General features: G+C 42.9%; 9 protein-coding genes and 2 non-coding genes across 23 annotated transcripts in view; 5 read left to right on the plus strand and 6 right to left on the minus strand.

Moving 5' to 3' along the window:
- The window catches only part of TRIM66 (tripartite motif containing 66), a 55,222-nt gene extending 51,881 nt beyond the window's left edge, over window positions 1-3,341 (minus strand). The window contains 1 exon segment of the mRNA XM_037522620.2: window positions 3,085-3,341. Coding sequence (XP_037378517.1) covers window positions 3,085-3,129 — 45 coding nt within the window. The 5' untranslated portion in view covers window positions 3,130-3,341.
- A 3,059-nt stretch (window positions 3,342-6,400) lies between these two features.
- Window positions 6,401-9,199, plus strand: RPL27A (ribosomal protein L27a). Its single transcript, XM_054699437.1, has 5 exons — window positions 6,401-6,545; window positions 6,607-6,801; window positions 7,188-7,263; window positions 7,797-7,971; window positions 9,029-9,199. Exons 1-5 carry the CDS (start codon window positions 6,401-6,403, stop codon window positions 9,155-9,157), a joined length of 720 nt encoding a protein of 239 aa, XP_054555412.1. The 3' UTR covers window positions 9,158-9,199.
- On the plus strand, window positions 7,409-7,538 carry LOC119256443 (small nucleolar RNA SNORA3/SNORA45 family). Its single transcript, XR_005127775.1, has one exon. It is a non-coding gene; the product is annotated as a small nucleolar RNA SNORA3/SNORA45 family (small nucleolar RNA).
- Window positions 8,817-8,945, plus strand: LOC119256442 (small nucleolar RNA SNORA3/SNORA45 family). The gene has a single exon (XR_005127774.1). It is a non-coding gene; the product is annotated as a small nucleolar RNA SNORA3/SNORA45 family (small nucleolar RNA).
- A 6,758-nt stretch (window positions 9,200-15,957) lies between the features above and the next one.
- DENND2B (DENN domain containing 2B) lies at window positions 15,958-190,246 on the minus strand. Of its 12 annotated transcripts, none has more exons than XM_054699356.1 (24): window positions 190,036-190,246; window positions 186,823-186,907; window positions 158,885-159,018; window positions 119,779-119,867; window positions 118,946-119,103; window positions 64,089-64,193; window positions 49,833-51,092; window positions 46,063-46,199; window positions 38,032-38,183; window positions 36,322-36,537; window positions 35,329-35,425; window positions 34,648-34,692; window positions 33,545-33,729; window positions 32,855-32,964; window positions 32,574-32,643; window positions 29,843-29,920; window positions 29,115-29,255; window positions 25,284-25,432; window positions 21,398-21,575; window positions 21,052-21,093; window positions 19,471-19,582; window positions 18,544-18,783; window positions 17,331-17,417; window positions 15,958-16,733 (listed from the first exon to the last, which is right to left on the minus strand). In XM_054699356.1, the coding sequence occupies exons 6-24, from the start codon at window positions 64,166-64,168 to the stop codon at window positions 16,699-16,701; spliced, it is 3,414 nt and encodes a 1,137-aa protein (XP_054555331.1). In that variant the 5' UTR covers window positions 64,169-64,193; window positions 118,946-119,103; window positions 119,779-119,867; window positions 158,885-159,018; window positions 186,823-186,907; window positions 190,036-190,246; the 3' UTR covers window positions 15,958-16,698. The 12 variants fall into 12 exon arrangements, with proteins under 12 accessions (XP_054555331.1, XP_054555338.1, XP_054555330.1 ...); XM_054699363.1 differs by having other exon boundaries at window positions 51,006-51,092; window positions 189,995-190,246; XM_054699355.1 differs by having other exon boundaries at window positions 189,995-190,246.
- Window positions 149,276-149,798, plus strand: LOC119255450 (60S ribosomal protein L24-like). The gene has a single exon (XM_037522630.2). It carries the CDS (start codon window positions 149,285-149,287, stop codon window positions 149,756-149,758), a length of 474 nt encoding a protein of 157 aa, XP_037378527.1. The 5' UTR covers window positions 149,276-149,284; the 3' UTR covers window positions 149,759-149,798.
- A 171-nt stretch (window positions 190,247-190,417) lies between the features above and the next one.
- Window positions 190,418-197,327, plus strand: AKIP1 (A-kinase interacting protein 1). The gene is made up of 6 exons (XM_037522633.2): window positions 190,418-190,510; window positions 190,734-190,960; window positions 191,413-191,493; window positions 193,596-193,700; window positions 194,506-194,574; window positions 196,871-197,327. The coding sequence occupies exons 2-6, from the start codon at window positions 190,739-190,741 to the stop codon at window positions 197,012-197,014; spliced, it is 621 nt and encodes a 206-aa protein (XP_037378530.1). The 5' UTR covers window positions 190,418-190,510; window positions 190,734-190,738; the 3' UTR covers window positions 197,015-197,327.
- CUNH11orf16 (chromosome unknown C11orf16 homolog) lies at window positions 197,307-204,422 on the minus strand. Of its 2 annotated transcripts, none has more exons than XM_037522631.2 (7): window positions 204,338-204,422; window positions 203,510-203,694; window positions 202,154-202,307; window positions 200,198-200,432; window positions 198,921-199,568; window positions 198,012-198,230; window positions 197,307-197,684 (listed from the first exon to the last, which is right to left on the minus strand). In XM_037522631.2, the coding sequence occupies exons 2-6, from the start codon at window positions 203,674-203,676 to the stop codon at window positions 198,034-198,036; spliced, it is 1,401 nt and encodes a 466-aa protein (XP_037378528.1). In that variant the 5' UTR covers window positions 203,677-203,694; window positions 204,338-204,422; the 3' UTR covers window positions 197,307-197,684; window positions 198,012-198,033. The 2 variants fall into 2 exon arrangements, with proteins under 2 accessions (XP_037378528.1, XP_037378529.1); XM_037522632.2 differs by having other exon boundaries at window positions 204,334-204,422.
- A 2,059-nt stretch (window positions 204,423-206,481) lies between these two features.
- ASCL3 (achaete-scute family bHLH transcription factor 3) lies at window positions 206,482-210,631 on the minus strand. The gene is made up of 2 exons (XM_037521684.2): window positions 210,588-210,631; window positions 206,482-207,078 (listed from the first exon to the last, which is right to left on the minus strand). The coding sequence occupies exons 1-2, from the start codon at window positions 210,612-210,614 to the stop codon at window positions 206,521-206,523; spliced, it is 585 nt and encodes a 194-aa protein (XP_037377581.1). The 5' UTR covers window positions 210,615-210,631; the 3' UTR covers window positions 206,482-206,520.
- A 3,384-nt stretch (window positions 210,632-214,015) lies between these two features.
- On the minus strand, window positions 214,016-230,886 carry TMEM9B (TMEM9 domain family member B). Its single transcript, XM_037522635.1, has 5 exons — window positions 230,703-230,886; window positions 228,285-228,376; window positions 221,938-222,046; window positions 219,999-220,133; window positions 214,016-215,182 (listed from the first exon to the last, which is right to left on the minus strand). Exons 1-5 carry the CDS (start codon window positions 230,805-230,807, stop codon window positions 215,027-215,029), a joined length of 597 nt encoding a protein of 198 aa, XP_037378532.1. The 5' UTR covers window positions 230,808-230,886; the 3' UTR covers window positions 214,016-215,026.
- Window positions 230,887-246,658: 15,772 nt separating this feature from the next.
- On the minus strand, window positions 246,659-266,422 carry NRIP3 (nuclear receptor interacting protein 3). The gene is made up of 7 exons (XM_037522636.1): window positions 266,181-266,422; window positions 251,706-251,867; window positions 251,026-251,108; window positions 248,938-249,077; window positions 247,561-247,613; window positions 247,358-247,452; window positions 246,659-247,070 (listed from the first exon to the last, which is right to left on the minus strand). Exons 1-7 carry the CDS (start codon window positions 266,352-266,354, stop codon window positions 247,055-247,057), a joined length of 723 nt encoding a protein of 240 aa, XP_037378533.1. The 5' UTR covers window positions 266,355-266,422; the 3' UTR covers window positions 246,659-247,054.
- Window positions 266,423-281,827: the final 15,405 nt, after the last annotated feature.

Genomic DNA, 281,827 nt, shown 5'->3' on the forward strand with positions numbered 1-281,827 from the left:
GAAAAGTCTTTTAACTATTTGTAAGTTGTCAAACTCAGGGAGGCAGCCATAACTTTACCAGAATTCTAATTTTTACTTAAGCTAAAAAGTTACCATTGGCAACAAATCATCAGTTTTTCCCTTGAAGTGACAGGCTCATTTCATTTTTGAGAAAATATCTGCCAAATTCTGAACTCTGGCTAACCACAGTTTGTCTGTCAGTTATCCTTTCAAGTAAAAATGGAGTTTTACAAAAAAAACTAGGCTACCGTAAGTATTTGAGCTTGCTACCTTTGGCTAAAGAACATCCTGCTAAATTCAGCCCTCTCCACTTTCCCAGGAAAGGGAGATCATATGGAGAGGCAAGAGCTAAGTTATCATGACAAGCAACAGGAGGGAGGGAATAGAATAGGGGTATTTGACTTTCCCCCTGTATCCTCAGATCAGAGACTCATTGCTTAGCTGTGCCTTTGATTTAACCTTTGACCCTTGTAGAGATATGTCAGTTGTTTTTTTTTTTTTTAAAGATTTATTTATTCATGCGTACAAGAACCCGGTACAGGCCAGATGTGCAGGAGGGTAAGAGGATTCAACAGAGACAGAGCCAGAAACAGAACAAGCAGACTAACTGAAATACATTGCTGAGGGGAATAGCGGGCGAGGCAGGAGAGGTCTGCCATGCCATGTGGGTATCTCCCCTGCTGGGCGGGATCTAACCTGCACTGCAGAGGCTGCGGACAGCTTCACAGCACTGTGCTCAGTTGCCTGCGCCACCAGGGAGGCCCTATTTCAGTTGTTTTCTAAGTCAGAAATGAAATATTTATTTATATTCTTACCCTGTGTAGTGAATTCTCTCCCACTAGTATTAGGAAGCCAATCTGAATTCCCAGGATTGTGTGAAGTGTGAGGTCCTTTTAGGGGGTCTACAAGGTCAAAATAATTTTCATAATAAAAAGATGTTCTTCACCCTTTCCACTGGCTTGTCATTTGCACCGATGATGCCAAAGCAATGGTGTGTAACACTGAGGGTGCAAGTTATTATATTTTTCAATGCTAGACATTAACTGCAGAAAGAAAAGACTTGGAAAGAAAAAAGAAGGAAACAAAAGTCAGTTTCACTTAAGAATGTCTATGATGAAAAGCAGAAATGACCACTTTTTGACATTTCACATCTAAGTCTCAAAGAAAGAAAATACAGGGACTTTTTAGCCTCGCCAAGTAATGACAGAACAAGTCATTCCATGCCACATGGGGAGCAAAACTTTCAAAGACTCTCCCCACAGACAACACATAACAAGTTATCATCGAAATAGTACTCAATTTAGAGATTAATTTAGGGAGCTAATGAGAGATCACCCAATCTCTGCTAGACTCTGTTAAAGGGGATAAATTATTTTTTAGTTGTTTACTCTCTGTTTTAGACACAGTCCTAGGACAGGACTATGTCTTTATAAAGATTTGTAAAATGAACGAATGAATCTTATTTCTTCATTACACAGACCAAAGAAGGAAGATTGAAAGAACCTGGGTTATTTTTTCAATATCATTCAGCCAGTAAAAAAAAATTGAAGTAGCACATGAACCCAAGGGTGTGTTGTTCTCTTCGCTAATTTTATCATCTGAAGTTAAATTAAAACATAAGGATTTTTTTTTTTGAGGTGCAAGTATCTTCTGCCGAGGGACTCAACAGGTCTTTATTTATTCATTTTTAGCAAGCAGAGAAATTACATCGTCATGTGCAAAGCAGAAACAATCAGTGTATTCTTTTCCCATGGACTACTGGCTCCTACGGGACTCAGCTAGATGGTAGCCTTCAAGGTTAATGGATAAAAAACTAAACCTTATACTAAAACTTATTATTTCTGTCTAGACAAATACCTAAGACAGTCACCTCTCATTTTTGCTCTATAGGGTAAACTGCCCTCAAAGATCCTAGAATTCCTCTTTTTACATTTTGCTGTTCTGAGTTTAACGACATCAGGTTTTCCATCCAAACTTCCAACTGAGTCTCTAGGAATATACCTGCTAGGCAGTACAATGAGATTTTTAAAAATCTTTTCAACAGAGAAAGGAAAGACTGCTAGAAATTCCTAAACCTCAAGTTATATTGTTTTTGCTGAAGAAAACTCTGTGGTCCTAGGGATCTTATCTCTAGATGACTTATGGCCACAAAAAACAAACAAGAACAAAAAAAAACCCAGAGCCTAGTGAAGCTGAAATACAGTTGGAAACTATACATGCTGCTGGTGCATAGAGTAGTGCAATGCATTTGAAAAAATATATAGCAATATAAAATGAATTATAAAAATGTTCATACCCTATACTCCAGCAATTTCACTCCTGGGAATTGATCCTAGACAAATTATACAACAGAAGAAGAAAAAAAACTACATACCCATACACAATTCTTCACTGCATCACTATGTCTAATAGCAAAGAACCTAGTAAGAATAAAAAGATGAAAACAAAATATACAAGAAAATGACTTAGTAAATTACAGTAGAAGCGGAAGATAAATTTCTCTTCAACTGTTAAAAATAACAATCATGAAGACTGGGTATAGAAAAATGTCATGGTATCAAATGAAAAGCAGAATATAAAAGGATTTGCATACTAAGATCAGTTTTGCAGACGGCTATGTCTCCATGTAGACAAGGACTGAAAGGTGATATTCAGAAATGAAATTAGTATTGTAGGGTGTTATGATTTGAGATGTTTGTTCTTATAGTTTTTCAAAAGTTCTTTACTATTGTACATCTTTTCTATTACCTATATATTTTTTAATTCTTTCTGAAATAAACTTGAATTTCTGAGTTTTCTTTTAATTTTCACTTAGGAAAAAACAGAAATGCCAGCTCTTTCCATCTTAAATTAACTATCCTCTACTTGAAAAAGGAAAGCAGCATATTTCCAAACGTCCAAAGTTAAAGATGCTCAGCAAGAAAACAAAGCTGGGTCAGCCATACTGTGTGGCTGTCTCAAGGACTGCAGAGGGACTCAGGAACCCAGAGAGGAAAGGAAGAAAGCGAGGCAATGAGGGCCCTCTTCAGGGTGGCCCCGTGGAGCAAGGTTTGGGGTAGCAAAAAAAGTCAGCATCATATTTACCTGCCTCACCAGGCTACTGCTTGGCATCACCCTACTTCTGCTCATTTCACAGGTATCTCTGAGGACCTGACTCAGGAAACCCAGCTCCTGAGATGTCACAAGGCTATGGTTTACTTCAGAAGGGATGTCACAGAGAAGGTGGTCTCTTAGGGATCATGCCCAAAGCCATGTCCTGTGTGCCTGGCAGGAAGTCACTTAATGTCTGGCTGTTATTTAACTCTGCTGATACAGAACTCAGCTTTGTGTGCTCTCTCTGAGCTGGTTGACCTAGGGTAACTGACCCACCCTGATCAACCTGACATGCCCCTTATGCTGAAGTCATACAACTGCCTTAGGGAGGAGAAGCACCTGAATAAAAGAAAACTAGAACCAGACAACTGCCTAGAGCACTCCCTCCACCCTGGAGATCAGACCACCAATGAGAAGAATGTTAGATAATCACAGAACCCAATACAGAGTACTGGTCCACTCAGGGAGACCTCCCATTCAGCCATGTGGCCTGAGGGGCAGGAAGTAGAACCCCTCTTAGCAAGGAAAGTGGCAAAATGATCCAGAACAATGTCCCATCACCCAGAACCATACCTTACCCTCTGGACAGACTTGGTCCTTGCTACAGGCCATATTTAGAGGACACCTGAGGGTTAGCTTCCATTCCCAAAACTCTGCTCAGCTTACCTTCATTATAGAACATCTTCCCAAGGATTGTTTCCAGGTAGTTCAGCTCATCCCTTTACACATGCTGGCCAGTTTTGATGTCAAATAGATGAGTACTTCTTCTTAGACCTTGTTCCCTACTCACAAGGCCCTGTTTCTGCTGATGACAGGCAGTAGGTGGTTAAGGACTGAAGAAGTGATGAAGACCATAATGCTGTGAGGTCAGAGAGGGAGTAGTCACTGAGGTAAAAGAAGGGATGTGGAGACAGAAGACTCAAGACTAGGCCCAGGCTCTGTATCTTAGCAGTTCTGTAGCCAATGTCAAGTCAGTCAACTTTCTGTGCCTCAATTTTCTCATTCATAAAGCAGGGTTGGTAGTGTTGACTTCTCAAGCAGATACATTTTGTAAACTTCAAGGTGTATTTGGCTATAATCATGTGGACTGTGGTGTTCTAGGAAGCAGACTATAAAGTGGATCTTTAAAGATCAAGAAAGATTCAGGATCTGGGCAGAAAGAGGTTGGGCCTTACAGGCAAGTGAAATGGTACAAGTCCAGGCAAAAATGCAAAAGGGCTGTACTAAATTTGGCTGCCGTAGAAAGCTTTTGTAGGCGACAAGTTGAGGTAAGGATGGAGAGGTAAGTGTACTGTATTCTGTTGGCAATATGGAGCTACTGAGCTTTTTGGATGGTGGAAGAATGAAAGTCAAATTTTGGGAAGGTTAACCTGGCAAAGCTATAAAGGATGGAGGAATTGAAAGAGTGTTAGAATGCAAACAGCGTGTTGAATTTCGCAGGTGAAGGACTAAAGGAAAGCAACAACACTAGGGCTTAAAAATAGGAAACAGTTCTGAGAGACAGATATAGAACAAAAGGATAAAGTGATAGTGTACTAGAGAAAAAGAAGATTTAGGGTTGATTTTCAGATCTTCCTGACGTCACTATCCAGATAGATAATGGTACCACTCTCTAAGATATAGAATAAAAGAGAAAGCACCAGTAAGCAGGGAAGCTTGAGGTCTTAGGATATGTTTATCCATTTTGTCTGTAGAAAGTCTGAGATAGTAAATGGAAATTAAGTGATTGTGTGTAGAGCTCAGTAGAGATGTGAACTGAAGCCAATCAAGAGAATTTCACCCAAGAAGATAATATACCATGAAAAATTAAGAGGAGCAGGGACAAGAGACTGAAGAACACTTTTAAATGGTGGACAAAATCAGAAGAACCTGAAAAGAATTAGAAGTGGCCAAAAAGGTAGGAGGAAACCAAGAGTTCTCTGGGGGAAAAAAAAATTCAAAGGGTGTAAAATACAACAAAGAGAACAAGCACTATGAGGAATGGGAAGTTCAAAGTTGCTATCTGCTTCACTGATGACCGCGGTTAAGAGCAATTACATTGAAGTGGCAGGGCTGAAAGCTAGATTGCAGAAGATTCAGCAACAAATGAGAAGGGAGCAAATGGACAGGATTTGTAGACCAGTCCTTTGGGAAGCTAGACTACTGAGGAAAGAGCCAGGATAGTAGAAAGAGACAGAGAGAATTGAAGATTTTCTAGCCAAAAGATATTTTAGCGGGAGTAAGGCAGAGAAAATAAAACATACACGGAGTAAATGAAGGCCTGGGGGCTGGAACGATGGTTGAGACAGTGAACACTGGTGGCGACTTAACAGGAAGATGCCTCACACTATTATGATTAGAGTGAGCTGAGTAGGTGCCTTCAAACAGTCATTTGTTGAATATATAGTACATGCCAGGAACTGGGACTGCGTGGATTTAAAAAAAAAAAAAGTCCTCGAGCCTGTCATTCGGTTTAGTGGGGAAGATCAGTGTGGATCAACAATTATAATAGAGCTGTGCGCTGCATTCTGTGGCGGCCCAAATTAGGGGAGTGAGCAAAGAAGACTGAAGGGATCAGAAGTTTCCCAGGAGAAGCCTGCATGGGGCCCGGGCTGAGCAGGGGTTCTCCGGTGCAGGAGGTAAGGGATACCAGGTTCAGGCGAAAATTAAAATGTGGCGGTTCCAGAATTTACAGGACCTAGATACAAAAGAACCATAAAGTCGCCAGGTTTGTAGATCCCGACGATTACCAGGTCAAACTGAGGACCCCTCGGAAGGCAGCAGGCGGGCAAAGAAGAGACAGTGGGCGAGCAGCTCCGCCTCAAAAGGAAACAGTGACCCCAGCGGGCACGGGGAGGGTGGCCGAGCGCCCCGCGGCCCCACACTGGCCACCCTGGCCGGCGCAGTCAGTGACGCCACCGCCAGGGCCAAGCGGACCACTGAGAACGCAGCGGGGCGCGCGGGGTCGCTCAGGCCGGGCGTCTGACTAGCTGAGAGCGGCGGCGGCCTCGGCGGGGCCCTGGGCCTCGGAGAGGAAAGGGACCCGGCCCACCTGGGCCTGGCGGCGCGCACAACAGCGCTCCAAGCCTCCGAGCTTGGCCACAAGACGGAACGCGCCAAGAAGAGCCCTCAGTCGCCACACACGCCGGCAGGGCCCAACCCGCAGGCAGGGGAAGCGGTAGGCCGACCGCCGGCCCGACTGGCGGAACGGGAGAGGCTCCGCCCCAGGCCCGGCCTCCCGACCGGAAGTGAGGCCTTGGCTCCGCCTCCGCCCTCGGGATCTCGCGAGAGTCTCGCGAGTCCTCCCTCTTTCGTCTGCGCCGCCAACATGGTAGGTGATTCTTTGGGGGCCTCTACTCGCGTTGCAGCCCAGCTCTGTACCCCGACCGTGGCCGGGTCTCCAGATCGCGTGCGACTGGCCGCAAGGAGGAGCGGCGGCATGCACCCAGGGCGGGGAGGGGATCGCGTGTTCGGCCCGCGGTTCGGATCTTTTGGGCCACGCGGACCGGGGCGCCCGGGTCCCGCCCTGATGAGGCTGCTCGGCCCCAGCTTTGCGCCACCGGGCGGATCCTTGGCTCAGTCTTCAGGTCTCCCACCGGCTGGCAAGCTTCGCCGCCTGCCCAGCTGCCCTTGCGCTTTTTCACCAAGCACCCTTTTCCACGCAGCCATCCAGACTGAGGAAGACCCGGAAACTTCGGGGCCACGTGAGCCACGGCCACGGCCGCATCGGTAAGTGCAGGCTGCCCGTCGTGGTCGGCCGCGTGCTTAGCTGGTCAGAAAGTATGTATTTTAGAAGAGGCTTAGGAAAGGCTTTGTGCGGTTCACTCGGATTCAATTTGACCGTCTACTTTTGACTGTTTATTGAGAGTCATCGAGGGCTCCAATTAGAATTTCACATCAGTTGGGCGGTGGGGGGCGGGCGAAGGCCGGCACAGTGCCTGGAGAGTGCATGATTGTACTGTAATGTGGAACACTGCAGAGAGCTGTTTAACCGATTCTTCGGGGACTAGCAATGCTAGAAAGAGGTATTGTTGACAGGGAATAGCTTAAGTAAATGCTTATGCAAGAAGTAGTATCGAGAAGGCTGTGTTAACCATGTAGCTCTGTTTCTGCAGGAAAGCACCGGAAGCACCCTGGAGGCCGAGGTAATGCTGGTGGCCTGCATCATCACAGGATCAACTTTGACAAATAGTGAGTGCTTTTTGGACTACTTTTTATTTACACTGATGGCTGTGAACAGGGACAGAGGGCCGACTCAGAACATCCTCTAAGAGATGCACATCTACCATTCACAAACCTTGCCTATTGCTGACTCACTAATGTAAACTGAGAAGTTGTCGAGGCTAGAGTCACGCTTGGGTATCACCTATTGCCTTAGTGTGCTAGAGCCCTCGAAGAATAACTGCTGACCTTATTCACTGACTGTAGCCCTTGTGGTATAGTCAGTCACCAGGTTGGTGACATGATTGTGATTGACCTATGCAAGTGTTAGGTTCACTGATGTTCACAAATTTAGGAGATGGTCTTTTAACTATTGTGTAGGACACTGTTATAGGACTGTGTAGAATTTGATAGTCATTGGTGGCTTTTTAAAAGATTTGTTTTACTCGACAAATGGAGTGCCTGTACCAATGAATATCTTGTGTTAATGCCAGCGATAGACTATAATCAGTGTAGGTTGATTGGAGTGAGATTATTATGAAAGTGGTGCCTTCTCTTCCCAGTCACCCAGGTTACTTTGGGAAAGTTGGTATGAGGCATTACCACTTAAAGAGGAATCAGAGCTTCTGCCCAACTGTCAACCTTGATAAACTGTGGACCTTGGTCACTGAGCAGACTCGGGTAAATGCTGCCAAAAATAAGACCGGAGCTGCTCCCATCATTGATGTGGTGCGAGCGGTGAGTAAATTTGAGTTTTTCTTTTATAGAGGTTCTCGCTTCTCAAAACTAAATCGCCAGATCTCCCACCTTACATCTATACCTATTTACCTAGTAGGCAGTTGCACCTTTTGGTAGAATTGGGGCAGGGGGAGGCACACGGGTTGCATGATTGGATTATGATTCAAGGAAAAATACTTGAAGAATAATACTGTACATGCCAGTAACCCCAAAAAAGAATAGTGTCTTACTTGAAATTGAGTTTCTTGCATCAGCCTTTACCTCCCATGAGTATGGATGTAGTCCGTTTTTAAATCCCCTTCCCCAGCCAGCTTAGCATTCCTTGAGCAATTTTGGGACATTGCTGGGGATCTGATTTTCTCCCTCCCCTCCCCTCCCCTCCCCTCCCCTTCCCTCCCCTCCCCTCCGTCCTTTTCTTCCTTCCGTCCTTTTCTTTCTTTCCTTCCTTCCCTTCCTTCCTTCCTTCCTTCCTTCCTTCCTTCCTTCCTTTGCTTCCTTTCTTTGCTTGCTTTCTTGCTTTCCTTTCTTTCCTTCCTTCCTTTCCTCCCTTCCTTCCCTCCCTTCCTTTCTTTGCTTCCTTCCCTTCCTTTCCTTTTCCCCTCCCCTCCCCTCCCCTCCCCTTCCCTTCCCTGCCTCCCCTCCCCTCCCCTCCCTCCCTCCCTTTTCTTCCTTCCTTCCTTTTCTTTCTTTCCTTCCTTTCCTTTCTCTCTCTCTCTCTCTCTTTCTCTTTCTTTCCCTCTCTCTCTCTCTCTCTCTCTCTCTCTCTCTCTCTCTCTCTTTCTTTCTTTCCTTTTCTTTGCTTATCAGAAGGTAACTAAGTAGGGGAAATGGGATTTGAGCTCTTGCCCGAGACTAGAGTCACATCCTGACATCTCTTGTCCTGGTGTGCTAGAGTTCTCGGAGAGAATCTGCTGGTCTTGATTCACTGGCAAGGGCAATCAATGCCCTTGTTAGTGCCCAGGTCAGAAACATGACCTTCCCCTGGATGGGGAAGGTTGATAGGCTTATCCACAGGAGGTTGATAACTGTTGTGACATAACCCTTTTCTCTGTTCTAGGGCTACTACAAAGTTCTGGGGAAGGGAAAGCTTCCAAAGCAGCCTGTGATCGTCAAGGCCAAATTCTTCAGTAGAAGAGCTGAGGAGAAGATTAAGGGTGTGGGAGGGGCCTGTGTCTTGGTAGCTTGAAGCCACTTGGAGGAAGGTTCATTAAATGCTACGAGTGCTTTTCTCTTTTGGTCTAAATGTAGGTTTATTGTCCGGGTTCCCCCCCTCTCCCCCAACACACAGACACACACACACACATTAGAAATCTACCTGGTGAGTTACAAGGGCTTAGACTCTTGCTTGGTCTCAAAAAGTGTGGGAGAAATACTACTAACATTTAGAGGCCTTGGCCAACAACTACCTGACTGGGATCTTTTATTTATAAGTAAGAAATTATAACTAGTTTTTTTGTATCTTACAGTTGAAGGGCCTATTATGTATTGCATACTCTGAATTTATAGTGAGTAGGAGAATGTGCCTTTAACTGTTGTCCCATGGGCTCTAGAGTTGACAGACTGATCCAAATTGAGGTGTCATGTCCCTGTCCCCTCACCTCCCTTAAGCCCTAAACCATTTAAGTCACAAACCAAAATTGTTGGATTTTATGGGTCTCTATGTGAATACATTGTAAAAACTTTTTCTTCTGGTTTGAAATGTATCTAGTGAAGAAATTTGGGAAATCCTAAAGACAACACTAGAATCGGGGTTCTCTATAGTTTGTTTCTCCTGCAAAACGTTGATGATTAACACTTGTATACAACACAGATTTCAATAGTTTTCCCAAGATTTTGTAGGTTTGGTTTTTTTGGGGGGTTTTTTGGGTGCCAGAATAAAACAGTCTAGTACTCTTACCAAAGAAATAGTTAAGATGGTACTTAAAATTACTGCTAGGTTTAATTTGATGATGGAGGGTTGAGTTTCCTTGGTACTCTCAGATTATACATGGGCTGGGAACCGTGACTTTCTACGGAACAAATCCAGACAACCTTCAGAAGTTCTTGGGGAGGCTATAAGGAAGCATAGGGGAGCAAACAATTGAACAGTAATGGGGGAGTTTGGTGGTGTTAGGAAGATTTTGGACAAACGTGTCTAGATTGTTAGGATTTGCATCTTCCATAATGGTGGTGATGGTTAAAATAGATTTTCACTTATGGGAATTAAAACACGAAATCTCATAGGTCCACAACAGGTGGTCAGTAGGCTCAATTATATTCAGATTCCTATTAGACACTGAAGATACAGAACTGTATAAATACTAGTATCTTGAGATTCAGACTGGGTGTGAAATTTAGATCCTAATTGAACTCTTTCTTAGACATAGCCCAATTTTTTCATCTTGCAAATTGTCCTCATTCATATTTAGGGAAAGGTACCTACTTGAAGGATGATGTATAGATTAAAAGTGAAATGAAAAACATTTATTAAACTCTTGTTCTAGACTCCTAGTAACTGTTAGTAAATGGCAAGTACTATGGCAGCAGACAATCAACCTCCCCAGTGTGATTCAGTCCATGGAAATGTGGCCTGAGCAGAACAAAGGGCAAACATGGGTTTAGGACCAGTTTGGAAATGTAAACAACTGGGGAGGTATTACATGAAGTGGATCTGGGCAAGACTATTAGCCCCTGGGAGGCTATAGTTTAAGGACTGGATTATGATAGAAGGGAGAAGACCACATCATGAAAATGGGAAAAGGTAGGGTTCAAAACATAATGGACAGGGCCTCCCCATTGGCGCAGTGGGTTGAGCACAGTGCTGGGAAGCTGTCTGCAGCCTTGCAGTGCAGGTTCTATTCCTGGCAGGCCAGGGAGATTCCCACATGGTGGGGCAGACTTCTGTCTCACCCACTGCTCCCCTCAGCAGTGCTTTCGGTCAGTCTGCCTGTTCTGTTTGTTCCCCACTCTGTCTCTGGTGAATCCTCTCACCCTCCTGCGCCTCTGGCCTGTACCCCAGCTATTGTATGAATAGAAAAAAAAAATCTTAAAAAAAAAACAACATAATGGGCAGTATGTGGTGACTTATTTAGGGTGTTGATAGCAAAGTGGTTAATACTGAAATGATGGGGTAAGATAGATGAAAAATTCACTCTTGGTCCCCTGTTGTCACATGACTAACCAGAAAGATGATACAGGATTGGATGGGACAATGGTCCTCTAAATACTATATGGAGGCACAGAAAAAGGATATACTAAATGTGGAAGTCACTACTATGGCCATTCTAAACAGAGAATCCCGGCGCCCCTCCGGAGACATGCGATCCTGCCTCCTGGGCTAGGAGAGGCAGCTACAGAACTGCTGAACTGCCTTACTCAGCCAGCTAACAGGCAGGTGCTCAGTTTCCTCCGCTGGCAGTAGCACCGTTCAAAGCAGCTGGTGAGAAACAACATTCATGTCCCAAATGGAGGACACAGACCTAGAGTAACAACTTGGCTTGTTTTGTGTTAACAAACCATTTTATATTTGAGAGAAAGGTGCCAATGCTGAGACAAAAGTTAATGCATAGAAAATGCCATTAAGGAGACTGCCAAGCTTAGACTCCGATTCCTTAGGACTATTCTGTCACTGTCTTTAGTGACTGCACAGAGTTGATGACGTTCTTCCATATAATTCCTGGCCTAATTAAATGTGCTTTAAATATATTTCAATCCAGTACTTATAGAAAATATTTGCAAAAGTGATTTTCATTGTCAAAATCGGTTAAATGACATTAAAATTTTTTATTTAGAAGTTAATCCTATTTGATGGCTAATTACCCTAAGTGCAGTCAGTTCCTGGGATGGGAACAACCGAAAGGTGGGCACCGTCAGCGGGCGAAGAGCCGCGTCTACCTACCCTAGAAGACGGAGGGGCGTCGGGATCCCAGCGGAGCTCGCTGCGCCGCAGAGGCCACACAGCCAATCCGCGCTCCCTTTGCTCTGCATCTGAGAGCTGCTTCCGGACGGGGAGAGGTTTTGGTTCCGGGGTCACTTCCCCACCCACACGACCCGGAAGCATGTCGGCGGGCCCCTCCCCATCGACCCGCAGTTTGCAGCGCAGGGCGGGACCAGCGGGCGCTGTTCCTTGCGAGGCGGGAGGTTTAAGGGGCCCCTTCGGAGCAGATGGCTCCACCGCTCCAGATCAGGCTTCGGCAGCGGTAAAAACTAGAGGAGTGGTCTGTGTGCACTTTTCTAGATGGAGATTTCCAAATCTCAGAATTAATTGACTTTGCTTCAGTTGCCTTGAAGATAATGAGCACCATGTTCCGGCTGTCTTGGGCTGAAAAACAATACTGGTGCACACATGGGAATGTTTCGGAAGAACATAAAACAGGAAGGGATTTCCTGATGAGTTTAGAGAGGTTTAAGTGCGGAGTACCTTCATATTAAAAGGTAAAAGGCAATATAACTGGACAAAACAACCACCTTTTTAAAAAGGCCAAAAACCTGTCCGTACTGCAAAGTAATACATTCTTTTGTTCTAGAGTTTTCACCATCTTTTAAATTACACCCACCAAATGTAAGTAAATTTAAGATGTTTTGGAGTGCACACCACCACAATTAGGCTCTAGAAACTAATTTTGTGTATCACCCCTTTTAAGAATAAAGATTAAAGTGTTGTGTCTCTACAGCCAAATTTACTTTCATTCCCACTTTTTTAAAATGCCCTTTTATGAATGCTTACAGTACGTCTTTTTGAGTACAAGCTAGGTTATAAGTACATTTTAAACAGAAATTTAAACTCAGTTGGGATTATAATTAGAACGGTTTTCTTGGGGTCCTACATTCCACAAACAATCCCAGTGTGAACCACAGTTGGAAATAAGGCTTTCCAAAGGCACACTTTCAGAATAGTCCCTAAATGAAGATGTTTATAAGGAAATTCCTCATATTAATGCAAGTTTATCATTATCAGGGTACAGTTACTTACTGAAAAGAACATTTAGCTATAATGGAGCATCTGCCCTGCTCTAAAAGTTATAGGAGAAACCCCAGGGCCTTTCTTAACTGGGAGCTGACACCATAGACACTGGAACTTCTGGTAGAGGACACAGCACTGGAGTCCACTGTGGCTGCCTCTGCCGCTGAACGCCAGTGAACTTACTGGGAAGAGGGAGGTTTTCACTCAGACACATAGTACATCCTTGTGAATAAGACCCCCTTCCCCTGTGCGCTGGACTGGACAGTCAATGACAGGTAAGATCCGGGGCAGACTAAAGAAGGCACTGGCCAGCCTCATGTCTGTGACTCCTGACGACCTAAGACAGGCGCAGTCCCTGAGGGGCTTCATCATGAAAATCTTTGGCATTCAATTCAGGCAAATGTCTAAATGGCTGTAAGCCCAATCTAGGCAATAAGCCCGCAGTAAAAAACCTCTCCTTTGCTTGTAAATAAGGCTGCTAAGAGCGTTGCCTACTAACAAGCCTGATGGAATTACCTACAAAGCAGTTTTAACCATTAACCAGTTAGTCATTGTTCCTGAATAAGAAGCAACTTAGCAACCTGTCTGTAATTATACTATTTTCTTACCTACCTGACTTTTTCTATATATGTAAAAAATCAGTTTCAGGAAATGTGTTGTAACCACATATGCTTAGCAACTTCTAAATCATTAGCTAGAAAATTGTATTCTATGCCTAGGTAACAAGAAACATTGTTATGCTGGGAAAATAAATTTTGTGTGACCTAATGCCTTTTGAAAATGTATAAATATGCGTAATGATTTGAGCAAATTACATTCAGATCTTCACTCTTGAAATGTGTCTGTCTGTCATTTATGCATTGAATCTTTGACCATCCTGCACTAGTTTCACATCCCTGGGACGGCCTTGCCAGTCTACCACTGCGCTGGTCTGCGGCAGTCCACAAAGCCTGTATGGAATTAGCTTTAGGACATCCTTTTCCCCCAAACACACTGAGCACTTGTCCCAGAATTGTCTACAAGGCACTTTTTGAGAACTTTAGTTCTCATTGGTGGCAATGCCATCCTCTAGGGGAGCGTTTTGGAAATGCATTGTGACATTTTTTGTCACAATCATGGAGAGGAAGTATGCAGGGGTGCTGGATGACCTGCAAAGTATCAGTTGATTCAAAGAAAAACCAAGTTTAGAACATAACTCAATTTTATCCATAATCAAGTTTGGGGTTTTTATTTGTTTTTGCAGGTTTCATGTACTTCTTAGTTTTCCAGGATTTCAACTACTATTTAAATCACAAGTTCATACTATGTTTTGTTCAGAATATTACCAAAGGCAATGCATGTCAGAAAACTTCGACCAAGTAAGTGATCTATTTAGTAGAATTGGAGTTGCTAATACAATGTACTTTTATCTGCATGTGTAGCTTTGCATTCATAGCAATTCTATGTATAGGTAAAAATATCATACTTCTTTGTATATCTTCTAGGACAGTCATACTCAAGCCTTGATATATTTATATACATGTTATTTCATAGCAAAATACTTTCCTTTTATTTCCTTTTATATTACAATCAAGATGTGTTTAGATAGGTTATATGATCTGAATTTCACTTCAGGATAGTGAAGGAGGAAGTCACTTTATTTGCTATGGAAATAATGTTGTATCTCCTGGGTTGAGAATTATAGGTTTAGGGATCCAGAAATCATATGAAAAGAGAACTAGGAAAGATGCCTAAACACTTTTTGTCAACCCCAAACCAAGACCCCTGGACATACCCTTTTTACCTTACCCGTAGGACTTCTGTGCCTTGCCTATATGCAGTCACTGTATGGGCTCTATGTTTTAAAGATACTTAGAAGTTCCAGATTTTATCTAAAAAAAAAAAAAAACAGCAACTATATAGCCTATGATCTGATCACATCTCAGGGTTCTTTGGAGCTACATTTAAAAAGGCAGTGGGAAAGGAAAGGAGAAAGAAATAGTATTTTATTATTTTATTATTTAGGAATCAGTCATGAAGCTCAGGCTAGGTTAACAGTGATGAACTCTGGAAGTAACTACACTCACCCTAAACTTTCTAGTTATAACCATTGTCTTCTCTACCTCGACTAAAAAATCTAGACTCATGAGGCCTCAATACCTGCTCTCCTATTACTGAAGTCTCCTATGTAGGAGACTTTTTCAGAAGAGAAGGTAACTTTGTCCTACCGTAAGACAAACTATCTACTTTGTTTTATGCTGATAGCAACCACAAACCATAGATAGTTTGGGACCTGCCTGGGCCTCAGTGGAGATGGAGAGAGGAGGAAAGAGAACTCAGTATGGGACCATTGCCTATTTAAGTAGGCTTAGGTGGAAAGACAGAAAAACCTTACCCCATAGTTTAAATGCTGCCAGACCCAAAGTCAATACCAAGGAAAAGAGTTCCAATGTCCAGGCTCATCTTGAGAATTTTCAAGGTCTTTGCAAAGGCCTCAGGTGGTGAAAACACTAAGCCACCCATGTTCCCCACTCTGCTTCTCTGATTGCTCTTCCTTGGAACATAGAACTTTCTGTACGCATACCCAGGCCTCCAACCAAAAGCACCTCACAGAGTGACATGGACGAGCCACAGGCAATGGGCCAGGGCTGGGAGCAAGCCCCAGATTGGCTATAGCTGGAGTTCACTTCACCAATGTCAGCATACCCACTGATATCTAAAGGGCTTCATACTGAACAGGAAAATGTTACCTTTTATCCCAGTAAAGGAACCAAATGGGAGAGAGATTTCTTTTCATCAGTGCAGTGCAAACACTTAGAGTCTCAACAGTTAGTCACTAGAAGGGGAATGTCCTCTCTATAGGTAGAAATATTTACTAACACCTAACTCACAGCACTCAGGCCAAAGAACTTAATTTCAGGGGAGGTCAGTGACCAACACTAAACCCTTAATCAAATATTCAAATCCTTGCAAGACAGCATTTCATTCCTGATTGGCCACTGTTTCAGACCACTGAAATGGAAGTCTCAGCCTACTAGATAATGAAACCAAGAAACACAAGGGGCTCTGGGCCCAAACAACTGTACACTGTTTATTGAGAACACCTGTAGATGGAAGGAAGGAGGGATGCCCTGTACCGCATCATGGCCACCACTGACTGGGAGCCAGGCCCGGAGAGCACTTACAAAGCTGGGGGTGGGCTTCCCAGGATTCACTGACCATCTCAAAGGTGGGAGGGATAAGAGAAGACCAGGCCCAAGAGCCTGGCACCATGCTGCAAATGGGGACTGATTGACCTTTGCCTTTCAGAAGCAGAGGTTTAGGGGAAGGGGATAACTAGAAAAAAATAGAAACTCTAAGATTAAAAAAAAAATAGTCCTCCTGTACATAGCAAGACAACATTTGCTCTCCAGGGCCCAAGACTGGCAGCAGGGGCCTCAGGCAGGCAGGCCAGAAGCCTTCAGGGGAAGATCAGTGGTTTGGCTGAGACAGTCAGCTGCACATAATTGGCCAGTCACCAGCACCCAGCAAAATTTCATCCAAGCTCAGGCAGGGCAGGAAAGCCCCTTGGGAAGATACAAATATTTACCAGATTCTCTTTGCTTGTTACAAAAACAGATATGAAAGCTTACAGCAGGTTATTTACAAACAGTATCCCAGAATATCATGAAGGCAGAAGTGGGCTGGCTTGGAGGGTGGAGTCTGTGGGGGCAGAGAAGCCACAGCAGCCCAGTGGGTCCCAGGCTGGGCCCCTCCCCAGGATCCAGGCTCTGCAAGGCACTGAATTCTCTTACTGGGAAAGGGACTTAATTCTTCTTGTGGAGGAATTTCATTTTGTTGCCTGTGGGTCAGAGAAGGCAAAAGTGAGAATTTCTGCTTCAGTATCATCTCTTCCAACAAGTCTTAAACCTTTCAATGGAAAACAATGAATTCAAAAGACTGGATTTCAGCTGTGATAGATCGGATCCAAGGTGGTAACATTCTAGAGTTCTAATTAAGGCACTGCTATTAATCAGCTCTGGACAAGCCATCTAACTTTTCTGTCTCAATTTCCCTTTAAACTGAGATATGCTATGATCTATGATCTAGCTGCTGAGTTCCTTGGAGAGTGGAGGTTTGCACTGCTACTTTTGTAGACTCTATTTGGTCTAGAGAAAAGTTCATTGGGCCTAATGGCCCTCATATTGACCCAGGAAGGAGTGCACCCTGACTTATGTGAGAATCTGTGGGTTTTCTTAGTCCTGGAGTTTGCTAAATACTGTGTTAAATGCTCCTGGCACGCTGGCAGGGCACCTTCTCTTGACTAAGGGATTGTTTCCTATTCTGCCTACAGTCCCAATATAAATACCCTCTGGCACTGATTTTGAGTGGTTTGTGGTATAGATCCTTCAGACCCTTCTTGCTGAGCATCTGTCTCATCAGTCACAAGGCTACTTACCCAAACCCCGGAGAAACTTATTCATTCCACTCTGCTCAGTGTCTGGGAGTTCCTCTAAATACTGCTCTACTCGCTGCTCAAAGAGACCTGGTAAGAGGAGAAAAAGGAACAAGGAAGAGAACAGTTATTGGAGGAAGAGAAGGGGAGGCTGATTGGAGAAGCACCCCTGGACACAGATCCCAAAATGGGAGAAACCAAGGACCTGCAATTATAATTTATAGGAGCAGCTACTTGGAATTCAGACTTGCTCACCAAAAATGTCATTAATGACATCACACTGGCATTCACTCCTATAGCAAGAAGGCCCTCATATCAACACTCACCTCCCAGTGCACGTTCTTGAACTACTTTATGGTGAAGGTGCCATTCCTTTCAGAGCTGTCCCCTGAATGGACACCTTCTCTAGTTCCTTTTAGACCACTCCACCATGTTCCAAAAATATTCATTAGACTAAAAGGACAGTATTAATATACAGAAGAAATAATAACTCTGAGCTGAGACTGAAAGATCTTGATAAGATAAAACAGAGTAAATTGAGCTGTTGCAAATAAAAGAACTAAGGTGACCTGCTCTGACTGCCACAACCTAAGAACTAGCTCAATTCTCTTCAAATCATCCATGGGTTCTCAGAACCCCCTAAATTGCTCCTTCTCTTTTCCACAGAAGGTCATCTGAGGAGGGGATCAGCCACCAGTGTCAAACTTCTCTTTGATGGAGATGAGCCCCACTCTCCAGCTACATGGTTCGAGGCTGTGCACAGCCTTGTGAAGGCATTTACTGGGTGGAGAGGAGAAAAGAATTCCCTTGGAAGTTTCTACTAGGAGGCCTGGTTCTAGCTGACACCCAAGAGCTGCCATCACAGTGCCCAGCTACTTAGTCTTGATAGTCATAGAGAGGTTCTAGAGAAGAGGACCTGGGGCCTCCCTGGTGGCACGGGGGGTTGAATGCAGCACTGTGAGGCTGTCCATGGCCTTTGCAGTGCGAGTTCAATTCTGGGCCAGCTGGGGAGCAACCCACCTGGAGCAGCAGACCTCTCCTGCCTCACCCACTGCTCCTCTCGGCAGTGTATTTCAGTAGATTTGCCTGTTCTGTTCCCCGCTCTCTGGTAAATCTTCTTACCTCCCGCAACTCTGGCCTGTACCCCACTTCTTAAAAAAAAAAAGCTTAAAGGAGAGGACCCATTATCCTCAACCCCAAGCTCTTCTGGGCTTACCCTTTGCCCGACACTTTCTTAGCTCCCTGTCTTGGATGAAGCCAGCAAACATCTGAGATTCCATAAAAACCTCAAGAAAACGGCGGATGCTCTTGGAGGCCACAGACTTGCGGAAGGCCTCTCGCTGAAAGGCCCTCTCCCCTTTCTCACTCTGGGTCAGGAAGAGGGAGTAGTGTCCAACAGTCTCCACAAAGAACCGGATAAACACCTCCGACACCAGCCCATTGAGGGTATTACATTCTGGAACAGAAAAGAACATCTTTGAGGTTCGAGTCAAACCTGCAACCTGCAATCTCCAGATGATGTCATCTCTCTCTCCCCAACAAAGCTACCAGCCAGAACCACTTGTCTATTCTTGAGACTTTATATCTTGTGCTCATGGGCTAGTTACAAGCCCATGAGCAGGGAGGTCAGAAATTGTATTTTGAATATGGCAGTTTGCAAATACTTGCTGGATGAATGAGAGTGGCGAGCAGAGACCAGAGTGCCACACTCCCCGACACCCCTCACTCTGTGCTTCTTTTGGCTTCCCAGAAAAAGGAAATTTCCTCCTGTTCCTGCAATGGCTCCAGGCAAGGTCTGAGAGGGGTATAGTTTTCTGTCAGCTAGACATGAGTCTTTCTGTTTTCCTTCACAAATCTCCTGAGACAGAAGACTCAGAGGGAAGAGGGTAGTTTTACAGCTTGGGCCATGCTAGAAGCAGCCTGTGTTTGTGTCTGGACTCCCTTTGACAGAATGCCATAATAGTTCTCTTCCCTCAGAGCCAATAAACCCCTAGCCCCCTAAATCCCACTGGACTGGAGTTCGAATTATCTAGAATAGTGATACCAAGGTCCGAGATATCAGCCAGCAAGGATCTGGGGAACAGACCCAGAGCAGAGGAAGTCTGGTACGAGAGCTGACTCAGCCCTGGAAAGCCTCACTCACCATCATCGGAGTCACTGTCAGAGTCCTGGGAGATCAGTTCATTCTTCCTCTCTAGAGCCTGCTCCAGAGCTGCCTGTAATTTCCTAGGTAATAATGTGTCTTCATCATCCATCTACAGAAGAAAAATACATGACAGTAATCCTAGCTGACACTCACTGAGCACTCACTCTGCCAGGCACTGCTCAAAGAACTTAAATCTAGGGCCTCCCCTGGTGGCGCAGCGGTTGAGCGCTGGGCTGCAAAGCTGCCCACAGCCTCTGCAGCTCCAGTTTGATCCCTGGCCACCGGCAAGCGTCCCACATGGCTTGCAGACCTCTCCTGCCATGCCTGCTGCTCCTCTCAGTAGTGTATTTTGTCAATCTGCCTGTTCTGTTCCCCGCTCTGGCTCTGGTGAATTCTCTCACCCTCCCGCACTTCTGACTATACCCAGTACTTTTATAAATAAATAAATAAATCTTAAAAAAAAAAAAAACTTAAATCTATAAGCTCACTTAATTCTCCCAGATACTAGTTAACTGTGATTGCTATGATCAACTTCACTTTCAATGAGAAACTGAGGCACAGAGAAAGGTTAAGAAACTAGGGGCCTCCCTGTGGCACAAGGGGTTAAGATGCAACCTATGAAGCTATCTGCAGCCACTGCAGCACGAGTTCGATCCCTGGCTAGGGAGATACCCACATGGTACAGCAGACCTCTCCTGACTCGCCCATTGCTCCCCTCAGCAGTGTATTTAAGTAGATCTGCCTGCTCTGCTCCCCACTTTGTCTCTGGTGAATCCTCTCCCTCTACCACCGCACCTCTGGCCTGTGCCCCAGTTCTCATATGCATAAATAAATAAATCTTTTTTTAAAAAAGAAACTTGTCGAAGGTCACACAGATTAAAAGTGATAGAGCCAACGTACTCACTGTCCAGGAAAGGCTAAGGGTTGCTACCCAGCACCTGACGAAGTCTCCCCAAAGCCTCCATCTTCAGCTCAAGGTGGGAAGCACCTCGATTCAGGGCAGGGAAACTGTGGCCCAGCCTGTCTCAGACTGAGGGTAGGCTATCATTTTGGCTTAGTGTCCCTACCTTGATTGCTTATAACTGACTAGATTCCCGGAGGGCACAGCCTCGAATCGTCCTTCTGGAGAGCCAAGAGGACTGCTCCTGACTAGCAAAGGCTTTTCCAAGCTGACAACAATTGCAAACCTTTATATTCCACAGCATTCTTTACATCATGTGTGACCCCTCAGCAACACTTGAAGGCAGGTGTTATTACCATGCCTGTTTTAGAGACGAGAACTCTGGCTCAGAGAAGCTTGAAGGCCTTTCCAAGATCATGTGGCTCAAAGGTAACAGAGCCCAGAGGTCAGGTCTTCAGACTTCCAGTCCCTCACACTCCCACACTGCCTTCCAGAAGCTGACAATGCCAATCAAAAAGGCAGATCCTGCTAAGATCAAGGTTTTCAGATTTTCTGTCCTCACTCAAGTTTATTCTGTATCTATGAAGCCCAGAGAGCTTAACCAATGGGCTGTAAAAGCTGAACACTGTAACAGTGTTGGGCGTCCTGGTAGACCATGTTCTGCATCCTGCTCTTACCTGTCGGATGAATCGGTCCGATCCCAGATTCACCATCAGTGCCTGAGAAAAGGAGTTGTTAGCAGCCATGATTCAGGATATGTGTCCCTGAAATGCCCTGGCCAGGCCTCCAGACCTCCCAGATTCCCAGGGTCAGTTAGCAGAAATAACTTCAGCCTGGGATAGGCCCCCTAAGGAGGTCTAGAGAGCTGGTTAGAGAGGTCCAGGGGCCACCTGGAAATCCCAGAGGCCCTTCTCCCTTTCCCCTCTTCCATCCCTCCCCCTTGGCCATTCCATTCTGGGGTTCCAGTCCCTCCTATCCCTTTCTACCTCCACCTCCCAGCAGCTGTCTCCCCAGGTGGCTTACCTCCTCCACAGGCAGCTCCTTCAGTTTGGGGAGGGAGCTGGAGAGCAGGCCAACCAGAAAAGGAGTAGGACAGCAGACAATGTCAATCATGGAGGCCGGGAGGACAGGAATGAAGGTATGCTGCCAGGAGAAGGGGTAGAGCAAGGCCACCACCGCATGGGAGCAGCTGGATAGGGTACTGGTGACAGACAGACAAAACACCTGAGCCCTGGCCCAGCACCTTCGGAGAACAGTCAGTAAAGCCTGCTGGGAGCTCTGGACATCCTTCAATGTTAAAAAACCTCCCAGTCCAACAAAAATGCTAATGGGGCTCAGATCGGACCCTACAGATCTGAGGCTGGTAAAGCCCCCACGCTGCCATGGCTCAGAGACTCAAGACACTGAAATACAGTTTTTGGTGAGGCTACCTAGAAACAGCCATAAAGGTATGTAGCAACACTTGAACACACCAAGGACTCACAAACACATCCCCAAGGCCACTCAAATACACAGGCAGTCCTGAATTGTGGGAGTATCCATTCAGGCCAGGAAGTACAAAAAGTTAGCTGAGCAAGAGTTCAGCATAATTTCAGTGCATGTAAGAGAGAGGTGGAAGGCCCTAGAGGTCATCTTATCGATTCCACACTTTACAGCTGGGGCGACTGCTACCCAAGGGTCTGTTTGGTTTTAAGTAGCAGACCTGGGGCAAGACCAGTTTTCCTGTTTCCCACCCTCTATCCATTCCCTCCTCTCCTGAACTAGAAAAGTGGTCTGACTGAGGAGGGGACAGAGAAGGGAGGAGACTGATGGGATTCTTACCAGGCTAAAGAGGAGGCCCACCCTCTCCCATCTTTCCTCTTAGGCTCCCAAAAATTCAGTGGGCTCATCCCTCTCTTGGCCTGGAGGGGGCTCCAGGCCTCCAGACCCAGAAGCACTGCAGAGCTGGCTGTTCAAGCAGATGACCAATGAGGGGACAGGGAGGACAGTCCCCTGGGTGCTAGCGAGGAGATAAAGAAGTGGGTGCACCCTTCTCGTGCGTGTTGAGGACCGGTGTGGGCACCAGTAAACACAGGGGACATGCCGGCCTGAATTATGCCCACCCATCAGAAGGAAGGTCCAAGGCTGTCCCTTAGGCACCACGTTAAGGATGAGGAAGATAGAGGCTCACAGTCAAGTTCATGTTCAAGGCTGACTTAACCACCCTGTACCTCTACATTTCTCGGAACTACCTATTAGCCATAAAAGAGCTTGACTTGATTGACTCCAAGGAAGATTCTCAACCTTTTAGGACTAATGTGACAGAATCAAACCCTATCTGACCCCTTTTTCTAGAAGGACCTCTCTGCAGACTCACAACTGTTTTGTCAGTCAGTCCCTAGCTTGGCTATCTTCCTACCCAAAGGACACCTAAAACACTACTGGGTCTTGAGGCACAACAGGGGTCCTGATCCGGACAGCTCTTCCCTAGGGCAGCGGCTCCCTGAACCACCAGGCAACCCATCTGAAAAAGATCTGGAAAAGGACTGTCTCAGGGTGGAGGGACACATTGATCTCCAATAAGTCTGGAGCTTGGGAGGCACAGGGCTGATGACTGCGAGCTAGTGTACCCCCTTTCCAACACACGGACCTCAGAAGTAGGTCAGGGGATGGGATAAAAAGGACCAATGGAAGACCTTCTGGCTAAACTGACTGCGTACTGTGCCTAGTCCAAGCCTGTTTGCCACCACTGGGCTGCTGTCCCGCCCTCTGCTAGTAGGAGAGACTCCGAGTAGGAAGGTATCTTGCCTACCACCCAGGACCATCAAAACTTGAGTGCTGACCCAGACCAGGAATGGGGCTCTGGGGTATTTGCCTCCCAGAAAGGTCCTGGAATGTGTTCAGGGGCAGCTGCAGTCACAGGAAACAATAGCTGTATTCAGAGCCTTAAAGGAAAGCTGGGCTAAGGGTGGGAGTGGCAAAGGGGGTGGGGTAGGTGGGTGGGAATGAAACTGTCAGGGAAAGAAACCTCAAGGTCCAGGCTCTGTTACGGACACCAAGGTTTGGCCAGACTAAAGCATCACAACTGCAGCCGGGGGCTTTGCTGGTGGACGCTGAAAATGGCTAGCAAGAGGCAGCAACAGGCAGGGCCTGGGGAGCTACCTCGCTTGGCTAATTCCACCTGAGGGGTTCTGTCCCTTCATGAGGGCCTGAGGGGCCAATGACATACACAGAAGTGTGGGGTACAGAAACTATGATGGCAGGTAAAAGGCAGCTCTCATTTGTAAATCTGGCACTCTGGAAAGTTAGCAGTGTTGGTTGGTTTTTCTTTCTTCTCCCTTCTCCTGGGCAAAGGATGAGCCTGACTCCTCCCCGAGCACCTGGTGAGGGCATTTGGGAGTCTACTTCTCTTGCTCTCCTCCTGACTCCCTCAAACATACGAAAAGATCCTGGATTTATAGGGACACAAACCAGAGGGTTTTGAGCGCCTTGTGTCAGCTCCTGGCATATGATCTGGCACGCAGCAGGTACGTGTTTAAAGACTGAATTACTTCCACCACTCTGAAAAAACCACTGCTTTCTGTGAGGGAACTTCGACCAAAATAAAATATATAATGTGCTGCCAAGACCTCATCTTCTCCCAGCAGGTATATGCCCCCACATATACTGCTTGTTATGGTCTGAATGTTCGTGTTACCTGAAGTTCATGTTGAAACCTAACTCCCAAATACAATGGTATTAGGAAGTGAGGGTTTGGGGAGGTGCTTGAGTCATGAGGGTGGAGAGGCCTCATGAGTGGGATTAATGTTTTTCTAGACTAGACCCCAGAAGAGCTCTCGCTTCCACCATGTGAGGAAAATCAAGAAGGCACTGGCTAAGAACCAGAAAGCCAGCTCTCACCAGAATGTAGCTCTGCTGGCACCTTAACCTTGGACCTCCAGCCTCTAATTTCCATTGTTCATAAGCACCCCCCAGTCTGTGTTTTTTGTAATAGCAGTCCAAATGGATAAGATACTCCTTTTCTTAAACCTTGGTTGCCTACAACAGTCAGGCTTCTACCAGAATGCCTCAGATCTGGTGGCACTTCTGCCACACACCCCCTTCCCTCATGGCCACAACCAGATCTTGGCATCTGGCACTCCTCTACCTCTACACTCATCACTGCAACATTTCAGATCAGGACTTGTGATCCATCAGGCCCAATTCTTATTCCTCCTAAATTTTCCTATCTCCTTGATACCTCCAGTCCCTTGAGCCTGTCTTGCCTTTGCTAGCTGACTAGCCAAACTTCACCCACGCTCCTCGCCCTCCACAAATCCCCGAGCACCCATCCCTGGGCACTTTTCCAGGTAATTACCTTTTCTAAGTAATACCTTCAACTGGCCCCTAGCTGGCTGGTTTAGCGCTCCTTATGCTACCTCTACTTTGTATCTTTGCTTGGTATACCTCTACTGGGTATCCTTCATAGTGGCTCTTCCTAGAGTTCATCATGCTCCTCAAACTCAGCATCCTACAAAGATGGCCTTGCCTCCCCCTCGAAGAAATGCCGCCATCAGTCAGAAATCTCTTTCATGTCTTCTTACCTTTTTCCATTTAAATCTATCTGCACCGGCACAGTCTTGGCTGTTGCAAAAGATGTGGCCATCTTCTACCCTCAGGCCAAGTCCTCCATTGGGTTTCAATTCTGCTCAATTGTGCATGCTCCCCAGCGCTGATCCCTCAACCACCTACTCGCCCTGGGTTTGCTAACTCTTCCCCTATTCATTTGATCTTTATCTCACCACATGCACCCACAATGCATGCACGCACCCATACACACACCCCACATATTAATACCAAAGCAGCTGGCACGTTCTCAGGCTCATGAATATGTGGAAAAATTAATGGCTATACCTCCCCCTCTTCTTCACTTTGCCCTACTGGGCCTTACCTGAGCTTATCTGCCACGAAAATGACCCGGCGCTCCAGGAGCAGTGAGGCAAAGATTCGAATGAGCTGACGCACACTGAGGCAGGTAAAAAGGCACTCAAAGTCCACATGCTCCAGCCGGGAATCCATGGGCCGCCGCAGCTCTAACACCTGCAGGACAGCAGTGGAGAAAGTGGGCAGAAGTAGGCCAGGTGGGTGCATGGGGCAGGTGCTGGTTTGTTCTCTCACCCTCTCTTTTCCAGGGTGATTCTAATCTACCCAACTCTGCAATAAGACCCAGTTCCTTCCTCCCCTCAGGCCACAGTCTGTGGACCAGTGGGTTAGCTGCGACAGTGAGGAGGCACCAGAAGGAGGGATTGGAGGGGCCAGGCTTCAGGCATTTAGGAGGGAGAAGGAGAGCTGACTGCTCGTACAGACAAAGACAATACAGGAACCACACGGCTTTATCTGTAAGGTCCTCCCATCCCCTCTTGCCCATCTTCCCACATGACCATCTTGGCTCTCACATTGACCAGACCCCACACTGATTCCTGCTTTCGAAGTCTTAGGAAGAGCGACGTCTCTGCATCTGGTCTCACCCATCTCTGAAAAGCAATGCCAGCATCCTTGTCGCCATATCCCCTCCCTTTCCTGCTAGAAAGAATTTCCTTCCAGAGGCTGTCCTGCCATCCTGGCCTCTATATCTGTCTAATCGCTATGCCAGGGACAAGGAAAACACAAGGGAGGTCTGGCTATCCACAGCTTTGCCAGGAAGCAGGACTCTCCTTATCAGGGTCTGGCCGAGCTCTCTTCCCTTTGAAAGGATTGCAAGGTCACTCCCAAGGCCAGTGTTATTCCCTGAGGACAGTCATGGGGGTAGAAGGAACAACTGACCTAGCAGTGAGTGCTGGAGGGATTGCTGATGCACAGGCCATGCCAAAGCAGCCGCCACTGGGCACTGCCTTGTCTTCCCTTTGGCCCCTCAGTGTCTCAGGGCAGCATGGATGTGCAGGCCTCCTGAGAGTGAGGGTGAAAAACTAATTCTCTGGTTACAGCCCTGACATCAGAACCCATTCTTTTCCAGGGGCTTTTACCCCATTATTTTATTTGCTCCTTAGGGTCTAAGCAAAGAAGTTCTAAATTCTGAACTCAGTATCCATCCCTTTGGGCCCCAGAGGGTGAATGGGTACACAATGGACACAAGCTGCCCTAAAGATCTGTTTATACTGTTTCTTCCACCAGATGGTGGTGGAAGATCCTTTTGGTGATCTCCCAAAAGGCCCAGTGATTAGCTCCATGCTAGGCACACCCAAAATGCTCAGGGAATGCAGCTGCAGGAATGCCACCAGCAATTACTCCAGAGGTCTCTGCACCACTGTCCTTGCCTCCAGTGTAGAAGTCACAGTGATATGACGCTCCCCCTGCCCTCCCCTCCCTAGCCTGGGTGTTGTCCAACAGGCTCTGCTCCTTAAGTGCTCAGACGCAATCCTGCTACCCTGAGGGTCTGGGAGCTTTCCAGGGAGGGAGAACTCATATAGACAGCTCAAATGACCCAGGTCTCTTTTCATTCATGCCTGTCTTCAAGGACATCAGTCCAGTGGGGCTGAATGAGACTGAACAATCAGCCTGTGAGTGTGAGTTTGCTGTCCAGCACAGAGGAAAGGTGCGATTAACATCTACATAAGGGCTAAGAGACAAGGAGGGGTCAGGGCAGCAGCTCAGAGCACAAGATGCTTAACTAGGATTGCTCAAGGAGAGAAGAAGGAGGTGTCTCTTCTAGGCAAGAGGAAGCAGGGGTTGGGAGCAGTAAGCAATTCAAGTCAGAATAATAAATAGTGGGGATGTGGCAGGGTCACATCCTGAAAAACTCCCAAGCATGCCTTGGGCTCTCAGGGCAGGATCAGCACAGCTGCCCCTAGACCTCGCAAAAAGCCAAAAGTGCTCCCAAACATGCGTGGGGAAAAGACAGGCTGAGAGAAAGGTCTTGAATGCAAACCACTAACCAGCAAACCAAAGTGTTTCTCTAGTCGGTCCCTCTCCCAACCTCTGCAACAACTCATTTACGTCTTCTTCCTTCTCCTAGAACCCAATACCCACCCTCACTCTCAGAGGATGACCTTCTTTTCTAAACCGAAGCCCTAAGGTAAGAAGCTACAAGCTCCCACCCTCCCTGCCCAAGGAAGTTCCCTTCTCTCCTAATGAAAGCCAATCCCCCCACCCACCCTGTGATCCCACCGCTGGGCCCTGTCAGTAACAGTCTGCCTACCCCCTTCCTCTTCTGCTGTCCTCTCTCCTTCCACTGCTGGATCATTCCCACCACCAGCCAAAGAATCCTCTTCCAACAATCTCCCCGGGCCCCGCACTGCCTTTCCACTACTGCCCCCTTTCCTCTCTTTTCAGTCAAGACTCTTGGAAAGATGTATATACAGGTTATTTTCACTTTCACTGCTTAGCTCACTCCACTCAGGCTTCTGAGCACCCCAGTTCCCACTCTTCAGAAACCCACCTCTTCCTGACCTGTTAGTTCTATCTGACTCACCCATCACTCCTTCCTTGCTCAAGACCTCCCTTTCCCAGCTTCCGCACCTGCCCACTCCGGGTGTTCCCCACATCTTCTCAGTCTTTAGGGCTGCCACTCCTCCACTACAGCCCTCTCAGTGTCAGAGCCCCTGAGACTGAGTAGGACCGAGTCCTGGGCTCTCTCTTCTTCTCTAGCTACACTCCTTGCTATGAAATACCTTCCCTTGGGAATCTCCCAGGGATCTCAGATGGCCAAAATAGAACTCTTCCTTTTCTTCCTCACAATCTGCTCCTCCTTCAGGTGCTCCCCACTCAGTATATGGCTTCTGCTCGAGCCAGAAAGCTAGGAGTTAGCCTTAAAAATCCCCTACTCTAAAATAAATCCATTCACTTCTGTCTTTTCTGTCACACGTGAATCTAAGCCACTCTCATCTCTCACCTCTGTTACTGCAGCAGTACCCCTGTTTCACTACAATCCTTTATCTACATAGCAGCCACAGTGAGCTTTTAAAAATATCTGTGATATTATCAAAATTCTGCCATTGATAAAATCCAAAACCCTTCCCTTGTCCTAGCCGGCAGCACTGTGATTTGGTTCTCACCTGCCTATCTGCCTCTGCTCACCACTCTTTCAACCATCTTGGTTTTTTTTTTTTTCATTTCTGGACAAGTACACACATATCCCCAACTTCTCCCCTTGAACAGGCTGTTTCTTCTCCCCGGAATAACGTTTTCCCATCCACATCCTTCTCTTTCAGACTCCCTCGCCCACTTCCTTGAGTTGACTCTACACACCTTTGGACCCTAATAAATGTCACTTCCCCAGAAGAGGCCTTCCCTGCCCTGAATCTAAAGCAAATCCCCACTACACATTCTCACAGGATCCTGTGCTTTCATTTGGCACTTAACACATTTAGGCATTATCTATTTATATGTAAAAATATTTCTCTAATATTAGTCTCTCCCACTAGGCTATGAACTCCACAAGGGCAGAGTCTTGCCTTCTTTCACTTAATGACTCCACCCCAGATCTGGCATGACCCCTGGCTGTGAGAGAGTACACATGCAGTCAATGTTTGACGAATGAATAAAAGGAGGCAGGCAGAGTGCAGTGTAGTCCAAACAGATCGAAGAAGGCCCCTGGGAGTTACAGGGTTGGGCAACAATCACAGTTCTGTCACTCACTTTTTCAGTCCCGATTGCTTATCTATACAAACATGGTAAACAAAGAAGGGGTCATGTTCTGCACCCCCTGATACTGCAAACTTGGTTAGGCAGGTTCTACTCCAGCCCCAGCCTGGAGTCTGAGAGAATGGGCAGCAGAAATCCTTACCTCGTTGCCAGCACCTGGCAGGAATGTCTTCACTTTGATGGTCTTTCCCGGGGCAGGGAAGGGCGACTCCATGAGACTTCTCATGAAGGGATAGACCAGTGCAGCGGAGATCCCACGCCGGCGCTCCACCTCATCTAGGACCTGTGCCAAGAGCCAGCAACCAAAAGAGGAAGGGTGTCAGGGAGCTGCCCCTCTGCCCCTCTGAGCAGAGAAGAGGGCAACCTGGCATCTGATCAGTCTGGGCTAAAAGTTGGAGGATGGGAGGACTTTCTCAGCAGTGTCTTTATTCCCTTCCACTTCCCTTGGCACTAGTCCTTGCCTCAGTCCCCAAGAGCAGAAGATATACCACTTCAGTGGGGTCCCTGGATAACTGGCTTTTGTAAGTGGTCTGCATCCCCAAGGACTCTTGCTCTGCCCACAGCCCAGGGTGGGTTGCATATTAACAGACAGTGCTGGCACAAGCGCTAGGGAGATGCCAGCTGGCTGGTGGGGAGCCAGGTTTGGGAGTAATGAGGGAGTCAGAGAGCTGGCTTGCATTTGCACGTGCGCTCGCTCTCTCTCTCTCTCTCTCTCTCTCTCTCTCTCTCTCGCTCTCTCTCTCTCTCTCATACACACACACACACACACACACACACACAGGTGGTTTTCTCATCTAAGCTCACTGCAGATACTCCTGTGGGAGCTGTCAGCTGGGGGAAGGGGGAGGAAGTAAGCCAGAGCCCTCTTACCTTGGAAAACAAGCCGAAGCAGCCAAGGCGGCTGATGACACAGTATACCTCTGGCAGCCGCGGCCCTTTCCCACTTGGCTGGGTCAGCATGACAGGGAAAGAGACAGAGACAGAGAATGCACAATTACTCTATCTGGCTCCTTTTCTTGGGAACTGAGGACTAAAACTGCTCTTCTAGTGGAAGAAGACTCCAAGACTCTTCCAAACCTCTATTCAGACACCAGCCCCCCCACCCCCCAAAGAATGGCTGCCACCCTGCCGGGCCTCTGCATGGCCTTCCAGCCCAAGGTACCAGGCTCCTGCCAGGCTGTACACAGGCGCCATCCTTCCTCCCAAGAGGACACTGATGGCAAAGGATGAGGCAGTTTGGCAGAGGGTATGGGGTGATTTGTGGGTTTACATCTCTAAGATGGGACACTGGGGGACACAATGGTAATGAGAAGACCTTGCAGCTTCTGGCCCCAACAGGCGACACACTACAAAATATTCCTTTTCTCAGCTGCTCTTTTCTCCTTCCCTTGATCTATCCCCATTCTAGGAAAGCAAACTGAAAATAGATAAGGGGAGCAAACTACTATTTATCAAATATTTACTCTACCTGAGTCTCAGCTTGGTACTGTACAAACTTGCAAAACAGGCCTTACCATCCCCATTTTATAGATGAGTAAACTATGTTGAAAAATAATAAGCCACTGTTCAAGGTCATGTATCTAGAGGTCATGGAGCCAGGAGCCAGGAGTCTGATTTGCTGTCTTACCTCTAAAGTATACTGCATTGAGACAGGAAGAAAAAGGGACACAAGGATGGGGAGAGAAGTATGCTAAACTAAAGGACAAAGGGGAAAAGGGATTTCAAAGGTGGACAGCTGGAAGAGTTTCCCGGGCCTAAAACCCCAGAATTCAGACAGGGAATTCACAGGAGCCTTCTAGGGCCTGAGGTTGGCAGGGATCTGGCTGTCTCTGGACTCAGTGGTCAAAGTGCCTGGCATGGCTGTGTGGGGAGGGAACACAGCAGCAGGTGTTGGCCCCTCATGCAGGCTGCTAAGCAAATACAGATGGGGCTATTTCAGTCTCCAAACCTGCTGGCCACACGTCACAGAACTAAAGGGAAGGCAGAATCTGTTTTTGTCCATATTAGGCCTGAAACTCACTCCTCTCTCTGTCCCTCTCCCCCGCCTTGCCTAAAGCCCCAAGTGATTAAATCAAGTATGTGGGCTTTGGGTTAGAATCATTGTGTCCAATCTGCAGGAATGCCGAGCGAGTGCCAGCCCCCTTGGCAGGGACCCAGCCCAGGCCCTCTCTGAGCAGGCCAGGACAAACACACTCTTCCCTGGGGGCAGCAGGCCCACTGCAAGGGAGCAGCTCTGCTCCACTATGCCCCTGCAAAGGCAGCCTTTGGAACACTCCCTCCAAGTTCAGATGAACTTGGGGCATGCTAGCTTCTGCCTAGTTCCCTACCTGGCATCTGCACTGCTCCACATTCCCTTACCCACACTCACTGGGCACTCTCTGTCCCAATAGCTCTTCTCCTCAAACTACCCTTTGGGGTGATCCTAGAGTATCATCTTGGAGTACTTTAGTCTTGGTGCTAAAGGACTTGGAGTCATCCTGGCTTTGTCCCTCACTGGCTGTGTGACCTTGGGAAAGTCATTCCACCTCTGAGACTTAGTTTCCTAATTTATACAACAGATATAATAATACTATAAGGGCTATTTTTGAGAATTACAGAAAATAACATACTTATAGCATCTAGCCTGGAACACAATACACCCTAATAAACAGTTTATTCATTTTGTCCTTCCCTCTGTTTAAAGTCTCACTTCCTCTAGTCAAAGTTCCTTGAGGATAGATGTCTAACTCATCGTTAGTTGTCTTTAGCATACTGTGTAATCCTCAGTAAGTGTAGGGTGTTCCTGAATGAATAAATGAAAGAATGAATGGTCCAGAATCCTTCAATTGGGGTCCCCACTATACCTTCTCCTAGGATCTCCTTCATCTGTCCCTAGACTGGTATTTAGTGAGTCCTCCTCTCACTAAGGTCTGGAAACCCCCAAACATTGTCAATCATCCAAGCCAACAGCATACCTAGTGAGGTCCAGGAGAGGATACAACTGGAACCAGGCTCTCTTTGCTTTTACTTCAATTCATTTCCCTCTCAGGACTAAAAGGCAAGGAGATGGGGAAGGAAGGGCTGGCTGCTTACTTTACAATGTTTCCTTTCCCCTGAGTTCATGGAAGTCTTTCCCACAAGCCCACAGACGGCACTTTACTGTCCCTCCTCATCCACCAGCCCTACCAGATGATGGACAGGGCTCTGCCCCACATCAGGCTGGCCAGGTATAGAGGTGAGGGGCATTATCCTCCACCCCAAGGTGAGGCACACCCACATACTGCTGGGTGGAATGATCCTGTAATGTGGGATCAGGAATCAAGAGTCCCAAGTCCGAGGAAAACTAATGAAAAGAAAAAGCACAGGAAAGCTAGAAACATGACAGCAAAGTAGAAGGTGTCTTTCCCCTTATTGCAGATAATTTTAGATTCTAGCGACCAGTCAGAGGGGACATTTGACTCCTGCTACCCCAGGGGTGCCTCATCTAAGAGTGAGTGAGTGAGTGAGTGTGTGTTCGTGACCTTAGGGACTATACAAGAGAGTAAAGATAGGATTTCATACAAGCTAAAGTTACAGAAGGACACAAACACCCATCCCCTGAGGATGAAATGGCCCTACTCACCAATAAGCGCCTGCAGTAGCCAAAGCGTCTGCTGCCATCTTCCCCAGTCAGCATAAAAGAAAAAGTTTCACTAGAACAGGGAGAGGTCTAGTATCAGGGAATATCAGAGGACCCAGGAAACAGCCCCCAAGAAGGGGGACTGCCACTCCTGGGTGAGGGACCAGGATACTGTAGGAGAAGAGGCTGGGACCAGGGTGGGCCCCCTTCAGTTGCCCCCTGCAGTAGGGGTGAATGAGGCTATGCCCCCTTCCTCCCTCCAGGCAAATTAGGCCAAGCCTCACCTGCTATACTCTGATACAGGGAGCCAGTCCTTGGCATCAGGGAAGCAAAACTGGGGGATAGCCTTGAGTCTTTCCTCTGCTTCCCGCATCTGCTTGGTGGGTCGATCCAGCTGCAGGAAAGAAGAATATGGAGATAAAGATACACAGGAAAATTCAGGGAACCTAGGGGTGGTGAGGGGTGGCTAGAAGCATCTCTTCCCCTAAGAGTCCTAGATGGCATCCTACTAACTGGCATGGTTCTCAGCAACCCTATTCCCATTCCTAATCCTTACAGAGACGTCTGGGTCTGTGTTGAGTCATCACTTATTCACTATACGCCAAGCAAGCACTTTCTATGTGGCACCTGACAATGTGCCACACTGGGCTACGAATGCAAAATAAAGTGGACAAGGTCCCTGTCCCTGCACATTCTGGTCAGCAGAATGATAATCAACAGCAAAATTTCATAGAAAATACACAGAGTGATGTGACAGAGAGAAGTAGGTAGGGAGAGGGCTCTCTGAACCCTCATTGCCCTGATCCTCTGAATAAGCACTGGTCTGACCTCAAGCCCACTCTTCCCTCCTGGCTATAGGAGGCCATGTTCCAGCTGTTGCAGTCGGGCAAGTCGCTATTGCAGGAGCAGGATCACACCTCTGAGCCAGGCAGAGAGGAGAGGGTTAGTGCAGGTGGGGTAAGAAATGGCCTCACCTTGGGAAATTGGTAGGAGACTTCAGGGAGGTAGGTGTTTCGAGATGGCTTCTTCTTGAGGGACACCACCACAAAGTACTCAAACAGCTCCCGTTCCTGCCACTCGAGCAACTCCAACTCCAATGTCCGATAGCTGGGAGCACGCTTCAGCATGGACTGGATATGGACTAGGCGCTGCGTGTGGGCTGAAGGCAGGTCGCACATCAGGGGACAGGCAGACCTGGCCCTCACAAACCCTACCTTAGTCCCCTCCACCCCAGACTCAGGGTACATGGGCCCAGTGTGACACCTTGCCCAGCTGGGCTTGGGGAGAAGACACAGGAGCAAGGTGTCTACAAAGACTCTTCCCAGACCCAGGGAACTACCGGTCTAGGCATTCTGGAACCTCTGGAGGCTGAGCTGGGGCCAGTAGGGATGCTTAAGCTAGGCCAGCCACCCACTCCCTATCCCTATGCCAACAGGACTAGAAGATACAAATATCCATAAAGGCTTCAATCCAGGTCCCTATTAGCATCCTTGGATTTGGACCCTTTGTCTCTGACCTCAGGCCCAAAGCACACTTGCCCACTTGCCTGGGGAACCAGGAAAGAAGAGACAGAGGGAGCTGGCTCCCACATACTTTAACAATCCAACAAGGTCTAAGCCTGGTTTCCCAATGTGAAACCAGAACCTTGGATCCTCCTCTCTGAGGCTAGGGGACATGAGTGGCCCCAGGGCCTCCAGAAGACCAGGTTCCTCAGACTATGACACATTTCTTGCAACTAGAAAAGGCACTTGTAATCTTCTAAACCCATGTCTGACACTCCAGATTCAAAACATCTACCAGGTAAATCTAATTCTCATGGATAATGGCTTGGGAGAGTATGGGCAGGGTCACCAGCCTTAAATTTGGGCAAAGCAGATGCCTAAATTTTATCTCTCAGGGCTCAGCTTCCATGATGGCAGGGAAGGATTTTCTATAGCTACTTGCTCTGATGGCCTGCCTGCTGCCTCCCCAAAGCAGGCCATCTGGATGCATTGGAATTATACATGCAGAGGAAGGAAAGGCTGATTCCCAAAAGCCAGGGCTGGGAAAGGGTTCCATGCAGGGAGCCATGTCTCACCTTTGAACCTGTCATCAGAGTCGCTCTCACTCTCACTGTTCTCATCTGGAAAAGCACAGGAGAGTATGCTTACTAAGCCACTGCCCCTCAGCAAATGTTTTCTACCCCAACCTCCCCCACTCCCCCCCACATACACCTCTTCTCATGAGGAATGGATGTGCAGCTAGCGTAGCCTGGGCTCCTGTGGGTAACATGGCCAGGCGATGAGTGGCCTGAAGCCAGAGTCCCTCAGAGCTCAGACTAGGTGCTAATCAATACCCATACCCCTGTCCCTGCAGTCCTGATCTAAGAGAAGCAGTGGCCCAAGTTCAAGGCTGAGCCAGTAGAGAGCCCTCCAGGTCTGGAACATAAGGGTCTTGCCTCCAGGAGGCCAAGGTTGAAATAGGACAAAGACCACAGAGCTCAGTGAGCCTGGCCATTCCTTCGGCCAGAAGCAGATTCCCACACCCACCTCCCTACTCAAGGCCTCTTAGGCCAAAGCCTGCAGTACCCCTCTCAGGGCTTTCTCTCTCGGCCCTACCCTCCTATGTGGCAACTTCTTGGCAAGGTTCCATTCTCCCAGAAGGCAGGAAGATCTACAATTGGCCCACAGAGGGTAAACTGAGGCCAATATGTGCTTCTCCTCATTCTTATTACCCAAGGGCTGTAGATACCTGAACCAGCTCAGGCATCAAGGCCTACCTCTCAGTGATGCTGTCTCAATGCTGGACATAGACAGCTTTTTTAACCTCTTCTTTCCCCTCTTGGCATTGTAGATGGAGTTAATTCTTTGGACAAGCTAGGTAAGAAAAGCAGGGAGGGTGAGATAACCTGAACACCAGCTGCCTCTTCTTCCAAGGAGGCTGATTAGAAGCCTACCCAACCCCTTGCAGATGTGAGCTGCATGCCCTCCCTGCACTGGGCCTAGTGCTGGTCTCCCTGCTGTACTGACCCTAAGTGCAGACTCGCTGGCCATGTCTGGTAGCTCGCAGAGTCCCCTAATTGGTCTGCCCCAAGACAAGGACATTAAACTTAGCTCCCAAGAGGAAGGAACAGTGATCAAACAAGACAGGATGGGAGCTCCTGAGTCCCAGGAGTCACTGAACCCTCAGAGACAAAGAGCTTCTCATATGCAATAACAGGAACAAAGATTCTAGCCTTTCCCCTCTGGGCTACAGCTTGGGGCCCTGACAGGAAGAAGCTAAATTCCCAATATACCCAAGCATTGTTTGCAGGCTAAAAATACCTTTTGGCTAAATCCTGCTGCTTTGGGCTGGGGATTTGGGCCCAGCTGTCTACGTGTACTAATCATTGCTGATAACTCTCAATTCTGAGAGTTATAGAAGGAAAGACCCAGATTTGAGCCTGAGATTCTGACAGCCTGGAAATGTTTACATGTGCAGCATGGAGACCACAAAATTCAGATACACTACACTAATTCAGAGCCCCCTAAGGACTGGTTTCCATCCACCTGGCCACATGGTATGTTCCCTAGGGTCAGAGGCTAGCCTGTCCTTCCCCTAACATCTGTGTACCATCAATCACATCCTGTATCTTTACTGATTTTAAAAAAAGGGGACTTAACCATATGGAAAAGGGAAGCCAGTGCATGGACCCAGAATTCGTTCAAGAATTGAGGGAGCAGCCCCATATCGGGGAAGGGAGGAAGGCTACAGAAGAGGCAGAAGAGGTTACCTTGGGAATGCGGCGGGCCCTGCGGCTGGACAGCAGTTCACTCGTGGTGCTGAGGCTGTCCTCATTGAGGCTGGAGGGGGAAGACGGCAGGCTCAGCTGAGCCAGCAGCAGCATGTCGTCATGGCTGTGCCTCTTGGGTAAGCGTGGCAGCCGGTGGCTCTTCCTTTCTGACCAGTTACCACCGCGCAGGGACTGGCTGCTGGGTTTCAGGGAGAGCTGGCATGGGGAAGAGGATGTGGGAGAGGGCTCGCCACAGATGCCCTGGCCAGTACCCGTGAGCCAGACCAGGACACAGAAGCTACAGACTGGCATCCCTGCCTCCCCCCAAGCCTCCCTGGAATTTCCATCCACCAGGGTTTTTTCTTTTTAAGACCTTAGCTGCTAATCTGCAGATCAGATACTTGCTTACACAGAGGAAGCTAAACTACTTCTGCCAGAAAATAAAAAAAGGAAGGAGAGGTTAAGAAAACTGCTCTCATCTGAGTGAAAAGGCAAAGCAGGAATTTGGGGGATACCTCCAGTAAACTGGGACAAGGCTTAGACTTTGTTCACTACTGACAGGGCTAATGAAGCCAGTCATCCCCCTCAGTCCCTGATCCTGTCCTAAAAGGTATCTCTAGCAGAAGCTGTAATCTACATTACAGTCTGTTCTGCTAGATGACCATGGCAGCCTGGCCCTACTCAGTTCTTCCAGGAGAACACTGGGCTCTGGGCTCTGAACACCAAAGTCTGGGCAAGGCAGGCCTCACGGCCAGGTCCAGCCCACCTCCTCATTTAGAGTGATGTTCTTCAGCACAGGATATCTTACTCAGTGGATCCTGCTCTCTAATACAAAGCCAGGTACCCCAGCAAACTCAACATTACCTCTCATCACTCTTCAGCAAGCCCTCCTTCCTCCCCATTCCCCAGTTTCCCTCCCTGCTCAGTTTAGCAATACAAATCCAGTGGGTACTTGTTTGAACACAGCACATTCAAGAGAGAAACTATAAAAACAATCACATCATTCCAAAGCCAAATAAATAAATTTTATATTTTCTAGCCAATGTTATCAAATACCCAGGTCCCTCCAATTAGTGAGAATTAGAGTTGCCTGGGTAGGTCAGAGAAAGCATCTCCATTCACCTGTCTCTGTCCACCCTGGACAAGGCCAGAGTAAGTTTAAATCAAAGGGTCTCCTTTACCTTCTCATCTTTCTTCTCATTCTACCTTTTATCAGTTCATTCCTCAAAGATTCACTCTTATTCCCTGCAACAGGAGTGGCTCCAGGTCTTGAGACGCCTGTCTTGCTCTTCAAGTCTAGTTCGTGGGCCATACCTGGCCCCTCAAATGCTAGTACTAAGATCATTTCTGCCTGAGCTGCAGAATACCAAGACTCCAACCAGGGCCCTGTCTTCTTGTTTCCCACAAAAGGGGACGAGGAGTAAGTTAAGCCAGGAGACTACAGGGGCTCCTGGCTTAGTTTGGCTGCTCAGAGCTCGGACAGTGAAGGGAAGAAGGTAGGACAGGGTAACCCTAAGAGCATGACTCAATTGTCCATAAGGGTTTGAAATGGCAGAAGTCTCTGAGTGCAGAGCTCTTTCCCGAGGTCACCTCTGTGCCAAGCACTAGCGAGGGAAAAGGCCTGAATGGAAGCAGGCCAAGCCGTGGTACAGCAGGTCCCACTGTGGCCTGAGGGCTGCCCCTGCAGGCCCAGGGCAGAGCTGCCGTTACCTGAGTGGGTGGGTTGTTGTACTTCCTATCCTGAGGACTCCACATTCTGTGCAAAGAGTCCAAGGAGTTCTCAGACAGTTGCTGGGATTTTCGAGCTGCTCTTCGGCTCTTTAAGTCCACATCCTCATATGGATTCTCCTTGGGCAGATCTCCTGCAGAGGAGGAAAAGTTAAAGAAGGGGGAGAAGAGAAAAAGGAAACACACGCACTCACACACACATACAAATAAACAGGCAGAATTCCTGTGAACCAAAGAGAATGGCTTCTGCCTGGCCCCTTCAGCTCATGAGTCATGCAGCTGCCCGTCTGCAGTGGGGAGGCTGCAAACAGATCCTGGCTCCAAGGCCAGAAGCTAAACCCCCCACCCCCAGTTCAGCTCAGCCTTGTCGGGCCTCTGCTTTATACATTCAGGGATTGCACAAGGCTGGCTCAGCCACCCCTGCCTGTGCCCAGACAGAGGACAAAGCCAACACCAGGCGTCTTTCCTTGGCTCCAATCCCTCTGCTGCTGAAGTCTCAGAGATATACAGTTTAAGGTAGAAAAGCTTTCAGAGGTCAGATGGCTGTCCTTTTACTGACTGCTTCCAGAGGGCCCACTTCTGGGGGAGGGGCATGGAGGAACTACAGACTCCAGGGAGTAGGGTTTTACCAGGCTACCCAACAGCAGAACAGTGATGAGCAAGCAGCGAGTGCTCAGTAATTATTTGTTTAATGAACCTCTGTACTCCACTGTCAGTCTCTATTCGTCCCCCTTTGGAATAAACTGTTGTGATACAGGAGGCGTGTGAAAGGCTTGAAAGGAGACTAAGCCAAAGGGCTAGGGTCGGGGTGGTTTGTGATCCTCAGGTAGTTTGTGATCCTAATTTCTAAAATGCCTGGCAGAAGGCACTGTATTGGCACTAACAGAAAATCTCAGAAAGTCCAAACACGATCCCTGTCCTTGAAGCACAACACCTTTCTATAAGCCGTATGTTCCTGCCCCTTCCTTCCCCTACAACTCATACCTAGACTTTTCTAAAAGACAGTAATATCTTGAGCCATATCAGTCCTGGCTCAATGCTGCAGCAGAATCACAGTACTGACAAGGTATGTGGGGACAGTGAGTGAATACAGCCCTCTGCTTTTTCTCTGTCTTTCCATAGCCTCCCCTCCATTGCAATGCTGCTATGTGGGATGTGGGAGCTCAATACTCAAAAAACAAAACTTTGCTGGAGGTGAGAGCAGAGCTTGCTTCAGCTTCTCCCTGTTCAGCATCAGGAGTGAACCTGGTGACCCTTAAGGCCCCAACTGTCGCTCAGCTGCCTCCTTACACCCCAGAGCAGTTCAGAGGCCACTTCCCAAAGAGCTAAAGGACTAGAAACAAAGGCCGCTGGGAGTGCAAGCTTTCCTAGGATGGGACACAAGAGAAAGTCAACCCTGATATGATTACTCATTTCTCCATTTCCAAAGCCAATACTGCCCCAAATTGCGGTATCTACTTACAACCATCCTGAAAGACCACAATGAATTTAGGAAGTGCCTTTATAGAGGTGTGGGAGGAGGGGGTGGGGAGAAGTGTGAAGGGAGGATTTCAGTGGCAGCTAATTAGCCTGCCCAGGGAGCAATACGATCTCTGGAAACTTATGAGTCAATGATGGGTCCAGAAAGGATTTGGGACTGGATTAAGTAATTCTCAACCCAAGCAGAATCCCCAGCAATTGAGCAGACCTTTTCCTGTAACACAGTCATGCTATGAAAATGACTTGTCTCCATTCCAGAGGCCTGACTAAGCAGAGCTGGCCCAGCGGCCCTGCTTCAAGAAGCCAAGTATCCAACCTGCCATTCCTACATGTTTTCTCCCTCCTACCCCAGGGAGGGCACTTAGGGAGAAGTCAGAACAGACTCTGTACTTCTCAGCGCCTTACCACTATAGATCCTGTAGGTTGTGGTGGGGAGATCGAGGACTGGAAAATGCCAGGACACCATCATCCTGATCCTGTGACACAGGATCAGAGTCCCTGTGCAGATGGGGGCGAAGAACATTTATTCCAAGCTCATCAAATCCAAACTTCCTGGGACTAGATGATCTGCCAGAGTTTGTATCATCATCGCTCAGCCTACAGAATGACCTTGTCTCAACTCCTTTACATCAGATTCTCCAAACTACTGACATTTGGGGCTGGATAACCCTTGTGGTGGTAGACTGCCTTGTGAAGGATGTTTAGCAGAAACCTGAACTCAATCCACAAGATGATGATAGCACCCCTCGATTGTGACAACAAAAAATGTCTCCAGATACTGTCAAATGTCCCCTGAGCAGATGGATTGACAGATAGATAAAACTGCCACCCCCTAACCCCTCCACCCCCACCAATATAAAAAACACTGCTTCCCAATAACTTCTGAGAACCAGGACATGAGTCCCAAAGCAAACTCTCTTTTCTTCCATCCTTCCCAACTTCCTTCTCTTCTTTTTTTTTAAAGATTCATTTTATTTATTTATGCATACAAGAGCTGGGGTGTAGCCTAGAGGTGCAGGGGTAGGGGGTGAGAGGATTCACCAGAGAGAGAGTGGGGAGCAGAACAGGCAGATCTACTGAAATACACTGCTGAGGGGAACAGTGGGTGATACAGGAAAAGTCTGCTGTGCCATGTGGGTAGCTCCCTGGCCAGGGATCGAACTCATTGCTGCAGTGGCTGCGGGTAGCTTCATAGTGCTGAAACTTAACTCCTTGCACCATCAAGGAGGCCCCCTTCTCTTCTCTCTTTGATACAAAATTCAAAGCTCCAACACTGCTTATGTCCAAAGTAAAAATTACAGTTGAGGCAAGAAGGGAGAGGAATGAACTGATGAAAGAGAAAAAGCTAATAAGAAAGGAGGACAAGGAACTTAAAAACATAAAAGGAAAGGAAATTCTCCTTGGAAAATGACAGAACACTCCACCCTGGGGGAGGACACAGGCCACTGTAAGTGGGAAGAGTGGGAAAGGAGAAGGCGCCGTCTCCCTGCCCATGTCTGAGCAGCTTCTAAGTCTTCTTAGGGTGTCAGGAATTACACTGAAATCAGAATCGTTAAGAGAACACACCGAAAACCACTGGACTATAATTCTAACTGGGTGGACTTTTTGGTATGTGAATTATAATCTCAATAAAGATGTTTTTAGGGCCTCCCCTGGTGGTGCAGCGGTTGAGCGCTGGGCTGTGAGGCTGCCCGCAGCCTCTGCAGCGCCAGTTCGTTCCTAGGCCACCGGCGAGGGTCCCACAAAAAAAAAAAAAAAAAAAAGATGTTTTTAAAGACTGCCAGAAAAAAACAAAAACAAAAAACCCAAAGCTCCAAGAAACAAAAGTAGGAAATAGAGACTCAGGGAGCAGTGTCCTAGCTCCTCAGTGACAAACTGGGAGAAAAGAGCTGGGGCACCAGGCTCTCTTGACGACTATCACCCCCAGGAACCGCATTTCAGGAGCGCCACAAATGCCTGCTCCTTCTGCCCAGCTCTAACACCAGTCTCTTCCCCAGCAGTTTTTATCATTCTCTGATATAACCGGGCCACTAATTGTTTCTCCAGAAAATGACTGCTAGCCCTGGCCCTACCTCTGCGACCCCAACCTTAGCTCTGCTCCCTCACAGCTCTAGTTCACCTGCCACTCCCAACTTCCTAAACAGTTCCTGGCTACCCTTTCTGACCCATCTCACAGAGATACCTCCAATCATCTCTCCAGGTGGTAAGGGTGCCCAGGGGATGGGATGCGTGGAAGCTAAGCAGGCCCTGAGTCCCAGAACCACTAAACTGAACCAGTTGGAAGTAAATACATACCAAGGCAATAGCTCAAATTTGAGCTGGCAAATAGGGCTCAGAACTTCCTCAGGGAGAGCAAAACTAAAGCAAAGTTAGAGAAACCAGGACTGAGTGGAGAAATGTGAAAATTTCACAGGGGCATGGATGGAGAGACAAGTAGCCAGCCAGACAGCCAGACTTTCACCTGCATTCCTACAACACAGCGTCCTGAAAGGCAGGCCATGCTGCCCTTGGCGAGAAGAGGTGGGCCCTCCTCCCTGGAGGCCTGGCCTGAGCAGCCCATCTCATCAAGCCCAGCTGGGGAAGCCAGAGGTCTCAACCCTTCCCAGCTTTGCTGATGAGATAAGGGACAAGGGCATGGCCAAGAATTTTTGATTTGCACTCTTTTAAAGGGGTTTGCCAACTCCCAAACTTGTCACACTTCCTCTTGAAGGAAAAACCCCACCACACCCAGTCCTGCCCCCACTTGTCCCCCCCCTACCCGCCCATCTCCCCATGTCCCCAGCTCCCTGGGTCAATAACCACAAGTGCCAAACCCTCCTCCCCCAAATCCCCAGCACACACAACTGGAAGAACCAGTTGGGGAATGAGGAGTATGTGTATGTGCGCAGGCACTGAGAATTTCTCCTAACAGAATCCTAGGCATCCTGGACAACACCTAGGGCTAGGGTCCTGGGCCTGCAGCTTTCCTTTCTAATCTTCCCTGGCTCCAACCAGAGCTTTCTCCTAGTTCTCAGCCTTTTCCCTCACAGGATAAGGGGCCGACTCTCCCCACAATGCAGAGCACACCCACTTGATGGGAGCTCTAAGGCACCAGCTGTTCCCCACCTTCTCTGCCTGGACACCATTTCCCACTAGCCAGCACCAGTCCCTGGGCTGCACCCCTTGACTGCAGCCTCTGTGCTGTAGGTGCCCCCTGCTTATGAGGATGCAGAGAGGGCAAAGGCTCAGAAAGCTCTGCAGTAAGGCTGACTGGCCCTGTCCCCAGCATCCCACTCAAGTTCCTGGAAACTCTCTCTCAGCTCTAGTTAGCTGATGGGAGTGGGAATTTCTGCAGGAATGCAGCCCAGGCTCCTTGGTCAGGCGCCGAGGACACTCCACATAACTCCCTAACAAGCTGCTTCCTTGGGTGCATTTTTAAGTGTCAGACTCAGAATGCAAATGATTGTAAGGCTATGTAGAATCACATCTTTCAGGGGCAGATGTCAAACTGAACAGACAAAACTTAACAGCCCCACGAAGCAGCAAGGTAGTCACTTTATTTTTGAACACTTCCATTGTGAATTAGCATGATACACCTCAGCCTGTTGTGAAGTATCCCACTCCAGTTCCCGGAGAGTCCTGCCTGATATGGATGGGAGACCAGCAAACTCGCCAAGGCCCCTCTTTCAAGTTTACGGCTCACAGAGAAGACATGTTAGTCTCTGGGTCAACTGGCCCTTAACCTCTAATAGACCAGAAACTCCATTCCAGCAGGCTGTGGCCAAAATGGAGATTCACCATGAATTCTCTCTGCCTCCAACCCTCCACCCCCACCCTAGCCCCATTTACCACACCCAAAACAAAGTCCCGTCTGTCCCTATGCAAGCGAGCCAGCATAAAAGCTGGATAATCCAAATGGAGTCAGAAGTAGTGACCTTAAGCTCATAGAGGACATGCTAAGAATAACAGAAAGAAGACTCCTGGGAAGTCAGAGGCACCAGTCAATGCAATGCAAAAAAGCAAAATTGACATTTGAGTTCAGCAACAAGGGCCCCCATGAAGTTGGGGTGGGGCGAAGAAGGAGGTCCAAAATTCTTGGGCCTGTCTCAGGGAAGGAAAAAGGGATAAATCAGCCAGACTCTAAAAGAAAAGAATATCTCCCTTGTATTTCCCTCATGTCTCCCTGGTCAGGTCTAGAAACTTAGACCCAGACTGCTATGGGGATACAGAAGAAGAAAATGTGCCCAGAGCAATGAACCTACCAGATGCTGACACTGGCCCTCACCCCTAAGGCTGAAGTAAAACCCAGGTGCTGGGTCACATCCCTGGCCTCCCCTAACACCCTCCCCCATTTCTCTTCCTCCTATACAATGCTCCAAAGATTCAGAAACTAAGCCAGCAGGCTAAGGAACACACCGACACTCCAATCTTAGCTCCCACCAGCTCCCACCCTTAGCTTTGGCTCATCCAAATAAGAAACATCCAAACTGTTCCCATACTTTCCTGCCTCCTCACTCAACATCCCAGAGTGGCAGTAAGTTCCCTCTACTAAGAAGGCTGACATTCAGACACACTTATTCTCTCTTCCTCTTCTCTCTAACCTGAACTAAGGTTGAGGCTGTGCCTCCAAAATCCAACCTGCATCCAGAGGTTGCTTCTAAACAACCCCAAACAGAGTCCTGAAATCGTGGGCAGTGAAAATGGTTAAAGCTGTCCCTTTGTCTCTTTTTTCAGTTTAGCTGATACAAGAACATTCCCCTACCTGGAATCCTTGGGCAGCACAGAAGGGCTGCCAAAGCCTTCTCAGAGAAGACAGCAGAGTGGGGGAAGGAGAGCAGAAACCACAGCCTTCTCTGCCTACTGCAGCAGCCACAATGGGTGCCCCCAATGGCCCTGGGCCCAGTGACACATTACAATTTCTTCCAAATGACAGAAACAGGAATGTACTCTGCAACAGGGGTGAAGAGAGGCGGGGTTTGTGCCTCTGATCTCCATAGTTCTTGACCTCAACTCCAGATGACCGATTGATAAAAAGCTAACTTTTTTCCAGTGGAAAGGGAAAGGCCTTCCTCCCCAAACACTTTTGCTGGCCTAGGCATCTCATTCCACACCATTTTCCTGTTCTGACCTAATTCTGAATGGCTACATTCTAGACACTCCATCCCAGGGAAAAGCAGGGCCTGTGTGGACCCAAGCACTGCTGCTGCTGCCCTAGCCATTGTTTAAGGAGAAATTGATCAAACTGATGGTTCAGAGGGAACAGACGGCCTTTTCTTCCTAAGATTCCACTGTCTTAGGAGGACCTGGAGGACTCTCCACTAGGGCCTCTTTCCTCTCTGATGTGCCAACTGTCTTCTAGACTCAGGCCTAAGACAGAGAGAGACAGAGGGAAGTCTGAGACAGCTGAGAGAGGAGCAAGCCCAAATACATGACTGCTCTCCTCTCTCTTCTTCAGCGACATACATTTTACTTTGGAAGAACTGAAGGCCCACTGATGTGAGGCCAGAATTACATGAAAGCCAAAAATAAACCCAACTTGGTTTAGAACACTGTTTTTTGTGTTGACGGTCAAACTCAATTTTGCCAACACCAAGTCCTCCCACTTGTTGGAAGAACATAATTCCCCGTGGTGTCTTACATTTCTGTCCTTCTGAGCAAGAGGAATGAACAATTCCAGACCATATTTTTGAAGATACTTATATAGCAAACATCCTGGGAAGACAGAGATCACATCTCCCTCTGAGTAGGGCAGACAGATGTTTCCTGACCAGTAACAAGGTAATGTCTTCTCGTTGTGCAGAGTTTGGGCAGGTTTGCCCGCAGCCCCTTGAAATGATTGGGGTTTCCTAAACTTGGGGTTCCTAGCTGAGACACAGACCCATTCTGTGTGCAGCCTCCACCTAGGTCTCCTCTCCAGTGCCCTGTGGGACATGGCAGCAAGGGGAACCCCTGTGAACACGGAGCTCATGCTGCCTGCTGTGTTGTGAGTAAAGTCCTTTGTTTGTGATCCAAGAGTCTTGTGTCTTCTGCCAGCATCTGTGAAACTGGGGCAGGCTAAACTTATTAGCTTGCAAGCAGAGAAAAAAAAATCTCAGCTGTGTTCATAGTTTTTGAAGGGGAGGGCAGGAGAAATATATAGTAAAGACCAGGCACTGTTCCAGGAACTATAATATTTTGTCTCATTTAATCCTAAAAATCTTTAGAAATATTGTTATTATTGTTGTTACTATCAGCACATTATTATCATCATTTTATAAGAGAAAAAATGGAGGCCTTAGAAAAGTAACTGATTTGCCTAAGAACATAGCTTGGCACTCCCAAGCCTTATGAACAAAGAAGGGGACTAGTGATGCAGTTTTCCCCTTTTTGTGGCTTTAGTTCAGTCAAGGTTTTAGTCTCTTAGTTGCTCAGTCTTTGCAAAGGTGCTTCCTCTGATGCCCACTTCCTTGAGTTCTGCCCACGGTGAATGAGATGGAACCTGGGAGAGTACCTCCTGTTCCTGACCTTCTGCAGCCCCCAGAGATGAGGCAGTCTGCCACTCTTGCCAGTGCTTACCCACAATATCTTCATAGGCATTCTCTTCTAAAGTGCTTTTGGATCCAAACTTGGGCTGGTTCTCAGTACCATTCTCAGTGGGAGAAGAGGGGTACAGGGACTGGAGACTGGATGCATCCTCAAACTCAAAGGATTTTCTGTGGGTAACAAAAGTAACAGTCATTCCAGTGAACTAGAGTCCTGCTACCTTAGTGGGGAATGGCCACAGTAAAGACCAGAGATCCTCCTTACCTCGCCTACACAGCAAAGCACACTTACCACACTTACCATCCAAATGAAGAGCTAGCAGGTCTGAAAGGCCCAGCCTGGGTGTCCCAAATGCCACAGGGTGCTATGAGGCTATGGCAAATGGTTTACATGTGTTATCAGCATTATCTTTACGGTGCTGCTCTTGTATTCTGTGCCATTTTACAGATGAGGAGACAGAGGTGCAGAGAGATGAAGTGGCAGAGACAAGGACTTGCCCACACTGTCTGACTTCCAGGTCTGAGCAACTGACTTGAGCCTCTAAGGCCTGGAGAATGTCCTCCTCAAGAAGAAGCTGCCATTGCCATAGGGACTGAGCACCTGACCTGCCTTCACATCTGCCTCCCAGTAAGGGCCCCTGCTACTGCACTGAGCAGGTTGTGAGTGCTCAACATTGGACAGGAGATGCCCAGGACTATTTAGGGAAGCATTAAGTGGTGAGCAGTTTGTTGAAAAAGGAAGGGTCTGAGCCCTCAAAACAAATCACACCACTTCTGAGGTAGGACTAGGATAACTGGCAGCAAGAGCTACTCCCAAGACTTCAGTTCCTTTCCATCTCTCAAATAACATTCCCTTCTACTACACAATATCAAAACTGCAGCTGGTTAGCAACTCAGACACCCTGAGCCCACAGTCCTCTCTGCTCCTCTCCTTCATTAGGGAGGTACTTTCTTCCTCTAAGATGTGACCTCAGCTAAGTCCTCTCCCTCTCCAAGGCAGGTCCTAGCAGGTGCCTGGAGTAGGAGAAAGGGACTGATGGAATCCCTCCTCTCACCCATCAAACCTCCAGCCACTCTTGGGTAACACTGGACCTTTCATCAAAGAAGTCTTTCCTCTCATTTAATGAACTGCTACAGAAAAACGTCAAGGACTAAAAGTGTCCTAAAGGCCACATTTTGTTCTCAGCTTCTCTATGGCACCTGACACAACTCAACACTCTACCCTGGCCAACTGCCTTCGCCTCAATGACATATCCAATCCTTGTTTTCAACTGCCTCCCTGGCATTTACTTCTCAGGTTGGTGTGAGGGATTTCCCTTTTCCCACATGCTTTTTAAATGCCAGAGTCTCTCAAAGTTGCCTTCAGGACTCTTTCTCACTCTGCACTTTCTGGGAGGCAAATATTGATGGGCCCTCACCATATCTACCATTTCTTTTTTTTTTTTTTTTTTTTTTTTTTTTTTATTTTATAGAGGCATGTTTTATTTATTTATTTATTTTGTTTGTTTGTTTTGTTTATACATGCACTGGGTACAGTCAGAAGCGCGGGAGGTGAGAGAATTCACCAGAGCCAGAGCAGGGAGCAGAGCAGGCAGAAGGACCGAAGTACACTGCTGAGGGGAGCAGCGGGCGGCAGGAGAGGTCTGCGCGCCATATGGGACCCTCCTCCGGTGGCTGGGGAGCAGCCGGGGATCGAACCGGCGCCACAGTGGCTGCGGGCAGCTTCGCAACCCAGCGCTCAACCGCTGCGCCACCGGGGAGGCCCCATATCTACCATTTCTACCTGATGACTCCCAAATCTCTGTCTTTGGTGCAGACATCTGACATGGGTAAACAGTCAATGGCTGAGTGCAGTGGTTGCAGGATGTTGGTCTGAGACCTAATCTTCAAATGTACACAGTGCAGCCAACACATGACCCCAGGAGTTCCCAAGTCAGCAAATAAGACACAAAATATGTTCAGCCAAATTATCTATGAAAACCCTTAGGAAGGTGTCACATCAAGGACCAACACTGTCTTTCCATTAAAATTAATACAGTTTTTCCCTCAGATTTTTAAAACATTTCTTTCTGGGGGTTGAATACCAGAAGAAATATTTGCCTTAATTTTTAAAAGAAAAAAAAAAGGCATATTAAATATAAGAGTCACACCTGGCACAACAGATAGAAACTTACCCTTTGATCTTTTCCAGGTGAACATGCTCACTATGTGAAAAGGCAAATGAAACAGCCTGTACCTTCTGAACTGTTTATCTTTTTGGCGAACAGCACAGATTTGTACTTGCCAAGGCAATTCTTACATGAAGCAACTCCCCCACATATAGCAGGAATGTGGCTCCATACTGTATACAAGTGTAATGTGGGTGGGAGTATGTGCAACACCTTCAGATTCATGGGCTCTCCTCCAGCTCCCACTTTTCACCTACTGTCTCTGCTGTTCCAAATTTAGCTCTGCAACTCCCTCTTTCAGGAGGCTTCCCTCTTCCTCAGCCTAAAGTTTCCCCACAGACGTCTCTCCGTCTGGATCTTGGTGTACAACAAGGCATCTGTGATTTATTTGTGCCTCTTTCTCCTGCACTAGACCACGAGCTCCTTGAATGGAAGAACCATGTCTTATTTGCCTCTGTTTCCCCTGGAGCAGCACAAGGCTTGGTGCATAGCAGGCTCCAGATGGGTATTTACAAAAATGGATGAGTAAGGACAAAGCAAACACTCTTGGCAAGCTGCAACAGAACGAAAGTCAGTGAGCAAGTTGGGGTAGGCCCAAACATGGGACTACCCTTAGCAGCCAAGGGCTCTTCTGGCCCATGTGTGTGAACCTTTGTGATTCCATCCTCCCTGCACATGGCAGCAGTTTCTGAATGAGATGGGATCTGCTGGATGAAGCCCTAAGTATGGAGTCTGATTAAAGAATCCCTGGAAGTAAAACCAACCTGAAAGCCCATCTGAATTTGAGATAGAATAGAAAGGCAGGGTGAGGTAGAAGGAAAGGCCTTCCAGAAGAGTGGCTCCCAGCCAGCCTCAATTCAGAAAACAAGATGCCTGTCAACTTTCACCAACTGCAGCAGTTCCAGCTCCAAAGACACCGGGATAGCCAGTGGGGTAACTGTGAGGGTGGCCCAGGTCTTCAGCATCAGGAATACTAAGCCTGACCAAGAAACCAATGTGATTCTCATAACAGGTCAGTGCTGGACATGGCCAAGAAGTAGGTGAAATATTCTTTCACCCCTTTCCCACCAGTCTCCTCTTTCCACACAAACCCAGGGTCTGTGGCCAAGTGATGGCCAGGTGGCCCTCAGGAAAAAGGAAATCATGTTAAATGTATTGGTACCACTGTGTTAATGATATTATGCAGAAACCTGATAATGCTTCTCTTGAAGAAATAAGTTTCTAATGCTGGCATTTCAGGTTGTCGTAAGGCCAAGATTCTACTGATCCTTAAGGGATTGTCTATTCTATCTAAAAGTAAAGTGGGTCTATCCTTCCCATGAAGGACTGATCAAGTTCCCACAGGGTGCTAAATGAAGCCTGCCTCTACCCATGAAGGTCCAACCCAGTCAACATGTTCAGTACACAGCATTTGGGACACAAACGCTCACCATCCCAGCCATGTTTAAGAATCCTAATCCTGTAATAGCACAATAACCTCACCTTCATCTAACTCATGTTACCACCTAGTAAGTGTTCAGTGCTTCAGAGCTGGGAAAGCAGTACGGTGTGAGCCACAACTACAACCTGCTGTTTCACCCTCCACTGAAGAAAGCCACTGTGCCTGGCTACAAAACACTGGTGGGACATGTGTTACCTGCTCTGAGACTTGCGGTGACCACGCATGTCCTTCTTGGGTCTCCGGGTGACTGGTGGGGCTGGGGTGGAGGGCAGAGGGGGTGGAGCAGCAGGTGTGGGTGAAGGAGGTAGACCATTGCTTGGCTTACTCTTGGGGTTCTTGTCAGCCTCATATTCAAAGGTGCGCTTGGGTTTGGGGACAGGGTTCACAGCGGGATCAGGGGAGCCCTTTGATGGCAGCAGCTGAGAGTTAGGGCTACTTCCAGGGGTCCCAGGCTTGGTAGAGCCACTGTTTTCCCTCTCTGGGGGTGGGCCTGCCTCCCCCCCAACTCCAGCCACTCCTATCGCCCGGCTGCCAGCGCTCACACCCGCAGTCCCTGTCAGTTCCTCCAAGGTGCCCAAGGTCCCAGGCTTCCTTCTCCCTCGGTCCACACTGTAGCAGCTACTGGGGAGTTGGGGGAGTCCCCGGCCTGGCTGCTCCTTCAGGGCCTGTTCGATTTTCTGGATCCGACTCAGCACGGCTGAGCTCTCTTTCCTGCTGCCATGCCCTCTGAGGAAGGCGCTGGGCTCACTCCGGCTTGGCCGTTTCTCCAGCCGGTACAAAGAGTCCCGGACAGGGAGTGCCTCTCCCTCTTCCTCGGTCTCAGGGTAGGAACACTCAGAGAAGGTCCTGCTCATCCTCCGGGGGCCCTTGAAATCAAAGGTTTTTTCTGAGCCGCAGGGGGACGGCACCACACTAGGACAGCCCACGCTGGGGCAGCCCTCACTGACTGCCCACTCGCCCCCGGAGCCCTCCCATTTCTCCCCACACATGCTCATCCTGGGTGGAGCCTCTCGGCGACCTTCCCATGCTGAAATCTTCTCCCGGATGCCCAGGCTATGGGCACGGGTACCAGAGCGGCTCAGAAAGACGCTCCGTGGGCCAGCCGCTGGTCCCAGGAATGGAGTGCTCTGGGCAAGGGGGAGGCAAGCAGCTACTCCCTCTACATTCTGGGCTGCCCCTTGGACGTTCTCCTTCTGGTCCTCTTTCTTGCACGCTGAAGGGCTTCCGTCCAAATAACTGAAGCCGGTGGACTTGAGGGGACAGATGGGTGGTGAAGTGCCTGGGGAGGCAGCTTGAGGATTTGGGGGTAAAGGCTCACAGGGGTGCCAGTCTTTGAGGAGCAGTCGGGAGCTGGAGCGGCTTGGGTACCTGCAGGCTGACGTTTCACTGTCACTGAGTGGGTAGATGGGACTCCTCGGTGGGGAGAGAACTGGAGGTGGAGAGACTGACTGAGACCTAGGAGAAAACAGAAAAAAAAAAGGAGGAGAAGAGAAAATGGCAGTGAGTGCCCTGAAAAACAGAGACATCGTTTTTATTCTTAGAGAGCTCAGTATCACTTCTTGTAGGACCCTCCAGTTAAAAGTACTCTATTCAAGTGGTGCACCCCCAAAGCTGTCCTCAAGGAAAGAAACAACTCCTTATCCACAGCAGGTCAGATTCAGTGGACCTCGCTACCAGTCCACCCCAGAGACCCGGCTGCTCCTCAAGAACTGCTCTGTCTGGAACAGAAGTCAGTTCTGTGACAGGCTAGAGCATCCAAAGAGCTTACAACTGTCAACTAGAGAACATATGACCTGTGGTTTAACAAAAGGCTCTCGGGAGGTGGGAGGGAGCATATATTTGTAGCATTTGCCAAGTTCCATGGTATAAATATTCCCATTATGGCTGATTTCAAGCTACCAATGTGATGTCATTGAATATGGAGTTGGGAGGAAATACTACAATGATCAGCTCTCATGAGCTCAGACAAAAGCAGCTGCAGCAGGGCCTCCCTGGTAGCACAAGGGGTTAAGACACAACCTATGGGGCCTCCCCGGTGGCGCAGTGGTTGAGCGCTGGGTTGCAAAGCTGCCTGCAACCTCTGCCGCGCCAGTTCGATCCCCAGCTGCTCCCCGGCCACTGGAGGAGGGTCCCACATGGCGTGCAGACCTCTCCTGCTGCCCGCTGCTCCCCTCAGCAGTGTACTTCGGTCCTTCTGCCTGCTCTGCTCCCCGCTCTGACTCTGGTGAATTCTCTCACCCTCCCGTGCTTCTGACTGTACCCAGTGCTTGTATGTATAAATAAATAAATAAATCTAAAAAAAAAAAAAAAAAAAAAAAAAAGACACAACCTATGAAGCTATCAGCAGCCACTGCAGTACGAATTTGATCCCCAGCCAGGGAAAAGATCCACACGGCGCAGCAGACTTCTCCCGACTCGTCCACTGCTCCCCTCAGCAGTGTTTCAGTCGGTCTGCCTATTTTGTTCCCCACTCTGGCTCTGGTGAATCCTCTCACTCTTCAGACCTCTGGCTGTACCCCAGTTCTTGTATGCATTAGTGGATAAAATCTTTAAAAAAAAAAAAAAAGCAGCTACAGCAACCACCGCAACCAACTCCTGAAGTAGTCCCCAAAATACCCTTTAGCCCTCTTATCTATCTTAACAAGTCCCTATCTCCCCTAAGACTTACACTGCCAGACACAAGCTACTGCTCCTCAGATTGGGTCTCAATCAGAATTTGGATCTCTGAAGGTCTCACAAGGATCAGAATGATCCCTTCAAGAAAGAGTCCTTTCCACTCTCTCAATGCAGAGGCTAATGGGGAGGGGGAACAACTCCTTCAGCAGCTCTACCTCCAACAGTGGCCTCTCATCAAAGAAGTCCCAGCCAATTATGAGCCTTAGCAAATAACTGATTCCAGCATGCTTTGGGTTCTAAATATATATACATATACATATTGGGTTGTCGGAAAAGTCATGACACATTTTTTTGTTTGAAAAACACAAAAAATACATCATGACTTTTCCAACAACCCAATATATATATATAGATATCTATATATCTATATCTATATATACTCATTTAATCTACAAAAACTCTTTAAGGTTATTATTGTTTGTTATTATCCTCATTTTACAAATGAAAAACACTGAGATATAGGAAAGTTACATATCTCATCCAAGGTCACTCTGCTATAAGTGGTGGAGCCAGGACATGCATTGACACTACACTGTGCTGCCTCTCTAAAGAGGAAGCAGTGATCTCCACCATCTTTGCAAACCACCTAGGTGTCCCAGACATAACTCTGCAGAACCCCCTTTACACACACACACAATACTGGGCACAGCCCTGTCTCCAATGTTGCATTTGTAAGTACCAAGAGAGCTCCTGGTCTTCCCTACTAGACCATAACTCACCACAGGTTGACAGATACACACTCAGTACCTGGAAAATGCTCAGGGAACACTGAACAAACAAAGGAGGGGAAAGGTCAAAGTGAGCTTATTGAAGAGAACCATAAGCATAATTCTTCTTAGTACACTTTTCTAGTGCCTACTATCACTCTCAGATTCTTAACAGTTTTAGTTCAGAAACAATTGGGTTTTGCCAACACTGCATGCTACAAAGGCCTCGCTGACCCTAATGCCATGGCCCTCAAAACTGGGCGGTCCAGCCTCACAGGTTCCAGAGTGCCATGCCATCCAAGGAAGGCAGCCAGCTGCCCCTGAGCCAGGCTTCTGTCACTGCTTGCTCACACACACAACATTGGAGCTCCAGTGACTCAGGGATTGGCTGACAATTCCCTGTTGGGTCATAGCCTCTGGCTGCCCCCGACCAACAGGAAACCTCTACATGCTTAAGTTGTTTTTAAAAGGGCAAGTCAAACAAGAACCATTCCACATGTACATGGGCACAGATGAGAGAAATCCGGTGCCCAGCCAAGCTGGTGACCAAAGAGTCTCTGCTCAGCGAGGAAGTATGAAGTGAATAAACCTCAGTTCTCCTTAGAGTAGACAGCAGCAAGGCAATGCACCAGGCTTGCACCTGGGAGATCCCAGCTACTCACAAGCTAGAGGGGCCTTGGGTCATTTATTTCACCAAAGCATGGATGCAAAGGGTCATCTGTCCAGTTCAGTAAGCCAAAGAATGTCTAAGCTATACAAAGAATTCTATGTTTCATTTCTTCTTCGTTGGAGGTAGGGTAAGATGACCATATCTTTGTTTATTCATTCAACAAATACTTAGTGAGCACCTATTATGTGCTGACAGGTGCTCTAGGTGCTAGATACAAGGATTAACAATAGAGACAAAAATCCATGTCCTCATGAAGCTTAAATTGTAGAAGATTGCAGGCACCCAATGAACAGGCACCTTGGAAATAGAGCTAGTGCTACCTAGTGCTATAGCCCCAACAGTCAGTTTCCATCAGTCTTTGCTCCCAAGCTGATCCCAGGAGGATCTATTACCTAGAGAACAGAGAGACTTAAAAAGGAACACAATGGGGGCTAGCAGTTAAGATACGTCTTTCTTTGTTACAGAGTTTATACAGTAGGTGGCAACTCCTTTGACTAGATAGGAGAGAGTACTCTTGGGCTTCAGTTTCATTTTCTAGGTGTTTCCCAGTTCCTCAAACTGAGATTGGGACTAAACATCCACCTGTTTGACAAGGAGGAAATATGGCCAAGAGAATGGCAGTGCCAGGACCCAGGCATTCTGAAGAAGCCAACTATCTGAGCAAAGCCTTATTTTGGGTCTGGCATCCCACTATGCCACTGACAGGCTCCAACTTCCCAAGACAGCTCCTTGCCAACCTTCCCTGAATGCTGGACATGGAAACAAAGCAGCCACCTATTGCCCAAGCCACAGTGAGTTAGCTTGAGACATACCTTGGCTCTTCCACCAATATTTATTGAGCTCTAAATATTTTAGGTATTAATGATCAGCAGATAACTAAAAACAAAGTCTCTCTATACAGGTAACATTCTGGTGGAAGGAGACAGTATGGCTTTATTTGTTTAGAGTTAACAAATAAATCAACTCTGAGAGGGCTCTGGGGTGAATGAAGAATAGAACAGGGTAAAGGGAGAGACATTAACAGTGAGGGTGATCAGTGAAGGCCTCTCAGCCAGGGGGATATGAGAACATAACCTTATAGAAGTAAGCTGTTTATTTTTTTAAAAAAGATTTATTTTTATTTATTTATGCATACAAGAACTGGGGTGTAGGCCAGAGGTGCAGCGGGTAAGAGGATTCACCAGAGACAGAGTAGGGAGCAGAACAGGCAGATCTACTGAAATTCATTGCTAAGGGGAGCAGCAGGTGAGACAGGAGAGGTCTGCTGCACCATGTGGGTCACCTCCCTGGCTGGGGACAGAACTCAGGCCACAGTGGCTGGCGACAGCTTGATAGCACTGAGATGTTTTTAACCCTGCACCACCAGAGAGGCCAAGCAGTTGATTTTTTGAGGGGAGAAATATTCCAGGCAGAAGGGGCAGTTGGTCAAAGGCTTGAGATACAGACTTACTATATTCTGGGAGCAACAAGGAGGCCAGTGTGGCCAGAGCAGAGTATGTAGATGAGGCATAGACAGGAGATTAGTCAGAGAGGCACCAGAGGCCACATCACAGAGGACCCGGTGGACCAATAATAAGACTGACTCATGGAGAGAAAGGAAGCTCTCAAAGGGGTGTGAGCAACAAATGACAGGATTTGATTTCCTATCAAAAAATGAAGCATGCAAGTACGGCAGCAGGGAGATCATTGAAAGGTCAACAATCCAGGCATAAGTTTATGACCATTCAGATTAGCATGGTAGCAGCAGAGTTGGATCTATTTTGAGAGCTGTGCCAATTGGATTTGCAGTTGGACTGGATGAAAGGTATGAAAGACAAAGAGAAGTCAAGACTGTCATCAAGGGCTTTGGCTTTTGCCTGAGCACCTGGTAAAATGGATTTAAGCTAATAAATTTCAATTTTGGAATCATCATTGTTTTATGAATATTATTTAAAACTATCTGACTAAATGAGATCATCTAAGGAGTCAAATGTAGCTAGAGACTGAGGCCTGGGGCACTCCTGTGTTTCAAGGTCAGGTAGAGGAAGGAAAACTAGCAAAACAGGCAATGGCAACTGACTGAGAAGAGACTAGAGTGAGGAAGGAAGAATACAGAGCAATGCCCTGAGACCTTAGAGAAACAGGGAGCAATCAACAGAGTCAAATCTGTTAACTATCGAGTAAGAGAAAGGCTTGAGAAATGATGGCTAAACTTGGCAACACAGAGGTCACTGTGACCTTGAGAACAGAGATTTCACTGGAGAGGTAGGAAGGGAAGCCTGACTGGGAGGAATTCAAGAAAATGGTAAGAGAGGATAGAGACAAGGAGTTCAGGCAAGTCTTTCAAAAGTTTTTCCTAAAAGGAAAACAAGGAAATGAGGTGGTAGTCAGAGAAGACTATGGGGTAATAGGAAGCTTTTGTTGGCTATTTTGAGCCAGGAAATCTTACAGCATGCTTGCATGATGACTGGAATGATCCAAGAGGGAAGAAGAAATTGTCCAGGTAGGATAAGTGGGGTTAAGTACAGGAGCGTTGTTCTCGAGTACGCAATCAAGGGGAAGAGGGTCAGTCCACTGCCTATCTAGAAGGCTTGAGGAACCCCTTTTGCTCCCATTCAGCTGGGCTGAGTGTCTTCTCACACAGTCTCCCCCTATGATGGTCTGAGCTTCTTTCACCGCTGGCTTTTACTTCTACATGTATTTCCAACTCATCCCACAGAGAGAAAAGGCCCAGTTTTGTTCTTTTCTTTCCCCCTCCTTCAAGCATCTGGACCCAACTCTCTCTCCAAACACACTGTCATCAAGAACTACTTGATGACGAGGTCCTATCAATTCTACTTCCTTCACATCTCTTAGATCTATCCCCCTCCCTGCAATGCCCACTGCTGCTGCTACTGCTACTTCCCTGGTTCAGACCTTATCTTTCTCCAGGACTATCAAAACAGTCTCTTAACTTGTCTTTCTGAGTGTAGTCTTAATCTGGGTCCAGCCTACCCTCTCATCTTCTGACTTCTTTCTAAAATGCAAAATTAATCGTGCTTCAAAGTGCAAATCCAGGGCCTCCCTAGTGGTGTAAAGGGTGAAGTCTCAGCACTTTGAAGCTATCTGCAGTCTCTGCAGCATAAGTTCAATCCCTGGCCAGCCAGGGAGGTGACCCACATGGCAGAGCAGACCTCTCCTGTCTCGCCCGCAGCTCCCCTCAGCAGTGTATTTCAGTCAGACTGCCTGCTCTGCTCCCCTCTCTGTGTCTGGTGAATCCTCTCACCCTCGCACGTCTGGCCTGTACCCCAGCTCTTGTATGCATAAATAAATCTTTTTTAATAATAAACTAAAAAAAAAAGAAAGTGCAAATTCGTTGACAGGGTTGACAAGGTACCTCCCAAATCTGGTCCCTACCTATATCTTTTGTCATCTCATACTGTTTTTCTCTATGAAATCCTGTACCCTAACCTTGGCCACATCCAGCTCCCTGCTTTTCACACCTCTCAGCCTTCTCACATTATGTTTCCTTTCACCCCGCCTTCACCCATCTGAAGATGACCTATTTTTAGTGCCTGTACTTTCCCAGAAAATGTATGATGGTAGCATAATGCTTTATTGAAGCCATATTCCCTTCTAGATTCTAAGTGGTCTACCTGAAGGTGATGACAGTCACCTTCTTGATATCCTTTGCTCTTTGCAGTGCCTCTAGAACCATAGTCCCTTCTAGATTCTAAGTGGTCTACCTGAAGGTGATGACAGTCACCTTCTTGATATCCTTTGCTCTTTGCAGTGCCTCTAGAACACAGTAAGAATTAATGTATTTGTGTTGAATGACTAAATGAATGAATAAAACAGAAATGCTTAAAACCTAGGTCTCCTGTCCAGGGCATTGTCCATGGACTTTCTTGTCTCCCTCTTTGAGCCACATGACTTGAAGAACAAAAAATGGTGCACAGGGCACTTTACATGGCCCAACATGGTTGTCAGTCCCCACAACACTCTCCCACCAGGCAAAAATCACATATTAGACCAAAAGTCTAAGGACCTGGGTTCTTCTTAGTCCCAGTTCCATCATGTCCTAGGTGTGCTCATGGGAAGTCACCCAAATGCTCAGAGTTTTAGGTTCTTTATCTATAAAGCTGGGGGAAATACTTGCTGTGAGTATCCTCACATACTAGCTGTGTGAATAAGATGATGCCAGTTTGTAAAGGTGTTTGAACACCATCAACAGTTCCAAGAAGGTAGAGGAAATACAAGAGACGAGTAAACACAAAGCAGTCAAAAAACACCAAAAACTTTGTTCTTACCATCTCTCCCTCTATTCTAAAATCCCAGAGCTTGCCCCTGGGGAGGCAGACAATGTGAAACTGGGCACTTGTGCCATTGCCCTGTCAGCAAGCAGCCAGCTCTGCTGCTCAGCACGGGTATGGATGCCAACACTGCAGCATCTGACCGGCCAAAACCAACATCTACAGGAGAGGGAGTAAGATAAACAGATTAAAAAGGAGAAAGAGAAAAAGAAAGGGGGAGAGTGCAAAGGAATTTTAAAAGAAACAGGATCATAAACATTCAGACACAGGGACAAATATGTAAGACGAGTGAGTAGGACCAAAAGAGCACACACTAAGGTATGGAAAGAGAAAACAATTAAAAAGAAAGAATATGCACACATGCTCGCACACACAGACATATAGAAAGTGAGTTAAAGTGCAAGATAACTGCCTTACCCTCTGGTATTGTTCAGAACATGACCCAATCCTTGAGTTACTGACCTGGTTCATTCTCCAGTAACACAGCAGGAAGGATTTGAGGCCAAAAGATTCCCTGTATATTGTCAAGTGTACCTAGGGACTTTGGGGGAGGGTATCTTTAGTTCCGTGACGACAAGACAGTTTTGATCTCAGCATGTTCTCACTACAGGGCTTCTCATAGTATCATATCAGGAAGAAGAACAAGTTAGGGCCCATTGGAGAACATTCCTGGGAGTCCAGGAAATGACCCCAGATGTACCAAGATGGGCTATGGGTGTATGAAGTGAGACTATCTGAAAGTTAAGGTTATACAAGCCCAGCTTCCAAAATGCTCCTGTCCCTGCTAAGCAGGTGTCCAGCCTGCTGTGAGACTGTGACTTGTAACAAGAAACATATTTGGGCTTCTTGCCATTACTGGCACATAGCTCCTAAAACCCTTGGAATTTTCTAAGAGATGAAAGTTATTAAGGTGTCTTCTTTTTTATACTAATTGGGTTGATTTTAGAAAGCCCCTAAGGAAAGGGGCTGGTAGCCTAAGAAATGAAAGCATGTGATTAGAGGATTAGAACTTTCAGTCCCACCCTCCCAACTATGAAAGGCTGGAGGCTGGACCAATCACCAAAGGCCAAAGATTTAATCAATCCTGTCAATGTGATGAGGCCTCCATGAAAACCCAAAGGAAAGGAGTTGTCTGGGTTGGAGAATACTTGGAGATTTGGGGACATTGCGACACGTGCCTTATGGATCTCTTCCATCCGTTACATCTTAAAGTTATGTTCTTTCATCATAAGCTAGTAACTGGGAAGATGTTTCTTTGAATTCTGTGAGTTGTTTTAGAAAATTAACTGAATCCAAAGGGGACAGAAGTCACAGGAACTTGACTATAGCCAGTCGGTCAAAATTACAAGTAACAACCTAGACTTGTAACTGACGTCTGAGGCCCAAGGAGAGGGTTATTGGAGCCCTCAATCTGTAGCAATTTAGTCAGAAGTACAAGGAACAATAGGAATGGAGGAGCCATCATCTAAAACTGCCCTTAACCTTGGAATCTGATGCTATCTCCTGGTAGGTGATGTCACAGCTAAGTTAAATCGTAGATCACCCAGCTAGTTTCCAGAGAATTGCTTCGTGGTATAGGGGAACTCCCCTCTGCACTTTGGAAGTGAGTCCAAGAACCCAAAATACCTGCTTTCAAATGAAATTAACTGGGAGTTTAGGCATTCCTCATTCTAAAGTTGCTCAACTAAGGTGGACCCTTGTTGGCTCAGTGGGCATCAGCATCCCCTCCACCTCCCGACATACACAGTGACTGCCCAAGCTCAGAAGATGCTTTCACTGTACTCCCTCAAGGCCATACTTGGAATATGCAAGAGGAGCAAAGAGAGGATGTTGCCTGAGTCCAGAAATTTGTTCCCAGTTACTTGGCTCAGTCCAGTAACTCCTGCTGACATCCCATTCTGGGGTAATCCTGATAAAAAGCCAAAGGACTCAAAACTTGGCCTTTCTGCTCCTAAAAAGCAGAAATGGTCTCAAATGGTTGGGATTCCCCCAGCAGAGTCCCAGGTAGCTTCAGCCTCCACATGAGGCTACACCTAGGCTGCCATCTACAGAGACTCTTGATGTCAATCATAGTTCGTCAGGGTAAGTAGAATGGTGGCCAGGGTAAGTAGAATGGCAGAGTAGAATGATCAAATCAGAAACTGAGTCACCTTCTCTCCTCCACAAAACACATCTATGAATCTCTGAAAGCCACCCCTGTCTGCCTTGAAGCTAATTTCTAGGGAAATACAAAGACTTTTAAGCAAATCCTTGGGGTTTGAGGGGCAACCCCAAATTCAATGGGTATAGTCAATGGGTATAGAAGATTTACAATGTAGAAGTCCCCTCTGAGGCAGATAAAAAAATGATACTTGATGGAAATATCCCCAATGCCCCAGTCCAGTAAAATGGAGCTGCAGAATAAACAGAAACAGGCACTATGCAAAGTCAAGAGAGAGAGAAATCTAGTTCCAAAAAATCAAGCCAAAATACTTGTAGTAGTCTTAAAATATGTTCCCCAAATTCTCTGACATAGTTTCCATCAAAATAATCCATTCTCTTGAATGTGGACATGGTGACTGGTTGACTAACGGAATACAAAGGAAATGAATCTAAGTCCTTTTCAGTCCCAGGTCTCAAGAAACCAGCAGCTTCTACTTCCTGCCTCCCATGCTGTCGGTGTTCCCCAACTAAGATCCCAGCTGACTGTCAGCTTCAGCTGTCAGACATACAAGTGAGCAAGCCTTCAGATGACTCCAGCCCCAACCACTGAGTCACCCCCAACTTTCGAGTAACCCCAACTGATGCTGCAAGGAACAGAGACAAGTTTTCCCTGCTGGATCCTACTCAAATTGCAATCTGTGAACAAAATAAATGACTGTTATTGTTTTAAGCCACAAGTTTAGAGTCATTTATTACACAGCAACAAATAAGCTGAGCAATACTGATGACATCATGTTTGGATTCTGGGAAGTATTTCAGGTGGTGGGACTAAGGCCATGGGTGAGACAGGCTCTGCAACACTATCTTTTACCCAAAGCACTACTCTCAGCAGATTTTTATTCTCTTCAAGTTCTTACTCTCTTCCTGAAATCTAAGCACAGGGTTTGTCTCTGTACCCACATTAGCAGTGGGACCCCAAGACCTCTCGAGAGTTTACCCTATCACAAACCAAGACCTTCCTTTGCACAGAAACCTACAACTCAGAGTTGGAATTATAGTTCCATTATGAATTGCTACATGGGCTTTAGCTTCCTTACATATAACATCAAGTGACTCAGTCAAATGAATCCCAAGATGTCTTCCAACTCTAACTTTCCAATAGAATATGTGCTAGTCCTCTAGAGAATTTCAGATCCACCTAAACATCTACCTTATGCGGCTCTACAGAAATCAATTTGGAGGTGCAAGTTGAAGGTTCTAAGAATGACTACAGAGGGGAAGGGAATCTTTTCTAGCTGAGTGGTCAAGAAAAGTACTGGGAGAGAAGTAGCATTTGCCAACTGGGGGTGGATAAAGGCCCAGTTTCCCAAAGTCTTAGCACCCCTGCCCTCCCGAACCAAAGTTCTGGTCATATCAGGGCATCTCCTCCCACTTGGACTCCTAGGCTAGCAATGATGAAAACTCTCAGGTGACTGCCAAATATCTACTGAAAAGTCAGAATAAGAAATGTAGGTGCCATGGTCATTAATCCCAGTTTTAAAATCCTTGGAGAAAGAGACTGGGTCATCCCTCTTTGTTCTCCACTGTCCTCCGCAGGACCAGGTACTTAGGAGGCCAGTATTCCGAGCTCACTGACAGCAACTTCCCAAATTAACTGGTGATTTACTACCCTACTCAGCCAAAGAATATTCTTAGATGTGGTTAGGGATGAAGGCAGTCAGAGTAAGCACCACATGACAATATCTAAATAGTACCTTCAGTCTGGTGGCACACTCTGAGAGAAGAGCATCTGCAGGCACACAGGAGCCTATGACTCCCTACCAAAAGCCAGGTTCCCAGGAGAGAAGAGAGTAAAGTGAGAATGTGGCAGGAAAGAGGCTGGATATGAGAGGCTGGAGAAATGACTTTTTTTTCAGATTTATTTATTTATGCATACAAGAGCTGGGGTACAGGCCAGAGATGCGGGGGGTGAGAGGACTCACCAGAAATGCTTTTTTTGAGGCACAGGAGAGGCTCAGATACTTACAAACACCCATCCTGTTATAGTGACATGCATGCTGGGAAACCAAGGGAAGAACAACCTCTGAAAATATTTAAAACTTGTAGGTAAGCGTTCCAAATAGAAATAGAGGTACCAGCCAGCAGTCCTAATTCTGCTTTGTTATTTGATGTTACTAATGCATCTCCCGCTGCATAGTGAAAGTGAGAAGAAAACAAAAATATTTAAAGGGATTGAGTACTGATGGGTATAGTGATTTTCAATTCAGGTTTAAGTAAGTTATTTCTTTGAAATTAAGGATGAAACTATGCAGTCACATATAATGCTTGTTTTACCATAACAGTGTCACATTTTTTAAAAAAAAAACCTAAATTGGTTCCCAGAAGCAGATAACAAGAAACAAAGACTCTAAGATCTAGACCAGTTTCTGCCTTGGCCACCAACATGCCCCGGAAGACTGAAGTTTTCCACCTGTTTTACCCAAGAGTTATTGCTTCCTACCATTCCCAGTTTCATCCACTTCAGGGAAGCAGGTATGCAAGCAACTCTAGCCCAGGTTGGAAGAGATGTGTAGGCACAGGGCAGGGGAGTACTCTTATTGTTCTTGCTACCACAGAGAGGATATTTAACTTTTTGGTCTAAATTCCAAGCTCTTACATTAAAAAACATCAGATTCTACCAATCTCTGTTTAATTGGCAAAGTCCACTCAGACCATTTCTCCTAGGACTAACCCATGGTGTACAGAACCCCTGCTTCATTTACTCCAGTCACTCCCAGAGACTATATCCTGCACCCATCCTTTCCACCATTATTGGACTCCAGCTGTCAATGAACCAAATGTCTACCATACCTCTAGCCAGAACTGAGGGTGGCACATTCCACTGGACACAGCTTGGCACTGCATGGCCCAGACAACCAGGAAGGAATGAGTCCTACCCCAAGCTAAGCTGAGCATCCTTCCCAAAGCTATTCACTCTAGTGGCTTATGTCCCAAAAGTAAAATTTGTCCACTAGAGATTCAGCAAATGGGGCCATGAAAGGCATGTGGCTTTAATAAAAGAGCTTGGAGGTTCTTCTAGGGCATCCAGCCTTTATCAAGGCATAAGAAGCTTTGGTGAGAGCACTGTACATCTATCTGCCAGTTCTAGAAGCTTTTATCTAGAGGGAGCTAACATTAGTTGAGTAGCTTCATGCCAGCCACTATGCTAAACATTGACATATCTCATTTAATCCTCACAGCAACTCTGTGAGATAAGTACTATTCTTATTTTATAGATGAGTAACCAAGAAAACACCCTGAGATCTCACTATTTGGTAAGTGGTTAGAGCTTAGATTTGAAGGTAGTTCAATTTGGGATTTGATTCCAAAATCCATGGCTTTCTATGATCTTAAATTCCCACCTTTATAAAGAAGACAATGCCAGAAAAAGTAGATTATAGTTTACACTGACTAAAATTCCCCAAGCCGGGTTTTTTGTTTTTTTTTTTCCTTTAGTCCAGCCTAAAACCTTAGAGTCTAGACTTCTGCTTGGAACTTGTGCTGTTAATATGTACAACTGCTTCCCCATCCCAAGCCCCAGTGTGATCAGCCTCTTTCCTACAGAACAGCTCAGGCAAGAGCTAGAGCTCAGGCAAGCTGCCCCCTTCTTGGAAAAAGAATACAGCCAGAAGAACATCAGCTGCTACATTCTGGCTCCATTCCTTGGCATCTAAGTAACTTCAACAGATAACATAAGGCAAAGCTTGTTTTAGGGTCTCTGTTTACTCACTTTCTGTGGAGATTTATATAGCTAGAAAATAGCATATGTGTTACAGATGATTTCTATTTCATAGTCAACATGAGCTGGAGCCAGACCAATCACCTTAATGATCAGTGATGATCGCTTACAATTTGGCAGAGGTCCAGCCCATGACAGGTCATTTGACTGTCCCTTACTGCAACCCTCCAATGAGCCTCTCTCCCACAGCAGCGTGCCCCTACTCACCTGCTCAGGGTCTCCCGAGGGGCCTTAGTGCCTCCAGCCCCATGGTTGATGCTGGAATTCTTGTTGGCAGTCATGGTCATTTCGGCTCTCTGCAAATCCAGAGCCCTGCAAAGAAGACAAGACTATAATCCAAGTTTCCACAAGCATCCCAAAGCACCCCAAACATCTTCCAGATGACCTCCAAGACTGCCAAGCGGGTTTCTGTGGTGGGTGATAGGAACCACTTTCCCACATATATTTAATTCCATGTGGTACAGCTTAAGAGTTTCAAAGGATTCCTGACCTGAAGAGTCTGTGAGTTAACAGATAGCTCATCACTTCACAGAGAATAACGTAAGAAAATCTGTTTCTATCCTACCTCTTCTCATTTCTCAAGTTAGTTTCCCAAACTTCTGCATGCCACACAGCCTTTATGAATTTTGCCATATTTACATACCTTCTAAATTATTCAGTGTTTTCTTGAATCAACTTGAAATTGACTTGCTTTTCTAAAAGAAATCTAACCTTGTTCTAAACAATTAAGTATTCATTCAACGGATATTTAATGAACACCAAGGCCCTAGGTCATCCAGCAAAGAATGAAACAAAGTCTCTGCCCTTCTGGAGAGAGTGTGGACAAGCAGACAGTGAGCATGCACTCATCATCACGTGGTGGTTCACAAGTATATGTTTAAATATAAAATGTATGGTGCAGAGAAGTCTTATGAATCAAAAAATGGAGACATAGAAGGAAAGTGAGGAAGGTCTGTTATTTTAAATAAAATGTTCAGGGAACAACAATCTGATAAAGTAACATCTGAGCCAATATCATGAAATTATAAGCTTTCATTATTTTCCTTAATACTCATTAAAATAAAATTAATATTCATTAAGATATTTAAGTACCTATAAGTGAAAAATGGTCATTTGTGTACCATATACAGTTAATTAAATACAATACTATCCTTTAGGGAACATTGGTTTATGCTAAAATAATAAAAAGAAGAAAAAAGTTAAAGCTTAATGGTACATCCAGATTGGAAGGAAAGAAATAAAATTATTTCTTAATTGCAAATGGCATTATTTTGTATGTAGAAAACTCTAAGGATTCCACTAAAAAGATATTAAACTAATATATAAATTCAAGTAAGTTTGCAGGACACAGGGCAGTATTAAAAAATCAATTTTCTGGGCCTCCCCGGTGGCGCAGCGGTTGAGTGCTGGGTTGCGAAGCTGCCCGCAGCCTCTGTAGCGCCGGTTCAATCCCCGGCTGCTCCCCGGTCACCGGAGGAGGGTCCCGCATGGCGCGCAGACTCTCCTGCCGCCCGCTGCTCCCCTCAGCAGTGTACTTCGGTCCTTCTGCCTGCTCTGCTCCCCGCTCTGGCTCTGGTGAATCCTCTCACCCTCCCGCACTTCTGACTGTACCCAGTGCATGTATAAACAAAACAAACAAACAAACAAATAAATAAATAAAACATGCCTCTGTTTAAAAAAAAAAAAAAAAATCAATTTTCTTTCTAGACCTCAACAAAGAATAATCCAAGAAGGAAATCAAGAAAAATAATTCCAGGGCCTCCCCTGGTGGCGCAGCAGTTGAGCGCTGGGCTGCAAGGCTGCCTGCAGGCTCTGCAGCACCGGTTCATTCCCCTGCAGCTGGCGAGGGACCCACCAAAAAAAAAAAAAAATTCCATTAAATAATAGAAGCCAAAAAGAATAAAACAATTAGAAATAAAATTAGTAAGTACAAGACTTGTACATGATAAACTACAAAACATTACTGAAAGAAATTAAAGAAGGCATAAGATTAAAGGCATCCCATGCTCACAGATCAGAAAATTCAATATTGTCAAGATGGCAATATTCCCAAATTGATTCACAGATGGAACAAAATACCCATCAATAGCTAAGATTTTCAGAAATTGACAAAGGATGCTAATATGTCATGGCAATGTAAGGCATCCTGAGCAGCCAAAACAATCTTGAAAAAGAATAAACTTGGAGGACTCAGAGTTGCCAATTCAAAACATGCTACAAAGCTACAGTAATCAAAGGCAGTGCACACTGGCATAAGGATAAAAACAGAGATCAATGGTATAGAATGGAGAGTCTAAAAATAAACCCTCACACTTACAGTCAACTGATTTTCAACAAGGATGCCAAGACAATTCAATGGAGAAAGAAGAGTCTTCCAACAAAGGATGCTGATCAACTGGATATTCATATACAAAAGAGCAAAGAGGAGAAGCCCTACCTCACACCATACACAAAAATTAAGTAAAAATGAATCATAGGCTTAAATGTAAGAGTTAAAATTATAAAAACAAGCCTGGAAGAAAATATACAGGTAATCTTTGCAACACTGGGTTAGGCAATGCTTTCATAGCAGGACACCAAAAGCACAAGCAACAAAAGAAAAAAGACAAGCTTTGCTATATCAAAATAAGAGCCATCAAGAAAGTAAAACACAATCCACAGAAAGGGAAGTTATTTGGCCTGAGAATTCAACAATAAAGAGGCAAATAGCCTAATTCAAAAGTTTACAAATAGTTTGAACAGACATTCTCCAAAGATGTAAAACTGGTCAGTAAGCATATGAAACAATGTTCAACATCACTAATCATTAGGGGAATATGAACCAAAACCACAATGACATAGTACTTTGTACCCACTACAATGGCTATAATCAAAAAGACAGATCACAACAAGTGCTAGTGAGGCTGTGAAAAAACTGGAATTTTCACTCAGTACTGGTGGGGGTGTAAAATAATAGTCACTTTGAAAGTTTTGGTGGTATCTCAAAAAAGATTATTCACAGTTATCATATGACTCAGCATGACCTACTCCTAGGTAGGTAGCTGAAAGAAATGAAAATGTTATGTCCACACAAATAATTGTACATGTGTTCACAACAGCATTATTCATAATGGCCAAAAAACAGCAACGATCCAAATGCCCATTATAAGGGTGAATGCATTCTAAAATGTGGCATATCCACACATGGAATATTTATTATTAAGGCATAAAAAGAATGAAGATACATTCTATAACATGGATGAAACCATGATGCCACTTTTATGGAATGTCTAAAATAGACAAATAGAAAAGGACAGGAATTTAGTAGTTGCTGAGTGCAAGGAGGTGGGTGGCAGAATGGTAAATAATGAGTAAGGGGTTTCTTTTTAGGGTGATCGAAATATTCTAAAATAAGATAGTGGTTAATAGTTGCACAATTCTGTAACTATATTTAAAAACCATTGAATTATATGCTTTAAATGGGTGAATTTCATGATATGAGAATATCATAATACCTTGGAGAGCAGATGTGAGAGATAACACAATTAAGCTATCAAGTTTATTTCCAATGTGAATACATTGGAAAATGCATTCTGGCCTGAGCTCACACCAGTTTCAAGGAAGCTAGACAGTTCAGGAATTAGTTCTCTCACTCTTACTAGTATTCTCATCACATTGAACAAAATGAAGTAAGTCTGAATATAAAAGTTAAATGTATTTACTGAGGGCCACTAATGATGTTACTCCTGGAGGTCATCTATTAATTACCTAGTTGCAAGTAAGTGATTGTTCTTGATGGCAAAAAAAAGCGCCAAACCTTATTTGATAACATTTATAGTTGTTTCCAAATTTCTACCTGATATCATGATAGTTTCTTTAACTTACATGAGCTCACTGAGTGTGGTTTGGCTGACAGTGGTCATGGTGGAGTGGGAGTTGAAAAGGAAGAAAGCCACCAGCAGGCATAAGGGGGACTGTTTGATGATGGCAACAGAATCACTCCAAGGTGAACACTGCAGATGATTTTGGAAAAAGGAATGCAATACTAAAAGTCTCACTTTTCTCCACTTTCCCCGCTACCTGTTGGGAAAAAGTCTTTATGGACTGAAATATACCTTATAAGGTAAGATGGAGGAGGAGGAGTCAATCCTGCCCCTCCGGCACCTATGTGCACTGGCTCTGGTGGGACATTTACCTGCACCTAGTACCAAGTACTAGGGCTGGGCATAGGTTATGTGTGCAAAAGAAAAAAAGAGAAAAGGCAGCCTCTGGAAGCTTTCCCAGGGCCAGTTTTCAGGGTCCTCAGGCAGTAAAGTGCTACAAGGAAATTAACCTGCTAAGCTTCAGCTTTCAACTGTCCCCATGGTAACAAAGGTCACAACAACCATCATAGCCCATCCAAACAACACTGGACCTGCAATATGCTCTAACAGCTCCAGAGAAGACTCTCAAGGAAAGGGCAGAAGATTTGTGGAAAAATAAAAAACTGAAATACATTAAAAGAACATGATGAAAAATATATTCTTTCTTTTCCTGATTTCTGATTTCCATCTAAAGAGGGTGAAACCCACTGCTCTAAAATGCTATTACGTGTTGTACGTGAGATTACAGAGCCAACTTGATAAAGGGAAAATATAAATGACTCTGACACTTGGTTGGGTCCAGAAGAAAAATCTTGCTAAGATGTAACCAAGAAACCAGTGAATCAAAATCGCTAATAGGTCCAGGTCAGGGACCCATGGTTATACTTCTCAGATGCCATTCTTGGAAGTGGCCTAGGAGCTAAAGCAGGTTGGGCAGGCGAGAAATCCAGAAGGGTGCCTAGGTCAGGACAAAGACACCAAGTCACCATCCTCCTTACCACCTCTTCTCTCCAAGTCCAGTCTATGAGGGTCAGAGAATAACCCAGGGGCTTGAGGAACTGAAGACCAGGCTAACAGATCTGGACACTGTCTGCATGGCTGGTTTCCTGGGCGACACTGCTAAGACTAACCCGAAGCTCTCATCTACACTTTCAGCCAGTTACACCTTGGCAAGCCAGGCTGCAAGGAGGGAAGTCACTCCTTAGAGGAAATAACCACAGGAAATAACGGATCTGAAGCAGAGAAGCTAGGGAGATGTGAGACTGTTTCACTAGATCCCACACCCACAATGGCAAACTGTAGGCAGAAATTGCATGTTTGGAAAATGAAATTGTTCAATTAGCATCTACTATCAATCACAAGTTACTCAAAAACTCAACTCTGACAAATTATAGGCAATTATACAAAGAGTTACAATCCAGAGAAAGGAGCATAATAAGGTACTTCTAGAACTTTTCTACAAACTGTGCATTTGAGATGAAGAGACCATAATTCCAAGTACGTGAGGCACAGCAGGAAGACCTGATTTTGAGTCAAACAACTCTGCCAACCCTGCCTCTGTCAACCTCTGGTTAAGGGACTGCATAAGCAAGTTCCAAAGACTGAACTATAACATGACCTACCTCATGTGGCTGGTAAGTCTGGCACACAGCTTAATGGTTTTTCTTTCACACAATGCTTCTGTAGGTATATGGAAAGCAACCTCTCTATTCCCAAGTTTGAGTCATTTTTCAGACTCCCTAACACTGCCATCCAGTCCATTCACTCTGAGCTAGGCACTGTGTACGCTACTAGGATAAAAAAATGACAGACACAGCCCCTAGCCTGGAGAAGTTAATCCGTAGGCAGAAAAGTTAAGTAATACAGGGCTCCAGGAAGGCCTCATAGAAGGTGGCATTTGAAGTAATCCTTGATCTATACCTGAACTAAAATGAAAAGTCCTAAGGAAAAGAAAGGGACATTTATTAGAGAACATGCTGTTAGATTCTTTATATAATGACTAAAGTTATAAGCACATCACATATATTAAATCATTTAATCCTTTTAAACCATTTAATTATTTATAATTATAATAATAATTCTATTATTATTTACACATTACCAAGAAAGTAAGATAAAGAGCAATTAAATAGCTGGCTAAAAAGTGACAAGACAGGAATTTAGGGGGGTGGGGAGGCTGCACCAGTGCCCCAGCTCTGAGCCAAGACTCTGTTTCCCCCAGTAGTCTCCTAATTTAGTTCTCCCCATTCTTTGAGGCAGTGATAATGCCGATCCATTTGCCCACTCACCTAGTGAAGGAGTAGAGCAGTTTTGTCTGACTCCACTGTCCTTAATATCAATGCAGTGCTTGTTAGTAAAAGCAGAGTCTCAGGCCCCACCTCTGCTTCCTGAATGGGCATCTGTGGAGACGAAGCCTGGGAATCTGCATTTTTAGTAAACACACACGCTCGTGTTCTACAGCAATACATGTGAGAATCTGTGTCCTATATAATGTGTTCTCTAAGGACTTGGAAAGTCATGGGTCCTATCTTCCCTAGCGTTTACCCAGCTATAAGCAAATAAAAGATGGACACTGGGGTCCAGCTCCTCCTCCCCTCTCACCCTTCTGCTTCCCAACCTCTCTCCAACCTCCCACTTCCCATCCCATCCTGCACAGAACCATTGACCATCAACAACAAAGGAGCAGCTACATCACTGGGGTAAAATGTCACTGTTCCCTCAAAAGCAGTTTCATCAGCCTTTGTTGTGCTCTGTCTTCTTCTATCTGGAAACAACTCCACCACCTGCCTTGGGTGCTTTCCTCACTTTCTCCTTACTCCCAAGCTCCTGGGGGACAGAGCTTATATCCAAAGACACACTGGTGGTCTGCAAGAGCAAAAGTAAGTCTCATTTGGTCTTTTCTTTATTTCTAAATCATCTGAATTGGCTGTCAAGCATTTTAAGAATTGGGTGAGTACAAGTAAAACAGAAATTAAAATCCAGATTCTGGTTTCTCTTGAAAAATTAGAATATGCACAATTAAAGTCTGCATTCTATATGGCTACAGTGGTGCCACCGGAGTAGAAATGGCCCCTTCAGATGCAGTGAGTCCTCTCTAACTTACCACTGCCCTGCCCCGCTGCCTGGGTCCACTAAGGAATCCATGAGATGGAGTCTCTGAAGGGAGCTCTGAAGGTAAGAAATCAAGACACCTGACAGAAGAAACTGTAAATCATGGAGCAAACCCCTGACATATGCTTTCCAATGACGCACTAAGCACTCTGCTTGCGTGGAAGTAATACCTTAGGAAGCAGCCCACAGGGAAGGAAAAGGCGGGAAAGGGAACCGAGCTCTTACATGCCCCAAGAACCTGGCACCAGTCAAGACTGAAACCAGTACCAGGCAGTTGTGGCCTAGGGCACAGATCCAGTCCAGCTTCCTACTCACCCTGCCAGAGCCCGCCTCCTCAGACCCTAGTGACCTTCTTACTGACTCCCTCCTGAGACCTTTCCGCAGCCCTTGGCCCTGGCTCAGGAGAAATGGACTGAGTTTCCCCAGAATAGGGCCTCAACTTTAACTTCTTCCTCCCAGCATCTCAGTAGCCAATATTGGCACTGCAAGGGGCCTGACCAAGGTGACCAAATCAGAGTGCTCCTTCCCACCATAGGACTTTAACCTCACCCCAGCACCCGTATATCCTATAGATCCCAACATCAGCGCTAGTTCTTCCTCTAGAGGGAAGGTCCCCTACTAGGTTCCCTATGGAAAAGCTCCCTGGCCCAGCCCCTCCATCTCTCCCTAACTAGCTGTCAAAAGGATAAATGCACTCCTAGAAATGGTCGAGGAATCTGAGACATAATTATGGCCCATTTCCACTTCTTGGGGCCACCTCCTTCCTTCTTTCTCAGCCACACTTATCTCTCCTCCCTGCCTACACACAGCCCAGAGACACTGCAAGCTCCAGGAGGGTCCTTATGAGTACCCAAACCAGGCTTCTATCCTTCCTTTCTCTTCTGCATCTAACTTGGATGGGGCTTAGTTTAACTTCTCATAGCTGTGCCAAGACAGCAGCTCCAGGCCTGGCTGTGGTAGTGCATCTGCACAGGCTTGGGGTCCCTGGCATTCCTAGGAAGTACTGCCATCCCCCTGGTCTCCTGCCATCCTGGCCTCCTCCATTCCCTCAGGGCTGAGAAAGCTGTAGGATAGCATCAGCCAGCTCTTCTCCATTCTCTATTTTAAGAAACTTCTACGCTGAGCACAGAGAGTTCTGCACATAAAAGGTGCTCAAATAGATGTTAATTGACTTGCTAACTGATGACAAAAGAGGGCCCCCAAGGAGTCTAAAGCAAGGTCAACAAAGACCCTAGAAATTCTGGCACTGGCCACATCCTTTAAGGTGTACTCCTCCTCTTCCTGAAGTAACAGCTGCTATAAAACCACAAAAACCCAGTTGGACTGTCAAGAGCAAACCTTTCCTCCCACCTCATTGTCAACCTTATCTACCTCAGGGCTTTCCAATATCCTCTCAAAAGTCCGAATCTTCCAGGCCCCTCCTGGAGTTGTGGGTGCTCATCCAACACACCCATAAAGAAGGGCTGTTCCTGTGAAACCTGCCTTCCTCTCATTCATATTGGCTTCCTCCTTCCTCCCTTTGTCCTCCTCTCCTGATTCATTTCTCACGAGTTACCTGCACACATCTTGTCTTTGGCTCTGCTGTGCCTAAAAGCAAGAAATTATAAGGGAAAGGGGAGAAAGTAGGCTCTGAAGGTAGGGTGGATGGGCATCAAGAGCTTTAGAAAGGCAGTGAGGGAGGATTTTTTTCAAGACCCTCCTATCCTTCCCTCCAAAATGCCAGACCCTCTTTCTCCATTACTATGTCTACATACCTTGTACTTTGATTCTCTTCCATTCCAGCCCCAGGTTCTAGGATTCTAAATCCAGAAAGCCCTTCAAGCAAAGATGTTGAAGGAACTAAGAGCTTGGTCAAGTAGAGAGGAACCAAGATTTGGTTTTGCTGGGAAGTCACAAAAATTGCTGGATGTTTTCACAAGGCCGTCTGAGGCTGAGGTCTTCCTTAGTCGGCCCGATGAAGATTATTTTTGTTTTTGTTGAATAATAATGAGAAAAATTTAAGATCTCTTTCCATCTCTTTGCTGTCTGCTTATCACTCCTCCACATGCTCTTTCCTAACCCTCCTCCCCAAAGAAAGCCTTTTAAAGTTTGGGACTTCAACCTCAACCATTTTCAGTCCCTTTTGCTACCAGATGGTCCTTCTCCAATTCAGTACAGATTCTGTTGAGGTTTGAAGCCGGGTTTAAACACTTCCTGAAAGTCTAAAATGGGGTGAGGGCTTGTTAAGCAATTCCAGGCCAACGGAAATCTGGTTGCTTCCAAGATCATTTTAAAAACCTAGACATGGATGTTTCTGCCAGTTTGGGAACTCAGCCGCTCAGCAAGTGTTTCACTAAGCTCCGTCAATACAATGGAGCCTACTTTGCCCCATGATTTGCCATCACTTAGAGGAAGAAAGTAGAACTGAGGCTTATTCCACAGAGTCTCGGGGCTAAAGAAGAATCTTTGGTCTGCCACAGAGATTGGGTGCTACATCCTGCACATCCCAGGAATGTTCATGCTGCCAAACTTTTGTTCACTCAATTCCTTCCATCTTGAACGACCTCCAGACCCATTCTTTCTAAAATACCCAGTTCAAATGTCAATTTCTTTCTGAAGCCTTTCCTGATCCTAAATCTTGACCTCATTCTCATCCTTCCCATGCTCTCTTGTCTAGCTGAACTCAACCCAACAGATGGCAAGATGACACTCCTGCTGAAGAAAAAACACACCACCTACAAGCTGACTTTCTCAGAATAGTAAAGAGTAAGGACAAGCCACCGGGCGAGTCTCCAGGCCACTATGTTCTGATCTGTAGCGCTGGGTGAATTTACCCCACCACAGTAATGAAAACACGAAGATCAACAAGAAGCCATCTGTAAAAAAAAAAAAAAAAAAAAAAAAAAAAACAGAGGCTACTCAACCAATAGGGAACACACTTCAAGACTCTGGGCAGAGAGTTTAGCTTTCTCCCCACTCTCAGCCTTCAGACCTCTTCTCTCAGCCTCACTCTTTGAGCTGACATTGCTTCTTATTTCACTGAGAAAACAGAAACACTAGAACAGCTCTTCCATAAGCTACCATATCACATCAACCCACCCCCAGCATGAGAGCAGATCTTGTCACCTCTGGTCAAAACCCTGACATGGCGCCCAAATCTTTACAAGTTACAAGCCCATGACATTCTTGACCTAATTTTAATTACTCTTTCCACATTGTCATTATTTCCTAAAACACATCAGAAGTATTCACATATTCCTACTTCAGGATCTTCACCCCTGATCCACATATACCCCCATGAGGGAGCCTGCACCCTCAGCTCCCAGGTCTTGGGTCAGCTGTCATCTAGGGAGGCCTTCCCTGACCACACTGTAAAAATTGGTATGAAAAAATTACTATTAGGAAATTTTTCCTCCCCCTTGCTATCCCTTAGTATTTCTATTCCCACCTTTATCTTTTATTTTTTTCCTCCATAGCTTTTATCACCACGTAACATACTACTTTTTTTTCCACTTATTTATTATGTTTTTTTAAGATTTATTTATTTATGCTTACAAGAACTAGGGTACAGGCCAGAGGTGCAGGGGGTGGAGGATTCACCAGAGACAGAGGACAGAGTGGGGAGCAGAATAGGCAGATTTACTGAAATACACTGCTGAAGGGAGCAGCTGGAGAGACAGCAGTTGGAGGTCTGCTGCGCCATGTGGGTAGCCTCCTGGCTGGTCAGGGATCGAACTTGCACTGCAGAGGTTTCAGATAACTTCATAGCGCTGTGCTTAGCTCCTTGCACCACCAGGGAGGCCATATTTATTATGTTTATATAAGCTCCTTGAAACTAGAGATACTTGTGTGGTGTGTTCACAGTTGTATCTGCAGTGTGCAGAGCAATCCCTGGCACATAGTAGGCCCTCAATAGATATTTTTGGGTAAAAAGATATTTGCCACCAGTCTAGAGAGGTCCTCCCAGGGCAGGATGGACAGCTTCAGGCTCCAATGGCCAGGCCCATCTTCCAAGGCCACCATGGCCACCTTCCCAGATCAGAACTGACCTACTTGAAGTGATCACGCCCACTCAGAAAATTCAAGAGGGCCACGTCCTCTGAGCACCAAAAGCTTCAGAGCAGGGGTGACTTTAGCTCAAGAACTCAACTGAAACTGTTCTTTGCCAAGTTTACAATGCTTTTTCCTGTTATAAAAGGCAAAGGTGCTTTCTCTGGGGATTAATGAATTAGAGATCTTCCTTTCCTGATTCCTACTGTTTGGACACCACTGCTCAGCCCCTTCTGAAGCACAGCACTTTGTTAATTCACAACCTGGGGCTTATTCCACAGGTTGTGCTACTCCACTCTCCTTTCACAATGTGCCTGGAGATCTTCATGCTCACCAAAAGGCAGCTCAAGTTAAGAAAGTTTGGAAAATATTGTCAGAGAAGCGGGAGGGTGTCTCCCTTGGGTGTGGGTACTTAGGGCTCTCATTTGTTTACTTACTTGAACCCACTGAGGCCCCCATGTTACTGTGCTATATTCTGGTTTTGAGCAGCAACCCATTTTCTCTAGATAGGCAAGTAAAGGTAAGATTCTAGTACAATGTACAAGAGCTGGAAGAGAAGTATGAACAGAGAGCTCTGGGAGCAAGGAGAAAGGCACCTGATTAGGTGGACAGGATAGATGTTTGGGAGGGCTTCTGGAAGAGACAGAAAGTCATACTGGGTTGTCTTGCAGGACATGTAGAAGATAAGGGGGGTAGAACATTGCAAGCAGAAGGAAAATCATGAGCAAAAGCCATGGAGACCTTGGAGCAAAGAGAGATTTCTTAAACAAGACACAAAAAGTTATAACCATAATGGAAAACACTGATAAATTAGACTACATTAAATAAGAACTTCATTCATTAAGAAAGGCCATTTTGAGAATGAAAAAGAAACCTACAGAGTAAGCACACAGGTTACAGGGTTCAGCAATTCTGGGAACATTAGCAACACAGAGCAAAGTTATCAAGAAGTAGAGATCTTGGCCAGATCATTACGAATGAATTTTCCTTTGGGGAAAAGTCCTTTGTTCCTCAATTTTGGAAGGTAACAGAAAACAGTGCACATCAGCAGCCATGCATGCATTTATCTTATTTAATCTAGTTATCATTATCTCTATTTTGTGGATGGAGAAATTGAGGCTCAGGTTAAGTAATTAGCCTAGAGCTTCACAGTAAGTGGCAGACCCCAGAGTCTGCAAAGATTGGCGCTGAGATTTATAAATGATACCACAGCACATTAGTCCTTTGCATTTTGTCTTTTCTGGGGTAGGAAATAATCCTTTAATCCAAGTACACCCCTGTAGTCCAGCTTTATCTGGGTAGTTAGAAAAGGAGGTCTTATGCCTGAACCCCAAATTCTTGATATTGAGCCCCATTTTTCTTTAAGCTAGCTCAGAGGGCCATGAATCAAGACAAAATAAATACTAGATATCCCTTTTTCTCCGTTGTTCTTCAGGTCTTTTCTCCTTATCATTCTTGCTCACTTGGGAGTAAAGGCAGTCACTGACATAGACATTGGTCAAAAAAAGGCTGAAGGTAGGACTGCACATAATGGGAGTCTGTTCAGACATCTATCCAACTTCTTTAAGGGTATGATGGGGACAGAATTCGCCTGTTTTCCCTTCTTTAAACAAAGCCAGTGTTACTTGACAAGTGCGGGTCTGTGGTTCTCAAACTGTGCTGACATGCCCTGAGCAACATCGTGAACTCAAGGGGATGCTGCAAATTAGTTCAAATGTCTTAGGGAAACTGAGGAGTACTTAACATTTGTCATACACTCCACGAGTTCAGTTTTAACATTAGATTGCATTACATTCTTTTTGATGGTGTCAGTTCTTTGTGAAGCTGGGTTTCCAGCAGCTTCTCTGAGAAAAAACAAGGGTGGCGTGAAAAGCAATGTGGAACAGGAAATGAGGATGGCAGGATTCAAACTGATTCCAAAATGTGAGACGTTATGCAGTACCCAGCACAACCCAACTAGTTAGTAACTGTGGTTAAGAATGAAATGAAAATACCTTCCCTCTTAATTTATGTGCATGATTTTTTTCTAATGGCTTCTCAATTGTTAGGATAAAAGTACTTACTAAATTGTTTAAACCTAAAGACTTAGTAAATTAAACTCGGTATTTCTTTTTTTTATGGTGAAAAAAATTTTATTTAGAATTAGCCAGCTGGACTCAGTTTAAACAATCCCAATTTTGTTGGCAACATCCAAAGCATTATAGTCAAGAGGCATTTGAACATAAGACTTCTTTCCATCAGGTCTGACCAGGGTGTTGACCTTGGCCTTGGCAATGTCACAGAGCTCCTTCATAGCCTGTTTGATCTTGTTGGCCTTGACATCACAATGAACACAAGTGGCTGACTCAGTGGTCAGGGGAAACGTGATGATGGCATAGTGGTCAGGCTTGCTTCTCCAAGGGGCATTCTTCCGAGGATATCTGGGTTGCTTTCGGAAAACAGAGTCTTGGGCTGTTGAAGGCGAGTGACGTGTGGCCCTTCATGTTTGTGTAGCTGTGGACACCTGTTAGCATTGCTTTCTTGGCCTTTAAAGCTTTCATTTTGGCTTCGACTTTGGGAGGGATGAGAGCTTCCTTTTTTACTTTCAGTGCCATGATGAAAAGCTAAACTTAGGTTTGTCTTTTGGTCTATGGGTATGGTGAAAAAAATTACTGACATACTAAAGGCTCACAAACTGAAAACATATGGAAACCTCTGCAGCAGGTGTTTTTAAGTCTCTGTGTCAATGAGCCAACGACTCCCAGGGCAGATCCAACCCTGCCCCAGAAGTAGGCAGACAACAAGCACTTGGGTCTACAGAGGCACTGGGGCTTCCCAGGGCTGCTGCCAGAAAAGCTGCCCCTCTGCCTGAAGAGGAGTGGCTGCACACCAGGTCCGCTCAGCTCAGAGAGTGTGCACATCAGTGGCAACTTCGACACAGGCTTATAGGCTCTCAAGCTCTTCATGGAACTTATCCCTGAAAAGTTCTATTCAGTAATGACCACATGAATAAAAGCCAAAGTCCACCCCAAAGCCAGCAGACCAGCAGGGGACTTCCACACACCCTCAGACTTGGGCAAAGTCCACAAGCCAAACTATTAATCCACAGAGGGAGAGAGCGATGGGAATCTAGGAAGCGCTTCCAGAGACAGCCCATCAACTGAAAGGCCAACAGGGCTTTGGGGTGAAGATTTGCATGAAAATGACTTTTTTTGTTTCCAGGGGATTCCTAGCCTGATACCCTCCATTCTCCTCTGAATTATAATCATCTGTTGGTGACATCACAGCCGTTGATATAATGGCCAACTGTTGTGATGTCACAATGCCCAACTCTGGTCATTTTACATGGGGCTTGGGGTGAGAGAATGTGACAAAGGGCTAGAATACAAGAACTAGAATTTGCTTTTTTATGCTAATTCCTCGGTAATGAAGGGCAGTGACTCAGAAAAGGAAAGGCAACCACTGACAGCAAGGCTGTGTCTAGATTCTTCTGGGGGGTGGAGGGGCGGCAGGAGGAGGCAGGGAGGGACAAGCAGGAGAGGGTGGGCCAGGCAGGAGACAAACAAGAAGAGTTTACAATTCCAGGGTTAGCCAAATAAGATGGTCTCGGTCTGGCCAAGTCCATAACCTTCATACATCACTTGGGCCCAGAAAAAAAAGAGAAAAGCTGAAAAAGAGGAACGGCTCCAGGCTGGAACTGTCCCTGGAAATTAATGCTTGGGATATTGCATTGAGGTCTGAACTCCACACTGTCAGAGGGACAAGCTCAGTTGGGATGGTATCCTGAGGACAGCGATCAGCATGGAGAGGGCGCAGAGAAGGACGTCACGGGAGACATGACTAAAGGAGCTGAGAATGTTTACCCTGGAGAGAAGGCTGTGGATGGGGAGGATGATAATTGCCTTGAGAATTCTGAAAAGCTCTCATGTGAAAAATAAAGATTAGATGTGTTTTCCTCCAAAGAGGCTTCAGACACTGAGAAGATCCAGAACGGCCAAAATGAGAATTTTTATTCTTAAATTCCAATAAGAGACTATAAATTCTTTTTACTTCTTCTCAATTACTGTCTAAGCTCTGGAGACTAGGACTATCCTGTTGGTTATAGTATGCCCCCAAACTTAGAGGAAGAGGCACAAACTAGGAGTTTATTAATATTTGTCAAATGAAGGGGTGACCGTGATCTGCTAAAGTTGTTTGATATTACAGGGATGCACTCACATGCTAAGTATTTTTTTTTTGAATATTCAGTTAAGATACTGTGGATTCAACTGTGAAGAGGCAGTTAGGTTTAGCCTACATTTATGCCAATGCATAAGGCACAAACCACTCCCCTACCACCACCACCAAACACACACACTTTGTGGGTGACCACAGGTGGCATATAAGGTCCCTGCCAAAATGGAGATTCCTTGATTCTTACAAGTTAACTATTTTTAAACTTGGAGGAAAGAGGCCACAGTCAAACCCTACTACCACAACTCACAAGTCTGGAAATCTAGACCAGGCGAACGCCGCCTCCTCAGCTGGTAAGATCATGCAGGATCAACCAGACTAGACCACAATCAGGCATGGCACTTATTTCAAAGCCCATCCCCCCCAAACCAGACAAAGCAGATTCCTTCAACCCAGCAATGAGTAAGTATGGTTCAGTTACAGTAGGTAACAGGAGGCATTTCGGACACGCTCACTCTCCTCTCCAGCAATTATAGGGCTAGAGGCCATTTAAATGACAGCAAAGTTACTAAAGAGCAATTTTCCAAAGAAGCAGTACCAAGATCTTCGCTTAGGCTGTGTTACACTTCTCAGCTGTTTCAAGCACTGAGGTGAAGGTGAATGTATAACTGCAGGTAATAAAACAAACTATTTAATAATAACAGAGGCCTACACATGTATTCCAAAGCATTCTCAAACACTGCTGAAGTTCTCACCTGGAAATTGCCCTTGGGACATTATTTGAAATTTCTCTGAAGGAAAATCTCCATCTTCCAACTCATTCAGTGCCACATGACCAAAAAAAGTGCAAACAAGAGAAAGCCATCCCAAGTCAGAAAAAGCAATGATTGTCAAATAAACGGTAGAGCCTCGAAATCAAAAGGGATGCATATTGAGACTGTCCCAAGTCACTTTTTAGAGTACAGCAGCAGTTATTCTCTTTGAGGTCACAGAGCCCTTTGAGTATCTAGTAAATCCCAAGAATCACCATAAAACACTTATATGTACAAGAATTTTTGTCTATCATTTTAGGAGGTTCAGCAGCTCCCAAAGTGCCTCCATAAACTCACTTTAGGAATCCTTGTCTAGGGCCTCCCAGTTGGTGTAGGGGTTAAAGTCTCAGCGCTATCAAGTTATCACCAGCCACTGCACCATGAGTTTGATGTCCAGCCAGGGAGCTCACCTACAATGGTGCAGCAGGCTTCTCCTATCTCGCCTGCTGCTCCCCTCAGCAGTGTATTTCAGTCAAGACTGCCTGTTCTGCTCCCCAATCTGTTTCTGGTGAATCCTCTGCCCTTTGCCTCCTGCACCTCTGGCCTATACCCCACTTCTTACATGCATAAATAAAAATAAATCTTAAAAAAAAGAACCCTTGTCTAAGCTGTTTTACCTTCCCCACAAATGCACAGAGATTTCTGAATGGAGATCGACAGAGCTCAGCAAATAGGCCAATACTGGGCACTGAAAGAAGCTGACATGCAGCAAGGCACCTTCGTCCCTCAGCCCTCGAAGCAGTGCCCCACACTTGAATGTCCCATACTTGAATGTCAGCAATTTACAAACCACCAATCATGGGCCTTTAGGTGTGTTAGAAACAGTTAAATCCAAAAATACTAAACTCACAAATGCCAAGTGACCTAAGACTCAAATGGGACATTTTCTAATGTGGCTTATAAACTGGTTCTGGTGACAATTCCCAAAAGGAGTCAAATCTCCCTTTCAGTGACCACATTATTGAGTTGGGTACATGTCAACATGACGAGCAAGCTCTGATCACAGCACGCATTTGCCCCCCTTCCCTCAGTCCCCAATCTCCCTGGGGAAAGTTGGGAAAGATGCCTTCTTTGGGGCTAGCCAGCATGCTCCCCAAGCAGCTCCCAACACACCAAAAACCACCCAAGTCACATCTGACTCATGCCATTGCTCTTTGTAATGAGGGATGACATGTTTCTAAGCTCTTGTATATTTTCATATTTGCAGCCTACAATTAGGCATTTTTGAGGGATGTAACTGACTAGTGGTTCTGTTCAGTGACCTATAATTATTCACACAGGCAACATGGCCAATTCAGGCAACGATCAGGCAGGAGGCACTCGGAGCTCAGACCTCAGTGAGGAGGCATCTTGGCTCTAAGGAGGTCCAGAGAATACTAGTTAGCAGAGGCCCTCAGAAGGACAACGCTACTCTTCCTTTGCTGTACAAAGAGAAATTCCCCTTCTTGTCCCTTTCCCCCTTCTTTGTCATACACTGCCCTGGTCAGCAGAGCATACGCCTCAAGTCTAAGAGTTGACACATTTGTGGGTGCAGTGCCCACAAAAGTGGACCACTTTGTTGGACACAGTTTCCATGACCAAGACAACAACAATGCAAAGCAACTTCTAAAACTCCCCACATATTTCTCACCTGAGGAAAAGCAGGTCATAGAATCCAGCCACCTGCTATGTGACTGGGTTATGGGTGCTGGGTTATGGGTGCTGACTCAAGACGTCTCTCTGAGCCAGGCCCTCTAGCTCCTTGCAGCTGTCAAGAATCTGATAGAGTAATTCTCCATACCGAAGCCCACCCACCACCCTGGTTCCCCACTGTTTCCTTAGCTCAGAAGGAAGAACTGGTTAGCCCAGAAGAGTTATCCTAGCGACATTCTACATATACATTTGCCTTGAAAGAAAACTGTTTCTTGATTCTTTAATTGCAGTTCAAATCCTGATTCTAAATATGATCAAAGATACTGCCACTAGCTGGACCAGTGTGCACTGAAGCACAATTAAGGCCCACACTCAGTGCAGCATGCACATTAAGCAGGAGCTCAGTATCTAAACCACACTTACAATACAAGTGTCCCTTTTCCCCCAGTGTGGCTCCAAAAAATATTACTCTCCCCTAGTATTTCATTCGAGTACACCAAACAAACCCAGGAGGTTGCATGTAACCAGCATTTTCTCCATTTTACAGAGAAGGAGAGTAGGGCTCCACTAGTAAGTGCAGAACCAGGTTTAGAACTGGTTTGTTGCCGTGTGAGCTCAGTTCTTCATATGTCAACAACAATAGCTACCTCGTACTGTCAGGTAAATGGGCTAACATACACACAGGGCTTTTCAGGTCCTTCACTAACTAGATCTCATGGAATGGTGTCTGGTCCACAGCAAGTGTCTGTGTTAGCTGTTGTTGTTAAGAGTACTATTACCGCCATCAACCAATTCCCCAATTCCAAGTTTGAGTGCACTTTCCTATCCATCCTGCTGCAGCTTGATGATTCAGGAAGTAATTTCATCTAACACTGGGTGAGTGCAGACCCTATCCTATAATAACAGTTTGCCTATGGAACCAGACCTTACTGGGCTCTCTACCTTACCACTCTATAAACTTCTCTGCATTTTTGTGCACGTGTGCATACACATAAGCACCACCTTTTCACAAGTCTTACTCTCTAGTCTCCTGGTCTCTGATGTCACTTATGTTATCTTAGTCACCATTCTGTGGCTTGCCCTGCCTGCTTCCACTCATATCCAATTCTTTGTACATTAACCTCCTTTCTTTAATAATCATCTCATGAGACCTACCATTTATCAAGAACTGTACTAGGTACTGGAAAAAATATCCCTTGTCCTCCCCATTCACCAACTGAGAAGTGGGGGAAGAGTAGGGTACATAAAGGGCCATAATAGGACAGAGGTACCAGAAATGACATTCTCTGAAGGCAGCACAATAGATTTCAGAAAGGATGAATTTTAGAGGGCTGGAGTTTTCTAGTAGACAGAGAAAAGGACATTCAAAGGCTAAGGGAACAGCATTTACACAAGGATACAAGGCAGAATCACACATATGGTAATACCATACTCAGCATGGAGAAAAGCCACAGGTGTGTGTGTGTGTGTGTGTGAGAGAGAGAGAGAGAGAGAGAGAGAGAGAGAGAAAGAGAGTGAGAGAGAGAGAGAGAGAGAGAGAGAGAGAGAGGGAGGGAGGGAGGGAGGAAGGAGGAAGGAAGGGAGAGAGAAAGTGACAGAGTCAAAAAGCGAAAGAAAAAAGAAAAGTTAGATGTGGCAGGGTGAGCCCATACTGCCTGGGGATGGCAGGCAACTGGGACAGTAAGCATCACGTTTGCCTTTCCATGGGCTGAGTGACAATCGGACTCCCTGGCTATGCTCACACTGTATCAATTTTAAATGTGAAATCCCTTAACAACTGTTTTCTCTCTCTTCTGTTTTACCCTCCTTCTAAAGAGCTGTTTATCCCTATTCTCATTTCTGCCCCACTCTCAGCCCTGAGATTTAGTGCCAATGCTTTTACACAAATCCAGCTTCACGTCCTGAGTGAAATATAATTTCATAGGAATGTAATTCTGGAGTGATCTCATTGAAAAAGCACATCCAGCAAAGGCCATGAGCAAACTTTGGGCCAGCCCATTCACACCCAGAGCCAAAGAGCTCATAGACCCCTTTCCCTTAAATGGAGAATGTGCCTGGGACCCAAAACAAACCACACCAGCTGCCCACGAATATCATCCTGCCTAGTCAGCCTGCCTCCTTCAGATGGAGGCCTGGGCCCACAGCATCGAACTCCACAAACCACCCTGCATGCACTAGCACAGGCTCCAGAGTGCATCCCAGCTGCAGGACTCACTGCAAAGACACTCTCTGTGTCCCTCAGGAGTGCTCTGGTTCCAGGCCATGAAACACCAACTGAAGCTATTAACACTTCCCGTCACAACCCCATCAGAGAGAATGTCCAGAAGCTGAACTAGTAAGGATCCTCCTCGTAGCTCCCTCCCTACCCCAACTCTCTGAAACCCAGATACTAGTCAACCCTATTCAGAGAGTCAGAAAATAGAGTATCTGACTCTGAAACGAGTCATCAAAGTCACATGAAGCCCAAACCAGCAGAGCTGAGACAGAGAAGAAATCACACCTCCAGAATAACACGCTCTGATGAACTTTAAAAAATCCTAGCTGAAAACTCACCAAGCTGAAATCTTTGGGAAAGAGGTCCTCTCTCTAAATCTGAACCCCAGCCCCCATGAGTTCTCATAATAAAATGGACTAGAAAAGGAAGGGAAGGGGATGAATGTCTTGCAGAGTATATAGGAGTTCTTTGTGCCACCTTTGCAACTTTTCTGTAAATCAAAAACATTAAAACCAATGGCTGCAGTGGTATTCTCTACAAGGAATAATAGGAAAACAGTAGTGCTGGGTATAAATTCCAACTCTGCCTCTACTAGCACTGATGCTGTGGATGAGTTACCTAAGCTTTCTAAGTTCCAGCTTCTCATCTGTAAATAGAGATAACAGTTCCAACCACGACGTGCTATTGTGTGCATTAAATATCATACTCCATGCAAAGAAGCACTGGGCAGTAGCAGCTTCTCAGTTCAGTCAGCTTTCCCTTGGGTTGTTTGCAACTGCAGATGGAGGTCCTACCTGCACCCCACAGCCCTACACGTCTATGATTCACAGTCTCTTCCACATGAGCAATGCACCTTAAGCCTACAGCAATCACCCAGTGGGATGAAAGGCACCTTACACCAAGTTCCAACTAGTGAAAGCACACCTTTGTTGACAGAAACCTGTTCTTTTCCTTTCTGCTCTCCCTTCCTCCAATAGGATTCAAGGTCACTACTATGAGCTGAATTACTTTCCTGAGGTTTGCAGGGGTCAACCAGAAGGAAAGTCAGCGGCTGGACTTCCACTATGATTAGCTATCTACAGCAGGGGGAGGGCAGTGGTGAGTATGCTTTTAAAAGTTGCCACAAAAGATTTTTCCCCATCAGCAGCACCACTACCACCCACCACCACTGTCTGTCACCACCACTACCCACACCCCTCCATGCACCCTTCTCCCCACATAATACTGGGGTGACTGATCAGCAAATTCACCAACTCAATGGGCACAGCAAGTTCCTCAAAGTCAAGAGTTAAACCTCAAGGCTGGGCATGATGTCGTCCCCAACTCCTGAAGTCAAACTCTCAGGCCTCAGTCACCTGATTCTTGGCTCTATGGTGTGTCATCCATTTCTCCTCTAGGAAGACAGGGGGGAGAGTCCACAGGCCCCATCCTGGTCTTACATGTGGATGGACTGGAGGTCAAAAAAAAGGATCAGGTGAAGAAAGGTATAGCTCTGATGTCACATTATCTCTTTGAAAATCGCTCACTAAGGGATCAGATTCTTAAAAAATTCTCCTAAACCAAAGGAGAAGCCCAATCTCACCCTGAAAACTTAGTGTCCAAATAAGGGAGCAGTCAGTGCTAGAACAGTTAGCCTGCTCCAATTTTGCAAAGCCCTGCGAGAGCAGCAGTTCCCAGGCTTAGGATTCCACTGACAGGTTGTAACCCCTCGAAGCACTAAATGGATACATTCTAGTGGCTAATTTCTCTGACCTTCCAGATGGCTGGACTGGGGACACACCCCAGCAGAGGCCCAAGGACATTAGTTGCTGGCAAGGAGTATGTAAAAATTCAGCAGCTCAACCCAGCCAGATAAGAACCCCAGCTCTAGCAGCTTCAAGGGCAAGTTTTGGGAAGCAGAGACCATAAAGATATACTTGGAGCCATTTCTTATTTAACTAAATGAAAGTCAAACATAGCCAAACACATACAAAGACTATTAACTATATTGTCTGCTGTACAATTTTTCTCCTGCTTATTGCCTCATACCTTGATTACTATTGTACAATGGTCTCTGGTCACATAGAGAGCACTATTAAGTGCCAGCCCATCGGAGGCACTAAATGCAAGTTATGTTATTATTACAATTATCATTATTACTTCCCACTTATTCTCCTCTATGTCCAGTCCTCCTTGCTCATAAATGACAGACTAAGCATCCTGAATATCAATAGCATCATGTCATTACTGTGTACAGGGTTCCTTTACCACCAGTCACATCACAGCCATGTTCCTCCAGTTCCTCCAGAATCCTGTCAAATGGAACCAACTTACCTTCCATCCCTCTTCTTCCTTCCTTCTCTTTAAGAGTCTCATACCCTACCATCACACCCTCCTGTCCACTCCCAAACACACACACACACACACACACACACACACACACACACACACCCTCTGCACTTCTCTCTTCAAGGCCAAACACCTCCTGCTCCAGACTTGTCCTTTTCTACTCCTGTGTTTCTGTGCCCAAACCATTACTGGTGGAAGCACTCTCCTTCTTTTCTGTTTCTCTAAATTTTGGCTGTGCTCTAAGGCCCAGTCTAAGATCCCTTTTAAGTATAGGTTGGGAAACTACTGGATCCACAATCAATAATCAAGCACTTTGCTGGGACAGATACTGAAGACACAATAAAGAAAAACAACATGGTCCTACTTGCTCCAAACTGGCGGGGGAGGCTTCAACATGAACCTCTCCACTCACCTGAACCATGCAACTAGGAGACTCAACAACTAGACATCATGGGCAGATTGCTGTGAATTGATTAGCAGGGACTAAGGTAGGGTCACAAAGTCCAGTTGGACAAGGTCTTCTCACTTCAGTTTTTCCTTCAGTCTTTCCAAGAAGCTACCCAGGTCTAGTGGTTTAGAACATATCCTAAGAACCATCATTCTCTTAAATCATCTTGTGTAGCACTGCCTCCTGTCCAGCTTTGAGTTTTATCAGCTTCAGAGCTAGACCCTGGGTCCAACCCCATTTAATAATAGCCCTAGTCAACGACCCCTCCTATGGACCAGGAAACAGACAAGGAGAACAACCAACATTCCCCTTAGAAGTCCCTGCACTTTGTGTCACCAGGATTGCAGAGATGATAGAAGTCACATGGGAGGTGACTCCCTTAGGCCCCTCTGGGGAAATATATCATTCTCAGACTCTAAGAGTAATTCTACTTCTCTCCTATTCAAGAAAGGTTATCAGAATATGAGTCAGACTGCTAATCTTGCAAACCTTCTAAATTATAAAAATAGGTAACCCATTCACATGTACCTTGGTCCTTTAACTTTTGTAGTAACAAACTTTGTAACTCCATATAATACACTCTATCAGTGCAGTGCCTTTTCTCCCTGAATCAGAAATAGAAGAGGTCCTCTAGCTGTAATCTTAGAGCCCTTTTAGACCTAAGTAGGAAAGAGAGAATATTTAACCCATCCCTGCTTACATTTCCAGCAAAGGAGACTCATCTCCCTTATCACTTATGCTCAGCACAATCTATTTGAAGCTCAAGTCTCTCAATAAGCTTATTATGTCACATAAAACACAACCATTACATTACTTCATGTAAGTGCCAACTAGTTAGCCTCCCACTGAGTAACACCACCCTTCCCAGTGAGGCTGAATCGGTATCACTTCATGCTAACGAAGTTCACACCTTTCAGGAGCCTTCCCAGAACACCAGTCACATATATAGGGGTGCATACCTCACGGAGTTCAGGTCAGCACCACCAGAAAAGCCACAGCTGCTACTGATCAATGTACACCACATGTGAGCAATACAAGGGGTCAGTGAGTAAAAGCTGTAAAGAAAGGGCAGGAGAGAAGGGAGGCAGCTGTCATCAGCCCCCACGTACCTCCAAGGACTACCCACCTGGGCAATTTTGCATCTAACTGCTGCTAGGACCTAGTCTTTGCAACCTGTGGCATTCAGACAGAGTACCATCTCCTACTCACTGTCTACACTCACCCCTCTCTACGACCCCTACTAGCAGGCTCATCACCAAAGGCTGGAGAGAGGACCCACTGGCACACCAAGTATCTTCAGAGACTAAGTTACATATTTTTAATATACCCTTCCTTCTCAACCCCTCCCCTGGCCCCTGACAATTTAAATGTTCAGTCTCCACATGTGTCTATGTGCCTGTGTGTCTGTGTTTTATTTACACTACCCATGTCTGTTGTTAGCAACAGAAACCAAGTACTTTAAGGCAGAGAAGGCAAGTCTGCCAAATGGCTTGCTATTCCCCATGGTGCTTCCAGCTCAGGGAAGGGTCTGGTAAAGGGCTCTTCAAGCTCTCATCTATCACATATGCCTTGGTGTGCAAGGGGAACTGGCAAGGTGCCAGTTTGCCCCAAGTTGGTGACTGCTGCATGGGGCCCCACCCCAGCCATCATCAGCCTTCCCTCTTCTGCCCAGGAGGTCACATCTTGAACAACTCAGCTTCTCACCTGCGTGCATACTAACTACTGTTGGAAAGTAGAGCTGTAAATATGGGAATCCAGGAAACTCACCTGCCTCCCTTGTACACTAGCAGTTATAAGAGAGGAACAGGCATCACCTCCCTAGACCCAGAGGCTGGAAAGTCAGCCCAGGCTCAGGTTTACTTTCATGTCCTTTCCCATCTTCAGTTTTTCTGCTGCTGATAATCTAAGTTCTAATATCAGAATCATCAATAAAATCAATAGGAACAACTGGTCACTGCTTTTCTTTAAGCAGAGAGGAAAAAAAAACCAATGTAAGATGTGATCCTAGCATTCAAGCAATTCACAGACTGAGGGGAAGTAATAAAACGTGTGCTGCAGACTAAAGGTACTCTAAAGTACAAAGAGTCAGAGAAGAGGGGTTAGAGTAATTCAAGACAGGATTTCTGTGAGAGATGAAACGCTAGCCAGACCTCAAAGGACAAAGAATAGTTGGACAGAATGAGACAGGAGGCTGTTTTTGATGAAGAGTTAGACTATGACTCAAGGTCCCAAGGCAGGAACAAGGGCAAATGTCATGCCCATAGTATTTGCTCATTTAACTGAGGCTCAGTCCTGGCAGGTAAGGAGGAAAGAGACTAGCCTGATGATGAAAATAAAATCCTCACCTCAGGGTCACCACGCTCTCCAGTCCTTGCTCCTACCTCTGCCATGGCCATGCTCAAGGCATTTTTTTCTGTACTACTACTTTGAATTCCTGTCCCCAACACGGAATATAGCTACCCTAACTTCCTAAATCTGAAAACATCCCGATAGAACTCTTGGTACTCAAGACCCTCTGGCTCCACAAAAGGACAAGCTTCCTGTTATAATATGGGTCAGGACCTTGGGGTATGAAATTTTAAATACAATCTCTGGTAAGCCAGGGCAAGACTCTCCTCCTTCCATTCACCCTTACCATGTACCCTTAGGATTCAACTAAGACACACTTAACACCAACCATATATAAACTTGTGCTTAGTGTTGGGAGAGACTCAAAAAAGCACCAGGCATGCCCGGATTCCTCTTAAAGACCTTACATTTTAGGGCCTCCCCTGGTGGCACCACGCAGCACTGTGAAGCTGTCTAGAGCCTCTGCAGTTTCAGTTCACTACCAGCCAGCCGGCGAGGGTCCCACATGGCATGGCAGACCTCTCCTGTCTTGTCCGCTGCTCCCCTCAGCAGTGTATTTCAGTTGGTCTGCCTTATTCTGTTCCCTATTCTGTCTCTGGTAAGTCCTCTCACCCTCCCGTGCATCTGGCCTGTGCAACAGTTCTTGTATAAATAAATAAATAAATCCTTAAAAAAAAAAAAAAAGACCTTATAATTTAAAAGATGAATACAATGATACAAAAATACAACAAATACCAGAGACACTATTTTAAATGCTATTAAGAGAGATGAAATTAAGTGCCACCAAGGGAGATGAGATACAATAAGTAGATTTCGTTAGAGGGGTACTACTTCCAACTGAAGAAGCAGAGATTTCATAGAGAGGACTGCCTTGTATTGGGCCTAGTAGATCAAAGGCCAAAAGGATAAAGGGGAAATTCTGGCCAAATGGAACTACAGGACCAATGTCTTGGAGGCAGGAAAGCAGAAGACATGAAGAATAGTAAGATGCTCTTTCTGACAGGAATTTAATTGAAAGTAGACCTGGAAGAAGGAGAGTTGGAAAAATAGAGAAATGTGAGATCTTAGAGGCCTCTGAGAGTCAAATTAAGGATCTTTTCTCTGGGAAATTGTAGAAATTTTCGAAGAAATACAGATTGGGTCAGGAGCTGTGCTTTTGAAAGATGAAGCAGCAGTACTCAGAAATCTAGGAGCTGTAACAGAAGAGCTGATGATGTAGAACACCAGGACTAAAGACATAGGAAGGATAAGGGAGGGAGGGATCAAATAATCAAGTTCATGTTTGGCATTCTTATCTATGAGGTTCAGAATGAACAGGAAAATTAGTGAGCAGTCCCCATGGCAGCTAAGTGACTGGGAAATCTACAGGGAAAGGCTATAGACTGAGCTGCCAGGAGGGGGTAATGAAGGAGAGGGAGGTGTAAACATTCAGATTTGGGAGGGACAGGAATGTCAGGGTTTAAGATTCTGAATGTGGAAGAGCTCCAAGGGATGAGGCCATGCTACGAGTACTTGCAGAGGAATGGAAGGTTCAGGAAGATGAGTTCTCTACAGTTGAAAAGATTGAGAGATTGTGAGGCCAGAGCACTCAAGGATTCTTAGTGTGAAGTCCCAAGTCCTAATTATGCCAGAAAGGAAAGTTATGAAGAAGGTTGTAAGCATTTGCCACAGAAGTCAAGAAAGTGGTAAGATCACTGAGAATGAGAAGAGGAGATGTATGAGAAAGGAGGGATTGACTTCAGGAAGGGACTTCAGTGAAAGTCATGGGGAGATGAAGTTCTTCACTAGATAAGGTTACAAGGGAAGAGATCTTCAGGGAAAACTAGGTTTATGCTACAATGAAAAGGCAGGAATCTGTATTTATCAAATCAGACAAGATAATAAAACAATTGCCAAGGTCAGGCAGGGAGTGGGAACAGGGCATTCACACACTGGTGCAGGTGCTCTAAACCAGTACAACTTTTCCAGAGAACAATTTAGACATGTATGTATTGATGTATAAACTTTTATCAAAAGTTCTGAAGAATGAGGGCCTCCCTGGTGGCGCAAGGGGTTAAGCACCACACTATGAAGCAGTCCACAGCCTCTGCAGCATGAGTTCAATCCCACGCAGGCCAGAGAGAAACCCACATGGCGAGGCAAACCTCTCCTATCTCGCCCGCTGCTCCCCTCAGCAGTGTATTTCAGTCAGTCTGCCTGCTCTGTTCCCCACTCTGTCTCTGGTGAATCCTCTCACCCCCCATATCTCTGGCCTGTACCCCAGCCCTTGTATGCATAAATAAATAAATCAAAAAAAAAAGTTCTGAAGAATGAATCAAACGATGATACCAGTCACAGGAAGAAAATAACTGCAAAGCACATAGTGACAAAAGATTAAAAATCAGAATTTATAAAAAAAAACTTGCAAAAATCAAAAGGAAAAATATAAATAACTCAATTGAAAAATATGCAAAAGATAAGAACAGACAATTTTTTAAAAAGGAAACCCAAATAATATAAACCAATGCTAAATCTCTCTGGTAAATCAGGAAAATAAATGCAAATTTAAGCAATGAAGTATTATTTCATATTCATCAGATTGGAAAATACTGACAAGCATAGAATCTCCAAATGTTAGCCAATAATTGGGGAAGTGAAAATGCATAAACATTGCTGGTACAATTTCCCCCCAACAAAACTACTACGGATAGCAACCTGGTATGATTAGCAAAGCTGAAGAATCAAGCACCCTACTATAGCAACTCCATTTCTAGGGAGTTAAGGTACATAAACTTTGAAACATTCCTCATACATGGGTGTTCATCTCAGCACTATTTGTAATACACACAATGTAGAAAGACTTTCACCATCTCTCAATATCATACAATGGTCCATCACAAACCAATTAAATTAAATTATTTATATATGAGTCTGTTAGAGTGCAAACTAAGTTGGGCACCCCAGGACCCCCAAACCTGCTTGCTCTAAGTGGGTTATGCCATCCTGTTAGCAGGCAGGCTGAAAGGCACCCTGGGAAGCCCAAACCTGCCTGCTATAAAAGGGTTCTGCCATCTGCCACATAAAGACAAATATACTCTTTGTGCGTAGGATCTTCAATAGAAAATAGCTTTAATACAACTAGTGTGCAATAAAGAGACAAGGAGAGAAAGAATACAGTTAAAATAGTTTCCCCATGAAATACCCAAAGTTACCCATCCCCTCGTGGGTAAATGCCCAGCCAAACAGGGTTGGCCCAAAGCAGGGCACTGCTTGCCACAAGTCTAAGGTACCTCCTGGTGGGGACACATAGAGAAGGGGCAGTAGGGCCCAGGCAAGTCTGTAAGGAAGAGTAAAATCAAAATACAAGTTAAGATATAGGCAGCCATTGTCAGCCTCCCACTGGGTCTCTCACCCATGTCTCTGTCTCTTTCAAGTATCTTCTTCCACATCCCCCAAGTCCCTGGTACAAGTCCAAGGCCGAGAAACAAGAGTGGTTTCTTCTCCTTGTGCCTCCTCCAGATTTCTTCTTTCTCCATCTCTCTCTGCTTCTTTCAAGTCTGTTCTTCCCAGTCTTTTCTAGCTTCTCCTCCCTGACCAGCTCCACCCTTCCTTGGGGTGAATCTGGAAAGGTGGAACCTCCCCTTTTTATGGATATCACACTGTTCCAGCTACTTCTCAAAAACAACATTGTGAAAAAAATGAAGCTGCAAATGTTTACATACAGGAAAGGTACTGTGCGTGTAAAAATTTAAAACATACAATGCGATATAATACTGTGGACTTTTTTATCTATTTCATTCATGTTTCTATCTGAAATAAATAAAAATGCCTAATACATAATAGACAAAAATAATAATAATGTGTGAACACACATATATTCAATATACATATAAAAGGTAAGGTAGAAGATGGTATTGAAGTTCATCAATTTCACGTAGAAAAGGACTGGGGGAAACTTTAGTCATATCTGTTATATTAAAAAATATTAAATAAGAGATCTAAAACAAACTTGATAAAATGTCAACATTTATTAAATTTGGGCATTAGGTACATAAGTTTCTATTATATCAATTTTCTCTTTTGCATATACTTAAAATTTAAATGTCACATATCCTTTGATTCAGTAATTCCATTTCTAGAATTTTATTCTTAAATTATAATCACACAAGTAGGAACAAATACGTAAGTGTATAGATATTTACCAATGGATAGCTTTTAACAGTAAAATAGCAAAAACAACCCAAAAGTTCGTTAAGAGATTAAATAACGCTCCACCCACACAGTGGAATCCTATGCAGCACTAAGCATCACAAAGCAACTCTACATGCAATTGCCCATAGAAGATATAGATATCCATCTAACAGAGTTAGTAAAAAATGCAAGTTATGGACCTCCCTGGTGGTGAAAGGGGTTAAGATATAACCTATGAAGCTATCCACAGCCGTTACAGCATGAGTTCGATCCCTGACTAGGGAGCTACACACATGGTGCAGCAGACCTCTCCTGACTCACCCGCTGCTCCCCTCAGCAGTATATTTCAGTCGATCTGCCTGTCCTGTTCCTCCTGTTCCCCACTCTGTCTCTGGTGAGTCCTCTCACCCCCCACACCTCTGGCCTGTACTCCAGTTCTTGTATGCATAAATAAATGAATCTTTTTGAAAAATGCAAGTTATAAAAACAGTGCCATGTTTTTATTTTTAAAAAAGCATATCTATAACATAGATGAAAAAGACAAAAAAGTATATATACCAAAAAATTAACAATAAACTATCTGCTATCTCTGATAGTTTATATGTGATTTTTACTTTCTAATATTTTTGTTACATACAAATATGCAATGAATATGGATTTCTTTTGCTATTTAAAAATCAATAAATTTTGTACAGAAGAAAAGAAAAGGGAAAAAGAGAAGAGCGAAGTGGTCTGCCAATAGCAGCAAGGTTTTCCCTAGAATAATGCAGGATGTTAGAAGACAAAGAAGGAGATGCTGTAGAGAGAAATGCAACCAAAGCTCTGCAAAAATGAGAGTTGGAGAGGGGGCTTAGAAGTTTCCTCTTGTAGTATGAATTCCTAGTAACAAGAGAGGTAAAAAGTCAGCTGGGAACAGTTATTCCTGATTGAAGGGCTGAGAATATGTGTCAAACTACACAGCTCCAAATCTGCCATGAAGACCAGCATCTTTTGGTATAGTCAGCAATGAAAGGAAGACTCCTGGTTGAGCTTCTCAGGTAGAAAATCTAGAAGAACAGCTGTCAGAGGAGTAGCCTTGCCAGCCCACTCTCTTTCCTCTATTCAACTCTCCCCTCAACCCTTCATACAGACGTAGAAGTCCTGAGGAAAGGTCAGTCATGACTGCATTACCTGTGACGAGGAGGGTATCTGAGGGAGCCAAACCAGTGGCCTCATAGTGACCTCATAGTGACACAATCAAGATTCTGTTTCTCCAGAACTAGTAAGATGAAGGCTAAGGAAGCTTAAGGAACAGAGAGAAAAGTGGGTAGCTGAACAAGGTGGTAATCACGAGTTTACTTTCACTTAGGCAAATGTAAAACATCTAAACTACCCAAGAAAGTATTTGCTGTGACAGCACAGACATTCTCTTGGCATGAAAATCACAGGCTTGCCCTACTGTTGTGTACCTTCTAGAAAAGTCACCCACTTTCAACTAGGAGCTCTCTCTCGTCACCATAATCCCATGACTTGTTTGTATGAGCTTCATTCAGTAATTGCCCAGGACTGGGGTTACCTAGAAGTAGACAGTCATCTCCAGATCAGAAATAGTTGCACAGATAAAGCAAAGGACAATCTCTGCCCAGCATTTATGACCCAAGAGATGGAGACTTGGTCACCTGATCTCTCAACACCATGAGACTCCTATTTGCAAATAGAGGAGAAGCGTGTAGTTAATAGGAAATAAAACATTTGGTCAGTCCGCTTTCCTGGCAAGACTACAAAGATTAAACAAAATATTTCAATACAGGTTTTTTATGGCTCTAACATTCTTATAGGAAATCAACCCCTCCCACTGATTTCCCCAAAGTCTATGGATCTGCTTTCAGTTGGAAATACAGAATGCAGAGTAAAGAATATAGAAACTCCAGGTCTTGGAGTAACTGCTGTCCAACTCCTACATAAACCCAACTACAAAGGTGATATTAAGAAAGATATCTATCAGGGTCTCCCTGGTGGCACAGGAGGTTGAGCGCCGCACTGTGAAGCTGTCCACAGCCTCTGCAGCACAGGTTCGATCCCAGCCAGCCAGTAAGAATTCCACATGGCGAAGCAGACCTCTTCTGTCTCACCCGCTGCTCCCCTCAGCAGTGTATTTCATCAGTCTGCCTGTTCTGTTCCCCGCTCTGGTGAATCCCCTCACCCTCTCGCATATTTGGCCTGTACCCCGGTTCTTGTATAAAAATAAATAAATCTTTAAAAAGAAAAAGAAAAAAAGAAAGATATCTATCAACATCGCTTATCATCAGGGAAATGCAAATCAAAACCACAATGAGATAACACCTTACACCAGTGAGAATGGCACATATCAAAAAAAAAAAAAAAGAACTAGCAACAACAAATGTTGGCGAGGATGTGGAGAAAAGGGAATTCTCCTACACTGCTGGTGGGAATACAAATTAGTACCACGATGGAAAGCTGTGTGGAGTAGGTTCATCAAACCACTATAAGTGGAGCTACCATATGACCCAGCAATTCCACTCCTAGGAATCTACCCAAAGGACACAAAAACATTAATTCAAAAGGATACCTGCACCCTATGTTTACTACAGCACTATTTACAATAGGTAAGCTATGGAAACAACCTAAATGCCCCAAAATAGATGACTGGATCAAGAAGATGTGGCATATATACACAATGGAATACTATTCAGCAATCAAAAGATATAAACTCATGCCATTTGCAGCAACATGGATGGAGCTGGAAGGGTATGCTCAGTGAAATTATGCTCAGAGAAGTCAGCCAGAAGGAAAAAGAAAAATATCAGATGGTTTCACTTATAGGAGGAATATGGAGGAACCAAATAAGGGATCAGGAAAAAAAAATAATAATAAATAAACAGAAAAAATTAACAGGCAACTATAAATCAGAGACATTCTGCAGGAGAGGGGAAAAGAGAGGGTTCAAAACAGGGAAGGGAAGAGCACAAGGAACTATGGTGATGGTGCACAGGTGAAATGGTGGTGGAATTTTACAGGGACTACACCTGAGAGGAGAAAGCAAACATTGTACAAAAATGAACAATGATGTAAAACATATATAAATAAATTATAAAAAAAGACTGAGGGATATGATGTATATATCCATGCTCCTATGTATTTTAAGCTCCATTTTTCTATCACTGGAAAGCTACATAGTATACCAATAGCTTAGTCACTACAGTTCAGTCCTTACATTCATTATATATGGTTTTCACCAAGTGGCAACTTTATGTAATAAGTTTATTTTATCAGCAGTCACTGTAAGAAAGCAATAGGAAATTGAAATTGTATAAGCATTTCTTGTAAAAAAGGGGAAGGAAATGTCCTGTGGTTATAAAAACAAGGAAAAAAATAATTAAACATACTCTCAGTTTTAAAAATCGGTAATGATTACTGCCCCATGGAACATTCAACACTTCCTACAAAGATATTTACATAAGAAATCTCATCAAAATATAAAACTAAAAAACAAACTTTGCCTTGAAAAACTGGTGTGTTTCCTCCTCCCTAGTAGAGTCAGAAGCTTATGGGCCTCTCAGACTGCACAGGGGCTCCGTCACCGAGCTCAGAGAGCCTTTCATAGCGACCAAGTTAATTAATTAGATGAGAACGTTGGCAAGCCCTTCTTTTCTCTGGTGTTGATAATCTGTTTCTAGGTTATTAACATGATTAAGGCCTCCTTTCAGTGATCTTCTGTGTGCCAAACACTGTTCCCATCCATTAATTATGTTAATTTATTTAAAACTCTAAAAAAATCCTATGAGGTAAATGTTATCAATTGTATTTTTTACCAAGTAAGAAAACTAAAGCCCAAGATCATGCAGAGAGTAAAGGGAAAGGCCAGAAGTCAGACCATGTCTGTCTTTAAAATTCTGGCTCCTTCCATTATCCCATGGGAAACTTAGGGAAAAACAGTAAGGTACTGTTTTTGTTATGTAGACAACGACTTTGATTCCTCTTCCCAACAGAAAGCAAAACCAATAAAATATGTAAAAATATTTCATATGCTGTAGGTACTGGTCATGTACATAACAATTATTATCCTCCAGGAAATGATGCATAAAGCAGAGCTGACATTTCTGTTTATGTGCACATGCACACATACCAGCATTGTTAGCAGGAAATTAACTCCAAGTCCAGCCTAACAGAAAAACTTTTCTCTCAACATTAAAACTCACAAAGCCATGTCAGAATGTGCGTCAGTCATTCTCTTAAACATAGGTGTTTGGCAAGACAGTGAGAAATCACCACACTTCTAGACTACTTGGTTCAGAGTCAAGGTGATGCTGGTGGTGAGCCAGGTAGACCTTTTCTCTCCACTTCCTCGTAATCGCGTCTCCTTCAGTGATGGTCATCCTAAAAGCAATTTTTCAAGAGATCCTATCTATGAGAAGAGGTTTTATCATTTCAAGTTTTCGTTTCCAGTGTACCCACAAATCTGTGGTTTTTAAAGTTTTCCAAAACTTTGAAATCTATAATATGCTTCTTTCCTAAATATGGCTATGTCCCAGAAGAGATATGTATGCCTTTCCTAGTATTTTGGAGACCAAGTTTCAAATGAAGTCAGAAAACAGGACACTCCACCTCCAGTCCTGAGAATCAATGGCTTTCCAGAGACTTAAGAGCCAAGAGGCAAGAAAATGCTGGGCATTCTCTGGACCAGTGCTTCATCAGAGACAGGCATCCCTTCTTTCTACCTCCCCTGTACAAAGCCTTGAAGCAAAGTATAAAGAATGCAACACAAATCCTCACAAGGATTGGCTCACAAAACAAGTGTCAATCAAAAAAGCATCAGGGGCTACTACTATATAAAGAGAACCAGTAGGGAAAGAGGAGAACAGGGGCCCCTAGCCAGCTCCCCTAACACTGGCACTGCTTTAGGAGAGCAAGTGCGTCTCCAAGAGTTCTCCTGTTTCAACTCCTATGCACACAGCACAATTCTTTTTTAGCATCAATTCCCTACCCTATTAGTTTCCTCCCACCTCATTCAGTGGACAACACTATCTATTAGAGCACAATAGGCTTAAAAGTTTTTTTAAATGATCTTCTGCAATTTTTTCACCTTGCCTTCTCCCATCGCTGATTACACTTCCAACCTATCACATAAGTGTCACTGCTCTACTGCAAAGCCACCACGCCACATCTTCAAACTCTTAACAGTGCCTACAGATCTGTTCTTAACATACACCAGGCTCCCCCTTTACCTGGCAACTTTCATACCTATGGGAATGGATGCACTCAGAACCCTTGTCTCGCAAGTGATTCCCTGACTTCAAGTCCACTTTAGTCAGCCATACCTACGGACAGACCTTGGGCCATGCCTTTGCCTGAGACTAAACATCCCAATCCAGTGCTCCAAACCCCTACTCTTTGACCACATTGCCCTTCCTGCCTTTCTCTTTACCTTTTTATTACCCAATAGTTGCTCTTTGACCTTGGTAAGGTTCTCCTTTTCCTTGGGCTCTCCTCGTTTTTTTCCTAATTTACATCAGCCACCACCTTTTTGTCCATCCAAGTAAGAATACACCACCCACCACTCTCAAGCTCTAGCCCCTTTGACCTGCCACTGTAAAGCCCACACCCGTGGACAAACTGATTTTCAGTAGCCTCTGTTCCTTCATGAGTGACTAAAATTGCTGGTCAGGATTCAACACATCTAAGACATGTCTGAAAGGTCTTTTAGTGATACATTATGAAGTGTTTATGGATAAAATGGTAAAAATCCAGTGAAGGAGGAATAGAATGGAGATGAAACAAGCTAGTCCACCACATGTTGATAATAGCTGAAGCTGAATAATAGATATGGGTGTTCATCTTCTCTTTTCTCTACTTTTGCATGTTTTACATTTTCCATAATAAAAAGTTTTTAAAAAGGAAACCTAACCACGTATGTGAGAGATTAATGGTAACCAACACAAAGGTCACCCACAGATTATCCAGCAGTCATGAAATGGAAACAATAACTTTACAAAGGAGGAATTTGGCTAGTCTTACCTTAAGAAGTGACCAAAAATTTAGCATCAATAATTGTGGGAAAACCAAACATTATGTGCTTCTGATCTCCTGCATCATTTATAAAGATTTTCCCCCAAAGAAATGTTTAACCTAAATCTAATCAAGCCTTTGCATCTAATTTACATTTCACAGGAAATACAGGTGGCCAAAAAGAACCTAAACTACCCCAAAGAAACAATCAGATAAATCTATAAAGTGGCAATTGAATTCATGTTAAATAATTTTTTAGAAGAAAATCTAAAACTGAACTCATCATGCCCACTCCACCTCTTATAAAATAATCTTCCCTCTTGTACAAGTTTCTGCAAGCCATCCCTGACTTTTCATTCATCTTCTTATTCTAGTTCAATTTATGAGCAGGTCCTGCAAATCCTACCTCCTTAATGTGTTATATTCCCCTCCTCCAACCCTTGCCACTCTTTAACTCAGATTTTATCATCAATTGTTTGACTTACTGCAATAATCTCCTAGAAACCATCTCCTTGTTCCAGTTTTATTTTCTTCAAATTTACTCTCTACAATTCAGCTAATGTGCACTTGCTAAAATGCAAGTTTAACTATATTACTCCAGTGCTCAAATTCTTTCAGTAGCTCCACTGCCCACAGCAGTACTTCCCAAAATGTGGTGAGGAACTGCAGGCATCCATATCATATCACATGCTGCTAGGTTCTGGACACAACATCACAAGGTGGGAAATCACAAGGTGATAAAGTTATTCACTTTTTAACCTTTCAAAGCTTCTCATTAGATTAAGAGGAGGGTCTCCACTTGCTGCTGTCTCTAACACTGGATAATCTTTTAAGGTGAGAGGTTTTCATAAGCAGCAAATTCTGGCTAAAATTTGAAAACATTTTTTTTCTTTTTATTGTATTTACTTTAAAAGTTGTCTTCTGTAAGCAGCAAGTAATATTGATTTTTCCACTTTAAAAGGAACAATAACATTCCTTTTAAAATAAATCTTAAGTTCAAAAGTCAAAGCAAAAACAGACAATTATAAATCAGAGACATACTGCAGGGGAGGAGGAGGGAGAGGGATCAGAGGGAGGGAGGGATACAGGGCACTGTGGTGATGGTGCCTTGGGGAAGAAAATTCTATGGGGACTCAACCTGAGGGGGTGGCGGGAAACAAATATTGTTTTAAAAAATAAAAAATAAATAAATAATAAATAAAATAAAATAAATCTTAAGTTCAAAACTGAGCTGATTTAAACATGCAAATAATAGCTCAGGTATTAAAAGATTATGGTAATACTGTGTAGAGAGTAGGAAACTGAGTCTGGGCAGAAAACTGCCCTATGGCATAAAATTCAAGATTCTTTGTATAATTGTAGTGATTTAAAAGAGATTTGCAAATTGTTTGTTAGTCCTTTCCCTACACCAGATGGGCCCTGTAACTGCCTCAAGGAACAGAATGTGTGGTGCCTAACTTCCAGGGCTAGGTTAGATAAAGGCCACACAACCTCTGCTAGTCTTTCTAAGGTTAATAATGGCTTTCAGGTCCCGATCCTAATTACCCTAAGAGCTGGCTAGAGGGACCACAGAGAGTAATAATGAGTGAGAGTGATGGCACCCACAAGCTCCAGGTGCTCGAGAGCTCTAGCTCGGATGTCTCTCCCTGTTCAATCAGTCTACTGATGATCCCAACCCCTGCCACTGTATGACTAAAACTGCCCAAGAAGACTCCAAGCAAGACCCCCCAGAACCACGAGAGATACAGTAATAGTAAAATGACCATTGTTTAAAGCCACCATACTTTGGGGCAAATCGGTATGTAGAACAATGGTAGATCCAGCCTTTCAAGAGCTAGTCCCCAAGACCATCTCTGTTGTCTCATCTTGCCACTGCTCACTCTGTCCTCCCTCCTATGCACAAATGACCAATTGGTCCTAATGTGCTCATTACTCTACACAGATTGCATCATTTCTTTCTTTGTGCATTCTCTCTCTTTGTGCTTCCCTCTACCTGGAAGCCCCTCCATCTTGTCTGTTGAAAAATAACCATGGTGGGCCTCCCTGGTGGTGCAAGGGGTTAAACACTGCACTATGAAGCAATCCACAGCCTCTGCAGCACCAGAGTTCAATCCCCGGCCGGCCAGAGAGCAACCCACATGGTGCAGCAGACCTCTCCTGTCTCACCCGCTGCTCCTATCAGCAGTGTACTTAGGTCAATCTGTCTGTTCTGTTCCCCACTCTGTCTCTGGTGAATCCTCTCGCCACCCCCGCATCTCTGGCCTGTACCGCAGTTCTTGTATGCATAAATAAATAAATCTAAAAAAAAAGAAAGAAAAATAACCATGGTGGTCAAAACAGACAAAATTAAAAACAAACTATTCATCCTTCAAAATCTGAAACAGCACCATTTCCTCTGTGAAATCCTACCCTCATCTGCCTCACTCTCTTCCTGCCAGGGATCGATTTAATCCTTTCCCCCCAGTGCCACTTGTCCAGTGGTATGAATCACTTAGAGTGTGTGACTCTCATGTGTTTTATCCACTAAACTATTAAGTTCCCTCAGGGAAGGGATTGTCTATATGCAGCTGGTCCATTGAGGCTTAATGAACACTGCTCATCTGAAGTAGTTTCTCTGTGGGCTTCTTATACAATCTATTTCCTCTAACAACATTACATCTAAATTGACCAGGGCAGAAATGATGCCTAACTCTAGTTTCCGCATCCAGGATTTTACTTTGATCCTTAATTAAGATTTTCTTTTCTGGGTTCACAGCCTCTAGGACTAGCAATGCCAGGTTGGCCCAGCACTAAAGGATGATTTTTAACATAAAATCTTGTGGAAGCTATGAGTTTAGTAAGTGGGACATAAGGAGATCTCAATACACATTCTTCTTTCTTTCACTTCAAAATCTTCCTTCATCTGAATTCTAAGTCCCTAATTTTCTTCACATTTCTTCCTGCTGTTCTTCATATTTCTTCCTGCTGTTCCCCTCAGCCTTCCCTTCTTTGATCCTGAATATCCTCATTACCAAACTGTGCATCTTTAACAAAAAACTGCCCTCCCTGCTTCCACTTCATCAGGCTGAGTTTATCCAACCAGGCATAACTCACCAGGCTTATGTCACATATCCAGGTCTAGAGTGTCAATACAATAATTGTATACAGCTTTTCAGGAGAGTGATACAACTATCCTCAAACACTAGGAAAAAGAATCTGGCTGTATCACATAGGCAATAATAGAAACAATAAAGCGGTGGGCCTCCCTGGTGGTGCAAGGGGTTAAGCACCACATTATGAAGCAATCCACAGCCTCTGCAGCATGAGTTCGACCCCCGGCTGGCCAGCGAGAAACCCACATGGCGCGGCAGACCTCTCCTGTCTCACCCGCTGCTCCCCTCAGCAGTGTATCTCAGTCAGTCTGCCTGTTCTGTTCCTCGCTCTGTCTCTGGTGAATCCTCTCATCCTCTGCATCTCTGACCTGTACCCCAGCTCTTGTATGCATAAACAAATAAACCTTTAAAAAATATATATATATATATAAAAGAAACAATAAAGCGGGTTTGGGGTCAGAAGACTGGACTGGGTACAATTTCTTGATCTGCCTCTCTCACAAAAGGCCTTCCTTCCTTCCTTCCTTCCTTCCTCTCTCCCTCCCTCCCTCCTTCCCTTCTTCCCTCTCTCTCTCTTTCTTTCTTTCTTTCTTTCTTTTTGTAAACTGAATCAGATATGTTCCCCTACAGATGTTCAGAAAATGGTGCTAATGGTTATGGTACATAATAACTGAAAAATATTATTAAACTTGAATACAGGTAGTCTCACTAAGAACACTAAAACGAACAAAAGTATACAAATTTTATATAAAGAATGAATTTAGTAAGAAGAAGGTTACTTTAGGTTTTTTATCAATAAAATTTAATCCCTACTTCACTCCTTACTACTAAATTAATTACAGTTTAAGTATAAAGATTGGAACCATAAAACACTAGCAGAAAACGTAAATGAATTATTTTTATAATTCTGATGAGTGAAAAAGTTTTCACAGTATGAACAAAATTCAACTCAAAAGTCATGAAGAAAAACATATCATACATATGCCTTCATAAAAATTTAGAACACATAAAAAGCAAGTAATTATATAAACCAAAGTCTAAAATTAAAAGGAAATAAATTGGGGAGGGGAAATATCAGCAACCCATATGGCAAAGAGTGCCAATGTAATATGTATTACACGTTTAAAATGTATGTAAAAGTTCCTAAAAGTCTGCAACAAAAAAAAAAAATGAATAAAGTATTTGAACAGAAAATTCACATAAGAAGAAGCACAACTGCCAGTGAGCCTTTAAGGCGTTCAACTCCACTTATAATAGATGAAGTCCTAAATAAAGTAACAGTAAAATCTTTTTTGCCTATCTGATTGGAAAAGATTAAGAAATGTATAACAAGTTGGCAAGGATGTGGTGGAAATAGGCACCTTCAATTCAGCAGCTGAATTGATGCAACTTCTTCAGAAAGCAGTTTGACAATATTTATTAACACTTTTTTAAAAAAGATTTATTTATACAAGAACCAGGGTACAGCCAGATGCGCGGGAGCTTGAGAGGATTCACCAGAGACAGAATGGGGAACAGAACAGGCAGACTGACAAAACACACTGCCAAGGGGAGCAGGGGGCGAGACAGGAGAGGTCTGCCACGCCATGTGGGACCCTCACCTGCCAGCCGGCATCAAACCAACGCTGCAGAGGCTGTGGACAGCTTCACAGCCACAGTGCTGAGCTCAACCACCTGCGCCCAACCTCTTGCGCCCAACCTCCAGCGCCACCAGGGGAGGCCCTATTTATTAACATTTTAAATGTGCATACACTTACATCAACAAATCTTTCCTTCTAGGAATTTTGCCTATGGTAATGCAAGTCCCAGAACACTTGGGTAAAGACAGTGGTTTATTATATGAGGAAAAACTGGAAATAACTAAAATGTCCATCAACAGGAGCTTGGTTAAATAAAATATTATATACCCACCTGAAGAAACACAATGCTGGTGGTATAGTAATGGGCTGAGATGGGGGAAAAAGCTTTGGTAAGTTACCAAGTGAGAAATTTTTCAGTAGAATATAATCCTTTTATTATTCCTTTTCTTTATTGGGGTAAAAAATATATCATTTACTACTGTAAGCAACTTCTTTTTAAGTTACAATTCAGTGGCATCAATTACATTCACAATGTTACACAACCACCATGACCATCTATTTACAAAATTTTCCATCACCCCAAACAGAGCTCTATAACTATTAAGCAATAATTCCCCATTCTTCCCTCTTCCCAAGTTCCTGAGAATCACTAATCTTTTTTTTATCTCTATGAATTTACCTATTATAAATATTTCATATAAACAAAACATAAACGATTGCTTTATTTGTCCTCAAATGTCTGGCTTATTTTACTCAGCATAGAATTTTTTTTTCCTTTTTTTTAAATAATAAATTTTATTTTTATATTATTTTTATATTCCCCATACAATTGCAATCCCCCCATTCTGACCCCAATCCCTCTCCTCCCGCTCCCCACCCCCCATAGTTTTTTGTTGATTTTGATTTTCACTTTCTTATAGTTATTCATTTTCCTGGTCCCTTATTTAAGTTTTCTAGATTCCTGCTATGAGTGAGACCATCCGGTATTTTTCTTTTTCTTTCTGGCTTATTTCGCTGAGCATGATCCCTTCCAGCCCATCCATGTTGCTGCAAATTGCATGTGTTTATCTTTTTGAATGCTGAGTAATATTCCATGGTGTATATGTACCACATCTTCTTGATCCAGTCATCTATTTTGGGGCATTTGGGTTGTTTCCAAAGCTTAGCTATTGTAAACAGTTCTGCTATAAACATAGGGGTGCAGGTGCTCTTTGGAATTGATGTTTCTGTGTCCTTTGGGTAAATACCTAGGAGTGGAATTGCTGGATCATATGGAAGCTCTATGTTTAGTAGGTCAAGAAATCTCCACACAGCTCTCCATAGTGGTTGGACCAGTTTGCACTCCCACCAACAGTGCAGGAGAGTTCCTTTTTCTCCACAACCTCGCCAACATTTGTTGTTGCTAGTTTTTTTAATATGTGCCATTCTCACTGGTGTAAGATGGTATCTCATGGTAGTTTTGATTTGCATTTCCCTGATTACAAGTGATGTTGAACATTTTTTCATATGCCTGTTGGCCATTTGCATTTCCTCTTCAGAGAAGTTTCTTTTTAGCTCTTCTGCCCATTTTTTGCAGCATAGAATTTTTAAGGTTTATCCCTTTGGTAGCAGATCTAAGTACTTCATTCCTTTTTATAGCTGAATAATATTCCATCGTATGCATATACTTTTGCTTATTCATTCATCCGTGGATGAATACTTGCATAGTGTCCACCTTTTTGGCTACTCTGAATAATGCTGCTATCAAAACTGGCATGCAATGTCAGCTCCTATTATTGTTTTATGGAGTTTATATCTTGGAGTGGAATCCCAGGTCATATGGCAAGTTTTAACTTTATGAGGAATCAACAAACTGCTTTCTATAACAGTTGCAACATATACATAACCACCAGCAATGTATGAGAGTTCTGGCATCTCCATATCCTCACCCAACATGTTTCCCCATGTTTTTGACTAGCGTGACATGTAATACAAAAATAAATGTACCTACAAATATAGGAGAAAGTGCACTGTTCCCCAATGACTATGTTTCTGGGATACGGGTTAGTTTACAGAGGAGGCTCATATTCTGACATATGTTTTCTTTATTTTGTAAACCACTGTGTAATAAACAGATTGCTTTTGTTAGTTAAAAAACAAAAACAAAAACAAAAACAAAAAACAAAAACCCAAAGGAATCTTGGGCCTCCCTGGCAGCACAAGGGGTTAAGCACCGCACTATGAAGCAATCCACAGCATCTGCAGCATGAGTTCGATCCCTGGCCAGCCAACGAGAAACCCACATGGCGTAGCAGCAGACCTCTCCTGTCTCGCCCGCTGCTTCCCTCAGCAGTGTATTTCAAGCAGTCTGCCTGTTCTGTTCCCCAATCTGTCTCTAGTGAATCTTCTCACCCCCTGCATCTCTGGCCTGTACCCCAGTATGCATAAATAAATAAATCTTTAAAAAAATTCTTAAAAATTAGCCCTAGACAATATCATCCATGCTTTCTAACCTGAAATTGTAACACATCACAGCTCTTGCATTTTGTATAGAACAAGCCCTGAACCAGCAGAAGTGAAAAGATGTGAGTCCAGTCCTAGTTCTGCCACCTCTGGGGCTCAGTTTTCTCATCTCTAAACTGAGGTACCTGGGACTGGATCAGAGTTCCCAGCCAGTTGGCTAAGGTCAGGCACCTTCAATCCCTGGAGCAGCAATGAGGTTAAGGAATCCCAAGTTGGTTGTCTAGGGCTACTGGCAGTCTTTTACTCTTACCCCACGATGATTTAGAAATTATTGTTTTCTGTGTGTGCAGGGCAGAACTAAATCAGGTAATCTTTAATAGCCCTCCCCACAATTCCCACAGAAACAATTCCACAAGTGTGCTGAAAAAATGAGGGAATCGGTGAAAAGGAAAGCCTTTGGAAAATCTGAGTCACTGACCACTGGGGAGAAATGAAGATCTTCCCTGAAGTAGAGAACACGGGAATGGCTGGAGCCATGCTGCTCCAGGAGATGCATCACAAAGTAAGCTGCCCAGGCAGCAGACAACCAGAAAACTTGACCTATGTGGGAAGAGGTGCTGAGGCCTGGCTAAGTAAAATACTCTTCAGGTGTTCTCAGCCTATCAACTGCCAACTATGGACTTTGCCCTTGAAATTCAACTCCTGGGTTAAGGAGATAATCTCCCAGGCATGTCCTGTGTAAACCTGGCTAATCAACAGTACTCAATGCCAAACCTGCCCACAGTCCCTGAATCAGTCCTGCCAGCCAGGAGGCTGTGTTCTAAGTGGGAGATTATAAATGTCAGCTGTTCTAATGAGTCAAAAAGCCAGGATGAGCATTTTCCAAAAATCAAACACCTGTTTAGAGACAAGCACACAGCTGGCAACTTGTCCAGAAGGGAGATGCAGACTATGCCAAGGGTCACTGTGACTGAGGGCAATGGCCTTCACCAGGTTTTGTTGATGTTGTAAAGTGTGTTACAAGATTCCGAAGTATAGACTTATAAACATGAAATCCCAGGGCAGTGAAAGAAGGCATATGCCAATTAATATCTGACCATGACACTCTTATTTCTATCTCAATTGCTAAAAGCCTTTTAGGCAGTGGTTTCTAACACCAGAAGCACCGCAGCAGCACTTGGGAACATGTTAAAAATGCAAATTCTCAAATTCCACTTTAGATCAGCCGAATTGGAAATAGTGAGTTTGGTGAACAATCAGCTCTGAAAACCACTGCTCTAAGGCTCCAGAAAGCTCTGCGCTCTGGAGTTCAGACCCTCCCAGATTGCCCTTCTATTCTGCTCTCAATGATTTTGAGAATACCACCTCTTTAGTTACAGTCACAAGGTTCCTTCCACTCTGGTTTTATCTTCCACATGGTCTCACAGGCTTCTTTTCTAGAAACTAAATCCAGTTGTATTCCTTTCCTACTTTCAGGGGATCCAAGGGGCTCAAGACCTTCAAGATCTGACCTCAATCTTTTCAGTCCCTCCCTTAATTTATCAACGTGCCCCTGCTCCCTGGTATGTCACCATCTAACATTCACTTAGTTACTTAGCGCTGGAGACACAACACCCTCTAGAGAAATCTCTTGCTAAAGAAATTCCACTGTATGTCAGGAATCTAAGCTAAATCTGAAATCCAATCTCACCCTGCTCTGCCCTTCATAAACCATTCCACCTAAGTCCACTGACGAGGCTGACCAGAGATCTCCCGAACCCTGAGGAATGAGAGTTTATAAACACACTGCACATTTTTATTTCAGAATCCTGACCCTTGATTTTAGAATCCAAACAGGATCTGTCCCTAAAAAAGGAAATATCCACCAGTAGAAATTAGTCAGTATTCAATTTTCAGCAAGTTAAGTTGTGGCTTGAGAAATTTCTTTCATCAAACATTTCCAACAAAATTGGAAACTCTAAAAGACACCTGTAAATGAGGAAATCAGAGTTTATTTACAGATGCTAGCTACTGACAAATTACTTAAATTTTTCCAGAAACAAATTCCATCTTCTTATTGCAAAACAGAAGTAATCATATTCTTACACACCTATTATTTGTGGCTATTAATGAGAAAGACCATCACTCTTCCAATAGGGATAACGAGAGGTGATTCAGGTTATCCGTTCCCAAGTCTTGCCACATAGTCCCCAGGTTTTGATAATGACTGGCATTCTCAATATGGAATCAGGTACTCATTTCAGAAAAATCTAAAAAATTCATTCAACTTCACAAATATTTAAAATTCATCATAGCTTCCATGGATAGAAAGGAAAACATGACAGTAAATAACACAGTAATTCAGGGGAAATGCTCATTAAGTGCGTCAGATAAATAAGAGGAGGTACACAGAGTAAGACTATAGAAAAAGCACATATTTTTGGAATCATACAGACTTGGATTTTAAGCAAATTAGTCACTCTTGAGTTCCTTGTCTGCTGATACAGAACATCAAAAAATTCATTCACAGACAGTCTGACAGGCCAGTGGCAATAGACTATAGGATCTCAGAAAAAGCATGTATCAATAAATTAAAAAGAAAAAGCCCTGAGGAGAAATGAACTCTTGTGGAACATAGAGAATTTACTAAATTGGTGTGATTGAAAACACCTAGTATAACACAAAGTCTGGGATAGAATAAGCATTGTACTAATGATATACAATAAATCTGAAATCTACAGAAATTTTTAAGTAAATTATATTTATTCAACTACCTTTAGCTAATTGTCTATGTGCTTTTTCCCATTCCAGGGGTGAGAGGATTCACCAGAGACAGAGTGGGGAGCAGAACAGGCAGATTGACTGATACACTGCTGAGGGGAGCAGCAGGTGAGATAGGCGAGATCTGCTGCACCATGTGGGTCACCTCCCTGGCTGGGGATTGAATGCATGCTGCAGTGGCTGCAGATAGCCTCATACTGCTGACGCTCAACCCCTTGCACCACCAGGGAGGCCCCTCAATGTTCTTTTTAGCTAGTTACCCCTCTCAACTGTTGACATATTATCCCTAGTCATGACACAGACCTAGAATATAAGCCTTTCCTCCTCATACTGGTTCTCCTCACTCACCAAAAGAGTCTACCAGAACTAGTCTCTACCAACATCCTACATCCTGCATCCACTGGCTCCCTTTATTCTAACAATAACTTTCTTCATGTCCTTTCAGCATGCCAGGCTCTTGTCTACATCAGGAGCTTTGCCTTTGCTGTTCCCTATATGAAGAATGTACTTTCGTGAAAACTGCACATGCACCATTTCTTTTCATCCTTGAACTTGGCAGCTCAACTGTTTTATTCTCAGAGAGATCTTCCCTAATCAATCTTTTAAAAACAGTCTTCAATCCCATGTTACTTTCTTTTTTACATCACCATTATTTCCTACATAGCTCATATAACTATCTTTATCTTGCTTATTTATCTACTGAACAAGCAAGTGACATTCAGTAAATATGGATTGAATTAATAAATAAATTCAAACTGATTCTAAATGAGAGAGGCAGAATTGGATCACCCTACTTCTTTCTCTGACTGACCAGTGGTAATAGAATATGGAATTTCAGGAAAAGAATGTATGAATAAATTAAAAATAGAAAGCCCTGAGAAAAAAATGAACTCTTGTGAAACACAAACAGATAAAGTCATCTCAATTCGTTCACTGAGAAAACTAACTGCTATCAGGGGCCAAGAGGATGCACAAGTGTCATTTTCTGGTTTTTGACCTTCCCCACTCCCAATGTTTCTTATTGTGGTAAAACATGTAACTCCATGTTCTCTCCTTGAGTTTCTACAGAGGTCCAGGGCTCAAATTCTTCCCGCAAAACCTTGCAGCTATCTGACCTTGAGTGTTTTTCAGGTGAAAAGAAATCTAGATAGTATTTTTTTTTTTTTAAACCTACCTGGATTTACCAAACAGATTATGTTCTGAGGTTTAAAAAAAGCTTTTCTATTCCCATTTAATGAGCTGTAAGTAAAATAAAAATTTCCAGTTGTTGTTTTCTAACTGGATCCCTACCACTTCCCTTTGGACACTTACTCAGAGTTTACAAAACCCACTGCCCTCATTACCCCCAGAATCTTCACAGCTGGCTCTCCCAGCACAGCTGAGCAGTAACTCAATCCTGAGCAGCAGTGGTGACTCAAAGCCAGAGAGATGAGGCTGAGTGGGCAGCACTGCCCCTACCAGTGCAAGGACAGCAATTTATCTGCTAATCTTTCCATTTATGTCTCAGCCCAAAGGGGTTAGAGGGAGGCAGAAAAAATAAAGAACTTCAGTGCTCACCTTCCTTTCTAGATTCCAAAGTCCCCATTCTCCAACCACAACAGATGTGTTAATCAAATCATAGACTGCAAAGCAAGGTCACTGCCATCACCAAGTTCATCTCATCTGTCTCAGGTATTTCCTTTCATACTCAAGTACCACACTTCTTCACAGCGGCAGGGGTCAGTCAACTTTAATTTTCTTTCCTATTTGCATCTATTTTGCCAAGTGACAGAGTATTCACATAGCTGGGGCTCTGACCTTCTTGTCCTCAGATCTCTACAAACAAGTGCAAAGCTGACTGTAGTCCTCACCCCTATTGATCAGTCCTGAAGAACACATGATAGATAAAAACTGCTAGTAACTTGAATGGGGTGAAGAATTCTGGTACAACTTTGTGCCAAGAGAACTCACCTCCAATAAGGAGAATGAATGGGGCAGAGTTTTGGTAGCTGTAAGTAACACCAAGGCGGAACTTGTCTCCTGGTTGTAAGAGGGAGCTACTGTAACATCTGGGCTCCTGCCTCTGGGAGCCTACAGAAATAAAACTTCTGTTTGACCCTAATCTGCAGAGGTTGGTCTTCTAAAGCAGAAAAACCCTTAAATTATAAACAGCCTCACTCAAAAAGGAAAATTTGTGAAGCACCTACTCCCAAGAACTCCCTAGGCTGCATGGGTTCAGCAGGCCCATAAATTGGCACTGTTGATATGACCTTTCCAGACCATGTTTCAACAAGAGATAACAACAAAGCTGAGAGCTTTGGTAGCACTCAGAGGAGATTTGAGGGACTTAAAACATGCTGCTAAGTTTGGCAGCAAAAGTTCCTGTTTCTTGCATTTAGAAAAGGAAACCTCTTCATAATTACATTAGTAGATAAGATGCACTAAGCTGCTCCTGCTACTCATTCTTGTTAGGAACTCATTAGAAGCTCCTCATCCAACCTACCACTCCTCTTCCAGGGCTCCTAGTGAGCACTTTTAGGCAAGTCTCACCTGGGGCTGCGGTGTTCACTTGTCTCTTGGGAAGAGAAAGGGCCAGAAACTTCTGGATGCCATGTACTATCTTAGCCACAACCATTCACTCAGAGGTATTCTCCCCTCTTCAGACTTACCTCTCAATATTTCTGAACAGACGATCTCCCTCAGCCTCCCTTTTGACCCTCCCACTTTCCATCTTGTTCTTTTACACAGGATTCTTCCATGCCCTTACCCCAGGACCATACAATATATCTTATTCATCAGAGAGGATCCCTTCAACCTAGATGCCTCTGTTGTTCAGCCAGAGCCCCCTCTGGTCTATGTATTTCTTAACAAAAGCAAGGTACAAAAGCTACGATCTGTATACTGATTAGGGCACATCTTACAGCTCTGCTGATACCAGATATCTTCCCAAGACACAGAGGAAAGGGACATGGCCTCACATTTCTCGGCAGAACAAATGCAACACTAGTCACCAGGAAATAAACAATGCTTGGTTTACAGGGAATAAGAAATACAATAATGATTGCTCACGTCTCATTCAGCACTAGATACGAGGTACTGATCTAGTCTAAGCACTTGGCATTTAGGCCTCATCACAATCTTAAGAAATGGTGCCATTCCCACCTCCTCTTTACAGAAGAGGAACTGAGACACAGCCAGGCTAAGTACCTTATCCAAGTTTGCAAAGCTGGCAAGTGGCAGAGCCAGTCTGTCATCAAGCTCTGATTATTACTCTTTCTTTAGATGGCTCTTCTCCTAATGCAAAGGTTTGTCTTTGGGCACACTGGTTCACTTTCAAACTCTAAGGAGAGATGGTCAGTCAGAAAACACTGCCATTTTTCTGCACTGAGAGAAAAAAACAGCGACAGTAGTATTTATTCAGAGAGATGGTCAAAGTCTATACAGCAGAACAAACAAGTAACCCAACATCTGTTGACCAAACCTTGCTTTCTTACCAACCTGGTAGGCGTTTTAGTTTACAGAGATCTGGCTCCTCTTTGCAAGTTATTGTAAGCAAGCCCCATGCACCTGAAAACAAGTTCCTTCCTATGAGAACAAAGTTGAAATACTTCCTAGAATCCAGCTGATGGGGTTAAGAAAAAGTTACTCAAATATTTTTTTAGCATAAGCTATATGTGTGGGCCATTTGGGGAATTAAAAAGTATAAAATATTACACTTCATTTCATAGAACTTCAGAGACTCTGTTTGGAAAGACAAGACATACACAACTGAACAATCAAGTCAGACTGTTGATAAAAGCAATTAGTCCAAACCACACACTTTCTAGAAGAGGAACTGAAGTCTAGAAAAGTCAAGTCATTTCCCCCAGGTCACCCAGCAAGTCACAGAACTAAAGCACAGATGTGCTAACTACCTGGCCAGGGGACTGCATACTGTCTGCAGGCAGAGAAATTCAAAGAATGGAGAGCTCACAAGCAACATGAGCAGCTAACATTTATTTAGAGTGTATTTGTGCCAGAAACTAAGGTCAGTGCTTTACACAACTTAACTCATTTAACAATGACAACAAGCCTCTGAGATGGCATTAAACACTAAGGTTTACAGAGGTTAACTCGCCTGAGGTCCGCAGATAAAAAGAGAGAGAGCCAGGCTAAAACCCTCCAGAGGGGGCTGCAAATCCTATGCACTAGTCTGGGTCCTGAAGGATACCCCAAAGCTAAGTATTCCTGGGGGAAGGGTGAGGAAAGCTGGAGTGGCCTGTGTCCAGCTTGTGAAGGGCCTCCGATGCCAGGCGTGGAGGACCTCCAGGAACCTACCTGGGAGGGAAGCAAGAGGCAGTGGTATCCTCCCCTGACTGTGCAGGGCAAGCATCCTACAGGATAAAGCTCAGCCTGTGAAGCTGGGTTGAGGAGGACCACCTCAGAGACTCTCCTGGGATCTTGACAGAATCATGAATAAAATGCAAAGTGTAAACTCCTTATAAAACAAGATTCTGGTTTGACTTTGTGAGCACAGAAATTCCAAATCGATTAAGAGATGGCAACCTTACTCTCTTCTAAATGCTGCTGTACGTTGATAATAATAATGGACAGAACTGAGCATTTATTATGTTCCATGTATACTGGACCAAGAGCTTTACATGTATCATTTCATTTAAACCCTATCACAACTCTAACAGTGTAAATACTATCATTATATCCATTTTACAGATGCCTCATAGAAATCTGAGGCACAGAGAGATTAAGTAACTTGTCCAAGATCCTACAGATAGTAAAAAAGCAATGTTAGCTCAAAAAGCAAGCTTATGACACCCCTGAGGTCCAGCTCCTTACCATTGCACTACCTTGAATATAAGATACTCATTTAAGTACAAATGGTCAGGGCTGCTTTAAGACAATACCACACACTCCTTGAACAACACATTACAGGTCGACTGATTTCAAAGCAATCTATAAAATTCAGCTGCCAGAACTCCTGAAGGGAGCCTGTGTTCCAAGAGAGAAACGAGAAGACCAAAATCCAATTCCTTGAATAAAGCTAAAGAGTTTTAAAACCTAGTTGACTTTTTAATTTTCTTGCCAATGTTCCTGTCTCCCTTCTCCTACCCCTCCCACCACCTCTCACATACACCCATTCCTTTGACATTGTCAGGGAAGCTTTGACACAGACCTAGAACTCTCACCCTCCTCATATTTCCAGTCCTGTAGTTGGCTCTCTTCCATCATTCAAATAGTGCTTCAAATCAGAGTCCAAGAGTTAGACCCTCCTCCTTTATTGCAGCTGAAAGCATGAGATGGTCATTAACCCTACAAATAAAAAAGCTAAAACTTCAGCAGGTCTTTGTTTCTTCTCTCTTAATCACACAGACAGAGGCTCACAGTGAGCAGGAAATAACTAGCACACAACATCTAATACAATATATGGGCTAAGTCCCACACTTGATACCTCAGATCCTCCCAGCTCTTGGCCCAGATTCCCTGCATCCACTGACTAAATGGGCAATCAGGCAACCATGCAAACCCGGGGGATGTCAGAACCAAAGGGCTTATGGACACCAGAGATGCCTCCAAGCCCAAGAAAAAATGAACATGGGTGTCAGCCCCAGTGCCAGCCACCCCCACAATCCCCACCTTCCCAATGCCTGTTAGCACCTACAGGAAAAGGACACTGCTTCCTAGAGTCCCCCTGGAGCAGGTCAGTCTTCTGCTAAATTATGAAGGCCTTAGAGGACAGCCCAGGTACCCCCTGCTGCCCCTGAGAAATACCTTTTCCCCAGTTCCACTGCCTCGGGCCTGTCTCCTTTTTCCTTTTAGTAGTTTTCCTGCTGCTTCACATCTGTCTCCCACAGCTGTCATTTTTCCCAAGTTCAAATAGTCCTTCATTCACTGTGTTGCTTCCTGTTACAAATCTCCAGCTCACATCAAACCCCTTCAGTGACAAGTCACACAGAAGCAGATTTTGGATCTTTCAGAAACTGGGGTAGTTTCATGACAAACCCTTACGAGCAGGTCAGCTTGGGTTAATGAGACTTCACACCCTAATTGCCTGTAATTCATTCTTTATCAAGACAGTGCAATCTAACAATCAGACAGATGATAAGTCTGTTTTCCATCTATGAACTCTTTAGTTCATAGATGAGAAGAGTACTGTGATCATTTCTACAGTGCCTCAAAAACAGCATATCAAAAAAATAATAATGATAATAAAAGGGATCTAAGGAGAAATCCTACAATAAGGTAGTTTAAACTCATTTAACATCCTCTTCTCCCCTCAATACACTCACAAACACACATACACACACACACACACACACAGGTTTTCCAGGGCCTGGGCTAGAAACAGAGACTTTTTCCTCCAATGCAATATTATGTGGCATGTTCCCCTAAGACAGATGCACCCAGCATTCCACCCACCCCACCTACTGAGACAGATGCACACAGTGCCTCTCTTCCCCAGCATAAAATAAATGCACAGTCTCCCTCCTCACCCCAGAAGGCAGCACTCATTAATGCAAGTTTTCCCACAGGCTTTAAAGAGAAATCTCTGCAGACTATGCCAGATGGTCATTTTTTTTTTTTCTTTCATGCCCTCCTAGGCCCCTACTCCACTTTCCATGGTTTTCTGACTCAAAGAACTCAATTATCTTCCAGAAGATTTCCTTTTCCCCTCCCCTAGTCTGTGCTAAATATCCTCTCCCTCCAAGTCAATATAGAGGATCAGAGGAGAGGCCAGGCCAGAGTCTGGCGGGACTGCTGCCTGGCCTCCTCCAGGCTCCAGCATGCCTTCTCTGGAACTGGCTGCCCCAGCAAAATCTCTTGGGCTAACGAGTGATATCAGGAGTCTACAAGGCAGTGACAGGTGACGGCTAAGAGAAGAAATGCCTGCAGGAAGGTGCTTTGGAAGGCCCAGGATTCAAATCCCACCCCCCACCCCCACTTGCCTCAGGTGCCAGGCAGACCTCAACACAAAGTAGTCCTTAGAATCATTTTAGGTGGAAAATGGAGTACAGCCTCTCTTTGTTCCAGGTCAGCAATGTGGCTACGATATTTGGAATCTGGGATGCCCCTGTAAACTGTACACCCAAAACCTTCATTCCAGGGACAGGAGCAGCACCAACAGAATTGAGGATGCCCTTGGTCTGTCCTCCAAGTTATTTCAAAATTTCCACTTCCTTGGGTAAGGGATTATTCTCCTTTTAGAGAGAAGCCCAGGAAGAGAGTGTGCAGGAAGGGGAGTAAAGGAAAGGGGAGAGAGGGAAAACAGGAATGTTACTTTTTAATCCTTAAGGAACAGAGGGATCCAATTTGTGACTCAGTTCTGGGAAGCTGGACTAACACTGAAAGGAGAAGAGCTGCAGCCCCAATCTAAACTGTGGACAATTCCTTCGGGTCTCAGAGGTTTAAAGGTGATTCCCCTGAAAAGGGGCTCTGTTGCTGAAAAAAAAAAAAAAATCTGCCTATTCTGTGCCTTCTTATGGAGTGCTTCCCAGACCCCAGGGTATGGCTAGCAGGGCTTTCACCACCCTGCAACAAAAGCTAAAGCTGTGAGTGGGGGGCCCAGCCCCTCCCCTGTATTTTCACCTAGCCTGCCATGGCCTTGCAGCTCCCCTGAGGACAAAGCTTGGATGTCCTACCCAAAGCCCCCCTAAACCCCCCCATTATGTTCCCTGGCACAGTCATCGCTCTTCCACCCCTCCCAACACCCCCTACCATATCAAGTCTCTCTGCCCTTGGAATGCCCACTTCCTTGTTTTCCTCTAAGCTGTACTCACACAGGTTCCTGAAAGGGCTGTCTAGCCCCAAGGAGCTTTTCAGAGCAGTAACTCTTCTCACCACTGAAAGCCCAGTCTCTCAAACCCAGAACAGAGAGAAAGGCCTCTCCCCACTCAAAACAGTAGCAGCAGACCTCTTCCCCAGCAGACCACAGCAGAATAAAGGAACCAGCCCCCGGTAGCCAGTAGCCTCCCTTCCAGCTACTAAATGTGTGCCTCCCTTACTGGCAGGGAGCTGTGGGTCACTGGAAAAGCAAAGGGTCTCTTGGAATCTCTATCCTCACACTAAAGCGCCTGAGCTAGGTGGCCTAGGGCAAGCTTCATCTCTGAAGGATCATTTATGAGGCTTCAAGTCAACAGTGAACATCACTCTTACTAAATGTCCTAACCCAAAGAAAGCACTACTTGTTTCCTTTAACATCTTGAAAAAAATCTTTTAAGGTATTTCTCATTTTTATTTATAAATGCTGGAGAGGGTTTTATAAATGGGGAAACCAGAACAGTGAGACAAAACGACTTTCCAGAAGAAAGTGGGCCATTCTTCAAGCTTCAACTTGTAACGTTTGAAACAACTTTCATGAAAATTAGCTCATTTTCTTTCTTTGACAGTCCTGTGAAGTTATTATCTCCATCTCACTGCTAATAAATCTTAAGGTCATAGAGGTTAAAGGAACTTGCCTACAGCCACTAGAACCTAGGCCATGGACTCAAATATTCTAACCCTAAATCCATTATTTGTTCAAAAGAAAATCACCTGCTAACCCTTTCTACACATGTAAGGTGACAAAACTGCAGGAGCTCCAACCACATCCACCTGAGCAGAAGAGCCCTGAGATCCTGGATTACTAACCGAAAGGTCCACTGACTACAAGAGGCCTCCTTCTCACATCCCCCAACTTTAATCCTGTACAAGCACGCTATCCCCCCCAGCCCTGCACCCCCTAGTAAAACATAGGCTTCACCCTTGCAGAGGATCTCTGAACTGAAGTAAAAAGGAAGCATCACTTCAGACACGGCCCATCTACATCCAGGGCCACTGAGTTCACCCCTGTGTACCCTCAGGCCACAATACTGGTACATACATGTACACATTCGGGGAGCCAGAATTGGGGACATGGCCAGTGCTTTCATTGGCAAGCTGACCTGAAGTTAATCAGAAGGCCCCTCATTGTTTGCCAGAATACAAAAGACATTCTGTTCAGAAAAGTTCAAGAAGAAAAACCAAAAAGCCAGGACAGCAGCTGTGCCCTCATCCCACAGAGAAACCAGAGGCATCCACAAAGTTCCCTGAAGCCCGGGAGTAACTTTAAGATGGGACATGGCTGAAGCAGAAGCAATTCCCCTCATGGGTCTCCACGGCTAGAAGCATCCACTACACTAATCCCCTAATAAGATCACTGACAACCTAGTTATCCCATCATTTGTAAAAGTGCCTTTCTAGAAGAGTCTTCTCACAGAGTCCACACTGAGCTCACCACACACCGTGGACCTGGGTCAGAAACCATTTTATAAAAACCTAAGACAAACATAGGAGTGTCCAGTATGGACACTGCATGCTCTGACACTTAGTTAAAATATTAACCCAAAGAACCATCTGGCATAGCCACAGTACCTCTTATCTTCTTTTGGCAGCTTTTAGTAGTTGAGAGGTATTTGAATCCCAAAACATCCCCATCACCACCCTATGCGTCTTTTGGGTAAGCCTGTGATGGCCCTTATTAATGAGGGAAGACAGTTTGCTTCTTACTAAGCTATCTGGACATGGGAGGGGGAGAGAAAGACAGATATGCAGAGACAGACCCCAGTTCAGATATCTCTATGTCAGTCTTTCTGTCCTAGCAATTGCTTCAGAGGGACTTGAAACTCTCCACAGGGTCCTTGCTGAGTTAATTAGCTTTTCTTTTCTAAAATTACAGGTCAAACATAGGAGCAGCAAGAGACAAAAAACAGCATTCACTAGAACAAACCAAGCCTCTCAAAAAGACACTAGCGTTTCCTCATAAGACTGCAAACACAAAGCTAGAGTGATGATTACATTTTTCTCCATGAAAGACACTTCTTGTAAAATATCCTAAGTCTCTGTGCTAACTATAAGATGACTTCTGTATTGAAGTCTAAACACATCAGGTTCAGCAAGAGTGAGATCAGCTAGATTTACAAAGTCAAGAAAATTGGCTGTTTCCCTCCTCCTTAAGCTAATAGAATCCAACTGTTGGAGCATGACATCATTCCAGAGCCCCAAACCCTGAGCAGAGAGTACAGACACTTGCCTGCCTCCCAGAAAACAGCCCAAGAAGAAGGCCAGGAAAGTAGAAAAAGCTATCCAAGCCTGGAGCTGACCTTACCTGAAAGTCTCGGTGCTTTCCAGCCCACTCCATTCTCGACAGAGTTTGGCTCACACCACCGTCTGTTAGGGAGCCCAGAGCCCCCAAATCCACTGCTTGAGCTCCGATACCTGCTGTGAGCTTCCCACAGCTCCTTCCTCTGACCTTTTGTGGCGTTCCTTCAAGCCAAATGAGCAGAGCACTGCTAGCCTGCCCGGCCAGTTGTCATGGAGACCCTGCTCTCACAGCCAGCGCGTGTGCGCGAGCTAGAGCGCTCCCTCCCTCCCTCCCTCCGTCCCGCCCTCCTGCCCTCCTGCCCTGCCTGGTCTCCCTCTCTCCTGTGTGTGTGTGTGTGTGTGTGTGTGTGTGTGTGTGTGTGTGTGTGTGTGTTTGTGTGTGTGTCTCTCTCTCCCTCTCTCCCTCCCTCTCTCTCTCTCCCTCTCTCTCTCTCAGTTCTGGGAGGCTTCCATAAAACAGCACTGTCTTTTGATCAGCTTGGGTTTTGCATGCATTCCACTCCTCCTACCTCCCTTCCAGTCAAACAAGCACTCTGGGCTGCTCCTGGGAACTTGCTTGAACAGCTCAGAGGAGAGAAGGGAGAAGACAGTGAGTGGACTTGTTTTCCTCCCCTCCAGTGTCTCATTTTTTATAACTTGGAAGAATCCCCGCCAGGGGGGAGGGAACTAGCTGGAGCACTTGGAGGGGAAGCAAGCCCTTCCTCTGGATTTTGAAGCACAGGGAGGAGGACCCAGATGCATTGCCTTGACTTGTTTGTGCATTTGGGATTTTCCGGGCAGCAGTTGAGGCGGAAATGCATTCACTCCCAGCTCGCCTGAACTGGCCTCTCTGCTTACCTTGCTGCAGGCCCAGGTCGTGGCAATGGCTTTAACCGGTGCAGGGACTCATGGTACTAGTGCCGGTGCCTAAGCAATCTCTCATCTTCCTGTAACAAAGAGGAAAGACACTAGGTCAGGACCAGGAATAGTCCAGGGCATGTCCAGAGTCACAGCCCAAGCAACAGGCTCAATATAAATACAGCCTCATCTCTCTGCCCTGTCAGGCCTGTAGCTGAAACCCAGGCTTTGTGTGAGTGACTGTCACAGTCAGTAATAATATCACTCCTGTCCAAGAGCCAACACTGTGCCTGGACCCAGCAAGGCCCCTAAATTTAATATTCCATGTAAAATTTCCCGTGTAACAATCTTTTATATGTTTTATTTTGCTTGATCCTCATAATTTGTTGGAATACACAAACAGGTATCATTACCACCATTTTAATAATGGGAAAACTGAGGCTCAGAGATATCAAATGTTTAGTCAACAGTTACACAGCTGGTTGGGTAACTGAAGACGAGGAATAAAGACCAGTCAGTCCTGTGCGCTTTCCATTAAAGTACACTGTCATTTGATGTTGAAAACTGACATCTTTTTTGATAACCCATTAGAAGTACACAGCTGACTCCCAGGGAAAGGTGGAGAATCCTTCTGAGTCATGGTAAGGTAGACCCAACTACCAATTCTTTCAGTCTGAAGATTCCATGATAGCATCGATGAGACGTGAATGTGCTGGTGCACAGAATAGGGAAAGAAATCCTACCCTATAGTTATAATTTTTTCAAAAATACTCTCCTAAATCTTGGTTCATCTATTCAGCACAATAGGCCTGAAAGTTTGGAATGAAGTTATCATACTAATGTAACAGATTTTCTTTTAATCTAAGTAAGAAGTAAAATGACTTGCCCCAAATCATAGAATCAAAAATGAATAGATCTAGAAATAGTACCTGATCCTCGAAATGTACATTCTTTTTGTCCAGTCCCCATACTGAGAAAGAAGAGGTTTAATATAAATTCATCTCTACTATAACATTCACACTGGATATTACTGCCAAATAATATGCACAGAGCACCAATCACATGTCACTCATTCTTCCAAAAAGTATGAGGGTCCAGAAACCAGGGCTGAGTATTGAAACTGAGACAACACTCTCAAAAGTAATCCAGAATTCAAAAAGCCCTCCAAACCAGAAACAGAATGCAGGCCATGCTCCCCCTAGTGGCAGACTGCAGTTACAGTGTTCCTTAGGGTCTTGTCCTGCCAGGAAGGAACAGGGTAAGGGGTCAATTAACAGAACTGGAATCCCTCCTTGAGTGCTGCTATTATATATGAGCTCCTTGAACTGGGCAGAGGACTGCTGAATCTCTCTGCTGCATGTGCAAAGCTGGATTCAGATCAATCCTACCTGCAGGATAAGGGTTTTTACCACCCGATGTGGTCTATTATCTATTGAGAGGCCCTCAGGCAAACTCGTGCCAAAAACCTGGCAGACCTCCTTGTATCTTCCTACCTCTCTCTCTCCATGCAATCCACTTACCACTTCAAAAAATTCTAATTCTAAATATATCTTTTTTATTTGTCCTTTCTGTACCTCCATTGCCCTCAGGCGCTCACATTAATTATGGCAAAAAACCTCCTAATTGCTACAGTTCCACTCCTGCCCTCACAAATCCAATCTCCACTGAAATTGTCTGAATCACCTTTTTATACCAGATCATGTCATTTCCTGCTCAACACATTCCACTGGCTTTCCAATGCACTTAGGATAAAATTTAAACACTTAACAGAACTTCCAAGACCCAGCATGTTCTCTGGCCTCCACTCCCCAAGTCTCCTGCCCTCCCCACACTGTACACTAGCTACACAGGCTGCTTTTTAGCTCCCCAAGTGCCAGACTTTCCCAGGCTGCTCTCCTTTCTCTGAGACACACTAGTCTTTGACTGGCTGACTCTTACCTTGCCCCTCACCTCCTCAGAGAAGTCTTCCAAGAGCCTCTAATCTAAAGAAGGATATATTCTTTACAGCATCCACCACAATTTATAGCAAAGCATTTGTGCGACTGTCAGTGGTTCCCCAGAAGGTCATGAGGAGCAGGACTCTTGATTGCTTTGCTGATCACCATATTCCTGGCATTTATTACAGGCCCAGTTCACAGCTGGCACTCAATAAATATCTGCTAAATGAATGCACAAAAACCCATTTCTTCCTGTCCAACAGGAAGAAGAAATTTAAAACAGTTATTTCATGTCACTCATTGTATCTTTTCATAGACTTACAAACTATAATTACATCTCTTTTCCTCATGTGCCTTGCCTGTGGGCTCAACCAAAAATTCCTGTCAAGTCTCCTTGTGGTTTCTTTCCCAGAACTTTCCTCGTAAGGTCATTCTTCTGGGGACGTGCTCCAGGATTTTGCAGCCTCTCCAGCAGCCTGAATGCCCACTCACAGGCCCTCCACCACTAGCACCCCTGCCAAACAAGCAGGATGCAGGACTGGTTCAACAGAGAAAGTTCTCTTTGGCCAGCCCCCATCAGGGATAAAAATGAGCTCTCTCACCTCTGATGTGTTGGTCACTATACTTGCACAAAGTACATTTTGACTTTAAAAAGTCATTTTATGTTTTACAATTTGGAGATGGGTGTTGCTTGGGGGAAAAAAAAATGGTTTTCTATTACAAGAACAAAATTGAATACTTTCTGAGGGGGAAATAATGGAAACCTAATTAATACCAATAGCAGTATTACTAACCAACTCCCTCTCATGACATATATTACCACCCAAATCTGAAATCTTTCTGGCTTCATCTCCAATAGATGCCCTCCTTCCCAACCCACCCCAGTATAGACATAACCACAATACTCCACTTGGTGCGCTGAAATCTGCAGCATTTTTCCTCTTCTTGCCCTTCCTGCTCATACTGTTACCTTATCTGAGTGTCTCTTTCTCCCTCAGCTCACAGTGTTTTCTTTATCTGAGTGTGACGCCTTCCCCCACTAGCAAAATGTATTGCCTTCGATGCCTAGCTCAGCTATCACCTCCTCTGTAAAATATTTCTTGTGCTCCTGACAGAACCTGTTGTCGACTCTGCAAGCCCACAAAGGCTCAAAGAGGCCCGTATTATGAGTACTATATCTCGTTCTCAGGGCTATGCAACCCTGTGTCTCCCATGGTCTTGAGCCTCTTGAGGCCTGCCCACTTTAGTATTTCATTCCAAGTGGGCAATATATACAGGCTAAATCAATCACTGGAAAAGACTCTAAAAAAACCAAACAGCTTCCCCTCCATAAGATGAAAGAATTGTAGTGGAAAGACATATTGTACCAAGAGAGTATTTATATATACAATAAGCAGATCCACCAAAAGAATTTATAGTATTTTCTTGTCCCTTTGAAAACCACTGAAATTCCAAATTTGAAAATACATGAGCAGAGTAAATCTTTTTAAACCCACTCCTTGCTTTGGGATCAAAGGAATTTAGGAAAAGTCAGCTTTTGTTTAACTATTACTGGTAGATCCTAAACAGTGGTATAATTAAGAGAGATGAGTGATATAACTTGGATGCCTCTGGGGAGCCTAGGCACAATGCCCACCAGACTGGGCACCAGCACCAGCTCACTGAAGACATCCAGCTTTTCCCAAGTAATGAGGAACCAGGCAGGTGTCCTATCCCATTCTCCTACATTGAGCTCTCACTGTCATGTGAGCAGGCAGGCTTACACAAGAGCCCCGTCGGGCTTTACAGTTTTCCTTTTTGCCTCTGAATGCAATGTGGTAAGAAGGGAAAACTTGAAAGGCCAGGAGTAGAAGTCAACAGACTAGAGCCCAAGTCCTGGCTTCCAGGGTGGTAAGACCTTGGGCAAGTCCCTGTGTCCCTTCCCACCCGCCTGTACAGAATGAGAGCTGTGTGGGAGGAGCTGTTCTCCATGGGTCCTTCTAGCTTGAGAGTTCTATTGCACTGTTCTATTGCAGGCACCCGAGTCCTACTGTTCTGTCCTAGTGACCTAGTCCCCCTGTTCTCTGAATGAGCCCAAATCAGCAGAATGATTTCTTGTTTACAAGGGGTAGAGTCTATATCTAACTCCTTCAGCAGAGGCCTTAGCCTTGGCTCTGGAGTCATCTGCCTGGGATCAGAAAGAAGACTATCACCAACAAAATGCAGCCTTTTCTGGAGGAAAAGATGGGGGGATTTAGGTTTCCTGCCTAAGGAAGGCTGGAGAGAGAAGAAAGGCGCCAAGCATAGGAAGGGAAAACTAAGGAAAATGGCCTGGGAAGTGTTTGGAAGAAAGCTGAGGTTCAGGGGCCTCCCTGGTGGCACAAGGAGTTAAGACACAACCTATGAAGCTGTCTGCATTTGATGCCCCGGCCGGCCAGGGAGCTACCCACATGGCACAGCAGACCTCTCCTGACTCGCCCACAGCTCCCCTCAGCAGAGTACTTTGGTCAATCTGCCTGTTCTGTTCCCCACTCTGTCTCTGGTGAATCCTCTCGCCACCCCCGCATCTCTGGCCTGTACCGCAGTTCTTGTATGCATAAATAAATAAATCTTTAAAAAAAAAAAAAAAGCTGAGGCTCAGCCAGGGACTCACTCCTAGTCATCAGTCTGAGACAAACCACCCTTTCAGAGCAGAAGGATTGGCAACATTTATATCCCCTGGGAAGACAAACTACCCACTGCAAGTATTCAGTCTCTTCATGGCCTCTATTATGGCCATTGAGTTAACAAAAAAAATATCTCCCTGAAGATGGCAATCTCAGTCCTCTGCCTGGAAGCCACATCTGGCAGTACGTCCAGAGGGCTGGCCACTGCTGTACGTACTTTGCTTGCACAGTCTTCCTGGGAAAACAAAAATACCCGTTCTATGCTCAGGTTCGACATTTTATGGTAGAAAATTCTTCTAGGCCCTTACTTCTGCCCTAATTCTCCTGGTCTCCCACCTATCTCTCACCTCCCCACCCCTTCCTAAGTTTAAGGCTCTGCACTAGAAAAGTGTGGAGTTCAGCCTATAATATTCTAGATCTCACAGCCCTATGGTGGAAACAGCTACTACTAGACATCTTCAGGCTGGGTTAAGTACACTCTTAACCGTGGGGTTCCGGGAGCTTTTCCCAGTAATTTTGTTGGTTCCTCTGTCCCATCCTACACAGTGCTTAAAGGCTGCTTCAGATGCAAGTCCCACAGCCCACTGCAGCAGCCCACCCAGCCATGTAGCAAGTGACACCTTCCAACTCTGGAGCAAATTTTTCAGAACATAAAATAAGAATATAGTGGTTATCAGAGGTGGAGACATTTAGAAGTTCTTCTTAATCAGAGTGAGGATTGTACTTTGGTACATGCTAAATGACCATGAAGATAAAATTCAGGATGAGGACAGGCAAATCCTCAACACCAAACTAGCAGAACAACATGCATCTTTTGTGAAATTCAAACGTGATCAGATTATGCAGAGATAAAGGCCGACTAACTATGGGTCCTGACACTTTATTGTGTATGTTGGGAACCAGGTTTCATCTCAAGAAATGGTTGCTAAACACTCTGCAACTGGTTTAATGCTTTATTTCAGCTCCAACTTTGCATCCTAAAAACACTGAAACATTCCTTCAGGTTCATTTTACACAACTTGACTTTGAAATTTTCTGGTTGCCACAAGTATAACTCTTTTCTCCTTATCCAATAAACAGCTGTGCTTTATTGGGATAGTTTCCAAACAAAAACACCTAGAGCAGCAGTTTAGCAAAATATGCCCTCAATGGCACTCAACAATGGCGTTTTCCCAAGCACAGTTCTGTTAGAAGTGTGAGAGTGTGTTCATATGGGTATATGTACATTTTAAGTTATTATTTGTACTATGCAAAATTTTTGATCTAGTGGAGTCTATGAATTTGTTGCATGACAATTATAGTTAAAAATATCGGACTGGTCTACAAATCATTAATACTTTGTTACCATACAAGTTTAACAGTGGATTATTTTATGTGCAGGTATTATTGTTAAATACAGGGACTGTTTCCAGGCACAGAATGGGAATTGTAAGTTAGGATGGACATTAGATGTGATTATGAACATAGTAAAGGCCTGTGGTGCTGAATCTACAAATCCGCAGTGAAGATTTAAGCTGGAGACGCGCCCTTTGTCACTTGGACTCTGCCTTGTCCTATTAGAAAAAACACCTCACCTCCAAGCCTTAAAATACCCTTCTGTGGTCACCTCATTCACACTAAGAGCTCCTGGGACATCGAGCCCCTAAAAAGAAATCGTTTTCCCTGGAGCAGGAACATCAGGGTTTGCTTGTGAGCAGAATAAAGAGGAGCTCCAGGTTGGGCCAGGCCCCAGTGGCCTTGCTGTTTGGAAGTACTTCACTTCTGCATCTGTTATTCATAGATTTTAGGTGCTTTGGTCAAGTTCCCCTATGTCCATGCTCAACTGCTTGAGACTTGTTTTGGCAACACCCTGTCCAAAGCTGCTTACAGACTGTTCTTCACTTCTTTCCAAGGCAGAGGAACAGAAAGCAGCCTCTGTTTTGAGGAGGTGGAAGAGTATATACTTTTTATTATGACATGCTCAGGATATTTTACAAAATTCCTTTTGTTCTTTATTATTGTTTCTGGAAAGGAAAGTTCACTGAAATTTCATTGTTTTAGTTTGAATATAGAATATTTTTTTTAATTAAGGCTTATTTTGAAAAATTATGAGTTTAAATGTATGTTCGAAAGTAACGTAATATTCAGAGACAACTGCTGTGATCAGATGGCTTACCAAAATTGCTGGAATGTTCACATTTGAAGAATGCTTACTAATGACTGTCTAACCAAAAACTGCAACATCATTCTTTGTATAATTTCATTAGCTGTGTTTCTTAAACTGTGTTAACAAGCTTAGTTGCAAACAAATACTTTAATTACATGTATATCATATATAATGCATAGAAAGGGATGTCTGTGTAAAAATAAAAATAATCTATGCTGAACAAATTATAGGTGGCATTTATTAAATAATAAAGGAGACGCAGCTTTTGGAAAATAACTGGATCAATTAAAATACTCATACCCTTTGACTAGTATATTCACTTCTGGGAAGTTATCCTCAGAAAAAATTCCAAAGCATGCTCCCAGCATTACTTACAATAAGGAAAAATTAGAAACAACCTCCATGTCAATCATTACTAGTTGGACAGTTTTCAAGTGTTTTTTGATTGTGACCAGTAATAAAAAAAATACATTTGATATTGTCATATGACTCCATGCTTGCATGAAAGGCATGTGTGTATGTGTAAAATGCAACCTAAGTTTAGAAAAGATCCAAGACAACAGGATGAAGATGGTATAGTGAAAGAAACTTATGGAATGGCTCAATATGAGTCAACTGATGAAACAATGTGATTTTTGAGATTTATTGCCTAGATCAAATAAAGTCCCAGATCAAATAAAGAGAGCCTAGATCAAATAAAGTCCATGTCTTGCTCTATTCTGTTCTGATTAGAACACACATTTTATTTGCAGGCCTGGGGGAAATGGAATCTTAATAAGATTTTAGGCAAGTATACTAAAGGAAAAAAAAAAAAAAAAGCACCTCTGTGGAGCCTCTTATACTGAGAACTATTCATGAGGCTGTTACGTCTGCTTGCAGAGGGGAAAAACAAAAAATTACCCCATGGAGTAGTTTTAGCCCCATGGCATCATCTCTGGGGACCTGCATCTAGGTGAGATGAAGAAAGCTTACAAGAATAAGAGACAGCTGAGCTCAGCCTGATCTGTCCTTGTCCATACGTCATTCCATTTGGTGTTCTGACCACCAGAGCTTTAGCAAGGACACAGAGCAACTCAGGAATTCGAACAATTCTTACCCATTATCTCCCAAAGTCATGGTTTAGAAAATCAGAATTACAAAGTGATATTTTTATCAGAATGAATTCTTGTAGATCTTTAACCTTCCATACTAAGCTGCCATCTGATAGTTGTTTGTGAGCAAGAACTCGGTTTGGACTTCTATAGCTGAAACATTAGACAGCAGGAATGCAGCATTTCAGCTCCATCAGGCATTGCTGGGATGTATGTATACCAGCTTATCCCTCATAATGGGAAACTACAGTGCTTCTTCTAAGGATTTGGAATCAGGAATCAGGAAGAGAAAGTAACAGGGGCCCCTCAAAACCCAGTTCTTATCCAGGAAACATGAAATGTGGTCCTGGTCTACAGACAAGTGTCATACAAAATTAAGTGCAATGTCCTACAGCAGGAGATGTCATTAACCTTTCTCTCTTTCTTCTCCAAGGATAGGGACCTTGAAGTTTCTAATTTATGTAATGACTAGTGCCTTCATTAACAATGCCCCACTTTTATGTAGAATAGAGCTAGTTTGCCTTTTGCATGAAAGAGGTACCTATAAATATTCGTTCACTTTGAGATCAATATAGAGGAACCAGTGCAATAAGAGGAAAAAATTAGATGCCAGGATGCAAGGAAGGGAAGGTGAGTGAAATAATGAGAAGAAAAAAAGGAATGAATGTAGAGGGACAGGGCAAGCCATAATCTTGAAGGACAGAAATGAGAGGAAGCTGTTTGGAAGTCTGAGAATAGCAGATTTGAGGGGATTCCTGAGGCATCCCTCCAGGGATGTCAAAGAACATAATTGAGTACACTTAGCTTTTGGAAAGAAAGAATTCAGGAAGGGCCTCCCCAGTGGCGCAGCGGTTGAGCACTGGGTTGCGAAGCTGCCCGCAGCCTCTGCAGTGCGGGTTCGATCGGTCCGCTGGTGAGGGTCCCACATGGCGCGCAGACCTCTCCTGCCGCGCCCGCTGCTCTCCTCAGCAGTGTATTTCGTCTATCTGTCTGTTCTGTTCCTCACTCTGGCTCTGGTGAATTCTCTCACCCTCCCATGCTTCTGACTATACCCAGTGCTTGTATAAATAAATAAATCTTTAAAAAAAAAAAAAAGAAAAGAAAGAATTCAGGAAGCCCTTCCTAATTCCATGTCAAAGCCCTCCTTGTATGTCAAGATTCCCTACCCTCAGGTAACATGTTTGCCTATACCCATGCTACTGGTTCGCTAATGACCGGGAGGAGAACAGGGTGAAAAGAGCACAGGGTCAGGAGCTACTGACCCTGACAGCACTGCAGATGCCAGCAGAAGACTTCTTTCTCACAAGCTGTGGGTGCACTGGCAGACACTAGCTCTCCTCAAACCTGAGCAAACAAAGGAAGTCAACAACCATTTGAGAGTCCTCATGGTGATGACAGCATGCAGTTACTCATCACCAATTCAGTTGACATCTGCAATCAGTAACGCATGGAAGCATCTCTTCTAAGGAAAGGCCCACAGGAGCTTAGGAGGGGAAGCGATTTAGGGAAAATTCAGCAAGAAGGTGAAGTTTGAAGCTCTGTGTGTGTACTTCTACCACAGTTAGCCTCTATTGAACTATTGTTCCTTTTCAGACTAGGGATTCCTCCATAGTCAACAGAAATATCTCATAGTCAATCACTGTTTAAGAGTTATAAGAAGCAAAGATGGAGACTCTAAATTGGGATTTGGAAGTTCACAAAATGCTCCTGAGAACAGTGAAGGGATCCTCATCTCTGTTTCTTTCTTGAACCATGATCCCTTTGCTTTCTCTTCTGCTATATGGGGCAGTGAGAATGGACACAAGGAAGGAAGACCAAGAGCTATCTTGACAAGAACATGAAGGATGATTGACTACGGAGATGAGGAAGAGTCCAGAATGAATCCCAGATTCTGGCTCAGATCACTGTGTGCCCATTAACATGTCAGGGAATACAGACAAAGCAGAATATTCCAGGGTGCTCTGCTGTCGTCACGTCTGAGTTTAACCAAGAGAGGAAGCTGTTTCAACACAGGAATTATTTAGACAAGAATGGAGAAGACAAGGATGAAGGGGAATGAAAGAACAACAGTAAAGGAGAAAGAATAAAAGAGGAAAGGAAGGAGAGAGAGAGAGGTACTAAAGGAAAGTGTTTGTGTGTGTGTACATGTTTTAAGAAGGGGGTAGTTACAGGAGGAAGTGGACAACACAGAACCATAAATGTAACTGCAAATACTGAGTTCTTGGCTGTTGATTATCACTGGCCATAACCTACTAGTAGTAGGGTTGTGATCTCCTCAGTAGCTGGGTTCTGAGGTCAGTGCATAGCATTCCCCTAGAAAGACACCACACCAGAAACCAGCCAATGTCTCAAAAAACCCAATTCAGTACTTTCCATATACAATATTTTGTGCACTCTTAAGAATCTCAGAATCAGAGGGACTCTAAGAGTCCATCTTTTCTATCTAGTGGTTTTCAAAAAATAGTCTTAGTAATGGAATCACTAATCTGGTCTGAATGCTCAAGCTTCATTTTGCTCACACTAGTAATCCCCTAATGTCACCCAACAAGACAGCACTTTCTCCCACTCCACATTCCTTCCATGCTTCTCTTGTCTTAAAATCCCCCCCTCTCTGGGAACAGAAAGCCTAAATTGAAGGCCACACTATATCACTATGGGAGTGCTGTGAGTTGGGAATAGTATCTCCCCTTTCTTGGCTCCATTTTCCCCATATGGAAAACAGAGCCTAGCTAAATGAACTCTAAAAGTCCAGAAACTCTGGGATATTTACTGACTAGAAAAGTATAAAGCACTCCGTAAATATTAGATACTGGTAATGGTCAACCCTCGCAGGGCAGAGCTGTTAGCGTCTTCTGTCTCTCACCTCAACATCATCTTTAATATCCCATGGGCTGGGTCTTACCTATTCTCCTTTTGAATATTCTCTTAGGATATTCACCCTTTTCTTCTCTATTCCTGTTTGTGGACATCCACAGTTCATTATCAGGTCTCCTTACTGTCAGTCTCTGTTCTCTCCAAAATTACCCCACTTTCTTCTATAAGAATGATTTCCAGGCCTCCCCGGTGGTGCAGCGGTTGAGCACTGGGTTGCGAGGCCACCGTGGTGCCGGTTCGATCCCCGGCTGCTCCCCGGTCTCCGGAGGAGGATCCCACATGGCGTGCAGACCTCTCCTGCCGCCCGCTGCTCCCCTCAGCAGTGTACTTCAGTCCATCTGCCTGCTCTGCTCCCCGCTCTGGCTCTGGTGAATTCTCTCACCCTCCTGCGCTTCTGACTGTACCCAGTGCTTGTATAAATAAATAAATAAATCTTAAAAAAAAAAAAAAGAATGATTTCCACAAAATTCCTCATTCACAGCATCACTTCCCATCTTCTCTGCACAAAAGCAAAAATCCCAGAGTTCAAATTTCCCACTCTGCTCTGCCAGGCCCCTCCCCACCCCCCAAGGCAGATCATCGCAGGGACCCTGGAGTTTTGTGTTCTTTCTGCAAACTTTTCTCCACATCCAGAACCCTTCCCTCCTCTCCTCTTCTTATAGAAAGTGGAGCTAACGTTCAAAGACCAAAAAATATCCTGCCTCCTCTTTCCTACCATTTTAAAATACAACTTTCTTTTTCTGAACTATAAATATCTTCACAACTAGTAGTCAAGCATAGTTCAGATCTTCGACATTCTATAATTATTTAATATATTTTATCTCTCCCAACAGATAGTATGTTTCAATAGGTTAGAAAACAAGCTTTATAAATTATTTGAATCACTATGATGGCTAAATGGAGAAATTTAGCATGTACTTGCTGACTGTCTGGATTGATGACTGAGAAACAAGATTGTGGTTTTCTCTCCTGCCCTTGACTCCCTGCTAGGGGTTCAAGAGGGAAGAAGAGAAGGGTAGAATTAATACCTTCCTAATTCCTAAAATACATTGCCACCTTTCCTTCTTGCTGTCACCCCCTCTGCTGGGGTGGGAAGGCCTCCTCTAGCACAAGCTCAAATCCACCTCTTCTCCAAGCATGATCCTGAACACATCAGAGCAGCAGGCAGACAGTTAGATTTAGCTCCATTCTTAGTGTCCTGATCAGCCCGCGTGATAGCAGCAGCTGAGCAATCCCTCACGGTGACGGGAAGATAACAGGGAGAGAGAGACACAGAGGAAAGATGAGCCAAGACTAGCAATACTGTTTTAATATACATTTCATATTTGGGCCCTTGAGGTAGGTCTGCTTCGAATTAAGCCCCATCTGTTCTCAAACCCCAAAGAGACAGGGCGTGCATGAGAAGACTCTGTAACCTGCCAGGGCCCAGACACCTCTACAGGCTATGCCAGAGAGCACTGGTAGCTTTAAAGAAGCGCTCATGCCAGGGGGAGCCAGCAAACTGAGAGGTGGAGACTTGGGCCGGCCAGCCCAATCTCAAACCCAGCACCTCTGCCCCAGAACACTCTAGGTCAGGACCTTGACAGGCTAGACTCACATAAGCATATTAAAGATGTAGGGTAGGGAGGGCTGCCAGGGTCATACCCAAGATACTCAGCAACGCAAACACAACCTACACATGGCCAGCCACCATACCACCAATTCCAGTCTCTAGCCCCACCAGACCTCACCTCTGCAAAAATTTTCCAGCTTCCACACTGTGCACAGCCAACCTCCTGCATTACCGCTCCAGATTTATTACCCTTTTCTGATCATTACAAGCGTTTGCTCCCATCTTCCATTACCAGCCCTCTAACTTTCCCCTGGCCCCCTACACACACACCATGTGGGGCAGATCTAGAGCAGGAGACCACCACCCCCTCCCAGGCTTCTCTCTGCCCAGCATGTTCATGCTTTAAATTGCTCTCTTGGGCCTTTCTACTTCACTAGAGCTGATGGTGCTGCCCTCTGAAAGATTTTAAATCAGGTAAATGTGGGGCTCACCTCCAAGGGCCTGGAGGTATCTATGCAAACAATTCAGAGTGTCAGCATCTCCAAACTGGGAAGACACCCAGTTAGATGATGAGCAGAAGACAGGTTCTCTCACCTGCCTCCAATCTCCTTCCCCACAGAAGGTATCTGCTAAACCTATCTCCAGGGCCAAAGAGGATTCCAGGAAACCGAGCACTCATCTTCCTCCTCAACCCCACCCCTTCCAGAGAGGCAAGGAGACAGGGACATAATTTGGAGAAAATTTTAAGAAAAATCATTACCACACCATACCTTCATGAAAAGCCAGCTCCTGGTTTCAGGGTTGCAAGAAAAGGCAATTCCACCTTCAAACTCCTGGTTATTTGCGGTGGCTAGTCTCAGTGGGGCTGCCTTAGCAGTCCACGTCAGGGAAGCATGAAGCAATCGCACCCCACAGAGCCCCAGAGGCACAGTTGGGCAGAATGGAATGCAGACCGCTTCCCAGAAGTGCCAGGCTGAGAAAGAAACCAAGAGCTTACCACAGTTTCCTGGGCCCAGAAAAAGAGGCACTAGACTCCCAGAAAGATTTTTGGCAGCTTGAAGGTCCTCCTATCCGAAAACCCTCTTGTCTGAGGAAAGGTTCAGTGATGGGAAGACACCCAGATAAAACAAGCCTGAGCTGGCCCCAAATGGCTTCAGGTTAGCAGTACTTGAAGGTAAGCAAGACTCTTAGAGAATCCCTGAGGGATCAATGGCTCCAAAGAAATCCAAGGCAGGCCTGGGATGGGGACGTCTGGACTTCTTAATAGAAGCTTTTGCCAGTGGCTCTATCACCTGCTTTCCATCTAGAAGCTTCATTTCTTTCCACAAATGAAGGGGGAGGATGGAACCAGCGTGGGGGTCCTACATCTGACAGGAAAACAAGCTGGTAAGCAGATGGGCTTCTCAGCTCCATGAGTCCCAGCTTCATTCTCTGTCATGCTTTGTAAGTCATAAAGCTTTTTCCATTCCAATGATGAGTTGTAGGCTTCCCAAGAAGCCCCACCACAGTTTCCAGAAGCCTGTCATAAGGCAATGCTAAGCAAAGAGGAATCTTCCCTGCACAAGTGCTTTCTACAGTTTGTCACATGGATTATGTCCTTGGAAGGCTCTGACTTAAGATAAGCATGGGGGAGGACAGAATGTAGATAGGAAATTATTTGAAATGCCTTCCTATTACATACTAAGTGCCCACATTAAGAGTATCAGAAGAAAACAATCAAATAATTCCAATAAAAAAATAAGCTAAATCACAAACTTTTTCTCTGCTAAGAAAAAGACAATTCCTAATCCTCCCAAAACCAGACACTTCCCCTTCTCATTTCATATCCAGCCACCAGTTTAGAAACCCTCAACACTTGTTAGCATTAGCACAAAAGGCATACACAGACACACATGTCTGTTCATTCCTCACAGCTTTGTTCCCACAGCCAAGGTTGCAAGACCCTTTCCAATTTTAGGTCCCTGTGGGGACAGCAGGAGGCACAGAATGAGAAGCCTTTCCCCAAGCAAAGGCCTTGGCTGCTAGTAGGACTGGGGGTGGCTTTAGACACCCCCACAAGCAGGAAGGAGACTGAGCACCTGGAATCTCCCCTTCCTCCACAGCACCAGTAAACTAGCTGATGTCATCTCTCTGGTAGCCACATGTCTGCCTTCCAGCCCCTGGGATTTTTCCCATCCTCACCTCAAAATTGCATAATAAGCATCTGTAGCTGCTTAGCTGGTTTACCAAAGAAGCAAAGGTGAAAGGTTTGCTACATATAAGAATCATTAGCTTCACCCTGCCCATGGCCACAGATCTTACTCTCAAACCTTGATCACAAAGCATGCTGCTTTTTTTTCTAAAAGAAAAGACCAAAGATAAACTCAAATCATCTCTGGGCACAGAAAGAAGGACAAAGAAAGAGCTCGTCAGTGACCGGCACGCTTCTTTGGAACTGTGATGCACACTGTCCTTAGGCAAAAAACACACAGACAAGCTTTCCCACTCTAACAGGAAAGTCTCAGTCACTTGGAACCTCCTTGTGGAATCTGAAATTTATTCAAGACAACGTTCTGTTTTCCTGAATGGTTCATTCCATGAAGCGATGCCGCAGTTTACACACAGAGCACAAGGACATCTTCAGAGACTGGAAGCAGGCTGATCCCACTGGAAATGTACACAGCTTCAAATTCGAAGCTTTCCATTTGAGACCTGACACAGCATCACAAGAATGTTTTATTTCCTACTCTAAAATAGGAGGGCATAATTCAATTATCTCCACTAAACATGTTTAAAGAATGTGGTCGTGTCATAATTACATCATGATTTTCAGAGCGGGGGATTTCTTCAGGCTTTAAACTAAAGTATTTCCTGAAGTGACATGCAGTGGCGGAGAGGGGGAAGAGCTCAGGCAAAATCAGGCATGGCATACACCAGCCCCTCTAGCTACGGCCTCATGACTTGGATAGGAGGAAGGACCAAGAGTGCCTGACCTCGTGCTAGGTGCCCCTTGGATCCCACCTGGTAGGAGTGGAGCCAGCCCCTTCCACAGTAACATCACTAGCAGAGGCAGAGTGAAGTCCATGTCTTCACTGAACACTCCTTTACTGTCAGTCACTTGAATAAGATAAAGACATTTTCTTTATGTCTTTTTTTTTTTAAGATTTATTTATTTATTTATTCATACAAGAATGGGGGTACAGGCGAGAGGTGTGGGGGGTGAGAAGATTCACCAGAGACAGAGTGGGGAACAGAACAGGCAGACTGACTGAAATACACTGCTGAGGGGACCAGTGGGCGAGGCAGAAGAGGTCTGCTGCGCCATGTGGGCAGCTCCCTGGCCAGGGATTGAACTCGTGCTGCAGTGGCTGTGGATAGCTTCATAGGTTGTGTCTTAAACCCTTGTGCCACCAGGGAGGCCTCTCTTTATGTCTTTATAAAGATATTTTCTTTATCTTATTGAATAAGATAAAGAAACAGTACTAGACATGGTAATTAGATGCCCAGAGCAGCTCATTCTTAAAGAACGTGGCTAAAATGCCATTTAGATATAATAAAGATGGAACAAATGTAATAAGCTCTGTGAAGATTAGCAATAAAGGGAAATGTAAGAAGAGCAAAATTTAATAATTTTTTACATATCCCAAACTGTGGTGCTGGAAAGACAGATTAGATAAAAGATGGCTGTTTTCAGGGATTTTAAATGGTATTCACAAGGACAAGATTGATAGCATGGATTCTTCATACATTGTAATTTCATTCCCAAATATTCTATCCGAAGCATTTTTGGCATCATGCTTATCAGCTACCAGGTTAGGGCAAAGACGAGGACAAGGAGGGTACTTCCTGAGGTACCTAAGCAAATTAAGTCGTGAGAAAGAGAATGGAAGAAAAGGGTTAAAGAAGATGTGAGTGGCATTTGAAAAACTTCCACCTGCGGAGGAAGGGTATGAGCTATGTCTGATGAGAGAAGAGCAGCCAGACGGTTCCAGAGTGCCTGGAACTGGAATGGCAGGGAGGACCCACCAGGCACTAGTGACAGCTATCAGTTGGGTCATCTGTTCAGGGCAACTTACGACCAAATGCAATGAGGGAAAGTGCCAAATAGCCAGACACAGGACTCAGTTTTTCTCAAGATCCATGTCAAACCATTACTTCATCCAGATGATGCTGGCCTTCAAAATGAACATGTCTACAGAGCCTGCAGGAAATATTCACTGCCTGTTCTCCTGGAGCAGGATGAATTGGGGTACCTCACTACCTAAAGAAAAGGAACCATCCCAGAGTTCTATGGACCTGGCTCTAACAGCCCCAATAAAGTAGAAGGCGCCCTTGCTGGTGATGTATGGTCAAAACAGAGCCCTGGATTATGGAGCATAAAAATGTATGGGATGAGTACTGGGGTGTGTATCACCAGAGAGGAACTCAGAGATAAATTTAAAAACTGTAGAATAGCAAAGGAGGATCAATGGAAAGTATAGTCCAATTATGCAATTATCCTCCCCAAAACCATTCTACCCTGTTCCATGACTTTCTCAAGCTTCAGCAGCCCAAGAGCCTCTGAGAACTGGTGTAGCAATAGTGAGTAGGTCCTTATCACTAACCCCACAGAAAAAGGTATCCCTCTGCATTCAGGGAAGTTTCTGCTGACTATGCCTGACAAAGGAAAACAGGGCAGCAATGGAATTTGGAGACTGTCTTCATTCCACCTGTTCTGCAAGAAAGCAAATCTTTAACTGGAAAGAAAGAGTGTAAAGTAGGCAAGATTTGATTAAATCCCAGAACCATTTCAGAAGAGGACAGAGACAAAGAAGAAAAGTGGTCCTGCCTATCTGAGTCTGAGTATGTTGGAAGGAAGCCTGTGGTCTCCATAGGCAATTGTTAAACCATTTTGATTCTGCTCCAAAGAACTGCCTGTCAGGAACACTGAGGGGGCACTGTCTACTTTTATTTCCTAGTGCCTGGTTATAGGATTCCCCCAAATATTCTCCCATTGCTTGCTGGAACCAAATCATCCCACCTTCAGGGTACAAGAACTGGAACACAGCCATGCACAGGAGGAGTGATCAACAAATGCAGAAGCTGGACATGTTAGCAAACATTTAAGGTTTCTGGAAACTACAACTTCCAAGGACCAATCTCCACATGATGGGGAAATCAAAGCCAGGTGAAGATCTGGGCTGAGTTTCAAATATTCTTGGGTTTATGAAGGAAGTGGAAGGTGGGAGGAAGAATTCTAGAACTGAACCCGCAGAAGGCTAAGTCTCCCACATCTCAAGAGTGACAGCAACCAGGTGTGGGCCCAGTGCAAATCCAGGGGTAGACAAGACAGTTATCTTCCGAAGTCATCCTTGTCAGAGAATCTGTACCCTCTCGTCATCCACATTTTATATTTTTCAGAGTGACTCTATATATTATCATCTACACTTGGATTTGAGTTTCCTTCTGGTTCCACCAAGGATGCTCATGGTAATGGTCCACTGCCTCTAGTCTATCTACTCTCCCCTTCACCCCCCAGGCTTACTCTCTGGTTCTCATTTCATATCCATTGATTCTCGTCTTCTCGTATTCTTTAACATGAGGTCCCTTTTGACAAAAGGAAATTGAGACATAGAAATGTGCCTTGCGTAAGATCGCACCACAAATTAGTAGTGCAGCAGGGATAGAATCCAACTCCCCAGATTCTGGCCCAGCAGTCTTTCCAACTGACCACAATACCTCCATTAGGGAAGAAACATCTGCCCGAGAGCACCAAGACCAAGAATCAAAACAGTTTATCTGCAAGTCTTCTTAAGCAAAACAACACAGTCAGAATGTTTGGCAGAGACTAACTAAATATTTCCTCTGTGATCTATGCTGGAGGGGAAGTCTGTGGGAGTGAGGTAGGCACAGCACACAGGGAAATTGAAGACCACTGTGGGGGCCAGCAGACAGTCCATGAAAGGGGGAAGTGCAGACTTCAACTGGGGACGAGCTCAGGGCCAAGGAATTGGGATATATATATATATATTTTTTTTTATTTGTTGACTGACGTTTAAAAATAAGATTCTAGATCTAAATTGTGAGTGTAAATTGACTGTCATCTCAGAACTGATCAAACATAAGCCAGAAAAAAATTACAATATCGAGCATGTGGACAGGAATCTCTGGGTGTGAGGTGGGAACAGCTGGCAAATGGAGGAGAGGGCAGATGGGCTGGAAGAAGAGAGACACGAGCATCACTGGCAGAACCAGAGGGGAATGCAAGGAACCCAAACAAGGATCTTCCAAAAGGAGGAAAAGGACCGAGATCAATCAGTGGAGGAAGGCTGTTAAGGACAGAAAAAAATCACTATACAGAACTAGGTCCATTTAAAAAAAAAAAAAAATACACTCTGAATTGAGGATTCAAGAGAGAAACTCTCCAAAGCATGCGAAAGCTGTGAAAAGAGAGAAAGTTTTAACACCAAGTAAAATTTACCTGAGCTTTCTAGGGATCTTTAAGAAAGAAAAGGTTTCAAAGGGCAGACAATATCCTTCAACTCTGTCAGAGGCACATCACAAGTGTTCAAATGAACAAAAAGAAAATGTGGGCTTCCCCAAAATCCAAAGGTTTGAAGCAGGTCCTCTAGCCATTCCAGGGCAAAAGGATTTCCTCTGGTGGTTACTGGAAGCCACAGTCTCAGGGTACAGGGAAGACAGACTTCCAGGTGGGCAGGCTGACCTGGGGAGCAAGGATGAGGTAACCTCACCAGCAAATAGACCACTGGTGGTCACCCTCCTCACAGGCTCCACCTCTCCTCTCACATGCCTTACACTGACTAGGAGAAGGGGAAAGAAAGAACCTGGAACTCTTAACCTCAAAGAGTTACATTCTACTTGAGCAGCCAAGACACACTACGAACAGGAAATATTGCATCAACACTTTGGCCTAAGAAGTGTTAATAAGCAGACCAGTCTCTGGGCTTGTAGGACAATTCCCTTTCTTAGGGGAGAATACTGACAACTAAGATAGTGCCAAGCATATGAGAAAAGGTCTAATGGTCACCAAATGCAGCACTAGACAATTTTAGGAGACAATGAATTGCTTCCTGATTGTGAACTAATCTACTTACTAGCAAAGTCTATGAGATAAGAGTTAAGCCAAGGAAGTTTTTTCTTTTTTTAAGGGAGCTCTTTCCCAGGTGGAAAAATTGAGAAAACAGACAAAAGGAAGGAGTGACTTCCATGAAGCAGGGAAATCCCCCACCCAAAGCCTCATTTATAATCAAAGGCAGAAAGGACCAAACTAATGTAAACAGGCCAGGGAAGCTAATGTGCCCTTCTCCAGAGAGGCCAAAACACACACTTCCCCCAGCATGGACCTGGAAATGCAGAAGGTAGGTGTTCCCTTGGACGAGAGAGGCAGGTTAGAAGAGTTGGGGAATTCCCAAGCTGCTTTTAGGCTTTTTATACTATTTCCACGCACTCACAGCATTCCCCAAAACTCCAGGGCACCAAGGCCAAGTAGAAGGTGAAGCCAAAATTTTGCTGGAAGAAAATATAATTTGCCCAAAGTTCCCACAAAAGAGACTCAGAAAGAAATAACCAAGTAAAGCAGCAGGACCACCCCCATATCTGAGTACCTAGGCAGAGTCCTATGGGCTTCTCATCCTCCCTCCTTAGCATCAATGCAATAAACAGCTGCCCTGGAGAAAACAATGGGCCTTTGTCTATGGTTTTGCTTTAGATTATCTTGGAGAATCAAACAGGATAATTCCTTTAGAGGAGTGGTTCTCTTATGTGCTGGTGCAGTACATGATAAAGGTTTTTAACCATCCACAGCATCCCTCTCAAATAAATTTCTACCTGTTCCATATTTGGCAATAAGGGACCTGGGCAGGCCTCACCCCACTCCGATAGGAATCAGCGGCAGACAGGTCCCTGCAGCCCTCTTCCAAAAGACTACAAAAGTCAGACACCAGAGTTGCTACTTCTGCTTTCTCCTTGGTCTGGCCACAGAACTAACTCAAAGTCTGAGAACTGTTCTTACTCCCTCTTTCTCTCCATTCACCAGAATATCCCATGAGTGAATTACATTGATTGCTGATACTATGTTCAAAAACATATCTGTTGATTTTGTCAGCAATAATTGTGATTTTAAAAAATGATAAAAGTATGAAACAAGCTAGATAGTCAAGTGTCTCCTAATGTTGCACTATTAAATAAAAATTTTTAAACTGACATCACATCAATAAATTTTTTTGTATTATTTTTCTTCATTCAAAATACTTTAAATCTAACCTAATTTTGTAAGAGATGAATATAAAATGGTTTCTTGGAAAAGGCTATTACCCTATTTTACTTATTTGTTTTTAATTTATTTTTCTGGCTTTCAAATGTCCTTTCTTATACAATGTGAAGATGATAATAGGTTTGGGGGTTTTGACTCTTTCCCTAGGAGGAATGGAAAAATCTGGAATCCTATGTTGGCCTCAAAAAACAAATAAACAAAAACTGTCTTGTGAAATCCCACATGCCCCTAGTGTGCTAGTCTTCTCCCAGCTTCCCTTCCAGGCATAACTGGTAACAAATGAACTTAGGAGCCACTTCCCCCAAATCATCATCAAGGACTAGATGTCACAGCACAAAATCATTTTGCATGAGACAGAGACAGTCTGAAGAACTCCTAGCAACTTCTCCCTCAATTCTGCTCTCCTAGCCAGCATTACTTCTCTCCCTCAATGCCTTCAAAGAAAGGATACTTGAAGCTTTTCAGAACAGTGAGCTACATATCATGAGTTCCTTAACTCAACTCAGAAAAATCACTCATTTCCCATGATTTCAGCCCAAAGAAGCGTCACAGCGTAGTGGAAAGGCTTTGGAATCAAATGAAACTGGATTCAAATTCTGGATCTTGGGCAAGTTACTTGATTTCTCTAAGTCATGATTTCCTCCTCTTTGAGACAATTAGGAGATTCATGAAAGTAACAAGTAGTGAGTCCTAGGTCTCCTGTACAACCCAGAAACTCCTTGATAGCATTCTTGGTTATTGCCCCAAGAATTGGTTGGCTTTTCAGAGACTTTTTTGAAGACAAAGAGCTACAAATAATGACACAAAAACAACACTTTCCCTATAGGAAATCGAAGTCATGGGGTTTTCCTTACCTTGCCTTGCTTGTCATCACATTCCCATGGCCAAACTGGATTCCTTCCCAGGCTCTCCCAGGAAAGGGCTACAGGATCTGTTTAATAGTATAGATCGCCCATGTACCCTCTCAGGAGCCTGGAAAGATGAATTATTCGGTGGCTCAGTTCTTTAAGGGCAAGGCTTTCAGTGTCATACTGGAAAATATTAAAATGTGGAAAAACCACTCATGCCACCACCTCGTGTTTCTGTGTAGTATCAAATCACTGCTCTAATTGGTTTTTTTTTTTTTTTTGGAGTTTGCTCAATCTGCTGTATGCAAACACTGAATTGGATTTCTATTACTTTGCTGAACAAGTGTTCCAAAGAGACACCCAAAAAGTGTAATCACTGTTTTCAGAACTACAGTCTCATATGAGGGCACTCCTATTTGGATCATTTTTCTCTCTTTTATTTTTTTTTTTTTTTTTTTTTTTTGGCCAGGTCTCCCTGTGGTTCCCTCCTAGATCCTTAATGAAAGACTTTCCATCACAAAAGCAAAAGAACTCCCAGTACCAGATGGACCAAAAGAGAGACCTTACAAGCTACTTTTCCTGGGACCATGGACATTTTATACAGTTGAATTCTGATAACAAGCGTGGATGTAGTAAATGTATATATTGTCTGATTTAATTTGCAGAATTTTGTAAAAGTTTGTCATATAAACAAATTCACAAATGGGGAAAAAAATCCTTTTTCAGTCTAAGGATCTCAAATTTTGGTTCCAAAAGTGTTGTCATCCCTTTTCATGACAAGCTGAGGGCTTCAGCCAGCATAAGGGCAATGCGTGGAAAGAACACTTGACTCTGGCACTAATTCCAGTCTGCCCATTGTACCACCGCACAAATCCTGTAAGAGGGATAAGTCCCTTGCTGGGCCTCATTTTTCTCCCATAGTGGAAAATAAATAAGAATTTCTACATCTGGAGAAATATCCAAAAGATTATTAATACGGAAAACAGTCACTAGGACTCACCTCTCTTTTCCAGGTTATCAAAATGCACTGTCCAGCTGTCTGTAAATCAATATCCTGCACATGCCACTCCTGCCAACTCCCACAAAGTTTTTGTATTCTTTTGTACCTCCAGGCCTTTGCACATACTATTCCCTCCTCCCAGAATGCCTTTCCATCTCTATTTTGCTTAGTCAACTCCCAATAGTCCTTTAAGATTCAGGTCCCACAGCACCTGCTTTGGGTGCTTTCCCTAAACCTAAGGTTTCTTTTACATTGTTTCCTTATTATTCTTCCCTTTCCTCTTTTTCCTATATCATACTCTTTTGTAATTATCTATCTATTATATGAAAACCCACCTAAGTGAGTTCTACAAAGTGAGAACTCTACTCCTCTCCCCCACATTTTAATTAACATTTAAATTTTTGCATTATAAATAGTAGAGATAGGGCCTCCTGGTGGCGCAGCGGGTTGAGCGCAGCACTGTGAAGCTGTCCGCAGGCTCCACAGCGCGGGTTCGATTCCTGGCCGACCAAGGTGATACCCACATGGCATGGCAGACTTCTCCTGTCTCGCTCGCCCGCTGCTCCCCTGAGCACTGCTTTTGGTTTATCTGCCTGTTCTACTCCCTGCTCTGTCTCTGGTGAATCCTCTCACCCTCCTGCACCTCTGGCCTGTACCCCAGCTCTTGTATAAGTAAAATAAATCTTTAAAAATAAATAAATAATAAATAAATAAATAAATGGTAGAGATATACTTTCTGACATATTGTTTACAAAATGCCAAAATTTATAATACAGGGCCTCCCTGGTGGCGCAGGGGGTTGAGCGCCATGCTGTGAAGCTGTCCGCAGACTCTGCAGTGCTGGGTTCGATCCCCATCGGGAGGCGAAGGTCCCACATGGCGCAGCAGACCTCTCCTGTCCTGCCCACTGCTTCCCTCAGCAGTGTATTTCATCAGTCTGCCTATTCTGTTCCCCACTCTGTCTCTGGCAAATCCTCTCACCCTCCCACAAATTTGGCCTGTACCCCGGCTCTTGTATAAATAAATAAATCTTTTTAAAAAAATTTTATAATATATTACTCTTTTAAATGTATCTGATGAATCCATGAAATCTAAATGTGGCAGTGATTTAAAATGTACCATCACCCATTTAAAAAACATGAAATTTTATGGTATTCCTTTTATTTTATAGAATTTTATCCTAACATTTATGCTTGAAATCCTTTGTTGATCAACCTATGATACTTCTCTGCAATATAACTATTATACACAAATATATATACACATAAATGTTTTAATTCTATTACAATAAGTTCTAAATGTTAATTTGTTCTTTTCTGGATCTGATTTTCTTTATATAAATGTCAATTATCTTTATGTTAATATGCAACTGATCAAAACATAACTATATTACAAATTTGTGTTAATAAATAATAAAGGTACATTTTTATTACAAATGCATTAATTTTCCATTTTTATAGCTGCAAGTGCCAAGAAACTTTGTACAATAATAACTAAATAAAAATGAAAGAAATTTTGTGTGAGGTGAACGTGATAACCACTATACTATGGAAACTAAAGAAATTTTGTAACAACAGTATCAGTCAATCTTTCCAAGTTATATGCCAGAATTACACCGTAGTCTATCACCAAAAATTCTTCTTTTTTTTTTTTAAAGATTTATTTATTTATTTATACAAGCACTGGGTACAGTCAGAAGCGCGTGAGGGTGAGAGAATTCACCAGAGTCAGAGCAGAGAGCAGAGCAGGCAGACTGATGAAACACACTGCTGAGGGGAGCAGCCAGTGCAACAGGAGAGGTCTGCGCGCCATGTGGGACCCTCACCCAGTGGCCGGGGATAGAACCAGCGTTGCAGAGGATGTGGCAGCTCTGCAACCCAGCGCTCAACCGCTGCGCCACCAGGGAGGTCCCAAAAATTATCTTAATTATCCACCAGCTGACAACTCCTTCTCTTCTGCTGAAAGCAAGAATTGGAAAATATTTGATTTAGAAAAAGATTTATTGGGCCTCCCTGGTGGCGCAGGCAGTTGGGCACAGCTCTGTGAAGCTGTCTGCAGCCTCTGCAGTGCTGGTTCAATCCCCCGAGCAACACACATGGCGCAGCAGACCTCTCCTGTCTCACTTGCTGTTCCCCTCAGCAGTGTATTTCGGTCATTCTACCTGTTCTGTTCTCCACTCTGTCCTTGGTGAATCCTCTCACCCTCCTGCACATCTGGCCTGTACGCCGGATCTTGTACAAATAAAATAAATCTTAAAAAAAAAAAGATCTGTTACTCAGAGTCATTCACTTTCTTAAAAAATATTTTTAATTTTTCCTTTGTTTGCTAACCTAGAAGTTTTCACAAACTAGGCACACAAATGGTAAGATTCAGAATGAGTAATGGCTGAAACTTTTTGCCAAGTGGGAGAAGAATAATGGAGAAAGGGGACACACTGTTTATTACTATATTCTCAGACAGATCACCTTTTGGAAAGATGACATACAGAAATCAAGAATCTAGACAGTTTTCCCAGTTTAAATACTATTATCTGCATTACAGAGGCTTATCTATCTGCCTCCTCCTGCACCAAATTAGTGGAATTATCGAAATTTTAAATAGAGTTAAAAGAGAGAAAACTGAGGGCAATATATGACTTAATGTCCTTCATATTAAAAGTTGGTCAAATCAGGGCCTCCCTGGTGGCGCAGGGGTTAAGACGTAACCTATGAATCTGCCCAAAGCCATTGAAGCACGAGTTCAATCCCCTGACCAAGGAGCTACCCACATGGTGCAGCAGACCTCTCCTGACTCACCCGCCACTCCCCTCAGCAGTGTACTTCAGTCAATCTGCTGGTTCTGTTCTCCACTCTGTCTCTGGTGAATACTCTCACCTCACCCCCCACACACACCTCTGGCCTGTACCCCAGTTCTTGTATGCATAAATAAATAAATCTTTAAAAAACTAAAAGTTGGTCAAATCAGTAAAAAATAAGTATAAAAATATGTAAGCATGTAAGTCTAAAAAGAAATGCTAAATGGTATTAATTATGAAAAAATAGTGAACCTCTGTAACAATCAAAGAAATTCAAATTAAAACAGCAATGTAATATTTATTTCTTATCAGATTTGCAAATATTATTTTCCATTCTTTTTAGTTTGGCAAGGATGGCTAAAAACAGGCACTCTCACTCATCTCAGCGGAAGTGTACAAAGGTCACAGACTTTCTGGAAGGCAATTTGGCTAAGCACATCAAAAGCCCTGAAAATGTTCATCTCTTTGATCTTTTCATTTTGCTTCTCTGACTGTATCCTCCAAAAACAATGTGGAAAATGCTCTGAAATATAGGCATAAGGATGTCCAATACAGTGTTTTTATAATAACCAAAAGTAGGGGGAAAACTAAATGTAAATAATAGATTGAAGTAGATAAATAGCTAGTATTTTACGAATATGTGTTTATTGGTTTTACAGTGTAGGTATATATGTAAACAATGGTCATCTATACAGTGGGATTATAGGTGAGTTTATTTGTGTCTCTGCTTTCTAATTTTTCTAGAAAGAATATGAATTACCTGTATAAAATTCAACTAATTACAAGGCAAAAATGCCCCTCCATGGGCTGTTGAAAGTGATGAGTAGAGGAGACAGACATGTTAGTAATTACCTACATTAATCATGCTTCCAGAGAGCAGAGAAGAGCTTGATTCGACCTGGAACTGAGCTTTAAAGGATGACATTGCAAGGGAACGAAGTCAGAAAGCTAAGAGACTATCAGATTTAAAAAAAAAAAGGAAAAAGAACTTACTGTGCTGGTAAACTACATGCAATTTGGGCATGGCAGGAAGGGCAAGCTATGTGGAAGGACTTGAAGTAAAAGCAAGATAACTTTTACTCCACCACTGAGCTATACCCCCAAGATGGCAAAGATTTTTGAAGGTCATGTTAAATCATCCTGTCAGAGAAGAGTCAAAATATGAACATCCAGAAAAGGCAAAACAAATGGTAACAGAAGAGTGGTGAAGGGTCTAGAAGGGGAGATAAGGCACCTTTCTGTGGGTGCTGAAGATTTCCTACATAGTGATCTGAATAGCAGTTACATGGCAAACACAGACGCTGGAACCTACTTAGCTTACTGTGTGTTACTCCTCATGAAAAGGAAAGTTTTTTTTAGCAAGAAAGTATGATAACTAAGCTGTGTTTTGGAAAGCTCACTCTTGGAAGCAGCCGGGGAGACTGACTGAAGGATGCTGGGGCAGGCATTCTGGCACATCAAAGGCACATTCCAGGACAAAAGACAGTCAAGTCTTTAACAGAGTTGGAGGCAGCAAAACAGTAAGGCAGACTTTTGAGAAAAGGACCTGACAAGACTTTATGAGTGTGACTGTTAAGAGGGAAGGAGAAATTGGAAATGTTTCTATATTGGTGAAGGAGCTGGTTGATATAGGAAAAGAAAACACAGCTTTACAGAGAAAAGTATGGTAAGTTTGAGGTGCCTGTGGATCCCCCAACTGCCGAACAGGAACAATCATCTACACTGATTAGATGCCAGGTCCTCTTCTGAGTACTTTACATATATTAAAATTCATTTAACTATGCAAAGACCTCATGAAGTAGGCACTCACTCTTATCACCCCATTTTACAGATGAAGGAACAGAGGCACGGAGAGGTTAAGTGACTTGTCCAGGATCACTTTAGAGTTCATACTCTTAAGTGATCGCTGAGATACAGCCAATATATTACTGGACTCTGGCTGTTGGGAAAGTGAAGCTTTTTAGTGCTTTACAATATACTACAATGCCTATATTTTTTAAAGAGCCAATTTAAAGGTGAAGTTGAAGATAAAAATAACTTTATATCCTACCGTTTTCTATTAAAAGAGCTCACAAATACAAAGAAAGTAAGCAAACTCCATGCACAAGCTGTCTCCAGGTTCCAAGCAAAGGAGAAAGCAAGCGATCCAAAGGTTCAATGATCGCTCCAGCAGGCGATCCAAGGGTTCAATGAAACACTCCTCTTTTGTAGTCATCTTCTTTTGCCTCTCTTTGTTCTGAACTGTTGCCTTTCCAAATGATGGGGAAATTTAGTATGATTGCCTCCCTCTCTTTTGTGTCATTCCTTCTAAGAAAACTAAACACTGTGGCCCTCCCAGCACCCCATAAGAGAGCCAAAGAAAAGGGCAGGAGCAACGAGCCTGAGAAATACTGACACTGCATTCATTCCACGCATCCATGCTGAAGAGGAGCAACTATCAGAGGAAGAAGGGAAGATCCCATGTAAAAGGCTCTTCTTTGAGATCACGCAAGCAAGAGACATCTCCTGGAAAGATTTTGAACTTAGAGAAGCCCTGCCCTTAATGCAACTTCCCAAACTTAAGGCAAAAGGGCACATCTTGATCTCTCTCAAATTTAAACATGGGATTAGGAGGCAAGGATAAGAGGGAGAAGGATAGGCCCAGTGTGGGTAGAAAAAGTCCAAGGGAATATATTACTGCTGACCTCTTATCTAGGAATTCTCCTCTTGTCTAGGAATCCCAGCAAAATGGAAAAAGCCAGATATAACAGGTAAATTCTAGTCAACCAGTTGAGAACCCTCACCAATTCTTATCCATCTTCAAAAGAACCCTGGCATTCAGCATCTTGCCTGTTACAAGGTAAACATTCAACAAGTGAATGCAAAAGTAAGTGCATAGTCTGAGGCGACAGTTTATGGATGGAGTGATATAAACTTTGAGACTGAAAGACCTTAATGTGAAATGGAACCAAATGTTAACTTTCTATTAACAACATCTGATGCTACATGATCAAAAGATTAAAGCTTCAGTACTCAACACTGAATCTGGTATTCAGCAGGTCCTGCTTAGTAAGTATTTGTTGAATGTTAAATGATCCAGGATTTTTTCTGCAACTCAAACTTTCTGATCTAGTATGAGATATTATTTAAAGGTCTATGTTCTTACTTTCATACTGACTTTTAAAGTTTTTCCCTTAGAGATAGAAAAAAGATTCCTGGGGATGGAAAAAAACTTTTAAAATACCATACCCTATACCAAATCACTGCCCTGATGTAGGCTATATCAACTTAGTCTCATCAGCTCTGGTTGAAAACTTATGTGAAGGACATGGGCTTTAGCACAATCCAGCCAGCCAGAGCAATTGTGGGCCAAGGAGGCAGATTTTCCTTCATTGGCCTCTTGAGGCCTGGAAGAACAGAGCCAGGTTGGGATCTCTGGGGCCTAAGTCTCTAGCCACCAGGCAGCTCTTCTGAAAGAGGTTCAGGCCCTGTCTTGGAAAACGCACCCACGGCTCCATCTACCTCTCCCGCCCATTTCCATCACTACCAATATAGTCCTGTCTTCTATCCCTTGTGTCCTAACCTGACCCAGGTTTTTCAGAGGAATTGTGAAAATGTCATTAACAGTCATATGCAGAAGTAAGACAAAATACCAAGTCTTTGGGTTTCTTATTCCCAAACTCTCTTGGAAATCTAGGTATGCACGATTGACCAGAGAATTATATGTCATCTTCAAAAACTACCGCAAACTTCCAAAAACAAAATCAACACAAACTGAAGTGTTTCCAGGCCCCCATCTATGATAATATTTGGATTTTTCCAAGGGTCTCTAACTCCTCCAAGACTCCTCAATTCCAATCTGTTTTTTAAACTACTGATTATATGTCGCCTTCATTGGGGGAAAAAAAAAATGACATAACAATATGTAAAACATTTCACATTCCTCCCTGTCATTCTAAATTTAAAGTCTTGATGATGACATTCAAGATACTACAGGATCTGGTCCTCACTTCACACAGTATACTATGTCTCCCATGGACCCCTTTTATAAACCTGCTGACTCAATCAGGACAGTGAGAATTCCATTCCAATTTCTAAACCACAAAAGCCAGCATTTTTTCTTCTTCTGGGTCTTTGCTCATGCTATTTCTAGTCACTTCTCTTGTAGAGAAGGAAAGAGCACTGATGTAGGAATCAAAATACTTGGATTCCAGACATGATTCTGACATAAATTAGTTCTATACCTCTGGACAAGTCCTCTGCCTCTCTGAGCTCAGTTTCCCCATCTGTAAGCAGATAGATTGACCTAGATCATCATAATAGTTTCTCCAATTAAGAAAAAATTACTCTTCTCTTCACCATCTTTCATCCTCCCTGGCAGCCGCGGCCATGAAGGCTGAGCTGTGCAGTTTCAGTGGGTACAAGAGCTACCCCGGACAAGAGAGGCACTACGCCAGGACCGATGGGAAGGCTTTCCAGTTTCTTAATGCAAAATGTGAATCAGCATTCCTTTCCCAGAGGAATCCTCGGCAAATAAAATGGACTGGCCTCTACAGAAGAAAGCACAAAAAGGGACAGTCAGAAGAAATTCAAAAGAAAAGAACCTGCCATGCAGTCAAATTCCAGAGGGCCATCACTGGTGCATCACTTGCTGATATCATGGCCAAGAGGAATCAGAAGCCTAAAGTTAGAAAGGCTCAACGAGAACAAGCTATCAGGGTTGCCAAGGAAGCAAAGAAGGCTAAGCAAGCATCTAAAAAGACAGCAATGGCTGCTGCTAAGGCTCCCACAAAGGCAGCACCTAAGCAAAAGATTGTGAAGCCTGTGAAAGTTTCTGCACCCCAAGTTGGTGGAAAACGCTAAGTTGACAAGATTGGAATTTTAAAATAAACAGATATCTCTCTATGACTTAAAAAAAAAGAAAAGAAAAAAAAAGAAATTTACTCTATTTTTGCTACATGCCCAGACAAATCCATTCTCTCTTTCTAAGGAGAGAATGACTCCATGGAGATTACTTTTCTCTAAGCCATCCAGCCCATACTCTTCTCTCCCTTCTCCGAATTCCTATGTCTGGAATCCAAAACAGATTACACAGTGCATTCATTCAAAATTTTCTGAGCTTCTCCTTGGCCAGATATGACAAAGTCTTGGTAATAAAGCTGAGAACCAAACCTGTATATATCACAGGCATATCCCTTTGCTGTCCCATACTTTGTCTCTGGTGAATCCTCTCACCTTCCCACACCTCTGGCCTGTACCCCAGTTCTTGTATGCACAAATAAATCTTTTTTTAAAAAAAAACATGAAAATCAAATGCAAATGACACCATTTATTCATTTAACAAATATTTAAAGAAAACTTTCCAAGCACTGTTCTAAAAAGTAAAGATACCAGTAAACAGACGGACCAACTCCCTAACCTCATAGAGTTTATTTACTTGGGAAGGCAGACAGGAAAAACACACAAATATGCAATATAACTTTAGGAAGAAAAACAAAGCAGGGATTAAAGATTGACTGAGGATGGCCAGAGAAAGCCTGCTTGACAAGGTGTATTTTAGCCAAAAACTGAATGAAATAAGGACACAAACTAGCAATATTCAGAGAAAGCAGCCTCCCAGGTGCAAGGCCAAGAGACAGAAGAGCTGTGGTGGAAGGCAAAGAGCAGATGGGAGGGCTATGGGTGCAAGCACATAGGACTTGGTAGTAAATTTGGGTTCTATTTCTGCATGTGATAGGAGGGTTTCATATAAGGGTTAAAGTAGGGGAAGAACAAAACACTGGTTACTATTTGGAGAAGAGACTGGGAAGGGACATGAGTAGAGGAATGAGGACCAGCTAGAAGGCTATAGAGAAACAGTTAAGGCCTTGGCATCTAGCTTCCAACTATCTGGTCCACATCCTGGCTTTTTAGTTTATGATCTTGTGACCTCAAGAAAGTTTGCGTCTCTGCACCTCAGATTCCATGTCTTTAACATTACCCGCATCATAAAGTCATCTGGGAGACTAAACAAGTGTGGGTGAAGCCCTTAGGACAGAGTCTGCCAAGAGTAAGCACTCCCTGAATGCTAATACTTCAAAGTCATGGCATCACTTAAGAAGAGCGCAGACAGTGAAGACAGGCTGAAGCTGAGCCCTGGGGCACTCCATCATCTCCAAAGGCCTCCATTCAACCCAAGATTTGCCAAAAGCTTGCATCCCCTAACCTTTATCTGGGCACCCAGGCTCCTGAATATATGTCACAATTTAAAGCTTGTAACTTAATACTTATTATAGGTCTTTCAGCAACTATATATGTTCAAAGTTCAGGTTATTTCTTTTTTACATAACTGTCTTGTATACCCAGTACTATCCTTAGTTAGCATAAAGTTAGACACATGGTTGGGTGTTCACACTCACTCGCTAGTAGGGCTGTGTCATGTAAATGTAAAAAATAAAAAGTTAATGTAATGCACTATGCTTTCCCTTAAGGAAAAAAATCATCATCTTGTTCTTCATGGAATGACATGGATTATAAGATATCCTCAGTACCGTCTCATCAGCCAACCATCAGAGACAACTAGCAGAGAGAGTCACATTGACCAAGGAGACAACACCTACCATGCTATTTTCCCCTCTTATTTTCCATCTTTATGCTTGTGTATAAATTTTTCTGTCTCTTTGTTCCTGAAGATTTGTCTAAGTGTAAAAGTGTCTCATATCTAGCAACATGTCACAGTCAACCTCCACTCCAGTCCTGTGGTCCTAAAAGAATCTAGATCCTGAAACCAGAGCATCCCTAAGAAAACAACAGCATTAAAACTTAGGAGTTATAACTTAGGTTATAAAACTTATAACCCCAATACATATCCAGATGGTCCTCTAGGAAGGTTCTTCCACCAATGCACAGGCATCACACGCCCTCACTTTAGTTACTATGAGTATTTATAAAATGACCTCCAGCAGTAAGAGTTTCCAACAGAACAAAGGTCCAAGTCAACCTGGGGGGGATGGGAGAGGGGGGGATGTGTTCAATTTTTTCATGTCTTTACTCAGTTTCCTTCTGTTTTTCTTCCCTGCCTTACCCACCTACCTCCATACACTTCTAGCCCTGATGATAAGCCACCAAAAAAAATAATGTTGAACTTTCAGGATTGGCTCTTGCTGTGGCTTCAACCAAGAATGAGACTCATATCTGAGATCTACCCCTGGGCCTCCAGGGACCAGTTCCCAGTACATGGGAACTATATAGGTGGCTTGAATATGGGCAGAGCTTGAGTACATGAGACTGCTCACAAAATGACTACTTATGAGAGTTTTTAAATGCTCCATCAGAAATAAGACAGAAAGTGGACTCTGCCTCTGTCCATCTCCCCTGACTCTGTTATCACTTTAAGTATAAACACATGGGCCCTAAATACTATTCTAATTGGAGACAGTAACAGTCAATATACAGATACGGAAAAAATTAGCAAAACAAAGTCCTCACAACTGACATCTCTGATTGATTAGACATTAAGGGTTCAAGTGAACATTCTCACCTTAAATCCTTTTTCCATGTTCTTCCTAACCTGATAGCACTAAATATTCATTTGTAAGCTTCTCTTCTTTTCCAGGTCTCTACATACAGACTCGAGTATCCACCAAGAAGTAAAAGAAGCTTTGATTGCCCTCCCACACTAGAACACAACTTTTTTTTTTAAGACTTTTTATTTATTTATGCATATAAGAACTGGGATAAAGGACAGAGGTATGGGAGGTGAGAAGATTCACCAGAGATCGAGTAGGGAACAGAACAGGCAGATAGACCGAAGTACACTGCTGAGGGGAGCAGCGAGCCAGTCAGGAGAGGTCTGCTGCACCATGTGGGTAGCTCCCTGGCCGGGGATCGAACTAGCACTGCAGAAGCTGTGGACAGTTTCACAGTGCTATGCTCAACCCCTTGAGCCACCAGGGAGGCCCGAACACAACTTTTGAGAATCCTTCCAGTTCCTTTGAGTCCCAGTGTCAGGATCACTCTGGTTTGTGTAGAAACCTTCTGTATCTATGAACCTAGAATGCACCCCTGGTTCAAATGGCAAGGCCAGGCTTTCAGGAAGAACTTCTCTAGGTAGTCCTTACTAGGAACCACTGGACACTCTAATGCAGCGGATATCATACTAAGTGGGGTTCCAGGCAATAGCAAATATAATCTAACAACTAAGCAAAAATAACATCCCCACATGTTGAGCCTCCTTATCAGGGGCCATCTCAGTGTTGAGAGCAGAAGCCAGAGTAATGTATAAACAGTCACTTCCCAACAGCAGTAAGTGAATCAAAAAGTATGTGGCACCCACATCCAAAAATAATTCCCATCTAATTTCTTATCTTTATATGCTCACTGATTCATCAAACACCTAATATCAAATATGTTCACTAAAGAAAAGTAATGAGAACAAACAGATGCTTGAAAGCACTGTGCAGTGCTTTCTCCACAATGAATATTTAAGAAATGTTGAATACAAGAAAACATGTGAATGGTAGTAAAGTGGAACGCTTCTTTGGAGAGCAGTGTCTGAAAAAAACAACCCAAGACACCAACTCCTTGATCAGAGGTATTTTCTACTCACTCCAGTTTGGCTCCAGTAAAAGCAGGAGGAGGAGGAAAATCCATAAATATATTCAAACTTATCCTTAGCTAAATTAACATTGTGATCTCAATATCACATTAAAGAAAGACAAAAAATTACAAACACTGGTACTTTCCCACTCAAAGTATTTTCCCGACATACTCTAGTCACTGTGGCCCTTTACTTTTTTTTTTAAAGATTTATTTATTTATTTATACAAGCACTGGGTACAGTCAGAAGTGCAGGAGGGTGAGAGAATTCACCAGAGCCAGAGCAGGGAGCAGAAAGGCAGAAGGCCCGAAGTACACTGCCGAGGGAAGCAGCGGGCGGCAGGAGAGGTCTGCACACCATGTGGGACCCTCCTCCAGTGGTCGGGGATTGAACTGGCGCTGCAGAGGCTGCGGGCAGCTTTGCAGCCTAGTGCTCAACAGCTGCACCACCGAGGAGGCCCCACTGTGGCTCTTTAAAAAGAGTTTTCTTTCTTATACTTTTAACAAAGAATGAATATTTGCTTGTGGTTCCTAATTTTCAACCTAAGCGAATGATTCCAACACTTCTGGATAGGTCTTAATGGAGCTACTAGTCTGTTACCTTTTGTGCAGTCTTGCAAAGGATGGATTCTTGGGAAAAATGTTTTTGATGATAATTTTTTTAAAGATCATCTCCAGAGTTTATACTCATACTGATGGGAAGGGGATAACACAATTTATCTCCCTTCCATCTGACAGCTCTTATTGCCAACATATCTAATATTGACTTCCTGCATAAACACAAAGCAACAAGTATAATCATAGGTCTAAAAAGAAGACTTATAAAGAAAAATAGAGAAAGCTCAGCTTGTTAGCCAGAGAAAGGGAAGAAATGGGTACAAACGGAAAAATCCACACATTTGGTAACTGCCATCAGGGTCCAGGAAACATTTTTTCATTCTGCGAACATCTGTGTGTTGAAGGACAAGAAAACAGTAAAAATAAGAAACACCAAAAAAAATTTAGACTAAACACAAGAAGGTAATCTGTGATCATTAGTCTAGAAAGCTCAGAAAATGCTTCTTAGAAAGGCTGTGAAATCTCTTGAGACAGAGAGCAAATCTCTTGAGAAAGATTTAAGAATATCTGGCAGTGGAATGAGTTAAAACAAATGGTGCAACTATACTAGGAGATTATAACTGAGTATCAAAAGGATTATTCCAGTACTATTTTTCTACATTTTTAGCTATCTTAGAAAACCTAAATCACTCTTTTAATAAATTATAAAAGTGACAGATGCTTACTAAATATAAAAACATTAGCAACTGTGTAAGTAAGCAATGAGCCAAAAATGAAACCAAACATCTCTGACATTTAAATACAAGCATTGCCAAAGTCTCTTTTTGAGACCCCAACTCTCAAAGCTACCCTCAAGAGCATTCTCACAGGAACTCATTCCAAAAGATAACCTGTCAACTAACAAAGAGCTTTGCCATTCTCTGAAAGAAACCCTAGATGGTTTTCCTTTATGATTTATAAACAGACTACAGATAAATCAAAATGGCTTTTAAGCAATAAAAGATACAAAACAGTAGAATCAGAAATCAGGATGTCTTCTGATCCTAGGGAATTACCATGATCTTAGAAGAATCAGAAAAACTGAGCTAATACATCCCTCTGACATCAAATTCCAGAAACTTCTAAAAAAAAAAAAAATAGCAAGGCTGCTACTTTAACCTCTATCTCTGGACTCTAAATCCCCTATACTGTGAGGTCACATTTATCAGAGGTTCAAAACTCTGAACTGAGTCAGTCCTGACACATTTAGAGGTGTGGGTGGGAATTTCACATATCAAAGACCTATTCAATAGAGTAAGCTGTCTAGTTAAGGGTTCTTAAAGGTAAAAAATGGGTAGGGAAAACAGATTATATTTTGGTTTGGCTTTTTTTTTTTTTTTTTTTTATTTTACAAAAAACACGGCTGGCTCTAGCATTAATTAAAATAAAGCTTTTCTAGTTAACAAACTGAATTTTTCTGCCTGCAGCTGCTCTTTTATGTGCAATCTCCTGCTACCTGATATTCCTTGGCCTAAGAACCATGTCTTCAGAGCATTAACGAATTCAGAGGAAAAGATCTAGAGGGTGCAGAAGGAAGAGCAAGAAATCTAGATTGTTTTCAGAGTGGGAGACAATTCCACTAAAGTGGCTCCACCCACTGCTGCCCTTCCTGAGCCCATTATCAGCACAGAATCAAGGGCCTGGCTATAAACTTGGGTATTCAATGGCTCTGTTAGCTCTCTAGCTGTATTTATGAACAACACAATTAACCCACAAGACAAGAAGAGGTAGGAAGAGCTTTGTCTGTCTCTAAATCCTGGTTTGCATATTCCTTCTAAATTCCCACAGTAACTCCAAAGGCATCCTCTTGCTCCATTAAAAAAAGAAAGAAAGAAAGAAATGTATATTTTTATCTCACTTGGTCCTATTACGTTATGAAAATAGAGTTTTAAAATTTATCATTTTTAAGAAACAAGGAAATGGCAGGGGGAGATGATGATATATCATTTGAAATAAGATCTTTAGGACAGAGGACTGGTTTGGAAGCTCAATGTTGCCACTTAGTAGAGGTGCTTTTTTCTTTTTTTTTCCAAAGATTTATTTATTTATGCATACAAGGACTGGGATGTAGGCCATAGGTCCTGGGGGGTGGAGAAGATTCACCAGAGACATAGTGGAGAACAGAACAGGCAGATCTACTGAAATACACTGCTGAGGGGAGCAGCCAGCAAGACAGCTGCAGTGGCTGGCAATAGCTTGATAGCACTGTGTCTTTAACCCCTGGGCCATGAGGGAGGCCCCATTAGTAGAGGTCCTTAAGCAAATTAAAATTTTTGGAAAATTTAAACTTTCCCAAAAGCAGTACAAAAAGATGTGGGGAACATAAAGGATAACACAGTCCTATAACTCCAAATACCTACTCCATCTGAGGGTCACCTACCTGGTCACACTGCTCTTTTCTATGGCGAGTGCAACTAGTTTTAACCCAGTGAACCAAGTTATTGAAGGGTGGGTAAATGAGCAGTAATTTAAATGCCCAGATATATTGACCATATTCGCTTTTTTTTATTTTATCTTCCTGATTAGGAACTGCACCTTCCACATTACCTATGATGAGCACATCACATTCTAAAACACTATTTCGCTCATCATTGCTTTCCGAAAATATCTTTAAAAGCTAGACAATGCCTATAGGATAAAGTTTCAGCTCTTGAGAGCCAGAATTCTGATCAAGGCCAACTTCAACTAAAGCTACCTTTGCCCACTGTGGAAGGCAGCTGGGGCAGCACAAGCTTTAGAGTCAAACAACCCACAGTTGGAATGCCAGCTCTATCACTTACTACTCATGTCATCTTGAGGACATTACTTATCTTTCTGATCTTTTGTCTTTAAAACAGGAATTCCCTCATCCTTAAAACTAGAATACTTCACAATACTAGAGGATGAAAGAGCAAGCAAGACACAGGCATAAGATGCCCAGTAAATATTACTCTTCTCTCTAGTTCCAATTCAAACAGTCTGCTCTCTTCTTTTGAAAAAAATCCCTAGCAATTCCCCACTAGTTTCTCAACCACACTTTGCTTCAAGGCTCAACAGAAGTCTCTTCTCTTTTAAAAACCTAGACTAGCTCATAATCGTTTCCTTCTCTGAACTTCTATAATTTTTATATTCTAAGTCAATCAATCTGAAGTTTTTACTTTTATGTGTCAGTCATCTTTTCTCCAGTGAGTCCACAAATTCAAGAGCAATGTTTTTTCACTAAATATCAAGCCAATCACAACCTAAGCATTCAATAAAAAATGCTTTGACAATAAAGTTACCTTGGAGTTGGCTACCAAAAATGGGTGCCTCTCTGGCCCAGTTAGAGTTAGTTACAACTTCCCATACACACTTGAACGAACCTCCCCTATATCTAGGGGAGTTTCTCCAAGAGTAATATTTACCAGGTAAATGAAAAGGAAGCCTAAATCTATGTAGTCACAGGGAAACTTCCTGCCAAGCCAGCAGAGTTCATGAAGCTTTTACTTCATGCATTCAACATTTCTCCTTGAGTTCCTGCTTCCTTCTGTCCTTAAGTCATCAGGGAAGACAAACCTAAGCAATCTGGTCTCCACCTTTTATTAGTTTTATGGAACCTAGAATATTTCTGCTCCTTTAGAAACCTCTGTTTTTGAAAAAACCCATCAATGAAGGGATTTACCTTCCAAAGATATTGGTTAAAGAAAAAAAGAAAGAATGCAGTCACTTGGGTTTTCACCTGTGGCCCTATCCTAAGATGACTAGTTGAAGCCTGTGCATATAAGAGATAGCTCAAATAATCTTGCGACTACATATTGACCTCTTCACCATTCCCAAGATCTTACTATCCAAACAGCAGAAACACCTGCAGGGGGATAAAAGCAAAAGCTGGACTAAGGCAGCATAAAAGGAAATTCTCTCCCTTAGTAAAGAAGTTGTTTTATTAATAGTCAAGTAATTATAAACCATTTCATATAAAGTTCTCAGGAAAATGCATAATCTCTCTTTAGAAACATTTGAAAACGTTCAGTCTTGAACGCTATTAAATTCTTGGATAAGGCAGCATAAAGTCTGGCAAAGGAGTATTGCTTAAGTCTTGGGTCACTTAAATTTATCTTTAATACTTAGTGCACTTCGGAATAAGGGCAAAAAAGACAAAGGTAATCATTCACCAATAAACCGCTTAACTTGTAGAAGTGATAGAATGCAAAGTTAATTTTCCTTTGTTTGAGGGGTGTGTGTGTGTGTGTGTGTGAGAGAGAGAGAGAGAGAGAGAGAGAGAGAGAGAGAGAGAGAGAGAGAGAGAGACGAGCGACTGGCTGGCTTTAAGGAGCCTGCATGTAAACTACAACAGCTCCAGGTAAGAGCTCAACAGCTTCTGCAGAGCAGCTTGGGCGCGTCTAACCCACCAGGCATCTGCCCATTCTGCGGGCCGCGGGACTGCGGTCCCCTCCTGGTAGACCGCGGCTTTCACTTCCCAGACCCTAGGATGTTCCCCACCCCCAACCGCACGGCCCCAGCCAAGCCGGAAAGCCGAGTCTGCAACGACCGCCCGGAGAGCAGTCCCCACGAGTCCTCAGGAGCCGCCCCTGGCCGCCCTGCTCCCCCGCGCCCTCAGAGGACCCCACGGTCGGGCGCGGGGGATGCAAACACTCACCCCGCTAGCGCACCACCGGGTCCAGGGAGTGGTGAATAGCGGGAAAAGGCTAGGGCTGCAACGCGGGGCAGGGCGCGGCAGAGCCCAGCCGGAACCCGCGCCCCTCCTGCTCGCCACCGTGCCGGGAGCAAGGACCCTGGGGCATCAGGCCACCTCCGGGTGGGCAGGGAAAGCCCGGGCTGTGGCCCAGACGCACTTACCTCTGCACTCGCCAGCCAGGCTGGGTGCTCGCACTGATGGGGGCTTGCCTGGAGCCTCACAGCCCGAAGGAGGAGCTGTTCCCACAGAGAGGGCGGGCGTCGGGAAGGCATCCGCACCCGGGGCTGCTGCCGGGCTGGGGGAAGAGAAGGGAGGGAGCGCAGATTTGAGTGGAGGGGGGCGTGGAGGAGGTGTGCCTCCACCCGAGACGGAGAGGGTGGGCTGTTGGAGCCTGCGGAGGGGTGTGCTGGGAAACACAGGAGGGAACAAGAAACCCGCGCAGAGATTGCGCATGGGGGTGGGGGGCGGAGAGGGGTAGGGAAGGGGGGGGAGGGAGGCAGGATGCGGAGTTGGCGCTCAAACTGGATGGTCCTCACCTCGGCACCATACGACCAAGAATTGTCTGGTCTGGAGCAAAGGACGAGGGGGTCTGAAACTTTATGTCATTTTCTCATAAACACGTGACCCCCCTGCAGTCCAGATGGTTTTAATCACTGGAGGAAAAAAGCGGCTCTGCTGGTATCCATGAAAAGCCGGAGCTGGGAGAGTCTGGGAAAAGCTGCCTGTACAGTCTGCCTGGCTTCAAACAAACCCAAGAACTCTTCCCATTCTCCTAGTCCTAGACCTGGCCAGGGGAAGCCCTGCAAACATTAAAGAAGCTACATTTGGAACTGCAGCAGTAGCAGAGGATCTCTGTCCTTTTAAAGGAGTCCCGTGTGCACCCAAAATACCAAGGGCATTCCAAGAATGTGTTTTAAATACCCCATTAGCTTGCAAAACCAAAAACTAGGAAAGGGTGTCATTAAATAATAAGCACTGGAATACTAGCAGTGAGAATCTGTGATTCATTAGTGGAATTGTGAAAGAAATTGTTAACCCACTACGACAATGCACTTGGAAAAAAATAATGCAAAATAACTTAAAACGCAAACCCATACACACTTGGTGGGAGGTTAGGAAGTTTTGGAACCCCATTTCTCCTCCCATAAGTCACTATAAATCGGCCTTGATACTTAAGTGCACAAATTGACTTTCACAGACCTAGTTACATTTTGAAGGAACAAATGTGTATGAATGAACACAAACAGGCTCTAAGGCATGCTCCAAGACATGTTTCAAAACCCAAGCCAAGTCAATTGTCACATGCCCCAAAGAGGTATTTACTCAGCTGCAGGGCAAGCAAAAATAATGGGGAGTTTAAGATACATCCTAGAAATAATTTAACTTGTTCATTACTGAATAAAGTTCCCTGGCTGAAAAAATATATTAACATGAATTTTAGTATTAACTCTTTATCTCTATAATATTGATGCCAGAGAATTTACCTTTCAAGCAGAAGGCCTTCTGTACAGTGTGACACATTTGTCTGTTAAAAATAAATCAATTCTTGGAAAAGTGAATGGGTTTTACATTTTAAAAAAACCCAAACTTTCAGATCGTGTTGAAGCTCACAGGCGACATCTTGAAACTAAGCAAATCAGGACAAGATTTACTCCAAACTCAAAATTTCACAGTGAGTTTTGACTCTCATTCAATGAAGCACTTGAGCACCTAGACCATTGATTGGATTAGCCTCCTCTCATCTTCTCCATTCTCAAATTAGGGTGGTTCTACTCTCCACAAGCAACAAGAGAATTCAGGTACAAGAATCCTTAGGGAATACTAGCCACAGAATTTAACAACACCCCAGGCAAATTTCACCTGCAGCTACCTAAGTTCTGATAGGAAGTTCTTCCAAAACTATTAAAACTTCTACTATTAAAGCCCTGCTTTTCTGGGGCTTCCCTGGTGGCACAAGGGGTTGAGATGAAACCTATGGGGCTATCCGCAGCCACTGCAGCAAGAGTTCCATCCTCAGCCAGGGAGCAACCCATATGGCACGGCAGACCTCTCCTGGTTCACCAGCTGCTCCCCTCAGCAGTGTACTTCATTTCAGTCAGTCCACCTGTTCTGCTCCCCACTCTGTCTCTGGTGAATCCTCTCACCCCCCCCCACCCCGCTCCTCTGGCCTGTACCCCAGTTCTTGTATGCATAAACAAATAAATCTTTAAAAAATAATAATAATAAAGGCCTGCTTTTCTGATGAGTGAGATCTATAAAGAAAGATCAACAGAAAGTATCAAGATTGGGCCTCCCTGGTGGTGCAAGGGGTTAAGCACCTCACTATGAAGCAATTTGCAGCCTTTGCAGCATGAGTTCCATCCCTGGCCGGCCAGGGAGAAATCCACATGGCGCCGCAGACTTCTTCTGTCTCACCCACTTCTCCCCTCAGCGGTGTATTTCAGTCAGTCTGCCTCTTCTGTTCCCCACTCTGTCTCTGGTGGATCCTCTCACACACACCCATCTCTGGCCTGTACCCCAGCTCTTGTATGCATAAATAAATAAATCTTTGAAAAAAAAAAGTATCAAGATTTTTTTCTCTTCAGACCCAGGAAAGCAATTGTTTTCATCTCTGGCAGCAGCTGCTGTTGCCTTTACTTTGCTAAAGCAATGTAAGAGAACAATAGGAGACACTAATAGTTACTGTTTGCCAATTATATTACAAATCATGTGGTGAACTTTTTTAATTCTGAAGAAAAGCTTTATTTAGAATTGCTTTTTCAGAAAGAAAAATATCCCTTAAATTTTCTAAATATAGTCTTGATGTCAATATGAATTTTAGTGGTGGTCACAGATTTATTAGACACTGACATCTGAAATATTTTTAGTGCTAAGTGGTGCTAATTTGGTTATTTGCACTAACCTAATGTCCACGTCACTTGACAAACAAAGCCAACTATGAAAAAGGAGCTAAAGGAGATATCAGCTCTATGCAGACAGGGACCCATCTATCTTGTTGATAATTACAAGCTAAATGCCTAGCACATTGCCCAGCTTAAAAATACATGCACGATCAATATATGGTCTCTGAATTAATAAAAGATAAACAAAAACACTCACCATAAAGTTACAATCCTGTATAGGCATGTGTCTTGTAAACAACAGACTGAAAAAAATGCTTTAAGAAGGATACTAGTAGAAAAAAAAGAGGAAGGGGTAATTAGCATTAGCCTGCTTTGTTCAGAAATCTATGTTCAGAAATGTACAGAAACTGCTTGAAGTACAAAGCAGTTACAGAAGGAATTTGGTATACTTGGTGCCTAGGCTAGGGATCTCACAGATAGACTTTCCCATGTCCCCATTATTCAGTCCCCTCAACACAGAGCCAAGACAAGATTTGAGCATAAACATCCTGGCCCTAATTTGGATAGTATGAATACTGTTCCTTTCATCCTCTCTTACACATCTCCTCCACCCCCTGAAGCCATTTCCTCTGTACTGTCTTCTGTCAGTCTAATGAAAGTCTCCTAATCTTTAGAAGCAGTAGCTTTGCTTCTCTTTGTGTGGAGAAGTACAATACACTCTGATTACATGGTTATATTCCATACAGATGCCTGGCAACACATCTTATAGCTAAGGGTCTGTTTAATATTTTAACTGTGAGGGACTTATAATTCAACTATGTTCTATACCAAAATAGCACTTGACATCACAGAGACTGGCTTTACTTCCTTTTGCTATTTTAAATCCTCCACTTCAGTATGGTGAGTAGTTTAGGTTTTCTGGTTCATGGGTTTTGCTTTGGAGAGTTTTTCCTTATTTCTTTGAGGGACAAGAAGGTTAAGATTCTCAAGGTAGTCTTTCAGGTTTGCAAGTCTGATACTCGTGAAGCAGTTACTTCCTCCTAAGGTTTTCTGCCTATAATATTGTGTAGTCATTAAAGGGACCATGAGGACTTATTTATGTCTCCTGATCCAAATTATCATGTTTTCTAAAGCAGGCAACTAGGAAAAATGATTGGTCCAGATGATCTTTAAGTTTCCTAGGTCATGCTTTTCTATACATCCTTTCCTTTTTCTTGTTTTTCTTTTTTTTTTTTTAAGATTTATTTATTTTATTTATACAAGCACTGGGTACAGTCAGAAGCACGGGAGGGTGAGAGGATTCACCAGAGCCAGAGCAGGGAGCAGAACAGGCAGACTGACGAAGCACACTGCTGAGGGGAGCAGCGGGCGCAGCAGGAGAGGTCTGCATGCCTTGTGGGACCCTCGCAGGCATCTGGGGATCCGGTGCTGCAGAGACTGTGGGAGAGCTTCGCAGCCCAGGGCTCAACCACTGCGCCACCAGGGAGGCCCTCTTGTTTTTCATTTTTAATAAAAATAGTAAGTTTTGTTTAAAATGCTGAATTTAATGCTGAAGAAAATTTGTCCTAAAATATTTCAAAGAAAAAATTATTAATCACTACACCAAAATCTCAACAAGTAATATCTAATCCAATCCTGCACCCTATATTCACCCTTGAAATTTTTCCACAGGCATGAAAGACTGAGCCAGTTTTGACATAAAATACCTCTGGTCTATAATCTCGAGGAACAAAGTGCACATCAGAAATAGCTATCAGGAATGCAAAGGGATGATTTTGTCCCTCTTTTACAAGTCTCCCAAAAGGTAAATAGGATTTACATTTATACAGATGCAACTAAATCAATAATATGAATCCTTATGACTAGTTTTTGCAATCAGTAAAGCAAAATAGTTGTATTTGATCACAGTTCCTAATTCTTTGGATTCATCTAAGATCACAATCCCTAATTTTTCTGAATTAGAATCTCCAAGGTTAAGACACACTAAATTCATTCTGAAGTCTTTTTTAGTTCTACACAGAACAATTTTCCTTTAGAGGAAAGCCCCACTCTCACCACACATTTATACAGACTTCTCAAAAGTAATCAAGCAAGTAACTATAAGAATTCAAGTACAATGTAGTACTTTCCTTCACAATAAGCAACTTATTTGGGCGCAATTACCCTTACAATCTACCTCTTACAAAAACAAATAAAATTTCTTAAACTGAATTTTTTTTCAATTATTAGTACTAAATAACGTTTAAACACAGTTAACAAGATTTTAATCAGATCATTGAAGAATTAACCATGTTTTGTTATACAAACATAATTCTGATAGACCATTGAAACTATTGATTACTTTTTGTACCAAGAAAATAATCCACAATAACAACAGATTAAATGTATATTCAATTAAAAACTATTTAACTTTGAAAAATTGTAGGAGGTAGGAAGCACAGAACCAAAAATTACTGACATCATGACCTAAAAAAAAATTTTAATACATGGGCCTCCTTGGTGGCAAAGGGGTTACCGTCTCAGTGCTATCAAGCTATCACCAGTCACTACAGTATGAGTTCAATGCCTAGCCAGGAAGCTAACCCACATGGTGCAGCAGACCTCTCCTGTCTCACCCACTGCTCCCCTCAGCAGTGTATCTCAGTAGATCTGCCTGTTCTGCTCCCCACTCTGTCTCTGTTGAATCCTCTCACCCCCCAGCACCTCCGGCTTACACCCCAGTTTTTGTATGCTTAAATAAATGAATATTTTTTAAACATTTAATATGTATGTGTGTATATTCCCAGTTAAAAACTTCAAAAACAGTATAAAATATTTATATATATGCAGAAAAGGAAGTATACTCTGGCTCTCTAGTTCCCCTTCCTGAGGTCAATCACTATAGTTTCTTATATACTCTTCCAGAAATGTTTGAAGGGAATGCAAAATTATTTGTGTGTGCAATGTACTTTTGAGAGGAGATCCTTAGCCTATAACAGATTCTCAAAAGGATTCATGATCTCAAAAAAAAAAAAAAAAGGAAGAATCACCATTCTAGAGCAAAACTAAAGGTCTGTGCTCTACCCTGATCTATTGGTACAAATAGTAGAACTGGAACTTTCAGTTAGCTTATGGGCATTACTATGCACAATTCCAAGCTAAAAAATAGCTTCAGCAAGAAATGTTGGTTAACATTCAGATGTGGTTATAAAATACCACATCTGTTTGTAAATAACTTCCTGATTTTTATGTTTTTCTCAAACAATCCCTCCAGTGACTAGTTCCTTCTGTTGTATTTACTGACCAACAGTGAAAACCTATAGGAAATTTCTGGCATACATATGTATACACACATACACAAAGACAGTAAGCATTTTTCTCTCACAACCAGAATATTTTCTATTGAAGAAGAGAAAGATTTTATTTCCATATACACAGAATTTATGGAAGATATTAACTTAGTACTTGTAGATATAATTAATATAATTAATAAGACTATTAATAAAGGTCTTAAGAAACATATCCTTTAAGATATACTTTAACTTTATCAAGATGGTAAATTTCAATTGGATTTCAGTAATTATTTTCTTAAATGTTATAATTGGGATTTTAACATAAAATTACAAATAAGTTATTTGTTTTTTTTCTTTTCCTTTCTTTTTTAAAAATTTATTTATTTATGCATACAAGAATTGGGGTTCAGCCCTATGTTTATAGCAGCACTATTTACAATAGCTAAGCTTTGGAAACAGCCTAAATGCCCAAAAATAGATGACTGGATCAAGAAGATGTGGTACATATATACCATGGAATATTACTCAGCATTCAAAAAAGATAAACACATGCAATTTGCAGCAACATGGATGGCGCTGGAAGGGATCATGCTCAGCGAAATAAGCCAGAAAGAAAAAGAAAAATACCGGATGGTCTCACTCATAGCAGGAATCTAGAAAACTTAAATAAGGGACCAGGAAAACGAATAACTATAAGAAAGTGAAAATCAAAATCAACAAAAATCTATGAACCAGAGACACTTTTGGGGGGTGGGTGGAGGGAGGGGAGGGATTGGGGTCAAAATGGGGGGGGGGTTGAAATTGTATGGGGAATATAAAAATAAAATTTATTATAAAAAAAAAGAATTTCACATTACTGGCAAGTTGAAAAGAGCAGCTCAGCTTATAGTGAAAAAAAATAAAAAAGAATTGGGGTTCAGGCCAGAGGTGTGGGGGTGGGAATGTGAGAGGATTCACCAGAAACAGAGTGGGGAGCAGAACAGGCAGATCTACTGAAATACACTGCTGAGGGGAGCAGAGGGCAAGACAGGAGAGGTCTGCTGTGCCCTGTAGGTAGCTCCCTGGCCTACCAGGGATCAAACGTGCTGCAGAGACTGGAGGCTTGGGATAGCTTCACAGTGCTGTGCTTAACCCCTTGCTACCAGGGAGGCCCTCCCTAAATTATTAGTTTTTTTAAAGGATGTAAGAGATAATAACCAAATTGTTTCACTTACTCCCTCTTTCATAACAAAGTCTATTTTCTTGCCTGAAGGAAATGTAGTTCCTTTCCAGTGTATATGAAAGATATAATACATAAAATCAATGTTCTTTTCTATAATCAGCTTACAAAAAAGTTCAGTCTGACCTAGCTTCATGGGGGGGGAAAGGGATGTTGTAATGTTGTTCAGGGTTTTATTTCAAATGCCAGGCTATTTATTATTTATTTAAAGAAAGCATTAGGAGAGCTTGACTGATAATGCTGGGTAGGCTGGATCTGGAAGAGAACAAGATGCCAGATGCTCTTTAAATGGGTAGGAAATAGAACACTGTCAGCAAGGCTCAGTGGATCTGGAAGCTCCTTGTTTGTAGGTTTTTGCTGAATAGTCCTTTTAACTTCTCTCAGGGACCTGATGATAATTTTTGATGGAGAAAAGCTATGGCCTAAAAGTTCATTGATTTGAAATATTAGTTACCAGTCTTTGTTTCAGTGACATCAATCTGAGATCAATTAAACAGTTCTAGACTAAAGAAAGATTAATGCAGGGGAGGAGGAGGGAGAAGGGTGAGAGGAAGGGAGGCAGGAGCACAGGGGACTGTGGTGATGGTGCCTTGGGGAAGGAAATTCTAGGGGGACTCAATCTGAGGGGGTGGGGGGAAGCAAATATTGTCTTAAAAATGTAAAAAAATAATAAATGTTAAAATAAAAAAAAGAATTACAACAGGGGTCTAAGTAAAAAAAAAAAAGATTTATTCTTGTCACTAAGTTCATTGAATTTTTCCCAACAAGCATCACTGAAATAAGAATTATGAAATACAACATCTTATAGTCATTTTTCATATTATTTGCAAAAAATTAGCATAATTCAAATAAGGAATATATGGTTATATTCTTTAGCCATGTACACATTTCTTTATCCACCTGATAAGCATTTATTAAACATCTACAAAAAATTGCAAAAAAACAAAATAACTATTTGCTAAATGTCTGCAAAAAAAAAGGGAAATAAGTTATAGAAGAAAATTCCAAATTCCAATTCTACTGGGGAAGGTATATGCAAACAATTAGAATTAAGTAAGTGGTATTTAAATACTAGGGGAGGGAATTAGGAATTGGCAAAAGGAGTAAAGATTCTTATTAAGAGTTGAGAGAAAGAGGGTTGGAACCAACCTTTGACAACTGTTATAATTTCCATTTCAGTAAATAAAAAGAAGAGGAGATAATTCAAAACCAAATAAATTGCCTAAGTTGTGAAAGTAAAATACTAGCTTCAAAATCAATCATTGGTCCTCATGGTTGTCTAGAGTAACAGAAGCTAAAAAGGTAAATTAGGTGAAAAACAGTTTGGCTTTTCATCAAAAAGTTGAAGATAGAATTACCATTTGACCCAGCAATTCCACTCTTAGGTATATACCTGAAAGATGGAAAACAGGTGTTCACACAAACACTAGTTCATGAATGTTCACAGCAGCACTAGCCACAATAACCAAAAGCATAAGTTAAGCCTACATTGACTGATACAGGGTCCAATCTAGGAAGGCCATGAAAGCAACAAGAAATTCGAGCTTAATTCTGAAGGGTGTTGAGAGACAATATTTTTGAAAAGAAGAGTATGTAACATGATACGCATTTGGGGAAAATAACTTTAGATGTAATATGCAGAATAATTTAGAAACAAAGGTAGTTTTCAACCTTCAGTGCGCACCAGAAATCATCTGAGAACTGCAGTCACTTTCAGTTACTTTATGTTTCTGTAAAGAATAAAATATTTGTCTAATGGGGAAAAAAATGATCCAAGGTGCTTTTCAAAATGCAATGCTTGGTCCAAGATAGAGTAGAGGTACATATAGATGAAAATATATATATATATATGTATATGGGACATTTCAGACTACAGGCTAGAGTCAAGAAGATGATGTCTAGTTCAGAAATGCCCAAGTTTACATTCTTAGTATAATAACATAACTATTTCCTAGATAAATGGAATGATACATGCTTAGGAAGTTTCTGCTAAAATTGTAAATTATGAAAAGGTTGCTCACACTAACATTTGTATCATCACATTTAGGACTTGGAAATTTAAACATCGGTAAGATATGAGCGCAGTTTGTCATTCCATTGCTAAGTGGTGGCTAATCTTGACATTTCTCTTATGCCAGGAAACACAGCTGACACAGAGGCAATTGAGGACAGCCTCCTCAGTCTCCTAGACTATCAAGCTCTTCCCAGAACTTACATCTATCTTATTTTCACCTTTCTTTCCTATTTCTTTCTCTTTTATTTTTGAATGTCTAGCATTCCATTATGTCCTTAGGTCCTTCCTCCTGTGTATCTAACTCATCAGTCAACTTTCAATTCATCAAGACTTAAGTGTTGGTTACAAATGAATTGGAAGTTGTCACTAGAAATTCTCTGTGTGCAGAAACATTAATTCCAAAGGACACCTGTACCCCTATGTTTATAGCAGCACTATTTACAATAGCTAAGCTTTGGAAACAACCCAAATGCCCAAAAATAGATGACTGGATCAAGATGTGGTACATATACACCATGGAATATTACTCAGCAATTAAAAAAGATAAACACATGCAGTTTGCAGCAACATGGATGGAGCTGGAAGAGATCATGATCAGTGAAATAAGCCAGAAAGAAAAAGAAAAATACCAGATGGTCTCACTCATAACAGGAATCTAAAAAACCTAAAGAAGGGACCAGGAAAAAGATTAATTAATACAAAGTAAAAATCAAAATCAACAAGCAACTATAAACCAGAGACACACTGGGGGAGGAGGGTGGGCAGGGAGAGGAAGGATTAGGGTCAAAATAAGGGGGGGGGGAGGCGCAATTGTATGGGGACTATAACCAAAATGAAAATGCATATATTGTGCAAAAAATGAAAAATGATGTAAGAATTATATAAAATATTAAAAAAATTCTCTGTGTGCATCTGTGTGTGTGTACATGTGTGTTTCTCACTAGCAAATGTGATCTATAATTGCTAATACCCTCAGCTTTCCAACACAGAAACTCTAATACTGTGAAGGAATAGATCCTTTACTGACCACAACTCAGTTTGTTTTGCAAAAAAAAACAAGCCTTCAGAACATCTTCAGAAAAAGTGATTTCTGATAAACAGTGCTGAAGTCGACTGACAGAAAAAGTAACTTCATCACTTTTGAAACCCAGCCGTAAAGTTTAATAGACATAGACAAGTTTCACTACAAACCTCCTTCCAGTACTACACACTGTTCCACAGTCCCTTTCTTTATTCTTAATGATTTAGACCTCCTTCTTGATCCCATACACCCACAGCAACTTTTCCAAGTTTATTTTCAAAACTTCTAATTACTGTCAGCAGGTAACCTTGCCTTCACCACTGACAAAACAGAGATGTAATTCTCTCAATGTTCCTCTGCTATGTCAAAAAGCATCTTCTTTCCTCCCTATCTTCTGTCCTAGAAAGTATGTCTTCTCCTTTTGAAGAATAACCTCTACTATGTTAGATCTCCTGTTTCTTGCAGCTTACTCCTTATTTTCCTACCCATCCATTTTTGTGAGTACCTCTTTCTATAGTTTTCTGAGAAAGGGTGCATAGGAAATGATTTTTTCTTAATATTTTGCAAGGATGAAAATTATTTCAAACTATTCTCTAACTGGATTGACAATTTGGCTGGGTAAAGAATTCTACATAAAAGATATTCTTGATTCAGATTTTAGAAAACATTGCTGTACTGGCCCTATACTTTTAATATGGTAATGCTTTTTTTTTTTTATTCTGTCTCTGGAAGTATATAGGATCTTTTCTACCTGAAATTTCATAATAATATACCGTGGTTCACAGTACTTTTTCAAACATTGTTCTAAAGCACATTGTGTGCCTCCCTGGTGGCCTAGGGATTATGTCTCAGCGCTGTCACTGCTGCTGACCCCCGGCCAGGTTGCTAACCCACATGGTGCAGCAGACCTCTCCTGTCTCGCCCACTGCTCCTCTCATCAGTGTATTTCAGTAAATCTGCCTGTTCTGTTGCCCACTCTGTCTCTAATGAATCTTCTCACCTCCCCCCCAACCTCTGGCCTACACCCCAGGTCTTCCACACAAAAATAATTTTTTAATTTTTTGAAAATTAAAGAAAAAATTAAAAAATAAGGCACATTGTAAGACCTTTTAATCTAGTTCCAATAAAACTTCTATTATTTTTGTGATGAATTTCCCTTGCTGTATTTTTTCTGGTTTCTCTTCTAGAACTCCAATGACTTACACATTGGGCCTCCTAGATTGACCTAAGTATTCACCTCATTGTCTTTTTGTTCAACTATAAGGTAAATTTTGTAAGTTTTACCTTCAAACTCTTCATTTGTTTTTATCTTTTTTAAAGATTTATTTATTTATTTATTTATTTATTTATTTATTTATACAAGAACAGGGGTACAGGCCAGATGCGTGGGAGGTTGAGAGGATTCACCGGAGACAGAGCCGGGAACAGAACAGGTAGAATGACAAAATACACTGCTGAGGGGAGCAGCGGGCGAGACAGGAGAGGTCTGCCGCGCAATGTGGGACCCTCGCAGGCTGACCAGGATCGAACTGGCGCTGCAGAGGCTGCGGACAGCTTCACAGCGAGGCACTCAACCACTTGCACCACCAGGGGAGGCCCTCTTCAATTTATTTTTAACTATTATAAAAGTTATTAAAAGAATAAATAAATAAAATCAAAGGAAAGACAAACACAATGGCAAATACAGATGTTAACATATCAATATTAACTCTAAATGTAAATGGACTAAACTCTTCAATAAAAAGACACAGAGTTGCAGCCTGGATTAAGAAACAAAACCCAACCTTTTGCTGTCTCCAGGAAACACATTTAGCTACAAAAGATAAAAATAGGCTCAAAGTTAAAGGATGGAAAACAATCCTACAAGCAAATGGACCAAAAAAGAAAGCAGGAACAGCTATACTTATATCAGATAAAACAGATTTCAAACTCAAAAAGATAAAAAGAGACCCCAATGGTCACTACATTATGACCAAGGGGACAATACTTCAAGAAGAAATAACACTCATTAACATATACTCACCAAACAAAGGAGCACCAAAATATATCAGACAACTGTTGTCCTCTCTGAAAACAGACATCAGAGAAAACACGTACGTAGTGGGAGACTTCAACACACCACTATCAACAATGGATAGATCAACAAGACAAAAAATAAGTAAAGAAACCAAAGCTCTAAATAAGGACCTAGAGCAATTGGGCTTAACAGACATCTATAGAACACTAAACCCAAAAAAACGGAGTACACATTTTTCTCAAGCGCACACGGATCATTCTCCAGGATCGATCACATACTGGGGCACAAGACAAACATCAACAGATACACCAAGATTGAAATCATATCAACCATCTTTTCTGACCATGAAGGCATCAAACTAGAAATAAACCATAAAAAGAAGGCAAGGAACTTTCCTACCTCATGGAGATTAAAAACCACACTACTGGAAGACCACTGGACTAATGAGGAGATCAAAGAAGAAATTAAAAAATTCTTTGAATTGAACGACAAGGAGGACACCAATATCCTAAATGTATGGGATGCAGCAAAAGCAGTAATAAGAGGAAAATATATAGCAATAGAAGCTCACATCAAGAAACAAGAAAGAACGCAAAGAAACAACCTAATCTCGAAGCTCAAAGATCTAGAAAAAGAACAACAAAAAAACCCCAAAACCAGTAGAAGAAAAGAAATAATAAAAACCAAAGCAGAAATAAATGAAATTGAAACTAAAAAAACAATCCAAAAGATCAATGAAACCAAGAGCTGGTTCTTTGAAAAAATCAATAAAATAGACAAACCCCTAGCAAGGCTCACAAAGGAAAAAAGGGAGAAAGCACAAATAAACAGGATCATCAATGAAAGAGGAGAAATCACAACGGACACAGCAGAAATCAAAAGAATAATCAATAACTACTATGAACAGTTATATGGAAACAAGTTTAACAATCTAGAGGAGATGGACAAATTCCTACAACTCTACAATCACCCAAAGCTAGATAAAGAAGAAATAGAACACCTAAACAGACCAATTACAATTAGCGAAATTGAAATGGTAATCAAAAACCTCCCCAAAAACAAAAGCCCAGGACCTGATGGATTTACAAATGAATTCTACCAAACATTCAGAGACGAATTAGTGCCTATCCTTCACAAACTCTTCCAAAAAATTGAGAAGGAAGGGACAATACCAAACACGTTTTATGAAGCCAACATTACACTAATACCAAAACCGAACAAGGACAACACAAAAAAGGAAAACTACAGGCCAATCTCCCTAATGAACACTGATGCAAAAATCCTCAATAAAATTTTAGCTATCAGAATGCAACAATGTATCCATAAGATAATTCACCACGACCAAGTAGGATTCATTCCAGGGACACAAGGATGGTTTAACATCCGAAAATCAATCAACGTTATCCAACACATCAACAAAAAGAAATATAAAAACCATATGATAATATCAATAGATGCTGAGAAAGCTTTCGACAAAGTGCAACACCCATTCATGATAAAAGCCCTTGAAATTCTTGGGATACAAGGAACATACCTCAACATCATAAAGGCCATCTATGACAAGCCAACAGCCAGTATCATTCTCAATGGTGAAAAGCTGAAAGCAATTCCATTAAGATCTGGAACAAGACAAGGATGTCCACTCTCACCACTGCTTTTCAATATAATACTGGAAGTCCTAGCCAGGGCAATAAGACAAGAGAAAGACATCCAAGGAATCCAAATAGGAAAAGAAGAAGTCAAACTATCACTATTTGCAGACGATATGATATTATACATAGAGAACCCCAAAAACTCCACAGAAAAGCTAATTCAACTCATCAATCAGTTCAGTAAAGTGGCAGGATACAAAATCAACACGCAAAAGTCAGTAGCCTTCCTATACACAAACAATAAATCTGAAGAAGAAGAAATCAAAAAAACCATCCCTTTTGTTATTGAAACAAAAAAAATCAAATATTTGGGAATAAATCTAACAAAAGAGGTAAAGGACCTATACAAAGAAAACTATAAAACACTGTTAAAAGAAATAGAAGAAGACACAAAGAAATGGAAAGACATCCCCTGCTCATGGATTGGAAGAATAAACATTATTAAAATGGCCATCCTACCAAAAGCAATATACAGATTCAATGCTATTCCAATCAAAATTTCAATGTCATTCTTCAAAGAAATAGAACAATTATTGATGAAATTCATATGGAATCACAAAAAACCCCGAATAGCCAAAGCTCTCCTGAAAAAAAAAGAAGGGAATGGAGGCATCACACTCCCAGACTTCAAACTCTACTACAAAGCCATAATCATCAAAACTGCATGGTATTGGAACAAGAACAGACATACAGACCAATGGAATCGAATAGAAAATCCAGAAATAAACCCACAGATTTATGGTCAACTAATCTTTGACAAAGGAGCAAAGAATATGCATTGGAGCAAAGAAAGTTTGTTCAATAAATGGTGCTGGGAAAACTGGGTCGCTACATGCAAAAGAATGAAGCTTGACCACTACCTCACACCATACACAAAAATCAACTCAAAATGGATTAAAGAACTAGACATAAGACCTGAAACCATAAAATATATAGAAGGAAATATAGGCGAAACACTACGTGATTTGCACATCAAAGACATCTTTACAGACACATCACCCAAAGCAGTGATAGTGAAGGCAAAGATAAACAGCTGGGACTACATCAAATTAAAGAGCTTTTGCACAGCAAAAGAGACAATAACAAAAACAAAGAGAAACCCCACCAACTGGGAGAACATTTTTGCACCCAACACTAATGATAAAGGACTGATCACAAAAATCTACAAAGAGCTGATGAGACTCAACAACAACAAAGAAAATAATCCAGTTAAAAAATGGGCAGAAGAGCTAAAAAGAAACTTCTCTGAAGAGGAAATGCAAATGGCCAACAGGCATATGAAAAAATGTTCAACATCACTTGTCATCAGGGAAATGCAAATCAAAACTACCATGAGATACCATCTTACACCAGTGAGAATGGCACATATTAAAAAAACTAGCAACAACAAATGTTGGCGAGGGTGTGGAGAAAAAGGAACTCTTCTGCACTGTTGGTGGGAGTGCAAACTGGTCCAACCACTGTGGAAAGCTGTGTGGAGATTTCTGGACCTACTGAACATAGAGCTTCCATATGGTCCAGCAATTCCACTCCTAGGTATTTACCCAAAGGACACAGAAACATCAATTCCAAACAACACCTGCACCCCTATGTTTATAGCAGCACTGTTTACAATAGCTAAGCTTTGGAAACAACCCAAATGCCCAAAAATAGATGACTGGATCAAGAAGATGTGGTACATATATACCATGGAATATTACTCAGCATTCAAAAAAGATAAACACATGCAATTTGCAGCAACATGGATGGCGCTGGAAGGGATCATGCTCAGCGAAATAAGCCAAAAAGAAAAAGAAAAATACCGGATGGTCTCACTCATAGCAGGAATCTAGAAAACTTAAATAAGGGACCAGGAAAATGAATAACTATAAGAAAGTGAAAATCAAAATCAACAAAAAACTATGAACCAGAGACACTTTTAGGGGGGCGGGGGCGGGAGGGGATGGATTGGGGTCAGAATGGGGGGGCTGCAATTGTATGGGGAATATAACAATAAAATTTATATAAAAAAAAAAACTATTATATTTTTACTTTCCAAATGTTCTTTCTTGTTCCTACGTTTCCTCTTTTTTTTTTTTCTATAGCAACTTGAGCTTTCTTCTTGCATTCTAATATGATAACTGAGGAATATAATGTTTTGGGTTTTGGTTTTGTTTGTTTGTTTGTTTGTTTGTTTGTTTTGGTCTCTGGAAATTTGTAGGATATTTTCTACCTGAAATTTCATGATGCTATACCGTGGTTCATGGTACTTTTTCAAACGCTGTTCTAAAGCATTACTGTCAACACCTCCTATCTCTACAACCACTCTTTTTCAATGTCTTTTGTTTTTTTTAAAGATTTTTTTATTTATTTATACAAGCACTGGGTACAGTCAGAAGCGAGGGAGGGGAAGAGAATTCACCAGAGCCAGAGCAGGGAGCAGAACAGGCAGACTGACGAAGTACACTGCTGAGGGAAGCAGCGGGCATGGCAGGAGAGGTCTGTGTGCCCTTTTTCAATGTCTTTCATTGCCACCTCTTCTTCAACACACCCTTTAGAAGATCTCCATGGTTCTTTTTTACATAGAGTCTCTCCCTAGGTATCTTTCCTGTTTGTACAGTTTCTATGAAATATACTAACATTTCCAAACTATTGTCTCTAGCTACAACTTCTGAGTTCTAGACCTGAACTTTCAACTAACTAGTGGGTATTTGCACTATATGTACCAAAGACACCTCAAACTTTACATCTTCTTGCTGGCTTCAGGCAGTCTTTGGCTAACACTTAGGTCACCAGTTTAGTAAAGCCTTCTCTGAATTCTTCATATCACTAGGCAAAATGAATGACTCCCTCTTTGTATCTAAAGCACAATTCGTACCCCATAACACCTGTTTACCAGGATTGTTCACCATACCCAATATTTTGACTCTGCTGGAAAGTATACCTCTTGCAGGTACATGGCCCTCAACATCTGGAAAATGGTAGTTATTCAATAAGTAGCTGTTAAATTACAGTAATTTCAAATTACTCCATAGTATAAATGTCTAATTAGGCATTAACTAAGCATAGAATATATGCAGAAACCCAATCCACTAGAAAAAAAATTACCATAAGTTGACAATTTACCTGTAGATATTTTTAACTCTAAAAGATTATTATTTTTTAGCCAAATCTTCCCAATCTTAGGCAAAGGCCAAACGCACATCTTCATGGTTACATACACATACAAATTCAGAATTTAAAAAGTCAATTGGCTTAAATCATTTGTTCACCCAAGCAGGGATCCAAACAGTTTCCTTCGAAGACAGAATACCTTTTTAGTCTTGTTGTCTGGAAGAAAAAAAAGGCAAAAAGATATCTTATATATCATCCGTATAAAAATGTGAGTAAAGGGTAGCCAGCAATCATGCCAACCTGCTGGTAATTTTTTCGAGAAATGTTAAGCGATTAAATAGTAAGGGAAAGGAAGTCACATTACAAATGAAAAACCTATTTTCATTCGTATGCAGCCACTTAAGTGTTGTTGTGGGCTTTCTGTTTACTTTAGTTTTGATTTTTTTTTTTTTCAAACTATGCCCTAATGTCAAGTCTTACTTTTTTTTTTTTCTTTTTCCTGTTGAACTGATGTTATGCTAAGATATAAGCACAAACATATCCTAAGTGTTTTAAATCCATCCAATTGTTTGAGAAGGCATACGTGCTGGGCCAATGAAGCCAAAACATTAGAGCTAGGAATTTTGATGAAGATAATAATTGCTTGCAGACCAGCTTGTTTTAACTTGCTGAACAAAGAACACAATTTTATACCACATTTCATCACGGGCTTTTTCTCTGCATAATCACTGCTATAATGATTACTTTAAAAAGAGATGGTTCACAGGTTAAAGAGTAAGGAAGTTATCAATTAGATTCCATCATCTTCAAAATTTCACTTAGTCAAACTTTATATTAACTAAAAATAAATTTTGCCAGCTTAAACACTGCTTTAAATTTTTACAAACCATTTGTTTAGTGTGAACAGCATAAATCTAGGAATGAAGACAACCAGTAAATTTCCAATACTGCCCCAAATGATTCTATAGCCTTAAATAGGTTAATAATTTCCTTCAGCCTTAGTTTACTTCTAAGACATTCCTAGACAGCAATACAGCTCCATCTTTCTCACACGTGAAGGCTGCATTCAGGCTCCTTACCTATGTCAGAAGTTACTCCTCTCACTCCTTCTATTCAATTGTTTCCATCACTTGCAGACTCCAAAATTCAATATTCAGTCAATAACTACAAGGGCCTATTCCATGACAGGCAATGCAGTGAGGGTAGAAATGACCCTTATCCCTAAGAGGACACTAATAATAGTTTCATGATTAACAGAAAGAATTGTCAAAGTCATTGTGCTTGTTTCACTCTGACTCTGGATTTCTTTCTCCTTATTTCCTCTGGAATATATAATGGAAGTCCTAAAAATTAAGATGGGGTAGATTCACAGGATTGGGTTAAGGCAGGCATTCAGTGATCTGATGGTTACAGGTCCTGGCATTCCAACAATTATCATGTTTTCAAGACTGAAATTAGAGGAAGAGACCAAAATTCCCATTTCACAAGACCAAGGTGCTGTGTGTGTGGTACCAGTGGTGACTGAAGTTTTACTAAATCTTTTTGCCCTCATAACTCCAGCCTCTAGGGCAGAACTCTTTGGAACTCAGCAAGCTATATTCACTTCTGATCACTTAAAGCAGGGAGTCATTCATTTCAGCCATCAGTATCAAGACCTCCAAACTGAGTGTGAAAAACCTGTGAATTATAGAGAGGAAGAGAAGGTGGGAAGTGAGAGTTTTATGTTGTCCAGAAGGGATCAGATGCCAATGGCAAACCATAAATTTGAGACTCCAAAGTAGATACTTGCTCATCCTTCCCCCTCTATCCATTCTCTTGGTGTCTGTATGCCAATCTCCAGCACTCTTTACCGCTATCTTTTGCTTCCCCTGATCCTTGCCATTCAGTGATTATTTGGTTCTGACCTTCACCTTGTTCTGATCATGGATCAAAGATATGTTCCCAGTCTGAAATGGTATCTGGCTCCAGATGCCTAGCCCAAGCCTGACCACAAACTAACTTTGTTCTCTTGCCATCTGTTCCAATGGACTCATTTCAGTCTTATACAGCTTCTGGTCCTACTTTCTCATCCACTGCTGCCTGGTGCTGGCCAGAATTATAGAATCCTTTTTAGCTCAATCTGGCAGAACAAAGGAAGTAAGTCAACATTGGTTTATTTAACATGATTTAGAGAAGACAAACATTTCACTGTGGCATGTATATCAAGTTATTATGTTTCTGTGTCTCATGTTTATCATCTTTATTTTATTTTTTTAAAGATTTATTTATTTATTTATACAAGCACTGGGTACAGTCAGAAGCATGGGAGGGTGAGAGAGTTCACCAGAGCCAGAGCGGGGAACAGAACAGGCAGACTGACGAAATACACTGCTGAGGGGAGCAGCAGCGGGCGGCAGGAGAGGTCTGCGTGCCATGTGGGACCCTCGCCTGGCAGCCAGGGATTGAACCGGCGCTGCAGAGGCTGCAGGCAGCTTCGCAACCCAGCGCTCAACCGCTGCACCACGGGGGAGGACCTCATGTTTATCATCTTTAAATAAATACCTTTACCATCACATTCTCTTAAAATGTATTTATACTTAATTAAAATAACATGCTTTCTGGAATTACAACAGTTATATTATGCTTTTCCTGTATTCCTGCATTATCAAAAACATCTAGAAACAAATTGGCTCTCAAAAGGGAATAAAAGTTTTGAGTAATTTATTTTTTTTAGTTTATTATCTACCTCACCTTATAAACTATTTCTGAAATGTTATGTAAAAAAGAAAAAAATGTTGTAAATGAATTAAGTAGAAGAAACTCAATGGCGGGTTCTTTTTCTTGGTGAAGGAGGATTTGGAAATGTTAATGATTATCCCATAATTATTAGGTTTTATATATTTAGATATAATTGCATTGAGTTTTCTGAAAAGGAGACTAATCTTAACAATCTTGTGGGAAAGGAATCATCTAAGCACATTTTATTGTGTTAAATCACTTAAAGCATTGGGTTCCCACTAGTGAATTATTAAAACAGATGCATTTTTCTTTTAAAGAGACAGATTTTTTACTGTTCTAGCATAAAGAGTTGGTTCTACAGTGTTATATAAAGTATGCTTCTGAAATGTGGAAGAGTTAAAGGAGACTCCTCATTTCAGTTCCAAGAAGATGGTGTATCAGGAAAGGGTAAACAGAAGCAAATAATTTCCTGAAATTGTGCCAAGCCTACATGTCAACTGCCTGGCAGGAAATGCTTTTGGAGGGCCTAGATAAACAGACTATCATCTTTTTTGGGAAAAATCTCCTTTGGCTTCTTAACAAGAAAATGCACTGAATTTAAACAGCATTGTAAACACAATAAGTAGAAAAGAGCACTGAAGATTTTGAAGTAATGGTAACATAAGATTCATGACAATTAAGTGATCTGTCCTTCACTTTTACCACACATGAACCTCACTGCTCAAAAAGTATGTAATCAATACAAGTTTCCTGAAACTATGATATAGATTAAATCTTATCTTTCCATTAATTTTTATCATGATTTTGGCAAAGACTTGTGAGAAATTTTCATTTAGCTCCAGTCTTAATACTTTAGCATTATACAATGGCAATATTTTCTTGCATTTATATAGCAATAATATTTGCAAAATATTTTAAATCCATTATCTTAGTTTTTGTTCTATCAAAAAGTGCTAGCACTGACACTCAGGCAGATTAAATAATTTGGCTATAGTCAAAAATAAAGAGGACCAGGTCCAAAGCAAATTTCCTAGTGCATTTCCCTCTGTTCCCTACTACACACCAGATCCTACTGTCACATTTACTAAAATAATCCTTCCACATCACTTCACTTGCACTCTTTTTAACTGCAAAAAGGATGATGAAGATTTATGTGTTGACTCAGAACAACTATCAGTCAGAGAAATCTCCTGTCTTGTGTAAAGCCTAGTAGTCTTTTTACACCTCCTCTTCCACAAGCCTACCAGAACAATTTGTCTACAGCCCCAACCACATCTTCTCCTCCTCCTTTACCCAATGGCAGTAGCCTCTGTCATACTCACCTTGCCCAGTAAGGAACAAAAGAATACAAGAGGTGGCACACCCTCTACTTTGGCATGCCTCATCCTGTAATCAAGCCATCTCAGTAACAATTTGAGTCACATAAACTTGGGGTCCTTTCCCATATTCCAGAACCACCAGCCATTACTTCCAAATATCTACCCAATCTGCTTCTTCCCTCCCAGTTACTTTGCCTTAGTTACTACTGGGTCCGGGGCAGAAGTGGAGGCTAAAAAAAAATGTAATGTTCTCTCCACAAAATGTAGATACAATGGTATATGCTGTCACAAAATGAGAGAAACAAATATCTGCGTAAATAGTATATTTTAAATAATATAATTACCCTGTTATTTCTCATATTTTCAATTATTTCTTAAGATGAAGTATGCTTATAATTATAATTAGGTAAACTTAGTACAGACCAAGAGATATAAAATTTACTCTAGAACTGGAACAATTCTAACCTAGGAAGTTTGGCTTCCTTATCCACTTGTTAAGAGTTTCCTGGAGTGGAAATACATTTCAACATCAATACAGAACAGAAACTTTATAAATGATCACTGGACAAATAAATAAATACTAATGAAGAAATAAACAAATTTCATCCTACATAAATATATTAAAACAAAGCTTAAGAGAATCAAGAGATGTGTTTTAACAGTTTAAAGGAGACACATTGGACAAGAACAAGAAGACAGATATATTAATCTAAAAGCTGCTGGATCTGTCAGGATATATTGTGTCAGTTTTTAAGACATTAAAACTCAAAGTAGGGAACACTTCCAGAATGATGGAGTGAGGAGTTTAACAAGGCATCTATCCACAAAGTCACAACAAAACTGTACACAGTGGCAAAATAATTATTTCAGAAGGTGGCAGGGCAGGTAGGGGTAGGGTGGGGGGATTGACCAGAGGGCGCAACAAATCTCTTACCAATTATTAACTGGCTGCTAAGCTACAGAGATAATCCTAGGAAATCAGGCTTAAACATAAAACTAAGAATTAAAAGAAAAAAACTGAAGAGAGAGGGGCCTCACTGGTGGCCCAGGGGTTAAAGTCTCAGTGCCATCACCAGCCACTGCGTCATAAATTCCATCCCGGCCAGGGAAGTAACCCACATGGCACTGCAGACCTCTCCTGACTCGCCAGCTGCTCCCCTCAGCAGTACATTTCAGTCAGTTCATCTGTTCTGCTCCCCACTCTGTCTCTGGTGAATCCTCTCACCCCCATAACTCTGACCTGCACCCCAGTACTTGAATGCATAAATAAATAAAAATACATCTTTACAAAAAAACTGAGGAATCTGTAGTCACACACTGATACAGATGCAGGATACAGATGCTATAGAAATCAGTCTAAGCAAGTTACTAAACAAACACCAGCAGCAACAATGCTTGAAAAAAGAGGGCATATCACAATCCAGAATTACTGTAACATATTATCTAAAACAAAAATGGACCGGGCCTCCCTGTTGGCGCAGCGGTTGAGTGCTGGCCTGCGAAGCTGCCCACAGCCTCTGCAGCACTGGTTCAATCCCTAGTCACTGGTAAGGGTCCCACATGGCACGCAGACCTTTCCTGTCATGCCCGCTGCTCCCTTCAGCAGTGTATTTGGTCCGTCTGCCTGTTCTGTTCCCCGCTCTGGCTCTGGTGAATTCTCTCACCCTCCCACGCTTCTGATGGTACCCAGGGCTTGTATAAATAAATAAATAAATCTTAAAAAAAAAGTTGGACAAACTACAGTGCATGGTCAATTATGGCCCACTACTTGCTTTTTAAGCAAAGTCTTATTGAAAGATATCTACACTCATTCATTAATGTATTGTGGCAAATTTCACACCACAACAACATAGTTAAGTAGTTACAATAGTGATTACACAGCTTGCAAAACCTAAAACATTTACTATCTGATCCTTTATAGGAGAAGTTTGTTTGTCCTAATCTAAAATGTTTAGTTTTCAACAAAAATTTATGAGGCATATAAATAAATAGGAAAGTGAGACCCATACACAAAAATAGACAGTTAATAGCAACTAGCTCTAAGAATGCCCAAATGTTAGATGGAGCAAACAAAGACATCAAGCCAGTTGTTATAAATATATATATAGGGCCTCCCCTGGTGGCGCAGCAGTTGAGTGCTGGGCTGCGAGGCTGCCCACAGCCTCTGCAGTGCCAGTTTGTTCCCCGGCCGCCAGTGAGGGTCCCACAAAAAAAAAAAAAAAAAAAAATATATATATATATATATATATATTTATAAAGAACTGACAATATTAACAAGTTTTTAAAATTAAGGAAAGCATGACAACAATGACTCAATAGACTATATTAATAAGAAGACAGAAATTATAAAACAAAACAGACAGGAATGCCAGAGTTGAAGAGCACAATAATGGAAATAAACATTCACTAGAGGGACAGACAGTAGATTTGAGACTGGCAATTGAACTCAACCTCACTAGAAGATAAGTCAATAGATTCTCCAAAATAAAGAAAAGGAAAAAAGGATGAAGGAAAATGAATAAGGTTGGGAGATTTGTGGGACACCATCAAGTAAAGTAACGTACATGTAAAGAGTGTCCCAGAAAGAGAAGAGAGAAAGGAGTGAAAAAAAATATTTAAAGAAAAAAATGGGCCTCCTTGGTGGCACAAGGGGTTAAGTATCAGCACTATGAAGCTATCCGCAACTACTGCAGCATGAGTTCAATCCCTGGCCAGGAGAAAACCCACATGGCACAGCAGACCTCTCCTGTTTTGCCCTCTGCTCCCCTCAGCAGTATATTTCAGTCAGTTCGTCTGTTCTGCTCCCCACTCTGACTCTGTGAATCCTCTCACCCCCACACCTCTCGCCTATACCCCAGTTCTTGTATGTATAAATAAATAAATCTTTAAAAAAAGGAAAAGAAAAAAGTGATCAAAAATTCCCAAGTTTGAGGAAAAAAAAACATTAACCTACAAAACACCCCAGAAAAACAGGAAGCCCCAAGTACAATAAACAGAAGAATCCACAAAAATTTACAAGCACTCATAAATGAGTTCATCAAGGTCTCAGGACACAATATTAATATGCTAAAATGAACTGTATTTCTATATTCTAAATATAACCTGAAAATGGAGTTCCATTCACAACAGCATAAAGTACTTAATAATATATGCGTTTAAAAAAATGCGAGATATACACCAATAACTATACCATATTGCTGAGAGAAACAAACTGAAATAGACTGTTATTCCATATTCATGAATTTTATTTTTTATAAGATTTATTTATTTATGCATACAAGAACTGGGGTATAGGCGAGAGGTGTGGGGGTGAGAGGATTCACAGAGACAGAGTGGGGCGCAGAACAGACGAACTGCTTCGCCATGTGGGTTGCTCCCTGGCCAGCCAGGTATCAAACTTGTGCCACAGAGTCTGCGGATTGCTTCAGAGTGTGGTGTTTAACCCCTTGCGCCACCAGGGAGGCCCATATATTCATGAATTTTAAAACTCAAATATTGTTAAGACTATAATTCTCCTCAAATCGTAATGCCTATTGAAATCCTAATAGCATTATGTATAAGTTGACAAACTGGATTTAAATTTTATGGAAATACAAGTGACCTTGAATAAAAAAGCAATCTTTAAAATTATGAATATAGTTGGCAGATGTAGAGGGTAGGACAGGACACTGAGCAGGTTTTCTAGGATCCAGCAGGTTTTCTAGGATCCAGATCATGCAGGCCTCCCAGCCCCCAGCAAGTCTTCACTCTATCTGGGCTCTCTGGCGTTCTCTGCTTCTCTCTCGGCTTCTGTTCGTTCTCGGCTTCTTGGCTTCTGCTGGCATCCCTGTGACGCCGCCCTTAAAAGCAAGCCTTAGCCCAGGTGAATCCCATCTACCTATGCCCACACCCTACTCCAGGTGCCCACCATCAGGCATGCATTCAGGACCGCAAGGATCCATCATCTATCCTGATGGGGGGGTGGGGGGGCGGCCGAAAAGCCTGACATTTTTTCCTTACCCTACAGTAGACTTATACTTCTCAATTTCCAAATTTACTAGAAAGCTACAATAATCAAGATAATGTGGTACTGGCATAAGGACAGACATGTAAATCAAGAAATCAGAATTGAAAGCCAAAAACTTCATCTTTGTATTAATGGTCAATTGATTTTTAACAAAAATGCCAGGGAAATTTAATGAGAAAAGGATAGTCTTTTTGACAAACGATGCTGAGATTATTAGATATCTACATGTAAAGAGATGAATTTAGATACCTGAAAAGACCCACACACACAAATAAATATAAAACGGGCTAAACCTAAATGAAAAAACTAAAATACCAAACTTTTAGAACATAGGAAAAAATCTATGACCTTGAGTTGATCAGCAATTTCTTAGAAATAACATCAAAAGCAAAGTCCATAAAAGAAAACAAATTAATAAGCTGGACTTCTTAAAAATTTAAGATTTTTATGCTTCAAAAGACCGCATTAAGAAAATATAAGACATGATACAGACCAGGAGAAAATACTTACAAATCATACATCTGACTCTTGTTCAGAATAAGAATTCTTTTAACTCAAAAATTAAAAAAAAAAAAAAAATAAGTGCACTGTAGGGTAAGGTAAAAGGTATCAGGCTTTTCTGCCCTCCCGCCATTAGGATAGATGACAGAACCCTGTGGTCCCTAATGCATGCCTGATGGCGGGCACCTGGAATAGGGTGTGGGCATATGTAGATGGGATTCACCTGGGCTAAGACTGGGCTTTTAAGGATGGCGTCATGGGGACGCCAGCAGGAGCAGAGAAGCTGAGAGCAGAGAAGCAGTGAGAACGTAGGAGAGCCCAGAAAGAGTAAAGACTTGCTGGGGGCTAGGAGGAGGCCTGCCAGTCCCTGGCACCCCTGCCTGCTGTGACCCTGGTAAATCCCAATAAAAACCTGAAAAGCCACTGAGGGGTCCAGGACTTCTCCTTTACCCAGTCTGCTGGATCAGAAAACCTGCCCTGTGTCATTCCTGCCCTCTACATGCACAAAATGGGAATATTTCTACTACAAATAGTACATTCTACAATAAAATATGCTAAATATTGTTAGTCATTAAGGAATGCAAATTAGAATCACAATAAGATAAAACTTCATACTTACTGCAATGACTATAATAATCTAAAAGACAGACAACAATAAGTATTGAGGAAGATGTGGAAAAACTGGACTCACTGGTAGAAATGATACAGCCTGCTGATATTGTGACTTACAAGGAATGTATTTGGTCTTCATCTACAATTCCAGGCTCACAACACCCAAAAATCTTGGAATTTCCTAAGTGTTGAGAGTGGTAAAGGTGTTTCTTGTTATGTTAATAAGGTGACTTTTGAGGAAATACCAAGCATGAGGGCTGGCTGCTAAAAGAACTGACCCTGTAATTCAATGTTTGGAACTCCCAGTACCATCCCTGATTTTCTGGGAAGGGAGAAGAGCTGGGGCCAGGGTTCTATTGTCTTTGGCCTATGAGTTAATCAGTGGTGCCTATGTAGTAAAAGCTCCATAAAAGGTCTAGCAGAGGAGAGCTTCCCAGCTGGTGAGCTTGTGAGATCTAGGGAATAATGCTGCACCTGGAGAGCAGGTAGAAGCTTGGAGACTTTTCCCCATACCTTGCCTTGTGCATCTTTTCCATCTGGCTATTCTTGGGTTATATCATTTGTCATAAATCAATGTTCTAGTGAGTAAACTGATTTCCTAAGTTCTGTGAATCGCTCTAGAAAATTAATCAAATGTGAAGAGATTGTCTATCAAATCTCTGATCTATAGTTAGTTGGTTAGAAGTAAAGGTAGGTGCCTGAGTTTGCCACTTCCGTCTGAAGTGGAGGGCAGTCTTTGGAGATTGATCCTTAACTTGTGCAATCTGATGCTGTCTCCAGGTAGACAGTGTCAGAATTGAGATGAATTTTCAGTCACCCTGCTGGTATCTGAGAACTGCTTGTGGGTGTGGGGCAGGGATCCTCTATCCACTCCCACTTTGCAACTGAGCTGCAGGATATCACCAAAACAGTCACTTTGGATAACAATTTGGCATTTCTTATAATGTTAAGCATAAATTTATCATGCTACCCAGCAATTCCACTCCTAAGTATCTCAAGAGAAACGTACATGTATCCATCAAGTCTTATACCCAGTCTTTCCAACTGTTATTTATATATTCCAAAAAAACTATCTTTTTATCTATGATAGTCTTTAAAATTATTTAACTTTTCCCTTATCATTTCAGCTCTGCAACAATTTTTTTAACTTCCAGGCAATTTTTAACAAGTTGTGAAAATGAATTCTGAGAAGTTTGATTCATACACTGTAATCTATATAATCAAGATGACAATTTTGATAATGAGTTTCTTTCATTACCAGATAACCCAACGAACGAGTTGATGTAATCAGGCAAAATGAATGATCTAATGTGTCAGGCCGTAATACTACTTTACAAAGCTGTAATGATTCTAAAGCTCCCTAAGTCTGCTGAAGAAATAAAAATACCACCTGTCAAATAAAATGATTTATACAGTCTCTGGTATGTACATTATAAATCATTGTCTAACTCCGTCATGATACCCACTTTCCCATCTGAGCTTTTTAACTCTTTTTTTGCCTTTTTTACATAAAGAAAAAGAATTTACATTGATCTTCACTAGACCATTTTTTCCTGTTCAAAAAGTTCCAAACAAAACTCTTTTCTCAAGTCTCAGTAACAAAGAATTCCTTCAACACCTATTGCCCAAAACATATAATTTTAGACAAATAATCTCTCTCTGTAACGAATTTACCCTTGTTAAAAGAGAGATTATGAAAGACATACATCGACAGCTTCTCTCTCCATCAATGACTAAGTACTTTCCTGATTATTTGCTATCCCTCCATTTGTTGTCCCATTCCCTGGTCTCATGGGTGACTTTCAGAGGTACCTGGCTCAGGTTGTTTTCATCCACAGAGGCACCGATGGTAGGTCATGTTCCATCATTGTTCACATTCAATCTATGGTTTATGCACCTTAAAATTAAAAATATATATATTTATAAATATAAATGCAAATATTTAATCTCACACCAGTCTTCAGGTTTCTGTTTCATTCCAAGCACCTTCTTTCCCATATATTTCTGAATTTAGAGAAAATTAGTGACAAATAAATTATTTATAAAATATTAAAAATTAACATAAAAATATGTTCATCAGAGTGTCTATAGGTAGACTGTGGAAGAAGCCAACTCTTATCTGGTCCAATAGGGTCTATTTAAATTAAAAATTAAATTAACAAATTCAACATTGAACACCTATTACACTTAACAGGCTCTGGATATTTGGGGACAAATAAAGAAAGGCTTTCACCTTCAAAGAGTTCCTAAGCTGTTAGAAGAGAATGAATCATACTACACATAATTTAAATCAGATTGGGATAAGTACCACATTAAAAACAAAAAGTTTGGAAATAGAAGTTGCCCCACAAAATAACAGATTTTAAAAAGTTGATAAAAGAGAGTAATGCTGGGCCTCTCCTGGTGGTGCAGCAGTTGAGCGCTGGGCTGCGAAGCTGCCCACAGCCTCTGCAGCGCTGGTTCGATCCCTGGCTACCGGCGAGGGTCCCACAAGGCGTGACAGACCTCTCCTGCCATTCGCTGCTCCCCTCAGCAGTGTATTTCTTCGTCAGTCTGCCTGCTCTGTTCCCCGCTCTGGCTCTGGTGAATTCTCTCACCCTCCCGCACTTCTGACTCTGCCCAGTGCTTGTATAAATAAATAAATAAACAAACAAACAAACAAACAAATAAATAAATAAATCTTTAAAAAAAAGAGAGAGTAATGCTTCAACTGAAACAAAATGGAGAGGGGGATAGCATTAGAATCCTGAGGAAGAGCTGAATAAGGTGAGTTGTAGTGCAGCTGTAGATGGGCTAAGTGAGGACATACTGGAAGACCAGGCTGAAATCGGATTATGATACTACTACTATATTGAACATTTACTACTTGCCAAGTACTATTTGAAGAAATTTGCATATATTAACTTATTTGATCCTTACAACAAACCTATGAGGAATGTTCTATCATGATTTCCATCTCATAGATGATGAAACTGAGATTAGAATGGTTAAGTAACTTGGGGTCAGGAGCTTAACATCTACAAATAATAAAAGAATAACAAATTCTGTCCCGCCCCCAACTAAACTCATCGTAAGAGCAATTAAAAGGTGTCTTAACTACCCATTCACTCATTAATTCCTAGGCTATCTTTCAAGGCCTAGCTAAAATGCTTCCTTCTTTACATAACAATTCTTGGTCCCCCCCAACCACCATCCCAAGTGAACAATATTTCTTTCTCCTCTAAGCTTCATAGCATTTAATTTGTATCAATCTATGGCAAACACTCTGTGTGAACTAGACCTTACTAATATTTTGTTCCTGCCATTACCAGTTTTAAGTGCATCATTTTCTTTTTTTTAATTCTCCTTTAGTCTGATATACTTTCTATTCACTACAACTCCTAAGAAGGTGCCTGACATATAATGCTAGCAAATCTATGAAGCACTTATTTATACTAAGTATTTTATAGGAATTCTCTCATAAAATCTTTACAGTCACCCAATTCATGCATTCACCATCTAATTTTATTTTTTATTTTTCTCCCCACCACCATCCCTTGTAACTCCATCTGTTCCTCCCTCCCCTTCCCTCTTATCCTGAGCCTTCACTACTTCTACTAATGTCGGCTAGGTTTTGTATTTTACTTTGTCAAATTGCCTAGTACGTAAATATCCAATATTATTGTCATTCTGACTTGCTTTATTAGGCATAATTCCCTCAGACCCCCTCCATTTTGCTGTAATGACCACATTCCATCTTGCCTTATGGCTGAGTAGTATTCCATAGAGTACATATACCACATCATTTTGATCCAGTCTCCTGCAGATGGGCATTAGGCTTCTTTCCTAGCTATTGTAAATAATGCTGTGCCAACAGCTATTTTTAGAACCTGCTGTGACAGATAAAATACTTGATGGACCTTAACTTCAGTAATTAAGACAGATACATGGCTTCTACCCTCAAGCAGCTCAGAATCTGGGGAGGTTGGTACTATTAGTCTTCCCCAGTATAGAGACAGGAAAAGGGATGCTCAAGAAGTTGAGTAATGTTTGCCCAGAATCACGCAGCAAAAAAAGCGGGGGAGCTAGAATTCTAATCGAGCTATCTGGACTGGATATTCGGAACCCTGTGCTTTCAACCCCTATGTTCTAAAGGTACTTGATAAACTTACTGAAGAAAACGTTTTTAAATATTCCTACAACGAAAAATTTTCCGTAACTTCAGTAAAATGAAAGCAGAAAATGAACAAAAGTGCAAATGGAAGTTGTCGCCTCTTAATACACTCTTGGTAGCTCAGAGCAGCTAATCAAGCCTTCTGTTGAGACTAGCTGACTATTAAGGATTTCCTTGTGTCCCTTAAAGTGACCCCATTAAGCAATGTCCCTTACAGCGGCCCCTTCTGAGCATCAATGCTGTGCTGCACTCAGGACTTTGCAGTGGGGTCACTAATGGGCAGTGAGGCCTTAAGCAATTAATACATCTATCAAAAAGAAGTGGCATGTGGGCCTCCCGGGTGGCGCAGCCGGTTGAGCGCAGCGCTGTGAAGCTGTCCGCAGCCTCTGCAGCGCGGGTTAGATTCCTGGACCGGCCAGGGAGCTACCCAGGTAGCGCAGCAGACTTTTCCTGTCGCGCCTGCTGCTCCCCTCAGCAGTGTTTTCACTCTTTCTGCCTGCTCTGCTCCATGCTCTGTCTCTGGTGTATTCTCTCACCCTCCCGGGCCTCTGGCCTGTACCCCAGTGATTGTATAAATAAATGAATCTTAAAAAAAAAGAAGTGGCGTGAGTGGAGTGGAAAACAACGCTGTTCCTTATTTAAACACGGTGCAACCATCCTTGAAAGGTGGGTTAATTCCCACAGAAGTGGCCAAAAAATCGACAGTTCCACTGGCGGGGAGAGGCTGCGGCAGTGAGGGGATTTTTGAGGAGCCCTAAGTGTACCTCGGCCGCCCCTCAGGCCCGGTGGGCCAGGAACACCCGCCTTCCCACAGAGGCCGCTCTCTACTACCTGCAGCCTCTGGCCAGGTAAGACTTCCTTCAACAAGTCACCTTGGCGGCCGAATTATTCGGCCTGTCATCAAGTCTCTTCAAACGATGTTTTAGAGTAGCTCTATCCCCAAATACACATCAGGCAGAAAGGCTCTTTCCCATAATTTCTTAGCCCTAGAGACCGCTTGGCTTGACTTCAGGTGTGTCTCCTCAGGCGGAGCAGACCCCCGCGAAGGTTGGTCCCCCCGCGGCGACACTTCCCGCCGCGGGGCTGGCGGCTCCCGGCTGCGAGCCCCGCCCCCTTCAGGGCCCGCCCCTCTCCGGCCTACGTCCGGCTGTTCACCAGGCAACTCGCGCGCAGAAGCAGAGGCGGAGGCGTGGGGGCGTGTCCTACGCAGACCCCGCCCCGGATGCCCCGCCCCCCGGCCCACCCTGCAGCCAACAGCCTGCGGCGCGGGCGCCGAGAGCTCCAGGCCCACCTCCTCTCCCTTCTCCGAGACGGTCCTGAGCGCATGCGCCTTGAGAAGCCGGCGGGGTGAGGGGGTACCGCTAGGAGAGGAGGGGGGGGCGTCGAAAACGGAAGTAGGGGTCATGGCTTCACCGGCTTGCTGGAGTCAGAGTCCGCTGGAGAGCGCGTCGGGGGCGGCTCCGGGGGGCAGTGGTCGCCCGGGAGGTCTTGGCCTGGGTTCCGACCCGGAGTTGGAGCTGGTCTCGGCCGCGGGCTGACCGCCGGTGTTGGTGTGTCTGTGCCCGCGCAGGGGACATGGACGGCTGCCTGGCAGCAGCGGCTCTCAACGGGATGGACCGACGGTCCCTGCAGCGCTCGGCTAGGTTGGGTCAAGAAGTACTGGAGCGGGCCAAGAGGAGAGCGGTGGACTGGGGTTCGCTGGAGCTTCCCAGAGGCGGCGTGGGCGCCTTTTCCAGGGGGAGACCCTACGAAGAAAGACGTCCCGCACCTGGTCCCCAGCGCCTTTTCCCAGGAGAGGTGAGGACCCCTGTGCTTGGGGACCAGCCCATTCATCCCCTCTGCGGAGGCCCGTTAGGATTGAGGACGCACCCTGCACAAGCATCTGAGGGATCTTGTCTTTGGAAGAAGCTGTCAAGTGTAAGGGCAGTGAAAGGAAAAGTCCTTTGAAAACGTTTTGACATTTGACAGATTCTAATGTGGTGGCATTAGAATCTTGCTAGTGCTGGGTCTTGGTTACTTAAAAAAAAAAAGGTTACATGCTACCCTGTGATAGCTAGCAAAACTATCTTTATTCTGGTTAAATTACATGTCAGTGTGCTTTAGAGCTGTAATTATCAGTGAGACCCTTTTTACTGACTTAAACTTGCATAGGCCTTTCAAAAAGTACAAAGGAAGCTATTCCCCAAATGACTTTATTTTCCATTGGGGAATACCAGCTCTCACCTGTGACTTGCCCTTTGTTCAAATAGAGAGAAGAAAGATACCCAACCCTTAGTGCTTCCTTCAGAACAATGGCTGAATTCATGGACTATACTTCAAGTCAGTGTGGGGTAAGTTGGTGTAAATCAAAGACATGTCCCTGCTCTGCCTGCTGATGGATCAGAAAATGGTTCTTTCTGGAATTTAGGGAGAATGTGAAGATTTGTTGTTTATCCCACCCTATCTCCTGGGCAAGTTGTAATCAGTAAAGGATTTAAACCAGGTGATAAATCCAAGTTAGAATTCACTCAACAAATTTTGAAAGCCTAACTCTGTAGGTACTATTGACCATACAGCAGTGAACTAGACAGAAAAGGATTCTGCCTTCACCACTGTTTTCAGTCTACTGGAAAAAAAGGAGAAAAAAATATGAGTTCCCCTTAAACTTTCATCAGAACTAAATTTTAAAAAAATCAATAGGGTATACTCTAAACTGGAATTGAACTTCTGTTTTCACAATGTATTGAAACAAAAATGAAACAATAAAAATGAAAACAAAATCCCTACATTATCATTAATTAACCTGTTTCAAGCCCCTGGCAACACAGTTTTTAAGTATGTACCATGGGTCCATGTTTCTTGCTGACAACAACAGTGGTTAAGTGGAACCAAAGCAGCACCCTCATTGGAGGTAGTGTGACTGACTGACTGGGAGGAGCAGCTTCCCAGGAAACAGACCCAAATTCTGTCACTTACTAAGGTCTTAACTGACAGTTACGCCTCTCTTGGCCTTATCTTCCCCATTATAAAATGAACATTTCCGAAATTCTTTCCAGCCTTTACAGTGTTGGTTTCCACTGAGAGATGAACACCAGAAAGTTGTCATAATCCGTAGTATGAGAGACAAGTGAAATTTTTGGTACCATTCATTGAAACGGGTGCGCCAAAGTTCTAAAGCCCCTCTTCCTAAAACCAAAACCATGCACTGAAGTCATCTTTAAGTACTTTGAGAGAATGATGAAGGCAGGCCAGCCAACATTTAAGGAAATCAGCTTCATGGAAGACTCTGGTCTCTTCCAACCTTAACATTTTGTTATTCTCACATTATAAGGGTGCTACTCTACAAAGGAGAAGAAAGAAAATACCTTATGTTATGTCCTGCTTTGGAAATGTACATGTTAAATTTTGCATCTTTTATAAAAATCCTAACACCAAGAACAGCATTTCAACCAATGAGATAGGGTTCCATTGTTTTTATGTTCTTATTCTGTTAAATGGTTTTAGAAAAATCCATAACTTAAACACTTTGGTTCGTGGTTCAGTAAAAGGAATAATATTTGTTTTTGGTTTGAGGCTTAACAAATTGGTAGTCTTCATTCTGGTTTTCAGTTCATGCTTCAATTCAGGTCTCCATTATGGAATGGAGTCTTATATCCCTCGGCTTTCTCAACAAAGAAGTAAGGACAGTGTTATGAGTTTGCCTTCACAGTTTTGCAGCAGCTTCTAAAATAGTCCATTAGATCCATGTCCTGAAATGTTTCCCCATGCTCTTACTCTTCTGTTCACATACCTTGGATATATCTCTACACATGTTCAAAACCAGCAGATTGTGATGGCCTCATCATTAGTCATAATCAAGGCACATCTACAGTTAACTTCTAGGAGGAGGATGAAAGCAAACAAGAAAAATATAACTGCTTTCTGGGCCATTGGATTATTCTCCTTAAATTAGAGATCTTACCCTTACCTCCTCCTAGGAGTTTGCTGCATAGCTATAGGTTTTATGTTACCTTTCCTGTTGTATTTCTAAATCTTAGTGAGGTGTACCCCTTTCTTCCTTTGTCCTGTCTATTACTTAGACGGTAAACATGGAACTGTTCATCAGAACTTGTCAGGAGAAGAGATGAAAGGGCATATGTATTTTTCACTGGGACTGAAATGTGAAAATTTTTTAGCCTGGCAGAGAGCTTGGTCTTCCCAGCTTTGGTTGGCCAGAATTCTTGCCCTACAGAGGCAGCAGATGGCAGCAAAGGAATGCCAGATGCAGTTTTCTTTACTACAGCTGTGTTTCATAGGCTTGGATTTGTTATATGACTTCAGAGGCCTGTCAGCAGGGCAGGTAATTTACTTTTGCCCGCCTGTCTCCCTTCTTAATGTTCTTGGCCCACGTAACAGAATTTTATGAAAATTTGATGAAATTTAGTTACCAACATCTTTCACATTACTTCCCTAGAAATATTACTCATCTGTGCCAGAGGAAGGAGGGGCAACCCACGTCTCCCGTTATCACAGAAGGAAGTCAGAGCTGCACTTGTGCTCGGACATAGGGAATGATCAGGTGGGTATCCTCATCTGTCCGTGTCTTCAGCCTCGCAAGAAGGGGGACCCTGTATTCAGGAGGACCTGCTGGATTTGTACTGGTGGATGCCTGCATAATTCAGTGTTATAGTGCGGAACAGAAATATGTCAAATCCCAGCCTCCAGAACTCACAGCAATGAACATGAAATCGGAATTTGTCCAAAATATATGATCAATGCCACTGTAGGATCTTTGTTGAACCTGTAATCCCGGGCCATGGGATTCTTGGACTGGCTTACAGGAAAGAACTTTAAATGTACTCTTCTACTTCTAGGGTAGAAAAGAGATTTTTAACAATCATAAATTTTATTCTAAGTTAAGGATAACTATAATGTCTTTGGTAATTATAAATAAAGAAGTACAAGGAAGGTTCCTCTTAACAAAGTACTTTTCCTAAAGATAATAATTACAAACCTCACTACAAACTTACCTGGCTTTTACCACATGGCATTCTGGGGACACCAAATATTCTGCTTGTTGAGCTCCATGTAATCAACTAGGGAACCTAGCTCAGAGGCACAGAACTTCTGTGAATAGCAGAGGTAAGATCCATCAGGTCTGTCTGATGCCAAAGCCCATGTAAGGATAAAAAGTAGTTATGGTAAACATCTGACTAAAAATACCTGACAGAATTCATTAAGAACCTCAATACTTAGGTGACAATATAGGAAAAAAAACCTGACTAAACAACTGCTAGTTCCTAATCAAGTCGAAGAAAAAATTTCTCTTTACAAAGCAGAAGTCAAAGTGTGAACACTAATACTGTTTCTAATTGTCTCTTCAGAGAAAAGACACATCCCTTGGTGTTGGAAGAAACTATCAAGTATCAGAGAGTGCTCGGGCATCCCAGCCTGTGAGTACCAAGTTTGTAGTATAGGGGCCTTCACCGCCATTGCATTTCCATGAACTGGCTGACCTGGTTATTATCAGGCTATTTGTATTGGATCTGTAGTCATTTTAGTTGAGCTCTTCTAACCCTTTGGGGAGAGTGTGTAATATTTTGGTTCAGTGTAAAATTGTTTTCTTGCTATCCTTCTTTCCCTCGAAGCTTCGGGGATATTCTTTGTGCCTGAACTCATAGTTGTGGTTGGAAAGAATGTTAAGTATTCATATCTCAGCTCTTCCAGCTCAGCTGGCCTGGCACTGTGTCCTACCGGAATTCCACCATCTGTTCAAGCAGCAGGAGGGGCCTGACCCTCCTGCTTACAAAGTGAAAACCATTGCTGAAATTCTTAAACATACACATTTGGTTAGATCAGATTCCAAAACATTTGAAGGGATTTGTCCCCATATTTTGCAAATGTTTCTCTATAAAACATAGTAATGAGTTTTTCATTTTTAGTATAAAGTACTCAACTCATGAAACTAGTGAATCTTTTGGGACTTGAAAGTGCTGAATTCTGAAGGAAAGCAACTCTGTGGTCTGTTGCTGCGATAATTTAATTTTTGTCTGTATATAATGTGCTACTTACTACCCCAAATCAGAATATACTAGAGTTAGTGGCAACTAAGAACATTCTGCTTCTAGTACAAATATAAGTTGTTAGACTTAGATGTCTCTACTGTTTGCTGGATTTTGCTAATTTCCTGATGTTCATGGCATTGGAATCACAGCTGCCTCTTGTTACCAGTGTCTCCTTTCATGCAGACAAATGAAGCATCCCTGGCTTGTTGCAATTCGGATACAGCTTTACTTTCTCTAAATTTTTCAGTAATTGGGCACAAAATATATAACATAATGCAGCTTTGGGAAAAAAATTGGCTTCAAATCTGTCTACAAGGGGCAGGGTTCAAAAAAAAATGTAGGTATATTATCATTTATTCCTCCCAAAGGAATTTATTGGCCACTAGTTTGCTTTCTTCCTCCTCGGTGTGATGGTAGAAATGACGCTCCTGTCTGTGGCGTCTCATGCACATTTAGTAGTGGTGGTAGTGTTATAGAGCAGCCCCGATATTAAACGGGTTCCTGGCTGTGGGTCCTCACCCGCGCGCTTTAAAGAGACTTATGAATACTCTACTACAGACACACACAAAAGGGTTAATAAAAGGTTTATTTACAAGAGAAAAAGAAAATAAGGAAAAGGTACAACTCAGGGAGAAAATAGGGAAATAAAGTCTTTAATGCGTCCTACCCGATCCAACGACCTGGAAACCCAAAGTCACTCTCAGAGCTGGCCGGATGCTGCAAGCTGGCCGAGAGCCCAAAATGGAGAGCCCCCCAAAGCCCACGTGTCTGCCTTTTGTATCCACCTGGCTGCTTAACCCCACCCTCAGGTCCCAGCCACCTTCCCTTTGGTGGTGATGGGATTTGGAGTTCCCAGTGTCTTTGGCTTTGACCTGGGGTGGGGCTGGAGTCCACAAAGCCTATATGGAATTTGCTTTGGGACATCCTTTTCCCCCTAACAGTAGCTCAGCTGTGGGATAGGAGTTTTGCCTCTTACACTCTTCTGGCTTGTGACTTTGCCCTTGTGCCACTTGCTGAGACCCCTCCACGCACACTGCTACATCCTGTTCCCCAGCCAGTCTGTCCTTGGAGAGTGGTTTGCGTGCAGCTTGGCTCTAAACATACATCTTTGCATTTACTTCACCTTCCAGTGTTTTTGCACTGTAGGAGAACTAATCCTCCAGCTGCCTGGCTGCATGACAAAATGGAATGTGTTCCTAGTATCTCAGCTTTAGGAGAAATGTTACATTTTCCTAATAATGAACTTATCAAAGGATAATTAAAAAGAATCATCTCATTATTCCACAGTGCCTTGCCATCCTGCTGCTGTCTACTTTTGATCCCCCAAATAGTGATCATTAACCTTTCCTTCTAACACATTCTTATCTTTTACTCCAAATAGATTATTCTTTTCATGACCCTCACCCCCGTTTCCTATAGCACTTGAACATTTACAAATGTGTTTTCATACACATGCTTGTGAGGCTGATATATCACAGTCTTAGAAATAAGCAAACAAGCATAAGGAGAGGCTGAGACTTACCTAAATAATAGTCCTATTATGTGGCCAAGCTGAGCCTTGGAAGCAGACCCTCCGTCTCTCACCTCAGTGCTTCACTCTGACACATAAGGGTGGCCTGGTGGAGGTGCCCTGAGGCCACTGGGATATAAATCTCTAACCTGCTTATATCTGCTTTCTTCCCAGGCTGAGCCCATCGCCAAGGACCTCTACATAGAAGTGTATCCAGGAACCTACTCTGTCACTGTGGGCGGAAATGACTTAACCAAGAAGACTCATGTGGTAGCAGTTGATTCAGGACAGAGTGTGGACTTGGTCTTCCCGGTGTGAGTTGACATCACATTGCACTGCATCACTTTTTTTAAGTAGCAAGAAGAATAAAGCCACCATATGATTCTATTGCTATTTATACGTTCATCCTGCTTTTAGTGCTGATTGTTGACAGCCAGCCTTTCTGGTAATTGGAGCTTGTCTCCTGGAGCCTGTTTTAATCTGAAAGGGTGGACGTCACCCCCACCCTCCAGTAATAATGTAATTATTTAATGGTGCTGTCTGAACAGTTTTTGCTGCTTATTTTCCAAATAAAGGTTAATTATGATAATAAAGGGAGAGATTTGGAAATGAAGAGAATTCCTTTTTATTGGTATTAAGAGTGAAACAAAATGTCATTCATGTACTACAGTAGATTGTATGAAAAGGTGGCAGAAAGGCTGTGGACATATTTGCCCAAAGCATATTATTGACCATACCCTTAAATTCTGTGAAAGAGAGCCATCAGCAGACCTCACACAGCCCAGGACAGGGAGCCTTGGGTGCTGCCACATTCTGTGCCCTCATGACAGGTGCCTTCCTGTCTTCACTTGCAAGGAAATTTTAATGGGGTGAAGATGCTGCTGCTTATTTGACTATCAGGCCTGGGCTGACTCTACCTCCTTAGGTTGATGAAGGTCTTCTCACTTTGTTACTCCCCTTCAGGTATTTACTACCACTCTTTAGCTTCCTATGAGAGAAAAAAAAATAAAAAACAAGAGTTTCAGGCTGACTATAATTTTTGGGCTCAAAAGGCACTGATTTAAAGTCATTGACGTGTCCCTGCCTTCCAGAACACAGAGGTTCATTTAAACAGGGAGCCTTTTACCCCAAAAGGCCAAAGATGATTTCCGGCCATGTAAGCCTTCTGAAAATTGTCTGCAGAATTGTGGGGAAGTATATTTTTCTAGGAAGAAGAGCTGTGGATTGTATCAGTTTCAAAATGGATGTGACCCCAAATTGTTACAGAACCATAGCCATGCCCTTAAGAAGCCGCTTCCCAGACATTCTGCTTTACCTAGATCCTCAGGGTTTTTGGCCTAAGGGGAGTTGGGGCCCCTCTGATGTGTGGCAGTGCCTTGACTCGGTGTTGGGTGCACAGCTTCCTTGGGCAGGGCCTGTAGTGGCTGCATGTTGGTTCCTTCCAGCACCAGCTCCTGGGTGCTCCCCTCCACTGCAGCCTGTGCTCGCTGTTTGTTGCCCTTCTCTTCTTTCCAGATGTTGCAACATCTTGTTCCTAAACCCAAAATTCAATTATTTGGGCTTATGCCACCATTTTGATGGGCTTACACTTGATGACGTAAGTAAAACTAGATGAAGACCACTGAATTTCTCAATTTTATCTGTAAGCTCCTAGTACCGTGCTCTGTTTCTAAAGAGAAGTAAAGTTTGTTAATCATTCTTGGCCCTTGGGAAAGGTAGCTTTGGAATTGGGTGGGAGAAGTTGTCAGACATATTTTTCAAAACAGCTAGTCAGGGAAGCAAAGGTAACCAATCACCACCAGTTGAAGGAGCTTGTAAATCCCACTTATCACAAAGAAGGGATAGTAAGATGATGGAAAAACAAGTGCTGAGAGTTTGAAAGCAGCAAAACAAAAATAATAGATGTGACTTCCTGAAGAGTAAGACAATGAACTAAAAAAGAAGGAATACTTTAAGAGAAATCCATCCCCTCCCCGACTTTGAAAATGACAGATTGAATTCTGTCTCAGCCGTAAGCAAGGACAGAGAGCAACACAACTGCTGGCAGCCAACAGTCGGGCCTTTGGAATCATCAGGTTAGGATCCAACAATAACCAGTGCCTGTGACACACAGTGCAAAGGGGTAGAGGCTGAGGGACCCACACAAGAGGGTTCTTAAGAGGCGGGGTCTAAGCCTGACTGTTCAGCATCAGTACTTGATGGCCCTACCTGGAGGAAGGTTTACCTGGCTTCCCCGGATGTGGCTCGGGCCCACTTCTCTTCCAATACCTCCACACGGGCTGACAAAGGCCACCCTGTCTCGGAGACGTCTCAAGCAGGATGGGGTCTGTGTTGACTGTGCTGTTCACCATCAGTCTCTGGGGGAGGCCCATATCCAGATCATTCTCCAAATTCTCTTCAGAAGAAGAGGAGGAAGAGGAGGAAGAAACAGCCATGGGCGCTTGCACTGCTACTTCTTCATTCTTAGGACCCTCTAGCGGCAAAAGCTGGCCTGTTGGCTTCAGCTCCTCTTCTGGATGTTCTCTGACTGTGACCCCTGAGGCCCTGGTTAGAGGCCACCAGGTGGGTCCAGCCAAAGGGTAGCAGCAGAAGCAGCCCCCACACAGCAGCTGGCAGCAGGCATGGGGTTGGCAGGGAGGGCACAAGAATGAAGCGCCCAGAGGAAGCCCGCTGGTGACATATCCAGTGATGGGCCCCAGCAGAGAGCAGCAAGGGGCCCAGAGGAAGGGCCAAGGGCGCTCCCTGGTGAAAGGCGAGTATAGCCTCTCCACAGCCTTCTTCCAGACAGCTGGGGGCACCCACCTGACCCCACTTACAGGTACTGTAGCTGTCTTGCCATTCCAGAAGTGAACAGTAATTTCTTCTTCAGATGCTGCATAACCAAAAAGGACATTTTGTTACAAGTGCCTCTTCTCCATGGTAGGAAAAGGCTTTTCCCATCCCTAAAGGCAAAGCCTGGGCAAAGCCCCTCTGCTCTGCCTGCCTCATATGCACCCTCCCTGGAGAATCGGCCCAGAACATTCCCTCAGGCTGTCCTGCAGCTGCTTCCTCAGTTTTCTTGTCAAAACCAAGATGCCTCTTGGGGTGGGGGAGTCAGGGGACATGGGGGGTGTGGGTCATAGGGGGTACCCTTCCAGAGAAGGGGGCAGGGAGGGAAGGAAAAGCCTCCTCCTGCCAATGTCTGAAGTACAACAGTGCTGATGACCAGCTTGGAGAACTTGATGGGGGACAGCTCATGTGCACTGCTGTGACCCCAGGCTAACCCCAGCACACCAAGGGTCACCTAACCAACACAGTGTTTTTAGACTATTTGCTCTGGTAAAAAATATTTTGTAATCCCAAGGATATTATTTGCATATCTGTTGCCACCCCAGGATTAAGCTGCAAGTGAAGGGGTAAGGATGGTTTTAAATGCCTCTAAACTGTCTCCGCTCTCTCCTCCTGCCTGCTCCCCAGCCTGGCTCCTTCCAGGGACTGGGCAGTAAGAAGAGCTTCCCTTACCTCTCTGGGGGTCTCTCCCCTTCAAGCACAAGAGCACAGTGCCAGGGCCATACCGCTGATGGTCTGATTCCCAGGATGCCAGCACCTTGTCCCCAGGCTGCAGTGAGTATTCCATGGGGGGCAAGAACTGAATGACATCTTCTTCCAAGACCACACCTTGCCGCTGAGCTGGCAGATTTGGGCCTGTGAAAAGGGGAGCCTCAAATTCCACCAGCAGGGCCCCCTGCCTCTCCAGCTGTTGGAAAGAAGACACAGGATAAGATCTGGCATTAAGAAGCACAACAGGGACCACCCCCATGGTTCCCCAAGACTCCCATGGTTCCCCACGACTCCCCAAGGTCTTCCTTACAAATGCTGAGGGCATCCAGAGAAGGGAGGGGCACTATTAGAGCTGATTATGGCAGAGACAAGCAGGCTGTGGGATGGATGCTCCAGGCCTCCCCCTCCCCCGCTTCTTGCCAGAGGCAACTCTTGCTTATCACTTTCTGTCTTTCCCTTCCATTCTCTTCCTCTTTTTCTTTTCTGTCTCTAGTTTTGGCTGCAATTCCCAGGAGTAGCCCGGGTCCTCTGTCCTTCCCCAGTGCACTCCTCCAGACCAACCAGGGTCCATCCTCCAGCCTACAGGCTACAGGCTAGGTGTGGCCCTGAGGGCAGCCCTGAGCTCTGCCACTTCAGCCAGGCGGAAAGGGTTACCTAAATGAGCAGCATATAAGAGAGGGCTGGAGAATTACTTAAGCTCTTGAAAAGCAATAGTTGTTTTGAGTACTCAGTGTGGTTTTGAAGAGAAAGTCTGGTTACAAATGACTTTTATCAAATCACTGGACAGAACCTATACTAGAGCCAAACTCTGCTCATGTTTTATTTGAATTCAGAGCTTCGTATGTGAAAATAACAAAATGACTCGATTGGAAATTCTATAATTCATATTTGACACTCGTCTTCCCTGCATGGGTTCACACTCACAAAGTCCGGCTGAAGAGAAACGTGCCAGAGAAGCAAGCAGCCACTGGGCTAGGGCCAGCATGTGGGGATGGTGTCTCTGTGGGTCCCCGTGCACAAGTGTGCATGCAGGCAGACAAGTTGTGTTCCTCTTTCCCTTGGGCTGGTGCCCATAATTCAACACACAACTTTCCCAAACAAAATACTTTCACTGTACATTTTCTTCACAGTTGAGCGTTGACTGTCTCCCCCTTCACCTGCCCTCAATTCATATGTTGCAGTCTGAAACCCTAGTGCCTCAGAATGGAACCTTATTTGGGAATAGGGTCTTTGCAGGTATAGTTACGACGAGGCCATACTGAATATGGCTGAGAAGTGTGGGTCCCTAGTCCAGTATTGGTGGTGCCTGTTTCCAGGTGCTCTCTCCGAAGGCCACGGAGTCTTCTACAGGCAGGGGAAGGAGGAAAAAGCCTCCTCCTGTCATTGTCTGAAGTCCAGCACTGCTGATGACTGGCCTGGACAGCTTGATGGGGGACAGGTCAGCAAGCTTGGGAAGCCTTCACCCCAATACTGCAGTGTGGCCACAACCCTGATCACGTACTTAAAAAGGGGGACATTTGAACATAGACGCTCACACAGGAGAACACCTTGTGAGGATGAGGCTGAGATCAGGCTACTTTATAAGACAGTGAATACCAAAGGTTGCCAGCAAACCCCCAGAAGCGAGGAAGGGCACACAGAACAGATTCTCCCTCACAGACTTCAACACCTGGAATTGCAGCCCCCAGAACTGAGAGACAGTAAATTTTTGTTGTTTAAGCCACTCAGCGTATGTGATATTGTTATTCAGCCCAAGCAAACCACTACACTCACTAAATACTACACTTTTGCTTTTACACCCTGGCCTGGAAGACCTTGTCTAAGAAATGCTTATCCAAGAAACTGAACTGCTGGACCACACAGCTGAAGCACACCCAGAGATGCGTGCTGGGGTTGTGTGGGGTATCGGGGACTTACCTCTGGAGCAGACTTTATCTGAGCCCGGTAATAAAGACCATCCAGCTCCCTTCTTGCCAGAACCCATGTGCCAGCAGCATCTCCTACTCTCCCCAGCCAGCTGGGCCCCTGCCATGCCGGGTCAGCAATGTGGAGACATGGGTGGTAAGCATACCTGGGGAAGAACAAATGGAATTAAAGGGTGAAGACCAGGCCCCCAAACACCAAGAATCAAGTTTCACAGTTACTGGCACCACAGCATGTATACGACACCAAGTGAAGAGTGGTAATCTACGGCTTCCAGAGTAAGACAAGGTAAACTGTCAGAAGGCACCAGAGGAGATGACACCAAATGGAGTCATCACTTGAGAATTGGGAATTGTTTCAAGGTCATCACGATGGGATTAGCCTTGATATAGTCAAGTTATTTGATGCTGCTCCTGAGACCAACTAGCAGACCAGGGAAGAGTACCAGGAGGGTAAATCCTAAAGTGGTGTGTGGGATTCCAGGATGAGGCATGGAAGCTTGCATGGTAATGCCAAAGGAGTGGAACTGTAAGGAGGTTTGACAGTGTGGAGTCAGGAGGAGGAGGAAGTTTGCAAGGCAGGAAGGCACAGGGGAGCTGATTAAGCATATTTGGGCCAGACCAGGGAAAAGCTAGTTCTAGGAGAAATCGTGGGAAGGGCCACACAAGGGGGGAATAGTCTAATCGGGTTTTGGGTTTCTGCAGAAACTGCTTCCTGTATGGGCAAACCTGAGCTCAGGGATGCTTAACTCTAGCCTTAAATGACCTCGTCCTCATAGGTGAATCAAGAAAGGAGGTTAATTGCAAGCCCCTAGCTGGGCAGACTGAACTGAACAGCACAGACACGAGTCCTTGGGACCCCACAAGGCATGTGTGCTTATAGGATGGGGTTTCTTTCCCCTCTTGCTTTCATACTCTTGACAGCAGATTGATGCTACTAATCCAGGAAAGTCAGGGTAACTGAAGACTACTGAGAGAATTTGAGCATAGAGAGATCTTTCCTTAGTTTTGGTTGTAAAAACCCTAATTTCTCAGGTGGTACCAGGGAAAGTCTCAGAGTTGATGGTAAGTGAGCTAGAAATATGGTAACTGGAGATGCCTGACTGCCCGCTGTCACCCCCAGCTCCAACATTTGCCACTCTACTAATGTGGGACAAAAGCCACGTCCTCTCTTGAATACAGTTCAGGCTACAATAATATAATAACCTAAGCAAGTACCATCCCACAGTAAAGAACCCCCTCAGCCTTCCCAGAAAGCAAGTTTTATCCCTCATGGTATTCCATGTCAAGCCAAGAACAGAGGAGAAAGGAAGGTGCACCCCACTTCCTCCAGAGGAGCAGAAACCAGTACCTGGTGAGGGGGTTGTGACTGGTGAGCCAGGGCACTTGGAGGGCAAAAGGGCAGGTGAAGGAGAGGTCCCAGGGAGCAGCAGCACCGGTCCAGGCAGGGACCTTCAAGGTTGTGGCCACACTGCAGTATTTGGGGAAAGTCTTCCCAGGCTCTGCAGAGGACTCCATGGCCTTCGGAGACACGGCCTGAAAACAAGCACCACCAGTACCTGCACAGCGGCCCACAGCCCAGTAGAGGGCACCTGGCTGTGGCAGGGTTCAGCTCTAGGGTTAGGCACCCCTCTGGGGACAGTTAGTACCCCAGTGTGTGACTGTGTTGGGGATTAGGCTGCCCTGCTCACCCCCACTGTCTCCCACAGACATTGAGGTGTCCTCTGAATCACCTGCCTAGGGAACTTCAGGTCGGGAAATAGAGGAGAGATTGAAAAGAGCTGTGATTTTTAGAGACACCCAGCTTTAAATTCTTCATAGCCTGCTGGCCGTGTGCTCACTTCTCTGCACTTCACTTACAGCTCAGGAGATAATAAGTGGAAAGCACCTGGCACAGAAGTAGCTTAATCTGTGTTAGATTTTTCCTCCTTCCTCCTCCCCAGTAAGATCATATTCCCTTTCACAAATCCTAACCCTGATGGCAAACTGACCCCTAACCCAAGCCACAGACTCCCTTCCTAACCCAGTTACCGATTAGACTTACTCTGTCCCCAGGCTAAGACCCCAGGGCTATGCCCTCCCCACCCCCGCCCCCAGACCTGTTCAGAGGTGAACAGAGTCTTGTTAGAGACTGTTCCTGCCCAAGTCTGCAGGTCTGACCTCAAGGGGACTTACTCACAGTCCCAAACTCCTGGCCTCCACTGCAGCCTCAACCCCTTCTGACAGTTGGGGCTCAGAGCCTCAGCCTAACTGACTCCTGGTTGCCAAGCAGGTTGCCAGGCAGTTTGCCCTGGATTCCAGCCAGTAGGAATGCTGTGGGCCGAGTGAGTGTACTGAGCATGTGCAGAGGGGACCTTTGAGCAGCATGGGTGGGGTTGGGGGGAGGGACTGGGGAGAGGGATTCTTCCCCATCTTTTGCTTTGAATAGGAGGGGGAGGAAGTATTGGGGAGAAAGTCTTCTAACAGCCTTTTGGGACATTGGAGTTATTGCCACAGAAAGAGGATAGACCTAAAGAAAACAGGTTCTTGGTGACAGTACCGAGCCCTGCCTGAAGGCAACCCTAAAGCTAGGAGCTCAGTTATATGGCCGATATATTCCCCTTATTGATAATATCATTCTGGGTGGGATTTTCTCTTACTTACAAAAAAAGCTGATGACTGCCCTTGGAGCATGCAGCTTTGTAGTCAGGGAAATGACTGTTGCCCAGGACCACATACCCAAAGGTCGCTTTAAGGGCTGTACAAAGAGCACAAGAAAGACCAACTGAGTCTCTGGCAGTGAGAGAACAATTCTGAAATACAATAGCTGGGATTTCAATGGTGGAGGGGTAAACAAGGACAACATTTCAATCTTTATAGGAAGCATGAGCTAAGTAAGAGGGAAGGATGCATTTGCAAGACTGATTTTCTTTTGAGGGAATAATGGGGTATCATGGGAAAATCAGGGTGTGGATATTTGGGGAGGGTTGAGATTAATGGGAACTTTGAAAACCAAGCAGATGCATGGAAACAATGGAGTAGTGAAAAGGAAGTGCCATGGGGCTTAAGCAAAAAATGGTGTGAAGTGTTTTCAGAAAGAGTATCATCCTGAGGATGGAGCCAGTTGAGAACACAGCCCAGAGGCCAGGGAGGAGACTGTTAACAGTGACCCAGACAAAAGGTGACAGGACTGGGCTAGGAAAATAACCCCAAATGGCTACTGACATTTTCCTGATCTGAAGCTGCTCCTGGGTGCTAGGAACTTAGATGAATAAGACTGTATTACTTCAATAACTTACGATCCACTGAAGAGGACAGAGATAGATATGGGACGGATACTAACTTAGCAGGATGGGAACTGCAATGGAAAAAATAATGGCTGGGGTAGGAAGACTTCACATGGCAGTGAATGTGATGGTGTATAGGAAATCCTGACTGGGTTTAGTGACAGGTGAGACCTGGGAATTAAGGCAGAAGAAAGAGCTGAAAACATTTTGCAGGCAGGCGGACTGCAAGATATGGGCTGTGAATGTGCTTCCCAGGAGTGAGAAAAAGTCTGGCAGTTGCACATTTTCCAGCCTAAAGAATCCAGAGAATGGTGATCAGAACGAGGTCAGGATGATAGTAATTATAAAAATAAGAAAAAGGATAGTTATGAATACTCATTATGTGTCAGGCATATAATGCTCATGATAAACACATCAGGTAGGTTGCTGTTATTACTATTCTCATCCTGCGGATGAAGAACTAAGCCATGGAGAAGAAGCAGTAGAGTCTCAGTTGAGGCAGGTGGATTCCAGAGCCTGCCCTCTTACTCCCTGCGCTAAGCTGCTTGAGGATGTCTTCTTCGAGGAGGAACAAGATGACTATGAAATAATTTCAAATGACAACAAACTTTGTTATTACTTTTGCTTTAGCCCTGGGACACTTTCTCTTCATGACATGGACAAGGTCCAGATTTCTTGTCAACCCCCAAATAATAAAATCCACCAAACTTTGACAAATCAAGAGAGTTCGTGGTGACTGCTTAGCATGAAGCACCTGTGAAGTGCATGACAAGTGGTGAGTCGTCTTTAGTTATACTTTACATTGCTTTTGTGAGACTTTGATCAAATGTGTGAGAAGGGTAAGGTGAGAGCTACAGAGAATCCTGAGGACTCCTACTCCCCTCAAGAAATCACAAAGTGTGAGAAGCATCTTCTCAATCTACATAAGATAGTGTTTAATACGTGTGAAACCCAGGCAAGAAATAAATATTCGATGGAGGTTAACATCTGAACTATTATCTGCTCACACAGAAATGACATTTAAGAAAAGCTTTTCATGGGGCTCTAAGGGACCCCATTCTGTGAAATTATTTGTTTCTCTTCGGAAACACTTGGATCAAATGATTCTAAAAATGGGGTCAGGGTGGCGGCTGGTGGTTGCCATTATGGAGGAAACTTTCCCAGGATTATTCTTGGTCTCAGCCTCCTCAGGGTATAGGAGAGACTGCAGGTAATTAATATACTTGATTGCAGCTCTGAGGGTTTCCACTTTGCTGAGTCGTTTCTCCAAATATTCCTCTGGCAGATGATGTCGGAGCTGGGCATAGCCTTCATTGACACATTTCACCCGCTGCCTTTCCCGCTCATTCCTTTTCCGGATAAAGGCAGGCCCATAGGAGTATTCGCACCTTCTGTAATTTGGATAAGGCATTGGGAAGGAGAAGGGACAGGGTTCACCATAATTTTCCATAATCAGGGAATCACTAGAAAAAGGCAGCAATGGCAGCTCTTCAGAGTAAGGGGATGGCACTGGGGCCTCGGGATACAGGTGAAAGGTGACCATGGGGTCCAGATAGAAAGACCTGGTCAGCGGCAAGTGGGCAGAATCAGAGAAGACAGGCAGTTTGTCTGGCAGATTCGCGTAGCTTCTGTTGTCCATTATTTCCTCTCTAGCCTGAAAACATAACCAAGTTAGTTAATCTGGTAGATCAAAAGAGAGCAGATATCACCGATTTTCTCAGCCATCAACGTTTTAAAGACTTTTCTGCTTTGATGAATAGTTTCTTCAGCTCATTCTGTAAATAAATGGAGTTACACTATTTTGTGAGTAGTAAGAGAGAGGATTTTTGATGGCACACAACACCAGCATCAAATAACATGGAATCACCTGGTGGGAAGGTGTGTCCCTTTCAATGCTCTGTTGACCCTGGTGATGACGGACACAGCTTGAGTCTAGGGAGTGTGCCTTCCACACTGCTAGAATGCTTCTGTTAGGGGGAAAAGAATGTCCCAAAGCAAATTCCATATAGGCTTTGTGGACTCCAGCCCCACCCCAGGTCAAAGCCAAAGACACTGGGAACTCCAAATCCCATCACCACCAAAGGGAAGGTGGCTGGGACCTGAGGGTGGGGTTAAGCAGCCAGGTGGATACAAAAGGCAGACACGTGGGCTTTGGGGGATCCCCCATTTTTGGCTCTCCGCCAGCTCGCAGCGTCCGTCTGGCCAGCTCTGAGAGTGACTTTGGGTTTCCAGGTCGTCGGATCGGGTAGGACGCATTAAAGACTTTATTTCCCTATTTTCTCCCTGAGTTGTACATTTTCCTTATTTCTTTTTCTCTTGTAAATAAACCTTTTATTAGCCCTTTTGTGTGTGTCTGTAGTAGAGTATTCATAAGTCCCTTTAAAGCGCGCGGGTGAGGACCCACAGCCAGGAACCCGTTTAATATCGGGGTTGCTCTATAACACTTCTAAGCCCCCTCAGATGGAAGTCTTCATGAGCAATAGTATCTAGCTAAAATAATAACAAAATAAAATATAGACTCTACCTAAAAAAAAAAACCTGAAAGTTCTTTTAAATAAATCTACATGAGGAAAAATTGTGAATTGATTTTAAGAAAAATAATAAAGAATAGTTCAGGTGAAACACTGATATAATGGAGATCATGAAGCTCTATGCAAATACTGAAGTCTGGGAAACACCAAAACAGCAAAATATTCAAATACACTTTGGAGAAATTATGAACTAGTTAGTGATCAAGCAACCTCACAGGCAAAGTCTTCTTAAATAGTGCTTGCTGTGCCAGGGGCAAAACTGAAAATAAAGATAAGAAAGGAATGATTTGTTATTAAAAATTCACTATATTACTTTAAATGAGAAACTTTCTTAATACATTTAGAACAGTCAATTTACACATTTTTTACTTAAAAGTGTAAATAAATCTGTTGCGTGATGGGCACCTGTATCTTTTTCTTTTCTATTCTTTTTTCTTTTTTTTTTTTCTATTTTCTTTTTTCATGGAACATAAGGATACACACACTAAGAGGTCCCATTCCAACACATTCCCTCTTTCGGATTAGGTCTGCATCCTTCTCATTTGTTAAAGTATCATTATTTTTTGCTTTTAACTGTAATAATGGAGTCACAACAGATTTACAAGGACATTACACTAAACCAGTTAACCAGGAGCAGCATGATGCTGTGGAAAGGAGCATTTTTCCCTTGAATCATAATATATTCAAGTTTCGATCTTGGCTTTGCCCTTTCTTACCTCTGTGTCCTTAAGCAAGTTTCTCAATCTCTGAGCTCCAGCTCTATTCTAAGTTCAACTCTTTATTAACTATTCTACAGCAGCATGGTTGTGAGGATTAAATGACAAAATAAATAATGTAACAGGCATTAGTTCTTTTCCTCTTTCCTTCCTTAACAGATGAATATGTGAGCAGAGTCACTTTCTCAGCTGCACTTTATAGAAAACCTGCCTTCGATTTTCCCTAACAATGGAAAATAAAAAATTGATCTATCCAAAGTTCACTTGTTTGTTGAGAGATGAGCATACCTAAAATAGAAAAGGAAAAGCAACATGAGAAATCTATCTGTGGACCTTCGGAAAAGAAGGAAATATGACTTTCTCTTTCATCAGGAAAAAAAAAAAAAAGCCCAAATGTTTATGGGCAAGATTAGGTAACACTGGCAAATGATTTTCCACCTGAGGAAAAACTGTAGGCTGCACTATGCGAGATTCAGCTTCTAAGCACTAGAATTAAAATACAAAAAGTGTGTTACAATTCTTGTAAAGAAGCCTGTCCTACCCTCACATGGTAACTAGAGACAAATGACTGGAAACAGTAAGGTCAGTAGGGGATGGGAGTTATGGGATAATTCGTGGTGGAACAGGCTGGAATGGAGTAAAAGCCAGGAAAGTTCTCCCTAATAAAGAGGTTGAGGTGGGGGGATGAGATAAATGTGATAAATGCAATTAAAAATCAAAACAGAGGAACAGGAACTGAAAGATTCCAAATTACTGACCTCACACCCTAAAATAACTAACATAAGACAAAAATCTCTGGAAGATTATAAACTAGCCAAGATTCTGTCAAATAGAAAAGGTTGCTGAGAGAAAAGTTAAGAAATTCCCAGAGATAAAAGACATGTATCACATAAGTATAGAGTCTTGTGACTACATTTCTACATCAGTGACTTATTTCTGCCCATAGCTGAAACAGAGAGACGACAGGGTCCCCCCAAAATAAATAAATAAAGCAGATGTCATCCAAGTTAATCACACACAAGTGTTCCTTTTGCTTTGTTTTATCCCGACAGAGATCATTTTAATATATCTTAAACCTTGACCCAGATGAAACCTGAGTAATTTGTACATGCCAAAGGTAATTAAATTTTCTGATTTTAAAGACTTCACATACTTCTGGAAAAAAGAGCCTGGTGTCTCTGGAGACATACCAATGAGCCTTTCTAATAAGTTCACCAATCAATGCAATAGCATAGAAATGGGATCATGTTTTATTCAAAGAAGAAATTTAACCACAACAGAGTGATAGAATGAAAAATGCAGTAATGAAGAGGATCAAGATAGGCAGTCTAGCGGAGGCTGGACATGTTTGCAGAAATTGAGTCCAAGTTTTTTTAAAAGAAAGCTGTACAGACTTAATCCTGGGGCTCCATGATTCCAGAGACATGCGCAGCTAACAAATGCACCCATCTTGGAAAAGTCTCCAGTTTCCGTCTTAGAGCACTTCTGGGAAACAAATAATGAGGTCTTAATGCCAAAATCCTAAGAGATTCTGGATGCTCTACTGAGCATGAAAGCTTCAACTTTCAGAAATATTAAAAAAAATCTACCATGTAAAAAACAAAAAGCTATAACTGCACATTATTATTGAACTATGGAATGTTAGTGCTGAAAGGAGCTCTAGAAATCCTCTTAACTGATGTCTCATAGGTTGCATCTTGGCTAAGTTTGCAGAGCTAGTAGCAGAGCAGACTCCAGACCTGTCTCCTGAATTCCAAATGCAAACCCTCTCCACTCCAGATGACTTACTTACCAGAAAACGCTCAGTCTTTCCATATACGGGCATACTTGTTAGTTTAAGACAGCTGATCTGCCTAGGGATTTTCTTAAAAGCCATCTCATTCTGTCCCAGGGGTCACTCTGGAGAAGTCTCTTACCTGCGTTTTGTCGACAAGATGCTGCATTTTGGGCTGAGTCAGACAACCTGATTTATAGGTGATCATTTAGTAACAATATGCAAAGTAGCTTACAGTTAAACAGAACTGCACAGTTCTGGTTTGGCTGTTTTTTTCTTACCTAGTAGGTAGGTATGACAACACATAACAATACTAAATAGAAAGGTTTGCTTTCAAAACTGGATGCTTGTAGCAAATTTTCTTGTAAAAAGTATGCCCCCATTCATCTGTACTTTATTATTTTATATAAAAATATTTATGAAAAATATGTAATAATCTTATAATGTACAAATAGTCAATATTCTTTAAAATAGCTATTAGGGCCAGAATCAAGAAGGTCAATGTAAAACTACATTTTAAAAACTTACCTGTTAAAAATCCTTTTTCCTTCTAAATAGATTTTTTCAGAGCAATTTTAGATGCATAGCCAAGGCCAAAAATTTTTACTATCGATGAAACAGTATTGACACATCTCATTACTCAAAACCCACAGATAATATTAAGGCTCACCCTTGGTGTTGTTCATTCAATCCAATTGGATTGGTTTTGACAAATGTGTAATGACATTGCCATTACAATAACATGCAGAACGGTTTCCCTGCTCTAAGAAACCTCTTTGCTCCACCTATTCATCATTTCTTCTCCCGGTATCTGACAACCACTGATACTTTTATTGCTTCCATACTTTTGCCTTTTCCAGAATGCCATATACAGTATATAGCCTTTATATAGATTGACTTCTTTTATTTAGTGACATCCATTTAAGTTTCCTCTATGTCTTTTGATGGCTTGATCGCTAATTTATTACTGCTGAAAAATAGTCCATTGTCTCAATGCAACTTGGTTTTCTTTCTTTTTTTTAAATTTTTTCTCCTTTTTAAGATTTATTTATTTATGCATACAAGAGCTGGGGTGCAGACCAGAGATGCGGGGGGTGAGAGGATTCACCAGAGAGAGAGTGGGAAGCTAACAGGCAGACTGACTGAAATACACTGCTGAGGGGAGCAGCGGACAAGACAGGAGAGGTCTGCTTCGCCATGTGGGTTACTCCCTGGCCGGCCAGGGATTGAACTCATGCTGCTGAGGCTGCGGATTGCTTCATAGTGCAGTGCTTTAACCCCTTGCACCACCAGGGAGGCCCCTACCCTGGTTTTCTTATCCATTCATCTATGGAAGGACATCTTGGTTGCTTCCAAATATGGGCAATCATAAAGCTGCTATAAATATCTATGTGCAGGTTTTTGTGTGGATATAAGATTTCAGTGCATTTAGGCAAATACCAAGTAGTGACAGTACTGAATCATATAGTATGTAAGAAATTGCCAAACTATTTTCCAAAGTGGCTGCACCATTTTCTGTTTCCACCAGCAATGAATGAGAGTTTTTGTTGCTCCATATCAGTGGCAGTGTTTGTGCTGTGTTTTGGATTTGGCCATGCCACTGGTGTAGTGGTATCTTCTTGTTTTAATTTGCATTTCCCTGGTGGCATATAATGCTGAACATGTCTTCATATGCTTATTTGCCATCTGTGTGTCTTCTTTGTTGAGGTACCTGTTCAGATCTTTGGCCCATTTTTCAATCAAGTTGTCTTATTTGTTGAGTTTTTAAAGAGTACTTTATATAATTTGTGATAACAGTACTTTATCAGATGTTTTTGCAAATATTTTCTCCTACTCTGTGGCTTGGCTTATTTTGTTGACAGTGTCTCAGAGAGCAGAGGTTTTTAATTTTAATCAAGTCCAACTTCATTATTTATTTCATGGTTTATGCTTTTGGTATTTTATCTAAAAAGTCATTGCCAAACCAAAGGTCATCTAGATTTTCTTCTGTATCTTCTAGGAGTTTGATAGTTTTGTGTTTCAGATTTAAGGTCTATGATCCATTTTGATGTTAATTTTTGTGCACAATGTAAGGCTTATGTCTAACTTCATTTTCACCCCCTGTGGATATCCAGTTGTTCCAGCATCACCTGATCAAAAGACCATCTTTTCTACAGTTTACCATCTTTGTTTGCATCTATTTCTGGGTTATCTTTTCTGATCTATTGATCTGTTTTTCCAATCTTTTGCCAATACTACATTGACATACTTAATTATTATAGCTTTATAATAAATTTTGAAATGAGATAGTATCAGTCGTTTTTCTCCATTAATATTGTGTCAGCTTTTCTGGGCCTTCTGCCTTTTGAGCCAGTTTGTTAATATCCATAACATGACTTGGAATTTTTGATTGGGTGGGACTGTGTTTAATCTATTGATCAGGTAGGGGAAAACTAACATTTTGATAATAGTGGATCTTCATCATGGACAGGGAATGTGTCTTCATTTATTTAGTTCTTTGATTTCTCCCATTTTATAGTTTTCCTCATATATATTTTGTACACATTGTCATATTTTCACTTATTTAATTTGGAGGATTGCTTATGTTTTTAATTTCATTTATTCATTACTGGCAAATAGGAAAGCAATTGACTTTTGTATGTTAACTTTTTAAACCTACAACCTTGATATAATCACTGACTCCAGGATTTCCCCCTCCAGTTCTTTCAGATTTTCTACAATCACATCACCCATAAACTATGACTTTTCCTTTTTAATGTGATCCATTTTGGGCAATTATAAACCATTTATTTTCTTTTTTTGTCTCATTGCATTAGCTGGCAACTGCAGTATAAAGTTGAAAAGCCATGTTGAAAGGACATCCTTGCCTTGTTCCTTATGTTAGTAAGAAAGTTTCCAGTTTCATACTATTAAGTATGTTTGCTGTAGGTTTTTGTAGATATTCTTTATCAAGTCAAGGAAGTTCTTTGTTCCTAGTTTACTGAGATACTTTATCATGAATGATGGTGTTGGATTTTGTCAATTATATCTAATTGATAGGATCATGTCATTTTTCTTTTTTAGTCTGCTGATGTAATAAATTTCATTAATGGATTTTTGCATTTTCAATCAGCCTTGCATACCTGCGCTAATTTCACTTGGTTGTAGTTAAGCTCACATTTTTTAATACTAATAATAAAACCAATAATTTTTGGTTAGATTTGTGGATTTAAAAAAAGAACCAATTTTTTCACTAACTAAAGAATTTCTTCATTAACAGTTCCTAAAACTTCATCCTTATGAATTTGATGTAATTTAATTCTAATATTTTTGCCAAGAACAAGCACTCCTGCATGCACTGTAATCTCTCAATTTATCAAAATGCTATTTTTATACTTTAAGATACCTATCAGAGTACACATCCACTCTCTTTATCTATACACACACACAAAGAGATCATGTACTACTAATGTTTTATGACTAGTCTGGTGTAAACCTAATCTCACATTAGAGTACAAAATATCTCTGCATCTTTAACTTCATCCTACAGCAAAAGAGGGAGTAAAGTTAGGAGACATAGATATACTGGGAGATGTTTCAAAAATTATCTTTATTGTTACATTTCAAAGAGAACATAGGAAGAAAAAAGCCAGTTATCCAATAACTGTCACACCTTTCAGAGGGAGGCACCTAGAACTCCAGTCCTAGTTCAAAGCTGTACACACTAGAGCTCAAACAGCTGCCTCTCAACCTGACAAGAAATGCTGAAAATACCAGTATTGCAAATACCCAAGTCCTAAGGATTCATCCTTAGAGATGCCAGAAGAAGATGAAAAAGACCACACACACACCAAGATTATGTTTAGTCATTAGTCACTAGAGTAAACCAGCAAATGGCCAGTTTGTTCTAGGATGCATTGCATCAGACATCACAGTTACATGAAGAAAACCTGCATATTGTGAAGAGCTGCCACACATTTCAGATCCAGTTTACCATGAAGTGCAGCCATAGGCCAGCCATATACCTACATATATTGTCAGTGCAAAATTCAAATGGGTAAGTCAGGGCTCTGATGAGGCTGGCTATGCTGCAAAGTAGAAATGAAACTTAGAAATAGAAGGTAAAGGCTATTTACAAAAATTTGTTTACTAAAGTGACTTGAGAAAAGTTATGTTAAGCACTTCCCACGCATCCCTCCCCTTCCCTGCCAAAACACAAACTGAATACAAAACAAAACAAAACCACACAACAACATATACACCTGGAAATTATCTTGAAAATCAAGTTACAACTGTGTGGTGAAAAAGAGAGTGTTTGATCTAGATAAAAGACTTCAAGATAATTTACAGGCAGACTTATTTTTATTAGTAAAAGTCACAGATAGGAAAAGGTTTATTGGCTGACTTTGAGGTGTGCTTTTAAAAATGTATCTATTAATATGTTAACAAGAAAATAAAATACCAAGCACATTTTTTCCAGTTTTGAATTTTCCAGCAAGAGTTGATGAAATCAAACAGGGTATTAAAGTAAAACCCAGGAAAACTCAACTTTTCCAGTTGTCTGACTGGTTTCTTTTTAGTCACCTTGAGTTCAATTCCTTATTAGCTGAGGACAACATGACGGTCAAAGACAGATTTTCGCTGCTCTTGAACTTGAAGCTTCCAGCGCTGCTGGGCATACTCTACCTTGTTCAGCACATTGGCTCGACTGCGGGAGCGAGCCAGCACATCGTGAGCATTTGCAAAAGGTTGGTGATCCTGAAAAGTCCAAGAATGGAGAACATCAGGGATGGCATGATCAGTGTAAGTACATGAACATGTGTGTGTGTGTGTGTGTGTGTGTGCGCGTGCGTGCGCGCATGCACACACACACACACACACACACACGCCAGTTATCTAGCCAGAGATATAGGAACAGGAGCAGTTGCCAAGTACTCCTCAACTGCCAGCAGTGGGATGAACTCAACTGCAGAAACAGGTGGCCCAGGAGGACAGTAATGAGGAGGAATCTGTGAAATGTTCTCATGAGTCACCATTTCCAAAGACATTTCCCTTAAGGAGCAGAACCAAGATAAACAGTGGTCATTCAAGTCAAAGAGAAGCCTTCCAAGACCAGTAAGGGTAAGCAAATCTATTTTCATGCTAATATCTACATGTTACAGGTATGGAAACTAACTCCAACTGTATTAAAATTATTTATGTGCCAGCTTGGGGCCATATTCACCCTGGGAGATGAGTGGACAGGATCTTATCTTGGTTGGTTTTAATCTTTCCCTGCACCCTCAACATTTACACCAAATACACTTGTTTCCTAAAGCTTTCTAATTTCCCCCTTCCCCAACCTGTGATGGAGAGACAAAATTCAAGGGTTATAAGTACTCTCTATTACCAAGGAATTATTACTATTAAAATGGAAGCTTTCTATTTAGTAGAGACATGAACCTTTCATTGGTGAGCATCCAGTAGCTTCCATATTAAATGCTGCCTTAGGAAAGGATAGAGGCTATTGAAAGGGTTACCCAGCTATCTGTGTAGAAAACCAACCTATCCTGGTCAAAGTAAACCAATGCCTCTGGATGTTTGTAGTCATTACACAGGAAACCACCATGCTAATCTATCTATGAATGTGATGTAAACACAGCTGTTTAAATAACAAAAAAAGCTTTCAATATTAATTTATTGCTTTTGTTTGCCTTTTCCTTAATGTCTTTTTCCAGAATCCTGGGTTAGCAAAGCTTCTAATGTTCCAATATAGGATCCAACTTACAAGTCATAACTTTTTTTTTTTTTTGAGATTTTTTTTTTATTGGAATAGCATTGATTCTGTATATTGCTTTTTGGTAGGATGGACATTTTAATAATGTTAATTCTTCCAATCCATGAGCAGGGGATGTCTTTTCATTTTTTGTGTCTTCTATTTCTTTTAACAGTGTTTTATAGTTTCTTTTTCTTTCTTTCTTTCTTTTTTTATACAAGCACTGGGTACAGTCAGAAGCGCGGGAGGGTGAGAGAATTCACCAGAGTCAGAGTGGAGAGCAGAGCAGGCAGACTGACGAAATACACTGCTGAGGGGAGCAGCGGGCAGCAGGAGAGGTCTGCGCGCCATGTGGGACCCTCACCCAGTGGCCAGGGATCAAACCATCGCTGCAGAGGCTGCGGGCAGCTTTGCAACCCAGCGCTCAACCGCTGCGCCACCGGGGAGGCCCACAAGTCATAACTCTTAAACTATACTTTGCCTCTTGGAGAGAAACAATGTTTTGCTGTACATGTTTTTAAAAGCAATGTTATATACACAGTTCAGAAATTGGCATGTCTTTGTAAAGCTACATACAACCATAAAACTCTTTATACTACTATGACTGTATGCTTTTTTTACAGCAAGACTTTTACACAATGTCTGCATTTCAATGACACCAAAGAGTTTTCTATAAAGAATCTTCCCCTGCTCCCTTTACCAAAATTCCTTCAACTTTCACTTAATTTATGTAAAGACTGCAGAAACCTCAGTTATTGCTTTTATTTTCAACCTTGTAAATGAAAGTAATAAACACAATTCCATAAAGTTAAAAGTGTTTCAAAGACGTAAGAAAGAAGGCAGGAAGGAAGAAGGTGGCAAAGTTGTTGGATGACTTATTTCCACTGACGAAATAAGTAGACCCAAGGTCACTTAACAAATCAGCACTAACCCTAAATCTTAGTTCACCTAACCTTGTCTTGGTGTTGTATCATCTCAACATACTGACTTTTGTTCTGGTAGATTAAAATGACACTACAGGAATATGGTGCTTCAATGAACTTGTATATAAAATATTATTACTTTTTTGTTATTATGTTTTTACATAAACAACACTGGGAAAAAGAATGTTCTTTATCAGCAAAGCACCTCTCAATTTCATGGTCCTGTTAGCTACTTACTCTTCAAGGGAGGGGGAGGAAAATCTTCATAAGAAATACATTTAAAGGACTAAACAAACCAGTTAATCCTTTTGGTTCTCCACCTATCAAAACAAGATTGAACTAGCTACTCGTGGTTATGGATGCTGGGAGAATGCAAACAGAGATTTACCCTTTTTATATGTTTGTCCTTTTTACACCTGATAAAATTACAATAAATACAAAATATGTTTTAATGTGATGCTTTGAAAATAGCAATGATGTGTCATTGATATATGATACAGTAAATATTGTGGCTACTTGCAGTGAGCTTCTTAACTATTTGTACTAGCTCCCACTTGATTTAAAATGCTCTCTATTCTGAACAAAACTGGTAAAAATGACAACAGGATTTTGTTCAGAATTTTTTTTTTTTTTAACAGAACAGGCAGGGTAACTGAAATACACTGCTGAGGGGAGCAGCGGACAAGACAGGAGAGGTCTGCTGCGCCATATGGGCAGCTCTCAGGCTGGCCAGGGATACAACTCGTGCTATAGAGGCTGCGGATAGCTTCACAGTGTGGTGCTTTAACCCCTTATGCCATCAGAGAGGCCCTGTTGAGAATTGTTTTTAAACACAACTTGGATAAGCAACAATTGTAGGTATTTAAATTTAGCCTCTTTTTGTATATAGTTGTTACCATAAATTCTTAGCTCTCTCTCTCTGCCCAGACTCAGTTTATGAGCTAGGCTCCTTAGAGACAGTCTTCAAATGGTCAACACATAGAGAATCAATCCCTGGTGAGCAAAATGGTTACTAAGCACATGACCCCATCAATCACATGCTTTTCCTACATGTTTCCATTTATACATTTGTGCATCCGTTTCTCTAATGTAATGTGTGTGCATTACATTAATATTGTCTATTCTTAAAATCAGAAACCACTAATTTAATGTAAAGGATGTGGTTTATGTCAGACTTTCTTTTATCCAAAAGAGATGAAACGTTTATATGGTCTTGGGTACACAGTATTTTCACGTTAGTAGTTCTTAGCTGGGGGTGATTTTGCTCCCTCCAGGGACATATTACAACATCTATGGACAATTTTGATTGATTGTCGTATCAGAATGGATGATGCTACTGGCATCTAGTGGGTAGAGGTCAGGGATGCTGCTATTTATCTTAAAATAAACAGGACAGCTTCCCACAATAAAAAGTCTGAGTCCTATGTGAAACAAAATTAACATGGGAATGGTATTTGAGACTCTAATGCTTCTGGTACATTACTGGGACAGTAGTCCCAGTTCTCATGCCATTAGCCCCATTATGCCTGATTTTTTATCACATCTAATCTCTACTCTTGACCTTCCAGTCTATCAGTCTCCTGGAATTCTTCAAAAAGAAACAGGCATTTCTTACATCATTAAAAATAAAAGAGGACTAGTATTAGTCATTTGCTTTAAATGTCTGTTTCTGTTCTATTCAGTTGTAGTATCCAGCACAGTATATAATATAGAAGTTACTCATTATGTGTGGGTTGAATTGATAAAAGAAGCAAGGGGAAAGGGCAAGAAGAAGTATTTCTGTGAAAGTTCTTGACAAAAGAAAAATGAAATCTTGTCCAAATAAGTCAAGTGTCATAACTGATACTTATGAGACAATAGTGTATTGATCAAAAAGCAGGCTGTTTGTAATTTTAACTCAAACCATGCAGTCAGGATTCCCTTTACCATCTTTTACCAACAGGTCCATAAGCCATCCCAGAGTAAAAGGACTTACGACGGGTTGGCAAAGGCTCATTATGGTTTTAGCTTTTGGAATTGGTTCTTGAAACTCTACTGAATTTAATCCATTTTAAGGAACATAGTCCAATAAAGTAATCCAAAATAAAAATTAACTTCTAATATATAGGTATGTATGTATGTATGTATGTATACATATCTAAGATATATATATATATATACACACACACACACACATGCCCAAACATGACCATGACAAAACAAACAATATAACTGTCTATACTATACTAAATAATACACTTGAGAACTATATTGATGTCTACACATTTTTAAATGAAACAATGTTAACACAGAAAAGGAGAACACAGAAAAAATTATACATTAGTAGTACCACTATATGTATAAATAAAATGTATTTTAAAGGTAGAAAAGAGAATCTGAATTGATGCTTTTATTTTTCTCTAAAGAACAGTTATTCTGTTTGTTTTGTTTTTTAGAAGGGGGAAAAACAGGAAATAGAAAACACCAGCAGGTAATCAAGTCGTTCTTTATTGGAAAACAAAACATTATAGTCTTCACATTTGCCTTCACTAATGCCCCTTTGCCTTCTAAAATAATTTGGTGATGCTGATCGGAAATGTGTTCAGACAGGAGCATGGAGATAAAACTGTCTTGGATGCTTTTTTCAAATTAAACAGGGCAAGGAAATAAAAATTGTACCCTGGTACTGAGGGCAAAATCTTGTATAGGATGCTCACCAAGGAGCATAGGTTTAAATTACCGTATTTACCACTGTACAGGGCAATTTCCTCATACAGAGACACCTACTAAAATTACAACTGCCTTTAGTTTCCCTAATTGAGCAGGTCCAGCAAATATGTGAGCATTTTTCACTTGCACTTTACCTTAGATGACGAGAGAGACTGGTCATGAGCAGCTAGGCAGGCTGAGAACTTACCCCAACATCATCGTCACTCTGTATCAATTGTGAGTGTCCAAAGAGGCGTCTCTTCAGAATGGGCTCAACCAGAGTAAGATACACCATGTACAGAAGTAGAAGGCCCAAAATGGAGAGATAAATTATAATGGTAACCTAGAGGAAATGGAATGTAAGTTACATCTCTGTTCAAGCCAAGAATTTTGTGTAACAATAAAACTACAGTTGAAGATTGATCTGTCTGCTAAGCATATGGGGTTCTGATGCAAACCAGATTCCAACATAAGAAACAAACTCAATGCCATATTGAAGTATTAGTTTAAAAAAATAAAGGAGGTAAGAAAGTATTATGTCTCTAGGATTTTTTTTCAAACTCTACCTTCACCTACTGCTAATCACTTGTCACCACTGCTGGCACAGCAGTTCTCTCTTCTTTTTTTTTTCACCTGAATATGGTGTCCTAGATTCAGCAGCACTGCTATCAACACAACATACAGAACTCAAAGGTACAATGTAATTCAGATGAATTTCAACAGAATAGTTTCTTTGATCAATTTAGATATACAAAAATACTTTTTAGGCCCATGATTTTTTTAAAAGATCTTAATTTGTGTGCCATCAAAAGGCACAATGTGATACCTCCCAAATGCTGGGAAGGTTATGGAAAAACTGAGCCCTCATACATTGCTGGTGGTAATGTAAAATGGTGCCACCGCTTTGGAAAATAATTCGGCAAGTGTCTCAAAAAGTTAGACATAAACTTGCCTCTCTAAGGAGTTTTTCTGAGAGGAAGAAAAACACATATCCACACAAGGACTTGTATGCAGATATTCATGATTGTATTTATTCATAATAATAAAAATCTGGAAGTAATCAAATATCCATCATCTGATGAAAAGATAAACAAAACAAGGTCTATTCCTATAATAGAATGCTATCAATAAAAAGGAATTGAATTTTGATACCTGTTAGAACATGGATGGACCTCAGAAATACTACATCAAGTGAAAGAACAAATAATAAGAGCCCATATATTATAAGATTCCATTTATATGAAATGTCCAGATCTACAGACACACAAAGCTGGGGCTTTGTCTGGGGCTGAGGGTAGGAATAGGATTAACAGTAAATGGGCATGATGGGTTGATGGGAATTTTAAAAATTGGTTTAAATTTTCTAAAATTTATAAAATTGTACACTAAAAAAATGTGACTTTTAGGATATCTAAATTATACATCAAAAACGTTAAAAATAAAATAGTACAAAGAGCATTTCTCTACAGAACAGCACCCTGCTGCTGCAGAGCTCTCACAGGCTCAATCACAACAAATATCTTTAAAACTGTTATAACTGACCACCATAGATTCCCCTTGAGGCCATTTGCAGAAAGGAATAGGAAGCACCATATAGAAAAAATTGGGGTGAAGAAATGTACAATGAAGTAGCTGAACTCATTAGAGGTTCAAGTGGTGATTGGAGTTATCTATATTCCATTTCCTATAGGAAATAAAGAAAGAAAAACTTTGAATCCAGAAATGATGTTTCTAGAATACAGCAGTTACTAATACATAATTTTTTTCTAAGGGCTGGGAGGGCAGGAAGAAGAGGGCCTAATCATGCTTCTCTCTCCTTATCCTTAGGCATACAAGGCCCACAGGGAAGCTGGGCTCTCTCTCTGATATGCTAATTACACACAGGGCCTTTTTGTGCCATTTCACAGCTCACCCCTTACTGTATCCTGATTAATCTACAAAGCATCTCAATGAGACAGGTGGAGAACAGGTCCACCATTCCTTTGGGGTTATCTTAGGGGTGTGGAGGGAGGGTTAAGGAGGTGGTGGGGGAGGCCAGAACAGTAGTTTAGGTAACTAAAATAGACCTCAGGTGTCTAAAATTTTCTTTCCTGTCTAGATACCATCAAGAACTATTCCAGAAGCAGGAGAGATGGAAATTTTTTTACCTTGATAGTAACTGAGCTTCTTTCCTCATATTTGCATTCACAGCGTAGACAGTATGCCTCCACATCAGGCCCCCGCACTGGCATTGGCTCTACAACATGAAGACAGTCACTGAAAAAGAAAAAAAAAAGAAAAAAGCTATTAAGCTTGGCTAGACTTCCTAATACGCTGAACAAAACATTCCTAAAATCCAGAATAATCACTGAACTTAACCAATAAAAGAATATAAGGAACAAAAAATCAGCGAGGGAAGTGAAATCATTTCCACCTCTCAACATTTGCACTTTGGGAAGATTTAACAGTCTAAGAAACCATAAAAAACACACATATATAGTAGCTCTCTATTTTCAAAGGTGCTACTGTTAACTGTTAAGAACGTACCTGAAAAAGCCCAGATAGGATTGAAAATTAATTAGCAGATCAAGCCACATTTAGATTTGTTCAGTTACTAAGAAAAGTGAGATGATCTTTTTTGTAAATTAGCTAACATCATTCTTAATTGCCACAGTGTGGTACACTGGCTAATCACACTTAATAGTTGGTAAATTCTAAAACTCTGAAAACTGAACACTTAAAACAAGTAATAAACAATTACATTTCTTAATGAGTAAATATCTTTTGAAAAGGATGGGCAAATAGCATTAGGACAACAAAACTATTTTAAAATAAAACTTATACTTTGAAGAAGGTGGTTAAAAATGATAAAAGGCTGAATGCTTTTGTTACTGAATATTATTTATTTTTCCCTCACTTTCCAGATTACTTATTTATGATTTTTGACCAAAAAAAAGGCAAATCTATCCAAAAAAATCTACTTGCCAGAAATCTGTCAATTCTAGAAAATAATCAGATTATTGTTCTCCCTAGTTATGAAGAGCCTACTCTGATCACCATCAGAAAGAGCAGGCAAAGCTTTCCTGTTCTCCTATGAGCTGTCGGGGAATTCTCTCCTCTTTTGTCATTTCTTCCTTAGGCATTTCTGGTTGCCCCAAGAGCTCTACTGTAACACCCTGTCCCACTCCAAGCATCCTTCTTGGGGGCATCCAATGCTCTATGCTGATTCCTTCATTTTTGTCCTGTCAAAATTTACTTTTCACATTCTGTTCCCTCTGATCTGTGACATAAGGAAGAATACCCAAAATGGTATAAATGATAAAAGTATAATCATTTATCATTAATAGACAATTTAATTTTGACAAAGGTAATGGGAAAAAAAACCCTCTACTGGTAGAATTTCAAATTCAACTCACAACATATAAGTGTGTGATATTTGGTCCAAACATATAGAAGATCAGGCGTGTAATCTAGCTGGATGCTCAGCATAAAATGGGCAGAGGAAGCTAAAAGTATCTACCTCAGAATCACAGAGGTCATCCAACTCAACAATCTCTGAGAGGCCAGTTGCACAAGGTCAGAGTAAATTAGGAGCTGCAGAGACCCAGAAGTCAAGTACCCTTGTATTTTTTTGAATCTCAAAAAAATGAAACTTATCTCCTATTTAGTTTCCTATTTTAGCTTCAGAAGCCTTTTAAAAAAAAATTTATTTATTTATACAAGAACTGGGGTACAGGCCAGAGGCGCAGGAGGATGAGAGAATTCACCAGAGACAGAGCAGAGAGCAGAACAGGCAGACGAAAGCACTGCTGAGGAGAGCAGTGGGTGAGGCAGGAGAGGTCTGCCGTGCCATATGAGTATATCCCTGGCTGGCTGGGAATCGAACCCATGCTGCAGAGGCTGCGGGCAACTTCACAGCACAGTGCTCAATCCGCTGCGCCTCTGGGGAGGCCTTAGCTTCAGAAGCCTTTTAGTAATGATATCTAAGAATTACTTGGGACTCTTAAGTGCTAAGTACTGAGTGTTTCTTTGAAGTAAAAATGCAGTTAAGTAACAAAGAGATATTCAGTGATGTGCAAAAATTTGTGCAAGATGGAGAGGAAGAAAAGTCAGTTCTGGTTGGCCAGTCATTAAATAGAAACCATATCTAGAACTGAACTTAAGGAACTAGGCAACACCTCCCACTAGTGCCAAAATGAGGACATAACAGCTAGACCTCTAGGATGGGTTCAAAAAAGGATTGAATCACTTTACAAGTCTTTCCAATTAAAATAAATCCCTTTATGATTTAATATTCATTATGATGGCAGCCAATTAGACCATGTGGGTAGGGTATCTGAATAACTGTTAGCATATGAGCCAATCATGGCATATTTATCACTTTGAGGATCTTTTGTCACATGGTCCATTTTTTTTTTTAGTATTGCTTTTCAGTCCTCCTGAATCCTTTCATACAAATGGTTACTGTTGGTAAAAATATTATTCTAAACTGTAACCATGTATCCTAGAGCGAATATTAAAAAGAAAATTTCAATTAAACTGAAACAAGAAATATAAAAAAGCACGATGGTGTAAAAGTTAGTGAATTGGTATGAAAATTTGGTTTTAACCACCCACATCATTAGCAAACTCTAAGTGATTCTGAAATAACCTTTTCCAATTTAAGTTACTTTACTTATTTTTAATTACATCTTTTTAATGTCAATAGAGACAAAATTCTCTAATATTTTTGTTGTTATAATATAAAAATTAGCTTTATATAAGCCTAATTATGTGCCAAAAATTTCAAATTATGCCATCTTAGAATGAATTATGAAATATCAATGAGTATTACTGGGCTCGCATGACAATATTTTCACTATATTATCTCATCTATAGAATGGATTAGTATTATAAAGCAGGGTTCGTCTATATAAGCTTTAAACCATACTCAGGACATAAACCAGAGAACTCAAACCTTTTCTTAGGTCAGCCAGCATAAATCAACAGAGAACTAAAAACAACAACTGTACAAAATAGAAGGCCAGAAGGTAAATATATATATATATATATATATATATATATATAAAGCCATATACATATTGGAGACCTTGCAGAGTCATAATATCCTGATTAATCACAATTTCTCTACCTTTCTAAACAAAACTAGTTAAAAACTTTCAGTGACACGTGGGTGAGTCGATCCTCAGTAAAAGGCTTAGCTACAAAGAGGAAATAAAGGGGAGAGGGAAGAAAAATCCCAAATAAGCCTTATTTTCAAAGCTCCCTATTTTGACACATGATGAATGACGTATGGTTCTGTCTGAAGCTAGAATAACTACTACTTAGTAGTACTAAAAGATTCATGCTAAACACTTTACAATGAGTTCATTTGCTACTCAAATAACAGACATCATATTCTATCACTGAATAAACTGATTGTAAGTATTCAATATATTTTGAAAATTTATAGAAGTAACTTAAAAACTTATTTGTGCTTTCTTGTATCATATAAAGTAACTGATATAAAACTATAAAAATATAGCTAAATTATTTTGTAATATGCAACAACTTCAATCGGAACACAAAACTCACAATGTTTTCAAGAACATATTATCAAATGTCAGATTGAACATAAATGCATGTCATGGGAAGAACAGACAACAGCCTCACAGAAATTAAATCAGTTCAAAAGTTACCTTTTCTTTTTTAAAGTTAGCTTGGACTATCATAATTGAATGAATTTAATTTTGCTTATAAACTTTCGCTGGCTACTTAGCTGTGAAATCATGTACATGTGAAAGTATATAGTTTTTGGAACAACTTTTCCTTATAGGCCTATCCTGACAAACTTTCACTGTGTTTACAAACCATAAAACACCACAATTTCACCGGAAAGATCCCATCCACACTGGCAGAAAATAATAGCTTCTCAACGTTTCATGACACATGTAGGGGAAAAATGCCATTTGCAGGGTCCACTGGTATAGGAAAGATTGCTAACTACATCACAGACCTGCCTGATTTACCTCAAGTGTTGAAGGGATCAATAACTTGATATACCCATAGCCTACATGGCACACCAAGTGGGAAACTCAGACGTACGCGGGTCATTCCCATTCCTTGCCAAGATTTCTGACACTTTTAAACAGCCTCCTTAAAAAGCTACTAGAAATAAAAAACCAGTATAGCTACAAAACCAACATACACAATTTTGTTGCTTTGCTACATTCAAATAACAAACTAGAAGAAATTAAGAAAAAATCCCATTTATAGTAGCATCAAAAAACATTGAGTATCTAGGAATAAACCTAACAAAGGAGGTGAAAGAACAATTTAATGACAACATGTAGAAAAATGAAACTAGACTATTCTCTCACAGCAAACACAAAAACTAACTCAAAATGGATAAAAGTTGGATGTAAGACCAGATATCATAGATCAGAAGAAAACATAAACAAAACACTCTAAAACATTGGCTTCATGGATGTCTCTGGTGACTTGCTTCTAATGGCAAGAAAAACAAAAGCAACAATAAATGAATGGGACAACATCAAACTAAAAAGCTTCCACAGAACAAAAGAAACTATCATTAAAATGAAAAGACATTCTACAAAATGGAAGATAATATTTGCACATGATACATCCAATAAGGGACTACTGTTCAAGATCTACAAAGTACTCAGGCAACTCAACAGAAAGAAAATAAAGAATCTAACCAAATAATGGGTAGAAGAGTTAAACAGACATTTCTCCAAAAAAGATATATAGATGGACAACAGGAACATGAAAAAATGTGCAAAATCATGCATCATCGGGGAAACTCAAATTGAACCACACCTCACACCTGTGAGAATTGCCCATATCAAAAAAACCAGATACAACAAATGTTGGCAACGATAGGGAGAAAAAGAAGACTTCATATACTGTTGATGGGAATGTAGACTGGTCCAGCCCCGATAGAACACAATATGGTTGTTCCTTAAAATACTAAAAATAGGGCCTCCCTGGTGGCGCAAGGGGTTAAGACACAACCTATGAAGCTAACCGCAGCCACTGTAAGCACGAGTTCAATCCCTGGCCAGGTAGCTACCCACATGGCACAGAAGACCTCTCCTGACTCACCTGCTGCTCCCCTCAGCAGTGTACTTCAGGCAATCTGCCTGTTCTGTTCTCCACTCTATCTCTGGTGAATCCTCTCACTCCCCCACCCCGAACTAGTGGCCTGTACCCCAGCTCTTGTATGCATAAAAATAAAATAAATCTTTAAAAGAATATAATAAAAATAGTTCTACCATGTGATCCAGAAATTCTACTCCTTGGTACCTACCTGAACAATGCAAAACACTAATTCAAAAGGATATATGCACTCCTGTGTTCATTGAAGCACTATATATAATAGCCAAGTTATGGAAACAACCTAAAACCCCAATAACAGAGGAGTGGATTAAAAATATGTGGTACATAAACACGATGGAATACTATTCACCTATACAAAAATGATGAACTCTTGCCATTTTTGACAACATGGCTGGAACTGGAAGGGGTTAGGCTAAGTGGAATAAGTCAGAAGCAGAAAAAAACAAATACCGGATGATTTCAATCATGTGGAATATAGAGAAACAAAACAAAGGAACTGACAAAACTTAACCAAAACAAACCCAGGAATATGACTACTTTGAGGCTACTAGAGAGGGAGGACTGGAGTAGAAAGCAAAGAGGAGAGACAGAGGAGACCCAATGGTCTATGGTAAAGGACTATGGGTGCTTTGGAGATGAGTGTGTTGTGGTACATACATCTGAAAAAGGGTATATTTAGTCCCCCAAATGATATACAGTTCAGTAAATAAACGTTACATTAATAAGATACAAATATCAAAAGTTAAAAAAAAAGTCATCTCCTATATTTGGCAATGTCAAACCAGTTGTAAAAATGATAACCCAGATAAATGAGACTTTCGTATCTTCCACTCACAAACTCAGCTCCATTCCTATTAATCCCCACCCAACATGGTGTTTATTGTCTGGCTATATTCCTTTAGGCTTACTTTGTGCATTTGGGACCTTAATCTCAGTTTTTCAAATGGAAATGGAATATGAAACTTTTGCTTAAAAATAAATACTTAAGGGCCTCCCCGGTGGCACAGCGGTTGAGCACTGGGTTGCAAAGCTGCCCTCAGCCTCTGCGGCACCGATTCCATCCCCGGCTGCTCCCTGGCCACTGGAGGAGGGTCCCGCATGGCGCGCAGACCTCTCCTGCCGCCCGCTGCTCCCCTCAGCAGTGTACTTCAGTCCTTCTGCCTGCTCTGCTCCCCGCTCTGGCTCTGGTGAATTCTCTCACCCTCCCATGCTTCTGACTGTACCCAGTGCTTGTATGTATAAATAAATAATAAATAAACAAATGAATAAATAAGCTTGCCTCTTTTTAAAAAAATAAATAAATACTTAAAACAATATACTGAATGAACATTCTGTACTAACAGTGACAACCACATAAAGAAATTTGACAGGATATGCAATAATCCAGAATACTTACCAATCTTTTTGGGATATGTTCTTATTATAAATATGCCCAGAATTTTCTTTATAGGGAGGACAAATACATTTACATCGCACATCTTCAAAATTCTGTAAACAAAAATGGAAACTTAGTATAGTTTGTTGACAAGTTATTACCAAGATTCTTTTTAACTGCGCCTTATATATTTTGCTAAACATCTTCTGGCATATTCTAAAATTGTTCATTTAAAACTTTAAATAACTCTGAGACACAAAATTTTAAGAGCCACATGTTCTTTTTTGGTGAAGTTAATGAATCATTATGAATCATTACATATCATATAAAATTATTTTGAAATAATACTTAATACATGATCTGTGACTTATTATCACATGATAAATTGTGCTAATGCCATCACCATTCACCTGCCAGTATAAAGTACAAATGGTATACAGCTATGCCTGCAAACAAGAATGCTGATTACAAAAGGATGGGGAAGAATCAAACTAAAAATTACTCATAAAAACCATTCTTCTGGGCCTCCCTGGTGAGCAGCGATTAAAGACACAGCACTATCAAGCTATCGCCAACCACTGCAACATGAGCTCGATCCCAGGCCAGGGAGCCGACCCACATGGCGCAACAGACTTCTCCTGTGGTGCCCATTGCTCCCCTCAGCAGTGTATTTCAGTAGATCCATCTCTGGTGAATCCTCTCATCCTGCCCTCCCCCCTCTGGCCTACACCCCTATTCTTGTATGCATAAATAAATAAATCTTAAAAAAAAAAAAAACCCAAAAACCATTCTTCTACCTAGTATCCTTCCACCCTTCAGTAGAAAGGCATTTATATGAATAAAAGGCCTCTAAAAACCTATGGAAGGGATAAATTTTTAGAGGGACTCAGTGACAATTATAAAGTACATAAGGAAAGTAGGTTGAGTCTACCTAAGCTGCCCGTGGAACTTTCTTATCCCTAGTAGACAGAGCAGTTAACTACAAATAAAATAAGTTTCAAGAGGTGGAGGGAGAGGAGAATAAATGTATGAACTGAAGGATAAAAGAGGCTTTCTCCACAAAGGGGTATCTGAGAAGACAGAATCTTTAGTCCTGAGAGGACCTGGTCCACTGCTCCTATGCATAGTGGTATGTCTGGCAGAGCCATTTACAATTCATTCACTCTTTCAGCAACCACTTAGGGAGCATTTGTGCTGCTCCAGACCTGGGCTAAATGAGGTGGCTTCATAAGCATAATACATGGTTCCTGCCTAGCTATAGGACACACCCTAGTAAAGGACACTGACAAATAAATATATGATAATAGCAAATCACATAAATTGATGATGGGAGATATGCAGAGGGTGCCATTAAAGACTTGAAATTCAGGAGACTTTTGGCGCTCCCTGTTTTTGGTAGGAAGTGGGAAGATTTCAAAAAGAACCCCTGACCAAAACCCTTGAACTGTCTGCCTATACCCTGTCGTTCCCAGTGCCTGTTTAAAGTTATTACAGATTAAGGCTCCTATTTTTAAAAAATATAAACGTCATTCTGTTTTTCCATTACACTGATGTGAATTCCTTTTCTCCAATAATGAGCTAGCTCATCAAGGAGGAAACATAGTGTGTTTGGGGTCAGGGCAGGTGTGGAAGGTAAGGGGATGCCAGGAATTTAAGAACCACAACAGGGAACTAGAAGAGCCAAGAAATGGGACATGGGAGAAAGCCACAACCCCACCTCTCTGAATTTTGGGTTCCCGCCTGCCCTTACCCAACGAATCATCGGAAAGACAGAAGGTAAGAAAGGAGCTAAGAGGTCCTGGTCGTAATTAGATGAGGATATTAGGGTGAAGAGAGAGAGTCTGTAGGTCCTATTGGAAAGGAAGGCTGCCAGGAGGGGCAAATTCCCATAATGGGACGGGAATCCATTCAGTCTTCCCTAAGGGAAGACTTCCGGGAGATGAGGGTTTCCTAACATCTTGATTTGGGGGACCGGACCGGAAGGTCTGTGAGGTTAGTGGAGGGCTGCAGCAGGCTGTCCAAGCTTAAAGGTGGAAAGTTAAAGGCTCTGAGAGTTGGTAAGGTTGTAAAGTTCGGGGTGGGTGCTGTCGGAGCTGGGAAGGGAGACGTGAAGGACATGGAGGAGCTGCTGTCCCTACAGGTGGGCAGTGTCAGGGCCTGCTGGAGCTGGGGGCGGGGAATCAGGGCAGGAAAGAGAAGGGTACAGTCACGGCGGCAGGTGGGGCGGTGACTGTCCGACAGTCAGGGCTGGAAGGCGAGGGTGCTACCAGGCAATCGGAGGGTCTTGCTGGGGGGCTTTCCGGGCTGTGAAGCTAGAGGTCGGCTGTCAGGGCTAGGCGAGGAAAAGAGAGGGGGGTAGAGCGGGCTGACAGCCCAGATTCCATCAGGCCCGAGGTAGGGGAGGGACTCGGGTCTGGAGCGCAGGCTGGGCGAACTCACCTTGGCGGCGTCTGACAGCTGCGCCAGCAGCAGCACCGAGCACACCGCGTAGGACAGGCTGAGCCCGGAGCCCAGCCGAGCGCAGCCTCCCCACAGGGTCGCCATCGCCGCGAGACCAGGTGTCTCCACAGCCCGGAGCCCCCGAGACCCGCTCCCGGCTCGGGCTCCGGCTCGGGCTCCTCCGTCCGCACTTCCGCCTGGGCCTCGGCGTCACCGCCCGCGCCGGGTCAGCCGCGACGAGACTCCGCCCCGGAAGCGGTTCCCGGCGCGGGGGCCGGAGGCTGCGCGGTGGGGCGCCCGCCTGGCGGGCCCCGCCGAGCGCCGACGCTGGGGTCTTTCCTGAGCGCAGATGTGGCGCCCGAAGGCCCTCCCGCCCGCAGAGCGCCGGGCGAGCCCGGGGCGTCAGCTGGGGTCTCCGCGACCGCGCCGGCGGCAGGAGCGAGCCTCGTCCCCGGGAGCTGCGGTGAGGGCGGCCCGTCCCTGCCGGCGCGGGTCGGGCGGGGGCTTGGCGTGGACACGGGGCCAGACTGGCCCGGCCAGCGCCTTCCTGGGAAGCCCACGCCCTGCGATGGGGTCGTCTCCGCGCTTTGGGGGCTAACCCGGCGCTTGCGGGACGCGGCTGCTGGTGCCGTTTCTCACAGCCTCTGCGTGCTGCCCTCGGGGGTGCGACCTCCGCTGGGGGTTCCCGCCGGGACCCCGCCTGCAGCCGGGAACGGCCACAGCGGCGGTGCCGGCCGGGCTGGGCTGGTCTCTGGAAGGTACGGAGCTGAAGAAAGAACAGCTCTAGTAGCTTCTTCAGCCTAGGACTCTAGGAAGTTGGGGGGGTCATGGCGCTGTAATCCTACACGGCAAAATACAGATCTACTGATCTAACTTTTCAGTGCAGCTCATCCTACTCAGTAATTTAATGGAATCCTGGAGATGGTGAGTCCTAGGGCAAGTTAGGGGTAATTAGGCAGCTTCAGGGGCAGTGCAGGCAAGGACTTCAGGAGCGGTAAGGAAGGCTCCAGAGATAAGGGCAACAAATTCCAAAGGGGGCTAATCAAACACCCCCAGGACTAGGGAGGACAGGACATTCCAGAATAAGGATGATAAACAACAGTATGCTAAGATAAGGGCTGGGACACAGAGACTTCTGGGCACAGAGACATTAGGGCAGTGAGTGAGACCACCCAGAACTAACCAATCACAAAGAGACCGGTGGCGCTTTAGAAAAATTAGGGAAAGCAGGTATATATTCCTTGAGGCACCACTCCACTTCAGCTCTGTTGTCCTCCCTGGCCTGGCCGCAGCAGCCTGGGAGTCCCACTTTATTTCTGTTCCTTTTCCCCTTAATAAGCTTTTTCTTTCTCTAAGCAAATCTGCTTCTTTTCGCTTGCTTGCCTGAGTGTCAGCGAAGTTCCTGCTGCAGCTTCCTGAGCCACTAACCCGTGGTGGTCTCGTGGCCGGGACTCAGCGCTGCCTCTGCAGCCTGGGATCCGTTCCTGGCTGGGAGACTAGGTCTGAAAACCTAAAATTACAGTATAAATGGGATAATGTTTCCATTTAAAATATTTTTCAGTTAGAGGAGGAGGTCTGAAAACCTAAAATTACAGTATAAATGGGATAATGTTTCCAATTAAAATATTTTTCAGTTAGAGGAGGTGGGGGGGGGCGTGGAAAAAATGTGAGGCTAATCACAAACCAATGCGGATTTAGTGAATGATATTAGAATACTTCCTTTTTCTGGGCCTAAGTTCTTGGCTCACTGTGAGGGACTGAACTTTAATCTGTGGAGTTCTGCTCTCATGGAGTATCCGTGTTTCCTTAAACACATTTGCCAGACAGCCTACTCCTAGCTTGTGGCAATGTTTTAAGTAACCAATGGAATTTTTGTTTTTATCCTATGTGATTCTTGCTGATGCTAGAATCTAACAAAGGTGTGTCAAAGACATTTAGCTCCTTTCAGTCCCAAATGGCAAGTGGTGCCCAGTCCCAACCAAAACTATAGGCAGGTCTAGGCTTTTCACCAAGACCCTTCCAGACTGCCCTGTGAATATGCTGTCACATTAATGAATTTTCAAACCTTTATAGCAAGTGTTGTGCTGACCAGAGGTAATCTGGAAACACCTGGAGTCAGAGGTATCTGTGAGGCACTTCGAATCAGTGGTTGCTAAAAAACTGAGTAGCAAGTTTGGGATTATCTAGGTGTGGCATCTAAAGGGAGTGCTCACTCTTTGGGTGAAACATCATAGGCCTCCTCTTTCTTTTTCACAATGTTCTAGGAACACTTCGAGGAAATATATAGTAATTCATTAGTTTGATGGGCCTCGTCTGTTTAATGGACAAACACCAAGTACACTCAATCTGGGCAGAATTTTAGAGTTAAGCTGTCTAATACAGTAGCCTGTAACCACATGTGGCAATTAAGCCATTGCAATGTAGCTAGTCTGAATTGAGATATGCTCTAAGTGCAAAACATATCCTGGATTTCAAAACCCCAAAATATCTCAATAATGTTTGTTTTTTTTTTCAAGGTTTAGTTATTTTTTACATTGAAGTACATTGCATTGTGTAAGTTTTCAAGTGTGCAGTGTTTTTATATTAAGGTTGAAACATTTTGGATACATTGGCTTAAATAAAATATATTAAAATAATTTTGATTGTTTCTTTTCACCTTCTTAAATGTGGCCAGTAGAAAACTTACTATTTATATGCAACATCAATGCTATAGAATATAGAATGTGGTTGCCTTGAGTGGAGTGTGACCATGAGATCATCACCTAGTTGAATGAGACTGAAGATGCAAGCCTGGGTAAGGGGAGGGGTCACGGGGAGAAACCCACACAGCTAGAGCCAAGAGTTTGGGGAAGGTATATATTCACCAAAAAAAAGAAAAGTAACTTTAGATGATACAATAAAATTGGAAGGGTCAGTTCCTCTTGTTCTGCCTTGCTCACACCTAGCCAACTCTTACTTTTCTTAGGTTAGGGACTTTGTATACTAGAAAGCATTTCCTGACTTAAGTGCACACCCATCTGTGTGCAGATCTCTTTACTAACTCCATTATAATAAAAGTTTTTCGTATTTGCTTCTGTATTTCCAACTTGTACCAAAATATTGTGAGCTCTTCAGGAGCAGAGGCCTTTTTTTCTTTTTGTAGAGACTAGGGAAAGGGGGAATGGGAGAGATTTTGGTCAGTCTCTAAGAATCAGGTACCTATTTAAATCACTACTTGAGGGCCTCCCTAGTGGTGCAACAGTTGAGCGCTGTGTTGCGAAGCTGCCCGCAGCCTCTGCAGCGCCGGTTCGATCCCCGGCTGCTCCCAGCTACCAGAGGAGGGTCCCACATGGCGCGCAGACCTCTCCTGCCGCCCGCTGCTCCCCTCAGCAGTGTACTTCGGTCCTTCTGCCTGCTCTACTCTCCCCTCTGGCTCTGGTGAATTCTCTCACCCTCCCGCGCTTCTGACTGTACCCAGTGCTTGTATAAATAAATAAAAAGATAGATAGATAGATAGATAGATAGATAAATGAATAAATCACTACTTGATTCCATTCTGATGTGAGGGCCAATGCTGAGATGTTCAAAGTGCAGATGGGATCTGGAGTACCAGAGTAGGCAGTACAGGGGTGATTTCTGACCTACAGTTGTCCTGAACTTCAGGTCATTATTAGAGTTGTTCTGTTTATAAGCAAGACTAGCCTTAGTACCTAATTTCTTCCCTTCCTTTCTTTTTACTTCCTTGTGACTGTTTACCTACTTCATTCCTCCTAAGGAGTGACAAAGGCCCAGGTGTACCCTTCCACCTGGCCTGGGCCCTCTCTGTGAGGTCTGGTGGGGGATGGTCAGGTGAATAAGAGCCTTCTCTATATTTAAGTGTGGAAAGCAGAAGGTTAGGAAGCAGAAGTGACAATTTATGTATCTGGGACAAATGTATTTGGTATCAAGGTTTTGCCAGTTCTCTCTGCAGTTCCCTCACCCCCCTTCTCCCTCCAGTGACTAAATAGCTATCTGATGTCCCTTTCTTATTTTCCAACCCCATTCTTTCTGATCTACCCAGCATTTTGCTGGGCCACAGCAGTCCAGGTGAACAAATAGAGTCATGTATAGCATCAGTGATGATAGTTTACTTGGACTGTGCCTCTAGTGGTTCCGATAGGATGCTCTCCCCTGAGGCAGGGCCCCCTAAATTATTAAACCTAGACCTGCTGAAGGGCATTGGGTACAGTTTGCCTCATACCCCACTTAGGCTGGCTCCTGCTGTGGTTCCTTGGAGGCTTCCATCCCAGGAACCTTCCCTGACCTCAATGCAGGTCCAGTCTAGGCAAGGGCCAGGTTTTTACTTTTTGTATTAGGCTCCAGGATATTGAAAATGCACCAATTTGTTTGGAGCTTTACCAGCACTAATCAAACAGCTGGGATTGGTGTCTCTTCCTCACCTCCTGAGTTATACAAAACTGGGATTGTAAATGGACCAGTCTGAGTGGAACACTTATGGGTGCCAATCAATTAAAAAGGCCAATCAAGTTCAAAAGGTGGGCACCCTGGAGAGCATATAAGCCAGGCCCCAACCAGCTTGAGAAAAGAAGAGAGAGTAGGAGAGTTGAAGAGGCAGTTGGAGAGTCAGTGAGATTTGTCTGGAAGACCTTTGTACTGAATGCAGCATTGGCCCTGTGCTAGGTGTCCCTAAAAGAGCTGGTTGCTGTTGGCTTTAGGCCTAGCATAGCTGTAACACTGGTCCCTGCCCCTGTTAGGTTCGACACCAATCCCTGGTGCTGTTGCCTTTGGTGCTAACTTTCCAGTGTCCAATGCTGCCTGGCCCAGCCTTTGGATTGCTGTTGGTGACTGCTGTGGTACCACTTCGCAGAGAGATTTTCACAGAGACCCTTGCGACCTTCAAACCATTGCTATTGCGTCTGGCCCTGCCTCTAACACTTTCCTCTCTCCCAACTTCTCCATCTCTCTCCCCTTTGTAAATAAACCCTGTTTTAGAATCCTGAACCGGTTGCAACCCTACCCCCAAGTTCTTCCAGTTTTTTCTGAGCTTAGCTGGGAATATGTAAGTTCTCTCCTTTACCATGTGCATTGCCAGGATGTTCCTACTTGGCCTCCTTTAGTGAGATTTTCTGCCCTCTGCTACCTATAAAGCCATGTTAAACTGGCCATGCCACCACTTGCTAATCCCCACCATAATAACAACTATATATGCGGTCAGAATATTATCTCTGTTGCTGACGATGCTGGTGCCCCTATTGTTGATAAAGTATTGGAATTCCTAAATTAATAAAGCAACACAAGGCTTAGAACCAAAGCAGAGGAGATTTTAAAAGTAACAGAGGGGTGCTAAATCAGTTTTATTGGTTTCTCAGTGTCTCAATACTTAAGGAAAACAGCCCATCTCTGATTTTCCTGATTTTCAGGTAAATGAACTACAACGTCACTTCTATTTGTTTTTATTTTCACCAGTATTGTACATCAAAGAGTATTTCACAGCAAACCCAACCCCAGTCCTTATACTCTTATTTCTTCTTCCCAGAGATAGCTTAGTTCCAACTTAGCTATCTCTTTTGGGATTTATCTCCATATTTCTTAATAAAAAGTTTATATTACTAGTTATTGATGTTTTCAGTTTGGGCTATTATTTTACTTGTTGCTATAGGAAATAAACCATATGTCCTCTCATAAACATGTCTTATTTCTCCATCCTCAGCACTCAATATATCTAATCACTTTACTTAGGCAAATTAATATTCATTGTACTGTGTATGTATTACCATAGTTGATACAATTAGCATAATACATTCATTCTTTTTTTTTTTTGTGGGACCCTCGCCAGCGGCCTGGGAACAAACAGGCACTGCAGAGGCTGCGGGCAGCCTCACAGCCCAGCGCTCAACTGCTGCGCCCCCAGGGGAGGCCCAATACATTCATTCTTTAACTGAAGTTAGCTATTGCTTCTTTTTCCATGTTTTCTTAAGTACTTTGTATGCAAGTATCTAATTTATTTATCCCAAGCTCTCCTCTCAATACATTCAAACACAAGTAGCCAATCAGTTTTGGGGTTTTTTTTTTTTTTGAATTATTTTATTTTATTTTTTTTTGGTGAGATCCTCGCCAGCAGCGGGGGAACGAACCAGCACTGCAGAGGATGCGGGTAGCCTCGAAGCCCAGCGCTCAACTGCTGTGCCACCAGGGGAGGCCCCAGTTTGTTTTTTAAACTACCCTGGGACTTCATCCTCCTCAATCACTCTGATTGTCCTCTAAACCTACCTCACAACTTTTGTCTTAGGATATTTATAATTTCTTCCCCAATTATTCCTCTTTCAAGAGTTCCATCTCCCAATTCATATTTTGAATTGTTGTGTTTTCATGTTTTAAATTTATAATAGCAATTTCTTTTTTTTTTTTTTAATTTTTTTTTTTTTTAATTTTTTTTCTTTTATAGAGGCATGTTTTATTTATTTTTGTTTGTTCGTTTGTTTCGTTTATACATGCACTGGGTACAGTCAGAAGCGCGGGAGGGTGAGAGAATTCACCAGAGCCAGAGCAGGGAGCAGAGCAGGCAGAAGGACCGAAGTACACTGCTGAGGGGAGCAGCGGGCGGCAGGAGAGGTCTGCACACCATGTGGGACCCTCCTCTGGTGGCCGGGGAGCAGCCGGGAATCGAACCGGTGCTGCAGAGGCTGCGGGCAGCTTCGCAACCCAGCGCTCAACCGCTGCGCCACCGGGGAGGCCCTATAATAGCAATTTCTATCCCTCCCCCACTAGCATTGTTTCATCTGGAGGATGGATGCAGTATCTTATTTTTCTGAGGATATTTCTAATGTTTTGTTCCTTGAATTGTTAAGTTTTTACTCTTTGTTTCTGTCTTTTGTGTTAACAGCTTTTCTTTAGTGTGTGGTGATCCCTGGCTATTTATGTGTAAGAGTGAGACATTAGGAAGCTGACCGTAAATTCTATGCACATAGACAAGGGATGTAATTAGTAAAATACTTGCAATAGTTTTAACTTCTAGTTGTAAACCCATTAGTAGTTTGTGAAATCAAGAGAGAATAGAAAATACTACATCAGAATACACAAATTATTTTGTGAAACTGTATTCATATTCTACACATCCATACCCATATATATACATATTATATAATGAGTGAGTCCCATAAAATGTGAATATCTTATCATGGGTGTTTTTTCAAAGAAGTATTAAAAATAAAATACCAACCAAGGTATTGAAGAAGATCTCCAGCTGTAAGATGGGTAGGTCATTTCTCTTGAAAGGAGAGAAAAATTTCAAGAAAAATTCTCTAAACTCTTGCCCGCTGGTCTGGCAGTCAGTATGTGTTCATTCAAGTATTCATCTATATGTCTATCTTTTAAACTGTCTTCTAGGTGTACAAAACAGATAAAATTCTGCTGTCCTAGAACAGATTCTAGTTGGGGAGACAATAAACACAAATGTTATACAGTATTTAGATATTTTGTGATACGATAACAGTAAAAGGAAAGCTGGTAAGAGGGTAGAGGCAGTAGGTATAGTAAATGATCTGATTATTTCATGAAGTAAAAAAGTAATATCAGGGCCTCCCCGGTGGCGCAGCGGTTAAGCGCTGGGTTGCAAAGCTGCCTGCAGCCACTGCACTGCCAGTTTGATCCCCGGCTGCTCCCCGGCCACGGGAGGAGGGTCCCACATGGCGCGCAGACCTCTCCTGCCGCCCGCTGCTCCCCTCAGCAGTGTACTTCAGTCCTTCTGCCTTCTCTGCTCCCCGCTCTGGCTCTGGCGAATTCTCTCACCCTCCCATGCTTCTGACTGTACCCAGTGCTTGTATAATAAAATAAATAAAATAAATAAATCTTTAAAAAAAAAAGTAATATCATCTGAGAGTGAGAATGGAGAAGGAGGTGTTAGAAACTTGATAAGAAAACAGAAGGTATGAAATAAGTTAGGATATAGCTCAGCAAACTACAGCCTGCAGACAAATGCTGTTTTTGTGAAGTCTGAAAGATAAGGATAATTTTTATACTTTTAAATGGTTTGGAGGGGGGGGGGGGCAATCTAAAGATGAACATTGTATTGGGAACATAAAAACTATATCAAATCCAAATTTCATTCATTACATATTACCTGTGGTTATATGCCTGCTACGATGGCATTGTGGAGCCTTTTATAGAAAACAGTTTGCTGACCCCTCCTGATCTACGAGAATGAAAAGGTAAATGACTAAGGAAATGCGACTGTGGGCTAACATGAAGGGTCTGAGTTATGGTCATGAATTTAAAGTGAGACCTGTCAGCACGGTTGCAGCACATGTATAGGAAGAGCAGGCAAAGAGCTGACTTTAAAGTTGTGATTCTGAAGTGGGAAAGGGAGCACAATGAACTATGGTGGTGAACTATAGGCGCTTTGGTGATGGGAGTGCTATGTAACCTCTAAAAGGGGCGTGGGGGTGGGGACCCTATACCTCCAAAATATAAATGATGTAAACTGTTACCTTAATTAAAAAAAAAAAAGTTAAATGTAGTTGTTGAAAGGATCTAGGAATGGAATTAAATTGCCAAGAATTAAATCAGGAATAGTGTTGGAGGGAGTGAAATGAACCAAGAGCTAAACTTACTGAGAAATGAGAGGGAATGTACCAGGGGCCTTGTAGAAAAATAGCAGATGGGGCCTCCCTGGTGGCGCAGGCGGCTAAGCGCTGCACTGTGAAGCTGTTCACAGCCTCTGCAGCACGGGTTCGATGCAGGCAGGCCAGCAAGAATCCCACATGGCGCAGCAGACCTGTCTTGCCTGCTGCTTCCCTAGGCAGTGTGTTTCGTCAGTCTGTGTTCTGTTCCCCACTCTGTCTCTGGTGAATCCTCGCACCTTCCCGCGCACCTGTACCCAGCGCTTGTATAAATAAAAAACAAATCTTTAAAAAAGAAAGAAAAATACCGGATGGTCTCACTCCTAACAGGAATTTAGAAAACCTAAATAAGGGACCAAGAAAAAGACTAATTATAATAAAGTAAAAATCAAAATCAACAAGCAACTATAAACCAGAGACACACTGTGGGAGGGGGGCAAAGGATCAAAACAAGGGGGGTGGGAATTGTTTGGGGACTATAACCAAGATGAAAATGCATACACTGCAAAAAATGAAAAATGTAAAAAATATATAAAAATTTAAAAAAATAATAAAAAAGATAGCAATAATGAAGGGAAGTCAGTGATATACTTTGATGGCATGAGACTAAAAGCTGGGGAGTTTTAAGGGAAGATAGAGAAATGTCTGGAAATAGTAATGAGGAGCAAGGAGAACAGCTACTCCATCTCTAGGACCAGACAAGGTCTGGGAGAAACCACCCTGAGAGGACTGCAGTGAAAGCATTGTCCTAATTAAACAGCCAAGTCCCAGGGTTTCAAGCTAGGAAAGAGGTGACACTTAAGTATGCTGAGTCTGAAACCACCATATTTTCAATAAAATGTCTCTTCTCAGTTCCCTGTTCTCAGTATCTCCAACTAGTACAGTTTCTTCAGGGGGTGAATGAACAAATGGATGAATAACGGATGGGGACCTCAGGTCTAAGTTAATTCATAATCTTTCAAGTAATCTTGTAATTTAGCCCTCTGCTCCTACCACTTGCTTTTCAGATAACTGATGTCTCCGATTCCTTATGCTTTTCTGGGGTTCTGTGGCATGCATTTGCTCACTATTGTCAGGTTAGGTTAACCTAACAATTAGGTTTCTGCTTTCTCTGGTTAACTCCATTTATTGCTTGTCTTTTACTTTCCAGACTCAAAAGATTTTATTTACATTGCTTGACTACTGTTATCTTTTCTCCCACTTTCTTTGTCCTTATTAGTTTATGTCATTTCAAATTTCTTTACTATCATTTTAGAGGGGTTTCAGGAGGGCACTGCATCTAGTTCACTTCCAACAATAAGTTGTCAGCAAGAGTTTTGTTAGGGAATCAGACATGTCTGACTAGCCTGTGCATCCCAGAATGCCTCTCAGTTCCTCACACAAAAAGGCTCATGATTGACATCCCTCCACATTTATGGTATATACACACAGATTTTTTTTTAAGATTTTATTTTTATGCATGCAAGAGCTGGGGTACAGGCAAGGGGTGTGGGGGTGGGGGTGGGATGGTGAGAGGACTCACCAGAGACAGAGTGGGGAACAGAACAGGCAGACTGACTGAAATACACTGCTGAGGGGAGCAGCAGGCGAGTCAGGAGAGATCTGCTGTGCCATGTGGGTTGCTCCCTGGCCAGGGATTGAACTTGTGCGGCAGTGGCTGCGGTTAGCTTCATAGGTTGCTCCTTAACCCCTTGCGCCACCAGGGAGGCCCTACACACACAGATTTGAATCCCAGTGGTGGAGTCAACTTAAGACTGATGCTGGGATTCCAACTCCATTTTTAATTCCCTTTGTCATTCTTTTCATGCCCTGCCCTTCTCACCCCTCACCTGATGCTATGTAAGTTTGCCATACTATTTCTGAAATTCTCTCCATGGGATATACACAACTGGATCCTGCCATTCCTGCCATTCCTCTGATCTTAGAATAGCCTCCCTTCACACACTCTTGTGGTCTAATTGGACTTTATGAAATCTATTCATTTTAATGTACTTTCCATTCCCCAACTGGTTCCTAATACCACAGAGTAACTATTATGAATCTAGACATGCTGGGGACACTTTCTGTAGAACTGTCAAAACAAAGTAATTGTTTTTTCATAGGATCAGCCCAGCCCCTATAAAATTCTCATTCTCTTACTCATTTTCAAAATAAAATGAGAACCACTATAGCAGCACTCCCTCCCCAAGTATAAGGTCATCTAGTATATCCAAGGAATCCAGCATTTTCATAACAACATCCCAGGATATCCCAAGTTAGTTTACCAAATGATGATAGCCTGTTTTTCAGGCTCACAGTACAGAAGATTCTACGTCCCCCCTCCTACTCTCCAATCTTGCCCCTGGAAAACACAAGTTCTGTAAGTATCTCTGCTAGAGCAACAATACTCCCTCTTCCAAATCCATTTCTCCTGTTCAGGAAAACTGGCAGGATTTGAATATGTCAACACTGGAGTATCTATACTCCCCACAGAATTAGGTCATCTGTATTCATTACAAATTGGAGGCTACTCTGGTGCAGCAACACCAGTAGAGAACTTTCTTCTTTGACTACGGTGACGGGGATTTTCTGATAGGGTTATAGATCTAGGAAAGAGTGTGATAGTTTCTAGAAAGGAATAACAAGGCATAGGATCACACTGCTAGAACAACTGGACAAGTCATTGCCTAAAAGCAGGTAAAGATTCAGATTTTCTAAATTCTAGTCAGGTATCTGGCAGTCCCAATCTTCCAGACGTACCACAACCCTTGAATAAAAAGATCTTTGAGAAACAGTTGCAATGCCCATGTGCTTGGTACCATGTGTAAAACAGCTGTCAGTAGGTTATCTGCCAGACAAATGAGCATATGATGACAGTAACATATTATAGCTCAGGAAGCACTGATAATAGAAAGAAGCAGCAGCTGCTGACAGTGAAGTCCAAGCTATAATACAGGCCAGTTTGCCTCTATTTTCTGATTTCTTAAAAGCAGCAGTTTTCAGGGCCTCCCCTGGTGGTGCAGCGGTTGAGCGGTTGAGCTGTTGAGCCTCTGCAGCGCCGGTTCAATCCCCAGCCACCGGCGAGGGTCCCACATGGCGGGACAAACCTCTCCTGTCTCGCCCACTGCTCCCCTCAGCAGTGTGTTTTGTCTGTCATCTGCCTGTTCTGTTCCCCTCTCTGGCTCTGGTGAATTCTCTCACCCTCCCGCGCTTCTGACTGTACCCAGTGCTTGTATACATAAATAAATCTTTTTTTTTTTTTAAAGATTTATGTATTTATTTATACAAGCACTGGGTACAGTCAGAAGCGCGGGAGGGTGAGAGAATTCACCAGAGCCAGAGCGGGGAGCAGAACAGGCAGAAGGACCGAAGTACACTGCTGAGGGGAGCAGCGGGCGGCAGGAGAGGTCTGCACACCATTTGGGACCCTCGCCCGGTGGCCGGGATCGAACCGGTGCTGCAGAGGCTACCGGCAGCTTCGCAACCCAGCTCTCAACCGCTGCGCCACCGGGGAGGCCCTATAAATAAATAAATCTTAAAAAAAAAAAAACAAAAAAACCAGCAGCAGTCTTCAACCCTTCAAAGGCGGGTAAAAAGCTCAAGATTTCAGTCCAAATTAATGAATCTATGTTAGCAGTGATGGCCGTGAGTCAACAGGAAACTACATTTGATTCACAATGCCATTTAATAAATGACTTTGGACGGCCTCCCCAGTGGCGCAGTGGTTGAGCGCTGGGTTGCGAAGCTGCCCACAGCCTCTGCAGCGCCGGTTCGATCCCTGGTTGCTCCCCGGCCACCGGAGGAGGGTCCCGCATGGCGCACAGACCTCCCCTGCCGCCCGCTGCTCCCCTCAGCAGTGTACTTCGGTCCTTCTGCCTGCTCTGCTCCCCACTCTGGCTCTGGTGAATTCTCTCACCCTCCTGCGCTTCTGACTGTACCCAGTGCTTGAATGAATGAATGAATGAATAGATAAATAAATAAATAAATAAATAAAATCTTAAATTTTTTTTAAATAAATAAAGACTTTGGAGATATCCTTATCCAAACTTACACTGAATGCATAATTCTCTTTCATAATATTGCTAGGAAATAAATTCACTTTAAATAAGTTCAATTAGAAAGTCTATTTAATTATTCCAAATAGTTGTATCCTGATACTACTCTGAGCTATAACTTTTTCCTTTTGCAAAATTGTGACCAATACTATCTTGTTTGTAGAAATTTGCATAATCCCTTGCTTATAGTAGATTCTTCTCTCCAATTGAGTCAGGATATGCCTTTCTGTACCTTCCCCTATAGGAAATACTTGCCTTCTGGTGCCAGAAAGAACACTTCCCACATTGACACCTCTGAAGACAACAATCACACTACCATTGCCCCTTTCTCAATACTCCACAAACTGTATTCACGTCCCTGTCTTACAAATAACATCTCCTACATACCTAGTCCTTAATACTTCTACATATAGAACTGTAATCAACTAAAATACCAATGTCATCTTCATGAAGGTCTGTCAGTCTAAGTTCTCCACCAACACGCAAGTGCAATAGACTCTTTAAACGTGAAAGAATACATTTTAAATTCTGTTATATTTTAATTTTGTTGGTTTCATTCTATTAAGATGTTATGAATGGCAAGTAATAAAATCATTTTGATTCTGTAGCTTATTGCTCTAGGTTTGGTGTAGGTTTGGCTAAAGATACCTACAAAATAATCTCTAGTGCCAAAATTCTTTAATTCTAGAACATCTAGGCAGGTAAGACAGCTTAAGTCTTTCTATATTTTTATATTTAGAATAAATAGACAAAAATAAGGCAAGGCCTTCTAAGATAGAATAACAGTACCATCTGAATAGTAGAACCATAATTCCTCTAAGTTGTAATAACTGTTGCCATAGTCAAAAAATGTCTCTTGTTGACTGCTTAACCACATTGTTTAAATATTTAAAATATCAGCACTTAAAAAAGTAAGTTTCTATCATCTGTAAAATGCCAGCTTCCTTGGAATGCCATTGAGACAGAACTTTTAACTACACATTAAGGTTCATTTGTTCCTTCCCAAACCTCACTTATTTGTCTGAACTAAATTTCCTTTTCTAGAAGTATGTATTTTCTCACACAGTGCTAATCGGCCCACTAAAAAAGATGATTCTCATACAAAGTTAAAGCATTGAGGGACTACCATATGCTTACACTTTATTTGGGTTATCTCATTTGATACTGTAAAGTAGGTGCTATTATAATTTCTGTTTCGTAGATTATAAAACCTAGCTCAGCAAGTGTCACTAATTTTCCCAAGGACAGTAAGAGGGAGATGAAGGGAAATAACAATGGAAGAAATGAAGACCACTAAGCCTTGTTTAAAAAAAACGCTATGAGTGGGGCCTCCCTGGTGGTGCAATACAGCACTATCAAGCTATTGTCAGCCACTGCAGCCAGCCAGGGAGCTGCCCCACATGGTGCAGCAGACGTCTCCTGTCTCTCCCTCTGCTCCCCTCAGCAGTGTATTTCAGTACATCTGCCTGCTCTGCTCCCCACTCTGTCTCTGGTGGATCCTCTCACCCCCCTGCACCTCTGGCCTACACATCAGTTCTTGTATGCATAAATAAATAAATCTTAAAAAAAAAAAAAAAAACCCAAGAGAGAAACACTGATGCAATTAGGCTGTGCCTAGGCTTCCCCATTTTCCCGGGGTCCTGACACAAAAACTTCATCAGACAAGCACACAGAGGGGAAGATTTCACTTTATTATTACATCAGTCTAACAAATAAACCCAACACAGCCAAAAACATTGAGCAGATAAAGTGCCAATGCAGAGGTCTGGCGACAGAAGGAGGGAAAAATCCAGTTCATCTCCTTCATGTCCCCAGCCTGGAAAAATAGTTCTATTACACAAATGTTAGAATAGCTGACACACCAAGAAACCAATTCTATAGACACTTTGAGGTAAGGAATAGAGAAATCTTACCAGGTGAGGTCTGTGCAAGGCAAGGAAATAGGAAAGTCGGAAAACATTTGTTACTCAAATGAGTCAGGCATAGAAATACTAAACGACAAAAACAATGTTTTTTAAACTACCGTATTTCAGAGAGACATCAAATATGGCATACAAGGGTCACCAGTTCTGTAGGTTACTTCTTACTGTGACCTGTCTTCAGAACTATAAACTGGGTAGACACTCTCCCTACAACCTCAATAAGAGATGCCAGAGAGAATTTTCTAGGATTCTGGGAAGAACTGACCTTATCTGTTTACCTTGCCAGTCCTGAGAAGACCCAGTGCTCCATATGAATGTCAAGGAGATAAGGGTTATCAGAATAATCAAAGCAAGAGCATTAAAAAAAAGATTAATGAAGCTCAAGATTTCCCATAATTGTTTTGAAGATTTCCAGTGCCTCTATCAAGGCTGAGGTTTAAATGCACAATTATTTGGTTAGTGAATTCAAATGATTCATTGCACTGAGTAAGATTATGATACTTTAAGCTTAGACCACCCCAACTGCTTCTATTCCCAAATTAGAAAATCATTGACTGATTCTCAGAGGCTGGAAAGATCACTAAAGACCATCTGATCATTCCCCTGATGCATATGATCCTGAACTCAAAGGGCCAGAATAAGTCATATCTTCCCAGCACCTGAGAATTTCACTTGGTATATAGAGAATCCAAATAAAGATAAAGTAAGTCAAGGAAGTTCCATCATGCCTGTCTTGTGGCCAAGAATCAAGGCTGGACAGAACTTTCAATTAGGAAAGGAAGAGGTGAAGTATTTCAGCTGTGTCCTGGAAATAAGAAATGGGCCAAAGTCATGGCAGAATAAGGGAGAAGAGTTGAAGGGACCTCACAGGAAAGCTGCAGACCACCCACCATAGGTAAGAGAATGGAGTGGGGTTGGAGGGAATGCTGAAGGCTGGTAGCCCTGGGATCACCTCTGCTGAGATTCAGATGTGGCCTCCCCTACTGTGGCTGTGCTTACGTTTTCCATCCCACTTCCACTACAGAAGCTGAGAAGGGGGTTTGGGGATGACCCAGTGATAACTGGCTACAGAATGGCTGTCTAGTTGTTCAAATAGGAGCCAACAAGTTCCTAGTTTTCAGGGAGCTTAGAGCTAAAAACATTTGGTAGGGACAGTAGCTGGACATTAGATGAGATTTTTGGTGAGACATAGCAAAGTTCAAAGTGGGATCCATTAAATATTCCATGAATTACAGCTATGGGTAGACTTGGGAATCTTTAAAGGATACCCATGCCTGACTATTTTTCTAACTACTCTAAGCACTTCCATAAGCAAATTGAAGGGAAGATTCCTTTATAGGTATCCTTATCTGACATGCCAACAAAAAGGTTTAAGCAACCTCTTTGAAATAACTGAAAGGAGGTAAAAGACTCCTGTTTATTATACACTTTAGCTATTGGAAAAGAAGCAAGTGTATGTGTGGAGAAATAGAACCTGAAATAGAGTGGCCTCTATATGACAAATAAAGACAAATTTGAGGAAGAAGCAGAGAAATAGGACACAAGTGAGACCTGGCAGTGTCAAAACAGTCTATAAATTAAGTGATCAAAGGAGTAAAAAACAATGGCTATAACCAGACAAGATCTCTAAGCACAGACTAAAGTCTAGAGAGGTCTGGGTGGGAAGGAACCCTTAGAGCTTGTATTAGAGGGAAGGACTTGGTCCACAGCAAGTTGCTTCTGTGTTTAGTTGGAACCCAATTTTCTCAATCTGTCAAACTGGTATGTGTGCATACATGCAGATATGCTGCAGGCTGTAATTATGCTTCTGAAGTGCTGAAATGAGAAAGAAATAGAAGTAATGATACCAAATTCAAAGACGTTAGGCTAAAGACAAGTACAGTTTTAGTTTAAAAGCTATTCATTTTCCCAACCATTTTGTGCAGTATTACTGCTGCTCATTCTGAAGTGTAGGTTAGGTGTTCTGTGGGATGGGAAGGGATGTACTGTGATATGACTGAAGGCCAAAGGCAGAACACAATCCCATATTCTGTGTGTGAAAACCCCCAAATCCAGCTCATAACAAATGGATTTGACTTAACTTGATGCTTTTGGGCACTCACTTGGCTTCATTTGAGGAAACTATCTCCACAAAAGGGATTTCTTCTTTGTCTGTTTTTCCCATGATCAGCCGGTGCTTATCCAAGTTTATGATACACTGAAACAAAGGGGAATCAGTGGTTACTGTCAATAAAACCACGATGGGGTCTCCATGTAAGAAGACACTGCCATAGAGAGAAATCAAGGGAAAGTAGAATCAATCTACCTTCAGTGATCGAAGAGTCTGAAGTCCAAGGGACAAGTTTTTCTCATTGTCCTCTAATAAAAAAAAAAATTAAGATTCAGCCATTTTCATGCTGGTATCACTATTAGGTTTCATTTCACTATCCATCCATTTATCCAACAAACATCTGTTGAGCATCTATTAAGTAATTTCTCTAGAGGATTATAGTTAAAAGGCAAGAGAGCCAATATTCAAACTCACGACTTTTTAACTTTAAACAAAAATCAGGAACTTTAGAGTATATGAGAGGAAATATAGGAGATAGTGGAAAATTATCAAAGGATTTATGACAAAGGAGTAAGGATTTATGACAAAACAAGTAAGAAGACCTTGTTCTCTACCTTCAACTCGCGAAAAGCTTTCCATAGCTATTTTCATCTACACACAAAAAATGCTTGTTTCCTTGCACCTTGAAAATTTTTTTTATCGTGAGTTCCTCATGTAAGGATGAACAATGCAGCTGCTATTCGGGTATGCAGAAAGCATTCTAAAGCTTCTAGAAATTTTCAGGTTTTTTAAAACTTAATGGTTCATTCAAAAATGACTTAAAAATAAGTCTCTAAAGAAGATTTTTTTTTCTGAGTGATTCTCAACATGTCTTGAATATAGCTTAGTGTCCAGCTGGCATTTTAGAGGACACAAAATGGGACAAGGTCTATATTCCACAGAAAAGTACAAATCTGGGGCCTCCCCTGGTGGCACAGCGGTTGAGTGCTGGGCTGCAAAGCTGCCCGCAGCCTCTGCAGCGCCATTTCAATCCCTGGCTGCCGGCGAGGGTCCCACATGGAGCGACAGACCTCTCCTGCTGCGCCTGCTGCTCCCTTCAGCAGTGTATTTCGTCACTCTGTCTGTTCTGCTCCCTGCTCTGGCTCTGGTGAATTCTCTCACCCTCCCGTGCTTCTGACTGTACCCAGTGCTTGTATAAATAAATAAATAAATCTTTATTAAAAAAAAAGTAAAAATTTACAGGCATGAGATCTCATGAGGGCTTGGTGGAAGTAAGGAGAGGATTTTTTTTTTTAATTTTTTTTAAAGATGTATTTGTTTATGCATACAAGAACTGGGATGTAGATCTGTGGCAGGAGTTGGGGGGTGTGGGGGGGGCCGGGGCGGTGAGAGGATTCACCAGAGACAGAGTGGGGGAGCAGAACAGGCAAATGTACTGAAATACACTGCTGAGGGGAGCAGTGGGCAAGACAGGAGAGGTCTGCTCCACCATGTGGATTTTCTCCTTGGCTAGAGATAACTCATGTTGCAGTGGCTCATGATAGTTGGATAATGCTGTATCTTTAACCCCTGCATCACCAAAGAGACCCAGGGAAAGGATTTACATATAGTCTAATATCCAATTCTACTCACCAACCACAGCTGCTGGGCAGTCCAGGCGGAGGGAGCCCAATGTGATCACTAGGTGCTCAATCTGGCCCACTACTTTCAGATGCCGGGGTAGAGAAAGCTTCTCTCCTTCATGCTTGTGAGATCTGACATGCTCCTTGAGTCTGCACCAGAAAGAAAAATACCAGAATCCCCTTCGCAGAGGTTCCTTGTGGTATATGGCAATGCCTGCCTTCTGACCACCACTACAGTTTCTCTACTTTTCTGGGATTAATTTACAAAAAAAATGCTAACAGCACATACTTTTGGTTTCAGCACCTAGTTCTAAATATGCAGGGGGATTAAAAAAAATACTAAAGATTCAACTGTTGTTCTTAAAAATCTGTTTCACTACCTGCATTGGTGAAAGCCAGTTGACAAATATACTCAGAGAACCCTAAGCTAGAGAGTGTCCCTGTCCATGTACAAGTTAACATGGCCTTTTATCCCTCTGTGGGTAACATCACAGAGAGAGCAGGTTAATCCTAATTTTTGCTTAATGTCTAATGTTCTCCTTTTCTTTTCCATTTAAATCTAGCCTTACCAGATATTCTTAGGCTCTAAGGTTAATGGAGGCAGGTACTTATTTATAAATGCATTGATACTGGAATCATTAAAAAATATCATGGAGAAAGTCCTAATTAAAATTTAGTCTGTGCAGGGGAGGATGGAAAGAAACAGCACCAAGGTTTTACACAGTTATATAAACTGTTGGAGCAGCTAGCACCTGAGCTATTATGGGTTGGTAGATAAATACTTAATTATGGACTTTCTGTGCCAATACTTCTGCTTTACTCCATTTCCTCTCTTTTGGTATAACAGACCATCCACAAGAAAAATAATTGCAGTTTTACAGATGGTTATTAATTCCTCTGGAATCATGGCAGTCTGCTGCCTAATTATGCAGCAGGACATTATTAGTCTTTCTGGAACCTTCATGTTGCACTATATCTCATCTCTCTACCCCATAAAACAGCTTATGATTCTTCCTGCAAGAACACTTGTGTCCTGGACTCCCCCACTACCCTAAACAGCAATGCACAAAAGCCTTACATGCAGCTACAGAGTCACAGTGGTGGCGAGGGGTGATGAAAAGGTAGAAATGAGAAGGAATAGATCATATAGCAGAGATTACTGATTACACAAATCAAGTCCTGTGCAAGCCCTACCTAAGAGTATGGACATCTTGAAAGTAGCTTAAAATGGGCCATTATATCTGTCCTATGGATTGTTTCAATACAGAGATTTAGACTGGGGAATGATTTATTGAACTTAGGGCCAGAAAAGTGGAAAAGGATATTGACTTGATTTCTCCTGGACTATCCCTTGGAACCCAACTGGTACTTTGGAGGGGAAAAAAAGGAATAAAGGAAAGAAACAGAAATAAAGATTGAGTGAAAAGGAGAAAAGATACAAAATGGCTCACTTTGGCTGAAAGAAGGAAAACTCAATTCCAGCTGTTGGAGAGCTGAGACATTCATTACACAGTGTGTCCGTCTCACACCAAATCTCCAGCAGGGCCAGCAGTAAGATCTGATTTTACATGTTCTCCAGAAGGAGGGAAGATACTATTAGCTATCTTAATGATGGTTCCAGCCAGTAGTAACTACAGCCCTACTCCAAGTTCTGACTGATGTTTCTTAGGACAGGTAATGTAGCCTCCAGAAAGACCCTGAGTAAGCTAAAGTCAACCATATTCTTGCTTTCATTTGTCTAGGTATATGAATAGGACAGTTTCTTCTAATCTGTTGCCTTGGCAGGACATACAACAGGATCAGGGAAGTGCATACAGTGATCCAAGGACTCCATAGTCTCTTATTTCAGAGTCTAGAGGTCTTTGCTCAAAACTTAATAGGTGGAGCCTGAGGTTTTCCTGGCTCACTGATTTCTCCCAGTTGCCCAAGGACCTACCACTTCACCGCTCCACTAAGGATTGATTTTGGCTGATAGTTGAGTTCTTCACACTTCTTTTGGGGCCTCTATGGAGACCCTCAACCATCTCTAAGTTCAAAATATATTCAGGCAAACAGTGTATTAGCATCTAACTTCCACCCAGCCCAAGTGGCTACTTACCCCAATCTGTCCACACAGGCTGAAGAGATGAGATTATACTGACAGCCTGTGTCAACCAAGGCCTTTACATCCTTTCCAGCACACTATGGAGAGGAAACACATTGTTCAACAGGAGCCAGAGAAGAAACAGGGAAGGGAGAGCCAGGGAGTAAGCGCAGATGTTATATGACAGGTAAGGTTGAAGAGCATTCTCACAGGGGTTAGTAGTGTTTCATTTTTAGCCACTGCTGAGTCTCCTTTGAAGGGTTCTTTTTGTTGTTGAATCTAGAGCTAAGAGAGTATCCCAAAGGACTTTGGATGTTTCATTCTATATACTATGTGTGTGTGAGAGAGAGAGTGTGTGTGTGTGTATGTGTGTGTGTGTGTGTGTGTGTGTGTGAGGGAGAGAGGGAGAGAGAGAAAGAGAGAGAGAGAGAGAGATCCCTTTGCAAATTTGATGAAAATTTTGGTCTTTTTTTTCCTGTAAATATGAACATGCATACAAAATACTGCACACACCTCCAGCAGGGCCATAGATGAAAATTAACGTTCATAGATGAAATTAACGTTCATCTATGAATTCCAAGGTAAGACCTACATTCTGTACAGTTTAGAGGACAGGACTCCCACTATCAAGAACATAAAGGGTTTAAAACCATACTGGACAGAAAACTCTGGAAAAGCTGTTCTGAGAATATTACCTGGCAAGAAACCAAAATCATGTCATCCTCCTCAGACTTCTTTAGCCCCTCAGACTTAGCCTGATTGAGCTTGTTGGTCTTGGAGGCCCAAGGGACACGACTGCTTCGGAGCTTAGAGAGGTTGGTTTCCATAAGGCGCCTCTGTAGAATATTATGAGGTTGCTTGAGAAATAGAAAACAGAGACATTTTAGAGACAGGTCATTTCTTCCTCCCGTTGTCCCAGAGGTGCTACAGAAATAATGCATAAGTTTCACATAACTGAGCTCTACCTTTGCTTCTTATTTATTCTTCCTTCAAGTAGGAACTTCCCTGGTATTGTCAGGGTAGACACTATAAGCTGATTTGTAGTAGGTGACCCTGAATGAATGAGAGAGTAACGTGGGACTCTGGAAAATACAGAGAGGGCCAGTGAATATTCTAGAGGTTGAAAAGAACTGAGGGACCCTTGTTATTTGGACTACCTGGGTTTATAGCCTTTCCCCCTATTTTGCCCCCCACCCCATCCCATTACAAGGGCATTTCAGGAGAAAAGTAGTCTTAGTCTATATGGAACATGTCTATCTTCCCAAGTGACTTAGAGAAAGAGTAGTGCATTCTCACAGGCTGAAAAACATTACCTAGCACTGGTTGTCAGAAGTTCTGTCTACTGCTATTTCAAGTTTCATTTCCTTACATTATTATCTTTTGGACCCAATCTATATATGCCTTAGTGGCTTGGATCTCCTGTTGGTTGAATCACCCATGGGGCAGATAGATGGGAAAACAGAAATTCATGATTGATGAGCAACTCTCTCGGGAGGCATGCTTTGAAACCTGGTAGAACCCACAAAAATCATTCTTACTAACATCCTCTGGACTACAAGGAACATAAGGCTCTTCATGCCATATGTTTGTCATCCAATTCTCCTCTCTTCAACGTGTCAAAAGTGGGAGTATAAAATGGACAGTCTGACCAAAAAGCAGGGGACTTAATTAAATGTTATATCTGTGCCAGGATAGCTAATGTCAGGAAGCAGAATGAGGAATGTAAATGTAAGTCTGCTCTTTGATAGTGCTTAGGAAAAGTCCTAGGGCAGATATATCCATCCTCCACTGTGTCTACCCTAAAATGGCCTCTAGAAGTTATAAGTCATCTCTTGAAAAGTAATTTGACCTTAGAAATTTCTATGTATAAATATCTTACTCCTAGTTTACAATTACTTCACAATCCTTCAAAAGATAGAGTCTAATTCCAAGTTTTTATGTGATACATATCAGACAGTGCTCCAATTCTAGGGGAAGAGAGTCACTTCTAGAAGCCCAGCGCCTCGAACCTTCCCACGGAAGTGAACAGAACTGGAGAAGGTCTTCATTATCTACCACCTTATAGATTTCTGAGGAAGAATGGAGTCAGAGCCATGACTCACTATAACCCTGGGGAGGCGAAGAAATGGATTCCCGAAATACACTGATACTTGGCAAAGCAGATTCTAAATTAGTATCTTTGGGAAAAGAAGAGAGAGCAGCACTTTAAAGAAAATGAGTGCTTCTTAACTTGATAAAGAGCTTTAGGAAGTGCTAACTCTGTCAGATTTCCTGATGTTACACTTAGAGAATGCTTTGCTCCTCAAAAGAAACAGAAAATCTCCATTCTTATCTCTCTCACTAATAAGATTGGATTCTTAGCTTAAGTCAAACTAAAGTGATGTGATGTTTCTGTCAAGGCCATGCTTAGCAGGACCAAGACAGGTAAGTTGGTTTTGAAGAACTAAAGACTAGAAGGGGCTTCAAATGCCATCTAATCAAAGTCCTCCTAACCTAAAGCATGGAGCTTCCCTTCTACGCTGGTCTTGCTGAACACTACTTTACCTGGTTACTCTTACTCTTGTAAGGGAGTCTAATCATCCCTGGGCATATGAAACAAATAAAGCTCTAAAATCATTTTCCTTGAAGTAATTTCTTTTCTAAATTTTCCTCCCTTCCTACTGGACCTTTAGTAGGAAGACTATAAAACATACTCAGGCTATAAAACATACTCATAGGCTATAAAACATAGGCTATAAAACATACTCAGTGTTTACGTATATTGGGAGAAAATGCCTCCACAAACCTTAGACCCTGCTTTCTCAGTTCTATACCACTCCCTGTCTCTTCATGCCTCTGTATCACCCATCCTTGTCTTAAATGATCTCTAACAAAAAAAAAAAAGCCAAAATCACTATGTCTGTTTCCTGATAGTCTATATTTTCTTCATTGAGCTCACTTCTGATCACAAAACCAATGATTTTCTAATTTCCAAATTTGGCAGATATTTTCCAGTTTTCATTTTATTTGGCTTTTCAGGCTTTTGGCTCTGCTCACTATTTTTTTATCTGTTGTTTTCTTTAGTAACCAAAGAAGGGTTGAAGCACAAATGTGCTCATTGAAAAATATTCAAATATCATTGAAGTACATAAAATAAAAAGGGAGTCTCCTCAACCTCTTAACCCTGTCTCACCAAGCGGTCCAAATAACAACCACTACATTTAGAAGTATATTCTTCCAAAATGTTTAATACATTTGAATTATAATATATTTCAGGATCTAGCTGCAAAAACAGTTTTTCTATTTAAACTAAAACCCTGGAAAAGTTGAAGAGTTACCAGCGTTAGCATTACCAGCATTACATAACAAAATATTCAGTTTAATTGAGTTAAAAATTTATAGTCAATAAATCTAAACGAATCTCAGAGATGTTTTCTGTAGTCATTTTATTATGTCTACATATTTTATTTTATTTGCTTTTTAAAGATTTATTTATTTATACATACAAGAACTGGGGTACATGCCAGAGGTGTGGAGGGTGAGAGGATTCTCTAGAGACAGAGTGGGGAACAGAACAGGCAGATTGACTGAAATACACTGCTGAGAGGAGCAGCAGGCAAGTCAGGAGAGGTCTGCTGTGCCATGTGGGTAGCTCCCTGGCCAGGGATGGAATTCGTGCTGCAGTGGCTGCAGATAACTTCATAGGTTGCCTCTTAACCCCTTGCACCACTAGGAGGCCCAGGTCTATGTGGAACCAAGCATAAGTATTCTTAGCCATTGCTTTGTCATTTTGTGTGTAACTGCCATTTTAGAATTTTAGGTTTTGCTGTCCCGGGAATGAGGACTGCATTCCAGAGATAGTTTCAACAGTTTCAACCCTCACTCCACCCTTGCCCTCCGGTCCCCAATGAGGGCGAACTTGCCGTAATTGGAGCTGCAGGCTGGAGCTGCATCTCAGCCGGGCCAGTCAGCTTAGCATTATAGCCGGGCAAAATTGAAGAATGCATCCATGTAGCCAATGAGTAACTGCCAGCATAACCCTATAAAATACCCCTGCTTCCTTTGTTCGGGCTCTCGATATCTGCCGCTGTGTTGGTAGGTACCGTGAGCTCGGACTCGAGTCTGTAATAAACTCCCTTTTGTGTCTGCATCGGCTGTCTTTGGGTTCTTGGAGATTATGCTCACCAAGTCTGCTGATCTTGGGCACAACAGTCTACATATTTTAAATGACAGTGTAACTGTACATCCACTTCTGCTCTAACCCCAAAATGTCAGTAAAATGATAGCAAAAGAATAACAAAGATAACAATTAAAAAAAACAAGAAAAAAGAGACATGACAAAATTTTGAAATGTAGAAAACAAACAGAAAAGTGGTAACTGACCCAGACTAGAGAAAGCTAAGTGCTTTACACGATTCCACTTCATAGATCAATGGAGTGACAGAGGTTGCTAGTTGTTCAAAAGTCATATGTTCAAAGTCTTCTTTCTGGGCAGATACCCAGGCTATGTTTCCCAGCCTTGCTTGCCATTAGAAATAGGTAAAATGAGTTTTAGCAAACAGAAGGTAAACAGAAGTGACATATACCACTTTGAAGCCTGGCTCATAAAAATCTTCTCTGCACACTCCATTCAGTCATAAGAATGACTGGCTGGAATGGAGATGACCCTTGGGGTAATCTTCTTAGAGGTCACATGTTGAAGACAGACAAGCCACTCTCAGTCTGGGCCCTAATGATTACATGGAAGAAGACTAGCTTCCTGACCTTTCCATTATTAGTGTTACTTAAGAAAAAATAAATAATTATGTTTGAATTATAATATATTTCAGGATTTAGCCACAAAAGCAGTTTTTCTACTTAAACTAAAGCCCTGGAAAAGTTGAAGAGTTACCAGCACTAGTACCTCAATAGCTGGAGGGCACAGTTAGGGCTGGAAATAGATTAGTGTGAAGCCTACAAAAGATTCTCATTTGACCCAGACAACTAAGAAGAATGCCAAGAGTTTACTCCTTTGTAAGAATAAGTCAAAAGACTGGTTGGTTGATAGTGTGGCTAGATTTAGAAAAAAGTTTAAAAGTGTTATATTTATAAAAAAATTAAGGATGAGGGTGAATATGAGTTTAAAGCTTGAAAGGACCCATATGGAGCCTTGCATAATGAAGGTATAAAGATCTACATGGAGATTTCATATCACTATGAATTTTTTTTTTATAAATAAATCTTTTTCTTTTTTTTTTTTTTCAAGATTTATTTGTTCATTTATTTATACAAGCACTGGGTACAGTCAGAAGCGCAGGAGGGTGAGAGAATTCTCCAGAGCCAGGAGGGTGAGAGAATTCACCAGAGCCAGAGAGGGGAGCAGAGCAGGCAGAAGGACCGAAGTACACTGCTGAGGGGAGCAGCGGGCAGCAGGAGAGGTCTGCGCGCCATGCGGGACCCTCCTCCCGTGGCCGGGGAGCAGCCGGGGATCGAACTGGCACTGCAGAGGCTGCGGGCAGCTTCACAACCCAGCGCTCAACTGCTGTACCACCAGGGAGGCCCTCACTATGAATTTTTTAAAAGTATTATGGATTTCAAAGACTACAAAATCTTCCAAAAGGAAAAAGATGACCCAAATAGAAAGCATCAGGAACAAGATGACACAGGCCTGATGACTCAATGGTAGTAATACAAGTTGAAAGAAAATGGAATGACCCTTTAAAAAATATGACAATACATAATTTTAAAATCTAGACAAACTATCAATTTAGACTCAGAAAAGTAATTTCCCAAGGATCTTCAAGAAGCTACCAAATATATGCTCCACCAAATCAAGGGAAATCAGCAAAGAGAAAACCATCGGATTCAAGGAATAAAGCATCCAATGGAGAAAAGAGGCGAGAGATTCTCAGAATTGTGATAGAGGACAAGTCTAGAATATAGGGAGCAGGCCTTGAAAGCAACCAGTCCAAAATGAAATAGGAGGCTAGGGTAACACCAGGAAGACTGTCTCCATGCAGGAAAAGAATAGACTAACTAGATCTACAGTTTTAAGGTACTGGGAAGAGATTTAAATTTTACAAGGAAAATTAAAGAAAAGACAAAGTAATTATTAATTTTTGAGAATAATACATATTTATATGAGAAAGGATTCAACTGTGAATAATATGAACATAGTTAGAATAATATAAGCAGTAAATGCTGATTTGACCCAAAAGAGTTATTTAATACAGGGAACATTATGGGGAAGTATAAGAACATTAAGCCTTTGTTTTTATAGTAGAAAATCAATAGATAATGGTAAAATCAATAAATCAAGAAACAGCGGTATCACATTTTGTTTTTTTTACCTGATGTAACATTGATTTATAGCACTGTATGTGATTCTACTTACATACTAAGAACTTTGAGTATGTTTTATGGTTTATGGGGGAAAAAAATCCTTCTCACACCTCACCTATCACCAAGGCATGCTTAGCCTTCCACCAAGTATCACCATATTTCTAAGTAAACACAAGAACAGTTTAGATTTTGTTTTAAATTATATACATGTATTTTTAGGTAAAAATAAAAATTAAATTAAAAAAATTCCACATATTAGAAAGGTATTCAGTCACAAGAAAAGTCAGCTCACAGTGGTTTAAGTGTATTTTTATCACATAACAAGAGGTCACAAGGAAGGCACCTCTTGGCACTGATTCAGCATTGTAATATTCAGGCGACTGTCTCTGTAATTCTGTTTGTATATTCCTTTCTGGTTATATGATGGGTGCCCTAGCTCCAGACATTACATCCACGAGAAGGCAGGGACCATGTGCCACTGACCTCTTTTATCAGGAAAGCAAAAGCTGTCCCAGAAGTTGTCTAAGCAGTCTTTTACCTATAGTCTTGGTCAGAAGTCACATGACCACCCCTAATTACTGAGGAGTTGGGAGAGAAGTTAGTGCCTATAGTTTTTATGGAGGAATCAGGCAGACAGACAAGTGTTGAAAATGGATGGTAATTTAGCTACCTAACCGTCTACCACATCACGCAAAACAAAATGTAACTTAGGCAGGTATAATGCCAGGTTACCCTATAACCACATCAGCATCTGTTTTCTAACATTTGCTCTACTTTCTGCAGTAATTCCCTGCAGAAATTTTAGTCTGTGGTACAAACACACCTCAATTTAACTATTTAATGACCAAAGGAATTTTTAGGTTGTTTCTACATGTTTGCCATTAGAAATAACACTGAGCAAACTCAACATTCCTTTTTTTTTTTTTTTTTTCACACTCTCCTCCACTGGCTTCTAAAGCCATCTTTACATCTGTTCTACATCTGTCTCTGTTACTGGGTCCTTTGTTTCTGCTCATTTCTTAAATGTTAGTCTTCCGTATTACTCTATCTGTGGTCTTTTTGGTATACATATCCTTTCAGGGCAATCTTATCTGCTTCAATTGCATAAACTACTACATTATTTTTGTTGTTGTTTACTTTTGTTTTATTTAGTTGTTTGTTTTGTTTCTTAAATACACTGTTTGGGTGAAAACTGCTACCTTTATAATGATGACTGTCTCATGTCCAGACCTCACTTGTGTTTAAATTCATTTTTCATTAATTATTTTTTAAATTTTCTTACATCATCGTTAATTTTTGGACAGTATCTGACTTCTCCCTTCAGGAGTAGTCCTCACAGTTCTCCCACCACCATAGCATCTGTGATCTATCACACAGTTCCTCAATTCTGTGTTTTAGACCCATAGATCCAACTGCCTCTTTGAATTTCTCCACTAGATATCCCACAGCCAATCTCAAATTAAACTTGTCCTACTGATCTTTCACTCAAAACTTGCTCTTTTTCCCTACTCCCTATCTTGATGAGTGAAAGTCTGCCTCTTCAATAACTTCATTTCTACTGTTAATGCTAAGTTCAAGCAATCTCCCAAAACATTACTTCGTAGTCTCCTTCCCCTCCAATGGTTCTCTTGTCTGTTAGATCAAACATAAAATCCTTAAGTTAGAGCTTAACCTCTTTCACTTACTACTACTCATTCTCCTTTATTCCTTCATGAAAGCTTTCTGTTTCAGCAAAATTATCACTTGTCATATACTACCCTGGGGAAATCACTAATCTCTCTAAGCATTACTTTTCTCTAAGTCTCACTTTCTTCATTAGTAATAAAAGAGGTCTGACTTCCAAAGACCTGTTTAGTTTTAACATTCTGGTTACTCTAAAATTGTCAGTCCATTCCTTGGTAAAATGGCATCGCCATATACCCACCCATTCTTGATTCTTTTCTTTCCCTAACATTCTATCCCAAGTTCTGTTGCTGATTCTGTAACATATCAGGAATCAGTCTATACTTCTCTCTTTACTACCTTCAGTGTAATTCAAGCCACCACCTTCTTATCTGTGCTACAAAAGCCTCCGAACTTGTCTTCTGCCTCTTCTTTCATTCTTCTCCAACTCATTCTCTACACAGCAATCAGAGTGGGCTTTTAAAAAGATGTGAGATAATATACTCCCTTACTCAAAAGCCATGCAATGGCTTCCCACTGTTTTCTGAACAGAATTCCAACTTCTTATCATAGTCTATAGGGCTTTACATCATCTAGGACCAGGACTTTGATCATCTTGAACACAACTGTGTTCCAGTTCTTAATGTAGTACCAAATGAATAAGCTCTATCCTTTACTTCTTCAAAAAGACTTCCTAGATTAACACCAACTAGTTCCTTCAAGATTCCTTCAATACTTGTACATTAAATAGTTTATTCTACATGCATTCACATTACTTAACTGTGCTTTTCAAATTTTCTTAAGTGGTTTGTTTTTAAGTTTACTGAGGTATTGGATTTTCAAAGCCTTCCATTGTTTTCTTGATATCTTTCAAGACACATGGTAGTAATTATTAGCTAGGTAAGTGCTGCAGGTACTCTAGTGGCCTTTTGGTTATAATTCTCAAGTCGTTCCTGACACAGATCCTGCTTTATGCTTCAGTCTAAGACAACTACTAACCTAAGCATTCCCTGGCTCTCTATTGTCCCTGAAATATGGTTCCTAAACCCTAATCAGGAATTAGGCATCTAAATCCATTTAAGGCTAGCTTTAAAGTGCTACCTCCATCATCATTAGGAACTTATGAAGGAAACAGGTACTCTGGGCTGTGCTAGGTGGAAATAGCTGAGATTTCTCAATCTGGCACTCAGTCTGCTTAAATGTCTCTTCTAACCAGGCTGTAGAGTGGGAAGTGAGGTGAGAGGAAACAGCCTATACTGTAGTATGCCACAGAATCATGATTTGAACAAGAACTTCTAAAGTCACTTTCTCAATTCCTTTATCTATGCTACACTGAACCCTAACAGAATCAAACTAATGGTCTTCTGTGCTCCACAGAATGGACTAGACTGGAAATGGACTAGACTAAATGGGCTACCTTCTTTGCAGCATTTATTCTCAGCAGAGAAACCCAAGGTATCTAGCTAGCCATAGAACCACTAGGTCCACAAAGAAAAATAGGTCAGCAAATACACACCAAAAAATCAAATTCTAGTCTGCTGCTTGTTTTAGAAATAAAGCTTAACTAGAGCACAACCAACCCCATTCATTTACTGTTTAGAGCTGCTTTAGCATTATGACAGCAGATCTGAATAGTGGAGACAAAAACCTTTCCTGGCCTGCAAGCTGGTCCTTTACAGAAAAGGTTTACCTAGCTCTGACTCAGAATAGTGTTTGAATGCATATGCAATGGAGTCAGACAGAGCTGAGTTCAGGTTAGTAAGTACCTTGTAGTGCTTGTATAAAGATTCAATGAGGTGGTCAATATGAAGCACTTAACACTGTGTTAGATTGAGAGCAAGCACTCAAATTGTTAGAAAGCATGCATGTATATATTTGTATTTTAAATCCTTACACTTGGTCTAAAATTGAAGCTGATTACCATTTACTTTTTTGTCCTAAGAGGGCATGTAATAATTCTACTTCATTTTAGTCCTTACACAGTTTGTAGCTAAAGATGGACTCTTGATTAACTACCATGTCAAGCCCAATACACATGTCTTTATCTCTGGCCTTGGAAATCTCAAAGGGCACTATATCTGTGTCTTCTCTTCTTTGCTTACTAGCTGAATATACATGTGACCCATTCGACACCCATGATAACATAAACAGATGGTCCTTGGGTTTGCAATTGCTGAAAAACATATGGGAATCTACCTAAGACAGGCTGCCATATTCATTGCCCCAGGTCTTCTGTGTTCTGTCTCTTTGCCTTGTGACCCAACAGGCATGTTATTTCAAAGATAAGAACAGCTTTATACCTGATTGTTACCTGACTTGTGGATTGGCCTGAGATGGCAGTTTCTTAGCTCCTTATGGAAGGATGTATTTTTATTTGAAAGGATTCATACATGTGCAGTGAATTAGACTAGATATCCTGTAAAGTTCTTACTTTGAGGTTCTGTATGGCACATTCTGGAGGCAGCATCCTCCCATACTACCTCCTAGTCTTCTCATTCACCAGGAAATGATGATGTTGTAACCAGATGCTGGTATTCATCACTATCATCACACAAGGAAAGAGTAATCACTTCTTTCACTGAATTTCTCTAACAGTGCTTATTGACTGTTATATCTTGTCAACAAGTAAAGGCTTCTGGTGGTATTATTTATCCTCTTGTGGTTTATTCAATGTCTACACTTCAATAACAATAGACATCTCAAAATTAACTTACTCAAAAATCAAAACCCTGATTCTTATTCCCCACTCCCAACCTGCTCCTCCTGTAATTTTGCACATTTCAGAAAATGACAGCTTTATTCTTCTGACTGCTAGATAAAAAACCTTGAGGTATTCTTGACTACCTTTCTTGCAGTCCCTTAACTTAATCCATCAACAAAATCTGTCACTTCTGCCTTAAAAATATTCCAGAAGTTTATTTTTTCTTGTCCCCATCACTATCATAGTGCTCTAAGCTACCATCATCTTTGACTCAGATTGTGGTACTATAGCCTCGTAATCTACTTCTTGTCCTGTTAAAGCTTAATCCATAAATAGTCTGACATAATCTACTTCTTGTCCTGTTAAAGCTTAATCCATAAATAGTCTGGCCTCTACTGCCTCTTTGATATTACCTCCTGTCAACCATTCCTTTTGTTCATTTTGCTCTAGCATAATAGCCTTCTTACTGTTGTTCAACCATATCAAGCACAATGACACCTCAGCCCTTAGCATTTGATATTTCTTCTTCCTAGCATGTTTCTCCCCAAGATATTTTGCTCCCTAAATTCCTTCATAGCTCCTAAAATGTGATCTTACCAAAAAAGGCCTTTTCTGACTACCCTATATAAAACAGAAAAGCTCCACTGCACCCCATTCTGATCATTGTACATTCCCTTTACCCTGGTTTATTTTCTCCAAATCACTGATTACTACCTGATATATATTTTACTTGTTTTTATTTTCTACTTTCTCTCCCCATAAAAATGCAAATTCCATGAGAGCAAGAACTCCATTTTGGTTTGCAATTACATCTTCAATGCCTAAACTGTTGACTGACATGTAATAAGACTTCAATAAGCATTAAAAAAATTAATTAATCTGTGCTGCTTTTCACGTAACCTATATACTCCTTGTGGAGAGAAACTTCTCTTTCTTCATCTTTGTAATCTCAGCACATAGCACTATGTCCTGAACACAGCAAATATCCAAATAAAAGTCTGCCACAATTAGGATGTAATTATAGTTCTGGAAATCTTCAGTTTGTACCATATTCTGGTGTTATATTGCTATTTCATGGTCCTCTTTTAAGGTTCTAAAATTCCCTGATTCAAAACCTGTGGCATTATGGATGTCTTGTGGCATTCTGGATGATTAATATACAAGGTACCACCCTGAGCTGCTCTAATTGGCAGAGATTATGGTCAGGTAGATCAGATAGTCACAGTACAGTGCTAGTCATTTCATGGTCAGTTGGCTCTGCTACGTTCCACCATCCTGCCTCTGGCCTTCATTCTAGTAGGTTTTGCTAAAACATTTGGCTATGAGCAGATTAACTCATAGATAGGAGGACAAAATTCTATTGCTGAGCAAGTAAGGAAATGGCTTGATGGTCAGTAATATTATCATTTAGCAAAGGGAAATATGATATAACATATTATCCCATGACATAACTGTTTTTCAAAATTAAAAAGGCCTTAGCTCAATGAAAAGAACATTTATGAAGCTGTTACCCAAAAAACAAAAGAAATTACAATAGGCAAAACTCTAAGAGTGGAGATTTGTTTCTCCAGCTTCATCAAGATTTTTTAAAATAATAAATCAGATAAAATATTACTCATTCATATCTATGATTTTAGTTCCTAACCTAATAGAGAAAAAATAGCACAAGATAAAAGGATAGGCAATGCAAGAGAGTCAAACATAAGAAATAAGATTAATTTTCACAGCAGACTTTGTTGCAGCCAACTACACAGAAGCAGGAATAGGACAAAAGCGGTTCCCTCGAGACAAGAGAACAAGACCACTTTTGATAGCCTATGGTTCTCTTTGCCAATTAAAAAAAAAAAAGCATTGGCAGGCTGGTATTAAACAGTGAACGTTATAGAAACAGCATGGGAAAAGGTAGATAACTCAGAAAACCCAGCAGTATAATTCCTTTTTTAATTTATTTTTTTTACAATATACAGATTTAATGTAATCCCTATCAAGGTTTCAATGACATTCTTTTTTTTATTATTATATATGTTTTACATCATTCTTCATTTTTATACAATGTATGCTTTATCATCTCATCTAGAGTCCCCGTGGAATTCCTACCACCAGTTCACCCTTACCATCACTATAGTCCCTTGCCAGCAGTATAATTCTAACATAGATCACAGGATAAGAAAAATTATCCACAATCTTCTCACTGGCTCAAACCTCAGCGTCAAGTAAAACAAATTTGTCTTTCCTCCATCTCCTTTTGGTGTCTTTTCTTCCTCTTTTCTTGTCCCACTTCTACTGAGTTAGTACAATAACCTACTTCAGTTTGCACCAGATCCTGACTCAAAAACAATTCAATCAAAATAAGAACTACTCAGTCAATTTTGGCATCCTCCATATTTTACTTCAGTGAAAGAAAACTGAGTCAATATCAGTCTATACAACTAGAAGTATCCATAAAATGACAAGAGGATATTCCAAGGTTATTTTTAAGATTGTTTTGAGGCAGCAACATCAGTTCCAAGAGATCTTAAGTATGCCACCTCATCCCAGTACTCACAGCTCTCCTACCTCAGCCTGTTTTGGCTTTTATGACCTGCTCTAGCTCTTCTGTGCAATCATTTGCACATTAAAGGTGTGAGAACAGTGAAAGAGAGATATTGACTCTGTGGCAATGGGAGAGAGAGACTTCAGAAAGTGTGAATCATGGTTCAGAGTCTCAAAGTCAATTGCTATGTGTCACATCCACGTCAATAACCTGCTTCCTAAGGATGCTTCTTCCTTCTAGTTTATTGCCTATGCTCTATGCTATCAGCTCCAGTGTTACTTGAGACAGGCTGGAATCAGAAAAGCACAGAGAATTCTTTCTACATAGGACGAAGTAGTATAAAGAATGCTAGGCAGAAGAATTGAGGGAAAAGTCTCAGGGCCAGGGAAATCCTTGACAGACCAGGAAAAACAAATGTCAATTGTATCCAGCATGAAAAAAGAAAACATTCCACATTTTAGTTCTCCTCCTAATAATTCCCTCTTTGATTCTTGGAACTTCCAGGAACTCATTTTATTTTGGCCTGAAGGTAAGAAGACTTGGACCTGATTTGCTAAATGAATTGCTAGACTGCTTGAAGAAGAAGACTTGGAGATTTCTTTTCCAACAATACATTTCACTCACCACTCTGAGTTAGCATGAATCACACTGACCATCTTGTGGCTCACGCAGGAAAAATATTTAAAAACAGCATGATATCTGGATAGACATTCCCTGCACACAAATAACTAAAATAATTATCACAGTGGGGGATGGCAAAGATGCTATTGGACTCTGTGTGTCATTAGAGTTGTTGTAAAAGAAAGAAATGGAAGTAAATTCAGAAGCGCTGACCTGCACAGACATACTGAGACTGGACATAACAATTTCAGTGAACCAGGCTGACATCCCCTCTTCCCTGCTAAATTAAATGTCCAAAGACTCAAAAGAGTACAGGGAAAATTCTGCAGAGTACCTACTTCATTTAAACAATTAATACTTCATAAATTACTGTCCAGATTAGTATCCTGACCAATAAAGTGAAAATCAAGGAAATCAGTAAACTATCCAAAAAATAAATAAATCACAAAACTTCCAGATAAAACTACAAAGCCAAACATAAATTTGGCCCAGCACCACCATAATGACTGAAGGCTAAAGGTCACACACAGTTTTTTAAACTAGTAACCCTTAGCCATCCATCCCCTGCCCTACAAATAGAGGACACCGCGGCATCTGAGCCCAGACCGCCAGTCCAGCAGTTTCCCCTTAAAGCTCCATCCTATTAGAAAGATTTCTCCGGTCCCAGCCCCAGCTCCACACATTCGGGTCAGCGAGATGGAGCACCCTGGTTTCCACACTCCAGCCACTCTTGGGGGGCGGGAGGGGCGGCAGGAAGGGAGGTCAGGGTGGAGAAAGAGAAGACAGGAGAATGATGCCATGTTTGGGGTTCAGGAAAATCAAAGGTAGGTAGGTAAGACCGAAATCAAGCGGACAAGTAGATCTTGCTAGGGGAGAATGAGCTGAACGAAAGTCATCTGGGTACTGTGCCCGCCAGCCTCGCCCCCACCCCGCGCCCCTCCTCGCTCTGGAGAGTCTCCCCCCGAGATCACGGGACCCGCCGAGCGGTCCCCGCGGCGAGGCGCGCGCCCCAGCAATCGAATCCCGAGCCGGGGAGGGGAAAGCGACCCGAGGGCACGAGGCGGGGCGGGGTCTCGGGCCCCCCGAGGAGAGAGACTCGACGGGAGGGAGCTGAGCGCCGGGAACGCGAGCTGGACCAGCCCGACTGGGCGGCGCCGGCACCCGCGGCAGGAGGAGGCCGGCGGGAGAGGAGTCGGCGACCCGGCCCCAGCGAGAGGGTGGACAGCGGCGGCGCCAGGCCCGAGCCGAGCCGGGGCGGGTGACTCAGTGAAAGCGGCCATGGGCGGGCCCCGGGGCGCGCAGGTGACCGGCCGCCGCGCTCGGGGACGCCGGGGGCGCGGCCGCGGGGCTCACCGTGTCCTTGGACGAGCCCAGCTTCTTGAGGCCGTCCAGGGGCAGCAGGTCCGCGGAGTCCTTGTGGATGAACTGCACGGCCTGCTTCATCCGGCGCTGCTGCCGCAGCGACGCCGCCTCCCTCATGTCTGAATCCTTGCGGCCACCCTCGGTGAGGAGCCCTGAGTAAAACATCTCTGAGGCGCCCGCCGCCCGGGGTCCGGCTGCTCCGCGCAGACCCGCCGCCCTCAGCCTCGAGCTCCTCCAGCGCCGCGAGAGCCGCGCGCCGCGGCTTTTATAGCCGAGCGTGACGTCGCGGGGACCAGCCAGTGCGCGCGCGGGGGCGGGGCCGGTGGGGGCGGGGCCGACGGCGCCTGGGGCGGGGCCGACGGCGCCTAGGGGCGGGGCCTAAGGAGCCTAGAGGGCGGGGCCGAGGGGCGGGGCCGGAGGGGCTGGGGTGGGCGCGCGGCTCCTGCAGCCGCGGTGGCTGCAATTCGCTGCTGGCCGCCTGCGGGGCAGAGCTGCCAGCCCAGAGTGGCGACGCGACCGGGACTAAGTCAGAACGCCAAGGGTCCGTCGCGTCTGTTTAGCCAATTGCCCCACTCCTCATTGTGAGTGCCCCGCATTCCCAGGACCGGGATGGAGCGTGGCGGCCCAAAGCAGGAGCAGCCCCCCAACCCAGCCCCCGCCGCCCGCGGGTCCCACTCACCTGCCCACGCCGTGGCAGACCCGGGAATCACCGACAGCTGGGTCATGCCGCCTGCACTGTTGCTGCACTTCGCAAATGTCCAGCACCGCACCCACTGCCGGAGCCCAATGCCTACAGTTGGTGCTTCGGAGGGCCCGCGGCACACTCCCCAAGTTGGGACGGCTCGGGATTTCTCCAACTTCAGGCCGGGCCCCACCCACCAGGTCACGTGGCCGGGGAGAGGGCAGCCTCTGCGGACCGGCTGGAGGTGCCCTTCGCTGGACCCTCCCTCCTCCTAATACCCAATGCCCAGGCCTGGCACCCTCTACCCGGGCGGGGTATATGAGCTTCCGAGGGAAGCCTTCAGGTGAGCTTGGAGCTGAGGAATAGCTCCTGCGCTCCCGAGTGTGACCCCCTACACCAGCTCTTTGGAATATCGGGCAGAAAAGCAAGTTTGTCTCCCCCAACACCAGGACTTATACCCTTGGGAGGGTCTTCACCTGTCTCCAGCTTGCTTCCCAGAGAGTTGGAATTCGGTTTTCTTCGCGAATCTTTCATACTTACAAGACATTCTAATGGGTCCTTCAGGCATCCTGGGTTCTGTCCTCGATGTTGTGACTTACAAGCCATGTTTCCACCCTAGAAACCACCACTATCCTTCCCCATCCCATTCCCAGGAGCGGGCATGAAGCAGAAAGATATGCTCTGTGAAGAGAGCTAACAATAAAAGTAATAAAGACATTGACAGAACCTTAACTATGTGCCAGGTACTGGAATAAAACACTTAAAATGTGGTATCTCACTGAACCTCACAATAACTTAAGGGGAAATATCTGAGGCTTCCTAACTGGTCTCCTGAATACCACGTGGTTCCCTTCTAATGTGTGTTTCACTGCTACCAGAACAATCTTTCCCAATCACAAGTGTTATCATCTCACCTCCCTACTTAGAGCACCACAAAGAGCTTCCCATTGCTTTTACAATAGAGACCCGCATTCTTACATGGTCTGCCCCCACCTGCCTTTCTACTGTGCTTGAGCTTCATGAGCCTTCTAGTTTCTTGGAGGAACCATTCTCCCTCTTGCCAAATGAATTCCCTTTGAATAGCCTGTTCCCTCCGTATGGACTATCTCCTCCTACCCTGTTCAATTAATAGAGGTTAGAGTCATTATCATTTTTTTCTTTTGAGATGTGAACTCCATTATCTTTCCTTTAGGAATGCCTTCTCTGACCTCCCAGAGTGAGGGAATTCTCCTTAATTACATACTCCCTAATTATATATGCCTGAATATGTGTACATATATTCTGGACATTTTACTTTTTGTGGTGTTGAGGGGTGGGTGGGTGTTATTGGTTGATTAGTGTTTGTCTCTCTCTCTCTCTGACTGTAAACTCCAAGAAGCTATCTGAGTTCATTTTTTAAATTTCTCATTTATTCCCTGGCATGTAGAAAGCACTCAATAATTACTAGTAAGGTATGACAAGAAGTTAAGATCTTGCCCAAGGAAAGCAAGTGGTAGAGCCAGGATTTTTAAACTCAGACTCTCTGTCCCCAGAACCTGTGCTGGACTTCCCAGGTCTAGAAATGCTATGATAGACCTCATGAGCCTACTTCTTTCCTTCTATTCCTGACTTGCCCTAGAAACAGAGGTCACAGACTGCTTGTGGGAAGATAAATCTAGAAGTTAGAAGGTTGCTCATCTGGCTTTAAGGAAGGTCTAGGATTAGACCTCCCCAGCTCCCCATCAAAGGTAGAGTGATCTGGGTGGGGGGTGAGGAAGAGACTGGAATTGCAGCTCATGCTCCAGTCCCCTGGCAAACTTCCAGCAGTGAACAACAGCGGCTGCCCTGGCTCCTTCTGTCCTGTCACCTGGATCCCTGCCTGTTCACTCCTCCAGGCAGGAGTTACCCAGGAAACGGTAAAAGACACCCTTGCCTTGTCTGTCTAGAACAGGTGCCTCTAAGCTCAGCAAAGCATCAGGACAGGCCCAACATTGAAGGCCCCTGGGGCTTGGGCTGGAACAACTACTTTCCTGTGGGAGAAAGCCAGGCAAGCAGATTCCAATTTCCCACTCCTGGGTACCTCAGCTCAGTCTTGCAGCCTTTTCTTTTCTTTCTTTCTTTTTTTTTTTTTTTTTTTCCTGAGGATGGCCCAGTGGAAGAAAGGGGCTCCTTTCATAGCCATGTTCCTCCTGGGAGCAGCAGGAAGCTGAGACTCCCTGCTTGAACTGGAATTCATTCATATCAAGTGTTGCTGAAAAATAAATAGGACCTTGACTGGAGCTGGGAATCTTTTTGTAGATGCAGAAGTCTTGGCTGTAGTGGGATTTCTGTTCTGCAGTTAGATCTGTGGCCACAGCACTAATTGGTCTGCTCATTTTTAGAGATCTTCTTTAGCCAGACTGATATCATCCCTGTCCTTAAATATGGGTCAAGGTGGTGAGGCCAGCCTACACCTCTTGCACTCACACTACGAGTTTCTACAGACTATGGACTGGTTGCTCAATTTGAGAAGTATCACTTCTGGCTATTCATCCTGTTTGCCCAAGTGACTATGAGCAAGTCCCTTCCTATGTCTGAGCCTTGGTTTGCATATCCATAAAATGGATGCAATGAGCTTCCATAAGAAATTGGGCTTTATAAACTTTTGAGGGATAAGATCATTAATAATATATATAACCTATATATATAATCTAGTATGGCCTTATATTAGACAGGATATAGACAACCTCCCCGCCCCACGCACCCATCTTGGAAGGAATATAATACAGTTGTTAAAAGCACGGCTTTGGGCCTCCCTGGTGGCGCATGGAGTTGGGACACAACTTATGAAGCTGTCCGCAGCCACTGCAGCACAAGTTCAATCCCCGGCCAGGGAGCTACCCACATGGAGCAGCAGACCTCTCCTGTTTCACCAACTGCTCCCCTCAGCAGTGTATTCCAGTAGATCTGCCTGTTCTGTTCCCCACTCTGTCTCTGTCCTCTCACCTCCCACACCTCTGGCCTGTACCCCAGTTCTTGCATGCATAAATAAATAAATCTTTAAATAAATAAATAAAACCACGGGTTTGGGGGTCCAGTATACTAGATTTGAATCCTCACTCTGCTAGCTATGTGACTAATAAGTTAATTCACCACTCTGAGTTTCAGTTTCTCATCTAGAAAACGATGCCAGTAGCATATCTACTTCTCAGGGCTGCTGTGAGGGTGATATAAATAATATATACAGCACCTTGTGGCACATAGTAGGGGCTCAGCAGAAGGTAGCTACCATCATTACTTGAAACAGCCTCAGGAAAAGCTCTATGCTTCCTCCTAGCCTCCCTACAGAACTCCAGACAGTGTGATCAGCCCTGAGATCTTACTCCCTCCCTGGAGCTCTGCTTCCTGAGGCAGGGGCTGTCCAGCTCTCTTCTTCCCTCTGGTGCTCTGGACTCCTAATTTTCCAAGTAGGTGGCTCTACATCCTGCACTGGCTTCTGTAGAGAATCTATTCTTGAAATTGTACTAGATGTGCTAATGCAGGTTCAGTTAGGATTTTATTCATAGTAGTATTATTATAGGTGACAGAAACCCCTTTGAAAATTTCTAAATGCAAACTTTTTGGTCCCTATACCTAAGAAGTGCAGAGTTTCAAGGACGGCTGGATCCGAGGACTTAAATGACATTATCACTGTGTTTTAGCTCTGAGCTGATGCCACTGTAGGCAGGCTCTTCCTGTTTCATGTCTGCCAGCAGCTCAAGCTTACAATTTGTTCTCTAGCAATTCTCCTTTGTGTTTTCAGCTAACAGGGAGACCTTCAAGATACAGGATGAAGGCCGGGGCTGGTTCTGGGGAAGAAGATGAGAAAAACACAGGAGAAGGGGTGACTGTAGAATTTTCATCTCCCTTCCCTTCCTACTCATGCATATTTTGTTGACTTTGCCCTTGAGCACACCCGGGAAGTAATAGCTACTTCCTGGGTCTTTCTTAGCGCACCCTCTCCTTCCTTACCGCCCTGGAATCCTTTCCCTTCTCTGGTGTCCTCACCATCACTCTGACTTCCTTTGGCAGGAACGTTCTTCAAACAGCTGTTTCCACAGGTGCCATATGTGTGCCAGGATCTCGACTACACAGTGCCCACAACCTGAAGACTGTCTGCTTTGGCAGGTTAAAGCGAAGACAAGAGCTATTTCTATCATTTTCCTTCAGAGTGATTCCCAGCATCATCATAGCCTCATAAAACAGGGCTGAGGTGTTTTCTTTCCAAAGTTGGCTCGATCTTTTGGATCCATTCTTGTCACCAGTGATTTTGTTTCATCTCCTGGGATAAGAATGAGGACCTTGAATCAGAGAGCAAAAGAGGAGATAAAGAGGGAAGTATTCTCTGTAGCTGAAGCAAGAGTGTTGTAAAGAGAGGGAGCTAGGATTGGCTTTGAATCCCAGCTCCTCTGAATTGGGACCTCTGCCAATTTACTGAAGTTCTCTGAGCTTCAGTTTACCATCTGGCAGGCCTTTGTGTAGGTTAAATCAGATAACATGTAGAACACAGGACTTGACATAAATGAGTTCTCTTCTTCTTTTCTTCCCCTCCCCATTATAGGCAGAGACTCCTCATTTCTTGTGGAAACAGGCCTCAGAAGAAGGCAAGCTTCTGCTCCATATCTCTGTCAGTCCTAGCAAGAGGGGAGAAAGTCTGCAGGGCAGTTCATACTTCCACCTCAGAAGCATGGAAGGCTCCTTGACCTTCTCCAAAGGAGATAAGTATGCTGTTTGGGTGCAATAGTGAAAGGTTGGTGGCCCTTGATGGGCAAGCTGCAGGCCTGGGGGCAAATGGTAGCAGAGCAGCCAAGCGGTAGATGGAGCTTATGTAGCTGCTTGTCTGGGCAGACTTCTGCATACCACTCACACTCACACAACATTCTTTCTGACCTATTTTCACACAGCTCTGCACTGCCCTGGGAGAAGTCATTTGTGATTATTTTTAAACTTTATTTCAAAACAAGTTCAAACTTACAAAAAAGATTGCAAAACTAAAAACAATATGATGAAACCTGTATATCCAACCAAATTAACATTTTATATCATTAGCTACATCATTTACTTTCCTCAACACACACACACACACATCCTTTTTTCTGAACCATTTTAGCATGTTACACACATTATTATGATCCTTTATCATTAATACTTCATTGTGTATTTCTTAAAAATGGGGATTTTTCTCTTATGTAAGCACAGTACTGGTATAAACTTCATAAATTTACATTAATACAATACTTTTATTTAACTACTTATCACATTTCCATTTTTTTTTTGGTTGACTAAGTGTTCTTTATGACATTCCTCAGTGTGGGATCCAGGCTAGGGTCAGGTATTTGGATGTCATGTCTCATTAGCCACCTTTAATCTGGAATATTCCCACAGCTTTGTCTTTTGTGACATTTACATTTTTGAATCATATAGTCCTCTATCTTAAAAAAATACCATTTATTGGGCCTCCCCGGTGGCGCAACGGTTGAGCGCTGGGTTGCGAAGCTGCCCGCTGCCTCTGCAGCGCCGGTTCGATCCCCGGCTGCTCCCCGGCCACCGGAGGAGGGTCCCACATGGCGCGCAGACCTCTCCTGCCGCCCGCTGCTCCCCTCAGCAGTGTACTTCGGTCCTTCTGCCTGCTCTGCTCCCCGCTCTGGCTCTGGTGAATTCTCTCACCCTCCCGCGCTTCTGACTGTACCCAGTGCTTGTATAAATAAATAAAATAAATCTTAAAAAAAAAAAATACCATTTATTGATATATAGTTCACCTATCATAAATTCATCTAATTAACAGTGCACAACTCAATGATTTTTTAATATATTCAGAGTTGTGCAACCTTTACCACATTATTTTTAGAATGTTTCCATTATTTCCAAAGAAACTATGCACCTTTTAGGGGCTACTTCCTATTTCTTCCCAAACTTTCTAGCTCCAGGCAACTTATAATCTATAGATTCTATCTCTATGGCTGTGCCTATTCTGGACATTTCATGTAACTGGAATCATTTGATATGGTCTCTTTTGCCTGGCTTCTTCATGTTAGCATAATGATTTCAAGGTTCATGCACATTGTAGCAGATATCAGTACTTCATTTCTTTTTATGGTTGAATATTCCTCTGTGTGTGTGTGCGTGTGTGTGCACACATCAATCACATTGCGTTTCTCCATTTATCAGTTGACAGGCATTTGAGTTGTTTCCACCTTCTGGTTATCATGTTAAATGTCCGTGTATAGGTTTTTGTGAGGACATACATTTTCATATCTTTTGAAGTAGAATTACTGGATCATATGACAATATATGTTTGACCTTCTAAGGAACTAAGAGATTGTTTTCCAAAGTGTTAGTACCAGTTTATATTCCTACCTGCAGTGTAGGAGGGTTCCAATTTCTCCATCCTCACCAACATTTATTATCTCTCTGATTATAGCCATCCTAGTGGGGGTGAAATGGTATCTCATTGTGGTTTTGATTTACATTTCCCTGCTGGCAAATGATGGGTGAACATCTTATTCACATGCTTATTAGCCATTGATCTTTGGAAAATTATTTGGATCTTCTCATTTTTTCAAATCAAATTTTATGGGTTTGCCATTCATTTACAAAATTATTTCAGGAGTACAGCTTCACACCCCAACATGTGCACATGCTTCCCTCACTCTCCACCGAAAGTCCACCGCCAATACATTACCACACTACCCCCTCTATCCCGCCTTCCTTCTCTCTCCTTTGGGAGCTACCATATTTTTCCACAGAGTCTAAGAGTTATTTGTTTTGTGTTTTGCCAATTTGCTTTCTTTGACTGTTTATATTCCGCAAATGAGTGAAACCATCCTGTAACTGTCTTTCAACTTCTGACTTATTTCACTTGCACAATTACTTCAAAAAGCAATTCATATTATCTCATAAGGCAGTATATCATCATTCTTAATAACTGAGTATACTCTGTTGAGTATATATACCACAATTTCTTTATCTAGTCACCTGTCAATGGGCATTCAGGTTAATTCCACATCTTGGCTATTGTGAATAATCTTTGCTTATTTTTAAATTGGGTTTTCTTTTTTTTTTGTTAAGTTACAAGAGTTATTTGTATATTTTAGCTACAAGTCCTGTGTCAAATACATGATTTGCAAAAATTTCCTGCTTTTCTATGGGTAGGCTTTTCATTTTCTTGATGGTGACCTTTGAAACACAAAACTTTTTTATTTTATTGATGAACAAGTTGTTTTTCAACTCCACCCTCCTTTTAAAAATAGAATGTTACTCATTTTGTGTTTATCTGTAGTTTTCTAGTATTGATATTGAGTCAATGCATTTTTGGCCTGAGTTCTGGATAGATGATCTTATGTTCTTCTTGGGTATCACAACTGGAGCCAAGTGATGTCCATCTGTCTTTTATTGAAGGTGCTGATTTTGATCATCTCATCAAAGTAGTGCTTGATTTCTCTACCATGTTATTACTGGTTTATTATCTCACTTTGCATTCTGTGCTCTCCTAGGCTCTTGCTGCGTGGTGGTGAGATCCACCATGCCCCATGTCCTTGTATCTCTTCAGGGGCTTTGTCCCACTGGCCATGAGGGCTCATGCAAATTCCTCAAATTCCTTCTGGACCCCAAGTTCACATCCTGTCCAAGTGAGTCTTCATTGGCCTTATTTGCCTTAAAAATCTGAGCATTGCTTCCACTGAGTCAGAAGTTGGACTTGGCCATGCAGGAAACATCAAATTTGAGACAAGCAGTTCCAGAGAATGTGTGATTTAGAGCCCAGCAATGAGATAATTACCATCCTCGCACAACAGGGGCCAAAGATTGGCAATAAGGAAAGCTGCAGGATTTGATAGGTCTCTGTGGGTGTGTGCTGTTCCTGACTGGAGGAAAGCAGTCTTAGGGGTCTAGAAGCTCACATTCCACTTCCACCTTCCTTGAGCAGGAGGATAGAGATTTTCAGGTGGTCTTGTAGGAGAACCAAATCAATCTTTGTAACCTTTCATTTGTGCTTCAAGTTCTAACTCTTCTGTTTCTAGAAGACATCCCAGTAGAAATTCTGTAACTAAAGGACTTTTTGTTTCTGTGAAATTGGAAAAACCCACAGCCTCTGGACCCACTTAAAAAAAAATGGATCTTGGGGCCTCCCCTGGTGGCGCAGTGGTTGAGCGCTGAGTTGCAAAGCTGCCTGCAGCCTCTGCAGCGCAGGTTCGATCCCCAACCACCAACAAGGGTCCCACAAGGCGTGCAGAACCTCTCCTGCCGCTCGCTGCTCCCCTCAGCAGTGTACTTCGGTCCTTCTGCCTGTTCTGTTCCCTGCTCTGGCTCTGGTAAATTCTCTCACCCTCCCACGCTTCTGACTGTACCCAGTGCTTGTATAAATAAACAAATAAATAAATCTTTAAAAAAAAATGGATCTTGGATTTAACTTCTCAAGTATCAAGAAGTGGAAGGTAATAACGATAATTGTAACAGTTAACATTTATTGACCTCTCACTACATTGCAGGCAGTGTTCCCAGAGTTTTCCATTAAAATTCATTTAACTCTCACAACAATCTATCTGGTAGGTACAATCATTATCTTTATTTACCTTATGAGGAAACTGAGACACAGATTAAGTAACTTGTGCAAGGTCACACAGCTAAGTAGCAGAGTTGGGATCCAAATCCTAGTACTGCAGAGAATCTTGGAGAAATCGAGCACATTATGAAACAAATCTTAGAGCCATCTATCACTGCAATAGAGAATGCATCTCAGAAAAGTACATTAGAAATACTGGAATTGAGATATTGTGTGAGTAATGCTGCTTGAGTCATCTCAGTTCCTCATGAGAAGCCCATGAGGAAGCCCAGGGTTTACCAAGCCTGTTACATGTGTACCCTATATCACCTAAAACTCCAGCTCCAGTCCCAATGAATTGCTAAAACCTGCCTTGGGCAGGTCACCTGGATCTAACACTGGAGTTCTGGGTACAGATACTTGCTTTGACACTATTACTACCTTGCTATTTTGTCTGCAGTTTTATATAGTGGATGTAGACAATGTATACGTCCAGCAACATTAGCACCAGGTGATGGTGACCAGATTGTGTCATGAACAGTGAGTTACCCACAAGGCTGCAGAGGGCCGAGCACAGCAGGCCTGGCCAGAGCTCACCACAGATTCATACTGGTCATGGCCAGATCAGTCACCCACTGCTGGCTCTGGCCTGCCTGAGGTATTGTTTTTTGCTCAACTATTATCACTACAAAGAGTTCATAATAAGGGAAAGCCAGCACCAAAGGTCAGATTTGAGGTAGGTTTATATATCTGCTTTATTATATTTCTGTGTAGAAAAAGACAGGAAACTCCAAACTATGCCTCAAAATCATCCTAGAGCAACGTGAGGACACAGACAGAAATTGTTATCTGCAAGCCAGGAAGAGAAGTCTGACTAGAAACCACATTTTTTTGTTACCTCGAGCCTGGACTTTCTACCTTCCAGAACTGTCAGAAAACACACGTTTATTGTTGAAACCACCCAGTCTATGGTGTCTTATTATGGAATCCCAGGAATAACTAATACAGATTAGTTTTTGCTCATCTCTCTTTTCTAACACTTAATCAATGTTAACTTCTTTTGTAATGATGAAAAATTTTTAAAAAGTAAAAAAAACATCCTTTAGTGCTAGGATGGAATAAAGGATCAGAGGACAGGTCAAGTCAGGTGGGTGTGGCATCTCTTAGAACTCTATGTGGTGAAATATTACACAAGATTACAATTTGAGGGTGATTTCCTCCCCACTCTTTCAACTCCCTTTTCCTCCTCTATCAGTATACATACTACCTATCATGGTTCCTAGGTATTAAGAATAAATGAATAGATGTTGAAGGGTGTGTGTATGTGAAGGAAAAGATCTGAACAGATACATTCAGAGGACTATATGAAACAACAGGCAGTTAATAAGTTGTCAAATCACAGCCCTGGTACCTAGTTCTACATCAGAAATATCTTCTCTTCAATTAACAGACATTTAAGCGCCAAAGCTTGGGATGGCTGAAACAGGTCAATTTCACTTGTCAACCACTAGGTGGTGCCTGTTCTAGGAAAAGCAAAATGACTAGTTCACACCTTGGAGCTTTGATCAATCTGATGGTCAAATAAAATGTCATGTCCTTGCTGAACGAGCAGAGCTTGCCAACACTTGGTTTGAGGAGTCAGTGCCCTGGGATGGGAGTGGATGACTCCTATGATGAGTTCACCCTATCTAAAATAGCACCCACTCCCACCCCTTCATTCTCTATCCTTTTACTGTACTTTATTTTCTTTATAACTATGATCACATTTGACTTTACAATATATGATCATTTGTTGATTTTCTGTCTCTACCCATTAGAACCTAAACTCCATAAGAGCAGAGACTTCATTTTGCTCACTACAGTATAACCAGCTCTAGCACTTAGTAAGCCCTCAATAAATACATTGCCTAAATGAATGGATGAGCAAACACAAGACAAACTATTATGTTATACTTATTTATAAGTAAGGTCTGTAGTCACATTCCCCTACTGAGATACTCTGACAACCAATGCTGAGTTACTGTCATTACTTGCTGTAAGTGGATTAATTTGCATCCCTTTTATTTAGTGAAAGCAACCTGCCTGTGAATTAGTGTGGTTTCATTTTCTAAGTCTTCAGAAGTCCCCCCTCATCTGTGCTTTTACTTCCTGCGGTTTCAGTTACCTGTGGTCAACCACTGTCCAACACCATTATGTACAATAAGCTATTTTGAGAGATACCACATTCATATAACTTTTATCACAGTATGTTGTTATAATTAATTGTTCTATCTTATTATTATTGTTAATCTCTTACTGTGCCCCATTTATAAATTAATCATAGTATTTCTAGGCTTTGGCATTATCTATGACTTCAAGCATCTTCTGGGGGTCTTAGAATATACCCCCCAAAGATAAGGGTGACTACCATATTTTGAGTTTTATGTTCTCTGGAAAGTGATCACTGCCGAGTAGTTACATCTCTGTGCCTGTTGATCACAGGAGCCGCCTTGATGGGCCATCAAATCCAGGAGGATGGTCTTCTGCAGACTGATCAGGACCCCTCCCCCCCACAAGGGAGAAAGAAGTAGAATACCATAAATATTCAGGAGACCCCTGACCTGGGTTCATAAGCCGCTAAAGTAGAAGATATCACAGAAAAGGAAGCCTCACCAAGTCTTCAAATTTCCTGTGGATAGGCTTCCACTGACCAAGCCCAGGACCTAGATTCCAAGGCAGCTTATGTCTTCCTAGCAAGAAGGCCACAGATAACAAGGCTCTGTCCACCTGATGAGGAACCACTTTACTCCAGCCTCACCTAATCCATTAACCTCCCAATACTGGCTAAGGGTTACTCAATAATTGGGTGAGATTCTCACCACCCACCCTGCTACACAAAAGGAAGCATAGAAGCTGACAGTCCTAGGAAGAGGCAGCTCTTCTGGACTGAGTAGGAGATAGAGGCTGGGCCTGGCATGGGCCCTTGGGATCCCAGTGCATAGGCCTCAGCGGCAGCTGCAGTCTGCAGCGAGCAACAGCCCTGGTGCATCTTCCAACAAAGATCTGCCTGAGGGCCAGTGAGTCCTGGCTTTGTGAGGCACAGCTGTTGCCTTTCCCGAGTTACCACATGACAATTTTAAAATCACCTGTCAACCTAAATCCAATGAGTACCTACAGACGACACACTTAACAGCTCAGAGAATGATTCAGAGGAAGCAATTTTCCAAAGAGAAGATAATCATCTGTTAGTGTGAAAAGGCAAACACTCTTTTATTAGCACTGGAAACTCAAGGGACATGTTGCTAAATCCATCAGCGTAGCTTCAGTGAATGGCTCAAGAACAATATCCACAGCTGGAAGGAAGGACTTGTGCGATTTTACTCCCACTCAGATTTGCCCCCAGAACTAGCTATCTTGGAGAAAAGGTGGAATTCAGCTCTGTCCTCTTTCTGTTTTCTCAATAAGCAGCTCCTGGTCCTGGTTCCTACACCCTTTCAGGGAACCTCAGAATTCAGAGCTTCCTGCCCTTTTATCTGCTTTCTTTCCCTAGTAGACCTCAACTGAGGTCTATATTCTGTGGCATTAAAAATTTTATTTTAGCACTGATCTCTCTTACAACCAGTTGCCTATTTGAACTCTCCATTATGATATTTAATTGTCATCTCATACTTAGAATGGCCAAGTTGAACTCCTGGTGTTTTCCAGTCTCTAGTTATTACATAAGAAACTACCTCAAAACCTACTGACTTAAAACAACAACAGTCATTGAATTTTGCTCACAAGTCTGTAATTTTGACACTGCTCAGTGGGGACTGCTTTGTGAAGCTGGGGCAGCTTGATTTGGGGCAGGAGAACATTCCCAAAATGGCTCACTCACATAGCTGGCAGGTATTACTAGCTGCCACCTGGGAGCTCAGCTGGGCTGTGGGCGGGGGCCTTGGTTTCTCTCCACATAGCCTTCCACAAGCTGTTATGGCTTCCTCAAGGCTTGGTGACTGAGTTTCCAGTGTGCATTTCACAAGAAAAGGAAGTGGAAATTGCCAGTGCCTTAAATCTTGGACTTAGAAACTAGTAAATTGTTACTTTTCCCATATAATATTGATCAAGCAGTCACAGAGCCCAGATTCAATGGGAGTGAGGAGAGACCCCCAACTCCCCATGGAAGCATCAAAGAATTGTGGACATGTTTTAAAAAAAAAAAAAAGGTAAACTCATGCCATTCGCAGCAATGTGGATGGAGCTAAAAGGAATTATGCTCAGTGAAATAAGCCAGAAGGAAAAAGAAAAATATCGGATGGTTTCACTTATAGCAGGAGTATAGGGGAACCCAGTAAGACATCAGTGTAAAAAAATAGTAACAGTACAAACACAACAAAGCAAAAACGGACAATTATAAACCAGAGACATCCTGCAGGGGAGGAGGAGGGAGAGGGATCAGAGGGAGGGAAGGAGGAGCACAGGGGACTGACGTGATGGTGCACGGGTGCCTTGGTGAAGGAAACTCTATGGGGACTACACCTGAGGGGGTGGGGGGGAAGCAAATATTGTTAAAGAATGAACAATGATGTAAAAATTTAAAAAATAATAAATATAAAAAAATAAATAAAATGACCAAGAGAGTAAGGATCCTAGACAAACATAATTACAAAGGTTTAGAGCAATAATATAACTTTTGTTCCAGCAAAAAAATAAAATAAAATAAAACTGTCACACATCTCCAACCTGCCCCTGCAGTCTTCTCCATCTGCTATTTGCTCAGGCAACCAGCAGTCATCTTCAGTTACTGTCTTTCCCTTCCTCTTCCACTCATTTCTCATTAGCAAGTTCTGTTGACTCTCCCCACCAAACATGTCCCCAAACCCCCTCTCATATCCACTATGATCCCCCTGAACCCCACCTCCCACTTGGATGATGGTGTGACTGGTCGTAATAGCTGTTAACTGCTCTCTGCTTCCATGCCTGGCTTCCTAAAATCCATTCTTTTTATAGTAACCAGAGCTATCTTTTAAAAACATAAATCACATCATCCCACCTTCTGCTTAACCTCCCCGCAAAAGTTTCACAATATATTTAGAATCAAATCAACCTCCTATTCTGGATTCCAACACTGATGTGCTCTGGCCCATGTCCAGTTTCCTGGCCTCATCTCCTACTATTTGCCTTCTCTCAACTGTGATACACACACCTTTTGTTCCTGCCTGGCGGCCTTTGCATGAGGCTTTCCTTTATTTAGAATTCTCTGTCCCTATTTTGTCCAAGGCTGGTTCCTTCTTACCATTTAGTTTTCATTTGAAAGGTCACTTTTCCAGAGAGGCCATTCACTATCCACAATCCTAAAGCAGCCATGCAGCCATCTGTTACATTAACTTGTTTTACTTTATAATATGACACTTACCACTAGCTGATACTTTCTGGGTTGTTATTTGCTCTTGGTCTGTCTCCTCCTTCTAAAATATCAGCTCCATGAGAGCAGGGACCTTGTCTGTCTCATAACTGTGTATCCTGAGAACCTAGAACAGTGCCTGGCACACAGCAGGTGTTCCATATGTATTTATTTAGCAGGTAGTCACAGTAGCCCCAGCCAGCCAGCCTTCCAACAGGATGGATGGTAGGTAGAGGGAGGAAGTTCCAGGAAGGCCTTAGAGGCTGGGGCTTGAATTAGGGACACAGCTCTGATGCACTGGCCTGCTCCTGGAGAATGTGGCACTGAGACCAGGTTTTTGCAGCCTACTTCCCCTGTGTTTGCATTCCTAGCCTTTCGGTGAAATCAGCAGTGGTGAATAGAAAGAGACTAAAAATGTGCTGGGACAGGGTGGTGCAGTGTACCTGCCCCATCTCCACATTGGTCTGGTCACTAATTCAGGCTAAATTAGAGTTTTCATCATACACTTAGACTTCAAAATAACAGGCCAAGTTCCAGTAACAAATACATGTGCTTATTTTAAATAATTTGAAGATGTTCACATTTTTAAAGAGAAATTTGATAATGGGTATTTAGAACCCATCCAAATAAAAAAGAAGTTTGATTAAGGCTTTTGAAAAAAGACAATGTTATTAACATATTTAAAAGAAAACAACCATTGAGGTGAAAAGTAAGTTCACAGTAATGAAATAGTCTTTGTTTTCTTCAAAAATATTTGTAGAATTTTTTTTAAAGAGAATTGTGTAGCTCTGTACATAATTTAGTTTACTAAAATAACAGAATACTAAATGGAGTTAGCCTAATCTCTAGGGAAATGACATCTTGTTTGATAGGACTCTTTTATTCACTTTAATGAGATTTTTTTCCCTATGAATTTTTTAAAAATTAAATTTGGTAACACTGAAAATTCAAGTTCCTATGGGAGAAAATGATTGTGAGGCCCCACCGTGCAAACCAAAAGTGAGAAGACTTTGGGGTTGTGCGGCTGCTCTGGGGTATGGCTGGCATGTTATTCATGC

This window comes from Talpa occidentalis, unplaced genomic scaffold, assembly GCF_014898055.3.
Source record: "Talpa occidentalis isolate TD23 unplaced genomic scaffold, MPIMG_talOcc4v2.1 talOcc4.3, whole genome shotgun sequence".
In the NCBI taxonomy this organism is placed as follows: domain Eukaryota; kingdom Metazoa; phylum Chordata; class Mammalia; order Eulipotyphla; family Talpidae; genus Talpa; species Talpa occidentalis.

What these genes read in the sequence shown, in the direction of transcription:
- RPL27A (XM_054699437.1), top strand. Translation starts at nt 6,401, where the DNA reads ATGGTAGGTGATTCTTTGGGGGCCTCTACTCGCGTTGCAGCCCAGCTC. An exon ending in GGGAGGGGATCGCGTGTTCG is followed by an intron (nt 6,546 to 6,606) that starts GCCCGCGGTTCG and finishes CGCCCTGATGAG; the next exon opens with GCTGCTCGGCCCCAGCTTTG. An exon ending in TCATTGATGTGGTGCGAGCG is followed by an intron (nt 7,972 to 9,028) that starts GTGAGTAAATTT and finishes TCTCTGTTCTAG; the next exon opens with GGCTACTACAAAGTTCTGGG.
- DENND2B (XM_054699356.1), bottom strand. Translation starts at nt 64,168, where the DNA reads ATGACCATGACTGCCAACAAGAATTCCAGCATCAACCATGGGGCTGGA. An exon ending in TGAGACAGCATCACTGAGAG is followed by an intron (nt 34,693 to 35,328) that starts GTAGGCCTTGAT and finishes GTGCTTTTCCAG; the next exon opens with ATGAGAACAGTGAGAGTGAG. An exon ending in CTCTGATGACAGGTTCAAAG is followed by an intron (nt 33,730 to 34,647) that starts GTGAGACATGGC and finishes ACCTGCCTTCAG; the next exon opens with CCCACACGCAGCGCCTAGTC.
- LOC119255450 (XM_037522630.2), top strand. Translation starts at nt 149,285, where the DNA reads ATGAAGGCTGAGCTGTGCAGTTTCAGTGGGTACAAGAGCTACCCCGGA.
- AKIP1 (XM_037522633.2), top strand. Translation starts at nt 190,739, where the DNA reads ATGGACGGCTGCCTGGCAGCAGCGGCTCTCAACGGGATGGACCGACGG. An exon ending in AGCGCCTTTTCCCAGGAGAG is followed by an intron (nt 190,961 to 191,412) that starts GTGAGGACCCCT and finishes TTGTTCAAATAG; the next exon opens with AGAGAAGAAAGATACCCAAC. An exon ending in CGGACATAGGGAATGATCAG is followed by an intron (nt 193,701 to 194,505) that starts GTGGGTATCCTC and finishes TTGTCTCTTCAG; the next exon opens with AGAAAAGACACATCCCTTGG.
- CUNH11orf16 (XM_037522631.2), bottom strand. Translation starts at nt 203,676, where the DNA reads ATGGAGTCCTCTGCAGAGCCTGGGAAGACTTTCCCCAAATACTGCAGT. An exon ending in AGATAAAGTCTGCTCCAGAG is followed by an intron (nt 200,433 to 202,153) that starts GTAAGTCCCCGA and finishes TCTTTCCAACAG; the next exon opens with CTGGAGAGGCAGGGGGCCCT. An exon ending in GCCACATCCGGGGAAGCCAG is followed by an intron (nt 198,231 to 198,920) that starts GTAAACCTTCCT and finishes TTTTGGGTTTAG; the next exon opens with GAACAAGATGTTGCAACATC.
- ASCL3 (XM_037521684.2), bottom strand. Translation starts at nt 210,614, where the DNA reads ATGCAGCATCTTGTCGACAAAACGCAG. An exon ending in ATCTTGTCGACAAAACGCAG is followed by an intron (nt 207,079 to 210,587) that starts GTAAGAGACTTC and finishes TTATGTTTTCAG; the next exon opens with GCTAGAGAGGAAATAATGGA.
- TMEM9B (XM_037522635.1), bottom strand. Translation starts at nt 230,807, where the DNA reads ATGGCGACCCTGTGGGGAGGCTGCGCTCGGCTGGGCTCCGGGCTCAGC. An exon ending in AACATATCCCAAAAAGATTG is followed by an intron (nt 222,047 to 228,284) that starts GTAAGTATTCTG and finishes TTTCTTTTTCAG; the next exon opens with TGACTGTCTTCATGTTGTAG. An exon ending in AGAGTGACGATGATGTTGGG is followed by an intron (nt 215,183 to 219,998) that starts GTAAGTTCTCAG and finishes TGGACTTTTCAG; the next exon opens with GATCACCAACCTTTTGCAAA.
- NRIP3 (XM_037522636.1), bottom strand. Translation starts at nt 266,354, where the DNA reads ATGTTTTACTCAGGGCTCCTCACCGAGGGTGGCCGCAAGGATTCAGAC. An exon ending in TGATTTTGGTTTCTTGCCAG is followed by an intron (nt 251,109 to 251,705) that starts GTAATATTCTCA and finishes TCCTCTCCATAG; the next exon opens with TGTGCTGGAAAGGATGTAAA. An exon ending in GCCTGTGTGGACAGATTGGG is followed by an intron (nt 249,078 to 251,025) that starts GTAAGTAGCCAC and finishes TTTCTGGTGCAG; the next exon opens with ACTCAAGGAGCATGTCAGAT.